At 40.8% G+C, this 221,849-nt stretch overlaps 13 protein-coding genes and 1 non-coding gene across 28 annotated transcripts; 10 read left to right on the top strand and 4 right to left on the bottom strand.

Moving 5' to 3' along the window:
• Positions 1 to 4,643: 4,643 nt before the first annotated feature.
• trnap-ugg (transfer RNA proline (anticodon UGG)) lies at positions 4,644 to 4,715 on the bottom strand. The gene has a single exon. It is a non-coding gene; the product is annotated as a tRNA-Pro (tRNA).
• An 11,822-nt stretch (positions 4,716 to 16,537) lies between these two features.
• LOC114565796 (NACHT, LRR and PYD domains-containing protein 12-like) lies at positions 16,538 to 21,531 on the top strand. 2 transcript variants are annotated; one of them, XR_003693975.1, is made up of 8 exons: positions 16,538 to 17,026; positions 17,243 to 17,416; positions 17,775 to 17,951; positions 18,593 to 18,769; positions 19,206 to 19,379; positions 19,565 to 19,663; positions 19,878 to 19,918; positions 21,006 to 21,040. XR_003693975.1 is itself a non-coding variant. In XM_028594047.1 (8 exons), the coding sequence occupies exons 1-8, from the start codon at positions 16,590 to 16,592 to the stop codon at positions 21,253 to 21,255; spliced, it is 1,269 nt and encodes a 422-aa protein (XP_028449848.1). In that variant the 5' UTR covers positions 16,538 to 16,589; the 3' UTR covers positions 21,256 to 21,531. The 2 variants fall into 2 exon arrangements, 1 of the variants encoding a protein (XP_028449848.1); XM_028594047.1 differs by lacking the exon at positions 19,565 to 19,663 and adding an exon at positions 21,223 to 21,531 and having other exon boundaries at positions 21,006 to 21,061.
• A 3,850-nt stretch (positions 21,532 to 25,381) lies between these two features.
• septin2 (septin 2) lies at positions 25,382 to 45,158 on the top strand. Of its 4 annotated transcripts, none has more exons than XM_028592604.1 (14): positions 25,382 to 25,504; positions 28,324 to 28,439; positions 29,790 to 29,832; positions 30,693 to 30,807; positions 32,939 to 33,025; positions 33,148 to 33,271; positions 33,543 to 33,677; positions 34,315 to 34,432; positions 35,746 to 35,847; positions 36,102 to 36,247; positions 36,693 to 36,815; positions 38,618 to 38,678; positions 43,655 to 43,751; positions 43,909 to 45,158. In XM_028592604.1, the coding sequence occupies exons 3-13, from the start codon at positions 29,809 to 29,811 to the stop codon at positions 43,748 to 43,750; spliced, it is 1,131 nt and encodes a 376-aa protein (XP_028448405.1). In that variant the 5' UTR covers positions 25,382 to 25,504; positions 28,324 to 28,439; positions 29,790 to 29,808; the 3' UTR covers position 43,751; positions 43,909 to 45,158. The 4 variants fall into 4 exon arrangements, with proteins under 4 accessions (XP_028448405.1, XP_028448406.1, XP_028448407.1 ...); XM_028592605.1 differs by lacking the exon at positions 25,382 to 25,504 and adding an exon at positions 26,511 to 26,590; XM_028592606.1 differs by lacking the exon at positions 25,382 to 25,504 and adding an exon at positions 27,918 to 28,105.
• Positions 45,159 to 45,735: 577 nt separating this feature from the next.
• On the bottom strand, positions 45,736 to 54,220 carry stk25b (serine/threonine kinase 25b). Of its 2 annotated transcripts, none has more exons than XM_028592569.1 (11): positions 53,789 to 54,220; positions 52,764 to 52,994; positions 52,177 to 52,233; positions 51,940 to 52,048; positions 50,972 to 51,129; positions 50,448 to 50,633; positions 49,564 to 49,709; positions 47,253 to 47,358; positions 47,091 to 47,162; positions 46,203 to 46,339; positions 45,736 to 46,098 (listed from the first exon to the last, which is right to left on the bottom strand). In XM_028592569.1, exons 1-11 carry the CDS (start codon positions 53,816 to 53,818, stop codon positions 46,059 to 46,061), a joined length of 1,272 nt encoding a protein of 423 aa, XP_028448370.1. In that variant the 5' UTR covers positions 53,819 to 54,220; the 3' UTR covers positions 45,736 to 46,058. The 2 variants fall into 2 exon arrangements, with proteins under 2 accessions (XP_028448370.1, XP_028448371.1); XM_028592570.1 differs by having other exon boundaries at positions 45,736 to 46,009.
• Positions 54,221 to 55,283: 1,063 nt separating this feature from the next.
• Positions 55,284 to 60,958, top strand: LOC114564908 (mitochondrial fission factor homolog B-like). Of its 2 annotated transcripts, XM_028592576.1 has the most exons (8): positions 55,284 to 55,497; positions 56,148 to 56,366; positions 56,832 to 57,010; positions 57,546 to 57,637; positions 57,769 to 57,939; positions 58,105 to 58,200; positions 58,283 to 58,358; positions 60,292 to 60,958. In XM_028592576.1, exons 2-8 carry the CDS (start codon positions 56,153 to 56,155, stop codon positions 60,421 to 60,423), a joined length of 960 nt encoding a protein of 319 aa, XP_028448377.1. In that variant the 5' UTR covers positions 55,284 to 55,497; positions 56,148 to 56,152; the 3' UTR covers positions 60,424 to 60,958. The 2 variants fall into 2 exon arrangements, with proteins under 2 accessions (XP_028448377.1, XP_028448378.1); XM_028592577.1 differs by lacking the exon at positions 58,105 to 58,200.
• LOC114564907 (probable flap endonuclease 1 homolog) lies at positions 60,951 to 70,117 on the top strand. 4 transcript variants are annotated; one of them, XM_028592572.1, is made up of 12 exons: positions 60,951 to 62,801; positions 62,914 to 63,037; positions 64,241 to 64,307; positions 64,886 to 64,988; positions 65,332 to 65,386; positions 66,043 to 66,104; positions 66,229 to 66,365; positions 66,954 to 67,014; positions 67,146 to 67,277; positions 67,377 to 67,522; positions 69,193 to 69,337; positions 69,831 to 70,117. In XM_028592572.1, exons 2-12 carry the CDS (start codon positions 62,956 to 62,958, stop codon positions 69,885 to 69,887), a joined length of 1,047 nt encoding a protein of 348 aa, XP_028448373.1. In that variant the 5' UTR covers positions 60,951 to 62,801; positions 62,914 to 62,955; the 3' UTR covers positions 69,888 to 70,117. The 4 variants fall into 4 exon arrangements, with proteins under 4 accessions (XP_028448373.1, XP_028448374.1, XP_028448372.1 ...); XM_028592573.1 differs by lacking the exon at positions 62,914 to 63,037; XM_028592571.1 differs by having other exon boundaries at positions 60,951 to 63,037.
• Positions 70,118 to 70,999: 882 nt separating this feature from the next.
• Positions 71,000 to 81,769, top strand: agfg1b (ArfGAP with FG repeats 1b). 3 transcript variants are annotated; one of them, XM_028594163.1, is made up of 12 exons: positions 71,001 to 71,364; positions 74,122 to 74,215; positions 74,489 to 74,604; positions 75,099 to 75,231; positions 75,347 to 75,503; positions 75,678 to 75,785; positions 76,886 to 77,030; positions 77,907 to 77,986; positions 78,080 to 78,172; positions 78,321 to 78,479; positions 79,932 to 80,026; positions 80,236 to 81,769. In XM_028594163.1, the coding sequence occupies exons 1-12, from the start codon at positions 71,198 to 71,200 to the stop codon at positions 80,290 to 80,292; spliced, it is 1,404 nt and encodes a 467-aa protein (XP_028449964.1). In that variant the 5' UTR covers positions 71,001 to 71,197; the 3' UTR covers positions 80,293 to 81,769. The 3 variants fall into 3 exon arrangements, with proteins under 3 accessions (XP_028449965.1, XP_028449966.1, XP_028449964.1); XM_028594164.1 differs by lacking the exon at positions 75,678 to 75,785 and having other exon boundaries at positions 71,000 to 71,364; XM_028594165.1 differs by lacking the exon at positions 78,321 to 78,479 and having other exon boundaries at positions 71,000 to 71,364.
• A 497-nt stretch (positions 81,770 to 82,266) lies between these two features.
• fbxo36b (F-box protein 36b) lies at positions 82,267 to 88,379 on the top strand. Its single transcript, XM_028593777.1, has 4 exons — positions 82,267 to 82,385; positions 84,945 to 85,053; positions 85,780 to 85,952; positions 87,136 to 88,379. The coding sequence occupies exons 1-4, from the start codon at positions 82,269 to 82,271 to the stop codon at positions 87,592 to 87,594; spliced, it is 858 nt and encodes a 285-aa protein (XP_028449578.1). The 5' UTR covers positions 82,267 to 82,268; the 3' UTR covers positions 87,595 to 88,379.
• Positions 88,380 to 98,682: 10,303 nt separating this feature from the next.
• On the top strand, positions 98,683 to 105,491 carry grk7a (G protein-coupled receptor kinase 7a). The gene is made up of 4 exons (XM_028593855.1): positions 98,683 to 99,279; positions 100,624 to 101,079; positions 103,573 to 103,853; positions 105,008 to 105,491. Exons 1-4 carry the CDS (start codon positions 98,683 to 98,685, stop codon positions 105,345 to 105,347), a joined length of 1,674 nt encoding a protein of 557 aa, XP_028449656.1. The 3' UTR covers positions 105,348 to 105,491.
• A 5,408-nt stretch (positions 105,492 to 110,899) lies between these two features.
• Positions 110,900 to 116,410, bottom strand: atp1b3a (ATPase Na+/K+ transporting subunit beta 3a). Its single transcript, XM_028593486.1, has 7 exons — positions 116,200 to 116,410; positions 114,355 to 114,483; positions 113,919 to 114,017; positions 112,922 to 113,115; positions 112,129 to 112,179; positions 111,238 to 111,324; positions 110,900 to 111,131 (listed from the first exon to the last, which is right to left on the bottom strand). Exons 1-7 carry the CDS (start codon positions 116,309 to 116,311, stop codon positions 110,964 to 110,966), a joined length of 840 nt encoding a protein of 279 aa, XP_028449287.1. The 5' UTR covers positions 116,312 to 116,410; the 3' UTR covers positions 110,900 to 110,963.
• A 4,480-nt stretch (positions 116,411 to 120,890) lies between these two features.
• gk5 (glycerol kinase 5) lies at positions 120,891 to 137,054 on the bottom strand. Of its 2 annotated transcripts, none has more exons than XM_028593080.1 (16): positions 136,709 to 137,054; positions 136,281 to 136,374; positions 133,607 to 133,682; positions 132,255 to 132,348; positions 131,893 to 132,024; positions 131,631 to 131,706; positions 130,397 to 130,458; positions 130,233 to 130,306; positions 126,580 to 126,640; positions 125,725 to 125,851; positions 125,209 to 125,313; positions 124,927 to 125,021; positions 124,377 to 124,480; positions 123,346 to 123,402; positions 122,311 to 122,444; positions 120,891 to 121,681 (listed from the first exon to the last, which is right to left on the bottom strand). In XM_028593080.1, the coding sequence occupies exons 1-16, from the start codon at positions 136,832 to 136,834 to the stop codon at positions 121,512 to 121,514; spliced, it is 1,587 nt and encodes a 528-aa protein (XP_028448881.1). In that variant the 5' UTR covers positions 136,835 to 137,054; the 3' UTR covers positions 120,891 to 121,511. The 2 variants fall into 2 exon arrangements, with proteins under 2 accessions (XP_028448881.1, XP_028448880.1); XM_028593079.1 differs by having other exon boundaries at positions 124,377 to 124,458; positions 125,209 to 125,329; positions 136,709 to 136,924.
• A 2,386-nt stretch (positions 137,055 to 139,440) lies between these two features.
• On the top strand, positions 139,441 to 158,683 carry LOC114565250 (nucleolin-like). The gene is made up of 17 exons (XM_028593174.1): positions 139,441 to 139,568; positions 140,534 to 140,567; positions 140,671 to 140,745; positions 140,820 to 140,957; positions 145,200 to 145,301; positions 145,386 to 145,523; positions 146,878 to 146,949; positions 147,043 to 147,166; positions 147,305 to 147,462; positions 148,939 to 149,065; positions 149,164 to 149,324; positions 150,655 to 150,787; positions 150,882 to 151,015; positions 151,165 to 151,291; positions 153,022 to 153,230; positions 157,189 to 157,269; positions 158,505 to 158,683. Exons 1-17 carry the CDS (start codon positions 139,554 to 139,556, stop codon positions 158,681 to 158,683), a joined length of 2,007 nt encoding a protein of 668 aa, XP_028448975.1. The 5' UTR covers positions 139,441 to 139,553.
• A 493-nt stretch (positions 158,684 to 159,176) lies between these two features.
• Positions 159,177 to 200,381, top strand: LOC114565594 (probable cation-transporting ATPase 13A3). 3 transcript variants are annotated; one of them, XM_028593750.1, is made up of 33 exons: positions 159,177 to 159,515; positions 164,832 to 164,901; positions 165,789 to 165,962; positions 167,616 to 167,795; positions 168,635 to 168,705; positions 169,036 to 169,119; positions 169,242 to 169,311; positions 169,403 to 169,537; positions 169,701 to 169,773; positions 170,068 to 170,199; positions 171,181 to 171,348; positions 172,219 to 172,376; positions 173,912 to 174,100; positions 175,521 to 175,582; positions 177,325 to 177,475; positions 178,312 to 178,434; positions 178,563 to 178,580; positions 180,252 to 180,402; positions 181,114 to 181,234; positions 183,116 to 183,240; positions 183,377 to 183,540; positions 184,712 to 184,846; positions 185,458 to 185,537; positions 185,654 to 185,696; positions 187,330 to 187,439; positions 188,191 to 188,287; positions 189,830 to 189,902; positions 190,008 to 190,185; positions 192,292 to 192,473; positions 197,169 to 197,257; positions 197,975 to 198,055; positions 198,309 to 198,404; positions 199,535 to 200,381. In XM_028593750.1, the coding sequence occupies exons 2-33, from the start codon at positions 164,851 to 164,853 to the stop codon at positions 199,715 to 199,717; spliced, it is 3,747 nt and encodes a 1,248-aa protein (XP_028449551.1). In that variant the 5' UTR covers positions 159,177 to 159,515; positions 164,832 to 164,850; the 3' UTR covers positions 199,718 to 200,381. The 3 variants fall into 3 exon arrangements, with proteins under 3 accessions (XP_028449551.1, XP_028449552.1, XP_028449553.1); XM_028593751.1 differs by lacking the exon at positions 178,563 to 178,580; XM_028593752.1 differs by lacking the exons at positions 197,975 to 198,055; positions 198,309 to 198,404.
• Positions 200,382 to 213,957: 13,576 nt separating this feature from the next.
• Positions 213,958 to 216,061, top strand: LOC114565517 (transcription factor HES-1-B). Its single transcript, XM_028593615.1, has 4 exons — positions 213,958 to 214,418; positions 214,661 to 214,756; positions 214,863 to 214,950; positions 215,346 to 216,061. Exons 1-4 carry the CDS (start codon positions 214,311 to 214,313, stop codon positions 215,795 to 215,797), a joined length of 744 nt encoding a protein of 247 aa, XP_028449416.1. The 5' UTR covers positions 213,958 to 214,310; the 3' UTR covers positions 215,798 to 216,061.
• Positions 216,062 to 221,849: the final 5,788 nt, after the last annotated feature.

The raw sequence follows: 221,849 nt of genomic DNA, 5'->3' as shown, positions 1-221,849 counted from the left end.
AGACAATGATTACTTCCAGAGAGGAAGCATGTTAGAGAGTGTTGTATGGGGTTCCGTTTGTGCCAAAATGAAGTCGATGTGTCGACTGTCTGTCTATGTGTCGTCTGACGACGACACATAGACAGACAGTTAGCATGTTTCCGAGGAACAGCAACATGAGAGTAGACCTGAAGGGCAGTATGGAGAGATGAGAGTTTTCAGTTGGGGAAAAACACAGAGAGTATGTGTTTTTGTGTACTAGTTAGTGTTTTGTGTGACTTCTAAGTAAAAAGGGCACAGCATTTTGACTCTGGAGAGATCAGGGGGAGGGAAAAAAATGGGTAATAAGAAAAACTGCCAGCAGCACAAAATGGTCATAATCCGGTTATACCCCGGGCTCTAAAGATACTGGTCCTCTCCTTAGGAGTCTATCTTTTCTTCTTATGTCAAAACTGTCCTCCATGCACTCAGGTGGATTAAGGAGTCACACTGTAGAAAGAAATTGACAGGTACAGAAAGACCTGGGGGTGAAAAGGGAATGAAAGACGACACAGAGAGGCAGGCCGGGGCGCTCGGCCTGGGGAAGCGTGCCAACGTCTGTCAAGAAAAGAATCTATCAAGTCAACTCCATGCTGGAGGATACAAAACGCTGATGTTTCTTACTAATTGACTGTATTGATTGAGTGAATGATTACTGGCAGAGCTGATTACGTATCTCGTGAACTGCATTTTCTTTCTTTCTCTGAATGTCTGAAGTGTATTGTTCACTGATGCTGATGCATCATCTGACTCAGGTTATATTGGGTTTAATGGCAGCTCCTCACAAGAGTCCAATAATACTATTAGAGTAGATGGCATTCTGGATAGATTAAATATGCATATTATCTACCTTTGTTGAAAATGACAAAAGGCTCTTCTCCACATTGGCTGTTGCAAGCGTAGGAAGGAGAAGCTGCTGCGGGACATGTTGTTATTGACACTGCCCGGATGATTCATTTTTTTTAGACACAAAATGCTAAAAATGACAGAGTTCCAGCTTCTTAATTGAGTGGATTTTCTACTTTTCTTAGTTTTATGTGATAGTGAAGTGTATATCTTTGGATTTGAACTGCTAGTTAAAAAAAAGAAGCAATATTAGGATGTCACCTTGGGCTTTAGGAAATTGTGATGGCCATTTTCTCTTTTTATAGACCAAACAAATAATCGATTCATTGAAACAATAATCAACTGATTCACTGACATTAAGTATAATTGTTAGCTGCAGTCCTATATCATTGTAAACATGATCATTTTTCTTACATGTCGCACTCAGATTAAAAAAACGCAAAACAGACTTGATGAGATGAAGGCCAAGGTCCCTATATGGATATGTGTCCATGTTGATTTGCTGCACATCAGACCTAAGCATGATTTTTTTTGGAAATGTTCTCAGTATGAAAACACACTTTTATTTCATGAAAATCAATTTGAATGGCGTGATTTAAAAAAAGAAAAGAAACTTAACCTACACTGAGTGCACACTGGAATTATATTACTACTATATAGTGAACTGGTGAATGGGTTTTCTCATCTGAGTATGGGGAAAGTTCAGATGCACTCATATTTCAAATTTTGTCATTTCAGCTCCAAATAAATACACTGAAAGCCCAAAACTACATTGAAGTCTATCAAGAGTTTCTGACACTTCTGAGCAGCCCATTAGGAAACATTTCAGGGGGAAAATCCCCAAGATTTTCACTGCTGTGGGGGGATTTCACTAAATCTTGTGCTTATTCTCATGAGACTTAGGAAAAGTAAAGCGGTTTTAATAGCTTTCCCCCTGACACATTGATGGTGGAATATGCTTTGGCTCTGTGGTAGATAGCTTCAATCCTGAGAGGTTGAGAGAGAGAGAGAGAGAGAGAGAGAGAGGGAAAGAGATCTGCTGCCTGCCAGTACACTTTTCATAAGGCCCCATCTGAACTAAATTAATACACTTCCTCTAACATGTGAGGATAAACCTGAGGGCCACATTACTGTGGCAGCCCCTATCAGCCGGCTTGTAATACAACCGAGTCAGCAGTCAATGAGATACATTTGCAACCAGGCATTTGTCAGCGACTCAGTGCAGGAGATTTAAAATGTCCTGCAGTAAATTAAGTCCTGCTTGAGAAGTGAAAGGTGCCGGCTAAGCAGGCGGCTGCTTACTCTAAATGACAGACTGGTTAAGGGGGTGATGATGGTGTAGTGATGGAGGGAGGAGGAAACTGAACCAGGGCTAGAAGTTTTTTTTTTTTTTTTCTGATTACAGCGCCAACGCATGTAGAAAAATGTAAATATGGTAGCCTTCAGAGACTGAAATAGTTATATCTAAAGGCATGACTCCAGCATTTGGATTAAACCTGATATGTACTGTTAATACATGATCATCTACACATTACGACTAACAGCATTCTGCACTGAACTATGGCAGAATATTAAACTGTACCCTGACTTTTAGCAGAGACTAAAGTGATCAGAATCTGTGATATCTCTGAAGGACATAAGTCAAGCTCAGTAAAGAATGGGCCACTTTTGAGTAGATATTTGGATTCATTATCTAGTGAAAAGATGCTACCTGAGGTTTATAATCCTGCTGATAGGAAGCAGAGGAACTCAGCTCTTGGCCTGACCATTGGGGAGAAGTGATCTGTTGTGAGAAACTGAGAATCAGCATGCATAGTGCCTAAAATAATTATACTATAATAATGAAAATTTGGTGATGCATTATCAACATTTGAAATATCATTTAAGTGTTTTCTAGTTACAAGGTTACAAGGTTAGTCAATCAGACACTGATGGTGCAGTGCCGTCATATACCTCTTTATATTGGCTTTTTAACCAAAAATGTTTTGAGGTCGCCCCAAAATGGGCATTGCACCACTAATAATAAAATAAAAGCAGACTATGTTGTCTATTTACATTCTTCAATTCATAATTTTTTATACTGTAGTTTTAAAGAAATGAAAGGAAACGTGGCTGCCGCGAAAGAGGAAATAATACAAGACGTGAAAAGAAAACATATGGTATGGACCTTTACTTTTATCTCTCTTGCTTTCTCTCTCTGAGGAATGGGATGACAGTATCCATTTGAAAACTGTGAATTATCAGCAACATCTAATCTCATTCAGAGAAACTCATTGCCGTATTAACAGGGCGGGTACAGGGAAAGTGGCAATATTCAGAAATTCACACACTTCATAGCATGAAGTCACTCTGCAAATGACAGAGCATGGCGCCACTAAGAGGCTTATGGTAATAATGGAAATAGTGTAGCTCCTGTGGCGATGATATGCTTGCTGTAACAGAAAAAGGAAAGAGTGGTATTTACTGAGATATCTCCTGGACTCGTGTTAGGCAGAGCAGTGGCTGTCCTGAGACAGACTGGAGGGAGGGGAGCACAGATGCTGTCACAACAGCAAGCTCAGATAAGCCCCCACTGGGTGAAGACAGAAAGGCATTAAGTGAGCATATCTTTAAGAAGTCTGACGCTCCTCCTGAGTCACTGGGCTGAGAATGTGCACAGAATAATTATAGGCAGTTGATTTAGACCAGAACATTTGGCTGTGTTCATTTGTAGGCATGTTTTCCATCTGATGGTAACTTCCCCCTAACGCAAGTGATGTGCAGTCTAAAGAGACTTACACAATATGTTGTGTGAAAAAGTAGGCAGCCATACTTGAGCTAAAATGTGAGCTTAATGAGACTAAAGTATCAGTTTGATGTAGATAAAAAAGGGACCATGTGCAGAAAATAACACTAATAGCTAATATATAATTACATTAATAAAGAAACAATAAACAGAAACCCATAATTGTAGTACTGGCAAAGCCCACTAGAGACCAGTATAACAATGCTCTCCAGAGTCTAGCTCATGCCCAGTTGAGCGGTGTCTGCCGTAGGTCTATTTTTGCAGCATAGCCTACATTTTTTGATTGATTGATTTGCTTATTTCAGTGTCCTAACCAGATGGTGCCCAGCCCAAATGGGCTAGCAACCAGGATGGCCATATGACAAATAACTCTATCTGAATGTTCAGATGGAAAACATGTCAAAACAGTCACTTTCCATATCAAAAAGCTTTTATAATGTTGGGTACAGTGTCATCTGTCTTAGCTTCCAGGCATTTTCTATAAATCCTGCAATTGTAAAACTCGCTTCATTAAAGAGCCAACTAAACATATACCTCCAGACAACCAAAAAAATAGGGTTCATCGTTCCTTTTTTTTTTTTTTTTTTAAATAAATAAATCCTCAAGTCACTGTACATCAATGAAATTCATCCTCAACAATACCAAGATCCCCAAAAACACTGCTCTTAAGGAATGCTTTTCAATCTGTCAATGAACCTAATGCACGGGACCTCTGCAATATCTGCAAATTTAATTGAATATAAGGTTTGTTCTGTGTGGTGAGTGAGCCTCTTTTATTCAAACATAGTTTCTGAGCTTTTGTTTATTCCAGATCTCATCCTCCCATTATTCCTTATGGATCTTTGGTTTTTGTTTGACTATATTTATGGTACAGTTATTCCTGAAAAATTAAATGTAAATCAGAAAGAGAAAATGTATAAGTGTAAACGTATGGTAAGAGTGCAAGAAATGATTTCTTACTGTGGTAGGAACAACATGGTATACGGCAAAAATTGGGCTCGTCCGGGATTTGAACCCGGGACCTCTCGCACCCAAAGCGAGAATCATACCCCTAGACCAACGAGCCACACCGATGTAGCGAAAATATTCCCTAATTGAACATACTAACTATTTCCGCTGAAGAAAACGTATGGGTTATCTGTCTTTTTTAATGTTGTCCAACATCTATTATATCGCTTATTTACTTTACATAGCACGTTCAAATTAGTAGCGAAACTGTTCTGAGTTTCCCTTAACAAAAATGATTAATGGTCAAAGAAGTTCCACTTAACGTTAGGTACTTGAACTAAACACTCTTACAGGCTAGTCACCAATGCGTTTTATCTCTATTCAGCCCCATAATGTATATTTAAAAAATATTTATTTTAAAATCATTGTGTGGTGGTAAAAAAATATTACTCTCCGAGTCAAGAAGGAGCATTGGCACCATCTTTTTGATCAGCTAACGTTACCACTAATGCAAATTCAAAAGATCTCGGATAAATTAATGGAAGAGCATCTAAGCAATTGCCTGCGTCATTGTAGCCTATGTAGGCTACAGTTATAATCTATTAAAGAAAACGTTTTATAATATACATTATGGGCATATTCATACTCTGTGTGTCAATCAATTTTAATAAATATGTATGACAAGATAATGCAATGTTAGAGGTGCATCCCCACTAACACAGAACGTTTAGGGAACGTTGGGGAACGTTAGTTTTTGGTTCTCTAAAGGTTAGTTCGAACCAAACCAAAAACTAACGTTTAGGGAACGTTCCCTCAGGGTTATAACGTTCCCTAAACGTTAGGGGAACCAACCAACTGAAACGTTCTCCTGTGGTTGTTTTTGGTTGTTCTGAGTGCGGTTTTGAAATGTTTATTTAAACCAGCTCCATTTAAGTTTTTGAAGTAGCATATAAAAGGTTTGCAGTCACTTGATTTAAATTCACTCAAAAATGATTGGTCTTATAAAATCTAAGTAAGATAAACAACATAGCAAGGTAATATATTTATTTTTAGGCTGATATAAATTTTGCTAAAAACTATACTTTTGTGCTTGATTTCGTTTTTTTAACTGTATTAGGTGAAAATACTTAAAACAAGAATCCATCGATTTTCACAACTAAGACAATTCACTTATTCCATTTCACTTCTAATAAGTGGCTCATTGTTGTTGCAACGTTATGGGAACGTTCCATAAAGGTTACAACGTTAGGGGAACGTTCTCTAAAGGTTGCAACGTTAGGGGAACGTTGCAACGTTGATGTAACCAAAAACGAACATTCCCAGAACGTTCAACCAACTTTCCATAATAACCAAAACACAACCAAACCTGACCTTCAGGGAACGTTCGCGCAACCAAAAACGAACGTTCCCAGAACGTTCTGGGAACCAAAAATTGTTAGCTGGGATGTGGCGATGAACCAAGAGATTTTTTGATAATCAAAAAATCTGCAGCTCCTCTCTGCTTTACAAAGCTTTTTAGAGGTTCCGCTCAAATTTTATTAACAATACGTTGTATCAAATTGGACAAAAATGATTGGACCGAAAATATACTATAGCCTACTTAGACACTAGCCTATTATCAGGGGCGTAGTCAGACATCATAAACATTAGGGGCTCAGCCCAAACCTAGGGAGGAAACAGATGTTCTGGAGAAGAAAAAAAAAAGCTGGGATCCTTGAGGCGAGGACAGTTGTTCTTAATCTATTGTTTGCTTTCTGAGTGCTGAGTGAGAAGAAGGAAAAACTCAAATATAAAATAATGTTTGCAGAGATGTTTGAATTTGAACTACTCTCCACCACCACCTTTGTTCAGCTTTGTTGTCCTTGTTTTCAGCTGTGTCTGTTTCTGTCTTACTGTAGTGTTCTTGGAACTGTGTGTAACTGAGACAAAGTTCACCCGTATGTGTTCACATACTTGGCTCATAGAGCTGATTGTGATCTAAAGGGAGAGGGGGGGTGGGGAGAGCACACAGGGATGGACACAGAAAGTGAAAGTATGTATGTAGTCAGACTGCCAGACTCCATTTTACACTCGACAAGCTGCTTGAGGCATGGGTGAGTGTTAATACTCTCATTAAGATCTGCTGATTTTTTTTCTGGTTAATTGTTTAATTTGTTACTGTATGTCAGAAAAATACTTTGCTGATAAAAAAAAATTAACATCCTAGAGTCCAAATGTTTAATTTTTTTATTTGCTGGTTTTCACAGCTTCTAAAAGAAGTGTTTCACTGATGTAACCTGACTCCGCCAGATGGATTGCTTTGCATTTGCTCGGCATATCCATCTGGGAACTTTCCGTTGTAGAACTTTTGGGAAGGGGCAAAAATACTGGTTAGCTGATTGGATAAAACCATCTGTCTAACACCACCTGGGCCAAATCAACCAATCAGATCAAACTCTTGCTGAAACCAGTCGCTGAGAAGAGCAAAAACATCTTTTCCTCCAAGAAAAGCCTCCAGTGCAGTTTTTTGCTCTTCTTTCAAAGAAGGATTACTTTCTAATTCCGATAAAACTTGCGTGATAGCTACACTCATCTCATCCATGGAAGCTGCCATGTTGTATAGGCTAACAGTCGCTTCTTGTTGCGTCACACCTAAACCCGCCTCAAAACCAACGCTGATTGGTCGGTCGTTTGGCGAATGGTTCCAAATTTTCTCTATCTCAAGATGCCAGACTGCGAGTAGAAAACTGGAGCTCGCAAGATCAGGACGGTCTCACGAGGATAGGGAAGATGCCTTTTTTTTATAAAACTGGGCCGTCTATGCAGTAGAAAGATGTAAATATTTTTTTCATTTTTGCTACATGACCAGAGAAAACAGAGAAACAAAACTTTTGCTAAAGAGGTAGAAACCTCCAACTACCAGAATGCACTGCACCACACTGGACCATATATAGCTCAACAGTGTGGTTTTAAGTAAAAATCCCATTTATTTTCTCAATAAAAAAATCATGATTATTAGCCATGATGTCTAAACTATCCAAGTTAGATTTACCACGAGCTACGAAGTTGTGAAAGCTCTTTAGCCAAACATTTTTTTTTCTTCCAATCATTAATTAATTATGCAAATAAACAGTAATAAAATATTTATTCTTTTAACCAGATAAATAAGAAAATATACATAAATGAAAAAGAGAAGAAAAACAGTGAAAAAAATTAAGTTTCACAGAACATGCCAGGGTTCAGCAAAGTTATTGTCTTAATATATAATATAGCAGCATTCATTTCTTAAAAACATTAAGGTTAAGTTTTACTTTGGCAATTTTACATTTTAAAATGTAAAACTTTGCAAAGAATATTATGGGATTGTTCTGAGAAAATGTTCTAATAACTAGAAAATGCACATGTTTTGATTAAACTAACAAATATACTGTAATATACTGTACTTTATTATTCTGTCTGTGTGTGTGTGTGTGTGTGTGTGTGTGTGTGTCTCCAAGGTTACTGGTTTACCTCTCAGACTTGAGAAGATGAGTGAATTAGAAGATGAGGACAGATCAAAGTCTCCAGTCTCCAGCTGTCCCTCCATTAAGAGTGACTGGTCTAAAGATGAACCTCCATTCTTCAGTATTCAACCTTCACCCTCAGATAAAAAGTAAGAGGGTGTTTCTACTGTAAACTGACCTGAAGACGACTCAGTTTCTAATGTCTGATTTACACTGTTCTTTTATTATTACATAAGTCCAGTGGAGTACGTAAAGAAAGGCTGTAGAGTACAGTAAAGAAAGGCAGTAGAGGACAATTCAATTACATTTTATAAATAGTGTCAAATCATAACAGAAGTTATCTCAGGACAGTTTACAGATCGAGGGGAAAAAAAGTTCTTACATTTTGTTTGTTAAAGGATATATCCTGATCAAAGATAACTCTGAGATTCCTCACAATGGTGCTGAGGGCCAGAGCAACCTCTCCCAGAGTAGCTATATCGTTAGATAATGAGCTTCAGATGTATCTGGGGCCATGTACAATAACTTCAGTTTTGTCTGAGATTAGCATCATGAAATTATATGTCATCCATAATTTTATGTCCTTAATGCTTGAAGTTTAACTAACTGATTGGTTTCAACTTGCTTGAGCTAAAATATAAATATAAATAGGTATCATCTGCATAGCAATGACAGTTTATAGTGTTTCTAATAATATTACTTAGAGGAGTACAAGTACAAGGTGAATAGAATTGGTCCAAGCACAGAGCCTTGTGGAACTCCATGGCTAACTTTAGCGTGCATGGAGGATTCATCGTTAACATGAACAAACTGAGATCGATGTGATAAATATGATTTCAACCAGCTTAGTGCGTCTGTAATAGGATGTTATGGTCAATAGTGTTGAATGCAGCACTAAGATCTAATAAAACAAGAAGAGAGACAAGTCCTTTGTCGGAAGCAATTAGAAGGCCATTTGTAATTTTCACCAGTTCCTGACTGAAAATCCTAAAATAAACTCTTGTTATGTAGAAAGTCACACAATTTATTAGCATGTCCAAAAACACGCAGATTGAGAAATAAACACAATTATTTGTTGTTATTATCAAATCATGTTCATGTTCTTTTTGGGTATTATGATATGTGTAAAATATTTGTTGTTTCCACAGACAGAGATCAGAGTCTCCAGCACCCAGCTGTCTGTCTGTGAAGAGTGACTGGTCCAAGGGCAAAATCTTAAACTTCAGTAACGAACGTGGACCCTCACACACAAAGTAAGAGACCGTTGTGTTAACAGTGTTAGCTGAGCTGAAGATAATTCTATTTCAAATGTCTGATTATCTACACTGTTACTACTTGAGTGCAGTCAAGTACAGTAAAGAAATATAGTAGAGAACAGTAAAGAAACTGAAAATAAACCAGCATCAGGCAGCAGTAGGCCTACCTTCATTTTAATTGAACATCAGTGATAGTAAAATATCTATATTAAAAACATTCTCACACTCCACATGTAGGACTTTGTGTCAGGTTAAGTAATTCAACCTCAAACATGTAGATGTAGAAACACTCTCTCACATTGAGACGCTGGCGGGCAAAGAAACAGACAGAAACTGATAAGCACGACTCAAAAACAGCAAGTTAAGAACAGTGTTGGCTGTAACGCATTACATCAAATCAAACCTGTAAGGTACTTTTAATTGAGTATTTTTATTTTCTTCTACTTGCCTATTGTACGTTTTAATTCTCTATTTTTATATAGCTTTAGTTAATTTGCACATTCATATTAATTCTACAAAATATTATGAATAATCTATGATGTATTAAAGTGGATAAAGATGAGACTTTATTGATCCAGTGGTGAAATTCAGAAGCTAGGCTACCTGCCAAGTCAAACTTCCGCTGTTATTTTGGTGAAAGTAACTCAAAAGTAATGCAAAAGTAGTGTAAAGCATTACAATTTAGAGACAGTAATATTGTAATTTATTCATTTATTTATTTAACGAGGAATAACTCTTGAGATGTATCATCTCATTTTCGAGAGGGTCCTCGATAGGACTGGACAGTACAAAGGACAAGACATTACAGTACAACATACACATTCACTATATATATATATATATATATATATATATATATATATATATATATATATACAGACCAGTCGCCAGACCTCAGTCTTAAGGGGGGCATATGAAATACATGGGAGGGCACAATTATTATTAGCGTACAGTATGTATATTTATAATAATCATATACTCTTGTTATACTATTCGCACGTAATCATCACGTTAAACATAACCAACAACAATATGACCAGGTAGCCTATATAGCCTACAACACATTACATAGAAGCAATGTTATGAATATCCATAAAACACTTGACTATACAACATATTAGATGTAACACCAGAAGCATCTCTTAAACATTGCATTTTAAAGCAGTCAACAGAAGGATATGCATTGCTATGCATGTGCCATGAGACACACGCGCACGCACACACACACACACACACACACACACACACACACACACACACACACACACACACACACACACACACACACACACACACACACACACACACACACACACACACACACACACACACACACACACACACACACAGAGACTTTGAACCTACCGGTACTTTGAGTGGAGGCAGCCTGTCCTCTCTCCAGTCCCTCCTGTCATTTGAAGCTGCATGCTTATTTAAGCCCTTGTCTGTAAATCTTAAACCCCTTAATGAAGAAGGTCGCGTCCGATGATACAGATGCGAATTTCGTGCAAGCATAACAAAATGCGGAGTCCTTTTCCACCGAGTAGCCTACGCAAGGCAGTCCCGGTTCAAATACCAGCTAGAGGAAAATTATTTTATTAAAATTATCGTTTTTTTTTTATCCAAACATTTTGACTGGATATTTCCTCAACGCAACCTGTTTGGGTTTGTCCGTCACACCCCCTGATTTAACAGTTAGTTGTGGCCCAAATGCTGCCCGTCACGTCGTAGCCTAACTTTCTTTTTAGTAAGGCCGTGATAGGCTGTTGCAGTGCAGATTCCCATCAATCAAACAAAAATCACACCATTGTTTATTTATATTTTTAATGTTTTAATGATAAAGAATGCAACATTAATGCAACACAAAATTAGCAACTATGATAATATAAAATTAAAGTAATTTTTTTAAGAGGTCTGTGCCTCAAGTGGGGGGGCACAAGCATTTTTGGGGGCGGGCCCGGCCCCCTATGGCCCGCCCATAGCGACGGGTATATATATATATATATATATATATATATATATATATATATATATATATATATATATATATATATAATCATGGTAATGTTCCCTCTGCTCTTGACAAGTATTAGTGATATGTGTAAAATATTTGTTGTTTCTACAGACAGAGATCAGAGTCTCCAGCACCCAGCTGTCTGTCTGTGAAGAGTGACTGGTCCAAGGGCAAAATCTTAAACTTCAGTGATGAACCTGGACCCTCACACACAAAGTAAGAGACCGTTTCTACTGTAAACTGACCTGAATAGGATTTAGTCCCTAATGTTGTCTGGTAATCTACACTGCTCTTTTATAATTACACGAGTGCAGTAGAGTAAAGTAAAGAAACAGTAAATTATAGCCAATATCAGGCAGGCAGCCTTTAGTTTAATTGAACTCTTGCTGAGCTCATTGGGATCATCAGTGATAGTAAAATATCTATTAAAATCCTTCTCACACTCCACATGTAGGACTTTGTGTCAGGTTCAGTAAATCAACCTCAAACATGTAAATTTAGAAACGTGACTTTCACATATAAATTGTAACGCTGGCTGGCGCAGAACAGACAAAAACTCATAAGCAAGTCCAAAAACAGGCAGATGGAGAAATTAACACAACTATTTGGTGTTTTTTTTTATCAAATCATGTTCATGTGACATTTTAATGTTACCTCTTGTTTCTACAGACAGAGATCAGAGTCTCCAGCACCCAGCTGTCTGTCTGTGAAGAGTGACTGGTCCAAGGGCAAAATCTTAAACTTCAGTAATGAACGTGGACCCTCACACACAAAGTAAGAGACCGTTTCTACTGTTGACTGACCTGAAGATGATTTAGTTTCAAATGTTGTCTGATAATCTATACTGTTCTTTTATAATTACACAAGTGCAGCAGAGTACAGTAAAAAAAACACAGACCATCCATTCATCGTCATCCGCTTACCCGGGGTCGGGTCGCAGAAGCAGCAGCACCTCCAGCAGGGGACCCCAAAATTCCCTTTCCGAGCCACATTAACCAGCTCTGACTGGGGCCTCCCGAAGCCTTCCCAGGCCAGGGTGGAGATATAATCTCTCCACATAGTCCTGGGTCTTCCCCAAGGCCTCCTTGTAGCTGGACGTACCTGCCAGTGGTACTGTATGCTTGAACCACCTCAGCTGGCTCCTTTCAACACAAAAGAGCAGCGGCTCTATTCCGAGTTACTCATGTATGACTGAGCTTCTCACCCTATATCTAAGGGAGATGCCAGCCACATTCTTAAGAAAACCCATTTTGGTCACTTGTACTCAAGACATAGTTTTTTCGGTCATGACCCAGCCTTCCTGACAATAGGTGCGGTGTAGGAGCAAAAATTGACCACTAGATCAAGAGCTTTGCCATCTGGCTCAGCTATCCCTACCCCACTGCTCCGATTCCCCGGCCAATCTCCCGCTCCATTGTTCCCTCAGTCGCTAAAAAGGCCACAGAGATACTTGAATGGTTTCCTGTTGAGAATGCTGGCCTCAGACTAGAGGTGCTGATCCTCACCCCAGCTGCTTCACACTTGGCTGCGAACCTACCACATCTGTTTGCTGTGGAATGTTTTCCAGTTTTACCTGTTTCTCCTTTTGTGAGAAAACTTGGGGAAGCTTCAAGAACATGCTCTCATCCAAGTCACTGACTTCCAGTCCTAAGACAACATCAGTATGAACTGGCCCTTTTCGTCCCATAGTGCTGAGTAAGATGTTGGCTTTTCTTCCTGTTACTTTTAGGTCCTGCATTTGTTTTTCTGTACAGAATGTAGCCTTACTGCCAGGATCCAAGAACGCATGTCTCAACTGTTCGGTTCCCCTTCACAGACTTGTACTTTAACTGGAACAATTGAAAGCACACACTCTGCCTCACCAGCCCCAGTACAACCACACGTTTCAGTGTCTGGTGAAAGACAAGTTTTCATCTGATATCTTGCTGTTTTCGCTTTTCACCAGCTGTGTGAGTGACTTTCTTGTTGCCTATGTGCAGAATAGCGGGGTGCTTTGGTGAGCATAGTTGACACGTAAGCTTCTGCGGACAACCTTTGCTCAAGTGTCCTTGTGACAAGCATCTGAAGGACAAGCCCTTAGACTTTAGAAAAGTCCAGCTTTTCTTTGTGAGACTTCTGTTTCATAAGCTCACATAACTCAAGTGCATGCCCTTTGTGTCCGAAAGAACACTGCTTTCCGCTTGTATGAGATACATTTTTTTCCTTGTACCTTTTGACTTGATTTTGAACAGGTTCAACACCTGTAGCAAAAATGTTCTTCTCCTTGAATTTTGAACATCTGATGTTCCCTCTTGACTTGATGTTACCAAACAACGGGTGAGAAGACATTTTTGTCTGCTTGTCCACTAAGTTGACAAGATCTGTAAATCTATCTCTTTTGCCATTCTTCTCCTGTATTTCCCAGGCAACTCCCCTCCACCTCTCTCTTATCTTGAAAATAAGCTTCATGATAATAGCACACATGCTAGTAGGGGCTATCCCTTTATCCATTCCACACTATTGACTGTATTGCAGCAACCAGTGAGAAACACAGAACATTTAGCAAGGGCTTCACCATCCTCATTAATATTGCCTTTTTAATGTAAGCTGAGGCAATTTTGTATTCATTCTCAAAGTAGTTGTTGCATGTGCTGGCAACTGTGAACAAGCACTTTGGGCAGGCGGCTAGTAAACTGTTCAAGGAAATAAAGCCTGTCCTTGTTGCTTTAGTCGTGCTTTATGAAAAACCCAAACTCCAATGGGTCACCACTGAAATGTTCAATATTCAGTGGTGGGAGAGTAGACACCTTCTGTTGCTTTACTAAAAGTTTAGTGATTTCGTTCTGATGATGCATGATGCTAAGCATGTTTCCAAAGTCATTCAATCTGGTCTGGCTTGCAGGATCTTGCCCATATCCTGCGGGATTGTGTTGCTGAGATCTGACAACTCTCGGGGCTATGCACCGTGTTCCTTTTTAATCCTCAGCATGTATTGCGTCATCCAGGTAAGCATTCATTCCATCTCTAGGTCCAGCAGGTGTATGGCGAGCTGACTCATGCACATTTAGCACCTGAAGCTTTGCATCTGGGGCTGTTCTCTCTCAATGTCCTGTTTCTGGTTTAATGCCTCAGCACGTGCCAACAGCGCTGCCCGCTCTGCTTCTACTTTAAGCCTAACCGATGAGGGGAGCAGAAGATGCTAGAGAACCAGCTTGACTTATTGGTTTCTTATAACCACGTGTGGGCCTGACCACTGAGATGCTGTCTGAAGGACGAACATCTGCATCTAACATTTTTTGTTCATCAGCCTGGTGCTGGATCCTTTCCAACCAGCTCTTCACTCTTTCCGCAAAATGCTTTGAGTTGTTTGAGTTTGGCTCCACTGTTTGGCACCACTGTGTCACACATGCACATTGGCGTAAACCACCATCCTGCCGATAACCCTGACACGCCTAGTAGGTGCGAGGGCCCCTAGCTCACTGCTTGCAGCTTTAATTCTGTTTTTGGAAAAGAGCTGCAAGCAACTTGTAGGCTGTGGGTTGGTCACCTCTAATGTAATGTGTTATAAAGAATGTGTTCATCTTCACAGAGAGAAGAAGAGGACTCATGTTTTGGTAGAGGAGCAGCTGTCCTGCTGTGCTTTGTGTCAGGACGTTCTGAAGGATCCAGTCTCTTCCAGGTGTGGACACTTGTTCTGCACACAGTGCATCACCTCATACTGGTCTGCTTCATCAGGAGACTCCTGCTGTCCCCAGTGTGGAAAAAGATCCAGAACAAGTAAGAGTGTACATCTACAGTATCTGCTGATGTCTTCATGTCTGAAACAAAATTATTCTTGTTATGTTGTTCATCACAGACATTAAGAGTTTTATGAAAAAAAATCCTGAAAATTCATAAAAAATAATCAACAGATTCTCAGAACTTTTTTCTTTACCTGTCCCTGTCAGCAGATCATGGTCTGCAAGAGGTCGTAGTTGAACATAAGATCAGTCAGAGGACGAGTTTTGAACGTGTGACTGAAGGAACTGATGACACAGGAAGGGAAACCCTCCTCAACAGGATCTACACTGAGGTCTACATCACAAAGAAACAGAGTGAAGAGGTCAATACCCAACATGAGGTTTGGCAGCTTGAGACAGCTTCCAAGAAGAAGAGCCTTCACAGCCCTCCAATCAAGTGCCATGACATCTTTAAAGCCTTCTCTAACCAACAGAAACACATCAGAGTCGTCCTGACGAGTGGCGTCGCTGGCGTTGGAAAAACCTTCTTAGTGCAGAAGTTCATTCTGGACTGGGCAGAGAGTTTGGAAAACCAAGATGTCAGTCTGGTGATTCCGCTTTCATTCAGGGAGCTGAACTTAGTCAGAGATGAGCAGTACAGTCTTCTTGAGCTGCTTCATGTTTTCCATCCAACATTACAGAAGGTCACAGCAGAGCAGCTCGCTGGCTCTAAAGTTCTGTTCATCTTTGACGGCCTGGATGAAAGCAGACTTTCACTGGATTTCCTTAACAATGACGTTGTGTCTGATGTCAAACAGAAGTCACCAGTCAACGTTCTGTTGACAAACCTCATCGAGGGGAAGCTGCTCCCCTCGGCTCTCGTCTGGATAACTTCCAGACCGGCAGCAGCCAATCAGATCCCTCCTGCATGTGTTGACAGGGTAACAGAAGTACGAGGCTTCACTGATGCCCAGCAGGAGGAGTACTTCAGAAAGAGAGTCAGTGATGAAGAGCTGTTTGGCAGAATCATCTCCCACATCAAGACATCCAGGAGCCTCCACATCATGTGTCTGATCCCAGTCTTCTGCTGGATCACTGCAACAGTTCTGGACCACATGTTGACTACAGACCAGAGAGGAGAATTACCCAAGACCCTGACTGACATGTACTCACATTTCCTGCTGGTTCAGACAAAGAGGAAGAAGCACAAGTATGATGAGGGACATTCTTCTGAAGCTGGGGAGACTGGCGTTTGAACAGCTGGAGAAAGGAAACATCATGTTCTACCAAGAAGACCTGGATCGGTGTGGTCTTGATGTCACAGAGGCCTCTGTATTCTCAGGAGTTTGTACAGAGATCTTCAAAAAAGAGAGTGTGATCTTTCAGAAAACAGTCTACTGCTTCATTCATCTAAGCGTTCAGGAGTTTCTGGCTGCAGTCTACCTGTTCCATTGTTACACCAACAGGAAAACAAATGTACTGGAGGACTTCCTGAGGACAGACTGCATTAATTCATCCCTGGAAGTCTTCCTGAAGAAAGCCATGGATAAATGCTTTTACAGTAGAAATGGCTACCTGGACCTGTTTATCCGCTTCATTCATGGCCTCTCTCTGGAGTCCAACCAGAGACTCTTAGGAGGCTTGCTGGGTCAGACAGACAACAGTCCAGAAATCATCCAAAGAGCCATCAACAACCTGAAGGAGATGAAAACTTATGAGATCTCTCCTGACAGAAGCATCAACGTCTTCCACTGTCTGACGGAGATGAATGACCACTCAGTCCATCATGAGATCCAAGAGTTCCTGAAGTCAGAGAACAGATCAGAGAAGGAACTCTCTGAGATCCAGTGCTCAGCTCTGGCCTATATGCTGCAGATGTCAGAGGAGGTTCTGGATGAGTTGGACCTGCAGAAGTATAACACATCAGAGGAGGGACGGCGTAGACTGATTCCAGCTGTAAGGAACTGCAGAAAGGCTCTGTAAGTCCAGATGTGATTAACTTTATAAATCAGTGTAGATTAGTATTTTCATTATTCTTAAAATGTTCTTCCACTTCCAAACAACAGAACAGCAGAACCAGTGATGTGAAGAGCAAATATTTCTCAAAACAGTTTTATCATCAAATGCATTAAGTAATAAATATAAAGTGTCCTCTTCCATAGTTACATATTTTTTTAATTTATATGTAATTACAGACTTACTGACTGTCTACTCTCAGAGCCTCACTGTGAAATTGTGGCCTCTGCGCTAAAGTCCAACCCCTCCCATCTGAGGGAGCTGGACCTGAGTGACAACAACTACCTAGATGATTCAGTAGTGAAGCTGTCTTCTGGACTGGAGAGTCCAAACTGTAGGCTGGAGACTCTAAGGTCAGTTTCAAATCCTTGACTGAGGTTTCACATACTTGGTTCAAACATTTTCAGGATTTGCCTGAGCACAAAGAAATATAATTTTTTTCAGAAATGTTTTGTTTTTCCAAAAGGCTGAACAATTAGAGGAACGGAAAGTAGATAAAGTAAAGGTCTGACAGTTTTTCTGCTTCCACATACCCACATTGTGGTCCATCAGTCAGTGAACATGATGTCACTAGTAATGAGGTCTAGTCATGTGTGAGCAATATGTATGAGGTTGTTGAAGATCGGAAGACAGCAGATAAAAATAGGCTGCAGACACTTTGAGTTTGGATTATGAATTGCTTTTTTTCTATATAATTTATTCTTTATTCAGATTGAGTTTCTGCAGTTTGTCAGAGATCAGCTGTGCTTCTCTGGCCTCGTCTCTGAAGTCAAATCCCTCCCATTTGAAAGAGCTAGACCTGAGTGACAACAACTATCTACTGGTATCAGGAGTGAAGCTGCTGTGTAATTTTCTGGAGAGTCCACACTGCAGACTGGAGACTCTGAGGTCAGACACTGTTTTACTTCTGTGCTGAGATTATTGTGAAGTGAAAGTTGTGGTAAAACTAAAATGCAGACATAAGGCTATTATACTGATCCAGTATTTTAATACTAAAGTCTATTCTCAGACAGTCTAACTTACTCTCTTACTTCAGTGGTTTAGTTCAGTGACTGTGGAAGAGCAATGCTGAGCTACAGATCTACATATAAATATATATCACTCTAAACATCTTAAACATTACATTTTCATCTTATAGGCTCAGTCATGTTTTTTATAAAATGAATAATCATAAAAATACATAGGTGGACGCACAGGTAAAGTTACCTGCAGGGAAATGTTGCGCCTCCAACGGTGCCGTCGGGGCAGTCTGATTGGTTTCTCTTCCCCTCTTGCTTGATATGTGGGTTCAGCGCTCACCACGTCATTATAAAAGTAGCAGGAGGTTGTCATTAATATTATAGGAGCTCTATTTCACTGTTTGTATTTTACAGTTTTTAACTTGCAGTTGGGTTCAGGTGTTGGAAGTGTCCATATTCTAAACTTGTAGCCTACATTCTAAACCTTCAGCTCTGAACATATTATTAAACATTGAATGAATTTCAGGTATGAATATTTTCTTCTAGTTACATCATATATTATTTTTTCAGATTGAGAAACTGCTGTTTGACAGAGATCAGCTGTGCTTCTCTGGCCTCAGCGCTGAAGCCCAACCCCTTCCATCTGAGTGAGCTGGACCTGAGTGAAAACTACGAGCTCCTGGATTCAGGAGTGAAGCTGCTGTGTGATTTTCTGGAGAGTCCAAACTGTTCACTAAAGATTCTGAGGTCAGTTCACTGACTATTACTTTTATATATCGTATATGTTTAATTAACAGTTGAGGATAATTTATGTACAAACATAACTTACATCCATACATTTCCATTTGTTCGTAAAGAAATTGTAGAAAATGGCCACTGTTGTTAAAGTTAATGAATGTTTATAATTGTTGGTAAATTGTCACTTTTGTATACAGAAGATCATCTTAACCAACATTTGTGAAGTGATAAAGTTTTCTTTCTGAGTTGGAAATTTTTTTTGGGTTGCTGTTAATTTCGAAGTGTTTTCACAAATAATAAAATAGAAGGCTGATATTATGATGATCCACAATAACATACTGACAAAGTCTCTACTCATTTTAGGGAAAAGCTAATTGATTAGAACATGATATAGTAATGTCGAGCTACGTATTTAAAACCTGAACATAATTTATTCTTTATTCAGATTGAGTTCATGCAGTTTGTCAGAGATCAGCTGTGCTTATCTGGCCTCAGCTCTGAAGTCCAACCCCTCCCATCTAAGAGAGCTGGACCTGAGTAACAACACACTGCAGGATTTACACGTGAAGCTGCTCTCTGATCTTGTGGCGAGTCCACACTGTAGACTGGAGACTGTTGGGTCAGTAATGGCCGACTCCGTCCATGCTGGTTCAGCAATATTGTAATAAACACAGGGAGGTTATTGTGTTACTAACATTGGGGAACCTCCAGTTCTACCTTCTAACACAACAAATGAGTCATTTTACCTGTTGAGTGCAGTTTCTCCTTTTCTTCATCTTGTGTTTCTTTTCTTTCATTCTTCAGCAAAAAACAAAATGCAAGCTGACAAAGCAAAGCCAAGCAACATTTTACATCCAGTTTCAACTTTTGAACAGACGTGGGATTTTACAGTAGAGTGAAAAAGTTAGTTTGTTTCCTGCGATGTTTTTTGGATCTAGACTAATGAGTTATGTCCTGATGCAGGCTCAGAACATGAATGTTGGCAGTGAGTTGTAGTTTTTGCATAGAAGATATGAGGCAAAGCATTACATCAGTCAGGACTCAGGAAGCTGGCTAACTCAAAAACAATCATTTTAAACCTGATCCATAACAATTGGGAATGTGTTCATCTCTACAGGATTTTTGACAACTTGATAACAGCTGAGAATCCGCAAGAATGTGAGTATTGAAAGAATGTCCCCCATTCATCAACCTATTGTACGTTAAGATCTGACCTTAAAATCAGCATAAATATTAAAGCGTAACTATCGCCAAAATGCAACCTAGGGTCTTTTTGTGAATGTACCAAACTTTAGTTTAAAAGTATAATTAGGACGGAAGCGCCACTTTTAAGATTGACTATATTTTCGGTCAAATGGCCTTTTGAATGGGAGTGCTATGGGCACTACTATGATAGCATAAAAAATCGCTATTTTTAAAACACTAAAAAGGCTCAACACATGAACTCCAACATTGAGAACATTGTTTGTGTACACAGAGTTTACTAAAAAGAAAGGTTTTGAACAATTCATTTTAGCAGTTGGTTTTTCCGCTCGCTGCCATCTTGGCAGTCAAAAAGTACCGATCTCCGAACGCGAATGAATGGACTCCATAGGAGGAAATGTCATTCTTATATGAGGCTCCTTTTTCAACTATAAGGTCAATATTGTTTTTCACAACGACAAAACAACAAATTATCCGTGCATTTATATGGAACTAAGCTTTAGGAGCTTTCCATCTTTACTTTCCTCTCTGTTACGTTGCATTTGGAGATCAACACTTTTTGAATGGCAAGATGGCGGCAAGCGGAAAAACCAACAGCTACAGTGAGTTGTTCAAAACCTTTTTTAGTAAACTCTGTGTATACAAACAATGTTCTCTAACCTGGAGTTCATGTGTAGAGCCCCTGGTGATACTTGGAGCAAAGTTTCATGTTGTTTTAAAAATAGCGATTTTGATGCTATCATAGTAGTGCCCCTAGCACTCTCATTCAAAAGACTTTGTTGTTGACCGAAAACGAAGATCTTAAAAGTGACGCTTCTATCCTAATTATGCTTTTAAATGAAAGTTTGACTTAGGTATATTCACAAAAAGACCCTAGGTTGCATTTTGGCGAGAGTTACGCTTTAAATAAATATAAACATATTTTTATTTCATTTTTGTTTCGAGCTGTTAGGAAAATATTCAATAATTTTGTCTACTAATGTTCCTGACACCTCATTCAAGTTTTCGTTATTGTTTTTCCTCTTTTACTTCTCTCCATCAGATGACTCGGATGTCAAAATGGACGTGGAAACAAACCTGCCCGAGGAAGACAGAAAGGTGAGAGAGTAGCAGTTGTGAAGTTTATTTGTTGAGGTTTCGCCACTGAATAAAATGTTACTATTTTGTACAAAGAGAACAGAGGGCTGGAAATTGTGGCTTGTGTTCATTAAACTTGATTTCTTTTAAAATAACTCACTTTGTGCCTTTCTTAATTTTAGGCTCTGATGTCCTTCACATCTGAACACAACTGAGTCTTCATCAGGGCTTGAAGTGGGGAAAAAAAGGTGCTGGTACTCTCTTGCAGTGGCAAATCATTATGACATTTGAGATTTCTACAGTGAAAAACAAAACTTGGAGATATTGCTGGTACAACAACAATTTATTGTTATTTACTAACAACATAAATGTATGTATTTATTTAAACAAGTCATGTGTGTGTGTGTGTGTGTGTGTGTGTCTCATTCTCTTGACAGCTTAAGTCCCCTCTCTGTCAGGTCAGCAAGTGACGGGATGCTGCTACATGTTTTGCAGCCCAATTTGTTATCTTTAAAAACGAGCCAGCTGTTCGTGGGGCAAAAATACATAATTTGGTCCCTTGAATACAGTCAGGCCATCCATGTGTTTTGTTACTCACGTTATTGTTGACGTCGGTGTCATTGACCGGGGCTGGACTGGCCATCTGGCATACCGGGCATTTTCCCGGTGGGCCGACGCACTTTTGGGCCGAATCGCCGATATAAATAGGCCTTTTTTAATTTTTTGGCCAGGCTGGCCAAAAAATGGGCCGCACTCTGGGCAGCAAATTTACGAATCCCACTATGGCCACGCCTCCCGGCCCTGACACACAAGCTGCAATAGTTATGCTGGAAGTTTAGCATCCACGTTAAAATGGACAAACGACCACTAAAGTGCAAGGGAGGTGCAGAGAAATTACAGGAGAAAAAGATTAAGAATCTACAGGCGGATTCCTCAAAAACTTCAGACATGTTTGGGGCTGTAGTAGCTGCTTCAACATCAGCATTAGGCCTACCTGAAGCCGAGGAGATGGCTGGCTATACAGAAAACAGCAGAAACAGCATCATGACAGGGAAGAAGCCGCGAGGAGGAGGCGAGTGACAGGGCCATGGGAGCGAGTGAGGAAAAGATGGAAGAGAGAGTAGGCTAGATGTCGATGTGGTAAGGAGTAGGCAAATTAACAGGGACTCTCAGGAAGGGAGGGAGGCTGTGTGTGTGTGTGTGTGTGTGTGTGTGTGTGTGTGTGTGTGTCATGACATAACGACAACAAGCAGTTTGTCTGTAACATTAAAGTTAGTGGCTGTCAGGTAACTGTTTGAGCTTAGGCTACATTGAAAATGCTAGCGGTTAGCCTGTTGGGTAGCTGAAAAGTCTGTGATCTATAAAATCAGTGTTGATACAAGCATCAGTGTTCCTTGAATGGCTTAATTAGCTTCTCTTGTATTGGTGCTCTTTTCCAGGGCATATACTACTCTCAGCTATATTGTAGCTTTCGGGAAGGGTTATGGTTATTGTATTTAACAGACACTTTTGTCCAAAGTGACAAAATATGAATCTTACAATAGTTAAAATTAAATTTTAAGTTGCTAAGCCAATATTAAGCAAAATAGTAATAATAACAATAATGTCAATACAATATCAAATATCAATAATTAAAAAATATAAAAATACCATAAATATACAAATCATAACTAAGAATGAATTAATTATTTAAGTGTAAGATCAACAGATAAATCTTGACACTCCTCTTGAAGGATCCAAAACTATCACATGAACGCTGAACACTAGGCAACTCATATCATAGAATGCACGCATATTTTAAGAGGACTGTCTGCAGGGAATGTGTCTGACCAATCACGGTGGGTGTGGGCCGCCTGAGCCAAAAATGCCAGGGCCGATTTTTTTGTCCCAGTCCAGCCCTGTCATTGACCAGGGGCGTAGCACAAGACCCTGGGCACTATGCATAGGAAGTCCTGATGGGCCCCCATGTTCCTCAACTCACCCCCCCCCCCCTCCCAAAAAAAAAAAAAAAAAATAATAATCGGGCCTCTGTACACATGAATCTGTAGGCCTAGATGTTTAGGGTAATAACTATTAACTGTAATGCTTAGGGTAGCCTGATGACACACATTTCAAACCTCCTTTCTCTACATTCTCTAGACTACTTTACTGTGGTTACTAGGCTACTACATTTTGTTGGTTTTCTCTGTACCTTTACTTGCCAGCCTGCATACTATGGTGTCTCTCTGATCATCTGTTAATTTATCTGGCCATAGTCCTGGATCCTCTGGCAAAAACTGGTCTACATTGCTCTGCCTACTTTCCAGTTCCTCATCGCTCATTTCCACACTGTGCTCAGAGCTCCCTGCTGTCTTCACTCCCATCATCCTCAATCACATCTTCTCTATCATCTTTCTCTATGAAGGATACATTATTATTAACCTCTTATCCTAATTGTAACCTAATATAATAAAACACACTAAGATGTTAGTGTTACTTAACACTTTTCAGTCAAAATTGCTAAACATGGTTTGCTTTAATTTTGATATAAGCTCACCTTGTCTCAAATCCAAAGAGGATGATGAGGGGTCTGTTGCTCCCTGGTGTGACAGTTTCTGAAACTAAGGGCCATGTGTTTCACAACGTTAACATCTATTGAATGTGACATAACTATAATGTCAACATGATATGTATCTACCAATGAGCTACCAAGCTACCTATGACACTGATTAGCCTATAATTGCTAATTATAGACATTATAGCCTATTCATTTAAAATTAAACATGTTTTAAATTAGGCTATTACAATGGTGTGTTGTATGCAAACAGCATTGTTAGTGTACTTTATTTATTTAGCCTTTACCTCAGATTACATGTATAACCAAATTATCATTTGAAAGTGTATGTTCTGCTCTTTCAATGGGTTTTCTCAGTCCGTTTTTAGCACTAACAGTCACGGAGATATTCAAGCAGTTTAGCACTATGGATTTCGTTTTCTAGTTTGTGCTCACCTTTCTTTGAAAATAAGTCAGTTACCAATTGTTTCCCCTGCTTTCGTTTTCTCTCCTCCTCCTCCTGTCTTTCCTTTCTTTTTGATAGCCTGATTTGGCTTTCTTTGAGAAAGACATTTCTATCTGGGCAGCAGAAGTTTGCGCTCCACCAGACGCTCAATTGATCTAACATTAAAAGAAAATGCGTGCAGATGGACTAAACCATTTGGCGCATTAGCAAGGGGTGGGTGAGACCTTAGATAGTCTTTTTTGTATACAAAATGTAGTCAGTCAATCAACAAAGTTATTCAGCCAATACACTAACTCTACATTTCATCGGACATGCATTATGAAATTTAATTAGGAAATGAAAATATCCAGGTGAAATAAAATATATTACAGACTTTTCAAGGGCCCTCTCTCCCCTTGGGCCCTGGTAATCAGTATCGGTTTTACCCAAGGGGTAAGCTTCGCTTCAGAACTCGAGCCATCTATGGCGCCATTTTGTTGCTACAAAGCCATCACCTCCTGTTAGAATTCCGCTGACCGCCATTTTTTTTTACAACACTTGACTGCGAATAACTTTACATCTGAAGTGTTGAAAGACTCTATTTGTACGTTGTTTAGTTCCAAAGAAACACGACAATGTATAAAAGGCTTCATTACCTTGTACCTCACGTTATGGCTCCGTAGCAGACGTTTTTGTAAAAATAGGCTAACGATTGTGTCACATAGTAGAGGAATTTACTAAGGTAACATTAAAGATTTGTAGCTGCAGACTCCTCATTAACACAAGCTGTTCTGCTCACATCAACAGTAACGTTAGTTTGAAGCTCATGAATCGTACCTGATGTTTCTGGTTGGACTTGGACCTCTGTTAGTATCTGGCTCTGGCACACTCGTTCTTTTAGTACCTTTCTGAAGCCAGGCTAACATGATTTGTCAAGAGCTGAGGTAAGTCACGTAGTGCCTTCTAGGTAGTGTAGTTTATGTAACGTTAGGGTCAATCTCTCTGACACATTCTCTGTCAGTGGTAGAGTACCGGCTACATGAAAGAAGTAGTGGTATGGAAGAAAAAGTGCAGGTATGCTTAAATATAAAGTAGGTTAGTCTTATAAAAGTAACTTTCTGTCATATCTGCTGAAACTGACCCTATGATCCAGTAGTACTACATGAATTATGTAATATAATTTTTTTTTTGCCAATCACACTACAGGCTGGCACCACCTACAGCCTGTAGTGTGATTGGCAAAATTCCACCGCTCCCGGTTGATTTTCTCCAATCAGGGCCACGGGGGTGTCTATCTGCGTGTCAATCACTGCTCAGGCACGCACACGCATATATAGCGTTCTTCCCTCCCCCTTCCCCTGCGCACGAGCTGCAGAAACGTTTCCCAAAACTCCGGTGGTAAAGTGGCTTTTCAGAGATGGCGTGAGCTCAAGGATATTAAAGATCTGAAGAACGATGCAGACGTAGCCACATTTCTTCTCGACCGGTAACATAATTACCATGAATAATTTATCTTTCACTTGGTTATTATGGTGCGTTCTTTTTGTCCACCGAAGTCGATTTACGAGTCGTTTTCCGGCGTTACGAACCGGAAGTTGCAAAAAGAACGCCACCGAGGTCGTATATACGACTCGTCAAGTCGTCTGAACTCAGAGGAACCCGAATTCACTTTCAAAGATGGCTACGTCGTGCATCACACATAGTAAACATTGTGGTTTTCTACAATTTTAAGCACTTTTGTCTTTGTTGTAACCAAATGAAGAAGTCGTACACATAGCACTGTATACTGCTACCTATAGGCATGTTGCTACAGTCTTATTAGGAGTTAAATACCGCCTAATTAGTTATTTTGTAGCTTGTGCAGCTGAAATTGGAGACGCCCGGTTGCTATATGACAACAATGGCTTTAAGCCGAGTCTTGAGCAGAAAGCAGAGCAGTAGCCTAATGTTAACGTTAATCAAAATGTAATTTTCATGTATCAAACTGTGAAATATATTTGTGTAATATGTAAATAACTGGGTGAATAGAATCCTAAATGTTACTAAAAATGTTACAAAAATCCATCTTTTCTCCGACTCGTAGTATTGTGTGACAAAAAGAACGCAACAACCCCGCGGTTATTCGTTTTTCGACATGGATATGACGTCACACTCGAGCTACTACTCGCGATTACAAGACAAAAAGAACGCACCATAAATAGTCAAAAGTCCACAAAGCTACGTTGGTGAGGATAACAGTAACGTTTGCACAGTGGTCGGTCTGATATGATGCTGAAATGGCTAACAGTAGCCTGCTAGTTAGCATCGTTTTACTGTTGGTGAGTTATGTTGTTGAGTAAAGTTAACATTGTGTTAGTGTTTTAGATATTGAAAATGTTGTCTGACATGTCGGCAGTTCTGTCAAACTCCGTTGTGTGGGAGGGGCTTAGGAGACGGTTTGGACCTCAGCAGAAAGGGGGGAGGGACTGAGAAGTTGTCGATGTTACAATTTGTTGGCAAAGTCCTGGATCTTCACAACCATACCTACAGCAGCTTTAAGAGTAAAATGTAGAAGTGCCGATACTGCGTACCGGTGAGTATACCGGTATATAATCCTAATAATATATAATCCTATAAAATGACAAAACGCTACTCCAAATGTTTTCATGGTTTATTAATTTGTGAGTCTTTTGTCCTTTATTGTAAGGGGGACAAAGCTTTTGGTCGAATATTCATAACATACCCAACGGTTCAAAAACCGTGACAGTTGCCCAGGGTCATTGTGGACAGGAGGAGCTGGGGTTCGAACTGCACCCAACATCTTCGCCCTGTTGATGCCTTGACAAAAGTGTATTCACACCTGCGTTTGAACTCCTGGTTCGGTTCGTTTGGGCATATGTGAACACAGCAGTCACTAATCTAATGTAGGGCAAAACAAGTAGCTAGGCCAAGATTGCCTAGAGAGGGCGGTGTCTGCTCTTATTCTGGAGCGGTTTATTTGCAGTCAGATCGCAATCGACCGTTCCATCTGAAACAACTTTACACATTTCCCGATAGGGCGCTTTTTCACATTGGTACAACTAGATCTCCGGTAGCTCATGGAGCTAGCCAAAAGTGAGTATACTAATACTATACTAATCAAGTTAAGCCGATGTGCCGTCTGGAGAACGATGGTTGTGCGAGTGTTGAGGTATGCACCCACCAGAGCTTAGATCTGCAGCAATTTCTTGAGGCAACACCTCTTCTTTTTTGTGATATAACAATTGCTATTTATTTTTTAAACAACACGCAAAACATACTATTTGCAACATGAACATACCCCCCCCCCCCCTCGTCATCACCATCCTCCTAAACAAAAATCTAGAAAAGATGACAAGGTAACTACAATATTCAAGACCATACAACAACAGAAATAACAAAATAGACAATAAAGAAGACAGCGTCCCCAGTGTCTGATCCTGTTCTGAACCAGCTTCCGGAAAAACTTCTTGAGTGTCACGTAATAAATGATGCTGAAATGCTGTCAGCCACAACAAAAGCCAGAGCTTGACACGGTGCGAAGATACGGAGCGGAAGCCTGCTCAGTTCTGATCGCTGCTCTCTGTCAGGTGGACCCATGCCCTTCAAGAGTGCCGAACTTCAGCTGAAGCAAAGAAAAAACTGTGAAGTGCGATGAATCTCTGTAACAGCTGTGTGTTTGCCATGAAAGCTTGTGCTTTAATTGAGTTCACTTTACTCAAGTTTGGACCTCATAAGGAGCAAGATTCCAGATCGGCCCATCTGAGCTTTCATTTTCTCAAAGGCAGAGCAGGATACCCAGGGCTCAGTTTACACCTATCACCATTTCTAGCAACTGGGGGACCATAGGCAGGCTGGGGGAACTCATATTAATGTTAAAAAACCTCATAAAGTGAAATTTTCCTTTTAAAAAAGGTGTGTTAAATAAATGGAAAGAATCGTTCTGTAAAGCCTACATCCTATTTTGTATCTACTTGTCCCCCGACTGTCTTCATTCTGAAACCAGAACACAACAAATGTTAAGGATGACTAGGCTAATTGTCACTCCTGCAAAATGTGTGTGATGCTACTATGTGAAGTTACATAACAGGTAAGGTAGGAATTTGGTGTAAAAAGCATTACTAATCTTGAAACATATTTTTGTTTAGTCTAATACAATGTCATATAAAATCAGTGTGTGTTATTACAATGTGTGAATACAGTGTGTAAGTAAGCAGCCTGACTTTCATTGCTAGCATTAGAAAAATCTTCATGTGTAGTGTTGGCCCTGCTGCTCTCGCCCAGTGCATTGTGGTCTGTGTGCTAAAGGAAGCTGCTACACCGGAATCTGAAGAATTTGAAGTGTCCGCCAAGTCTACTGTTCATCGTCGGCTGGTCGTTTTATACCTCTATCTGCACCATACTCTCTGTTGACAGGCTGTAAGGTAACACTCCTCCTTTCTCTAATTCATCACTAAATTGTCTCAGTGCTGTGTTAATGGCGGTATCGCAGTGAAACCGACGACGCTAACATTAGCTATTTAAGTTAACATCCTGCAGGAGAAGCTAACGTTAGTTAGTAGCTAGTTACCGCTATGCTAAGCGTGTCTTGTAGGACTTTAACGTTACTGAACAGCTAACTTAGTTAGGGCTGTTAGCTTGGTACAGTTAGCTTTGTTTTGGGCTGGTTCACAAGAACAAAATTACCATTAAAGTAGGTTATTTTTATGGCAAAGCTGGTCATTAGCTAGCACATTTCACACCCACTGGGTGATTACCGTTATGATAGCTGGCAATGTTCGTTTTAGTTAGCTAGCGTTACATATTTCTATGATGAATCTAGCTAGCTAAGTGGAAAAAGCTTTTTAAATTAGCTTAAGTATAGTTTCTAAAATAGCTTAGACACATACATTTGATGATGATAATGGTAATAATGCATTTTATTTATATTTTTACAACACTCAAACCGAAGTAATACAAATCATTTCAAATCGAGTTAAAAAAAGTCAATCCACACGCAGCTATTAAAAAGACTAACGTTAGACTAATAGACTTTGTCTTGCCAGTCAGTAAAATACAGTTTTGTATGGTGTCGGTGTAAACAGAGATACAGTTGATATCATCCCAACAGTCTTGACTGCAGTGGGTGTGTTTCTAACCGTGTCTGTTTTGTCTGTTCTACAACTGACTTGATTGCAGTTGAACAGAAGTAAGCCATTTTGCCTGAACAAGAAGATCTAGAATGCCCCAGAGTGCCTCTGCAAGTTATTTAGAATAAGACATTTTAAGTGGCATTTCACTGTAATGCAAAAGCTTGTGTTTGTATGACACAACCTTTTGTGAAATATGAGAAGATTATGTTACAGTTTAATATTGAGTCGGTGTTAACGGAGAGACATTTAGAGTGTTTGAATATACACACAGACTTACACCACAACAACCAGCATACAGGTAGTAAACTGATACCCGTTGGGTTTAATAGCATAAGCGTGGCTTGATCTCATATCCTCAAATCATAGCGTTGTGGGAGGCAGCTGTAATGCAGCTATCTTAGCAGGAAGAGCAGTTTTTTTTGGTGGTGAGATGCAGTGCTCTCAGAACCCTTTTTGAACACAAACCAGACTTCCTGTCTCTCACACACTCTCACAGTCAGGCCTGTAAGTATGCGCCTGTATGCATTACCTCCCATTTCAGAAAAAAGTTCACAGAGGCCAGAAGAATTGTAGCAAAATGTGAGATGTTTCAGTTGTTTTTGTATGTTTCTCAGTATGTGATACAGTCTATCTTTCCCTCAGGTTTAACAAGCAAAAAAAAATGTCTCAGGCCGACAAAATGAAGGTGAGTCTTTGGGCGGGGGGTGGAGGACACAGAAATCTGTACTGCTTCTTTCCAGAACTTTTTAACTGAGCATTCTCATGTGTCCGTTCAGTTGAACATTTTGTGCATTCCTGCTTTTTCTCACATTATTTGTGCATTTAGTTGTTGTTCAAAACACAAATATTTCTCGTTAAATGCTGGGTGGGTTACTCCGATATATGCTCAGTAGTTCTGCTTACCATCCTTATGACTCACTGGGCTTTAGGCGGGTTGAAAGGCCCAAAGGCAGAGCCAGAACACACTGCTTATCAGGCTTGTCAGCCATGACCTTTTTGTTGGAAGGACAGGGAAGGGAGGGTTCCTAGATCTAGCAAGACTGTGGCCAAAAAGAGCTAAATAAATAAGGAGCATGTACCTTTTTGTATTTGATTTGATTTGACATTGTCACTGTGTAGCATTGCTACAGTGGTGGTTAAAAGCTGTCCGATTGGGCTACTTCTCATTGGTCTGACTAGCTCTGTGAAGGAAAGGGCTGTAAACACTGGAATGATGGGTGGGCTTTTGCAAATAGTCTGCAGAGGACTCGTGTAGTCCTCCTAAATATCCAGTTTTTTTTTTCTTCAGTGGTTTCTACTCTAGCACTAATAATCAGCTGTCATGCTTTTGCTAAACCATGTTTAACTTAAACCTGATGTAAGTTTTTGATAAACATTAGTTTTAGCTGAAGTAATAATTATGTGCAAAGGGAACGTTCTTTCATTAAAGTTCAACGTTGTAATGTCACCAAACATGTTTTTTTTTTTTTTTTTTGGTTAAAAAAAAAAAAAAAAAAAAAGAGATGATTCCCATATTGTACTTTTTGCTTCTTTTTTTTTCTACAGCAGGGCCAGTTCAGCAACCCTGAGACCCCAGGGTACGTTGGATTTGCCAACCTACCTAATCAGGTTCATCGCAAGTCTGTAAAAAAAGGATTTGAGTTTACATTGATGGTGGTAGGTGAGTGAACCATCACTGTTTGTCCCTTTCTTGTTATTATGCGACGCTGATTTCATTTAGTTTGAAAAATGATAGTGTATCTCAGTGATAACAAGGATCATGCTAGACATCCAGAGTACACATGAACATTTGAGGAATAGGTTTGTCTTTTTATGGCTCATGTGAGTTTGCTTCTGTAAAACATTTATGATGAAATCTTGGCCATTAGCATGCACGATAGACAGTTGTCCCAGTCATATTCTGTCTTTTCATAATGGCTTTTCTACACAAGAGTTTCACAACTCTTTTGCCTCTGTAGTTCATTGTGTGTGTATGCTGAGAGGAGGTGAGTTGTTTAGTATTTGGCCTTGTCTTCAGTAATGCATAGGTGTATTTTAGTGTGCATGGAGGCTTTTGGCCTGTAGAAAATGGCAGATGTCACATCACGGTAGTTGCTCAGCTGGCGTCAGCGTAAACTCTTGATGTGAACACTGACTGTGTGAACCTCCCTGCTTGTTTGTGAGCGGGGGAGGGTAGAAGCTCCCCTGAAAGCTACTCATCCTTTTGCTTTAAAATAAACCAGAGAGGAATGTAGCCAGTGGGCCTCGAGGGAATGATTCACACAGTGGACGAGGCCGGCTGGTCCCTCTACTCACTGTGTGACTCAGGTTCTTACATGCGCCATTGTTTTCCTGTACTTTTAGATAGCCACAGTGCTTCCCCCACAGATAGAAACAATTGACTTCCTATGAAAAATCATAATTTCTTCTTCATGTACATCACTTTTTATTTTTTACCCCAAAACACTGGTACTTGTTCCTCAAAGATCCTTTTCTGCGTGCACCTGAAACTGTGGTGTATTCAATGTACATGTTGATTTGGATTTTCGATACCAGGCAAATTGCCATTTTAGGATGCAGTAAAGACTTGTGTAAATGTTTTGTCATGGCTCTGGGGAGCATTCCTGGGTAAAGCACACAAGCTTTAGGTTGTTTATTGTAATTACATTGTAATTTCCCCTTGTGGGATTAATAAAGTATACATTGAAATTATGTCTCAGCATCTGTAACTCTATGACCGTGAGACGTTAGAAACATGTTTGCTTTACATTTCTCTTACATATAGTTTTATTAAATGGTGTTCACCGCTGTTGCTTTGGCTCTATCACTCACACCGTGAATGTTTAATTGTTTGTCTAACTGTCTTGTGTGGACAGTAGTCCCACACCTCTTGTTGGTATATGGAGCCAGTTTCAGAGGCAGTCAGTCAAGATTTAATTTGATAATCATCAATCAGTTCTTTTGCTTGCGGGCTACCGATGGCCTTAAAGCGAGCATATGTTGTATAGTTTAGTTCATTCATTGTCAGACAACCAGCAAAGACATTAAAATAATCAGCCTCAAAGTCTTCACTATACAGTTTCCTTCTCATGGAAAGACGGATTTGAGCTAGAAGAGGATGTATAGTTTCTTAGTTTGTGCGGCTAATATTTCTGACAGTTCAGCTGAAGTCAGATTTTAGTATCATTTATTTCCGTTTAGTGCTCGGCCTACTCACAGGCAGATGTCCGTTTCCCACAGAGCAGTGAGGATCTTCATTGTTCTAGTCCAGGGACCTTCAACAGGGGGATCTAGGGGGTCCTCAGAGTCCATGCAGGGGGGCCTCCAAATAATTGTTCATTCTTGAAAGTTTTTTCAAAAATTAAAAGTCTTAATGTGATTCCACCATATTATTAGCAAATCTAAACCCCCACTGCTTACTAAAGTAGTCACTAAGGTAGCCATCCACAGATAAAGTTACTCGTAAGGATCCTGTATGTTTAACAATAAAACATGATTTATAAAATCATGCCAACAATTATTAGGCTATTTGAATAGCTTAGTATTCTATCCAAAAAAAGGTATGTATAAAGGCTTTAGGCCGCCCTACAAGTTATTGTAGGCCTAGTTTAATATGCAACTTCATTTTATAAAATATATGTAGTAGGCGGTCCCTGCTCCATTTCTCTTTCTGTTAATGGGTCATTGGCCTAAAAAACATTGAAGACCCCTGTTCTAGTCATTTCTTAAAAAGTGATCTCTGTATTACAAGAGCTTTGCACTAGCTATCGTGTAATATTTTCTTCACTTTCATTTTCCTCTGTTGTCGAAAGGCGAATCTGGACTTGGAAAATCCACCCTGATCAACAGCCTGTTCCTCACCGACCTTTACCCTGAGAGGATCATCCCTGGAGCAGCAGGTAAAACACACTTTGTTCTAATGCACTTTGTAAAAACCTGTGTATCAAAATCATGTAATCGCGGACTAACTTTGTACTTCCCTGCTGATATGAGTTCTTGCACTTTTTAATTCTTGTAACAGAAAAGATAGAAAGGACGGTTCAGATCGAGGCGTCGACGGTAGAAATTGAGGAGCGAGGAGTGAAGCTCCGCCTCACCGTGGTAGACACACCAGGATACGGAGACGCCATCAACAGCCAAGACTGGTAGGACAGCTCTTTGCTTCGTGCTGATGAGGAGATTACGGTACTTTTTTTAAAGTTTAAATTACCCAGTGTCCGTCTGACACCGTGATCTTGAACAGTGATGAGACACTAACCTTGGACAGTTAAAAATAAAGGTGTGTCTAAATATTTTAAGACACGCAAATGTATTCATCCCGGCTTTTGATTTAGTATTAGTGAATGTCCTACCAGCATGAATAAGCCCATGTATTGTAAATGTATGTTTCATGTGTTGTGTATTTTTCTAATCCAGTTTCAGCACCATTATTAGCTACATTGATGACCAGTTTGAGCGCTACCTCCACGACGAGAGCGGTCTAAATCGTAGACACATTGTTGACAATAGAGTTCACTGCTGCTTCTATTTCATTTCCCCGCTTGGCCATGGGTGAGTCCTGCAATACTTAAGCTGCTTTTTGACTGCAGAAACCGAGAGAACATTTCTCTTTGTCTGATAACGTTAAAAGTAAAGTTAGGCTTTGCTGTCAACTTCCTAACTCATTTAAAAAAAAGACTGGCGGGAGCGAGAGAGAGTGGCGGTGCTATGACTGAGAGAAATAAAACCTTATTTTCTGATGGTTTCTCGATGTTTACGCTCTAAAGCACAGTGAATCTGTTTTTTTTTTTAATATGAAAAGGGCCGGCACACTGAACTGCATCATGTATCATGTGTTTACTCCTGTGACCACCAGCAGCCCTCAACCTGTCATGTTGCTTTATACGTCAGCGGACTAATTTGCCTAATCTTCATGACTCTTTAGTCAGGAAACGCAGACAGCAATGTACTGAAGGAATCTTCTAGTTCCTTCAAATTAGTTCTGGGGACTTAAAAGACCCCAGAACCTTGGGTCGAAAAGCAGCTATACTTACGCACTTACAGGCTTTTCAGTCAGAAGACTTTGCACTGACGTTCCTTTCAATTCATTAATCTTTTGTAATGCCCTCGAATTGCTTTATACAAAATACCATTTTTTTTTTTTTTTTCTCTCTTTGACCCCGTGCCTGTCTGTTTCCTGTCCTACCAGCCTGAAACCCCTGGATGTTCAGTTTATGAAGGCCATTCACAATAAGGTCAACGTGGTTCCTGTCATCGCCAAGGCAGACACGCTCACCCTCCGAGAGAGGGAGAGGCTCAAGCGCAGGGTGAGAACAACACAGACCGACCCATTGTTCAGGATCTTTTCCAGTTCCTGAAATAACCAGTAGCTATCATGTGCTCATGTTCCCTGCGTTAGCCACCCAATTTAGAAAATACCGTCTGTACCTCAAGTACTATATTGCAGTCTGGCTTTGCCAGACCCTCCTCCAGAGCGCGCTGAAGGAGGGTCTGCGATGGGAGGAAAACGTGCTCTTGTTTAATGGCATTTCTTTAAACCAATCACAATCCGTCATGGGCAGTGCTAAACTCCGCACAGAGCTGCTGCTAAATAGTCCTGCGAGAGAGAACTCAGATTGGACCGATAGTCTAGCTAGCTGTCTCAATTTACCCTGCAGAGATCAGAGGAGCAGTTAACAGCAGTCCTCATAAATCCACCGAATTTAAAATCCCAACACAAAGAAAGCGGAAGGAAGCGCAAAATACATGCATCCGGCGGAATTTCCTGCAGCACCGGAGCAATCCCTAAAGTGGAATGTCAAGGATTTGGATTCAATAAGTAAAACCAGTGAGACAGGAAGTGTCAAAAGTGATTTACATTCACAGAAATGTCTCTCTTAATAAATATAAAGTCCTGACTAAAGAAGAAATAATAGGTAGTCATTAACAGCAGAGATTCCCATGTTTTTTTTCAGCCAAGGACCCTTTACAAGATAGAGAATATATAAGAGAGATCTATTAGAAAGATATTAGGCATGTATTCAACATATTTGCCGATTCTAAGAGTTATAGATGTGTTGGATTATAATGTAATCTATGAACTATTATTGATTTTAAAATTAAAATATTATTCCTTGAACTATAAAGCATTTTCTAAAAAATAAAATAGTCACGATCGTTTAAATCACGTGTCAAACTCAAGGCCCGCGGGCCAAATCTGGCCCCTCGCAGATTGCGATCCGGCCGCATATAAATTTAGGTTTAAAATACATTTTGGCCCACCTAGTTTTTGTCACTTTTGCTGACGTTTTTGCCACTTTTTCCAACATTTTATGTTGACCAAACTGTAAGTGAGAAGACTATATGACACATGCAATAATACAGTCAAATATATTTTACTTTTTCGATTAAATAAAAGCCTATCAACAAACTAAACACGTCTGGCCCTGGATGTGATTCTTATCTTATCACACTTTCCAGTGTGGCCCTTAGTGAAGTTGAGTTTGACACCCCTGATTTAAATGAATGAATCTAAAAACCTGCCACGGACCCCACTTTGAGAATCACTGATTTACAGTATGCACCTAACGGGTAATACTATGTGATAATAACCTGTTTTTGTCCCTGTCTTCTCTGTAAGGTTCTGGATGAGATCGATGAACACGGCATCAAGATTTACCACCTCCCTGACGCCGAGTCGGATGAGGACGAGGACTTCAAAGAGCAGACCCGGATCCTCAAGGTAAACTCCACTCCCTGCAAAACCTTTCATCCCTACATGAATCAGAATTCTATCATGCCAAAGATGAGTCGGCGTTTATTTTATACCAAACGAAGGAGAATTTGCCATGGATAAAAGCAGTCCGCAGTATATCCTCCATTAGAATTCCATTAAAGTCACCCCATTACTCTCGGGGATTTCTCTCAAGTGGCGGTGCCGTTTATGTGCGTGGTTGAACCATGACTGCAGACCCATTAACTACTCCCCTTTTCCAGGCTAGCATCCCATTCGCGGTGGTGGGATCCAACCAGCAGATTGAGGCCAAGGGGAAGAAGGTGAGGGGCCGCCTGTACCCCTGGGGAGTGGTAGAAGTGGAGAATCCAGAACATAATGACTTCCTCAAGCTGCGGATCATGCTGATGTGAGTGGTAGAAGAGGCTTAAACCCTCTGCTTTCCTTTTTTCTTTCAAATTTTAGTGGTAAGCATAGGGTGATAGCGAGATTCAATGACCTGCCAAACTGTCTACAAACCGTCTGTTTTCCTCCAAACGCTGTGGAAAGTAACCACAGCTACGTAGCTAGCTTGGAGAAGTTGTTAGTTTGGCAGGATGCCTTCAAACACAATGAGAGCAAGTCTACCCCTGCTAATAGCTTTTTTGTTAAGGTGTTGCGAATTTAGAAAAGGGCTGTAGCCAAGGCAGGAAAGCCAGAAAAAAATAGAGGTTAGATAGGAACAACACTAGCTGTGCAATGTGATTCAGACAAGTTTGGCTAACGAGAGGTGTAGTGATGCCAACATCTGTAGTTTTCGAAAATGTCAGTGCAAGAGCATTTATTGGTTGGTGCCTTTTCCACAACCCTGACAGAACCCACATGCAGGATCTACAGGAAGTGACCCAGGACCTTCACTACGAGAACTTCCGCTCGGAGCGCCTCAAGCGGGGTGGCAGGTTGTCCTCCCATGGTTACGTTCTGCCTCTGTCTCCTGCGTACGTACTTGTCTGTCAGCTTGCTTTTCTGCACCTCCCCCACCAAGAACAGCAAAACCTTTTGATTAGACGTATATACAGTGCTGCTCATGAGTATATGAACCCATGCTAAAGTTGACTAAAAAGAGGAATAAAAAAAAAAATTATCTTTTGGAAATTGATCTTAATGACTTAATTAAAAAACTGAGGAAAAATCCAACCTTTAAGGACACCAATTTTCTTTGTGAATGAATAATGTATTGTAAATAAATAAATAAATGTTCTTCCTTAAAATACAGGGGGCATAAGTCAGTACACCTCTATGTTAAATTCCCATAGAGACAGGCAGATTTTTATTTTAAAATAATTTTTATTTATTTCATGGATCCAGGATACTATGCATCCTGATAAAGTTCCCTTGGCCTTTTGGAATTAAAATAGCCCCACATCATCACATACCCTTCACCATACCTACAGATTGGCATGGTTTAATTTCGGTTAGCGTAATAGCCGGTTTGATTTGCATCGAGAGATGATTTTTATCAGGATGCATAGTATCCTGGATCCATGAAATAACTGGCCTTTAAAAATAAAGATCTGCCTACCTCTATGGGAATTTAACATAGGCGTGTACTGACTTTAAGGAAGAACATTTATTTATGTACGATGTTCTCAAAGGTTGGATTTTTCCTAATATTTTTCAATTGAGGCATTAAGATCAATTTCCAAAAGATTATTATTTTTTTTTAATTCCTCTTTTTAGTCAACTTTAGCATGGGTTCCTATACTCATGAGCAGCACTGTATAATAATAACACAGTAGTGTTTAAAAATAAAAAAACAAAACAGAAATGCCATATTGAGACACATGCACACAACGGATGCCACAGATGTGACAGTAATAAAACCCAACCAGAACATTCAGAGCTGTGGCTATGGAAGCTGAGTTACTAGATTAATTTCTGCATAATGGACCACATACTTCCAGTTATTCTTCTGTATTCATCCAGTGTGTTGTTGAACTAGGTTCATTCTGTAGTACTGTAGCTCTAACTCATTTTGCATGTTCACTACATCAGTTAGGTCGTGGCAGAAGTGAACATAATGCTGCGGGGCTGTAGTGGGCTGTGGTTCTACACGGTTAGTCGGGAGCATGTGTAGTTTGAGTATGTGTAGGGGTTGTAAACGGTTACAGTGTGTGTGTCATTTTAACGTAGCGTGGACATAATCCTTTAACCCTCAATAGACCAAAAAGATTCTTTTTAGACTTTCTTCTAAAGCCAACACAGGATAAGGCAGTGGTTTTACTGTCTTCCCATTGCCATCTGTCCAATGATGGCTGTCTGGTCTTGATTTGTCCAATCCCATGAGTGGACTGTTGGAGGTACCATTTATTTATTTTTTTTCTCCATTTGGGGGAGGTAATGCTGTATCACTGACTCTAAGCACTCGCTGCCTCTCTTGGGTCTTCCCGCTTTCATCTCTTTGTAGTTATTCGTTGTAGCTGCCCACTTTTCTCTTCTGCAAAGAAAAACACTAACCCACTGATCCCTTCTTCACCTTCTCAATGTGGCTTTTGTCTTGTTTGCCTAATGCTATTTAAAATGGATCAACGTGCACTTTTAGGCATGCACACACACCTCCTCCATCACTCCGAGTCATTTTTAAATCATCATATATACATGTATAACCTCTCTGACTGTGCATTTGACTTGATGATTATTTTGCTAATTGGCATACATTCTGCAGAAATATTGGAGGTTGATTCTGTAGCGTGTAGCATCACAGTAACCTAAAAAAGTAACTGTAGTTGTGTTGATGCAGAAAGGGGCCGGAGCCGGAGGAAATGGACAAGGATATCATCCTGCAGGAGAAGGAGGCTGAGGTGAGATATTTCTAACACTACACCACTTTGGGCTTGAATACATCCTCCCTGTTGGCCAGGTTTCTTAAAGGAATGGTTTCTCATTTAATTCATTTTTGGAAAAACGTATTTGCTTTCTTGCCAAGAGTCAGATGAGAAGATCAATACCACTGTCATTTGTTCACTAAATATGAGGCTTAAGCCAGCGGACAGTTAGCTTAGCATGAAGACTTGAGGCACGGGGAACTATTTCAGGGAGCTTTAAGCCAACTACACACCGAGCCGACAATAGTCTGGCGAGGTCAGTGACTCGAGTCTGTTCGGTGTGTTCCGTGCCGTCGTCCGTCCGAGGGGCCGTCGGCCTTCATTTTGGCCGATTTGACATGTTGAATCGGCGGGGCGGGCACTGCCGGCAGTCAGACTCAAATGACCCATCTGATTGGTAGAGTGCTAACCTGGAAACGGGGAGCGCAATGAGCGTGACTAGAGTCTCTCAAAATCTGACGAAAATCTTTTAACTGACCTTTGTCGATCTGAAATGAAGACAGATTACTCATATTAAACTTTAACTTACTTAAAATGTTTTCAGAAACATGTTTCAGTGAACTATTTTAGTACAATAAGTTGTATTCTGAACAAGCCGCCATGACAGTCTGTCTTAGAATTTCCAGAGAAACCAGACCCACGTGACGCGTTCGTCCAATCAGCTGCCGGTTTTCATTTTTGGGCGACAATACAGATTAGCGCCGCCTGCTGTTATGGAGACGTATTACGTCTCGTCTCTTTGGTGTGTTCCGAGGCACTTTTTTGACCAACTCGGGGAGACCGATCAGCCCAACTGCCTTTTCTGCAGAGGGTCGGTTGTCTGGTCGGTGTGTCTGGGCCTTTAGAGGTGCCAGTAGGTAGACTGGGTAAACCCAGCCCGATCTGCCGGCAATTTGATTTTGCCCTGCAGCTCAGGCTGGAAACCTGTACATTCTTTTATCCTGCTTCCATTACAAATCTGTTACAAAGATTATTATTATTATTATTATTATTATTATTATTATTATTATATTTATTTATTTATTTATTTATTTATTTATTTTAAATTGTATGTCTACTGCAGTGGTTCTCAACCGGTGGGGCCCGCCCCCCTGGGGGGGCACGGACACTCTCCCGGGGGGGGCGCGAGTAGGCTACAGGATGGGAGAAAAAAAAAAAAAAAAGAATTCAGAAAAAGAATTTCACCCATGTTGAAATGCAAGTGGTTGGACTGTAACACACAAACAAATCATCCTCCTGGCGACTTTTTTTGTCAAAAACTAATCTAGCAACTTTTACTGGTGTTATTGGAGACTTTTGTGGTGTTTGGAGACTCGAAAGCACGTATCACTCTGCAGCTACTGTGCTCAACGAGCAGCGGGTGGTGCCGTGAGCCCCTCCCCCGTCCAAAAGCACTCACAGGCGGTCAGTCTCTCAGTAGCCTCGCGCACCAGTCCCAGCCTGCAGTCGGACCAGAGAGGAGACCCACACACCACTCCTCATATAAACTCTGATTTACCTCCTCGCAGACAGAGTGGACGCCTTCACACAAAAACTTGACCTCTGGCATGGCCGCATCAGTCGAGGAAACTGCGACATGTTCCCCAGCCTCGCAGACTTTATTTTATTTATTTCAATCAGCGTCTGAGCACCTGTCAGCAATGAGAGAGCAGCCACTGACCAAGTGGGAGTGAGAACGGGTCAAATTAATTTCCTTGTTTCTGTTATGAAGATGATCGTGTGTGTGACTCGAACATCTCACATTTACCAACAAAACGTACAGCGAAAGACCGCGCAAAACATTTCAGACTCTACTGCCAACGTGTGTACATTTTAACATCAATGTACGCTGTAACGATTTTTCATTATATAGTCACTGAAGCGGCTGCTGTTTCAGTACTGTCTGCTCTCTGCAGCGGGCGGGGCTGCTGCTCCATTTCCCCGCGACACACACACACACACACACACACACACACACGGTGGATGCAGGAAAAAATGCAGATGACCTAAATTGAGGACAGCTATGCTCGTTATTGTAAGTGCAATGATAAGTTAAAGTCCAATAAGTACATTATCAAACTGTGTGTGTGTGTGTGTGTGTGTGTGTGTGTGTGTGTGTGTGTGTGTGTGTGTGTGTGTGTGTGTGTGTGTGTGTGTGTGTGTGTGTGTGTGTGTGTGTGTGTGTGTGTGTGTGTGTGTGTGTGTGTGTGTGTGTGTGTGTGTGTGTGTGTGTGTGTGTGTGTGTGTGTGTGTGTGTGTGTGTGTGTGTGTGTGTGTGTGTGTGTGTGTGTGGGGCCAGGACATTAACTAACAATGTGATCAACAAGCCACTGACAGTGACAGATATGTTCATATTTGATTCATTCAATAAATTATTATTTTTTGTCTTAAATCCACCAGCCATTTTCCTATTATACCAACATTTGCAGCATCCTGAGCCTTTTAAGGTTCCCTAGGAAATCTCAGCCCAGAGTAATTAATTAATAGTACTAATTATTATTCTCCCCAAAACAAGTTTCCTTTTTATTTTTAAAGAACTATAAAAAAAAATTGCACCTTTCACTGTCTTCTGCAACTTCATTGCAACACACATACAAAAGACACCACAACTTTTATTGCAGTTTTTAACAAAAGCTCCCGTGAAATCAGGCATTTTGGGCCGCAACAATCTCAAAAAAAGGCTGTGAAATCCTGGAGGGACTGCCCTTGTGTGTTTTTTTTCATGTGTTATGGTCAACATTCACCAGTGTTTTTGTTGTTGTTGTGGTGCGCGTAGGCTACTCCTGATTTTGTCAGTCATCCCATCTCTTATATGCTGTGTCTCTATGATCCTATCCTGTCCTATTCATGGTAGCCTACTCGGGGACATTGCGCCGTCATCACACGCTGTAGTAGGGGGGGCCCGCCTTGATAATCCTGCATAGGGGCCCGGTGTTGGCTAGTTATGCCACTGACCTCCTGCCCTCTTTCGTCATTCTGGGCAGCATTGATGCAGGGATACTCTCAACTCTGTGATGTCACCTTGAAGATTCTCCTCCCTGTCGCGTCGGCATATTTGTGCGAGGCAGGATTCTCAGAAATGACTGCAATCAAAACGAAATACCGCAATCATGCACAAATCGAGGATGATTTGAGGCTACGTTTATCAGACATTTCGCCAAGAAATTGGGGGGGGGCCCAACTGCAATGGACCAGCTTTAGGGGGGCCCAGTTTGCAAAAGGTTGAGAACCCCTGGTCTACTGCAATCACATGGGAAATGGAACTACATTTACATACTGTGAATGGTTTTTTTTTTAATCGAGAATAGTTTTTAAGTCTATTTTGAATCGAATCTTGAGCCTGAAAATCGATATTGAATCGTGACATTTTCTGAATCATACACCCCTAGCGGCCACCGAAGCGCAGCAACCCATTGAGGCCGTTGTCGCTGCTGTGTCACCCGGATCGTTGGTCTGATTGGTTGAAGGACTATGCAATTGCGCTTTTTGAGCCGTTGATCACTCCTCTTGTGCAGTAGAAAATACAGAGCAGACTCCCCCAGGCTAATGTTCAATCTTAAAAGATTGAGCTTGGTCTGGTGATAGCTAGACTAGCTATATCACCTAAAAACTCATCTTTTCAGACAGGCTTACTCTCTTTAATTCTTTTATTAATTGTATTCTCATGTTATTTTATCGCTTGTTTCTCTGATTGCTTGTTTAATGTATTGAGTGTTTTATTGCTGATTTTGTAAGGTGACCTTGAGTGTTTAGAAAGGCGCCTATAAATAAAATGCATTATTATTATAGCTAGTAGGCAGAATATTTTCATTTATTTATTTTTTTAACTTTGGACAAGGCCAGATTAGCTGTTTGCCTCTGTTTCCAGCCTGTGTGCTAAGCTAACCACCTGATGGATGTGGTTTCATATTTAGCGTACAGACATGAGAGCGTTATCAATCTTTAATCTTCAATCAATCAAACTATTCCTTTTTAAAAATGATTCTCTGTCTTACAAGTAACAATTTAAAAACGGTGAACAACTAAAAGTCAGAAGAGAATTTCTGTTATCAGTTTTTAAACTCATCGCACGTGTTACATTTTTGAATGATTCAGGTTCTCAGTTGGTTTTAGTAGTCAAAGTAGTCAATGTGGGACCAGAGGCCTGTACTACGAAGCAAGATTTGGTGTTATTGAGCTAAGTTAAGGTTCAACCCAGGGTTTTCTGTATCACGACGGTGGATTAGTTGTTACCGGATTAAATCGCCGTGGTACCTTATGTTGCACGCCTGCTCGGGAGCAGGAGAAGTTGGAGATTAGAGATCAACTACTGACTAATCGATACTCGATTGATAACGGCGTCACCGTTCTTAGATTAGAACGAGAGCGAGCCCCGTTAACAATTATTAAAGATATAGATTTCCAGCGGAAGGAATTGTGTTTTTGTATTTGCTCTCACAATCGCTTGCAACTGAAATGATAGGCTGCAGCAATGGCTATTTTTTGTTGTTGCCAGCGTTCCTTCCTGTTTTAGGAAGCAGCGACTGGATTGCGTTTTTGCCCATAGAACCGTGTCTGTGTTCTTCATATTTATGTAGAATTATAGTTTGCTCTTATTATATAAAATATGCGGCTCTGGTAGATTTATGCGATTGGTCACGCTGTGCAAACCCCGCCTCTTTTACGTGAACGCGTGCGGCGCTGGATTGGGGACACCGCTTATGCGGGACCGCGGTTGTTAGGGTTAGGTGAAGCCGGGTAGCTGAAATAAATCCAGGGCATGTTGATCTTGAGGCCTCAGATGTTTATTGTGTTATTGTATTATATTTGGCAGACAGATATTTATGATCGTATAAATATAACTGGGATAAGGGAAAGAAGCTATAAATAGGATTTACTTAAATTGCAGCTGTCCCAGTGGGTGTCCCTTGTTCTTTTATTGAAGTGCAAATGCTGTTTCCCTGTCATACATGTGGATGTTCTGTGTTGCACAGTTGAGACGAATGCAGGAGATGATTGCCAAGATGCAGGCCCAGATGCAGAAGCAGGGAGACGGGGAGGGAGACGGCCCCCATGTGGGAAAAGTCTAAGGTAGGAGCAGACCCCCTTCATAACCCTATGCTGTATTTCCTGAGCCGCAGGGCGCCTGCTTTCCTACATTTGTAACCTGAAGTACCTAAAATGACATTTGATTCTATGTAGAGGCCAGGCTTTATTTTAGTAACTTTTTTTTCCTTCCCCGCTGTAGGTATTTGAGCCACTGCTCCAGGTTGACCAGAGAGAGACGGATGATAGCAGAGAACGTGTAAAGGCTATCTGGTTATTGACTCGTTCTGCTTGCCACTATTTTTATTCCAATCCCACATGGGATCTGGAGTCTTTTTTTTTTTTTTTTTTTTTTTTTTTTTTTTTTTTTTTTATACATACAGTAAAGTATATTCAAACAGTGTTATGTTTATATATTTTCACACGGTTCTATTTTCTTTTCTTTTAAAATGTTTCATTTTATTCAACTTTTGCCAGTTACTCAAATGAAGTCACGTTACCCACCTTTTAAAAAAATGGTGGCATTTATATCTTTGATACAAACTTCTCCTTTTTTTTTTTTTTTTTTTTGCAATTCAGAAAACCAAAGTACTGCTGCTTGTATTCAGTGCTTTTAGTTCTAAAACATCTCTCAAAGCACATGCTAATAACATTTGCTCTGTGAAAGAGCTCCGTTGGGAGAGTCAGCTTAAACTAGTAGCACGAGTAGCCATTGTTATGCCATTATCTCAATGTTCTTTTTGTCAAAGAGAAAACGTGATTTCATATTCCCTCCTGATTTAAGAAATGATCACCCATAAGCTCCCCATTAAATAGGCTCCAGCCTGCTCAGTGTTAATCATATTATCCACCTCAGCCTGCATGCAACTCTGGGTGCCGTCTGGTTATATCTTCAGGTGAATTTTCCCTCTAGTGCTGCGTTGGGATCAGCATCTCCGTTTTCCTGTCAAAGTCTTATCCATTGGTGCAGTTCTCAGATCAGTGTTGTTGAGCTCCTTCTTTGAGTTTGAAATGAATAAACTGTGACCCTTGACCTCTTCCTGTAGACCTGACAAATGAAGGATGTGCAAATGAGGAGTGACTCCTCTTGTTTGGTGCTTTCAGTAAACTAAAAGTAATGCCGCCACGTTTTTCCTCAGCACTGCAAAGCGAAGCTATGTGTCAGCCAGGGAGCATTAGCTGTTGTGTGTTCTCATTGATGCCTTTTAAATCTCGCGGCATCAACTTTTTTTTTTTTTCTCGTCCCAACTGCTGAGTACTTTGTGGTTTTTATGACCACGGAGATAAGTGACCCGATGAGGTCAGCGAAGCCAACGTTTCCCTCACCAGCCAAGGTGTGAGTTCTTGACATTCCTCTTTGTGCTGTTTTTATCCAATATTAAAGCAACAAATCTTGTTCTTGATGCATATATTGTAATAAGTTTTATTAAACTTTATTAATCTCTTCTGTGATTTGAGCAGTTTTCATTTTTTACAGCTTGAAGCTTGTCCACATCCACTCACCTAAATGATTATTAGAAACCTCTGTTAAATTTCTCGTTAATGCAATTATCTAATCAACCAATCACATGGCAGCTGCTTCAATGCATTTAGGGGGGTGGTCCAGGTCTAGACAATCTCCTGAACTCCAAACTGAATGTCAGAATGGGAAAGAGGTGAACTAAGCAACTTTGAAGGTGGCATAGTTGTTGGTGTGTGGTCTCTCTGTGGAGGCTTCATTTCAGAGAGATTAATTGCCTCCGACAGACAAAACTACTATGAACCTGCCCTGACTAACCGGGGCGTGTCTAATTCCAGTACAGTGTGGAGAGGTTAATTAAAGCCCAGCTCACAATCTGTTTTTAGAAACGAGGAAATGAAAATAGTAAAAACAGGATAGTTAAGCAATCAACTTGTATAAATATTAACATGAATTATTTATGAATGCTCCACTACTGACTAGTACATTTTACAGTACATGTGCAGCCCTAGACTGAGCAGTAACTTACTGTAATATGTCTGTATGTGAGCATCCAAACAAACAAGACACTATGGGACATTTTCCATACACTTTATTATTATAGTTTTTTTCTTCTTCTCAATCTAACAGGTATACACAACGCTCTAAATGTCATGGCTTTTTTTTTGTTTTAAATACTCTCCGCTCTTAAAGAAAAACTGTAAAAATATTTAATTATAACTAATTAAAAGATCTCTTGGGGGAGGGTGGGAGGGACAAGACTGAGAAGGGTACAAAGATACGCGGAGTGGTAGTATGGGGGGTGGGGGTCTTCTGTGGTCCTCATCTGAGGCGTCGGGTGGGTCTGGGAGACAGAAAAAGGGAGCAGGGTTAAGTTACATCCAGCCGGGGTTTCACCGCGAAGACGGAGCGGTGTTACCGTTTAAAGAAAACCTGGAAGAAGGACGCAAAAAAACGATTAAATTCAAATAAACGCAGGTTTCCTGCCGCATAATGAACATCCCAGCAGAAGGTCGGGACACAGGTCGGTATATCACCTGTACACTCTCTCCATCATGTGTGTGACGAGGCGGTCGGAGATGCCCGGACAAGACTCCTCGGCCAGGTTGAAGGCGTTTTCCAGCTCCTCGATGGCTCCGACGCCCCCGCCGCTCGCCCGCCGCTTCTCCTTCAACTGGCGGTAGAGAAAAATCTAAATGAAAGAATTGTGTATGTTGTGCAGTTGGGAGGCTACAGCCAAAGACAGTGACTAATCTTAAATTCCAACTGTATTGTTTACAGTTTATTATTACATTCTAACAAACATATTAGTCACGTTTTGTTGACTTTTGTATTTAACAACTACATGCTTTCCTGCTTTATTCTGTTCTATTCTTACCAATATATGCTTCTTTAAAACAACTTCAGAGTATAAAATACATGTGTAATATATATAGTATATATAGTATATAGTATGGTATTTATTAGAGTTACTCTGGGACTAAATAAAAACTAAATTAGTGACGAGGCCCACCAGTCAGACATGACAAAAATGTGATGAAATCAGTGCAGATCATATCACTTCTGCAGCCCAGACTTACATCGTTATCAATGCAATTAATATACCAGCAGGAAATATTCTGCCCATTTTCTAAAAGTGCTTCTGGTGATTCAGTGCAGTTATTATGAGCGACCTCAGACCAATACTACTGTATATGCACATACTATCACTAAGGAGGACGTACACAGGTCAAATTAAAAGAAAATGAACGTTGTTTAACGTTGTCCAGGGCTCAACCTTCAAGACATAACTGTTCCAAATTGAAGATTGTGTTTCTCAAAGCCACGTTTTTTTTTAGACAGGATCAACTACTTTAGATTAAGGCCTGTACTTACTGTGCTGTGCTCAAAGTTATATAATCCCCATACCCAACAGTCCAGCCTACCTCTCTGAAGATGGGTGTTACCAAAGCAGACAAGCATTGCGACTTGGGTTGCCTTTTCACCAAATCTCCTGACTGGGAAGAGGAAAAAGAATGTTAGGGGGGTAAAAAAAGAAGAAGAATATAAATAGAATGGACTGTGTCTGTGGGCTGCGGATGCCTTACCTCTGAATCTGTGTGTGTGTAGCCCTTCTGTAACTTGTTCATAGAGTTGGGTCTGACTGTGGGGAAGGTCCACATGGGACACGTATCCACATCACCATCAGCATCCCTAAAGGAAGGACGGAAAGAGAATAGGGGGAGAGAAAGTATAGTTTTAACCTAATTTTACAACATTCAGAGAAAATGTTTCTATGGAGGACAATTTACGTGCAACTGTTTCCTATTAGCTGGAAGAGGTATAGGCATGCGAGGCATGCCCATACACTCAGGGCTAGGGCTGCATGATATTATGAAAATATCTAATTGCGATTATTGTGACTGATATTGCGATTGTGATAGGATTCATGATATTGGAGGGAATGATAACTTTTTTATTATTATTCTCATTGTTATTGACAATTACAAAAAAAAATTTTTTTAAATGATTGTAGTGTGATTTTTGCGAGGATCTGTACCAAACAGAGATTTTTTTCTTTAGTCTGTAGAATAGGATTTGTAGGCGGGGAGGTCTCTGCAGCACCACATTACTTCATTCAGAATGGTTTGACACATATTTTGCCTTTAACAAATATTAAAGTCCCCCTGCGATTTGGGTATTGCACTAGTCCATATTGCGATTTTGATAAAATTGCGATTAATTGTGCAGCCCTAGTTAAGGCTGGGCAATATATTGATATATGAAACCAGATAATGTATTACATTTTGGATATGACTTCCTTTGACACACTGAGCTTCTCTCTCCTCTCTCTTTCCATCTGTGTGCTTCCATGTCCCAGAAATGCTTGTTGCTAACCTAGCTCTGGGGAGCTTATTCTCCGGAGTCCTTATGCTTTTTTTTTTTGCCTAGCAGTTTTCCTTGAATTAGGATGGCACCTAAATCATGGTTGCAGCTGTGGCTGTGGTCCTGCTCCATGCCCTGTTACACCCTGCTACGCTCTGCAGTGCCCTGCTACGTCCTGCCACACCCTTCTCAGTGTTGGGAAAGTTCACTTTCTACATGAACTAGTTCAAAGTTCAGTTCACAAATTAAAAAATGAACTAGTTCAGTTCATACTTCAGAATTTTGAACTAAGTTCACGGTTCCAAAAAATGAACTAGTTCACAGTTCTTCTTTTCCATATGTTGCTTCAGTTCAACGTGCCGTTTCAGGTTTGATGTGGATGGGACTGAAGTGCGGATTTTCTTTTTGAAAGCCAGGTGGGCAAAGTTTGCACAGAAATGTCAGATTTTTCCCCATCCTCACCGACCTCGTCATAAAACTTGTTTAAATGATCATACGAAGCCTCCTTGCTGCTTCGTCGCCTCCATGCTGCTTTTTATTTTGATGATGCATGCGGCGGTGCAACACTGGTGGCTGGTGTTGCCGGATTGGGTGTTTTTTCCGCTACGTATTAAGGTCTGTTTACGGTCTGTTTTAGCCAGGTTTTCGCCTGGAAGGCTCTATAGAAATCTGGCACCCTATTGAAGGAAGTTAAACTGAGAGAGTGTGCCGTTCACAGACACCAGAATGAACAAGTTCACAGTCACGTTCATCAGGCAGTAATACACTCATCAGTTCAGTTCACATTCACCCAAAATATGAAGTTCATGAACTATCGTTCATTGAATGCGTTCAGGCACAACACTGACACCCTGTAGCAGCACTGCAGTGCCCTGCAACACCATGAACTACTACAACTACTATTTCAAGTCATTATCTTTATTGTGACTATTATTGCCACTGTTCATCACACCCCCAACCGGCCCCGTCAGACACCGCCTACCAAGAGCCTGGGTCTGTCCAAGTTTTTCCTCGCCACTGTTGCATTTACCTACTCTATCTGTAAAGTGTCCTGAGATAACGCCCGTTATGATTTTATACTATAAATAAAATTGAATTGAATTAATATCGTGACACAAGTGTTGTCTTTTCCTGCTTTAAAAGGCTGCATTACAGTAAAGTGATGTCATTTTCAGATTTTTTTTTTTTTTTTTTTTTTTTTTTACTTTAACTTACCAGACTTACTAGCTGTTCTATTATTTGCCTTTACCCACTTAGTCATTAGATCCACATTACTGATGATTATTTATCTAAAATCTCACGTTTTGTGAAAGGACCAATAGACAACCCTACAATATCGCGGCAATATGGACATTGATGGATTTGGTCAAAAATAGATATTCTCCATATCGCCCAGCTCTACACTCAGTCCTGATATTTGTGAAAAGCTTAAATGGCTGACAGAATTTTTTTTAAATAAGCACATAAAAGGTTCATTACTACTAGTGAAAATGTAAATCCTTAAGTGTATGAATGTGTGTTCTTGAGACTCACATATCGGAGTCGTCAGAGCTGGATTCCTCTCCGTGGCCCTCGGACTTCCAGCGGCGGTAGCGGTCGATCAGCTCCGTCAGATAGGCTGTCTTCTTGGTGTAGCGCGTGATGAACTTGTGCTTTAGGAGCTCTTTGGCTGTTGGCCTCTGTGCACACGTCAGAAAGAAAGAAGCAGAAAATCACTCAGTTGGGATCGGTTGTCGAGCCACATCATGCTAAAAAAGAAGCTTCAGTAACGAGTCCACCATCACATTACTTAGATTTAACATATTTTTGGTGCATAACAAGAATGGGATTTGGATTGGGTTTGAATATTTGAGAAAGAACAGCACAAATTATACTTTCTGCTAATCCAAACACAATAATATTTGGTAGGTAAGGCTGCACAATTAATCGCAATTTTATCGAAATCGCAGTATGGACTAGTGCACTATCCAAATCGCAGGATTTTGTTAAAGGCAAAATATGTGTCAAACCATTCTGAATGAAGTATTGTGGGGCTGCTGAGAAGTCCTAACCCTACAAATCCCATCGTACAGACTAAAGGAAAACATCTTTGTTTGGTACAGATCCTCGCAAAAATCACACTACATGACTAGAAGTACATTCTTATTTGTGTTTCAATGAAAATGAGAATGATGATCCAAAAAACTTGATCATTCCCTCCAATGTCGTGAATCATATCGCAATCGCAACATCAGTCAAAAATAATTGGACATTTTTCCTCATATCGTGCAGCCCTATTGGTAGGATAAATGCGCAAAGTCGGACAGCAGTGCCAATCTGGAATTCTTTTCCAACTTTCTGATCTTATTTAGCCACAAACAAGCACGTCTGATCCCATTTTAGTTCTGCTACACATAGGACGGATGTGTATTACTTACAAAACGAGGGTCTTTATTCAGACAAGCCTCCACAAACTCTTTGAAGGGCTTGCTGTAAGGTCCCTCAAGTGTGGGTGGAGTGTTTTTCGGGATGAGGAAAAGGACCCTCATGGGGTGTAGGTCGGAGTTGGGAGGTTCCCCTTTAGCCAACTCAATGGCAGTGATTCCCAGGGACCAAATATCAGCCTGTGGGGGAGAGTGAAATGTGTAAATATTAGGTGTGTTAACTTCATACACAGACACTGAAAACTGTTCAAGGAATTAAAATAAAGTCCCTGAACTAAAATGATGTGGATCAAATAATTATTCCCATGCTGAAAAATGTCATGTAGTGTCTACTTATCAGTGCCTCCACCAATAACAAAACATTATCTCTTTATGGGCTCAATGTTTCACCAAACTGAAACATCTTTTCAACCAAAAGTGAGAAAAAAAAACAACCAAGCAAACAAACCTAAAGGCAGCGTTCACTCAAAGCAGTAACACAGGGTGTCTCTTGTCCGGTCCACAGACTCTGGCCTCACCTTGAAGTCGTAGGCGGACTGCTTTATAACCTCTGGAGCCATCCAGAAAGGGGTACCGACGAACGTGTTCCTCTTAATCTGGGTATCTGTCAGCTGTCCCGCCACCCCGAAATCTGCCAGCTTCACATCGCCCTGCTCCGACAAGAGTACATTGGCAGCTAGGAGAAAGAGACAGAAGAAGAAAGACAGGTCAAATACAAGAAGAAATTGATGCTAAAGTAATGCTAAATAAAAAGGCATCAATAAATATGTCATCCGGCATGAAAAGATGGAGTCTCGTTTTGAGATAATGGTGAGTAATGAGGTGCTGTAGCACATTATTTACGCCAATCAAGCGTTTTTTCATTTTTTTTTTTTTAAAATACAAAAACCATCATTTGGAATAGTGTACATTACAGACGGATGGACACAGAGACAAAGGACACTTTGCAGTCTCTTTCCCAGTTTTCACTGCGGTGAACACAAACAGCTTTTAGACATTGGGAGATAAATAACAGGGAACGGAAACAGAACCTATGTAGAGAATTGACCCAGTCTTCTTAATTATTCATCCTGGTGTCATCACTTTTGTAATTCTCTAGTTAACTCCCAGAATGGAAGAAGCACAACATTGGCTGCAAAGAGGAGAAAATGAGCTCCACGCACAGATATTTAATGTAACACCTCAGTATGTTGGTGTTGGGTGTTAATACATTTATGCAGCTTGGTAGCATATTTCAGCATGTGGACTTATTCTGTCCAGCATCTGGTTAAGACTCTATAAACATGTTGCGTTACCTGGCGAGCTCCCCTCATCAAAGCATATAAAAGCTAATGAATAGTCTATCCAATCGATACACCACCATACTGCTGCAAATTAGCTCGGAATTATGAGTAGGATATCTGGCTTTGTACCGGGGGACAACACTGTGACACAATATGAATTTATAGCTACAAGATGCTAAATGATAAAGAGGATCTTTCATCACCTTTGATATCTCTGTGGATCTTCCTTTCGGAGTGCAGATACTCCAGCCCCTTCAGTATTTCCCTCAGTATAGTAGCAATGTAAGTCTCCTCAAGAGGCCCTGGACGGAGCTAGCAAGGGGGACAAGTAAATCAGAAAAAGGTGGAAGTTGGGAGAGAGCCCCCCAAGCTTCTCCAATGTAAAAAGTGCCACTTGTATAAAACTCGGTAAGTTCTATAAAAAATAAAAATCTTCTTACCAGATCCAGAGCAGATCCTCCACCTAAATACTCCATGATAATCCACAGCTTGGTCCCCTGAGAGGAAAACATACTTGATGAAAGACGTTTAAAGTTTAAGATAAAAAAAAATAATAAAAAAAACCCCCGGCTTTGCACTGTGTGTCTGTGTCTCTAAGGATCTTCATGTTGATAACATGTAAATAATCTGTGTATCTATTAGGGCTGCACAATTCATTGCAATTTTATCAAAATCGCAATATGAACTAGTGCAATATCCAAATCGCAGGGAGGCGCAATATTTGGTAAAGGCGAAACATGTGTCAAACCATTCTAAAATAAAGTAATGTGGTGCTGCAGAGACGTCCCGGCCTACAAATCCTATCCTACAGACTACAGAAAACATCTGTTTGGTACAGATCCTCGCAAAACATTTTTTTTTTAATATATCTTTCAATGAAAATGAGAATAATGATACAAAAATGATCATTCCCTCAGATAATCCTATCACAATCGCAATATCAGTCAAAATAATTGTAATCAGATATTTTCCTCATATTGTGCAGCCCTATTATGTATCGTTTTGTTATTTTGTCTCATCATCTCACCTTCAAGTACGACCCATAATACTTGGTAACAAAAGGGCTGTCACACTGGCTCAGCACTGTGATCTCCTGTTGAATGTCTTCGATCTCGTCCTCGGCCTCCTCCAGGTCTATGATCTTTATCGCCACCACCTCCTTTGTGCGGTTGTTGATGCCTTTGTAGACCTCTCCGAAGGAACCCTTCCCAATCCGCTCCTGCTTGGTGAAGTACTCCTCGGGGTCCAGCCGGGTATTCTGATCCAGTGACAGCGAATAACGCATTGAATTATTGAGTGTTTGTCATGATGACTGCAGAGGCTTATTTGTTTGTATAGGAGTGTGTGCGTCTTGCCAAGCATTTGAACCGCACATAACCAAACGACTCATTCACATGTGAATGGTCTTTTATAAAAAGGTTAACTAGAAGTGACAGGGGGCGTTACATCTATCTGTTGGCCTATATTAATAATGTTTTCATGCACTGCTCACATATAAAAAAAAAAAAAAAAAAAGATGGATGATTAACCTTTCGTATCTGTGTCAATATCTATTCAGTCCCAGCTCATATAATCACCTGGACTTGAGATCAAACTTGTTTGCCAGTATGTAATTCAAGAGGCATGAGACTTGAAAGTTCAGTGGGTTAAGCAGGAAATGAGTGATGATTGGAATGAGTAGGAGAGGAGGCACTTAAAGAAGTCATTACATTTTAAATATTTTTATATCTACAGCTGCAGACAACTGCAAGTCTGAAACAATGGAGACTTTGAAAATATTGCTGTATTCTGTCATGGAATTCAGAATGTCGAATCAAATTGTTTCTGTCAGTTGGTTGATTGCTTTGGCATTGTTTCACCTGATGCTGACAATGGCAAGGAGATGAAAAATAAGTGAATTCATATTTGCGTATATAGGTTTTTAATCACGCTGCACTGATGGCTTGGACCCCCGCCCACCTATTCATGGAAAGCCTTAACGGTCATGGGGGTTCGCCTTGTCTTGGGCAAGAAGAAGGGAGGTGACAGTTGGTGAAAAGATGATTTCTGTACCTGGTTTTGCATGTCTCGAAGGTGTGCCATCCCCTCTGCAGGTCGGACGGGACAGGGACAGCCACAGCTCTCTCTTTCCGAGCTTATCGAAAAGATCCTTTCGGGTTTTTCCTCCCCTCTTAGCTGTCTAGGAAGCTAGCTAGGTGGCTAGCCAGCTAGATAAACACCCAATCTGCTGGCTTTAACGGGGCTGTCACTCCGCGCTCTGTTTTCGGCCTCCAAGTCCAACGGAGGACTGAAGAGCCCGGCGAGCCAACGAGCTATTGACCGAGAGACTTCATTTATATCGGCAGTAATGAACAAGAACATAAAATGCTCCTTCCGCCTATTAATATTTAATTCATTTCAAGGAACGCTTAGCCTGTTGTTCATTTGAAGCTTGAGGAGGACAAAATAATGGCTCAGCCGCAGGACGCATGCGCATTTGGTTTGAAGAAGGTGGAATTGTGGGGGTTGTATTTTTAAGATCTGTTCGGCTCAAATACCGAAAACCTATTTCATGTAGCGATAGATGCTGCCACAGGCATTCGTAAATAAAATGTACGTTATAAAAATACATATACATTTAAGCTCATTGCATAGTGTCATATGTGTCAAAGTCTAGTACATTTTGTGCTCCTAAGCAATATGAATTTAGTATGTATTCCTTGTAAACATTGATTTAAGCACATGCACAGTGGATAATGCTAATTACTGGTCCATACATTACATTAGCTGTATATTAGCGCCTATGATGCACCTGAACTGTTTCGGATGTGTATATTTTTATTAAAAACATTTGCACTTGCCCAGTAACTGCCTGCTGTTGTGGATTTGTACCTACCTCTAAATCTAAAAAAGAAAAAAGTTTGACATCACGCATTTACCAGAACACGTCACCAACACAGCTACAGCTTGCATTTCCAACAAAGTAAAAAAAAAACTAATGGTCAGAAAACATATAGCACAATGAACTACTGGAAAGGGCAGTTCTGTCACTGGTTTACACTTAACACTGTAATCACTTAGCTAAAATGAAAAAGGTCAAACTGCAGCAAAGGTTCAGATGCAGATGTCGTATTATGGTAGTGAACCATGTGATGCACTTTGTTTTAAATAACTGTGACAGAATAACTCCAAATCATTACAAGTGACAGGGAACATATCTGCTCCTGTGAGTACATATTATTCCTATATTACATTTCATGTTTGTCATGGTATTTTTGGTTAGCTTTTTTTTTTTTTTCAAATCTATGCACACCGTCAAACACTGATAATTATAAAATGCATTTATAGTACATTAATTAATGCTAATTGAGTAATGTTTTACCATTTTCTTAGTTACTCTTTCAGAAAAACAAATGTAAACAACAGCTTTGTATAATTTTGTATTAATTAGGCCAATTACATAAACAATGTATGTGAACCAACTAATTTGGGTCTCATAATTGTGTGCGATCGTTTTCTGACATGGGTGCCTCCTGCTGCTGCAGCTCGGTATTACCATGGATGTATTATTACGCTGTAGCTCATACGCTCCGCCCCAGCGAAGTCACACACACGAAGAATATTGCTAGTGGCTACCACCGACTCTGGTGGCTAAACATAAACGCGCCAGCTTGAAGCGGTGTGTCTTTCGGGTTCTTTTTCGTCGTCCGTTCCGCTTGATGCTGTTAACGAACAGCATTTTGACACATGACATTCTAACACCCTGTGCTAAAACCATAACGGTAAGTAGTCCTAAAGCTAAAGGCACGTTAAACAATATATATTACGGGTTAGCCTCCCTGTTATTTGCGGACAGTCAGCGGTTGTAACACACTGCTTAGCTAACGTGCTGTGATAAAAATATAATTAGCTAATGCTAGACATACTAGTATCATTAGCTAGATACATGCTAGACATGGCGTCTGTGGATTTTCATTCAGTGACATTGAAGCCATTTGCCAACACCTCATGTCAATGTTATGCAATTAAATGCAACATAACGTGAAATGTTATTTCTAATGTACTATTTATTAGGTTTGGCGGATACACCCCCACTATCCTCCACCCCGTCGTCGGTCTTATTTGGTTCCTCTACGGGACATGCCCTTTTACACGGGCTAGACAGTATGGCCAGTACTCTTCGCAACTCTGTCAGTTAGCAATTCACCCTATTTGTCATTTTAAATAAGGTATAATCATACTGCTTTTAACTGTAATTACTTACAATCCCATTATGGAGATGACAAACAGCCAGGGCTCACATATATGAGCTTGGATGTGATTACTGAACATTCATCACTGAAGTGTAGCTTAATTGTTTACAGTCTAACTTGTACTCCAGTTTTACCTTTTTAATTGTTGAGTATCTTCCTCCCATTTGATGTGTCTACAGGCTGGATGAGTGGGCCATTCACTTCCCCCTCTGCCCAGGTGGCTGAGATGAACCGCATCCATTATGAGTTGGAGTACACAGAGGACATCAGTCAACGCATGCGGATCCCCGAGACCCTCAAGGTGGCCTCAGGGAACCAGATGGAGTCTCAGCCACTTCAGCAGCCCCTGGCCATTCACACAACTCTGATGCAGGTGCCAGACAGGATCATCATAGCAGGTGAGGACAGACCGTAAAAGGGTGCATGGCAGAAAATACCAAACACATACACAAAACTGTGCATGGGAAGCTGAAATTGAGGTGCACTGAGGTCAACACACTGGCCTGATCTCAGTTCTCTGAAATTGCATCCCTGGTTCCTTCACTTGCTTCCATAGGAGAGACGCAAGGAAATTATGCGAGGATAGAGAAAACGAGGAAATGTTGTTTTTTTTAAAGAGGGATGAGACGTCATTTTCTCTGAAGTGTCACGTGAATTCATCAGCTGTATGGGCTCCTCGATTATCGGGGCAGGAATAAGAGCTTTGAAACCGCCTTCACGAAGGAAGGCTAGAACAACTTACGGTTCTAACAAGGAGCTATCGAATAAGAGAACTGAGATTCAGCCAATGTTCAAAATGTTCATGATCCTTGTGACCTCCTACCACCATTTAACTGTCCCTCTCCTCCTCACTTCCTCCACAGGTGATGATGGGGACACTCAATTTTCTCGTACCCGAGACTTGGACCTGATTCAGTCCGTCCCTCCCATGGACCTCTTGAACATGAAGGCCCCACCACATATCCTCACTCTTACAGAGCAGCCACTGGACTCCCTTGAAACCGAACAAACTCCCACCTCACAGAGCAATCCCAGCCAGGTGGTAAGGGTCCAATCAAGGTTTTCATTCTGTGTCCTTTTTTTTTAATTCTCAATACAATAAATGGAACTTTCTTAATCTACTGAACTTGATGCTGATCCAAATAGTGGTGCAATATAACACTATCCTTTGCATTTTAGAAAGGTAGCAGTCTGGAGTTAAACACACAATGTCATTAAACATGGCACATGTGTTCATGTACATCTACAGCAAAACATTCGCAGTGTCACTTATTAGTTAGACCTTTTTGAGTTTGTTGATGAAAATGTTGCAGATGCAGTAACCTTTTGGATGCTAATCAGATTAGGTGGAGAAAGGTGTAAGGCCGTGAAGTTAGAGCAAAAAGCTGATGATTGGAAGGTTATCTGGTGAAAAACGCAACCTATGAAGTTTGATGTGGAAATTCTCTGAAATCATTAAATTCACGTGTTGTCAATGTAAACTAGCCTGCTTTGCAAAAAAATTAACACATTTAGATTTCAACTTTTCTCTTTTCATGTGAGCCTTATACAATTTCAAATCCTTGTATCATTCAAAGGCCCACTTTCATACTCGGTCTCGAAGGGAACGCAGTGCGAGTGAGAACATATCTGGCCGCCACAGCAGTCCAATTGTCAGAGGTGACATGAGGTAAGCACACATTTGTGACAACACTGCGTCACTGCTGCTGCATTCTGAACTTGTTATTCTTATTTCATATTTGGTTTGTTAAAAAAATATCTTATTTCTTTACTGTTTCTCCCCACTTATCTCTCTGCCAGTGTAACCCCTTCCCCTTCTGCCCCCCCAGTCCGGTTGTGTCCCCCCCTCTGTTCCCCTGAGGATGTGAACATAAACTTGTTTACAGCTGCGGGGTTCCTGTCTTATATCCAGTCAACAACCCGCCGGGCATACCAGCAGGTTATCGAGGTGCTGGATGACAACCACCGCAGGTGATTTTTCTCTTCTTTGTCCCTATGTTTCTCAGAAGTCACTCTATTCACAGCATTTCTCAGAGCAAACAGCTGGTCCTGGCGGTGAATTCCTAAGAAAATTCATGAAATTAGGACAACTTATAGAAATGGAATACACTATTGTCACAGCATTGTAACCTTTAGGAAAGCTCCTCGGGTGAAGAGCTGTAATGGAGGAGGATGTTATGGAGTTTCTGGAGCAGCAAAACAGGACAAAAAGTTCCTGATGAATTGCAAAAGGTAGTAAAGTGATGCACATGAAAATTGTGCTGGGATGTCACTGGGGTCATTGTTCTGAATTGAGCTATATTGATCTCCACAGGACACACCTGGACCTGGCTCTGGATATAAACCCTGATGAGTCGGGCTTAGTGGATGCCTCCTCACTACGGCGACAGGTAATATGATTCACACGCCCTAAATGACACTTTCACTGAGAAGTGATTCATATGCATCTCCATTGCTCTGGTGTGCATATTGTGCCTGTGAGTATTTCCAGGATTACAATTTACAACTGACAGGGTACAGTGAAGGCATGCTGACACAACAAGCTTATGTTTCCCATATCAGGCTGCTTACAAAGGATGCTGGCAGAGCAGCATGCAGCCAGTAAAAACAAGCATTTTTCAGATACTCGGATGTAAACAAACAAAAACAAATGCATTACAAATACAAGTAGAAATTGCATCATAGACTGTAAGAAAGTACTTAAAGGAACACGCCGACTTATTGGGACTTTAGCTTATTCACTGTAACCCCCTGAGTTAGATAAGTCCATACATACCCTTGTCATCTCCGGCTCCATCTAGCCTACTGCTCCCAATAAGTGACAAAATAACGGCAACATTTTCCCAATTACATGTTGTGATTTGTACAGTATATTATATAACCGTATACATACCGGGGAACTATATTCTCAGAAGGCGAAGCACTGCTACTTGGGCGGAGTGATTTGCTTGCAGCACCGGAGGAGCCCCGTGGTGAGGAACCGAGAGTTCTCCTGGAGTTTGCTCGGAGTTGGAGTAATAATCACTCCGCCTTCTGGGAATAAAGTTCCCAGTATGTATACGGTTAGAAGATGGCTGTGTCTCATGTGACCTTGTTATTTGTACACGCTGTGACTATACAAATCACAACATGATGTAAATAGGAACATGTTGGCATTATTTTGTCACTTATTGGGAGCAGTAGGCTAGATGGAGCCGGTTACCTCCAGGATGTGTGCTAAGCTAGGCTAGCGGTGGGTGCGTCAGACAGAGTTGCGACACGCACGGAGATGAGAAGGGTATGTATGGACTTCTCTAACTCTGAGGAGACAAAGTAAGCCGTTTTCACATATGAACTCTTGACTATAGCCTGATTTATGGTTCTGCGTTGAATCTAAGCTGTGGGTACGTACATAGGTATGTGTAGATACTGACCTTACGCCATACCCTACGTTGTAGCCTGACGTGCACCTCCCCAGAAATTTAACTTCATGTCACGGCGACGCAGACTGCAACAACGGTGATTGATCCGCTCGGCTGTGGCTTGATAGTGTCTCATTTCCTCCTACTCATTTCCGGGTTCTCTATACTCAGTGAATAACATGAACTTGAGTAGAGGGCTTATCGTTCTTGCTACAGCTTTCCGACCATGGTCAAAAAGCACAGGGGAGACACTTTGTTTCTCTGTCTCCACCGCTGAAGTCGGTACTCGCAGGGGAGCTAATCCCATCACTCTCTCACTCGCTCTACACTACTCAACACACACACACACACACACTCACTCCAGTTAGACTTTTTCGTTGCCATCTTCATGTAAATCAACCTCGAATGTCTGATTTCTTCTGAATTTGCGTGAGTGGCATGAAACGGCATTATCGCGCCTGCTTGTTTGCTGTGAATTTTTGCGCTTTCGGCTTATCTGCATTACACAGATGTAGTTCTAGGGAGCTGGCAGGGTAAATGCCGTTTGACGTCCGATCCAACTGATTCGGACATTTGGTTTTTCACACACCGCTCCGATGGGTAGATTCTAGTTAATTTTAGCTTTGCAGTACATGTGCAAAAGGGGCTGTATAGTATTTTTCAAATCTTGCTGCTTTTTTTTTTTTTTTTTTTTTTTTTTTTTTTTTATGTCACTATTTCAAATCATATAATCCCATGAAAAAATCTAAAAGAATGACTCCCAAAGGTTCTTTGTCTGTCTGTTGATTTTGATACGGTCACTTAAGTTCTGCTTTTGACATTGTGTTGCATGACATGAAATCTTACCCAGGCACAGCACAAGTATTGTTACCTTAACTTTTTTGAAGTATAGAAAAAAAAAACTGTTTTTGTGGTCATTCAGATTGTGAAGTTGAACCGGCGTCTGCAGCTGCTGGAGGAAGAAAACAAAGAACGCTCCAAGCGAGAGGTGATCCTGTACTCTGCTACGGTGGCATTCTGGCTTATTAACACCTGGATCTGGTTCCGTCGCTAAAATTGGACATGAATGAGTCTCTCAAAACACTGGAAGCTGAAGCAATTCCTTGTTAAAGCTGCAACCATTTAAAATACAGTATGAGTCTTTACTACATCTAAAGGCAACCACAGGAAACTACAACAACCTTGGCAAATGTCCTCCACCACAATCCTTAAGGCCTTTTTATGGTTGTGTGTCAAATCAACAGCGTACCCTCGCAGACCCCTCTGCCTCTACGCCGGACACCATGCCGTAGCCTGACATGCACCTCTCGAAAAATGTAACTACATGTCACCGTGACTTGGCAGTGTTGCGTTTCCCCCGACTCATTTCCTGGTTCTCCTCTCCATAAACAACATGAAATCAAAGAGAGGGTTAACTTGTCCTGCTACAGATTCCCCAGCTTGGTCAGAAAGCACAGGGGAGACACTTTGTTTCTCTCACTATGACTCTAGTCGGTTCTCGCTCCAAAGCTTATCGCCGTCACTCTCTCATTTCTTCCTCGCTCTATCACCCACTCCCCCCAAACACACATATGCCGGCTCGACGCACACACCAGCGCACAAGTATAAACAGCAGGCCACTTACGTAGGCTACGGCGAAAGCTCTGCGTGGAGCCTGCGCAGAACCATAAAAAGGCTTTTAGTGTTTCTATAGTAAATCCTATGTTGTGATTTCACTGACAAATTTTAAACTTGGTGCTGTCAAGTTAAGACCTGAGGGCCTGTGTCCATACAGGGGTTTTCTTTGGCAGAAAAGTGCCCCCGCAAATGCCCTTTTGTGTCTTTTGACGACACCAGCGCTTTTCTGAAAAGTTCAGAGATTGTCAACTAGAAGCCCTCAGAGTGGCCGCTCACAGAACGGCGTAGCGCTCTGCCAAAAGACGCTGGGTGCAGCGCTTCTTCTCTAGGTGGTCGCATGCAGCCACATAGGCTCTCTTTTCATTGGGAACAATTGACAAAAGACGCTGGCGCCCAGAAACAAACGCTATGTGGACACAGGCCCTCAGGTCTTGGAGGTAAAGCTAAAGTTAGCATATCTCACATTCAAAGATTCATCCATGTATTTAAAACCTGCCTAAACCGGCAAATGACGAAGCACAATGACACTACAGCTGGATGGTTGCAAAAATGTTAGTACCCGCTTCGTTGCGATGCACTGAGGTTGGCTATGTGGCATCAACAACAAACGCTAGTTACCTTATTTGGCTAAAACTAGCTATAACTGAAAAATATAATTTAAACTCTCAATCATTGTTGACGTTTGAGTCTAAAGCTTTCTCCACCTCTCAAATACAGCACTGATGTTCACTTCTGTTACAGATAATATGGAATATGTGGACCAGTTTAAAGTAGCAAAGGAGTGCCTGGCATAAATCGGCAATAACGGCAAAGCCCCTCTGATATATTATGGTCATTTTGTGCAATTATCACGGATTGTACCGTTTTTTTAAAGCTTGATAAATCCTTTGCAAAGCAACAACAGATGTTACAGTGATGCTTACCATCATTCGTCTTTGTGAAATGTGAAAATGAGGCAGATTGATTGAAAAAGGATTAGAGGGGAAACGATGATTTACTTAAGCAGCAAATGTTTTGGGAACCAAGCCAAGTTTGACATCGAGGTTCATCCGTTTTGTAAAAAAATTACCATTTTTTTAAAGTGTCAAAGTAAGATGACTAAATCTAGAGATGCCATAACCTTTATCCTCCATGTCCTTTGAGTTCTGCATCACCCAAAACATTTGTATACAGAACTCGAATAGCCTTTTGTTGTAAATGTTGTATTATGTCCTTTAATGTAAAGTGTCGACAACAATACTAAGGGTGGGGTAATAAGGGTATGATCTGTGCTGTATCTACAGTTTGAGCTTGGGTTCCAGAGAATTTGGATGAATTTGGATGGATTTTGTGTTTTCCACTACACAATTTACCTACAAAATGTGCATGCTCTATGGTTGTCTTCATCATACAGTGTGATATGAATATTGGAGCTACCGTCTGTATGATCATGTGTAATAGATGGCTCTGTATATAAAATATTGCTGTCATTATTTTTCCATGATGAAATAAGTATGTATTACATGGAGGTTTATTTATCACGTGCAATGCAGAGGCACCAACAACATGTTGCAGTTAACCATTTTTCTTTCTTTCTGTTAAGCACTGTTACTATTACTTGGCTAAAGCTGGAGTTTTAAGTGTAGTATTTTACTTTCTTTGTAATAATATATGAAAACACGATTCATTGTCTGTGAATATCTTTGCTGTAATAAATGATGGATGTTAATTTCCTCCAGAGCCCTGTCTATGTGCAATGCTGCCCCCGGCTGCTCCATCCGCGGTAAACACCAGGAAGACGGTCCAGGGATTTTAACTTGACATCGTTGTAGAGAGGTACAGTTTTAAGTTGAACAAAAGTCCACCTGTCCTCCCAAATATCTTCCACAAACGGCAATTAATTTTGATTACCCAATCTGAACACTTTGTTGTCGTCTTCTACGGGAAGTATTCCTTAAGAACCGAAGCAGTGGTGCTACTACTACTGGCAATGGGCATCACCAAACTGGCGGATTTGATCCGCCTAGATGCTCCCGGTGCTATTTCTCACAAGGATATCGGGGACTACACGGGTAATACCCCTGATCTTTTTACATTCATCTTTTGTTTGACTTGCACGGTTGATCTTTCTCATATCAGACGACGATTGCTAATGGCTAATGTTAGCATACTGACGTTAACTGGTATAGTTAGCCTAGCTTTGTTAACGTTACTTAAATCACTCAGACAAAACGTCAAGTAACACTAACGCAACTTAACTGAAACCGTTCACTTGCAGTGTTAAAATGCTGCTTAAATGCATTTAAAGCACGCTGATAAAACAATTCTGCACAACGAGTACTTTTACTACTACTTTTCCTGACAATTCATAACGTTATCTACCATAAACGTATCATAAAACCGTGTATGTACTTAAACGTTTGACCAGATCATGATGGGATTTCGATTCAAATAGTAGCAGATTTGTCAGCTAAACATTCATTCTGTATGAACTCTAGTCTCCAGCATGGTAAAAAACAAAATTGCGTTACATGCAAAACATTAGGACTGTAATGCTGTTTACACCAAATTCCTCCCCTACTTGTTATTTCACTTAAAAAATAATAACCTCAGACAATTTTTGCCTTTAGGTGGCAGGAGTGAAAATTAGTCACCCTCGACATTATTTATGTTCTGGTTTCAGAATGATAGACAGTTGAAGAACAATTGGAGACAAGACAGGATATAAGCTCTGCAGGAGGTCTGGCTTTACCCTTAATAACCTGTAAAAAGTATTTAATGCCAGTGTATGTTAACTGGTATAACTAACAAAAGTTCACAAAGCCTAAGGCATGACCAGTCAAGCTCTGATGAAACGGTCACTGAGGCTCATATCATGATTTCAGTGTAGCTCTATGCATTCAAATCTGCATTGCTGCCAGCATACTGATACTGCTGTCAGAAACCATTTGGAAAGATATTGTACAAGGTCTTTTTAAATGCTTTGTCATTTGCAGTGACTAGCATAAACTGCTGCCGTGGGAAATAAAGCACAGCAACATTGTTTGTATAGTTATATAATGGGCTGATGTCTCCATATGGATATTTCTCTCTTAAAATATAGTGGGATAAATGTGTTACAAAGAAGTAAGTACTTGAATACATCTATCAGTAATATATTTGAGCCTTTGGGAAAAGTGGATGTGATTGAAACGCCAATTATGACCACATGGAAGTTGTATTACATGGTGGTGCTGATGATGATGATGATGATGCTGCTGTGTTACTCCCCACAGGAAAAGTAATCGCACTGGATACCTCCATTGTTATGAACCAGTTCCGTGCAGCGACTCCTTCCCTGAGGTGAGCTCCTTAATGACCAATTTGACCCGTTCTGTCCTGCTGAAGTGTAGCAAAAGTGGATTTCTTTTTTTTTTTCTCACATGCTCTTCTCTTTCTCCGACTGGCGAATTTTATAGATAGATAGATAGATAGATAGATAGATAGATAGAGATTCCCCATTTCCATCCCAGTTCATTGCATGTCCAGAAAATTAGAAAAACCTGTAAGATACAAGGCAGTCCAATAAATTAGCCCTGCAATAACATTTTTAAAATACCCTGTTTTTGAGTATATTGGTGTAAAATACTCCCACTACTGCTTTAGCTGTTTTGTAGGTTGACTTAATTAGTACATTTTCAGGCTACACTCTGTGGTGACTGACTGCATTATTTTGGACAATGTTTCTAATAGCTTTATCATGTCATTTGCATATGAGCAAAAATATTAGAAACCGCCTACGAAATAATGCAATCCAACACAACGCCACCACAAACCACAGCAATAATGTTGAATCAAGACCTCTCTGACACATTTTTTTTTTTTCTTCTATTTTTTAGCCAGTGTATTTGTGTGAAATATCCTTAATTTCTTCCCCGTAGCCCCCTGACAGGTCTCTTCTTCCGCACGCTCACCTTCCTGGAACATGACATAAAGCCAGTCTTTGTGTTTGACGGAAAGCCTCCCGGGGAAAAGAGAGCTGTCGTAAGTGACACATTTTCAGTCTGTATCTTTTGACTCAACTTGATACTAAACCTATCCTCTTGGTGTGTTCAAGACAGTCACAGATCAGACAGAGACTAATCTGAATGCTTCCCTCATGTGCTCGTAATGGCAGTAGAACTGCTCTTCTTAGATTTTTTTTATTTTTTTTTTAACCTTTATTTATTCAGGAATACTACCTCTTTTACAGGAAAATATTTAAAACAAGGAAGTGGAAGTGAAATCAATTAGCCAGTGTGATATGATAGAGACAGCTACCACCTGCAGTGTGATACAGGTGACCAGTCCCACCCATGCTGATCGAAGCTCCTGTTTTTCCCTGCAGCTTGAGAAGAGAGCTGAGACAGCTGGTATGAGGTCCCCCAATCTCACAGGCACAGGTACATTTACACAGATTTGTAACCACAAGGACAAGTTTTGACATTTTTACTTATTAGCCTAGAATAGCCAGGATAATTGCAGCCGGATGTCGTGATGATCGTGAAACAAGGCAGGCAATGAATGATTGTAAAGATTTACAAAGAATATGTTTAAGCCTTTACTCTCTAACTGTGATGTTTTGGGACCGATTGGCGGCGACTTGCTATGGACAAAATACACACAGCGATACACTGGTAAGAGTAAATGAGGTTTAACCACGTATCCAGCTAATTTAAATAGCTCACCTTACTGTATTGTGTGAACAGTTAATATTGTATGTGGCGTTTTCTTTTGCGGGGTTTAAATGTTCCACCAAAACAAGTTCCTTCGTGAGACTATTTTACAAAACCACCTTCTCTGTGTCCGGAGCTTAGCGCCGCCCAAGACAATTGTGATTGGTTTAAAGAAATGCAAACAACCCAGAGTGTTACTTTCTCTTATCCCAGAATGAATGTGTGGTGTAACCAGACCTTACTCCACAGCTCTGTGGAGATTGGTCTGGCAATGCGAGACTACTTACTTATAGAATCCATTACATTCTGGAGAAGTATACACTGGGAATATTATTTTAACTTTAAGTCTCAAGGTAACCATGACTCTTTTGTGCTCCATGCAGCATCATCCCAGACCAAAGATTGTCTCGAGCTCCTGAAGCTTCTGGGTGTACCTGTCATCCAGGTGTGACCTGCTAAACGTAGATTTTTTTTCTTCATATTTTTCATATCTCTTTACGTCCTTCATTGACTTCATGCATTTTCATTTGTATCTCCCTGTATCTCTGTCTCACTGTCTTGTGCTCCAGGCTCCAGGGGATGCTGAGGCAATGTGTGCCTGGCTGGTGAGAGAGGGGACTGTGGACGCTGTGGCATCAGAGGACATGGACACACTACCGTTTGGAGCCAATATTCTCATTCGCCAGCTGAACGCCAAGAAGGACAGGCAAGAACTATGCTTTACTTGAGTTTTCTTATATTTTAATCCATTTCTTAGTATAATTCACATTTATGCTGGCAATTTCCCAAAGTATCTCATGGCTATTTACATTGTTAAATGCGTTGCATGCATGCTTTGTATGCTCAGAGGTATTTTTGTTAAAGTTACTTGCATTTTCTTAAGTTTTCTGGGGCTGGTGCATTTAAATGCTCTACAGAACCTCTGGATTCATTATAGCTTTTGACATAAGGTGGTCTTAAGTAGCTCATCTGTAGTGATATTAATGCATTGGCCTCACCTGAGGCTGGGAATCCTGAAGTCAGACATCATCCTGTCATCGTGTTTTCTTCTGTTATGTATAGTTGGTAACATATTTTTTCATGTTGCGTTGGGGCTTCAAATGTATATGTGTTTGTTTGGTACTGTGAATTTCTGTCTAATAAGCCACTTGCTGGCACAGATCTGACAGGACTTGTAGCCTCATCACGTATCGATGCATCAACGAGGGATTTCCTCATGTCGCTTTATTTCCAATCTATGGGACTGAGATTTCTAAACTGATCTAATGTTGATCTATGCTCTTCTTCTTCACAGTGATATCATTGAATATTCTTTACCCAAGCTGTTGCAGAAACTCCAAATTAGTCACGAGGAGGTGAGACTTAAAACTTTACCTTGTCATGTCTTTGAAACTACAGAATATAATAATTTGTAATACCACTTCACGGAAATACTACAAATAAGTCCTCAAACTTTCCTTTTTTTTGTGCAATTTTCTTCCACCAGTTTGTTGACCTTTGTATTTTGTTGGGCTGTGACTACTGTGACAAGATAGCCGGTTTGGGTCCTAGGAGAGCTCTGACACTGATCCAGAAGCACCGTACCATTGAGAATGTGGTTTTGCATATCAACAGACAGGTACTAAATGGACAACCGGTCGTCTTTATTTTTCCTTCTGTATGTTGCTTTACAAAAAAAAGAGTAAGATCTGATAAGACACTATTTGCTGACCTTTAGACCCATCCTGTGCCACATTTCTGGAAGTTTGAAGAAGCACGGAAGATATTCTTGGGTGCACCACAAACAGTGGCTCCTGAACTCACCTGGACTGAGCCAGATGAAGAAGCCTTGGTTCGGCTCCTCTGTCACGTCAAACACGTGAGGTACGTACTTTTTGCTTAAGCCTAGCTTTCATTTCACATGCTTCTCTTTCTCTTTCAAAGACTGTATACGTGTCCAGTGGTGGAAGAAATATTCAGTACCTTTACTTAAGTAAAAGTACTAATACCACACTTTAAAAAATACACAAGTAAAAGTCCTGCATTGAAAATATTACTTAAGTAAAAGTGTGTAAGTATCATCATGAAACTGTACTTAAATGCTTAATGCTTAATGCTTTTTGGCTTTTTCCCTTTCCTTTGTGTTAGATATCTTTTTTTGCATGTTATAGGTTTTTTAAGTGAAAAAGCCCAAAGTCCACCCCAAAGGGACTTACCATCTCCAACAGAAAACACTGTTCACAAACTGCTCCAAACAGCTCTATTGTAGTCCAGCCTTTACTTCAGAGAAAAACGTGGGTCACTTTGTAACACGTTATAATGCTCGCCTAGCTGCTAGCATAGCACGCCCCCTCATACTCTGCTTCTGACTGACTAGCAGTCCTTACCTAGCTACTGCGCATATGCGACTCCCAACAAAGATGGAACAGAAGAAAGATGCCTCACTCTGTAGCTAAAACAGAGAGCTCAACACACAGGGTGAAAAGAGGAGCTGCAGCAATGTGCAGTACAACAAAAATGGTGTTTTTCTTTTTTTTTATTAAACCAAATAAACCTTTTCTGGTACAACCTCTAAATACAATTATGAACCTGAAAATAAACATAATATGAGCACTTTAAAGTATTTAAAGTAAAAGTACTCGATGCAGAAACATCTTCACATTTTAAAGCTTTAGTGCGTAACTTTTTGATATTAAATGAATGTCCGTTACATTCAAGCCATTGCCAAATGAGTTGCTACAAAGCTAATTGAGACTATCAGCTCCACACAACACTCTCTGTAGTTCTCAGTATGGCTATGTTCAGAAGATTGTGTCGTCCGGTGAATTTCCCACGCAGAAATTGAAGATAATAATTTTGATAACTCTGCAAACCCTTGGTGTTCTCTCAATGAGCTTCATGAGGTAGTCACCTGAAATGGTTTTCACTTCACAGGTGTGCTTTGTCAGAGTTAATTAGTGGAATTTTTTCCCTTATTAATAAAAAAAGCAAAGGGTGGCTACTTTGAAGAATCTAAAATATAAGACATGTTCTCAGTTATTTCACACTTTTTTTTAAGTACATAATTCCATATGTGTTCATTCATAGTTTTGATGCCTTCAGTGAGAATCTACAATGTAAATAGTCATGAAAATAAAAAGGAAACTCATTGAATGAGAAGGTGTGTCCAAACCTTTGGCCTGTACTGTAAGTGTTTAATGGTCTAATCATTTCAGTTTGACATGTAGGCCTACATATTGTTGGGCAGTTTAATATATAATAAGACATAGTATTTTATAAACTACATGTGTTTTGTGTACAAAAATCTTAATTTGTAAAGTAACTAGTAACTTAAGCTGTCTATTCATGTATTTATATTTACGAGTTATTTAGATTAATGTAGTGGAGTAGAAAGCACAATATTTCTCTCTGAAATGTAGCGGAGTAGAAGTAGAAAGTGGCATGAAAAGACAAGACTCAAGTAAAGTAGAGAACCTCAAATTGAACTTAAGTACAGTACTTGAGTAAATGTACTTAGTAACATTCCATCACTGCATGTGTTGATATTTTTTTAGACAGGACAGGGTCCGTCAACGAATGGAGAAGTTCCGTCAGATGCGGGAAACTAAGCGGGAGGAGAGGGAAAAGGAGAGGGCAGCCGGACGTAGCAAGCAGACTCGCATGGAGGACTTCTTTAGAGTTACCAGAAAGAGGGAGCAGGTGAGCAACAATCAGCTACAAAAAAAATTTGTTTTTTATATATATATATATATATATATATATATATATATATATATATATATATATATATATATATTTTGGGCCTTTTTTAAAGACTATTAAATTGATTTTGATTAATTGGAGGAAAGCTATAATTATTTAGTTAACAAAAATCTATTTAAAACTACCTTTTGAAATGTCTGGATCAATCATGATTTCAACTTCAGTTCAGCTTTCTATTTTCAGTTATGACCTGGAGTGTGTGTGTGTGTGTGTGTGTGTATGTGTGTGTGTGTGTGTGTGTGTGTGTGTGTGTGTGTGTGTGTGTGTGTGTGTGTGTGTGTGTGTGTGTGTGTGTGTGTGTGTGTGTGTGTGTGTGTGTGTGTGTGTGTGTGTGTGTGTGTGTGTGTGTGTGTGTGTGTGTGTGTGTGTGTGTGTGTGTGTGTGTGTGTGTGTGTCGATTAGTCTGAACAGTTCTCTTTTCTTCCTCCAGACTGTGGAAGCTGCAGACTCTTCAAGCAGCAAAAGAAAGAGACCAAAGTCAAAATAAGGCTGCCACCATCTCCCGCTTGCTGCCTCCACCATCAAAGCTGGAAGTAGTTTTCAACGCCTTTCCAAATATCTCAAACAATCATGAAAGGAAAAAAAAGACGGCATCTTGCAAGACATTGACTTCAAGTCTTTGTTTCTGCATGGGAGAACTACCCCCCACTGACGATACAATAATCTGATCTTGCCTTAACAGCAGTGTTTGCAACAATGCAGTTCTACCAGGAAAAGCAGAGCAGGCAATGGAGGGCTATGAAAGAGAACAGTGGATCACTGTCAGGAAGGCCTTCCCTCCAGCCAGAACTGGAGACAGGGGATGTCTCATCACTAGATATTCAATGAGCACCTGTTGTGTAAAGGGTGCCAAGGCAGAGACCAAGGACTTGAATTTTAAAACATGCACCACAAAGTAGTATCATGTCAAAAAGAGATGGTGAGATGTTTAAATGAAGAATTGTTTTATTATTATTTTGAAATACTAAATACAGTATACACTGTATGCTTTATATCAGGGATCTTCAACAGGGGTTCCTCAGAGTCAATGCAAGGGGGCCTCCAAATTGTTAATTTTTTTTCAATGAATCCAACATATTATTAGCAAATATTAATCCCCACATGATAGGCTTACTGACCTATGTAAGGTAGTCACTAAGGTAGCCATCCACAGATACAGTTAATCCTGAGGATGTACTGTGCCAAATGTATGTTTTTTAAAATGAAAACATTCATAAGGCTCAATTTATTTTTTTATTTTAAACGCTTAGTATTCCATACAAAAACAATTATGTATAAAGGCTTTAGGCTGCCCACTCAGTTTAATATGCAACTTCATTTTATACAATATATGTAGTAGGGGGTCCCTGATCCATCTCTCTTTCAGTTAGTAGGTCCTTGGCTTTAAAAACGTTGAAGACCCGTGCTTTATATTTATTGCCATGTTTTAATTAAAATACTGTTGATGTGTATTTATTTGTGTGATGTTCTTATGGGAAGTGTGATTGGGTAGTTTTGCTAGTATTTTCATCGCACCATTTCTGTCTGAAATATTTCTGAATGAGTGAGTTATTCAGTGTACGAGGCATTATTCCAAACCAACAGATGGCGCCTATGCTTGTGAAGCCGGTCTGTGTCACACAATGGCCGTGTAGAAGAAGTAGTTCGTCAGTCGCCCCAGTCTCCCCGGCAAGGAAAGTGTCTCCCCCGGCCGCCGCCGCTGCTGCTACCGACAAGTCTACCCCGAAGACACCCGCCCTGTGTCGGGTCTCTTGAACAAACTTCTTCCCCTGTGATACTAGCCCGCTGTTTTCGGCTATGGCGACAAGTGCGAAGCGTAAGCAAGAGGAGACTCATTTGAAGATGCTCCGGGAAATGACTAGCCTGCCCGCGAATAGGAAATGCTTCGACTGCGACCAGCGCGGCCCGACCTATGTCAACATGACAGTGGGCTCCTTCGTCTGTACGACCTGCTCTGGGATCTTGTGAGTATCCTTTTGGACGAAAGTATCATATTTATTGTTTTACAGTGTCCACCAGGCAAGGACAAAAGACGCCGCCGTCGGTCATGGATTTGCCCGGTCCTCAACTGACTTGGTGGTACTGTTAGCTTATTAGCTAGTGTGAAAGTCAGGACAGGTAACGTCGGTTCTGCCGTTTGTTTGGGTCTGGCATTGTCGGTAGTTTAGTTTGTTTACAGCTTTACTTCAGTGTGAAAAGAAGTGGTGTTTAAGCAGAGTGTGAGGGGTGGTTTCAGTGACTTCAGTAGTACGTGTCTGTGTGTGTGTGTGTGTGTGTGTGTGTGTGTGTGTGTGTGTGTGTGTGTGTGTGTGTGTGTGTGTGTGTGTGTGTGTGTGTCTCTCAGGTTGCCGGTATGGTCGTGCAAGGTTAGCACGCACAACGTAAAAAATTCATAATAGTCAAATATTTGACGACCGCACGTCACATGTAAACCTCTTGTTGAACTTTAGCTAGACCTCCGACACGACATGTCGCAAACACACACCTCTAGATAAGCAGGGGCAGGGTGGGTCTCTCTACTTGGGGAGTAGTTAAAAAGACGAAGCAGGGCAGTGGGTCCTTCCTCAGCTGCTGTCCGATGAAACCAGTTCTTCCTTCAGTCGTTATGAAATCATAACCAATATTAAGGCTAGCGGTGGCGAGATGAAGCATGGAAGCTTTCCAGCAAAGTGGTTCACAAAAGGGTTCATTTCTCGAGGCTTCATTTGCTCACAATACCACCTATTGGTCAAAGGGTGTAAAACAGGCCGATATATTACAGATGTGTAATATCTATAGACAGTATATATACACTGTATCAGAAACGGGTTTTGACAGAATTTTGCGCCAGTTAAGATATAGAAATAAAGATGAAGGAGAAAAAAAATCAATTTCCACGTAATCAATTTATATCAATATGGTGTGTATTTTCTGGTGGTATAATAAAAGTATCGAAATGACTTACAAATTAAACAACATAATTAATTACGCCTTTGGCAACAGTTTCAGCCTTGAGTCTATGCGGAAGGGTCTGTATCAGCTTTGCCCCATCTGGACACTGCGGTTTTCTCCTCAGTCTTCTTTGCAAAAACTCTGAAAGCACGGTCGAGTTGCAGTGAGCAGCAATTTTCAAATCCTTCCATCAATTCTGGATTGGATGAAGGCCTGGCCAGCCTCTCTGACTTGGCCACACCAGAACATTACATTGTTGGTTTTCAGCCATTCCTGTTACAGATTGCATCAGGTTTTCCTCCAGGATGTGTCTGACTTAACCCCTAACAAGCCTTGCATGGCCTGCAGCAGCATCCCCAGAGCACGGCGCTGCCATCACAAGCCTTAAAGGTGGTGATGGCTGGATGTGTTTTGCAATCAATTGACCATAGACCCCACATCCCCTTATGGCGAACACTAGCCCAGATGTCAAGTGATTTCTTTCTCTTTTCAACAGTGGTTTTGTCATAACGAATCTGCCATGAAGCCAAAACTGGGGAAGCAATAGTTGTTAACTGCACCGTGTCTCCCATTTTCACAATAAAAGCTCATCCAGAATAGGCTCTTGATGCCCTTCCTCGCGGTTGGCCCTCTTGCGCAGACCCTCGTATATTGAGAACTGCCTGCTCGAGGCAAATTTCCAGCCATTTAAAAACAATTATATGATTGCCCTTACTATACTCTGAAATGTTTGATTATTTTTTATTTTTTTCCTTCAGTGTTGATAGTTGACCCTTTAGCACAAATGTCATTTTGTGCTATATAAACAAGCAATGATTCAATTATCTGGCCACAGATTTATTTGTCGTCTTGATTTAGCTTTTGCCATAAAACTTACCAACCAGCTGTTCAAAGTATATTTAATCTATCAGGGTTCATACGTTTTGAAAAAAACCTGGAAAACTTATGGAATTTGAAAAATGCAAATTCCAGGCCTGGAAAGGTTTTGGAAACATAAAAAGTCCCAGAAAGTTTTGGAAAAGTCATGGAATTATTTTTAACACAGCATAATAATATGTCATTAATAAATGTATTTTCACGTCGTCTTAACCTCAACATTCTATTCGGGGAGCGATATTATGAATCCCACTATGAACCACATACATTGTCATTCATTTTATAGTTAAACCTCTGAGGGTAAACTTTAACACAGATTTGTATTCTTATTGTATAATGTCGACTGACTTTTTCAGGAACAATCATGGAAATTTGCCAAAAAGTATTGGTTAAAATGCGTATAAACCCTGATCTATTGTCACTTGTCCCACCTACCAATACACACAGGGGATTTCAATTTGGCTCATTATGTGACTTCTTAAAACAGTTGGCTGTTACGGTGTGACTTTTATATGTCACAAACTGCAAAGAATTACGCAATTAGTTGTTTTGTGTTAGTACTTGGCTTAGATCAGTTGGTAGAGATCTGTTTGAACTTTTATTACTCAAGTGTGTTTTCTGTGGATCCATGTCAAAATATATTTTTTTAATTACATTCACTGTGATTCGAAACAATGAGGCATGAAGAAGTGAGTTTGAGTTCACAGCCTTTACTGACTCTATAAACATGTATAGTTATGATGGCATCTGCTATAAATCTCTAATAACAGTGAGCACAATATTGGCAATTTCTAATTCTGTACTGTTTTTGTAACATTTGTTATAATCTGTATGTAGTATTTACTGTTTGTTAACTAAAATGCCAATAAACGGGGAAAAAAGCTAAAAAGAAAATGTACCTCCTCCACCTACAGGCGAGGACTGAACCCCCCACACAGAGTGAAGTCCATCTCTATGACCACATTCACACATCAGGAAATTGAGTTCCTACAGAAACACAGCAATGAGGTATCGGGCACACTTTACACCAAAGGACTCAGCACCATATTTCACATTGTTGATCAGTATTTTTATAGCCATTCTGGTTTTGATTCATCTTGGCATTTCCTGAACCCTGCATAGTCAACTTTATTGGCATTCCTCTCTCCCCACTTTTCTCTCGCATTTCTCGTCCTCCCCCTCCCCTTTTACTTCCTCTCACCTCTCTCCTGGCTTTGCCACCACCCCCACCTCAACCCCTTCTTACCTCCCACTCTCCTCATTCCTCTGCCCCCCCTGTAGGTCTGTAAACACATCTGGTTGGGCCTCTATGACGACAGGACATTAGTTGTTCCAGATTTCCGAGAACCACTGAAAGTAAAAGAGTTCCTTCAGGAAAAATATGAAAAGAAAAGATGGTAACATAAACTTGTTGATTATTTTTTTTTGTTTGTTTGATATGTTTTGGGAAGAGTAAACCCTGTTGTCAAAAGATCGCAAACCAAAATACTTATTTCAGTCCTTCACCCCTTGAATGCATATAGTATAAATGGTTAGATAAACCAATATTTTATACTTGGGTGCATACAGCTTTAAATAACGGAGTGCTATAAAGTCAATGGTGGTTAACCATATGTTTCAGTTTAATAGCATGCTCTTCCTTGTCACTTTCCTCTTTTGCATGCAGTGTTTGTGGAAAGAGAACAACTTTAGAAACTGCTTTATGAAGGAAGGTCCCGTTTGATTTAAATACTTACCTTTAGCCCAATCAAATAGATAATTACCCATTTGTTGTACTTGCGTAGTGCCCCAGTCAGTCAGGATCAGTTCTAAAAGCCTTCCTTTTTATTTTCTTTCTCTCTTTGTTGTTAATACTCTGCATTTGTGTTGGTGTTCTTTCCTGGATGCCTAGGTATGTTCCTCCAGACCAGGCAAGGGCAGTAGCTAGTGTCCAAGCCTCTGGCTCCTCAGCCAGCAGCACTGGTAGTACCCCAGAAGTGCAACCCCTCAAGACCCTGCAGCTCAACAAGACCCCACTGCGCCAGGTAACAGAAATGTTCTCTGAGGTTCTATTTGTCCGTTGGATAAGCGTCTACGATGTCTTTTGGAATTTGGATGGAGAAGACTTTTAACTCTTTAATTTGCGCGCCCACTGCCCAGTCTCCGGGGCTAGGTCGTTCCCAGGCTCACAGCGCTGCTCAGGAGAAGAAGTTTGACTTGCTCTCTGACCTGGGAGGAGACATCTTTGCCGCTCCACCCACTCAATCTTCCAGCTCTACCAACTTTGCCAACTTTGCACATTTTCCCAGCCAGTCAGGTAAGATAGCTGTAGCTTTCTCTCAAAAGGTCCAACATTTCACTCAGACACTCAATACACCGTAATACAGATATTTAGCAGTGTGAAGCCTGGTATGTCATCATCCCATGCATTGCCCTGCCATTGTTTTTATTTCCACATTCATTGTTCATTTTTCCTTGTGTATGGCTGCAGCACCTCAGGGTAATTCAGATACCAACTTTGCCAACTTTGAGGCATTTGGAAACACTACAATTCCATCCCATCTGAGCACGTCACCCCCCTCAAAGTCCTTTTCATCAGGTACCCCCCCTCCCCACCATTGTCTTTCCTCCACCCTATCCACACACTCGCCCTCATCTCAGTATTTTTTATTTTTACTAATAAACTTATTCGTTTCTTACCCACTGTGTCCACTGGGCAAGCCCTTTCTGTAATCACCTATAGATGCATGAAGCACTGACGCTGATCATCACTACTGTTGGAAAATTTGATGGAAGCACATTTCTCTTGGAAGATTTAAAAGGTTTTTAAACTAATGCTCTTAAGCACTTTAGACATGCTACGTCGTTAGCAAAGTTGGAAAACACGCCGACACGTCCTTTCAATTTGAATTAATTTGATAAAAGTGCTGTGAAAGGAGACACCCATTGGACATTTAGCCCTAAACCTGTTACAAAATACCACGCTTTTCCCTGAATCTTTAGTTAAAGGAACACGCCGACTTATTGGGACTTTGTCTTATTCACCGTATCCCCCAGTCCATACATACCCTTCTCATCTCCGTGCATAACTCTGACGCACCCACCGCTAGCCTAGCTTAGCACAGCAACAACTATATTCTCAGAAGGCGAAGCACTGCTAGTTGGGCGAAGTGAGTAGCGCAACACCTAAAAAAAAAAGCACCATTGTTACTCTCTGCTCCTCACCACGGGGCTTCTCGGGTGCTGCGAGCAAATCACTCTGCCCAAGTAGCAGAAGTAGCAGTGCTTCGCCTTCTGAGAATATAGTTCCCAGTATGTATATGGTTAGAAGACGGCTGTGTCTCATGTGACCTTGTTATTTGTACACGCTGTGACTATACAAATCACAACATGTAAATAGGAACATGTTGGCGTTATTTTGTCACTTACTGGGAGCAGTAGGCTAGATGGAGCAGGTTACCTCCAGGATCTGTGCTAAGCTAGTCTGGCAGTGGGGGTCAGACAGAGTTAGGACACGCACAGAGATAAGAAGGGTATGTATGGAGTTAACCAACTCTGGGGGATACGGGGAATAAGCTAAAGTCCCAATAAGTCGGCATGTTCCTTTTAATTCTCTATTATTTGAGTGTGTGGTTGCGTATGCATGTGGCACTTGATTTGTGAGTATCTTATTTAAAATAAATCTTTTTTTTCCGAAAGGGGGAGGTGTGCCAATCCCGTCAATGTCTAATGCCGTCCCTACCCAGTCCCAGACAGAGAGCCGCAGAGAGGATCGATACGCTGCTCTGGCTGAGTTGGACAACGAGCTCAGCTCTGTTGTTACCACAGCCAGCAATGTGCCAGGGTGAGAGACTGGCAGACACACGAAGTAATAATAGCACTGCTAATAAATGTTTACCAGAAACTGTTAATTTCCTACACAGGGTGCCTCTGCTCCTTGGCCTACAAACACTGTATGAATACTACATGACGTTGATTAATTCAGTGTGCAACGTGTGTTGTTGAATAATGTTCCTCACATGGTGAAATGGTGTAGTGGATCACTTAAACGTGGGGTATACTGGCCTGTCGAGCGCCTGTGTGATGTCATGGGAGCGCCTTAACTGCGCGTTGTAACTAGTTGTAGTCTGCTCCTGAACAGAGGTGGCGCTAATGAGGAAAGGCTACCGACTAGAAGAAGAAGAAAAAGGTAAACAACAGCAGAACTGGCAGCAGCATTGACGTCAATGCTTCGATTTGATTCGATGACCTACTTCGCCAGATCAAGCCTTTCATTCGCCATAAAAGAACTCCTCTTAACCCAGTAAGTTTACTGGGTTAAGAGGAGTTCTTTTATGACTTGCAGTCACTCTGAGAGTCCTGGCATCCGGTTGCCCTCAAGCTCGTTCATGCTTCCTGTTTATTCTTTGTCGCTCGCCGGTAAAAAAAAGTCCTCCTGGCGTGCCAGCGAGATCTACATCATTTTGACGTCACATTGGCGCACGCCAGCTCAGCTACGGCGAAGCTAAGAGAATGCATACATTTGAATCCCAACTAAAATTTTCAAATCCAGTCAACAGTTTCCCCTGAAATTTATGAGACATCCTTTCACAGCTAAAGAAAAATCGGCAAACTATTACACTATCAGTGTATCAGTTCTACAGGTTAATTAATGCATGTCATGCGTCTTGCATGTGTTAAACGAATGTAACCACATCTAATCGGGGCATTTTCTTCACAGGAACTTATTTGGACCAGTGCTTGGTTCATCGCCCGCCCAGAATCCACCTGTGTTACCCAGCATGCAGCCTGGCTTTGGAGGTGGTTATAGTGATTACCACTACAGTGATGCATACAGAATATTAAAATACATTTTCCCACTAATTTTGCAACTTCCACCTGCATTTCATCTAGCCGTCCCATCCACAAATCCTTTCGTTGCTGCAGCCGTCGCCCCGGAGATGGCCACCAACCCTTTCCAGACCAATGGCAGAGCTCCAGCTGCGGGTGTGTGCACATTTACATTTTTTAATTAAACATTGTTGTTACTTTGATGTAATTGCATTGCCAAGAAGCTTTGTGATTTGCCAACATATCTAGAATTTGTGTGTGTGCGTGCGCATGCATTTACACACATGCTACGTGTGTCTCGTAGCCTCGTTTGGCACTGGCTCTATGAGCATGCCCGCCGGCTTTGGAAATGCATCTTCCTACTGCCTCCCGACCAGTTTCAGCGGAAACTTCCAGCAGCAATTCCCTGGCCAGGCTTCCATCCCTTACTCTCAGCCCGGCGCCTACCACCCTCAGTCTAATGGTTAGTGGCCTCCCACACCCCTCTGTCCTCTTACCCTGTTCCACCTGTGCAGTACCTTTCAGTGATTTAGGTCACGTGCAGCATTTTTTCTTGGCATGAATTTTATGTTTCTTTATCTACATGGTGGCCATCTGCTTTGGGAATTGTTTGTCTTGCTGAGGCTGCAGCACGTTAAAAGTGACTTGTCAGTGGCAGCTACTGCACAGTGATAAAATGTTGCATTTAGGGTACAAAGCTTTAGGGTTTCTGCTCTGGGCATCACTCACAAGGCTCTGTTCACACCTGAATGCAATCAAAACGCGCTGGGCTTGGCTCTTTTGTTGATTTTGTCCCCTCGTCTTCACAGTTTTAAGCAGCCTACACATGATACGCATGATTTGCTCTCTGCGCACCACTAGGTAGTAGAGCAAAGCGTTAGAGAGCAAAGCGCAGCGCAGGTAAATGTCATCTAGGGTGGCAAGGAACCTATTACCCATTGCTAGGTAACAACCTGCTGTTATCTCATTGGTTGCACTTTTGAAAGGTCAGCGGCAACTAGGTCAGAGGTTGAAATAATTTTGAATTTTGAGCGGAAATCAATGGAACGGCCAGCGCAAAGTGGTTTTGCCGCATATCATGTGTAGACGGCTTTAGTCCCTTAGTGCTTTTAAAAAATTAACTCAGAATTTAGTTTAGTTTAAAAAGATAATTTATCTTTGACTCTTTATAGCCTCCTATTTTTGGCCGGTAAATGTAACTGTTGAAATTGGGGTTTTCCACCTCTGTGTTGCCCCTTTTGGGACAATGTGTCTGACTCCAAATAAAAGATCTATATATCCCTGCGTATTCTTTAAATTGGAATTACATTGATCCTAAGCAAGAGCCAAATAAGACAATAAGATGAAGTCAAATACATTTGTTTAATCAGTCAAGCATCTGAGTTTCAATACACAGATCTGTGGGACAAGGCACGCAGAGACTAAGTTTCCCTAGCAACGGACAAAAAGCCAGAGCTGGTCCACATATCTCTAGACTGTCGGACCTTGTGAGCCCCGATCTATTCTTCCCCTCATCTCTTATACTTTCTTTCTTGGGCCCCCTCTTCTTCTTCCGCACCGGGACTGCTATCTTCACACAACACCTGCCAGGGTGGGGGCCACTGTATTATGTCTCTTCCTCATTTGTTAGTATTACTTGTATGTACTTTGCTCCAGGCCACTGTGACCCTTATATACTTATACCCTCTTATACTTACCACTTAAGCTAAACCATCTGTGCGTCAGAGTTTTCTTTGTTTGGGGGAACCACCGTCTCTATGACAGCACACAACTCTGTGCAATAAGCATACACCAAAACACACTTGGTCTCTTATGGAAACATTTTGCATTCTTATTATATTTATCTGCAAATAATAAGAACATTATTCTACACTGCAGGAGAGAGCAGACAACCCTTTCCCTTTATCACCCCTAGGCCCTGCATTCCCAGTCTACGGACAGAACAAAACCTCCATGACGCCCTTTGGGCAGCCCTTGGCTGGCCCTGGCATGTCCAATAACCCATTCATGGTGAGCATGCTTTGCCTTTTGTTTTCCCAGCTTTTGGGGTTAAAGAAGGCAACAAAGGAGGTACTGTGGGGGCTTTTATAAGTATCGGAAAAACAATTGTACTGATTGATTTCATTGAAAACATTTCTGTTAATAACATTGATTTGAAGGGACAATCGTCTTAGAATGTTTTCTGTTGGTGTCTGACATCCATCCCTTTCTTATTCCAGGCGGGAGCCCCAGCCGGGTCATTCCCTTCAGCGGGTTCAACCAACCCTTTCCTGTAGCACAACTCCCAGTCCTTGCCACCAGAGGGCAGCATGCAGCACATATTCAACGCATCCGTTCCATCACGCAACTAGTGGCAGTACAGTCTTTTTATTTTTTTTATTTCTTAAAAACACTTTTTTTCTTTTTTCATAAAAAGAAGTTTACAACACTATCAAGGAGTACAAATGACTATATTGGAGACTAAGGGACTGTTATGCGGAGAGAGAAAAAAAATGTACTGTTTGGACTACATACATTATATGCTTTTTATTTTATGTTTACAACTGTAAGCTCTGTGCATATCATAATATGTAATCACAATTAAGTACATGTTATGTATTACAAGGACTGAGTGGACAAGGGTGAGTATACACATACCTTGTTGAAGAAAAAAAAAACTGACAACAAAGTGTCTAAGGGGTAAGGGTATAGACTTTAAGATTATTAACAGGGTTCTATCCAAATCCATGATCTCTGGTTTGAAGCAACCATGGCGATGCAGGTATTTCATTTTCAAAAGGGATTTCTTTTAGTTATTTCAGCATAATTGTTGCTATACGGACACTAAGGTGCAAAATGTCCTTTATTAACTTACAAGTTGCCTATAACCCAAAGCAACCAAACCCACATTTTTTTTTTTTTAAACTAAAGTAACATACCAAACAGGTGGCTGGGATACAGCATTGATCCTGGACTATTTGTCATCCTTTTAATAATATTGCCAATATTTGTGAAAATGTGAAAAGGGGCTAAATTTTGGTTTGAAACCAGGGACAGCTCCTAGAATATGAGGATTGCATAGACTTCAGATGTTTTATCCCACCAGGTAAAGGGACAAGCATAATAAAGCACAAATGGAGGAAAGAGACAAGAAATGCAGGCTAGAAGATGATTATTTCTACGTCCTGTTACCCTAACTAATCTATAACTATTGGAAAAATTGTTAAATATACTCTAAGTAACCTTTCTCCTGCTTTCAGATATTCACTCTATTTTATGAATATGATAAAGACAAAAGGAAAGACTGTTAAGGTTTTAGGGTTGTGGGTGTGACCCAAATTGGGTTGCGTCAAAACAAGTGAAGTGGTGATTGACATGGTTGTGGCGGGTGACTTATCCTCTTGACAGGGAATGACAGGTAATGACAGGTTTACCAGACCCTGCCTTTTAACATAAAATATTTATGAAATGTTAAGTTGTTTTCACTACACTCCCTTGACATCTGTCCTTTTCTTTGCCCTCTGATGAAAAAGCTTATGGAGTGAAGATTAGGATAAGGAGAAATATTGATCTCTCTTCAGTTTCCTTTACATTATTAAGGCAAGGAAAAGAACCGATTAATTAAGGGATTATTACCTTACTTTATCAACCTGGGACTCTGGAAAACTAGTGTCTCGATTGTGCCACCAATGACTAACAATGAATTTGACAATGTGTTTCTTGTCTTTACAAGAAGCAGTAAGGACATGTGTACATATATAAATATATGTATAAATAAATTAAAAGATTTTTAACTACAATTTTGTGTAACCATGTCTTTTGATTATTCCATCAGAGAGGTGACTAAATACGCTCTGTTGCCAGTTTATTAGGTATACTCAGTCAGGTAACACTAATTGAGACTAATACAGCTAAACGGCTGTGCTGTTCCTACCTTTGTGAAGGTTATAATAGTAATTTTGTTTGTGTAAGCTGATATGTTTTACTAGTTTCTTGTCCATTTAATTTCTGTCAATGAGAGTAGATTGCATATTGGAAACGTCTCGCAACTAAACCAAAAACTAATGTTAAAATATGGTTAAATAAACACCAAAACCCAACACTATAATTCCCATGAAGGTAGAATTTGTTGCAGGGCTGTTGTATTAGACTTTTAGCAAAGTGTAGTTAATGGTAGTTAATTTGAATTTTGGTAAAACAAGCTAAACTTTTTTCCCCATGTAGCTAGCTACTAGCTAGCTTGGACCTATAAAGCCATGGAAGCGCCGTTGCCATGACAACACAACACTTTGCCATGGCGTCCCTGTTACCAGACCTGTTGTTTGAAACTTCTGGACGCGGTCCTCCGCCCAATACGAATTTTTATTCTTTCATAATCACCAAGTCAGATGTAAGTATTGATATTTTTTTCAACTGTCATAACTCTGGGTTACGTTAAGTTGTCGTAATTTCTCTCGGCGTTGATAGCTTTTATCGTTAACTTCACATTATAACGTTAACGTTAGCTAGGTAGCGTAACAGTTACCTGCCACGTACAACCGCATACAACCAGTATTAACGTTAGCTAGGGAACAATTTAACGGAATTTGTGTTTGCGGCTAACGTTAACGTTTCCCCTGTTCGTGTAACGTCAGTTAAGAAAATTAACCTTAACCTTAACAAAGCCTTGATAAACAGAAAATAAATGTACACTGGCAGAACGCAAAACTTAAATGTAGCTAGCTAGCTGACGTTAAATCAAAGTTTCGTTATGCTAACTGTAACGTTATTTTGCTGCTGATTATTAACATGAGAATCATAACTCACTGGCTCACTGTGTGAGGTGTAACGCTATATGAATATGTATAACTTAGCAAACGTTACCATAAAAATGAAATATTTCTATGATAAATGATAACGTTAGCTAGCTAGCGAGCTACATTTCCAAAACTGGTAGCTCAAATCAAGCAATCTGATTGGGTTATAGCGTCTGACTACCGAAGTGATGGACAGGATAGTGTCTGACTGTCCCGGTGTCGTGCCAAGGTACTTATCCCCGCCAGGATTTGTATCCCCTGTCCGCGGGAGCGCGCGTGCAGTCGTAGCGGATCTTCGGTCCCCCTACAGGTTGTCTAGTACAGCTGAAGCAAAACGTTACATAGTGGAAGACTGACAGCGCTTTCCAAAGTAAGGGTCTTGTTTATCTACATAAATAGGTGTATTTGTCTGTTACATTAAGGCGACGTGTGAATTGTTTAAGGCGCCGTTTATTATTGTGGATTATTCGACAGTGTTTTTCAAAGTTCCATATTGACATGCTCCGTAGCTATGCCTAGTATCTACGTTAGTCATGTAGGTTAGTGAACAATATCTTTTCCTCGTCTTTGCTAACCCGTCCCTCCCTGCCCTCTAACGTGATTTCTGTTTTCATTTAATTTAGTTTAATATGGCTGTTCAATTAAACACTTTGTTCACCTGTCTGCCATATAAGTTACAGAGGGGATACACAAAATATCAGGCCGTTTTTCACCTGATATAATGTGTATCCCCTCTCCTAACATGCAAAGGGTCTTTCCTGCCATCATGTGTGTTATTTTCTGACTTTATCAAGTCACAATAAATAACTTGAGATAATATGGACATGTCTGCTGTTTTCTAGCCAAAGTTACATAGGGGATACACAAAATATCAGGCCGTTTTTCACCTGATATAATGTGTATCCCCTCCCCTACCATGCAAAGGGTCTTACCTGCCATCATGTGTGTTATTTTCTGACTGTACAAAGTCACAATAAATAACTTGAGATAATATGGACATGTCTGCTGTTTTCTAGCCAAAGTTACATAGGGGATACACAAAATATCAGGCCATTTTTCACCTGATATTTTGTGTATCCAATATTTGACTTTATCTCAAGTTATTTATTGTGACTTTGTACAGTCAGAAAATAACACACATGATGGCAAGAAAGACCCTTTGCATGGTAGGGGAGGGGATACACATTATATCAGGTGAAAAACGGCCTGATATTTTGTGTATCCCCTATGTAACTTTGGCTAGAAAACAGCAGACATGTCCATATTATCTCAAGTTATTTATTGTGACTTGATAAAGTCAGAAAATAACACACATGATGGCAGGAAAGACCCTTTGTGTATCCCCTCTGTAACTTATATGGCAGACAGGTGAACAAAGTGTTTAATTGAACAGCCATATTAAACTAAATTAAATGAAAACAGAAATCACGTTAGAGGGCAGGGAGGGACGGGTTAGCAAAGACGAGGAAAAGATATTGTTCACTAACCTACATGACTAACGTAGATACTAGGCATAGTTACGGAGCATGTCAATATGGAACTTTGAAAAATACTGTCGAATAATCCACAATAATAAACGGCGCCTTAAACAATTCACACGTCGCCTTAATGTAACAGACAAATACACCTATTTATGTAGATAAACAAGACCCTTACTTTGGAAAGCGCTGTCAGTCTTCCACTATGTAACGTTTTGCTTCAGCTGTACTAGACAACCTGTAGGGGGACCGAAGCTCCGCTCCGACTGCACGCGCGCTCCCGCGGCCAGGGGATACAAATCCTGGCGAGGATAAGTACCTTGGCACGACACCGGGACAGTCATGGAGTCACAGGACAGTGTCTGGGAGTTACAGGACAGTGTCTGACTGTCCCGTGACAGTCATGGAGTCACAGGACAGTGTCTGACTGTCCCGGGACACCCCTAACAGGACAAGGCAGTTTTTGCTGCCACTGCTTCTCGTTTCTGTTCTGCTTTTCTGTGGTGAGCTATTGCTTAATTTGACTGTTTCACAGTCCCTTTTTCTTTATAATATTACTGTATTATAGTGTTGAGGGTTAAACAAAAAATGCATTCAAGAAATAAGATTTGTGTTTTCATAGCTTGTGGTCAAAATATCCAACACCACACTGATCCTTTGAATGGTCACTTCCAGGTGATATGGAGATGGTGGAAGATATCCCCGAGAACTGTAGACAGGAACTCCAAACCTGGGGAGCTCAAGGAGTCTCACCAGGACTTCTTGGATGACAGTGTGCTGCAAAGTAAGGACTTATGACATAGGACATATTTAGGACTGTGCCTAGAGTTGAACACATCACACACACGACTTAACCTCATAACTTGTAACTGGATGGTAATAGACCTTTTTCAAGAAAGATGTTTTTGACATGTCATAGCAGGAAAAGCAAAGGTGTAAATAAGGAAATTAATGATTGCTAAATTCCATTAAGCTGCTTCAGTTTCAGGGTCCTGGTATTGTGCATGCTGGCTCGCTGTCACATGCCTCAAGGAACACTTGAATGGAAGTCATTAATGTTATTACACTAATAACCCCCTGTGTTTTTTTGTCGATTCAAAATATCTGCTGTGAAATAGGCATATTAGTGAGTTTTCCTTTTCTCTCATCATACTTTATTCAACGTACTGTAGTCAAGGCAAAAAGAGTGAGGTTAGACCTTTTCTTACTGCAGATATTTTGACTTGTCATAGCAGGACACATTACATTTTTATTTATTTAATTACATTGCATATTTACAGTAAGGGCCAGCTTCTGTGGATATGTATGCATCATCTATGCTTCAATAAGCTTAGGCTTTGATAAAATATAGCATAATGCTTAGCATTGTCTGTCTACAGTAGACCTGTTCAGCAATGCATTATATAGTGCTTTATTAGGTATTTATCACTTTGTATTCAGATTGTGTCTTGTGTGAACAAATTGAATGTTTGAATATGGATGACAAGTAAAATAATGGGCTTCTTCCCAGGGGAGGTCGGTATGGTTTTCGGTGGTCGAATCTTGGAGTACATCAAGGCTTTGTGCCAAGGCCATTATGATTATCTAGAGCGCCTGTCCGACTCCTTACTTCTGCGGATAATAAATTATCTAGAACTAGAGGATGTGGGTCAGCTTGGACGAACGTCACGCAGGTTCATGCAGGTGAGTTCCAGAGAAATGTATCCTGAAATAAGAAACTTTAAAGGTCCCATATTGTAAAAAGTGAGTTTTGCATGTATATTTTTATTGTAAAACCGATCGAGGTGCTATATAAATATTGTGAAAGTATCAAAACGCTTAAAGGTCCCATGGCATGACAATGTCACTTTATGAGGTTTTTTAACATTAATATGAGTTCCCCCAGCATGCCTATGGTCCCCCAGTAGCTAGAAATGGTGATAGGTGTAAACTGAGCCCTGGGTATCCTGCTCTGCCTTTGAGAAAATGAAAGCTCAGATGGGCCGATCTGGAATCTTCTCCTTATGAGGTCATAAGGAGCAAGGTTACCTCTCCTTTCTCTGCTTTGCCCACCCAGAGAATTTGGCCCACCCATGAGAGAGAGAAAGAGACATCATGGCTTTCAAATGAGCAAAGCGGCAGTTGGTCAAAGTAGTGATGGTCAAATGAAGCTTTGCGAACCAGTGTCTTTACTTTCTGAGCTTACTAGATGGCGCTCTCGGTTCAAAATAGGGTTTGAAAACCCATTGAATTGCCATTCATTTCACCTTTTTTTTTAACAGAGTGCGCCATCTAGTGAGCTCAGAAAGTAAGGACACTGGTTCGCAAAGCTTCATTTGACCATCACTATGTCAAAGTCTAATAGCTATACTATATATAGGTAGACAGTGCCGTCATTCCCCGGCTGCAATGACGGTGCAGAGACTCAGAGAACGCAGATGAGGAGGACTCTGAAACGCTGACCAATCAGAGCAGACTGGGATTTTTCAGGAGGGGGGCTTAAAGAGAAAGGCGCTTTAAACGGAGCGTTTCAGACAGGGGGAATACAGGTACATTCAGACAGACAGTTTGAGAAAAATAATGTGGTTTTTGAACATTAAAACATGTAAACATGTTCTAGTAGAAGCCCAAAACAAAAGTATGAATCTGAAAATGAGCACAATATGGGACATTTAACTCTGTTATTTAAGATTTCACCATTACTCATTTTGTCTTCTGTCCGCCTCTCATGTGAATTCATCATTATAAATAACCAGTTATTAAATCTAAAGTAATGTTCAATTCTTAGATTGTTTTTATACATTGGGAATTATATAAATGCAATACAATCAGCTCTTATGTTTATTCTAATATTCCTTGTACTTCTATACTCATCTCTGTTCCTCAGCTGTGTGGGTCAGAGGAGTTTTGGGAGCAGGTAGTGCAGCGGCGCTGCAACACCGTGTCGGCTGAGGTTGGATCTCTGGCGCTTGAGGTGGGCTGGCGCACCATCTTCTTCACCAACAAGCTGCAGCTGCAGAAGTTGATCAGTCGCAGGAGGCTGAAGACTGAGGAGCATCCAGAAGGACAGGCCCCTGAATCAGATACAGAGGGAGAGGAATCTCCTGATGAAAGCTCAAAGACAGAGCAGACATTCGGTTCTGAGGAGAAATCTCACCCTGCCATTATCTCCGTTGGCAATGATCCTGGTGCTGGCTTTGAGACCAGCTCTTACTGTGATGTCGACCCTGACCTTAACTCTGAACCAGAGGCTGGCTCTGATTCCAGTGTGTCTGTACCTTCCCAACTGTTTGAGGACACCAAGTGGGGTGGGAACGCCAGTGCAGAACAGGACACTGAGCAATAAATAGTAGAGCAGAACGCCATACAGACAAGACACTGAGTTAATCCTTTAGTCTGATATTGCTGAAGTCCTGTGTTTCTGTTGTATTGATATGCCATTTATACACATTCATCAAACTAAAAGTTGTGTATTGATTCTAATATTATCTTTTATTTGTCAAATATGAATTCTTTTTTACGGTTGATATGATTTTTGAGTTCATATCATATCTTTTGTTCATTGTAATATACAATATTGTAAGTTGTAGATGTAATATACATTTAATTCTGCTGTCTGTGTCATTCATGAACTCACTCTGAGTAAAATCTCAGTAATACTTGCCACCTTACGATGAGACTCAACTTTACTTGAGGGGACACAAACATTGTAAGTAGTGGTAAGATATTTATGTTGCTTAGTAACAAATCAATATGACACTTCACTTTAATTGGGTGGCTAAATAGTGAGTCATTGCTATCTAGCAGTCTTCTGAAATACCATTATCTTGTTGTTATTATTAAGTTTGACACTCTTTCCATTTTAATGTTTGTTTACCAGATCAATGTTGTATTTTTAACTGCTCCATCTCCTGTGAGATAGCGACGTGATATCAGCCAAGTCAGTCTGTTCTCCCATCAGCCACTGCAGAAGGGAGGTTCCCGTCATCCGTACAGGTACCCAAAACTCCTTCATCTAGCTGCTTGTATGGAGGAGTAGCAGTTTGAGACAGACAATTAAAAAAAGTAACGCTTTTAGGTTTTTAAATTGAAACAATATAAAGTTAGGATAAACACAACACAAATGTGTCATCAAGGCGAAAAGAAAAAGAAATTGCTTTGTGAAAATAAAAACAGAACTGTAATTTCAAAATGTATTTGCAGTCGTGGTGTCTATTTGACAAGGTCAAATTTGTCAGAGTTACATCAGGATCTGGATTCTGAGAGGACCATAGACTGTATATAAAACTAGCAGAGGACACACAATGTCTGTGAGTTTGATAGCATTAAGAGTGCAGTGCACACAGTAAACACTAGGGGGCACAAGCTGCTAGTGCTAATGGTCCATCCTGTGCCCAGCTCATATTGACATCAGTGTCTTTCCCTCTGCCTAGTCTTTCTTTGCTTTATGTTGGTAATGCTCTAAGTGTCTGCAAATATGTTAAGTGTAAGTGAATTTTTTTTTTTTTTTATGTTCTGTTAGATTTAAAACAAAAACAAAGTCTCAAAGTGAAGTGTATATAAAAATGCTAGAAAAGCATTAATTAAAAACATAAACAAAACTGGACTTTGACATTTCCCCCAGAAATATCTCAGAATTAGCCGAAACCGTTTGAGTAGCAGCCACCTGTGCTCCAGGCCTGCACTGTATCCAAAGGTGGAAGACGTTTACAGTGTGGTTGTAATACCACACTGTAGAAATACTCTGTTACAAGTAAAAGTCCAGCGTTGAAAATATTACTTAAATAAAAGTATCATCAGGAAAATGTACTTAAAGTTTAAAAGTAAAAGTACTCAATGCAGGAAAATCCTCATATTTTAGAAACTGGAAACAATCCAAACTGTTTTGTCAATCAACTAAGTGTTTAATTGTCTAATCATTTCAGCTGGACTTGTAATGTAATTTATAATAAAACATAGTTTTTTTTATAAAGAAAGAACAAGATCCAGGGTACAAGCGGCCGAAAAGGGTTTCCTCAGGAGGGTGGCTGGCGTCTCCCTTAGAGATAGGGTGAGAAGCTCAGTCGTCCGTGAGGAGCTCGGAGTAGAAAGGAGCCAGTTGAGGTGGTTCGGGCATCTGGTAAGGGGCGCCTCCCTAGGGAGGTGTTCCAGGCACGTCCAGCTGGGAGGAGGCCTCGGGGAAGACCCAGGACTAGGTGGAGGGATTATATCTCCAACCTGGCCTGGGAACACCCCAGTCGGAGCTGGTTAATGTGGCTCAGGAAAGGGAAGTTTGGCGCCACTGCTGGAGCTGCTCCCCCCGCGACCCGATTCCGGATAAGCGGACAAAGATGAATGGATGGATTTTATAAACTACATGTGTTTTGTGAGCAAAAATCTTAAAGGGGAACTATGCAGTAGTTTTTTAAATTTTTTTTTAATTGTTGATTCACAGTTGCAGTAAACAATACATCCGCAGAGTCACATTTACATTTTTCTATCCCACCCATTCCAGAGACCCTTACATCTTAACAACAACAGGTTAATGGTTTTCGGTTTTAGATGACAGTCTGTACTTGTACTGTAAAACAAATAAATATCATAAAATAAAGTAAATAATAATAGTAATAAAAATAAATAAGAGGATGTAGCATAGGTTGTCTGCTGTCCGTGGAGGTCATATCTAAGGAGGGGTCGGTGGACCAGGCAAGGTGTGAGCGTAGGATCGGGGACGTTTCCATAGCGGGAAGTTTATCAACATAATCAAGTAGTGGTTTCCAGTGTGAGTTAAACTTCTCGGGACGACCTCTGAGGCTGAATTAGATTTTCTCCAGTTTTAGTAGGAATAACATATCATGTAGCCAGGATTTAAAGGAATGTGGCTGGGAGGATTTCCATAAGAGGAGAATTTTCCTGCGCACAATAGAGGACGCAAAAGCTATAACATTTTTCTGCCAAGATGTGGTCACAAGTTCATCAGGAGGCACCCCAAAAATAGCTATCTGTGGCAAAGGACTAACCGATATACCTAGGATGTCAGAAATAGATTTAAAAAATGATTGCCAATAGTTAGATAATTTAGAACATATGCAGAACGTGTGTCAGATGGCACGGCGTCCGAGAGCATCTGTCACAAGCTTCAGTAGTCCTATCTGAATAAAGTTTGAAGAGTTTGTGTTTGCTATAATGCAGTCTAAAGAGTACTTTAAATTGGATAACAGAGAGTCTGGCACAGCTAGTGTTAGGTTTAAAAAAGTTAAAACATTGGTGATGTCTGATAAAAATGTACTTTTAGTTGAATGAACACTGTAGCTGGAGGAAGCACTGAATCAACCAATTGCATCACACCACACTAATCAGCATTTGACTGCCTCACCCAAAACCTAGCTTCTAAAGAATTAATTAGGTTATGGCTGTTATTTAGCATACTGTAGGAGGCTCATTGTCCCCACAGGAAAGGTAACTGTTGTCTCTTTTTGGGGAGCCATCCCCTGTTGAGCTAGACGTGATTAGAACAATGAATGTGTATTCATATAGTTGGATTGATTGGGAACGTACACTTTTCTTTTGAGAGACATCTGACCAATAGGGGAAGATTTCATTTGAGGAACCACCCAGGTGTAGGGAATAAATGTGTGATCCGGAGAATGTCTCAGGACTGTTCTTATGTGACTCCGCAAGGAAAGCATGAGATCAGTCCGCTGTCAGCTGCAGTGTAACAATTGTGTTTTGACTGTCGTTTTCATGTTGTTTTATTAAACCTTTTGGTTAACTTTCAATTCGACCCCAGCCTCTCCTCCTTCCTCCAGAAATCAGAACGAACACGTCTTTTAGAGATTTCTTAACACTAGTTATGTTGAGGCATGTTGGTTGAGGAGAGGTGAACCAAAGCAAAATCCTTTGTGTGTTAGCCGCCCAATAGTAGCCAAGGAGGATGGGTAATCCCAGGCCACCTAATTATCTGCTTCTCTGGAGCAAGGATTTATTTGCTCTGGCCCGTTTACCTGCCCAAATGAACGTGGATAGGATACTGTTAATAAGATTGAAAAATAATCAAGGGAGGTAGATTGGTAAGCATTGAAAAAGGTAAAAGGTACCGTGGTAAGATATTCATTTTTACTGTTTGCACTCTGCCCACCAGATACAGGGGTAAACGGTTCCATTTTTGAAGATCTCGTTTAACTGCTGCCGTCAGTACCGAGAAGTTCTGTTCTTTCACTGTGTGCATAGATCGTGTGACCATTATTCCTAGGTGTTTTATACCCACCACAGCGGTCTTGAATGGTATGAGGTGAGTTGGAATCTCTGTAGCCAATTGGTTTATTGGGAAACACTCACTTTTGGAAATGTTCAATTTATACCCGGAGAATACACTGAAAGAGTCCAAGATTGAGAGAATGGGTGGAAGGCTTGACAGGGGATCACTTACAAACAGGAGTAGGTCATCAGCGTACAACGAGACCCTATGTTTCTCTCCATGTCTCCTTATTCCTTTGAATCCTCCTTCTGATTTCAATGCTATGAACAGCGCCTCAATTGCAAGCGCGAACAACAGTGGAGAGAGGGGGCACCCTTGCCGTGTGCCGCGAAAGGGGGAAAGGATCAGAGCGCTGTGTGTTCGTGCATACTGACGTCTGGGGAGAAGAGTACAATAATTTAATACAAGAAATAAAACCGGTACTAAATCCAAATTGCTGCAGGGAAGAGAAGAGGTAAGGCCATTCCACCCTATCGAAGGCCTTCTCGGCGTCAAGTGATATGACCACCTCCGGGTCTGTAGGAGAGGATGGAGTATGAATGACGCCGAGAAGTCTTCTGACATTGGAAAAGGAGTGCCTCCCACCAATGAACCCGTTTGGTCCTCCGAGATGATTAAAGGCCCCAAGCGACGAGCTACAATTTTAGCTAGTATTTTCACATCCACAGGTAGGAGGGAAATCATCCTGTATGATGCACTGTTCAGAGGGTCCTTATCTTTTTTATGGATAAGGGAAATGGAGGCTTGCACTAAGGTAGGTGGTAGAGAGCCATGACTGTATGAATAATTAAACATCTCCAAAAGTAGAGGGGCCAGCTGGTTAGAAAATCGCTTATAAAACTCAACGGGGTACCCGTCAGGGCCCAGAGATTTGCCACTATTCCTTGAGCTTATTGCTTCTGTTATCTCAGAAAGTGTTAAAGGAGCCTCTGATTGTCATTGGGTGAAACTCTTGGTAAGTCTAGTTTTTGAAAGAAGGCGTCCATTTGGGTGTCATCGCCGGGGGATTCAGATTTATATAAGTCTCTCTTTATACAAGTCCGGAGCACTTGTTACTGCTAACGATCTGTCCAGATCTGCGATTAATCTTTCCAGTTCATCCTTATGCATTCTGCGTTGTTTATTGGCATAAGATGTGTATGAGATTATCTTGCCTCTGAGAAAAACTTTCAGGGTATCCCATAGCAATGATGGGGAGGTCTCTTTATTTTTGTTGGTGTTGCAAAAGACTGTGATTGAGTCAGAAATATAATCACAGAATCTTTCTTCTTTAAGTAGGAGGGGGTCAAGGCGCCAAAACCTAAAATGTTTGGGTTTTAGGTCAAAACGAAGATCCAGTACCACGGCTGAGTGATCTGAAACTGTTATGGGTAAATATTGTACCGAAATAAGGGAAGAGATAAAAAAGAGAAAAAGAACAATAGGCATGCGAGAAAAAGGAATATTGACGAGAACGTGGGGACATGAATCTCCAGGGATCAATGTAGCCAAACTGGTCCATGAGGGTGGACAAAGCTTGTGACATCTTTGAGGGTGGGATATGTCGGGAGCACGACCTGTCAAGCACTGGGTCAATGACACAATTCAAATCCCCACCCAGAATTAAAGTGTGGGAGTCCAGATTGGGAATTAAAGACAATACCGAATTAAAGAAACTGTGATCATCCCAATTAGGGGCGTAGATTGATGCTGAAACTACAGGCTTCTGGTATAATATACCGGAGATAATTGTATAATGTCCTTCTGGATCTGTGATAATATTACTGGAGGTAAACTGAACGTTTTTCCTGATTAATATAGCTGTACCTCTTGTTTTACAATTAAATTGGGAGTGAAAGATTTGTCCAATCCGAGGTCGGCTCAACTTTCTCCTGAAGAAGTATCACATCTGTGTCCAAATTTTTTATATAAGTCATAATCTTCGTTCGTTTTAATGCAGCATCAAGCCCCCCGTGTTTAAAGAGGTGAACCTTACCATCTGCCTACTGGTGGTCCCCCCATCTATTGAACCAGTCATGTTACAGCTAATGGTAGAGAGGGTATCAGGTCGATTCTAAGGCGCAGGCAGCAGAACATAAGTGAAATCATAACAAATTATATAAAAAACTTAACAAACCATAAGACAGTACAACACGTCAGTACAAAACAAACAAAAAAGGTTTCTTTACCAGCCCATTCCCTAGAGCCCCACTCCACTTGCGAGGAGACCTGGTCTCCTGCTCTTGTCCCCTCCCATATACCCCTAGAAATGTCATCAACTACTGAACAAACTTGCTCATACTTCCCTTTCTGAAGCATCTTACCTCAAAGAGTCGTCTCAGAACCCACAACTCAACAAGTGTCCTAATATGTTTACATAACCCTTTGAGCCTTTAACAAAAAACTTCCATGTACCCTTACAACACAAAGTAGAGAATATATAAAAATAGAATATTCTGTATGATATGTGGAATATCACATAGTAAACTATGACCCAATTAATGTGTCAAATATACTTATTTACCATCACTGTATTAAGTAAACTTTCAGAACAGAACAAAACAAACCAAGTCCTACGCTTGGTTAAACTCAACATTAGTCAAAACTCACAATTACTCTGCATTTCTTCATCTAAATGAAGACTATTAGCTCTGTAAAAATTGCAGCTTAAAATAAAAAAGAAGCAATAAATCTTTGCACATTCAGTTGACCCATAAAACCGAAAAATGAAAGTGTCCAAATTCTTGCAAAAGCACCAAAAATAAATAAGTAAAATAAATAGTCTGAGTACAAAATTAACTCAGTTTGCTGCAGTAGAGTTACTTTGGACGAGACAGCCTAGCCCTTTGGTGCCAAGGCAAAGGGACAGCTAGTGCGGTTATGCAATGCGCAGCTACCAGAAGTCCAAACCAAAAAGTTGTCAGTCACATATTGTCATGCCTTGGTTATCAGAACTATACCTAGTGACCTTACGTTCCACCGGAGCTGCCTTAGTGTTGTATATGCCCAGTCTATCTGGCTAAGCTAGTCCGGCCTCGGGCTCTGTTTGTAGCTTGAAGCAAACGCCGCGGCCTCTTCTGGGGAGGAGAACCACTTCTTAGCCCCGCCGTTGAGTGTTACCTGAAGGCGAGCCGGGAAGAGTAATGCGGGCCTAATAAAGAGATTGTACAGCTCTGCCATCACCGTCCGGTATTTTGCGCGTTCTTCAACAACCTCCAGAGCGTAGTCTTCGAAGATCTGGACGGGGGCCCCTTGATATTGTAGTTTCCCTCTTCTTTTGCAGGCCTCTCGTATGATTAGGTCCTTAACCCGAAAGCGGTGCAGGCGGATAATCACAGGCCGCGGCCTCGATCCTGGTTGTGGCTTGGCGGTTAGCGCCCTGTGCGCTTGGTCAAGCTTGGGAGGGGATTCCAGGATCTCCTCTCCGAGTAGTTCAACTAACAGCTTCGAGAAGAACATGGTGGGTGTGGGCCCCTCAATCGATTCTGGGAGGCCAATGATTCGGATATTATTCCTGCGGCTCTGGCTTTCGAGGTCTGACGTCTTCGCTAGTAGCTTGTTGTTGCTATCGGCTAAAGCTACCAACCTCGCCTCCACAGTACGAATACGCTGGTCATCTGATTCGGCACCGGTTTCCAGTGAGATGATACGTTGTCTATGATCTAACACCGTGGCCTGTATTTTTTCCAGTCTTGTCTCCAGGGCAGCAAAGGAGTTTAGCGGTGTTAGCGCAGGCACTTAGAGCTTCATTCTCGCTCTTCTTCAACAGTTTCACCGCTTTTGACATTATTCCTGGTGACACAATGTTATATTGAATTTGGGAGGTGTCAGGTCTTACTTGGGTCGTTAAGGGTATAAGAAAAATACGGGTTTTTGCAAAGTTGAGTTACGGGAGACATCAGGCCAGATGTATGCCTGTAAAAAGTTGTGTAAAAAGCGACTGAAGAAGAAGAAAGGTGAGAAGATGGCCCTGTTGGAGAAGCAGATCTTGAAGAAGGTTAACAGCCTGTTTCTGGTCAACTTGGCCTATGCCTATGACAATAAAAATGAATTTAGGGCTTAGTTGTAATAAAGGTCCTACATTTCATTAATAATGGTCTGAAAAATGTCTTAAAAAGTCTTAAATTTGACTTGGTAAAACCTGCAGAAACCCTGTGCTACTGCATAGCATCATACTAGTCTTCCTGCTTGTAGTGTTGGTATAGGGAGAGGCCATTAGCCTAGAGGATGGAGCCAGACTGTGTAAAGACCACATAGTAAACCATGTGGGATGCTCTGTCCATCTTAACCTCTATCCTCAGGTCAGGCTAATCCTCCCATGGTTAAAGCAGCAGTCTGCTCAAAGATCATCTAAACATCTAAAGCCGCCTACAAATGATTTCCTATTGGGAGAGGAACTATGCGCTGCAGTACCCCTGGCGTTGAGCACCGCTCCGATTTGCCGCTTTGCGCTGCGGTCAAAGTTCCAACTATTTCAATTTTGACCTAGTTGCCTCTGACCTTTCGAAAAGCGCAACCAATGAGATAATAGCTGTCGTTACCTAGCAACGGGAAATAGCTTCTTTGCCACCCCTGATGACGTTAACCTGCGCTGCGCTTTGCTTTCTGCGCTTTGCTTTCTGCGCTTTGCTTTCTGCGCTTTGTTTTCTGTGCCCTACCTAGTGGTACGCAGAGAGCAAATCACTTCTCATGTGTAGGCGGCTTAAAACAGAATAGAGAAAAAGAATCATAGAAATTCCTCTTAATGACAGTTACACAACTCAGCAGGTATCCCGAAGAATTACCTCTTTTCATCCACTCAGGAGGCTTAAGTGCTTTACTTACACAATGATCCATTTACAACGTGATTGACATTTGACATATTTTACATTTATGGTAGCTCCTCTTAACTGGCATGGCACCTCTTTCTAAAACTAAAATTTTGAATTTCAAATTATATTTAGGTGAAATATTAGTAAATAAGATGAAAGTTGGATTGCGAATATTATTACTAGTCTGTCCTTCCTCGATGTAACCCATCACTACTTTGTTTTTATTTTAGGATAAATCCAACCAAAATCAAAATGAGGAAAGTGCGATCTAACTTGATTGACTACTGTGGTTTTTATTATTCCAAAAAAGATTTATCTACTTCGACGCTTGTTGCTCTGTGTTGGTGACGTATTCCTGACGTTTAAATGAAAAGGTCTGATTCTGGAGCTCCCTGACGCCAAGCAAAGCCCTTGATCTTGTGCAAGGCACTGAAAGCTTGAGACCATTTGAGAAAGGATGAGCTAATATTATCCAAGGTTTACCGTACTGAATTAGCCTGTATCACCACAGCGGCATAACGTAGGGTTACTGCCAACAGCAGTCGGAAGGAAAGTGCCAATTCATCATATTACATGTGTTAAAATTAAGATCACTTCTGGTTTGTCTTAAGTGCTACAACAGTTAAAATGCAAATGTTAAGTTAGTGTATATATGCAATACAGTATATGTATATATAGAGTCCAAAATTAGCACCATCTACTAGCCAAATGCTGGTAAAATATGTGGCTGGTAGATTTGCTTCACTCACCAGCCCAAAAAAAAAAAGTAATCTATTGAGTGGCTAGTCAAATTTGAATATTCACTAGCCATTTTGCTGGTGGACAAATAAGTTAATTTTGGACCCTGTGTATATATTTATGCCGTCTAATACCAGAATTGTTATAAAATGACAATACATTTTATTGTATGTATGTTTTAGCTCAGTCCAAACAAAACCTGTTTGCCTGAAATCTTTTGGCTTTCCTCTCTTGTGTGTATAGTATCACTGAAGGTAACAGGTTATCACAGGTCCTCAATTTAACCTCAGCTCGGTCACATGATTGAGGTCCTACTCCTCAGGCTTTTTATAACTAATAGTAAGAAGCTCTGTTGCCACTTTGATCTGATCCTCTAAGTCTCTGTGTTGTCTCTTGATTTTAACAACCACTGATACCTGGTAGGCTACCTTTTACCTGGCGTTTGAAAGACATGTACCATATGAATAGGGAAAATTATCGACTTGTGGTTTTTGACTTTTATTTTTTTACAATTTTGTGATGTTTTTCAGTGGTGGCTGTTATCAGTGTACTCAATGGTGGAGAAATCAGCTATGTAGTCACTAAGCACTGGATCAGTTATTTGATCACTTGTGGTTGTAATTTCACTTACTGCGTCATTATTTACACTTCAGTGTACATTTCCAACACATTTGACGCTGAATATAACCTACAATCTGAAACAACTTAATACACATTACAGGAGCAGGGGGAAAAAAAATCTTATATTACCTCCAAACAAATAACATAAATGGTCTACCACATATTGTTTTCTAATGCTTTCAACAATCCTTTTTTGTATGTGTTTGCCTCTATGCACACATCAAAACCCACACATACTGTAAACAACCAATGACAAAAACCTGTAGTACGTGCATACTGAGTTTTAAAATCTGTCTGCGTTCCAGCTGTCATGTAGCAAAAAATCTTTTTGAAAAATACTTCACGTGGATGCATTACTTTCAATGTCAAAAACAGAGAGGCCGAGCAGAGATCTCCACACACCATATGTACATTTAGATATCTCTAATCAATATGTATATTAAATGACTCATTGTAATATCGCTCAGTTCAGTGATGTGTAAAATGGTATTTTGGATTACATTATAAATATGACATAAATTGCCTCTTTGCTCTGCGCCCTACCTTACAGTTTTGCTGCTTATCATATAGGGTTAAAAATCTAATCTATTCATATTCTACAATATTGTATTACGTAAATGGCCAACCAAACCTTCTGCTTCTTTTTAAGTCTTTTACTGTCTCGCCATTAAATGCAGTCAAAGAACCCATTGGACCACTGTTAGAGACTACTGAACACCGTGAACAAATATAGAGGGCTACAAAAGCCTCTTAAGACAGAGCCCGCTTACGATTCCCTTTCTGTGCACAGCATCCTTGAGTAGTCCACACAAAGATCCTTAAGCCAAAATCCCTCTCTGGTATTTAATTCTAAATGAGTAATTACTGGGTGTGTCTGTGTTCCTTAGGTTTGCAGGTAAGCTGGGTGAAGAAGCTCATTTGAACGCTGGCTTTGGAGCCTATTGCACTCTCAAACAGACGCACACATTCTGAAAGACTGAGGGTATTCGTAGGGAGCCACTGAAGAACCCAGTCACTTAGGGGGGACAGACCACATCCAGCTGCCAAGATGTGTGACATGGGGGGACTGGATAACCTGGTGGCCAACACGGCCTACCTAAAAGCCCAGGGTGGTGATGACAAGGAGATGAAAAAGCGCCGTCGGAGCTTGGCTCTCCCCAAGCCGGAGCAATGTGCTCCACTACGATCTGCCATTGACAAGGACTTTACATCGGTTTGTGAAAGGCAGCCTATTGGTAAAAAAATTTTCCGTGAATTCCTGGCAAATAAACCTGAGTATAAGCTTGCTGTCGATTTCCTGGATGAGCTGTATGACTGGGATCTGGCTGAAGGTGCAACAAAAGACAAGGCGCGCCAAAACATCCTCAACAAGTATTGCAAGGCCGACTCCAAGAGCTTCCTGTCCTTTCTTACTGACGAGCCTGCTGACAAATGCAAGAATGTGACAGATGCCACCTTTGAGGAGGTGATGAAAGGCAAAGTCCAGGATGGTGTACGAACGTATCTGCAGGGCAAACCCTTCACAGATTACCAGTCCAGCCCATTTTTTGATAAATTCCTCCAGTGGAAAGAGTATGAGAGACAGCCCATCAATGACAAATACTTCTATGAGTTCAGAACTCTTGGCAAGGGAGGCTTTGGAGAGGTAAGCATAAAAATGCGTCTACATATCATTTTATAGTCTGTTGAAATATGTGTTTTGGCAAATCATTTAACTTTTAACATTGATTTCAGTTGCAGGACTTTTCCAGTGTCTTTCAAAAATATGTATTTCCATTGCATAAAAAGATAATATGCATTTTACATCTTTTGGGATTGTAATGATGGTGCTACAGTATTGAGTATTATGCTGCATGGTCAGTGTTCCAGTCTTAGGAAAACCCTTAACCCTACGGTATGGAGGTGTATTTGCTTTAAAGCATTAGAAAAGATATTGTAGGGCAAGGACCATACCTTAAATCATGAGGTCATGTTCCATACACTCTTGGATTTTAGAAAATCATGTTTCATAAAGTAACTAACACAAAGCCGCAATGCAGGAAGTAGTGGTCTTGCATTGATAGAACTAGCATTGTTCAAATAACGTTTAATAGAAGCTCTTATTGAGATCAAGATCTCTTTTTCAATTCAGACATGAAGATAATAGTAGAACATGTTTGTTTTTTAAGTCAACAACTAAGAATATAAAATCATTTAACAGAAAACTGTTTCAAGATTGTCGGTTTTAAAAAACAAACTGCTATGTAAATATATGGACAAGCAGTATTTGTGTAAATTGTAGATTTAGAAAATGCAGTGAGTTATTTCGTAATAATCATTTAAAAGATTTGAGATTGATGTGACATCTGAAGAAAATCCAGAAGGACCCACAATCGAGCCTTGAGGAACCTTTTTTCTGAGTCAAGCTCTTAGCAACAAGCTTGAGTATACAACCCAAAATAAGGCAACATATTGAGACAAATACTATGATAGAAGTGTTGAAATGGGTTTAGACAAAAAAAGATCACAGTAATGTTTTTAATAGTATATTGTTCATTGAAACGACGGTGAAGGCCCCTACTAGTGTAAATCTTCTGTAATTGTCAAATACTGTTTTCTTTTAAAGCAGCATGTACAGAAGAGAATCACAGAACTCTACTTGATACTGGGCAATCATTTTTTAACTGCTAATGTAAGTTACTTAGCAGTGCAATGCAGTCGATAGACCTGATCCTCTGTCTAAAGGGAATGAATGATACAAAAAGTACATGTTTAGTTCAAGATGTGACTGTGACAGGTGACAAATAGGGTGCTAAGACAAAGCTGGCAAGGGTCAAGTTTGGTTGACTTCTTGAACCAATTGTCTTGTTTTTAGTCCTACCACTGATTCTATATCAGTGTTATGGGGCATTATTTGTGATAATATCAATAGTGAAATCATAAAATATGTGATAGCATAGATTGGTAATAAAAAAGAACCTCCTTTTTAACAAATGATGTCTTTTTCCAGGTGTGTGCTGTTCAGGTGAAGAACACAGGCCAGATGTATGCCTGTAAGAAGTTGGATAAAAAGCGACTGAAGAAGAAGAAGGGTGAGAAGATGGCCCTGTTGGAGAAGCAGATCTTGGAGAAGGTTAACAGCCTGTTTCTGGTCAACTTGGCCTATGCTTATGACAACAAGACCCATCTGTGCCTTGTCATGACCCTGATGAATGGAGGAGACCTCAGATACCACATTTACCATATTGGCTATGATGGCAAGGGTGTGGACAAGGGCATTGAGATAAAGCGCATCATCCACTACACAGCGCAGATCACCACCGGCCTTCTGCATCTGCACGAAATGAATATCGTATACCGTGACATGAAGCCGGAGAATGTGTTGCTGGATAGCCAAGGCCAGTGCAGACTTTCTGATTTAGGTCTGGCCATAGAGATGGAACCAACAAAGACCACCACTCAGATGGTGAGTAGATGTACACACAACAGCGAAATTCTGCTTGAGAAGGCAAATTTCAGTTTGAAAAATACTAAAAAGAAGTGCACTAAGTACACAAAGTTGCACTCTCAAAGCCATTAGGATGCCTTAAACACGAGAGCACCTAGCTGCTGGATAATTTCAGCATTGATAAAGGATATATCATAATAAGTTTACATGTTTACATCATGGTGAAAGATGTCTACCCTAAAAGGCCATTTTATCTATTAGTCTTTGAAGTTGCATACACCAAAATGCAGGCAAAGACTCTCCCCTGATTGTGTTATGTGTATCTGATCTTTAAGGTTGGAGTTTAAGACCGCACATACTTACACACAAACCGCAACAGAAAGAAAATACAAAGAAACAGAGACCACTGGTTGCTGGGTAATTTACATCTCTAGCCGGTCTAAGTTCACTTATCTGAAAATCTTGTTGGGGTTTTTACTTTAAATCTGGACAGAGATTACGGGATCGCTTAAAGATCTGTGCAATGAGTCTCTGGATCTATTATGTAACTCATGTGATCCTTTAGCAGTCAGATTATAGCCTGGCCATTTATACGCTACCATTTTGTGTAGGGGCTATGTTAGAGACCTTGGAGATCCCAGGCTTGTTAAAGTAGCAGTCAGTAAACATAGGAGGGTTTCCCTCAGCAACTTGGTTGTAGAGAATTTCGGTGGAGTTGTTACTTCAAGAGTGTTGCCTCAGCTGTGCTACAGTTTATTCCCATGACACTTTACAAAGCCTGTAAGTCTTCTCGTTGCCTTGAGAAAGAGTAACACAGATATCATGTCAGCAACGACTTCAGTTTGATTTTACACCACATCGCATCGATCTGACAATCACTCGACAACATGAAAAAGAAAAGGTTGTCAGTTGCAGAACATCATGATGGCCTGTCAGATCAATCCCTGAGCTTTAAAAATGAATCAGGTGCTGACAAAAATGTATTATACAGTTGGGACATGACTGCAAGATAAAATAATTCACCAATAGAACAATCTAAGAATGACCCGGTGTACACAACACAAAATCTCCAATGTTTTTATCCCATTTTTGTCTCATAATACCTACAGTATATTTCATTAACCTACAGATGACCTAAAAAAAGATGATGGTAGCAAAGAGTAAGCTCTTAGTTCCATAAAAGTCCAGTAAGCTCATTATCTAGTATTCTGATGCTCCTCAGCCTGTCAAAGTGACTGAGCTAACCTCCTACAAGCAAGGCTGGCTTTGGTCCCCTAATCTTCTTAGGGGGCATTACACAAGTCTGTCCCTGATTAGATTGACAGACCCAGGTAAAAACCTACACTGAATATGTTTAGACATGTTAGTTTGCAAACAAGTTGACTTTAAGCCCGCTAACAAAGAGAGAGATCTGATCTTCACGACTAAAATCTGATTAATTGTGGTGATAATTCTGTAACCTGTATGATCATGGAAGAGTTTTGCCCCTTTGACTGACCAGAGTGTACAGGTTCTTTATTCGTTTACAGATCCACACATTTCAGGGTGAACAGAACATAGTTACAAATTGCTGGAATTTAATAGATCTGTATGCAAGAGACATGGATGTAAGTTTTAAGAGGCATAAAGGTTGTGCATGCAAACCTGCTGCTACGTTTGCTCAATGGAGATGTAGTATCTTGCTTCTGCTAATCAGTCAGAAGTCTTGTCACACTTGTTAAAGTAAAGGAAAGATCTTGAAGAACCACGTGTGTTTAGTGATCAAAATCTGGAACGCAAAGAGAGGGAAAAAAAAGTGCTAAGAGCTTTTTTAATGACGCGGTGTCCGATGCCTACGGTACAACACTTCACCTGTAACCTATGGATCTCCTAAAAAAAGATTTTTGTAACAGGACTTAGGCCTGCCAGTTTTCGGGGTGTGTGCAATAATTATACATTAGAGGCATGTTGACGTGTTGTCTGGATGTTACAGGAGGCTTATTCAGGAGGCTATAGCATCCAGAAATGGCCAGCCTTTATATAAGAGGCTGGACAACTCTGTCAGTGTGTAGACACACACGACTTTTGACAGGTAGTAAGCTTGGCATTAGGATTAGGGCTGCAGGTGAGGTCATACAGGGAGAGGGAAGGAGGGAGGGAGGGAGGGAAAGGCGAAAGTTACACAGAGAGATAGAGAGAGAAAAGAGAAGACTAGAGTAAAGCTCTAAGTAACTCAGACAGCTGTCTTATGTAACACTTGTCAATAGGGGACGTATGAAGGTCATGTCTCTCAGTTTCTAAAGTTGTTCTTTACCAGTCTGTCCTTCCACAAGACCTTTATTTCTGTTTTCTGACTGACTGTTTACATTGCATGTCATTATCATCATTGCTACTACTCTCAAAGAGTAGAGAGCTGTCATATAAAAAAAAACACTATGCTTTTTTTTAAGTATAACATGTATTTAAAAGTTTTACAGATGCACCTCACATTAAACCCCCCCCTTACCCTATCCTTCTCTCTCTGTCCTCCAGGCTGGTACTGGAGCGTACATGGCCCCTGAGCTCCTGTCCAAAACTCCTTACAGGACATCAGTGGACTGGTGGGCCCTGGGCTGCAGTATCTACGAGATGGTGGCGGGCTACACACCTTTCAAAGGCCCGGAAAGCAAGAAGGAGAAGGTGGAGAAGGAGGAGGTACAGCGCCGCATTCTCAACGAGGAACCAAAGTGGGAGCACAAGTGCTTTGATGCTGCCACCAAGGACGTCATCCAGCAGTTCCTCAAGAAGAAAATGGAGGAGCGCCTGGGCTTTAAGTAAGAGGCTCTTCTACCCTTTTAAGCCATAAACAAGCCATGGACTGTTTGTGTGTATGGCTTCACGCAGTGGCTTAGTGAATCTGATTTTTTTTCAACATACTGTGACAACTTTGGGTGCCCAGATAGCTCAGTTGGTAGAGCGGGCGCCCATATATAGAGGTTTACTCATTGACGCAGTGGCCCTGGGTTCGACTCTGACCTACGGCCCTTTGCTGCTTGTCATTCCCCCTCTCTATCCCCTTTCATTACTTCAGCTGTCCTGTCAATAAAGGCCTAAAAATGCCCAAAAAATAATCAATAAAAAAAACATACAATTTTTGCAAAAGTATATTATTCAAAAATATATATACAGTATTTTTTTAATTCAATAGGTATTTACTGGCATTCCTGTGCAATGGATGTTAGGAAACTGAGATTGGAATAACTGCTAAGAATGAACTGCTTCCCTGGTAACTCACCTGGTTGAGCGTGTGCCCCATGTACCAAGGCACAGTCCTTGCTGCAGTGGCCTGGGTTCGATCCCAACCCGCAGCCTTTTTGGCCTGTTGTCCTCACTCTCTCTCCTCAGCTGTCAACTCTCCTTTCAGTTAAAGGTGCTGTAGGTAGGATTGTGAAGATCCAGGACTTAGCCAAAAAATGTAAACATCAACAACTTCTCAGTCCCTCCCCCCTTTCCGCTAAAGCCCAAAACGGTCTCCTAAGCCCCTCCCCCCACAAGGGAGAATGAATGCGTGTGCATGAGCAGTGATTGACACGCAGTTAGACACCCCCCTGGCCCTGATTGGGGCATCTGAACAGGGAGTGGTGGATTTCAGCAAATCTCACTACAGGCTTTAGGTAGTGCCAGAGGAGCCGGAATTTTTTTATTTTTATTATCTGCTTCATGTAGTTCTACTGGAACATAGGGTCAGTTTCAGCAAATATGACAGAAAGTTAGTTTTATAAGTCTTACCTACTACACCTTTAAAGGCAAAAAAAAAGCCCAAACATTTTTTTAAAAAGAAAAGAAAAAAGAATGAACTTGTTGAGTAAAGGTGACAAAAACCTTAACTGTAACCAAAATGGTGCATGAATCCGCAGCCACTCTGTACTTGTTTTATTATATCTGACATTGTAGTTTTGAAAGTGTATTTTTTTTGCCTTCTCATCAGGAACAACCTGGAGGATCCCAGGAAGCACGAGTGGTTCAAGAATATCAACTTCCCCCGTCTAGAAGCCGGGCTGGTGGATCCCCCATGGGTGCCCAAGCCCAACGTCGTCTACGCCAAGGACACCGACGAAATCGCCGAGTTCTCCGATATCAAGGGCATCGTGCTTGACGCCAATGACGATAAATTCTTCAATGAGTTTAGCACAGGCGCCGTACCCATTCAGTGGCAGCACGAGATGATTGACACTGGACTGTTTGACGAGCTCAACGATCCCAACAGGAAAGAGGGCGGAGGAGGAGGTGGTGGTGACGGAAAGTCCGGCACGTGTATATTGCTGTGAGTTTGATATCACGTACCAGTAATAGCACTCAATCACGTGTTTGTTTTCTCAGTCAGATGCACACCAACATTGATTTAAAAGATGTTACCATCCCTCTCTTTTAAGGATGATCAATGTTTAGAAATGCATCGCTTTCGGGGTAAGGTTCGGTAAAAATATGGAGGATGTGATGATGTATTTTTAGCAGCTTCTCTTGTTCTCATGTTGACTGCTAGGAGTCATTTTTGCAACCTTTTTATTAAGGATACTAGTGTTAGATTAGTAAATGAAAGGCCTTTGGGCCATAAATACAATATCACTTTATGAAGAAACTGTCTAAAATCCAGTCCAGAGAAAATACTTTTTCTCACAGTGTTTGCAGTAGAATTTCCAGCTGAAGCAATGCCATTGCATTCGACATTGGGCGTCAGACAAATTGGAACGAACACACGGGAAGAAATGTCTTTTAATATCTTCTAGTGGATTGTGTGAAAGTTACACAGCATTTTATAGCACTTACCCCCCCGCCCTGTTATGCCATCACACAGCCACACTGTTTCTACAGTGAAAGTGCTTTTTTTCAGCACATGTGGCAGGGATGGTTTTAGTTTTAGTTTTTAATATTAAATGTTGTGATCCTAATCCTCATACTTGAGGCTTATCACAGCATTTACATCCAGGGGGTTTTCCTTCCGCCCAACATTTTAGTTTTATTAAAACTATATATATATAAAAAAATAAATTAAAAAAGCAGTTGTATGTAATGTATATAAAGAAATATATATATATATATATATGCACAGAGAGAAAAGCAAAGATGTAAGTCATCTTAAATTTAGAATTTATTTAAAAGAAAATAATACTGAACACATCTTCACTGAGTCCTGTTGTTGGTGCTATGTGAGAAATGGAGGCAGTTTAGCCCCTGGGATGCATTGGAGAAATATTGTATATGTTGTGATTGTTTTATGTGGACCCCAGGAAGAGTAGCTGCTACATAGTTAGCAGCTAATGGGGATCCGAATAAAGGAAGGAGTGCAGAAACAGCAGGTGACTGCTGCATATAAAGGAGGATGATTTAGGAGGAGTTTGACAATATCTTCCTGTACCAGGAATGTGCAGGTTGCCCTGTCCGCGGCCCTGAAACACTGTGATACTTCAGGGCTCTTTTAAAAAGACTCCACTGTTGTGGTCATTAAGCTGAGTGTATAGACTTGGGTTAGTTACAAAGAAAATCCTTGTTATTCTTGTTTACTTGTCTCAGGGTAATTAACTGTTTAAGTTTTTAAATTATATATATATATATATATATATATATATATATATATATATATATATATATATATATATGATACATGTACTTGTAAATATAACATGAAAGGAATTGCAACTCTAGAAATGTCAGATGTAAAGCAGAAATTTCTCTGAATCTCGAATCATTTGAATAAATTAAAATGTGTCTTTTAAAATGTGTTTCTTTTCTGTGATTATGAATATTTCTGTGTTTGTCTCAATATGTTTGTTGTAGTCTCGAGGCTTAGAAACACTTTAAAAGCACATCTACCATCAGCGTGAGAAAATGCCCCAAACTGTGCCATGTCACACATGTTCTGTATGTAACCACCACAGAGAGCGCTGCTGAGGGCTCTGGAGTAAAACCTAAAAATATAAACTGCATTAATCCCTTTCTGGATGCTGATTACAGCCAGGCTGTGCTCTAGGCCACTCCAAATTGGCAAGTTCAGCTCTTAGCTCGTAAGGCGATAACCAGTGTTATTTTTGCGCCTTCTTTGCTTAAATCAGCTTCAAATCCCCTCAGGTACTGAAGCATCTCAATGGTACTGCCAAGTGACATGTCTGAGCAGAAATCAAAACTACAGTACTGAGCTGAAAAATGTTATTTCACCACATTTTGACCTTTGATCTTTCTTTGGAGAAAGAATGCTGTATAAGTGAAATAAAAATATATTTTAAAAAATCTGCTGAGTGCTGAAAAGTGAGCCAACTTATAGTTGTTGTAATAATAATAAAAATAGTGGAAAATGTTTTCTTTTAAATATACATAACTTAGCTTTTCAGCTCAGACTTTCAGTTCTAGTGTCACTACCTGTTTACAGCATTCTGACTCAAGTATGAGTTTAGGAGGCACTAAGGTAGATTTGTGCTGCAGCTTAACCCTGAGATTATCTCCCATGTAGCAGGGCTCGGGTACAGACCACAGACTGTATACAATAGGTAGAGGCTGCTGCTGCTGCTGCTGCTGCCTCAGGGCGCTGTGGGAGCTTGACAGATGGACGTGCTGTGAAATTAGAGCAGACAGGAGTGATTCCACTTCTTTTGATACTGACCTGACATGTTCCGACTTCTACAGTCAACGCAGTCTCTGTAGATATAGTTACAGGTATAACCCTTCACACAATGATGACGCCTCTGGTGGCGACAATGCCTCTTGGTGACCCCATGTTTGAAAAAAATGCAGCAGAATTGCCTTCTTGGATGCCCCTATGGTCAGTGCCTGGATTGCATCAAGAAAGGTGCCAGTAGCCTAATTCAGCAGTTGCATGACATCAACATTGCATGTGTACATATATATATCCATATATATATATACATATGTATATATATATATATATATATATATATATATATATATATATATATATATATATATATATATATATATATATATATATATATATATATATATATATACTGGCGTGCACCTGACACAAGTCAGAACCAAAGGCTCACAATAACATACCTGGGCAAATCTCAGCATCTACCACTGAGCTCATTTCCCAGTGGCTGATCTGTGGAATCCAGTGGCACGTTTAATTATGTTCATTTGTAGACATCGATTTGTGCAGTTAGAAAAACAACAAGAGGCAGAAAAGGGAAATGTGAAATGCCTCACTGACCTCTTCAGTCTGCCGATGCCCAGTCCCTTTGCCATGCAGCATTTGGAGCCGCATATTCACTTCTTGTCTTGTTTCTGACTCCCTCCTGTGGCTGCACATTTGTGCTACAGTTATGATGAGGATGTGACAGAGCATTTACTGATGGAGGGCTAATTATTACCAGGACACTCAATCTGTCTGGTCTCTCTCTGTCAAGTTAAAAACCTCATTCTGTGTTCAAATACTGTTCCTAACAGGACTTTGAGGTACTTTTACTTCACTTGAGTATTTTTGCTACTTCCTATTTCCACTCCATTACATTTCTGTGAAAGAACATGTACTTTTTACTTTACTTGTTAATTTCTTACAAAAAGCAATGTTTAGTTAGGGCCCCATGTCATATTTCAGATGTCTATGAGCTGTTAGCAGTTTGACCAAAGAGTAAGTCCCTCTCTAAACTCCTCACATGGTTTCATGTAAATAACAGTTTGAGCCCCAAAGAGGTCAAAGTATACAATATTTCACAAGAAAGCAAACTGAATGCACATTTGCGTAGCAGAACTTTGTGTTTTCTGGTTTTTCTAGGGTCCCCAACCCCTTAATCATCATCATCCACCAACTACAAAAGTAAAATGCTATTTACACATTGATGCATCAGTATTATTAATTATTATCTGTCACAGGGCAAATCTTTCTAGTACTTTCCACACTTGAAGACTATTTTGCTGATAATACTTGATGCACCAATCCAACTTTTTCAGTCCCGGCATTGTGTATCTGTCGGTACCTGATACTGATCCAATACCATTGTTGAATTATACACTGTATACCTTCCACCTTATACCTTCCTTCCGCCATGTGGAAGAGACTAAATGCACCAGACTTTCCTAACTACACATTACTTTCCTAACTAAGACAAAATAACATGGATGGAATGTAATGTATTGAATTCTTATTTATTTGTACACTCAACTCTTCCAGCATGCGACACATGTGCGACAGAGGGGAAAAAAAACTAACAAAACTGGATCGGCCCGTGGATTGGTTATTTTTTCCGATCCCCGATCCGGCTATTTTGTCAATATCGGTACCAATATCAGATCTTAATATCGGATCGGTGCACCCCTACCTGTAATACGTGTAATTACTTACTATGTTTTTATTCTGAAGTATGACTTTGTATGCAAGACTTTTACTGATGGTAAAGTAACTGATTATTACTGTCAAAAGCTACACATTAAACATTGTTTTAAAAAAAGTAAAAAAAAAAGAGGAGAAATGGTTGTTTTTCTTCAAAATCACTTTTATTCCACAATTTATTTCATCAGGTCTTAAGGCACCCTGAAGAGATGTTACAAGTTGGTCTTTCAAATGCGGGTTTCCTTTCAAAACTGTGTAAACATAGCTTTGAATAAGATAATTTCCTGTAAATCTTTGCTTAAATTATTTCTTTACAGTGCACAGACATTGTGTTTTGTGACAAAAATACAGTGTGAATGAAGTAAATATGGTAGTGTGTATATATATATACATTGAAGAGTAATAGATTGGCAGACAATCAGATCAACAGGCTGAGAGAAGAGAGAAAACTTAACAAACAATCTTTGAGACCCAGATAGATATACAGATCACTTAGAGATATACAGTTCAGAGTTACAGTGAACCTTTTTGTTTTTGCAGGGCCTCTCCGCCTTGTAAGCTTTTTTTTGTTTTGTTTTTTACACTGTACCTTCTTGTGTGTGTGTGTGTGTGTGTGTGTGTTGTGTCACCTCAGCCAACATCACTACCCAGCCCCCTGGCGAGGTGGAGCGAGACAACTGATCTTGTCCTGGAGGGCTCACCCACATGTTGGCTATTGCAGTGGAGAGGTGAGTAAACAGGAAGACGGACATGCAGACAGACAGACAGACAGACAGACAGAAAGCACAAGACTGGGTTGTGGCTACGCAGACCACAACACAAAGATCTATCTATAATTCCCTAAATATGGTAAGGATCACAACGTATTTATATGTAGAAAGGGACTTTGTAATTGACATTTCATATACAGGGATACAATGGCTATACTTGATTATCAAGGTACGTTCCTATGAAGTCTTTGTAATGTGATAATGTGAACTACTCTGGAGATGTGTTTGGAAATGTTCTACCTTCTCAATTACACTATACAGCAAGATAAAAATCCTCTCAACACCAGCGATAATACAGTCGTTCATACAGTTTGCAGATATGAGAATAAACACTCTTCCTGACAGCAGAAAGATCTAAAAAACAAACCAAACCAAAAAAAAACAGAAAAGTAGTATCCGCAATTACACAACAGCTCCAAATGGCTTGGTTGCAATAGCTATAAGTTATCTAATCACATCAATACTAAAAAAAAATCACATGTAATGATAAACTGAATGAAGAAGAATCGGTGCAACAGGTGAATGAAAGGATGGATGGGGGTCCAGAGTGGAGCCTGTGTCTTGGATCTTTGACGAGATCAGGGAGGAAAGAAGGGTCAGAAAGTGTCAGCAAAGCAACATTCATAAATCTGCATCTATCTGGCTCTCCTATCTACATCAAAACCGTTTTGGTCACATCCCCCCAAAAAAAATACCACCTTTGTGACGTATTGTGACACTTCCTTCCTCGTTAATTTCATTTTGAAAACATAAATCCTTAGCGAACGTGGGCAGCCTCTGCATCGGGTTGGCTTTTATTTTTATTTTTTTTCCACAGGCCGTCTTCTCCTTTACTCGACCACCTTGATCCTGAAGGTGACGCGGCCCAAGAACTTGTCCCGTTCGTCGTTGTTGCGCAGGTCGGTGCCCTCCACCCTGCACTCTACCGGCAGCTCCTTGTTGTAGTCCTCCTTGGTGAGCAGCAGCTTCACGGCCACCAGGGGCTGGACGTAAGACTCCTGCATCGAGGGGAAAGAGAGACAGCCGTCTGTCAATAACACCAATACCAGCACCCAGGGAGAGGGTGTTGAGCAGACTCCATCTGACCAGGGTTTAAATACTTACATGGGCTTTCTTGCCGTAGTAGGGGAAATACATCTTATCAATGCGCCCCTCACTGGGGAAATACTGCATTTGAATCGGGGTTTCTCTCTGCACAGAAGAACGCGTGTTAGTCAGCGTGAATTTGACATGTAACGAAATGGAGGATTAGGGCCACTGGTGAAAAATGTATTTGAGTTCGGACAGAATTCTGAGAATTAAGTCAGAATTCTGAGAATTAAGTCAGAATTCTGAGAATAAAGTCAGAATTCTTTATTCTCATAATTCTGACTTTATTCTCAGAGTTCTGATGTTTAAAGTCAGAATTCCGATAAAATACAAATACATTTTTCACTAGTGGCCCTAATCCTCTTCCGTATAAATTAGTAGCAAATGAGACTTTTTTTTTCCAAGATCACGAGACAGGACTTGAAAAAAAAGGAAAAGCAATGGCCCTGTGTTTGTTAGTGAAGGGATTGAAATGAAGTAGAGAAAACATAACGTGTTTTTGCACGGTAATCTGCAAATGGACATTTGTGGCTGAAAATAGCACCGACTAGATTAAAATGACTTGGAAATGGCACTAGCATGGCTTTAGAGGCACCTGCATAATGATTTGTTACATAATAAAAAAAATGTGTTAACACCCCTACTGGCCTTTTTCCTGATAATTTACATATATCATCTTACCCTAAAGCCGTCAGTGACAGCATGCAGAAAGAAATCGGACACAAAACAAACAAAAAGAAGGAAAAAAATGAAAGATCAACAGAAAGAAAATATTGACACGGTTATGGTCATTAGGGCTTTTTTTTTTAAATGAAAGAAATAAAATAAAAAAATACACATACAAGCAAGTAGAACATGAAGAGTATAATGTGTGTGTATAATGTGTATAATGGAAAAAGTGTTTACTTTTACTGTGCAGTTGATGTAGGGATCCCCGCGAGGCTTCAGGCCAATGATCTATGAGGAGAGGGAAACAGGAGAGGTTGAGACTGTGTGGGGGGGATTAAAAATTAATCGTTTATTTTGGGCGCTGTCGGCAAGCGAGTAAACGGATGGAGATGTGACGCTGTCTGGAAAAAAAGGAATAAAAGGTTGAAAGACAGAGAAGTGAAAAGACAAAATTGTACATTTGTTAAAGGTGCTGTGATATGCAATATATACAGTGCCCATTATCAGCAACCATTCATCCAATGAGAACCCTTTTTGCTTGATGTGAGCATTTTTTTAGGCTACACATACAGCAAACATCTCCCCACTGTCCGCTAGCTGCCTGTCCCATGAACACACTGTAAAAAAAACCAAAAAAAAAACCCAATAACCGACAAGAAGGAGCTGGATGAGCCATCACTGCAGCAGCGTTAGCACGTAGCCTACTTCCACAATGCGTATTCATGACTCAACCCCTCCTTCTTGTCGGTTATTGGCTGGAACGCTGTTTGTTATGTTTGGTGGTGCAGGTTGGCGCAGTTAGTTTTTGTTGGCGTTTGTGGAGCCTGGGCTGTCTACAGAGATCGCGTTTTTTTACAGTGTGTTCAGGGGACAGGCAGCTAGTGGACAGTGAGGAGATGTTTGCTGTATGTGACAACAAATGTTGTAGCCTAAAAAATCACTTAGTCACATAACTTAGAGCACCTTTAAGTGATTTTTTGTATTTGTATTAAGTGTATTTTAGTCATTTTCGGGTCGGAGAAAGTGTTACCCTGTTCATTTTCAGCAGTATGCAGGGTTTCCCCTCAGAATATCCAAAGTTGGTGTCAGAGAGTCCAGAGCAGAGACTCAGGAAGCCCCTCTTGAAGCGGCAAGCTTTCTTCGTCATGTCCTCGGTGTCGTCCTGCATGAAATACTCCCCCCGGGGGCAGTCCTCGTTCTTCTCCTGCTCTGTATCATTATAACCTGAGAGAGAGAATCAGAATCAGAAAAGGTTTTATTGCCACAATAAGTAAACTTAATGTGGAATTTGCCTTGAAAGGTGCATACATAAACAAACAAAACAAACTAACATATTAAACATTAATATAACACTACAGAAAAGCATATATATATATACATACATACAAAGTAAGGAAAAAGAAAGAGAAAGGTGAACAGAAATTCATCCAGGTAAATGGAATGAATGATTGGGAAAAAGATCTGGGAGAAGGAGCACAGTATTTGTTCTAATACAGCCAGCTTTCAATCCGTTTAATAGGGGTGTGCAAAAAAAAAAAAATTCACATTCGTATCGCGATCCAAGCTCTACCAATTCAAAAATCGATTCATAGAATTCCACAAAAATGGAATATGTATTTTTTTAAATTGTAAGTCTACTGCAATCACATGCAATCAAAGTGTTTTTTTTTTAAGATTATGTCTTTGGCCATTTTCAGCCTTTATTTGGATAGGACAGCAGAAGACATGAAAGGGGAGAGAGAGACATGCAGCAAAGGGCCGCGGGTCCGAGTCAAACCCGGGCCTGCTGCGTCGAGGAGTAAACCTCTATATATGGGCACCCACTGTACCAACTGAGCTATCTGGGCGCCCGCGAATCGTTTTTGAATCAAAAATCGATTTTGAATCGAATCTTGAGCCTAAAAATCAATATTGAATCGAATCGGGACATTTTTTGAATCGTGCACCCCTACCGTTTAAACATTCATTTCTCTTTGTTGTTGTTGTTTTCTTTTTTTTGTTTTTTTTTAAGGGAGAAGTGCCCTTACTTTGCAGGAAGGTCTCCAGGTGCTGGACATACCCTGCATACTTCAGCGGGTCGGATTTGTTGAATGACATATCCAGTGCATGTGGACGAATCACCAACCCTGCAACAAAGATATCAAGTCAAGTCAACATAGAGTAAAGTAGCAAATGATCACAGACGGGGGAAACTAATGCACCAAAGCCATCATCGGGGCTTGTCTCGAATTACAGCTGGACAGAAAGCATTTCCTAAACAAACAAGCTCCAGTGCTGACATCTCACAGGAAGAGACCTCAAAATGGATCGATACCAAACGGAGCTGTAATGTAGAACATTATTATGACAGCATCTCATTGGTGCCAGTATAAATAATGAATGACCTAAAGAGAAATGCTGCCAGTTTCAGTAGTTAAAAAGCCCCGTTTCCCCCATATGTGCTGTTTGCTAAGAGACACAAACCTGGATAGGGAACGCGGTCTCGGTACTTTGGCACGTAGTCGTCCAGAGTGAGCAGCATCACCCACATGGTCAGGGCGAACATACCGGCCAAGAAACAGTAGAAGACCAGGTAGAACAACAGGATGAGGGCTGGAGGGAGTTAAGAGGAACAGAATTAGAATAGCAAAGAGACATAATGAGAGACAATGAGCGGCCATGTATAATTAACTACGAGTTTTCGACCACACACGAGAACAAATGCCTTCTGTTGTTCCTCATCTACGGGCTGAAGAAATTGTCATTTGAGTGTACGATCCCTTTGAGAGAAACCATTTCGGATAAAGGGGGAAATGCTACTGTATATCGCTGCTCCCAAATCGGAGGCCATTTTTCACTGGAGACCCCTCATATTCAAAATCACACCAGATTTAGGGCTGACACTGCAGTGCTGAAAGCATCTTTAGCCTCATTTCACGCACAATGCAGAGGGAAGAAGAGGAGCCACAGTTATGGCGAGAGGGAGGGGGGGGTGAAAGATTACCAAAACACACTCAAATCTGTCTGGTCTCTCCCTGTGAAGTTAGAAAAGCACATGAACAATTTGAAATTCAAATTCTTGTGTATTATACAATTCCATTTTACATCTACTGTATATGTATATATATATTCAGTCACTTTACAAGTTAAGATTTTACATTCACATTCACATGCAAAAACATATATGTGCATTATTGAAGATTAAATCAGTGATTCCCAACCTTTTTGGCGCGTGGTTTCTTACAAAAAAAAAAAGCATTGCTTAGTCAGGGCCCCGTGTCACATTTCAGATGTCTAGGAGTTGTAAGCGGTGCACAAAAAGCACAAATCGGAGGCCATTTTTCACTAGAGAGCCCCTGAGTTTCAAATCACACCACATTTAGGGTTAACACCGCAGTGCTGAAAGCACCTAAAAGCTTCATTTCATGCACAATGCACAATGCACGGGGGTGAAAAAGGAGCCACAGTTGTGGGGAACATCTGACTCAAAATGGTTCACCAGCATCCAGCTTGCACAGCACGAATGCCCTCTAAGTTGGTTGGGGGAAGAAAAAAAAAAGGGAAAAGGGATGGACCCCTCAGCTTCCTGTTGTACACCCCCCCCCCTTTCTGTCATTCCTCTCCAACAGTATCCCACAATGCACCTGCCTAGTGCGTGAAAGTGAGAGAAAGAGGAGAGAGGGAATCCCATTTGACCTTGACAGGCATGCTAATGTGGGCGGCCATGCAACTGCACTGGAGCATCCCACCGCACAGCAGCACAGGGGCCCAGGCTAGCTGCTCTGTTACCACCTCGCTCTGGAAACAACTGGGGGGGTCATTACATAAAATGTATGGCCTGATCAGCTATGGATATACAGCCCATGAATGCTGTAGCACACTCACATATGATTAGGTAATGATGGGGGGTGGTTTAAGTGCACTGTCGATACACAATCTCCTGATAATCCTTTTATTTATGCAGCTGATAAATATAAATACAAAAAACTAAATCTCTGCTGCTATGATGGCTCATCACCTTGCCTGGTTGGTTATTTCTGCCTATGCAGCAAAGAGACGTGGTGCACACCTTTGATAGCATCATTCGTCTTGGTACAGGCTTCTCCTTTCCACCTTCACGTAGGCCTACGGTGGCTCCTCGACTAAGCCAATGTCTATATGGCAGTCATTTCAATTCATCCATGCACGGAAATACATACTAGGCCAATATATTCAAGAGGCACACATCTTTTAATGATTTGAAAATGGTTAGGAGGGAGACACCAGATTGGGTCCGAGCCCCGTGAATGGCAAAGCCCATGTACTGGTTCCCTAACGGGGGATCCTTACCCCAGCTGCTGGCCGTGCGACCCATCACCTCCCCGGTCCTCGGGTTGTAGAAGGAGTCCTTCCAGCTGGATGTGATCTCCTTGTTTGCCGATTTATCCTCGGTGCTCGCCATGGTGAAAATCTTTTTGGGGGGGGGTCCAAAAAATGCGCGGTTTCTTCTTCCCTAACAAAATGCAGAAAGGATCAGCGGGCGATGGAATGAGGCGAAGAAGCCGGCGAGAGGAGTGGGCGGTAGAGAGAGAGAGAGAGAGAGAGAGAGAGAGAGAGAGAGAGAGAGAGGGGGAGAGCCGAAGGAGAGAGATGCTCTGCTGGAACAAAAAAAAAAAGAGAAGGGGAAGGTGAGGAAAGAGAAGAAGAAGAAAAAAAACCTGTGACGTCCACGCAAGCCCCGCCGTGGCAGCTGATGCACTGCGACCAGATGTGGGTACATTGGCCAATGGCGGAGAGACGCACCGTTACGCGCACAAATTATAAATAGAGCTCACACACATACACACACACTATCATTTCGTATCATCAGTTATATTATAATGGCTACATGCGTTTTGGAATCATGCATGCTGGGATCTCCATTTGAGCGTAAATAGAGTGTCTGCAGGCTGCGGGAGCCTTCAGCAAACGCAGGAAAAACGCAGAAATGGGCCTTTTTTTTTCAGTGTGAAACCAAAGGATTTTAGTGCGTCTGTGGAAAATATGGTTCTACTACAGGTATTCTTACAATTTGATGGTATCACAATACTAGTATGTCATCCTGGTGTGTCCCAGCTCATCATCATCATGCATACAAACCAATCCTAAAAGGCTATAGAGTGTATTTCAACAGCAATGGATGCCCTGGTGCTAATCAACACACACACACACACACACATTAACGCCAGTGATCATCCTATTTGAAGCCCATGAGGATGCTATGACTGGTTGAGCAAGACATTAGGAGCATTTGCCAATCCTTGTTGCTATGGCAATTAACCACTACTGAAACTGGAATGTGTTTGTGTGTGAGTGAGTGAGTGAGTGAGTGAGTGAGTGAGCGAGCGAGCGAGAGAGAGAGAGAGAGAGAGAGAGAGAGAGAGAGAGAGAGAGAGCATGATTGTAAACAGACGTGTCACAATTAACAGAATATTTTTTTTGTCCTGGGGACCATCTTATTCCACCATTATTCTATATTGATGCTAAATAAGCTCCACGTGCACAGCAAATATATTTCATTTGATGCGAGTGCCAGGGTGTACACATGTATGTCGTGCCAATGACTGACATTAACTGAACTAAGAGAGAGGAGTTAGGTGCTTAAGCAGCAGGGGGCAAAGCTAAGACACTGACCAAAAAAAAATAAATAAGGAACAAAAAAAGACAAAAGCTTAACTTCCAACCCCCTGACACTCCAGCAAACAATCCAAATGTGTCACAGAGACTGAGGAAGGAGAAGAGGGAGTTATATAATGACCCTTGATGCTGGGTTCAGCTCGGATGGGGGAGGGGGACTGGAGTAGTGGTCGCATTGCATCTAGCTCCTGCTGTCAGATTGAATTTGTTGCAAGGCAGGGTCCACCGCCACTCACACAATGCGGCACCAAGCACAATATCAGCGCACACACACACACACCCACAGAGAGCATTTTACTGATTAGGGTGAGAGTCGGCAGCACTGATTCATGTGCTAGACCTGTCCGTCTGACCCACTCTAGCACATTTTTCTCTGGGAATGCACCCCACTGCAAGCCAAGCCCTCTGGCCAAAAAAAATTAAAAACCTGCCCATGTTGGAGTGAGGAAGCGTTTGGGTGCAGGAAGCAGGGGATTGATGCAGGAAAGCTATACTGTATGGATCTGCGTGATCTACACAGAACTTCTGTTCTTCCTCTGAGAGGACAAGCATACAATCCTCCCATTGTTTAGGAAAATCCCCCTTTTCCGTGCACTCAATTAGTGTCCCCTTCACCATACCAGCACCATGGGCAGGAAAACACACTCCATTTGTTCTCAGTCACTCCATCCCGCAAGCTACCATAGCAACCCCTCACAGTGAGGTTTGGTCACATCAATGCAAAGCATTCCCTACACTCGCCCAAACGGCCTTGTGTGTTTCTGATGATTCCCCCAAGGACGAGACAAGGCAAGACATTTCCCCAGAGTCCATCAGTCCTTTAGGCAGCATCTGTTCACTCACCGTGTCGGTGACACCTAGGTGTGCACGAGACACTCAACAACAACACCACACCACACACAACTGCTGATCATTTACAGGTTTTGTTTATTCTAGCTCTTTCACATCTTACAAAATACTTGACATTTTAAGGCAATTTGGTAACAACATGTACGATCACACAAATGCATCATTTGTTATTTCACAGCAGCTTGGGAGGACATCTGCCATTCAAGAACTCAATCAAGTACAAGTGTTAGAAATATAATGTATTTACGATCTGAGGTATTCACGTTTGCATTATGCATAGTGTCACTTTGCATTCCTTTTAAAAAAAAAATAATAAAATTGATATTACAATATTGGGAAAGGCAAAAACATAATACCCAGAAAGTAGAATACATCTAGAATAAGATTCACGGTTGACATTTTAGTAATTTGTTAGCAATTCATCGTTGTATTTGTAACTTTGTCATCGGAGTTCATCAAGTCGCGTAAAAAAAAAAAGACTTGAGTCAAAACATTTTCATGTGACATCAACGTGGCGGTCTCCCCACGGAACAATTCAACAATAAACACTAACTAACAATGGATACACGACAGGAAATACACATTTTAATTATGTTCCAGGCCAGTTCAGTTAATATGTATATCCCTGATCCACTTGTTCCACAGAGCATGCTCCATAGAAAAATTTTAGATTTATGTGTCAGCTGATTTTTATTTATTTATGACAGCTATTACAGCAAGGCTAAATGTTTAAATTCATAACACATACCGATAAAAATCCTTCTCACAGTCAACTTCAACAAACAATCTTTTCCAAATAATTCCCAATGGAGATGTGCACAGAGCAAAGCCTATACAATTAGTTTTTGTTCCATTCGCATATATACCATCATCACATTACGTTATTGTATCCAGTTTAAAGATATGTTCAAGTAACTGTGTAAAGTGTGCAGCTAGAACAGGATTATAAAAATGAAGCTGCTCCAGATTACCAAAAGGCAACATGTGTGAATGAATGAAATCTAGAAAAAACAGGCACGTTTAAAAAGGCAAATATTAAACTGTTTGTTGAATGCCTGACACAACGAAAGCTCAAAAAAAATTTCCTATTTAGAACTCTCCGAGTCTTGAAGCTTCTATTGTTTTTGTCCTCACAGAGTACCATGTGCAAATCTGATATCAATGATTTCAATCCTTCTTACCATGGTTGCTATGGTGGTTTATAAATTTAAAAAAAAGCTGTAAAGCCAGTCATTAGCGCCCCCATGTGGGAAAATGTGCAAATATTATCCCAGCCAGATAAAGTACTGGAATATGAAGAGGCACCAGTGGCTTAGGATGTGGAATGAATAAAGGATAAGGTTGCTCTGGCGTGAAGAAAGAAGGCGTAGTAACTTCAGTATGAGGCACCAACAGAGGCTGGGAATGTGGACGACGGGCGGCGCTATGGCCTGAATCACACCTGTACTGGAACTTTCCCACAATCCTGCTTTTAACCACCGTTATCAGTGCTGTAACGTTATGTCACTTGGGTGGAACCTTCAGCTGTGTTTCTTTTTACAGTAGGACAACAAAAAATCCTGTTATTTCCCCTCGAAAGACTATTTTGCTGCTGTTAAAAGGTTGGGCAGCACACCCAGTCACCATCACCAAATCATTTACGTATCATATAAAAGGAACACGCCAACTTATTGGGACTTTGTCTTATTCCCCGTATCCCCCAGAGTTAGATAAGTCCATACATACTCTTCTCATCTCCGTGCGTGTCGTAACTCTGTCTGAACCACCCACCGCTAGCCTTGCTTAGCACAGATCCTGGAGGTAACCGGCTCCACCTAGCCTACTGCTCCCAATAAGTGACAAAATAACGCCAGAGATGAGAAGGATATGTATGGACTTATCTAACTCTGGGGGATACGGTGAATAAGACAAAGTCCCAATAAGTCGGCGTGCTCCTTTAAGATTTACCATTAAATGAGTTTAGACACAGCTGATGGTTGTTATATCTTAAATCTAGGGCTGTACCGAATGGAATTTACATTCAATCAGTCCCTCCAGAAAAACGTGATTATGCGATCGCATAATTCAATGCATAATCAGCCAAAGTCTGCATTATCATGCGGGGGCCGCACTTTTTCAAATATGCCGCACTTTTGCCGCATAAATTGTCGATTTTCGCGCAAAATATACGGGCCTTGCATGATTTCATAATCCCCGCATTTTCGTTGCAAAAAAAGTCACATATATCTTAGCAGAAAGTTGTGAAAAAATGTTGCGTTTACTTCACACAAGAGCAGCCATTTTCCCCTGTTGCCATGGGAACGTTATGAAGTGACGTAATTACGCAACGTAAACATCATCAAAAAGCAGGGTGTTGGGGGAATTGCTTTTTTTTTCTCTTTTTCATCAAACCGCAGTTTTTGCAAGTTCCCGCAATTTTTGCAAGTTCCCGCAATTTTTGCAAGTTCCCACAATTTCATATTATCATACAATTGCATAAATATCCCGCATATTCCATCGCATTTTTGAAGAAAAAAACTTGCCGCATAATCAAGGATTTTTGCCCGCAACAATCACAAAAAAAAGAATTTTTCTGGAAGGACTGATTCAAAGCTTCTACTGAGGTTTTCGAATAAAGCTTCAAATGGCAGTGGTCGTATTTTGTGACATCATCACCCTACATTTCTTTTTGAATAAAGTAATTTGTTGGAATAAATGTCTTTTAAAAAAAATTAAATCAACTCTAATGAATAAAGCTTGTTAGTTTTGTCAATGTACACTCATGTAGGCAGCAGGCTAATCCAATAAGGGCATAAAAATAGCAACATTATGCTAAGACATAAACAACGCGTTATTGGAAACAATCCTACGCAGCCACCACAGGAATCTAATTTTACAAATATGTTTAATAATAATATTAATTCATAATATTATGAATGGAGCTAAATTTGTATCTGCAACTGTGGAAAAATACTGTGTTTAAACAGAATGAGTAGACATGCACAAAATGAAAGCTGCGCAGTTGATTTAGAATTTGAATGTCAACGTTATGAATGACACTTCGAACTATTCGGTACAGCCCTACTTACAACATTATTTTCTTCAAAAAATCATCTGCTTTAGTCTAGCCCTTGATCTCCCCGTGTGTGCATCCCGTATCAAGGCTTGTACCAATTCATGGAGCGTTGGATAGCTCTCTCCCAGCTCTGGAGGACAGGGATGTATTCCTGACTGGGGCTGTGAGCACCGCTTTTTGGGGTTCCTTTGGGCAAGAAGGCCTCGTCGGTGCTCTGCAGCTTCTTCAGCTCTTCCTTGGTCTTCCAGAAGCCTGCAGTGACAGTGGAGGACAGTGGGAGACAACACAAAGTCCTATGAATGCAGAATGAAGCAGTGGGAGTGATATAAATGAGTCTACGCAGCCGAAGTGGTTCAGAACTTCTTCTACGTATCACCCAACACAAAAGAACTTCTCAAACACGTGCTTCACATTAATATTATCATCTGCACCACCTGCTTCTGGCATGTTATATAACAACAAGAACACATTCATCTTCCAGGTTTGATTTGATTAAGCACTGACTAATGTATAACAATCTAATTACATAACGTGCATAATTAAATGGAAAACCGGTTACATAACAAAGAGCAGCATTTCATTTGGCTTCTTGCCAGTGCCAGGATTAAAAATAGGACTTTTGATCAGAACTTTTGAAATGCAACTCAATGTCATCATGTCAGAGCGTTGTGATATTTTTAGAGAGAAAAACAAAGAGCCATATTTAAAGTACAGAGTAACATTAAAGTGTCCAACTGCTTGACAGAGCTGCTTCTCTTTTTCTTTGTGCTGAGCAGCCTCTCTAAAGACACACCGTTATAACCTAAAAGAACTGCAAAATGTTTGGAATTTTGATTAGCATACAGCCTAAAGTACATGTGGTGGGGGGAGTGACTGCATACCCACTCCGAGTCCAGCGACGAAAGCAGCCCCTAAACACGACATTTCGCAGTTTTGGGGCCTGGCTACCTTTCTGCCAAACAGGTCTGCCGTCAGCTGCATGACAAAGTCGTTGGAGGAAACGCCGCCATCCACCCTGAGACAGAAAGGAAGAATGATGGCGCACTCAATTACACCACAACTCACTTTACTGCAACAGTATCAGAGAAATATATATCCGTAATGCATTGCCAATAAAAGCTGAACTGCATCAGTGGAGGCTGGGTAAACAAGAGTCCACTCTGTTACGCCCAGGTTGCTGGCTGAAATCCAAAAGATCCTACAATCAGATATTGCCCTGTGAGCTGGGATATTTAAGGGTTGTGAGAGGACTCCTAGAGGTATATGCACGTGTTGAGTCTTTTCATCTTGGCAGCAAGCGTACAGTACAGGCCAAAAGTTTGGACACACCTTCTCATTCAATGCGTTTCCTTTTTATTTTCATGACTATTTACATTGTAGATTCTCACTGAAGGCATCAAAACTATGAATGAACACATATGGAATTATGTACTTAACAAAAAAGTGTGAAATAACTGAAAACATGTCTTATATTTTAGATTCTTCAAAGTAGCCACCCTTTGCTTTTTTTGATAACTGTGCAAACCCTTGGTGTTGTCTCAGTGAGCCATTTCAGGTGACTACCTCATGAATGAGGTAGTCACCTGAAATGGTTTTCACTTCACAGGTGTGCCTTGTCAGGGTTAATTAGTGGAATTTTTTCCCTTATTAATAAAAAAGCAAAGGGTGGCTACTTTGAAGAATCTAAAATATAAGACATGTTTTCAGTTATTTCACACTTTTTTGTTAAGTACATAATTCCATATGTGTTCATTCATAGTTTTGATGCCTTCAGTGAGAATCTACAATGTAAATAGTCATGAAAATAAAAAGGAAACGCATTGAATGAGAAGGTGTGTCCAAACTTTTGGCCTGTACTGTACATTACTACAATCGGTTACTCTTTTAATTCACACAGTGGTGGAGGAAAACCGCACCTGATCTTTGTGATGGGAATGTTTTCTCTCAGCATCGTGTCATATAGCTGCTTGTTCCTGCAAAGAATAAGACCAGTACAAGGAGACAATGAGTACGTTTACACACACACGGATATTCCGATATTCTTGAATTTGATACATGTCATGTAAACAGCATATTCAGTTTAGATACTCAGAATAAGGCTTTTTTTTCGAATATAGCATTTTCCCGATTAAGACGTGAGCTATGCCGGCGTTGTTCTGGTTTTAGAAGCATTCTTTGGACATGTATAGAGCGCATTTAGAATCTGCATCCCAATCAGGGTTTTTTACTGTAGTTTGGGACGCTTTACAGCCTCTTGCCTGTTTACAGCTTACCGCCAGCTCTGTGCGTTGCTATGGTTGTTGGACACAAACCAACAGTTTGCAGGGCTGCGGTAGAGATGCATGACCAAAAGAAAAGCTCACATCTCTGGTTGGAAGGAGAAACCCAGCTACTTTTATTATTTTTGGGGCATTTTAGGCCTTTATTTGTATAGGACAGCTGAAGTCATGAAAGGGGAGAGAGAGAGAGGGGGAATGACATGCAGCAAAGGGGCCCAGGTCGGAGTCCAACCCGCTCACGCTGTGTCACACGCTCTACAAGGTGAGCTACCCAGGCGCCCAGCTACTTTTGAACATTGTGAAAGTCTTGGATATCAACATGTTTTTGGATATGCGCAAACATCGATACGGCGACCTTTTCAAGAAGCTGGTTGAAGGAATGAAAGAGGGATGCTGTGTTCGCTGGGTCAAACAAGTCCACCACCGGTGGAAAACGTTGAAAAAAAATCCTATTTTGCACCGCTGCATGTAAATGAGAATATAAGTGGAATATTCACTTTCATTGGTCATGTAAACGGCTTAGTCAAAATATTGTCTTTTTTTTTCTTCTTCTTCGAAATAAGGGCCAAAAAACTGAATTTTATGTGCATGTAAACATAAGTCACTATCAGTTTGGCATGAATAAGAAAAGAAGGTCGAACAGAAACTCTCTCTTGAATATGACTCACCTGAAGGCGACAGACTCCAGAATGGCCCGGACCAAATGGCTTTTAGTGGTGGTAGGTTTGAGGCCCATGAGGGAGGCGCAAGCTTTGGGATCATTCAGAGGAGCCTTTGGTTAAATGAATACACAAACTTGTCAAATGTCTATTAAGTGAAAAACAGACCTGGTACAACAAAATCTCACGTCTTTTGCATTCAAGCGAAACCCGACAGCCTCTAGTCAGCAAGAGTGCAGCTTTACTGTTTTACATGGTTACTGTATGTAGCCTTTAAATATAAACCATTCCATTTGGTAATCACATGCATATAAAACTATGAACATCCAAGACACACACTTACAAAGGCCAGTTCACAATGGAGGGCAGAGAGAAAAAAAAAAAAGAGAGACACATAACCATGTTACACAGAGACAAAATAATAATTTAAAAAAGTAAATCTATACCTATATTGGTTAAAAACTATCGGTGCGAGAGAGAATATACTTATTGTTTTGCTTTGGGTGAATTATAGTTATGTACATCTGGTGTCATCAAAGTAAACAGATTTTTTTTCTACCTGCAGACCACTGAAGGAAGGAACGAAACACACTCCATCTGAGTCGCTGACACTGCAGGCCATGCTGCTGGTGTCCCTGACGTCGGAGAAGAGCTCTGCAACAACAACACGCAGGTTTCACACACACCCTCTGAATCGGTCAGTCGCTAACATGGGTAACGTTCAGTGACTCCAGCATTGTGTTTTTAATGTAACCTAACGAAACCTTTCAACCACAATTTCTGGCTAATAAGATGAAAAGGAAATAATCATCAGAGCTACTGTATACTACTCATGGCTCACCCAGCTCCTGTGCCCATTTGATGGCAGTGCCTGTGTCTGCTGCGTTGCCCTCCACCAGATACACCACCTCTGAGCCGATCTTCCAACCCACCAGAGGATACAGACCTACAGAGAAGAAACACTGGCGTGTAAGAAAGGGGAGAGCGAGAGAGAGAGAGAGACAGGAGGAATGACATGCAGTTGAACCCGGGCCCGCTGCGTCGAGGAGTAAACCTCTATATATGGGCGCCCGCTCTACCAACTGAGCTTTCCGGGCGCCCAAAACTTTCAATAAAAATTAACAATAATTTGGAGGCCCTCCTGCATTAACTCTAAGGACCCCCTCTAGGGGTCCCGGACCCCATGATGAAGATCCCTGCTCCAACCCTTACCTTCAGTCGGGCGGTGAAGAGGCTAGCTTTTCTAGTTTTCAAATGCACGAATAAAACCAAGTCCTGTTATAATCCTAGACGTAACGAGGTTAGTCAAGTTTCCCCAGGGTTGGTTATGCCGTGACAGGATTTTTGCTTAATTTACCTGCTACGGATGTATGTGGTTTGCTTCCCGTGTTGATGTCCACGAAGGTGCCTGTTCCCATGGTGATTTTGACATCACCGACGTCAAAGCAGCACTCTCCAAACACGGCAGCCTGCTGGTCCGCCATCTATGGCAGAGGGTAAGAGGAAGTATATTGTTAAAAAGAAAACCCGAAACAGGTTAAGCCTCGTCTGAGCAACACTGAAATGAAATGAAAAGGGGCAATACAAACAAATCCAATTCTGTCAATGTATACTGTTTATGTAAAGAGATATTTTTCTTCTGTTATTTTTCTACTCAGCTGTTAGTTTTATAGATTCCACTATTATTCAGCACTTTACATTGTTTCATGTTCTATGGTTTTGAGTACGATTTTACTTCCTGTCTTTATCCTATAGATTTCCTGTTTGTGTCTCACTTCTGGTTAGTCATCCCGAAGAAGGCCTGTGTGCCGCAACGCATTGGTGTTGTTTTTTTTACTCTTGCCATGCATTAGCCGTTTCAATAAAGGTTTTTTAACGTTTTCTTCAACAAGAGTGCCTTGGTTTTCACACTGTTCTAATTGCTAAGGGACAATCCGAGTTTGACTAAGACGAAGTGAAGTCATGTTTCAATACCTCATTATTCAAAGGGAAGGGCATCTCTCCACCAGGAATTCTGCTTTCTGTTAAGTCATCTTCCTGTCACACACTCCTAGCTGATGATTAACTAAATAACTTGGCTTGTTTTCGTCTTTACGACATAATGGTGGTGACATTAACTTAGCCATGCTGGCATAAAGGGAATCAAAAGGTTGCAATCAATGTTTTAATTATAATCACACTGTTGGTGACACCACAGACCTTGAAAACTCACCACTGACATGATAGGAATGGAGACTCCGAAGATGGATGGGTCAGTGGAACCAAAGTCCTGGCTGATGCATCATGGGGGAGAGACCAGACACAATGCATCATCATCCCACACTCTTCATCATTGTAATGATTACAAATAAATAACACATCAAACAGTTAACATTATGTTAAAGTGCTCATATTATGCTCATTTTCAGTTTCATAATTGTATTTAGAGGTTATATCAGAATAGGTTGACATGGTTTAATTTTCTAAAAACACCATATTTTTGTTGTACTGCACACTGCTGCAGCTCCTCTTTTCACCCTGTGTGTTTAGCTCTCTGTTTTAGCTACAGAGTGAGGCATCTCACTTCGCATCGCATCTCAATAGAACACAATAAAGGAAAGGGAAAAAGCCAAAAAGCATAATATGAGCACACAGAAATGTGCTTTTATCGTTTTCTTTTAAAATGACATAAAGCAATCTGACTAATGTCTAATTAGACAATGCATCTCTTAAAACTGGTGGGGCCGGATATCGTTCAAAATTTTGCAACAGCGGTAGCGATACCAATACTGTAACTTTGATACCGGTTCCGGAACGATTCTTTTTTCGATACCAATTTCATAAAATCAATTTTAACAACAACATTGCGGTACAAATCTTTGAAATAATTTTTCAGATTCTACTACGTGAGCCCCATAGCTGTGTGCGTAACGTAGAGTTTTTCCTGCGTGTCTCTACGTTGTGTAACGTTAGACAGCCAATCAGCAGCATTATTAGATCTTGGTAGAAGCATGCTGCATGCTTATTGGCTCACTGACTCGGATTAGATTTACTCCTTAGGTATTGAATGACGAGGCATTTTCAATTCTCGATACTATGGAGGCAATTCGGTTGGTGCGAATTCAGAACCCAGCCCTAAAAACTGGTGGTTCATATTATGTGACTGAAACATGAGTTTTCTATTCACTTAAACAATGGTTTGTATATTTTGTGTGCTTTTGACTGCTTAAAGTGGTGGTTCGGTGTAATTTCACCCTAGGGTCCTTTGTACCATGACCTCGAGCCAAACACCCCCCAAGAAGCTTTTTTCACCTGGGTCTAACATTGGGAGAGTTAGCGTAGAGTAGCGTTATCAGCTGAATAGCTTAGCGCAGGGGCTAACGGACCCACGTTTGTATCTCGTAAATGACCCCACTAATAATGCCCAAAATGATACCAAACGTCTACTGTAGTACAAATAGGTTATGTACTCATAAAACGATGGATTGGAAAGTTTGTAAGTACACCAGAAGTTTATGTAAATAACACTTGCCTGCTGGCTTCTGCTCTCTGCCGTTGTTGTTGCTGTTGTAAGGTGAGTGCTTAGGGCCGTCTACAAATTACAACACCGAAAAGAGATGCAACAAAAATATTTTTTAATTTAACTTTTTTTTTTAACTAAGTGCTGTAGTTTAACTAGCAGGAGACAAGTAATAACTGAGGTAAGTTTGGAGACATTACCTTATTTAATCATTAAATTAATAAATATTTTTGTCTTCTACACTACTACAAATAGGTTATGCACTCATAAAACGATGGATTGGAAAGTTTGTAAGTACACCAGAAGTTTATGAACACTTGCCTGCTCTCTTGTGCTCTCTGTTGCTGCTGCCGCTACCTGCAGTTAGACAGTGCTTAGGGCCATCTACAAATTACCAAACCAAAAAGAGATACAACAAAAATATTTATTAATTTAATGATTAAATAAGGTAATGTCTCCAAACTTACCTCAGTTATTACTTGTCTCCTGCTAGTTAAACTACAGCACTTTAGTTAAAAAAAAAAGTTAAATTAAAAAATATTTTTGTTGCATCTCTTTTCGGTGTTGTAATTTGTAGACGGCCCTAAGCACTCGCCTTACAACAGCAACAACAACGGCAGAGAGCAGAAGCCAGCAGGCAAGTGTTATTTACATAAACTTCTGGTGTACTTACAAACTTTCCAATCCATCGTTTTATGAGTACATAACCTATTTGTACTACAGTAGACGTTTGGTATCATTTTGGGCATTATTAGTGGGGTCATTTACGAGATACAAACGTGGGTCCATTAGCCCCTGCGCTAAGCTATTCACCTGATAACGCTACTCTACACTAACTCTCCCAATGTTAGACCCAGCTGAAAAAAGCTTCTGGGGGGGGGGGGTGTTTGGCTTGAGGTCATGGTGCAAAGGACCCTAGGGTGAAATTACTCCGAACCATCACTTTAATACAAAGCAATATGTATTTGGAACCCCCTGTCACTGGGTACATGTAGAGTTGTGAGCAGTTCAACTAAAGAATGATTTAGTTTTAGAGGCCTGAAGAGGTCAAATCTTTATAGTATGGATGGAGTCTCTGTCTGTCTTTCGATTTGTTTCCGACAACTGTTCATCTGCTGGACTTCACACTTTGTGGGTGTTTAACTGAGGACCCAAGGAAGTGCAGTGTTGAGTGCGAGCTCTTGTAATCTACAGGGCATATTTATTAGTAATGCTTTATATAAACACTGTGTAGTTTATTGAGAGGGGACCCCTATTAACTGTTACACCACTGAACAGTATGCTGGGTACAGCTCGCTCTGCGTTGCTCGCTACAGTTCATTTAAGAGCAGATGAAGAAAGAGAGACCGGAGATGTTACACTGCAGCATACTCAAACATTTCAAGAATCAGCATTGTTGCATGTGACTATGTCATGGCAGTTGTATCACTCAGAACCCAAGGAAGTGCAGTGTTGAGTCAGTTTTTCTTATTTTTTACCCTAGTAATTATCTTACAATCCTTTAAGGTGACTACACACCGAGCCGATAATTGGCCGTTGGACAGTCTGCTGAGGTCAGTGACTCGAGTCTGTTCGGTGTGTTCCGTGCCGTCGTCCGTCCGAGGGGCCGTCAGCCTTCATTTTGGCCAATTTGACATGTTGAATCGGCAGGGCGGGCACTGCCGGCAGTCAGACTCAAATGACCCATCTGATTGGTAGAGTGCTAACCCGGAAACGGGAAGCGGAATGAACGTGACTAGAGTCTCTCAAAATCTGACGAAAATCTTTTAAACTGACCTTTGTCGATCTGAGATGAAGACAGATTCAGCAAACTGCACGGCCTATTTCTCGCTGAAAATGTTTTCACAAACATGTTTCGGTGAACTATTTTAGTACAATATGAGATCGTATTCTGAACAAGCCGCCATGATAGTTTGGCTTTGAATTTCCGGAGAAAACCGACCCACGTGACGCGTTCGTCCAATCAGCTGCCGGTTTTTGTTTTTGGGTGACAATACAGATTAGCGCCGCCTGCTGTTATGGAGACGTAGTACGTCTCATCGCTTTGGTGAGTTCCGAGGCACTTTTTTGACCAACTTGGGAAGACTGCCTTTTTTGCCGAGGGTCGGCCGTCTGGTCAGTGTGTCTGGGCCTTTAGATTAATGTCACAATCACTTGTGTGGATCCTGATCCCCAAATTGAGAAACAGTGACTTAAAGTGTTATATTACTTCTGACATCTGGGTTACAGGTCAAAAGCTGTGAAATGCTGAGAAAGTACACTTGTGGTGAATGCGATAGAGTGTATGCTTTCATAATGAAATAAGTTTACTGGCTAAGACATGACTCATGTATCAGATGGAATTTTGAAGAAAATGGTTGACTCACCCTGTGTTTTCTACTTTGGGGAAAATAGAGAGAGGCAGAGAAACAAGAGAGCTGAGAAACCCACTCCAGCACATCTGTGAAAAAGTCACATAACACTGATATGACAAACAAACAAAAAACTCACACCAACATTTAGAAAAAATGTCAATAAACTTACACCAGACCTGATAGGGGTCGAAAATTCCTGTTGAACTGGCATTAGAGTAGTCGGTGGCATGCACCTCACCTAAAACAAATTTGGTGACACAAATGAATATATCATAAAATCTGTTTACATAAAGGTAAAAAAAAAAAAAGAACTGCAATTTTTCCAACTCCTTAAGGAGTTGGCTAAAAACATTTAAGCCAAACAGTGGATAGGATTGGATTGGATTGGAAACACAAAAGAACATTCTTTCCAAAGCCCTATTCGCACAAGACTAGTATTACCAGGGGACATTGTGTGATTTAGAAATGAGTCCAAGTTTCATGCGGCCCATTTGCAGGGGATAAGCAAAGTATGTACAGTTAGCAGTCAAAAGTTTGTAAATTTTTTTCTCATTCAGCTGAATAGGAAAGTGTGTCCAAATTGTTGACTGGTACTGTATTTTTCTAGAATATACCAACATTATCCCTGGATATGATGTCAAGGCTCTGCGTATGGCCGGGTTGGTTCAGTGGGTAGAGCAGGCGCAAATATACTGAGAGGTTTATGCCTTGACGCAGAGGTCCAGGGTTCGAATCCGAAAAGCCCAAAAAGTAATCTTTAGAAGGCTCTGCATTATATCCGCTTCCTGAACGACAAGAGCAATGGCTGCTCAGAAGACAACAAAGGCATTGGATACTCAAAGAGACACAGAGTGTAATTGCTGTGTGGGGTGAACCGCGTTACCAAAAGCAATTTGTTCAAATGGTTTTGTAAAATATTCACAAAGACCCACTCCTTTTATGCTTATGCAAAATAGGTCTCAATGCCGTGTAGCCAGATGAGCCTCCTGAATTTGCACCAAAAATGCTGTCAAAACTTTTCCTTTGTGATTTCCAGTGCAGCCTCCATAATTCTTGACTGGGAAAGAAAAAAACTGTGTACCCCAAATCATTGAGATGCCAGATTCACACTGAACTAATAATATCAGTTTTATTATACTGTGTTTGGTGAAATATGGTAGGTCATTTCCAGTGGAATTTTGACTTGACAAATTACGGACAAGGCAGATTGGCACGGGATTAAGAACACAGACGACCTCTGTAATTATTACTAGAGGTGCACAGGTAATACTAGTCCTGTGTGAATAGGGCTTAGGACTTAAAATCCAGATGGTGTGAAATGCAATCCACTGGACAAATGTTCTCAAAACAAATTGTGCTCATAGGAAGACAGCATTCGCATGAGCTTCACATATAAAATGCCACACCCACCTTTGGTGAGTTTGAACAGGAGCCAGGTGTCTATTGTTCCAAAGCAGCAGTTACCTTCAGCTACTGCTTGACGAACCTAAAAGAAGAAAGACACATGATGAGGTTCAAAAAACAGCCTCACCCTGTTTGCTGCAATTGGATACTTTGCATTTCCTTCTTTATAATTCACCCTTCAACACCACAGCCTGTGAGGCTTGCACTAGGTTTGAGTTCCTATCAGTTCACTGCTTTAAATGTCAGCCTCTCACACAGCCGAACACACCTGCTTGTAGTTTGTTAGGGCCCAGACGAGGCGGAAGGTGACGTGTTGAGTGGAGAAGGTAATAAGACTTGCTGCAAGCATCCGCTTCTGCCTGGTCATAAAGTAGAGCATCCTCAGCATGCCTTTGATTGCCTACAGTTGTCGTGAAAAGTTAAACAGTCAAAGCCATACTGTAGGAACAGAAGGCACGTGATATTCAGCGCTGATCGGACGGTATGTCTCTGTCAAATAAAAGTTGTCTTTACCAAGGCTGCATTCGAATGATTTAGAAGTTCTAGTATTTCATCTCTCGCCTCTTAACTTCCAAACGTATTCACTCAAAGTACATGCGAGGCAGAGATGCAAAGCAGTCAAAGACTCACTTTCATGGTGCAGGAACTGTTCCAGGATTTCACCAGGTCTGCAGCCCTCCGATCCTGCCAGCTGATGAAGTTATGGAAAGGAACCCCAGTTCTCCTGTCAGAGTGAAAGAGAAGAAATAAACTGAAGCCGAGATGGAGCCAGGATGGTAAAAAACCCATACAAACACGTGCTCTACAGCGTAGGGCTGGACGATTTTGGCTAAAATCATAATCACGATTAATCGAACAAGTTACCTCGATTACGATTATTGAACGATTATTTAAAAAAAAAAATTCTTATACTGTAAATATGTTCACTGTTATTTTTTCAAATGAAAGAGTGCATATAATCCTATCTTTGTGATTCTAAAATAATATATATATATATATAATATATAAATAAGCTGTCTCAAGGCACCTGTTGCGCAGCTTCCATTCATCGTCAATGTAGTGCAATGTAAGGCTCAAATATGGGTCCATCGTCCTACTTGACCACAGATCAGATGTGGCTGCAAAGTGCTTAACAGACTTAAGTTCAGCAGCTACTTTTTTACGACATGTTTGGTACATGTTGGGCAGCGCAGTTTGGGAAAAACAGTGTCGCGATGGCACAGTGTATCTTCTGTCGAGTGTTTTAACGAGTTGTTTAAACCCACTGTGCTCCACCGTAGCTAATGGAGCTAGCTATATGTCCTTCGCGATGTAGTAACTAATGGTGTCAGTTATTTCTCGCCATTTTCTTGAATCCTTTTCATATTGTTTAGCATTTGTAAATGCGTGTGTTATCGACACCTGCTTTGTGGAGGCACTTGTTGCTTGGCGATTGTCAGCCTCTCTCTTTTTTTGAGCCATGCACTGTTCATATTCGGTAATGTAATTGCGCTCCAGGTGTTGAAATAGATTGCTGGTATTACCTTTGGTCGCTATAACAGTTTTTCTGCAGTGTTTTCATTTGACTTGAGTTTTTTCGGTGTCGTCTTTATTGAAACCAAAATGTGTCCAAGCGACGGACACTGCGTGTTTTTTTTGGTACAAGCGGCTCCGGCTCCTGTTGCTGAGTTGACTCGGTGTTTGAGTTCTCCTCCATGTTGCTTCAATGTCGCAGACTGGACGGGGCGTAGTCACGTGACTACACGCGCGGCAGCCGTATTATGTTTTAAGGGGAAAGTACATTAACACACAGTGGGCGGCCGCGGAAATATTAATAGGATTAAAAGACAACTTGGTAAAATTACGTCGGTTATAGGCTCTGAATTTCGCTTTCGATTATTTTTCGATTAATCATGCAGCCCTACTACAGCAGTTCTCTTTAAGTTTGCCTACAAGTCATTTGGCTTTTTTGGAAGCAATTGGATTAATTATATTCATTTTACCTGTCCCATGTTGTGAAGGTGCCTCGTTGAGTGGAGATGCCCAGGGCGTCTATCTGACGCATTTGGACTCCTGCATCTACATCATGAGTACAGCAGCACAGGCACACACATTAAAATGGTTATGGTGAGAGACTGGAAAATATTTTTGAAATACGGACTCCCACATTGAGTTCATTGACAAATGTCCAATGTAATAGGGCTGCACGATTATGGAACAAAATCACCACTGACCATGTTGGTCAATATTGAAATCATGATTATTTGAAGGGGTGATAGAATGCAAAAACGATTTTACCTTGTCATAGTTGAATAACGACAGTTCGGTGGGTAAATAGGAAATACATGGAAGCTCAAAATCCCATTGACACCCCTTTACTATGAAAATCTCATATTTTGAAACTGAAAACGGGCGAATCTCAACAAAGCTGGAAGTTGACGTAAGCATCCCAAGACCTGTAGCTTTGTCACGCCCATGGATGTATTAAGAGAACGGTCACGCCCCAACATTTACATAGGCTACACAACTGACCTGAGATCAGGTAGTCTTCTGAATCTAGTTGCGCAGATCTCTGCTATTCCATTACAAAATTCACTTCGGAAACTTTTTTATGCAAAGCTCAAATATAAGCCGTTTTACGAAAATGAATGGCTAATTGCAAATTTTGTCCGACTGTGTGTCAGAGTTTAGTGGCCGGTGCTGCCTGGGTTGCTACTTCGCCACCCTGCCTGTCCTCCTTCACAGACCCCGGCCTGCTGTGAGCTCGATTGAGCTCCGTCACGGCCGGCAGCCCGCGGTTCTCCATACCCGCGCAAACTCACCCTTTTCTGGGTGACTGGACTACCAAACGCTGGTGCCCTGACAGAGCTCCAGGGCCTGCAGCTCGCTGTTCTCCCTCCCCTCTTCCTGCTAAATGGCCGGTGTGTGACTGAGAGTGCGGTCAGCGAGCTTGTTACGCCTGCAATCTCTTACCGCAGGTTCCAGTTAATCTTATAATGGATATGTGTGTTTAGTTATTTAAATAAACAATTGGGGAAATAAACGCCTCTTGTCCGTGAGTCTCATTGATAGAGCACGCGGTGAGCTGGAGTCCATCAATGAGAGCTAGCTAGCCTCCTCCTCACCTCTGACATTTGAGACCTCTGACATTCATCAAAAAATCCATTAAACCGAAATCGGACAAGTGTTCTGACATTAAGACCCAAAGTAATTAAATACACTTTGCCCTCGGACAAGTGGCTAATGGAGTGCAGTAATCCACAAAGGGTGACTTTGCCCTGGGTATGGAGCCCAGTAGGCTGCCGCTTTCTCGTCAGACTGTGTGGAGCTCCTAAAATACGACATGTCTTACCAAATTTGCAATTAGCCAACAATTTTTGTAAAACGGCAAAAAAAAGTCTCAGAAGTGAATTTGGTAATGAAACATTGCAGTGTCTGGAATATGAGATTCTATCGATTCTCTACTGTGTGTGTATGGGGATTCGCTCAACCAATCAGCGCGCGTCTCTAATGTGTGTGTATGGCGATTCGCTCAACCAATCAGCGCGCAGCTCATCTAAATATTCATGAGCATACCATATTTGGAAGAAAAGCTCTTGTTACAAATAGGGCCAAAACACAGGGATGCATAAGGGCCAATAAAACATCAACCAGGACATTTTCAGCCCAACCAATGTTACATACCCCATTAGGAAACCTTAAGGAACAGTGTGAAATACCCTATATAATCATTCTATCACCCCTTTAAGACTCATTGACTTTTGGAAAGATGTGAAACCGTTAAACAAATCAACAGTGAAAACACAGTGAACTTTTTGAATTGCCCTTCAGAACACAAAATAAGAGATCACTTGCGAAACGCAATGTGCAAAATAATGTTTTTTTTCTCGATTATATTGTTTTTGTGATCGCTAGGAGCCAAAAGCGCTATCAAAATTTGACTAATTGCTCAGCCCTAGCATGTAACAGTATCCAGGTGTACCTACAGAACTGGCATCTTAATAATGCATCAGTCAAAGGGTGTGCCTATTATCAGGTCTAACTCGTTGGTATGGTTGTGGATAGGCTTAGACTTACTGTAATGTTCCCGAGAGGCAATTTGTTGTACAGTACAGGCATATTAACACATAATGCACAAAACAAACATTGAACCAGACATCTACAGCACTATTTATCTAACTCATGACATACACACATCAATAAATATAATATAAAATATAAAAATTAGTATGTTGCTCTTCCCTTAAAGGCCTAATGTCATAAATAAATTAAACTACTGCACAGTATTTCACATATATTCCTCCTCCAGTCATACCCCTCCACACATTATTTAATTTGGTTATTGCCATGGGAATGAATGAGATTTTTGCTTGGTTGGTTCTGATGTTAGGGTATCTATATCTATGACCAGAAGCGAGCGGCTTGAACGCCACTTAAAGTGGATGGGTTGTATCCATGCAAACCTTGTCTGCCTTCTGTGCCAATCTGCTCAGATATAGTTGGTACAGGTCTACCTGTTGCTAACCAATGATTTTCCCACAGGTTTTAACAATCTTCCCAAATGTATTCCTATGGGTGATTTTTGAATGTCCATACCAGCATACAATACAGTAGGAGAGAATACTCTTGATAAAAGGACTTGTATGTGTAGCAACAGAAAAAATTGTGCAACCATACCTTGCACAGCTCCTTTGACCACAGTGACAAACCCTTTCCATATCGCATCTGGGTCCATCTCCACATACCCTACCTCTGGATACAAGGGATCAACCTGGATACAAGCATTACCAGAATAAGAAACATGAAGATCAGCTTCAAAATATTAGATTTACATTTAACATTTAGATTTAACATGTAACTTTTAATTTTACTTCTATAAACATATTGTTGACAATTGCATATAACGTGTTGTTTTTACACTAATTCACAGTATATTTTAAATTTGAGAAAAATTAGCTTATTAATCAAAATATATCGGCTATACAATTGTATGGGGAATTGTACATTTGGCGCCGCATAGAGTTATGTGTAGCAAACAATGCAAGTACAGTATGTGGAACAAATTGATTACTATGAAGCCCAAAGGACAGACAGGAGATGAATACCTTGGTGGTGCATGCTCCTTGGATTTTCGCCTCCTTGTCGTAGACGTGACATCTGATGGATGTTGTCCCGACGTCCACCGACAAAATGAAGCTTTCCTTCTTGAAACCGTTCCGCTGACACCCCATAGTAGTATCGTCTGTCCTACTCTTCCTCAGATCTGTCCCAGGTCCTCCATGCTTAATATTGGTCTTGTTTACAGCCTGAGTAGATGACCCGTCCCCCCGATACCTTATCTGAACCGGGTGAGCTGTCGGATTGGGGCTGTAACTCGACCTTCGCACCGCGGATTCTTCTAAATCAAGTTCTACCTGTTTGTTTACATCTATGGTGCGTTCTTTTTGTCCACCGAAGTCGGTTTAGAGAGAAGCAGTGGTTGGCAATTGAAATCTTAGACCTCAACTCCCGCTAACAATGCTCGAATATTATAAAAGTAGGACATCACGAAAGTTAAAGGTGGTCAACGGTCAAGTCAAGACCTTGCTACCACTTTGTTACCGTTTAGTCATTAATAGTACATCTATAATACACACTGTGCGTACAAAAGGTTAACGAGGTTCAGTTCTGCTAGCCAATACATTGTGTACTTTAGTCGAAACACATCGCGTATCGTAGTGAAATTCAAGTCAGTTTATGGTCTTGAGTGATGGAGATATGAAATACATAGCACTTAGCCATATGTGTATATCTATGGCACTTAGCTAGCTAGCTGAAGCACGAGTTGACTAATTCACAAGTCCGGTCAAACTAGCTAACGTTAGCGGTCAAAAGATGAAATTTGAACAGTTGCTCCAAAAAACACTCCCTAATATGATTTCCCCCCTCTCAATATTATTCACTGTCTGCTAACCAAATTTACCCAATATGTGTTCATAGCAGCTTACAGATGGGCGGGTGGTACCGAAGGTTGTTTCACTCATGTGAAGCGCACTGTTTCAACGTTCTGTTTCTTAATATATCTACACACATTTGTTTGAATCGGAAGTTATCGTATCGGGAATACCACGTGACTGATGACGTCCGGCGTTTCAAACGTCACTGGTGCCTCTTCGGAAAGCGCTTCATTCATATCCATGTTTATGTACTTTTTTTGTTTTTGTAATGTCTCTGTTATTTCTCATTTGTATTGCCTCGTATCGTCGTATGTTTCTATTTTCATTTTTTTAATTAGTATTTTCATAAGTTTGTGCACTTGTTGTCCACGTGCTGTCATTCCTGCTTTTTGTCAAAAAAAAAAAAATCATTCATATCCATGAAAATGAAAATTGTGGAAACTGTAGAGCTTTTTTCCCCTGAAACCTCTGACTAATTGTAAATTTATGTTTTCATGTACCTCTTTTTATTTTTATTTTTTCTATGTAATGATTATCGATTGCTTTGTATGTTTTTTTTTATTTTGTACACTTGATGTTCATGTGCTATAAGCTACTGTTTACCTGATTCTCTGCCTAGTACACTGCATTTCGTCAATTAAAAATAAAAATATATATCCATGACCAACAACAACAACAACAACAACAACAACAACAGAAATCATGTCCATCGGTCTGTTTACAAGACACAATGTTTTAATAAAGTATTAAAAAGAAGAAGAAGAAAAATCACTTCGGCTGTAATAATCTATATTTCTCCAAATTCTTAGATATTGATAACAAATGTAATTTTTGCAATAATGAACCAGCATCTTTCATGCTTATATTTCATTGAATGCTCAGGTCTCTATACAAACAATAGTTTGAGGTTGTAAAGTTTCATGAGGCTGTGATTATCACGTATCACCTATCATGTGATTAGGTCAGGTAATTTTATACAGTGAGGTCAAGTTTAAGAAAATGGTCTCACAATGAAATGGTTACTAAGGATACTAATCCTTATCACGCATCTATACAATGGGCTCATTGAATCCCCAAGAGTCTCAGCTTTCCAGTCACACCCAATTTATGCAACCCCAAAAGGGTTATGGGCCTAAACCATTTTAGGATAGAACAGAATAAAATAACACATTTATACTGCGTAAGAAAAACTGCATGGTTTTGTCCCAAACTGCAGCATAATGCGGGCATGTCTGTAAAGGGGACACTTTTAATTTCATTTAATTTATTATACATTTTTTTAAAGTAACATTTAAAACGGGCCTTACTCAGTTTAAAAACTGTTTTCCAGCAGGTTCCTGTTCTGCAGAAACATAGAACATAAAACACAGTTACAGCACATTAAGACAGAAACACATGTACAGGACATTAGCATGGGCTAGACAGATACAGACAACTAAAAACAACTATACAGACTGCGGTGCAAACAGTGCAGACAATACATGAACAATCAATGAGTGCAAGTGTAATAACTGTTGAGAAGGAACAGTTTGTAGGCCTATGCCTTTTTGAAATATGTAATGGATTGTAGTATTTTGATGTGATGGGGAATGTCATTCCACATTTTGGTGTAGGTATGAAAAAAGGAGTTCTGACCATAGTTGTGGTGGGTACCCATACAACCCATTTTCATTCAAATATCTTGGATGATATGTCAGGGGTCCCCTTTAAAAAAAGGCCTTGCCAGTTTTACCATCGCAAAAAAAATCCTTATACACTGAAGTGTCTGTGACGGGGAGATTCCGAAAGTAGCTGTCGTTGAATCCGGTTGAATCCAAATATTTACAGTCTATGATTGAATCGCATAAAATACGTGTGAGCGCCCGTAGTACAGCACACGCATGCGCAGTGCGTAGTGTCGCAGTGTCGCATGTGGATGTTTTTTTTTTTTTTAGCTCAACACACGTGCATTTACCAGCTACGACTACTAGCCGTTCGTACCAGCCTGTGATCGTGAGGCGTTGCAACAAAAAATATGGCTAAGACAGACGTAAGAATAACGTTCCTTTATATTTATTTTAACCTGGCTTCAACGTGCACTAAGTAACGTTACATTGCTAACCGTAAGCTAACCGTAGTTCGGTCGTGTTCTGTTAGCTACAAACTAACTACCGTTAGCTTACAGTTAGGAAGCTAGTTGTAAACACATGGGTTTTACCTACAGCCACTGTTTTAAAGTGTGAGTAACGTGTTTGCATTTAACGTTAAGTCTTAGTTGATTTGACAAAGGTTAAAGTCGACGATTACAAATAAATACGCTTATTGTAAACATGAATGTGTGCACAATTCGAAGTAATATATTTTAGTAATTATATATAAATAGAGGTGAAAGCAGTTGCAACACAGTACACAAAAGTAGATAAAATGTGTTCATTTATCAATTAAAAGTTGCAGTTATTTATCAAGTGAGAATATCATGCTTTCATTGGTTTAAGCTTCTTAGAATGTGAGGCTTTGCTGCTGGTATTTACTACACAAGTATAATTTGACTGTTTTGGGGGTTTGGATGATGATACATGTTAAGAACTTATTGACAAATTAATCAAAATTGGAAATATTTTTAGCTTGAAGGCACCCTTTGCTCACAAGAGCATTTTTTAAAATTTTACTTAGCCTTTATTTATCCAGGTAAGTCCATTGAGAACAAATTCTCAATTGCAACCGTGACCTGTCACATTCACACAGTTCCACATTCATACCTGGAAGCTGCCCGGTACAACCACAGTCTGATCTGCTGGCCGCTGAGCAGCTCCACTGGAGCATTTGAGGTGAAGGGCCTTGCTCAAGGGCACCTCAGTAATGAGGGAGGAACAAGCGCTGCTCTTTCACTTTCCCTACCCAGATTATTTATCCTGTCGGTCTGGGGATTGAACCGGCGACCTCCCAGTCACAAGCTCGCTTCTTTTATGCCACAACAGGGTCATAATTTGATTTGTGTGTTTGTGTCTCTTTCAGTCGACAAGGCGTAGTAAAAGACTAAGCACTGTTGGTAAGTCATTTCTTTTAAAATCAGTGGGAAATCCCAATGAGCATGATTGTTTGGATGTAATAATGACAATAACATTAAGTCATTCAACATATGATTGTTTCAGAAGGACAGACCTGTTTAAGCAAACAAATAGTGGTAACAGAGGAGGATGCTCCCAAGAAGGACCAAGATGAACAAGGTACGGCAGACTCCTTACACATGATGTCTGATTTGAGCTTCTGAACTGTGCCAGTAACAAAGCTGCCTCTTTAGATTCTCAGATGGACACTGTCGTTAAAGTAAAAGGAAGTGCGACCACAGTGGCTGTATCCTGGGACAAGAAGAATGAGGATGGAGAAGTTGAGGATGCAGAAAACAGGCCTAATGCAAGTGATCAGATGACTGATAGTGGTAAGGTTGTTTACCAGAATCATAAGTTACTATTGCATCACTTTTTCTTTTTTTCTCCTTTTTTGTTTTTTAAGAAATGGAAGATTTGTCCTCCAGTGAAAAATATTCATCATTAACATTGCAGGTGTAAAGTTAGTCTTCATGTTTTGAATCTTAAAGATGCTACTAGTTTGGTAAATAGTAGTTATTGCATCTGTTGCAGGCCATATTTTCATTTTAACTTTAAACCGATTCATAAAAAACACGCTAAATTACAGCATGTCTTTAATGTAATGAATAACTCTTGTTTATCCTAATCAAATGTGTTTCTTGTCATTTAAGTCAAAGGTGTTAGTCTTTAGTTGAATGAGTCCATCTTAAAGGTCCCATAGTGTAAAAAGTTGAGATTTCCATGTCTCTTTTGAATATAAAGCAGGTGGATGTTCTATATAAATCCTGTGAAAGTATTGTAACACTCACTCCAGAGAGAAATGCACACAGCGAGATCTTTAAGTCAGATCTTTAAAGGTGCAATATGTAATACTGACAGCTAGTGTTTAAAAAAGTTACTGCAGTACAAATTCAAAATACTGGAGAGTGTTGTCTCCCCCACCCCATCCTCCCCAGACTCGAAGTTCACGTTGGTCTCCAGGCTGAGACCGCAGCATCCACAACAATGTTGCTAGACGCTTTTCTCACATAGCCAGACATTACTCCACAGCACAGCGGAGTAGCTAACGTTAGATGCTAGTCTCACATAGCCAGACATTACTCCACAGCACAGCGGAGTAGCTAACGGTAGATGCTCGTCTCACATAGCCAGACATTACTCCACAGCACAGCGGAGTAGCTAACGGTAGATGCTAGTCTCACATAGCCAGACATTACTCCACAGCACAGCGGAGTAGCTAACGGTAGATGCTGGCTCTATTGACAGTCCTAAATGCCCGTGCTCACGCGGAGCTCTGTAACCAACTGACAGACCCACTTTTTCGGCTTAGAATTACAGTAGGAACCGGCAAAAACCCCACAACCTCACCGTCCTCTCCACACGCCAGTCAGGCACACTTCCTCGGCTTAGAATTACAATAGGAGCCGCTGAAAATACCACTACCTTGCCGACTGAACACACTTCATTGGTTTAGAATTACGGCGACAATCGCTAAACACACTGCGAACTCACAGTCCTCTCTTTCCGATTTACCGCCCCTCTCTCCTGGCTTAAAATAACTCACCGTTGTCTGCTCCGACCGCTGAACTACACGTTGTAAACAGCCATGGGCTGCTTGCCTGGTCTTCTGGTAACGTTAGCAGTTAGCAGGGTTAGCATGGCGGCGTTAGCCAGGACCAGTCGGGATCACTTCACTGGCTGTGTCTCAATTGTTTTTGCGATTAACCAACTCGGGTACTCTAGCTATATAATTCAATGTAAGTACACAAATATTGAAATTACATAAAATGGCCGTCCCTAGTAGGGGTGGTACGGTTCACAAAATCCACGGTTCAGTTCGTATCACGGTTTTAGGGTCACGGTTTTCGGTTCTGTACGGTTCTTGTTATTTTTTCTTTAATCTTTAACACTCCAGAAATATACTTCAGCATTTGATATATAGCTTAATTATCCACAATGTATCACACAGTATTAAAACATAGTTCTATCTTGTAATCATGCACAAACGGAATTTGACTTTAAGCACATTATTGGGACCATCTTTGAGGAAAGCGAGGTGAGATTTTGATACAGCAAGAGAGAAGACAATGATTTTAACAAGCTTTTCATTTATTTGGCAAAACAATTAGTGTGTATCGCCATTACAGGAACATATGTGCCCTTTTTAACACATGGAGATTGAAATATTAAAGAACAACAATTGAAATAACTTGCATTTATCAAACTAACAACTTCAGTGTAGCTCTTACAAAAATACAGGTGACGTGACCGGCAGCACTCCCCACACCACCGTTGAGGAGCGGTCGGCTCGCCGCCTCTCAAAATCTGACACATCTTTTAAACTGACCTTTGTCCATCTGAAATGAAGACAGATTCAGCAACTGCATGGTCTATTTCTTGCTTAAAATGTTTACAGAAACACGTTTCGGTGAACTAATTTCATAAAATATGAGATTGTATTCACAACAAGACGCCATTAGAGTCTGTTTTGTAATTCGAGAGCAGCCAGCCCCACGTGACGCGTTCGTCCAATCATCTGCCATGTGTTGCGTTTGTCAAGCTCATCCCGCTCGTCATTCCCGGTGAGTGTTTTAACATAGGTGTTGAAAGAGGGCACAACGGCAGTAAGTGGTTTGTGCACGTTAGAAGTGTATTGACGAGCCGCGCTACGCACACACGTTCTGAACTGTACGCTTCGGATGTTTTTTCATGAACCGTACCACCCCTAGTCCCTAATGGCTGTGATAAATTAGCCTGAAGCTAAAGCTTACCTGAGGCCCGTTCCAGAAAGCAGGTTTAGTGAAAACTCTTGAGTTTGTGAGATGAGGGAAATTCTGGGTTTTCCGTTCCAGAAAGAAAGGTAACTTAACCTCGGAGTCAGTTACTATGGTAACTGAGTCTGTGAACCTAACCTGGTCGGGAGCAGGTTTTCTTCAAGAAACCTCGAGTTTCTCTCAGTCTCATTTCCTCATTCATTCATTCAGTCTGTATCAGGTGCATTTTGATGCAGTTTTATCTGCATGAATAAAAAAACGTATTGGTTTATATTAGGCAGATTATAAAACGTTTGTTTCTCAAACATGTCATGTCCTTTTGTCGACGATCCCATTGATGAAAAAGCTGTATTAATTTACAGAGAGTTAACGTCGGTATTGAGTCCCGACTATAGATATTTTCATATTTTCATTTCCACATAACCGATTTTGAGAGGTAGGCCTATTTTTTATCACAGTCAATTAGATATGTAGATACATTATCTGTCCTCATATCACTAACATCAACCATCGTGGACAGGCTTTAACATCCAAGCAGATTCTTTGTATCGCATTACGTTTTTTGCAAACGGCAGTTTTCTTTATAACAGTGATAGCGGCTCATAGCGTAGGCCTACTGTAATAGTAAAGCCACTGTATGCAGAGCCATCAGAAAAGTCTCGCTCTGAAACGTTTAAACGTTTTTGTAGTGTTCCCTGGACAGTAGAGCCATTAAAAAGAAATAAATGATTATACATTATAGTTCTGTTAATGGTCATGGTGCTGCAGCCTCAGAAGGGGATTAGTATAGGCTAATTTACTTTTTCGCCCGCAGGATTGCACCTAAATAAAATTATAGGTGTAATACAATTCCAGTTTTCACCAGTAATATTATAAGTTAACTGTGATTAAATATAAAATTAATACACTGTGAATGCGTACGCATTGACTCGAGCAGCAATTTTCTCCTACACCAATTCTCTCTCTTTTGCAGCAGCAGCCGCTGTCTTGCTTTTTTAACGAAATACATGTTCAAACTCGCTGTTTGTGCGCATGAGTATTTCCGACGACCCGTTTGTTTGTGGTTGTTACCATGGTGAATCGTAGAATCATGGCTCCATTCATACTGCCTTTTGTGCACGCGCGTAACCCTGAGTGAACCTACTCAGAGTTGATTGAACCAACTCATATCAGCTGTTCTGGAACCGAAAACTCTGAGTTTCCCATCTCGGGGTAAATCAACTCAGACATCAGGGTTAGACTCAGAGTTTGTTAAACCTCCTACCTGGAACGGACCCCTGTTCAGGAGGACATTAGCCAACTGCGTCCTTTTAGGCTCTAAGCTGTCTCCATCTTTCAAATACATCTCCAATATTTACCCAGACGGGTTTGTTACGTCTCTGGTCATGCAACTGTTAGAAACATGCCGGGTTTTTTTAAATATTTTTTCTTTAGGGCAGGTAGAATCGTTCTCCGTTTATCCCGTTCGTTTGTTTGCTGCTTTCACGGCTGTACTAATGTTACATCTGTAGCACGGTGGGTTTACGTTTTTACAGGTATATTTGGCAACCCGGCCTGGTTGTCAAACTGGGCAGTTTATAACGACACACAGGCCAAAACACAAACAGAATTTCCGTCATGGAACGGAAATTTCAAAAGGAGAAAATACTGGCGTTAGCATTGTTGTCAGAAAACGTAGTATTTCAACTTAGCATGTTTCCTTAATATTTGATGACGCATTGGGGTCATTTTTGGATTTATTACAGTAAACCTATTTAAGCTTAAATGGAGGCTGCAAGTTTTCAGTCTTTAAATCCAATCATGACTTATTTTTGCCAGAAGAACCGATCATCTCTTCAGCTGATGCAGTCGGCTCCACAGGGGACGCTCCCAGTGAGAGTGCAGAGACAAAGATGGAGCAAGAGATGCAGGAATCTGGAGGTACTGCAAATACAACGACAACACACACACGTGTCTTTATTGGTGAAATTCTGAGCGGTGCCAGTAACAGAGCTTCCTCTTTAGACTCTCAGATGGACATCGTGGCTGGAAGTACAGCCACAGTAACTGTAACCTGGGACAAGGAGAATGAGGAGGGAAAGAGCAAAGCTGTTAATAAGGAAGCCAATGGAGGTCAACAGAAGACTGTTGAAAAAACAACAGGTAAGGATGTTTCCAAGAGTTGATCCAAACACTATCAACATTTAATAAAATTCAGTCAGGCAATAGGGCATAGTGAACCCAGTGGTGCCTGCCTGTGCAGAGGAAGTCTAAGCCCATACCGTGACGGCTTTCACCTCACCGTTGTATACGCTGTCTGCGTGGAGTTTTGAAAAGCCTCAATGTCAAGTTCTGAGCTGTGTCAAGTTTCAAGTACTTTCTGTCTTTTGTTCTTTTCATTGTCCTACTTACACACAAAAAAATCACAATGTTTTTCACAGCAGTCCAGACTGCATTACATTGGGATTACATGGGGATAGGTTTCCTGATTGTGGCACTTAAGCAACACACTTAAAATGTGAAACTCTGAACGTTAAATAAAAATGTGCAGTATGTGCTGTGGCTTTCAATGTTTTACCAAAATGTACTTGAAAGTGAGTCTTTCATACACGGCAGCCTTTGGACACTATGAAGTCCATCACTTTATTTAAACCAAAATCTGTAAAACTAATAAAAGCTTTCACCTCTTCTATAATTTGATAAAACTTTCATCTAAACTGCTTGTAGACAGTTTGCTGTTGTGCCGTCCATCCAGAAAAATGCAGAGTTTTTTTGTGATTGTTGCGGGCAAAAATCCTTGATTATGCGTCACGTTTTCTTAAAAAATGCGATGGAATATGCGGGTTTTTTATGCAATTTTATGCGATGAAATTGCGAGAAATTGCAAAAACTGCGGTTTGATGCTTTTTTTTTTTTTTTTTTTTTTACTTTATTTAAAAAAATAGTTTACAGATATTCAGTCATTGCAATACGTAAACAAATAAGATACGAAAATATATACAAATATAATATGAAAGTAGAAATAAAAGTAAGTCTAAACAGAGGGAAATAAAAAATACAAAAAAGACAGACTTTCAAAAATCATTAATATAGATGCAGGACCACTTAAAGAAATTTGAGTAGACATCAGATATTAAGATAGCTTTCTTATTGGATACCAACTTAAGAGACTCAAAGTACACACAATCAATTTATGCGGCGAAAATGCGGCCCCCGCATAAATATGCGGACTTTGGCTGATTATGCATTGAATTATGCGATCGCATAATCACGTTTTTCTGGAGGGACTGGTTGTGAGGCAGTGTTTACCTGATCTTTGGGTAATGAATTTCAGAGACCCAGATCAATGTGGTAGATTACACTTGATTTCTTGAAAAAAGAAAAAGTTAATTAAGTCTGAGTGACGGGTGTGTAGAACCAAAATAATGAGGAGAGATGCATGCTACACGCTGTCTGCCATTTGTACTCCCTTTTATTTAGTTATGCTGTAGTTATAAAATGTTCTATTTGTTTGCAGTAAAAGGAAAGCGCAAGGCATGTGCTGCTGTTGAGACCTCCCCATCCAAGAAAACGAAGCGCATCAATGACGGTATGAACTCCAAACACAGCTAAATGCCCTGTCCTGCAACGTGCCTAATATGCTTGCTCTCACACATGTCTCTGTCTTCTTTTTTTGTTGCAGGTTTCTGTCTTTATGTTGGCAACCTGAACAACTCCAAAACATTTGACGAAATCAAAACTTCCTTAGCAAATTACTTGATGAAACAAAGTCTCCTGGTTCAAGACATCAGATTAGACCGGTCGAGGTGAGTATGCTGTTTAACTTTGGGCAGTAAACCCTTGAGTAGGTGCATTAGATATTGTTTGTTACATCCACTGATACATTAGTATTGCTCCTACAAAAAATACTAAATGAACTCAAGAGTAATGTTTTGCTGTTGTAGAAAACATGCATTTGTAGATTTGGCCTCCGAGATGGACTTAACCAAAGGCTTGACGTTAAACGGAGAAATGCTGGATGAGAAGCCATTGAGGATCGCCAAAGCAAAGGTCAAAAGTGAAGACATGGTGAAGATTAAAGCTCCAGCGGAGGACCAAAAGGGTAACTCAACTAAATAAATAGTTTTATTACACATTTATTTCCATTGTGTGTTACGCCTCCTGCAGACTGCATGCGTGGCATGAGCGTGTCAGCTGCGTCCGTTTATATTTCGGTTCCCATCTTATCAGGTTAGAGCTTGCCCACTGCCTGCGTGACACGCACGTCTCAAGCGCGGCAAAAACGAAAATGTGTGCATGCTAGAAATAGGGCCGACGCCTGTTTTTCACGTGACGCACAAGCCTGTTGGAAGCGTTTCCAGGCAAAATTTTATACGAAAAGATGTTTTTATGTCATTTTGACATAAATACATTTAATAAATTACTTTTTGATGTTTGAAAGTCTCTAGGTTTTGACATAAATTCAGATATAAATGTAATTTTAAAAAAAAATTAAAATAAATGATTATCGATTTTCAAATATTGCACCTGTCAATACAGAATGAAATATTCTGTAGCCTATTTTGCCGTCAATACTGCCGACGTTGTCTTTGCTGTAATCAAATAAGTATATATTTATGTTTATGGGAAACATGCATGTGTACAGACAAGGCTGGCAGCAGCAGCGCCGCGTCAGACACGTTTCTGGTGTGTAAAGACAGAAAACGCCACGCTTGCGCCATGCAGCCAGTGTGCAGGAGGCCTTACTTGCCATTTTTAGATCCAGGTGCAGCGGTAGTGCTTGTGTGTCTAAGCCACCAGTGGGCATTCATTGTTGAGTTTCTAAAACTAATGTGCATTTGGGTTTAGGGCTGTGTAATTAATCGAACTTTGATCGTGATTTCGGCTCCTAACAATCACAAAAAACAATGTAATCGAGAAAAACATATATTATTTTTTATTTTTTTTGCACCTTACGTTTTGCAAGTAAACTCTTATTTTTGTCTTGTGTTCTGAATGACATTTTCTTTTTTTCAAATGTATTTTTGAAAGAAATTCAAAAACTATCAAGGGAAAATTTTACAGTTCAAGATGTTTTCATTCTTAATTTGGTTTTTAAGTTCAATTAATGCAACATATTTTCAAAAGTCAACTAACATAATCATTAGGGGTGCACGATTCAGAAAATATTAGGATTCAATATGGATTTTCAGGCTCAAAATTCGATTCAAAATCGATTCTCGATTTAAATAAATAAACGATTCACCGTATGTACATGTAGTTACTTTTCTCATGTGATTGCAGTAGACATACAATTTAAAAAAAAAAAAGAAAAAAGAAGAAGGGAAGAGGTTAAATACAAATGTGAATCTTTTTTTTTTTTTTTTTTGCACACCCCTAGTAATCATGTTAAATAATCGCGATTTCAATATTGACCAAAATACATTTCTATCCATAATCGATTTACGGGTGTGGTTTTTCATGCTAAAATAATGCATGTATGATATGATGATCTGGGAATGTAAAACATCACAGATTCCAAGGAGGTTGGTATAGATTGAATGTCTGACTTGAGGACTGTCTGTTGTGTTTTTCACAGCCAAAGATAGCAGATGTTTGTTTCTGAAAAACGTCCCATACACCGCAACAAAAGAAGACATTCTGAAAAGCTTCGGCAAGGCCATCGCCGTTAGGTTTCCTGGTGGAACCGAAGGCCCAAAGAAAGGGTGAGAGTTTAATAAAAACCTGCGTTAACCTGTTATGGTTATTAGAAAATAAAAAGTCACATTTAGTGGATATTTGTAATTTCCTTATTTTTCAACAGCATTGCTTTTGTGGAGTTTCAAAATAAAGCTATTGCTAAGAAAGTACAGCAGCGAAAACAAGAAGTAAAGATCCAAGGCCGGATTTTGATTGTGGACTGTGTCGGAGAAAGAAATGTGCCTGAAGTCCCCAAAGCTAAAGACGACAAAAACAAGGCAGAAGGTAAACCACTGGACGTGTAGACGTTTACTGTCAAAAGCTATAAAAGGAATACTTCACCCCCAAAAATGGTCATTTGTATATCAATTACTCATCTCGTGTTACTTTGAAGTCTTGAAGCTTTTCTTGCGTGTCTCCACGGTGAACGAGGAATCCAAAAGCAAAGAAAAATTCTAGATGAATTGAGGTAACAGTGAGCCAAGTTTAACAGCAGCAACACTATATCATGACTAGGGGTGGGAATCACCAGAGGCTTCACGATACGATATCATCCCGATACTTATGTCACGATACAAGATTATTGCGATTTTAAACATATTGCAATATTCTGCGATATATTGCAACCTTTCTTCCAACTTCAATTTTTTCCCAGTTTCAAATGATGTCCCCCAAAGGAAAATTTTGTCAACATCTGTTTTATCTAAAAAGATACATTTCTCTCTGTTAATCTCACTTCAATTTTATTGCTGCAAAATGGGATTGTCGAGCAGACAGACTGACCAACGCATATATCATAAAAGATCGATACTTAGCGTCTGTGTATCGATACAGTATTGCCACGAAAAATATCGCGATGCTATGCTGTATCGATTTTATTTATTTATTTTATTTTTCCCCCCACCCCTAATCACGACATCCTTTTACAAACTCTCACACAACTCGTGCAGTATAATCCAAGTCTCATTCATCCAGTCATATGCTAGTTATGTCTGCAGTCTATATCGACGACGTTTCGTTTCCCGGATTGTTCAGTTGCCGCCGGAAATTCCCCCGGATGTCCCTCATTACGTCCAGATGTCCGTCACCGTCCTCTTCCTTTGTGTTGGTGTTCTAAACTCCGGTGGATTTCTGAGGACCATTCTCCTCAGATCTCTGCAGGGTAAATCCAGACAGCTAGCTAGACTATCTGTCCAATCGGAGTTTTCTGTCACATGACTAAAACAACTTTTGAACGTACACACGTTCCACCAAAACAAGTTCCTTCCCGAGGCTATTTTGCAGAGGCACCGTGGCTCCGTCCGCCGCTTAGCCCCGCCCAAGACGATTGTGATTGGTTTAAAGTAATGCCAACAAACCAGAGCACATTTTTCTCTCATCCCGTAATGTTGTGTGGACTAGCCAGACCTTATTTAAAACACGCAATAACAGCACCGGCACATTAAAAGAATTCAAGGTAATGGTGAATAGTGATATACAAATGATAATTTATAGGGGTGAAGTATTACTTAAATTATGTATGTTTTATTTATTTTTTTAAATCTGAACAATCAATTAATTACATCTGGAATTAGCGATTTACCTGTACTGACAAGATTTCTTTTCTTTCTCACAGCTGCAGCTCCTCCTCCAAATGAGAGCTTATTTGTGAGCAATTTGCCTTTCAACGTGAATGAAAAAAACCTCAAGAAAGTTTTTCAGAAAGCTGTTAAAATCCAGGTACCAAAAAAGCAAGGCAAATCAATAGGGTAAGCACATGTACACTCACTGGCCTACTTTTTCTTTTTCTTTTTTTTTCCCCCAATGAAAAAAGTATTTCAATAATCCCAAAAAACTCTGCAGGTTTGCGTTTGTGGAGTTTGCAGTGGTGGCAGATGCTGAAAAGGCCTTGCAGTCATCCCAAAACCTGAAAATCTTAGAAAAGGAGATCAGGGTGGAATTCTCCAAAAAGCGAGCACAGTCGGAGAAGGCAAAAGGTGTGTGGGATTGGTCATGTGTTACCTGTCGTCTGATAGGCTGCTTTATCAGGCCAAATTGATATTAGATAGGAAAACATTGATTTCATGCGTTTCAAGTCAGTTTGAGTAATGAAAACAGTAATACCACAATTGTGTCTCCCCTCCAGTCCTATCTAAAACCCTGATCGTGATGGGCCTTGCCGAGAAGACGACTGCAGAGACTCTGAAAGGGGCTTTTGAAGGGGCTTTCAGTGCAAGAGTTGCTGTAGATAAAGAGACCGGAGTTTCAAAAAGGTGGGCAGCTATGGCTATACATACATACATACATACATACATACATACATACATACATACATACATACATACATACATACATAAAATCGATTTGAATCAAGATTCTAGCTCTACTGATTCAAAATCAATTCCAAAAATCTATTCATATTTTTTGGAATTTCTTTTTCGTTTTGACACTATGACATTACCTCGCCATTCCCATAGATGGTGCTGCGTTGAATTCACACTGACGCTTGAGCACTCTTGTCATAATCCAAAGGAGTGCCGCGGAGGTAGTTTAGTCGGGCAGACTATGGCAAACTTCACAGAAAGAATTATTCAACCTGCTCCATCCTCATTGAAGGCGAGAGTTTTGGGCACATCTCGGCTTTTATAACCTCGAGGGGAAGACGGAACTTGATAGGAATCATGCTATATGCAGGCCTTGCCAAGCGAAAGTTAAGTATTTTGGAAAGACCACAAACCTCACATGGTACGCCATCACCCTAGAGATTAACATTAAAGACGTGGATGAACAACAACCTAAAGTAGCGTGCCAGTCAACCAATACACACTCTTTCGCTGCTCTAACCTCCCACAGTTCCGTCAGAGAGAGTGTTCTCAACTGCCGGAGACATTGTAACTGCACAGCGGAGCATGCTCGCTCCAAAACACATAGCCTAGACCAGCTTCTGTTTCTACAAAAGACTGTACAGATTCCAGCTAGTGGTGGACTATGAACTGGTTACATACATACATACATGCATGCATGCATGCATGCATACATAAATGTGTATCCATTATGTGATTCTGACACATCACAAAAGTTCCTTTTGAATGGACTGTAGTTGCCACAGATCTAAAAAGAAAGGGCCTAATTTTAAGAAGTTCAGTGTGCCCAGTCGAGTTCACATTTCACCAGTCAACCTGATAGCTGAAGTACTCCTTAAACCACATTTATCAGTATATTTGTTGGTTTGATCGGAGTACAGCACTTTCTATTTAACCGTTTTATACTTGAATTAAATGTAAAATGAAATGAAAGCTTGGCACTTTTGCAGTTTTTAGTTTAATACAATTTTTTTTTTGTATGAACACCTTTAAAGTAATATCAAACTTTAATTTGTTGTGTTTCTTTTAAATTGTATGTCTACTGCAATCACATGGGGAAAATAACTACATTTACATACTGTGAATCATTTTTTAATCGAAAATCGATTTTTGAATTGAATCTTAAGTCTAAAAATCGGAATCGAATCGTGACCTTTTCTGAATCGTACACCCCTAATATACAACTTGGAAAAACTGCGTTTAGTTTTAGTGGACCTGACTCAGGGAACAAAATGCAACACTTTCTTAAAATCAACTCACTTGTGCCTTTTGGACTTTTTAGAAATCTGATTTTGGACCTCCAGACTTCTACTTGTAATTTCTCTACATAGTTGTATTTCTTTTGCATCCTGATTGTCCTGATCTGTTTTTCAAATTTCTTTTGCGTTTCGGAGAGCTTTGGTGTCTTTCTATGTTCTTATGATGGTGTTGCGTCCTTTCCTGTGTAGTTTTCTTTGTAAATCGCTGTCATTGTAAATGAGGGCCGCCCCTCAATGATCTCTCGAGTATAAATAAAGGTTTGATGAATGAATGAAAAAATATTAGATTAATATAAATATATTCAAAATAAAGGCGCATCTTAAAGATGATATGTATCGATATACCTCACACTGACTTGTCTCACGTTGAAATGTTCTCAGGTTTGGTTTCGTGGACTTTGAGAGTGAAGACAACTGCAAAGCTGTCAAAAAAGCCATGGAGGACTGTGAGATCGATGGCAGCAAAGTGACTGTGGCTTATGCAAAAGCCAAGGGTGTAAAAGGTCCAAAACGCCCCGCCAAGCCCCCCCTGGCGCCCAGTGGACAGCCTGCAGGTCAGAAGGCCGGCAGAGGCCGGCGTAAAGCCAAAGGTGAGTTTAACTGGGGTAATGAATAGATGTGTTTTTCGGAAGTGTTCGACATAGATTACAATCTCATTTCCATGTAAAGCGTGATTTTTATGCTTCTGCGTTAAATCGACGCCGTGGCTATGTACGAAGGTACGTGGAGACATTTACCCTACGCCGTAGCCTGACGTACACCTCTTGAAAAATGTAACGCGTCGCGGTGACGCATGTCACTCGCCCGTGGCTTGGCAGCGTTGCATTTCCCCCGACTCGTTTCCTGGTTCTTCTCCATAAACGACATGAAATCAGGGAGAGGGTTAACTTTTCCTGCTCCAGATTTCCCACCGTGGTCAGAAAGCACAGGGGAGACACTTTGTTTCTCTCACTATGACTCTAGAGTTGCTACTCGCTATCACAGTCACTCTCTCACTCGCTCTACCACACACTCCCTGCGTACACACACACACGCCGGCCATGCTATTCTCTTAAAGGAACACGCCAACTTATTGGGAATTTAGCTTATTCACCGTAACCCCCAGAGTTAGACAAGTCCATACATACCCTTCTCATCTCTGTGCGTTCTGTAAGGCTGTCTTGACGGCTCCAGCGGCATCAGACCAGCACAGAACATGCAGGCGAATGGTTCCAGCAATCCTACTGCTCCGAATAAGTGACAAAATAACGCCAACATGTTCCTATTTACATGTTGTGATTTATAGAGTCACAGCGTGTACAAAAAACAATGTAACATGAGACACAGCTGTCTTCTAACTGTAAACAAACTGGGAACTATATTCTCAGGTGGAAGAATATAGTACTTGGGTGGAGTGATATGCTCGCAGCAAGCCTGTCTGAGAATATAGTTGGTATGGTTTGTTTACTGTTAGAAGACGGCTGTGTCTCATGTTGCGTTGTTTTTTTGTACACGCTGTGACTCTAAAAATCACAACATGTAAATAGGAACATGTTGGCGTTATTTTGTCACTTTTGTCACAATTGGGAGCAGTAGGCTAGTTGGAACCAGTTACCTGCAGGATCTGTGCTGGGCTAAGCTAATGCTGGAACCGTCAGACAGCGTTACAGCACGGACAGAGATGAGAAGGGTATGTATCGACTTGTCTTACTCTGGGGGTTACAGTGAATAAGCTAAATTCCCAATAAGTCGGCGTGTCCTTTCCTTTAAAGAGATCAACGCACACACCAACGCACAAGTGGAGTTTTCGCAGAACCATCCATCACGCTTAAGTTTCAAGCTGCGGCAATCAGTGTTTTTGTTGTTGTTTTTTTACATTAACAATGTTTTAAATGGCTACTAGTAATGTGAAAGGGGCCGCTTTTATTGATGAACACAGAATGGTAAGTCCATATCGACAACGTTTCATTTCCGGGATTGTTCAGGTGCCGTTGGAAATTCCGCCGGATGTCCCGTCGCCTTCGGCCTCCTTTGTGTTGGCGTTCTAAACTCCGGTGGATTTCTGAGGACTATGGTTAACTGCTCCTCAGATCTCTGCAGGGTAAATCCAGACAGCTAGCTAGACTATCTGTCCGATCTGAGTTTTCTGTTGCACGACTAAAACAACTTATAAACGCACACGTTCCATCAAAACAAGTTCCTTCCTGAGGCTATTTTGCAGAGGCACTGTTGCTCCGTCCGGTGCTTAGCGCCGCCCGAGACGATTGTGATTGGTTTAAAGAAATGCCAACAAACCAGAGCACGTTTTTCTCTCATCCCGGAATTCTGTGTGGACTAGCCGCTGCGCTGTGGAGGAAGGTCTGGCAGAGCGAGCCTACAGAATGACCTACTCTGCTTTTCCTCTCATCTGTACAGAACGGTTTAGCATCTTTTGGCTTATTTTATTTTTGTACACGTAACTTTACTGTTTTGGTTTAATCTCTGCGCACTCCCCCATCTACCTCAACTCTCAGCTCTCAACTCAAGCTCGTTTTTTGGCTGCAGCAGCAGACAGCTGCTTCTATTAAAACGTTATATGCGTCCTACCCCAGAACCAAATAGCATACAGACGCAGTTAGCAACAAGCTAACATAGTGGTGTATTTGTAATGTTTACAGCTTGTTGCGCTGCGTAAAAAAAAAAAAACAGCTTTACTAAATGCATTGCACCTTCTTTTGCAACTTTGTTTTTTAGCATCCCTGCATATGGTTTGCAAATTTCAGCCGTTGATATTTTGCCAATATCCGTCCAATGTTTGATAACTGGTTACAGTGGGGGAAATAAGTATTTGACCCCTTGCTGATTTTGCAGGTTTGCCCACTTACAAAGAATGCAAAAATCTACAATTTTAATCATATGTACATTCTAACAGTGAAAGACAGAATCCCAAAGAAAATTCCAGAAAATCACATCATATGAATTTATTAAAATTGATAACCATCTGATGAGGAAAAACAAGTATTTGACCCCCTGGACAAACAGCATGTTAATATTTTGTAGAAAAGCCATTATTGGCCAGCACAGATGTCAAACGGTTTTTATAGTTGGTGACAAGGTTTGTGCACATTTCGGCAGGGATGTTGGCCCACTCCTCCTGCAGACAGCCTCCAAATCATTCAGGTTCGAGGTTGTCGCCTGGCAACTCAATTTTAAGCTCCCTCCAAAGATTTTCAATCGGATTCAGGTCTGGAGACTGGCTAGGCCACTCCAGAACCTTGATGTGCTTCTTCTCCAGCCACTCTTTTGTTGCTTTGGCGGTGTGCTTAGGGTCGTTGTCGTGCTGAAACACCCATCCTCGACCCATCTTCAGCTCTCTCACTGAGGGAAGGAGATGTCGGTCCAGAATTCCACGATACATGGCCCCGTCCATCCCCCTCAATACGATGGAGTTGTCCCGTCCCCTTGGCTGAAAAGCACCCCCAAAGCATGATGTTGCCACCACCATGCTTGACGGTGGGGATGGTGTTCTTTGGGTTGTACTCTGTGTTCTTTGCCCTCCAAACAAGACGAGTTGAGGCCAAAAAGTTCTATATTGGTCTCATCTGACCACATCACCTTCTTCCAGGCCTCTTCTGAGTCGTCCAGGTGGTGAATGGCGAACTTCATGCGGGCCTGTACATGTTTCTTCTTGAGCAGGGCGACCTTGCGTGCGCTGCAGGATTTCAATCCATGACGGCGTAGTGTGTTACCAACCGTTTCTTTTGTAACTGTGGTCCCAGCTGCCTTCAGTTGATTCATCAGTTCCCCCCTTGTGGTTTTGGGATGATTCCTCACCGTTCGCATGATCAGGGACACCCCACGAGGCAAGATCTTGTGTGGAGGCCCAGACCGAGGGAGGTTGGCGGTGGTGTGGTGCTTCTTCCATTTCCTGATAACTGCACCGAGAGTTGATCTTTTCTCTCCAAGTTGCTTTCCGATTCTCTTGTAGCCCATCCCAACCTTGTGCAGATCAACAATCTTGTCCCTGATGTCCGTAGAAAGCTCTTTGGTCTTGCCCATGGTGGTGATGTTGAATGCTGGTTGTTTGGGTGTTGACAGGTGTCTTTTATACAGGTAACGAGGTGAGGCAGGTGTATTTGATGTAGATAATTGGTTCGGATTGGGACTGTGTCTTAAAGAAAGACTAACTGGCTTGTAGGAGCCAGAATACTTGCTGTTTGTCCAGGGGGTCAAATACTTGTTTTTCCTCATCAGATGGTTATCAATTTTAATAAATTCATATGATGTGATTTTCTGGAATTTTCTTTGGGATTCTGTCTTTCACTGTTAGAATGTACATATGATTACAATTGTAGATTTTTGCATTCTTTGTAAGTGGGCAAACCTGCAAAATCAGCAAGGGGTCAAATACTTATTTCCCCCACTGTATATGTGGGTATTGTTTTTATATTAAAATGTTGTATTTGTGTAGGATTCCATAAACAGCCAGGGTCAGTTAGTCTACACCTTGAGTGTACTGTTTACTTTGGTCTTTGACTGGTTTGGTTTGATGGTTTTTGAGTGAAAATAAAACAGATTTTTATTTTTCAGGTAAAGGACGTGGAGCCGGCACGCCACAGGATGCTGTTAAAGAAGTGGACAAGTTATTATATATATATATATATATATATATATATATATATATATATATATATATATATATATATATATATATATATATATATATATATATATATATATATATATATATATATATATATATATATATGGGGGCGTGGAAATGTGTACAGTTGTTCTAGTCCTACATGATTGTAGGATATGTAGAGATGTTCCAATACCTTTTTTTATTTTTTTTATTTTATTTTTTCATTCCCGATTCCGATACCTGAACTTGCGAATTGGCCGATATCAAGTACCGATCCGATGTTGTATGGCCTGGCTCGGGTTAAACCCTTTGTAAAACATGAAAAATCCATTCAGTGAATGAATGCCATAGAACCTATTTAAGTCTTAACGGAAAACTAACATAAATAAACTACTTAGTATTTTTTTTCGGGGGCTAAATATGTGATGTTGGATCCTTGCATCGACTTGCTTACTCACCGATGATTACTCAGCATTTTAGGCAGTATTGGAGGCTTTCCCCATATCAGTATCGGAACAACTCTACATGTGACACCTTGTCATTTTTATTTTAAAGTCATATTTTGTACTTTAATCTATGAACTTCATAACTATTATGAAAACGTATGAAAGCACCCTGACTTGTTATCACATGTTAGTTTTGTGATGTGAAAAGTTGATTTCAGATTGAACCCTTTTTATGTGAAGATAAATATATTTTCAAACCACAGCAGCTGTGTCTTGAGTTCTGTTATTAACATCTGCGATGAAGACCCAAAAGGGGTTATCTCAGGACACAGCTGAACCCTCAGCCAAGTCTTTTTACTCTGCCACTGGTCTGAAATTAAAAACCCGGCTCACATCTAAACATGCCATATTTGATAATCCATAAGGCTACGTTCACACTGCAAGTCTTAATGCCTGATTCTGATTTTTTGCTCAGATCCGATTTTTTTGTTTGGCTGTTCACATTAAAATGTGGCCTATATCAGATTCCAGTGTGAACTGTTTGCGGTTTTGAACTGACCCGCATGCGCAAAAGAACAATAACAATGACATCAGACACAGCACGCTGTTGCACTAAAGTTAGGGAGGTTATGGAGGAAGTCAGCATTTTTATTTATTATTCAGCTTTTATTTTTTTATTTTGTATTAAAATGTTTGTGTAATGGCAGCCATGCACAGGTGCTGAGGAGGAGAAGAGAAAGAGACAAATTTGCGGGGTAATGGCTGCAACTTCACTAAAGAGGTCTGTGTGACCGTACGGCCAATTTGCACGTCAGGACCGCTACGGGCCTCCACCACTCTGGCTTCGCCCTCTCACACGCTCCACCTCCCCGGCGGTGCGGCGACTCGGGCCGGTGGTGCGCCCGACCCCGAGGGACCGGGATCCCACCTCAGCCGGCGCACGCCGGCTTTCACTTTCATTGCACCACGGGTGCTTGACTTGCGAGCGCGTTAAACTCCTTGGTCCGTGTTTACAGGCGGGTCGGGGGGGTTGCCGACATCACCTTTTTACGTGAGCCGATCCCCGCCCTGGCGATGCGACGCGCGGTTGGGTAACAATGAGGACAGTCCGCCCCGGTTAACAGCCGCACTGGAAGCAGGGGGCCCCGCCCCTCCCCGCGGGGAGAGTGGGCGCAGCGAGGGTTTTTGAGGTAAAAGTCATTACAAAACCGCCTTGGCTGTTCACACTGCGATCGCATTGAAAAAAATCAGATCTGGGTCGGATTCAGGACCACATGTGGAAGTGGCCTGAATCTGATCTGAAAAAATCAGATCTGGGCTAGATTTGAGTGTTCACACTACTTCTGAAGAAGCCTGACCTGGTCACTTGACCCCAAAAAAATCGGATTTTGGCCACTTTGACCTGCAGTCTGAACGTAGCCTAAATGTTGCATCACTGCATGGAGAGGCAGGGTAATAATAAGTTCACTGCTCCTTGCACAAGACGCTCGCGCTGGCAGTTCTCCGATTTGCAACTTCAGCCCGCACGCTGAACTCTAGCGAACTGACCTCATATCCTGTCCCCCACTCCCCCACTTCCTTGTGAATGGACCGGTTTGGGACGGTCTCGTGCAGCGGCGCAGCGTGGATCCGTGTTGTGTCAGCGCGCGTCTACACACACACACACACACACACACACACACACACACACACACACACACACACACACACACACGATGGAGCCGCGCGGTGCTGCACGGGGCACGCGAGCAAACTCTTTAATGCAACACTTGACTCCCCTGGCTATGTAACGTCTCGTGCATCGCTGGAGAAGAGAACAGGCATCGGTAAGTTGTTAACGGGCATGAATTGGCGCTTATTTTCCACGGTATTTATTTTTTATTTTTTATCTTATATGTTAGGCGCGTCGCCACAGTTCAACAGGAACTTGCTAAACCGCTAGACTTTTTAAATGATTCAAGCTGCGACTGAAAATGGCTCCTCGTTCACTATTTGGTGCGGTTAGGTCCAGTGTTGAAACTGTGTCGGAATGTTTGTTTTCTACTCGGATAGGAAACTTCTAGCTTCCACCGTTTTCGCGTTTAAAACGTGTTGCTACCAACCAGAGGCAAGTAGCACAGGACGTTATTGTTCAATGTCTATACAAAAAACTATCACTTCTTGGACGTTATGTTTTATTGTTCTACAACGTTGAATTATGTCTGCTTGTTTGACTCTTTAAATGTCTACAAATCCAAATGAAGTGAAATGAACGAACCATTGATTGCAGAAGTACTCGCTCAGTAAAGGCGTGACCTGGGTCTCTGTAGACAAGTTTGCACATCTGGAAGTTCTTGTATAAGCGTGTAGTATAAAGTGCTGTCAAGTTGCAACTGGGACCCTGCCATAAATTCTGAATTGAATAGAAACCAGGGCTCGACTTTGGCTGCTCTAGGACTGCAACATAGTTGTTTTGAAGCCAGCTCCGTGTAGCTTTGGCTTTATGTTTGGGGTCTTTGTCCAGCTGGAAAATAAATCTGATCCAAAGTCCCGGCTGGCTTGCAGAGTGCAGCAGGGTTTCAAGCAGGATTTCTCTGTATTGTTGCTGCATGTATTTGACTGTCTGGTAAGGCTGCCTCGTCGAGCCTTCCAGGACCTGCTGCAGAGAAACATGAGCCCTGCGTGATTCTACCATGCTCCAGCTTTTCTCTATCCGGCGGTAACACTTTACTTGAAGGTATCGACATAATCGTGACATGACACTGTCATAACTATGACATGACACTGTCATGAACGTGTCATAAACAAGTCATACACTTTTATGACTTATGTCATTCGATTTTTGTCATGACAAGTTGACATTGTTTGGGTTGTCTTGATTAAGACAACTTGACATTAATCAAAGTGACATTACCAGAAGTTGACATTAAATTTGTTTGGGTTGTCTTGATTAAGACAACTTGACATTAACCAGGATGACATTACCAGAGGATGTCTTTGTCATGACAACTTGATATACTGTCTTCCTGTTTAATGTCAAGTTGTCTTAATAAGGACATTCCAAAGAAATTGAATGTCAAGTTGCCAAAGGAACTGACACTTTGCTGCAACACAAACTAATATATTTATTCACCTCTATTCACACACACAATGAGACATATTTTCAGTTGTGATTGAACAGTATTTTTTGAGTTGCTATATAGGCCAACTTTGATCTTTACATATAGGCTAAGCATTCTGTAGCAAATAACAATAAACCCACTATTAATTACAATATCTTAATGCAGTGTAACTACTTCAACATGTAAATAATGCACCTAAAATACAAACGTGAGCAAGGGCGTTCAGCAATCGCTATTAGGCTATATCAAATCAACAGCTACATGCAATTTAGCTCGCAGGTGAAGAATACAAACAATGAAAATCACCAGTTAACTTAATTTGCAAGACCACGCTTAAATGAACTGACAACATAAGTTATACGACTTACAGTTCTCAAGGACGTACACACACCATCTCAACTGGCTAGTTATCCTTGTGTGTCTGCGCTATTCTCCGACATGCACTCCAACAACGCAGCCCCTATTTCTGATACCGTGGGGGGCAGAAATGTTGCCGTGAGGGGCTGCCATTTTCAAATCAACATAGAGGAAACACTGAAATACATCTCTGGTAATGTAATCCTGGTTAATGTCAAGTTGTCATTACAAAGACATCCCAAACTAATTTAATGTCAACTTGTCATGACCAAGACAACTTCTGGTAATTTCACTTTGATTAATGTCAAGTTGTCATAATCAAGACGACCCAAACAATGTCAACTTGTCGTGACAAAAACCGAATGACATTTAATGACAGAAGTCATAGACGATTAGGACTTGTTTATAACGTTTATGACACGTTCATGACAGTGTCATGTCATAGTTATGACTGTGTCATGTCACAATTATGTCGATACCTTCAAGTAAAGTGTTACCAAAGAAAGTGGTTTCTTACGTTTGTACCTAATCTGGATCAAGTAATTTTCCCTTTAAAACCTATTAAAGCAACATATTTTCTGTTGATGAGGCATCAAAAATATTAATCTGGATGTAAAATAAGTGTTTGCTACAAAAGTACATTTACTCAAGACTGTACTTAAGTACAAATGTTGAGGTACTTGTACTTTACTTGAGTATTTTCTTTTCATGCCACTTTCTACTTCTACTCCGCTACATTTCAGAGAGAAATATTGTACTTTTTACTCCACTACATTCATCTGACAGCTTTAGTTACTAGTTACTTTACAGTACTTAACAATATAACAGCTTACGAGTCCAGGCAAAATGATTAGACCATTAAACACACAACTGTTTGGATCGTTTCCAGTTTCTAAAATGTAAGGATTTTTCTGCATTGAGTACTTTTACTTTTAATACTTTAAATATGTTTTCCTGATTCATACTTTTACTTAAGTAACATTTTCAATGCTGAATACTTCTACCATCACTAGACCTCCGACATGATGGTGCTTATTGAGAGGTGAGGTCCTATAAACTGTGAATCAAACATTATTGTAGGTGTGACTTTTATTGAACATATCAAACGTGTGTGCATGGTGCAAAGGTTTCCATGGATTAGAGCCTATCCGGCACTGGATTATTGCCTAACACCACACCACATGACACTAATTGTCAAATATCTTCACTTTTTGTCAAAGTTGTCAATAAAAAAAAAAAAAAGTCTGTAGTGCCCCGAAGTGCTCTTTGGAAGGGAACACAAACCTTCAAAAAAAAAGAAAGGTCCAATGCACTCTTCTTGCAAAAAGTTAAAAAGCCTTTGTTTAAATGGCTATTTCGTATGGAAATTGTTACTACATTAAAAATAGAGCTGGGTAACAACCCACGCGTAGCTCTTCTTGAAGTTTGCTCTTCTTATAAATATAATGTCTTCTATTTCTGTAGCCAGAGGTTTAGTTTAGTTTTTTATTTATCTCAAACAATCAACATACTAAAGCAGGGGTCTTCAATGTGTTTTAAGCCAAGGACCCATTAACTGAAAGAGAGATGGAGCTGGGACCCCCTATTACATATATTTTATAAAATGAAGTTGCATATTAAACTGGGCCTACAGTAACTTGTAGGGCGGCCTAAAGCCTTTATACATACCTTTTTTTTTTTTTTTTTTTTACATAGAATACTAAGTTATTCAAATGGCCTAATAATTGTTGGCATGATTTTATAAATCATGTTTTAATGTTAAATATACATGTGGCACACGTCTGTGGACGGCCTTAGTGACTACCTTACCTATAGGCTTTTTGGATTTTTGCTAAGGTGCTCATATTATGCTCATTTTCAGGTTCATAATTGTATTTCGAGGTTGTTCCAGAATAGGTTTATGTGGTTTAATTTTCAAAAAACACCATATTTTTGATGCAGCTCCTCTTTTCACCCTGTGTGTTGAGCTCTCTGTTTTAGCTACAGAGTGAGGCATCTCACTTCTGTTCCATCTTTGTTGGGAGTCACACATGTGCAGTACACTGCTAGCTTGTCAGTTGCAGAGTATGAGGGCGTGCCACGCTAGCAGCTAGGTGAGCATTATAACGTGTGTTACAAAGTGACGCACGTTTGTCTCTGAAGTAAAGGCTGGACTACAATAGAGCTGTTTGGAACAGTGTTTTCTGTTGGAGATGGTAAGTCCCTTTGGGGTGGATTTTGGGCTTTTTCACTTTGTAAACCCATAACATGCACACCAAGATATATAACACAATAAAGGAAAGCGAAAAAGCCGAAAAACATAATATGAGCACTTTAAAGGTCCCATGGCCTGAAAATATCACTTTATGAGTTTTTTTAACATTAATATGCGTTCCCCCAGCCTGTCTAAGGTCCCCCATTGGCTAGAAATGGTGATAGGTGTAAACCGAGCCCTGGGTATCCTGCTCTGCCTTTGAGAAAATGAAAGCTCAGATGAGCCGTTTTGGAATCGGCTTGTTGTGAGATCATAAGGAGCAAGGTTACCTCCCCTTTCTCTGCTTTGCCCGCCCAGAGAATTTGGCCCACCCATGAGAAAGAGAGAGACATCATGGCTTTCAAACGAGAAAAGTGGCACCTTGCCCCCCCTCTCCTCCTCAATAGCTTCAGACACAGAAATGGCACATTCTAAGGAAAGCTCATTGTGGGACTGGCTCTAGTGGCTGTAGTTCTGCACCAAAGCTGAATTTCGGGAAATAAACTTCAGATACAGTATTAGGGGATCACTAAGGTTTATATAAAAGCATCCAAAGAGCACCATGTCATGGGACCTTTTAAGACTTTTGAAAATTTGGAAAAACTTTCAAAAATTAACAATACTTCGGAGGCCCCCCTGCATTAACTCTGAGGACCCCCTAGGGGTCCCGGACCCCCTGTTGAAAATCTGTTCTAAAGTAATACACCTGAACTTAAAATGTAAGTAAAGTAAGAACTTTCTATATTAAAACAGTTTTGTGCCATAACTGCATCCATATAAACCTAATATAAAGGCTTTTTAACTTTTTGCATGAAGAGTGCCTTGGACCTTTCTTTTCTTAGCACAGGTTAGTATGTTGTGAAGCTCAGTTGAAGTCCTACGGATTGGACATGTGAATGCCCTCAATATAATCAAGCCGAAATGAGGCAGTACTTCATCTTGGCTAGTCTTCCAGGAAAACGTGAGTCAACAGTATCAAGATGAGAGAAAACCACAGTGAAGGTAGCTGTTTTCTTCTTATCCACAGAGGCTTGGGAGACTTTTATGAGTTAGGCGTGTAGGTGTTGCAGGTTGTTACTTGCAAGAGAACTTTCTCTCCTTTAGACAGCTCATTGTTTACCAAGTAGATAAGGATTTCCCCTAATTATGTTTTTATGTTTAGCGCTATGCAAACACATTCCACTTGTGTTTGTCTCCAGTTAGGAATATTGACTTATATTGTATAATATAAAGTAAATGAATCACTGACTCTCTTCCTTGTTTGGGCTTTTTTATTTGCTTCAGAAGTCATAAAAACTGAATCCTTGAACGCCCTAGACTGGGATTAGAGTTGCAACATCTCTGCTGATCAGACCGAGTCGAAGACTTCTATAAGAAGAAAGCTTCAGCGAGTAAAGCAGCTGTTGGAAACATAGTAAATAAAGTGCTCTCTTCTTTCTTACACTTTGCAGTTGTTGCACTTCAGACAGAATGAAGACGAGAGAGGTGAAGATTATAAACCAGGGTCTGGAGGATGAGATGGTAAATATCACTTCCCATTTTAATGCTGCTTCTAGAATTGTCTTTTCTATTGAACAATGCACCATCGAATGCTAACTTTTTGTGTTGTAGAAGAACCGTTTGGTGTGTGAGTTTCCGTTTGTTCGCTGGATACAAGCCTAATGACATGTTTGGAGGGAAATGAACAGTGTCAATCAGAAACGATGAGATGAGATTTGTAAGAAGAAGAAGTAAATTGTTTTTTTTTAAACAAAACTCAAGTGATCTGGAGTGATAGTTGAAAAGTATAGGTCTTTTTTCACAGAAGACATTTTGACATGTCACAGTAGGAACATCACAGATGTAAATATTAAAATGAATGATGGCTGAATTCATATTTAGCTGCTTTCACCTTACTAGGACACTTGGAACAGAACTCAAACAGATTGTTAATGTTTAATGTAATTAGTAACTAGGGGTCGACCGATGCTGGTTTTTCCGGTTATTAGTTGTTAATGAAACCGATAACCGATATGCATTTACGGCACAGTAAAACTGAAAATATTTTAGTCAAAATTAACATTTTTGGATTTTACAAATTCCAACACTAAAGTTTGTTTTAATGTTTTAAGCAATCATTTAATAAAACTGAAACTTTAAACATAATAAAAGTCAAAAAAGGAATAAAATAAAAACTAAAATAGCTTCCTGAAGTATTAACAGGCTTGTTTGTTTGCAGGTGTTGCAGATCTGTAGCGGAGCCAAAGTAGCGCATTTTTTTTGAATGAATTAACTTTATTGGTCACCTGTAAAAGAAAACACTGATCTGCAGACAGGCCGATGATTCGTCGATCCCTTTTTGTAACACCTGTGCTTTTCCTACTATGACCAGTCAAAAGGTGTGTTAACGTTGGTGTGTGTGCATACAGGAGGTGTGGGGTTACCAGCCCTGCCTGTGGAAGATGATCCTGGTGGGTGTGGGTGCTGTGTGCTCGGGGGGTCTCCTGCTGCTGCTGCTCTACTGGCTGCCTGAGTGGGGCGTTAAGGTCACCTGCACATGCACCTCGCTGAGGGACGCGCACACACTGCTGCTCAGGACCACGGTAGGAAAAGACTCATACAACTCTTTCTCTGTACGTTCTTTTTTTATTCATACTGTACAAAGAAAACAATGAATGCCTAACATACTATAGAAGACTTTAAAAAGACTAAGGCTACATTTACACCGCTACGTTGTGGTTTTTAAGCGGAGTTTTGAACCAAAAGCAATCTCTCTGCACAGCAAGTATATTTTAGCTCCAGTAGAAGAAGTAATCTCTTCTGGTATACTGGGCATAAACAGGAGGCAGCATTTATAGGTTAGTAGCTTAGGCCCTGTTTACATGAGAACGCTCGCGAGTGAAAATGTAAAAAATATTTTATCAGAAGTGCCTTTTGTTTAGACGGCGACGGTGTTTTTGGGGCTTAAAAACGCAAAAAAGTGAAACCACCCTCCATAGTGGAAATCTTAAAAACGCTCCACTGTCGCGCAGAAATCTGCAAAAAGTCTGCAGCCTCTATTGTTGTGGTGGCTGGCGACCCACCTCATATTTCGTTCCATAAATCAAAATATAGAGTGATTACTCGCCCATGGCCGCTCCGCCGTTGGGTATCCACAGCCTGCCTATACTTGGTCCGGATGGCTTTCAGCTTTGATGAGATCTGACTTCTACAGATAGCGTCCCTCCAGGTACAGAATACTGCTGAAGAAATTCGGTCCATATGTCTATATGGCAGGACTTCCAGTCCACGCCCTGTTGTGCCACAAATTGTCAGCTTTTGTTGTTCGCCTCGCCATGTTTTGGTTTGGTGCTACTAGGGAGAGAAGTAGAAGGAAGGTTCTACGCAGGCAAATGGATTACCACCTAGCAGCCTGGTGTGCATACTACATCGAATTTCACACACTTTTGCGTCACCACGCAGATTTCCCCCCTTTGCGTTTTCTCTTCAGATCGTTTCAGTCTAAACATAGCCTAAGTCTCAGAGACCGATGAGACACAATCAGGTGGTGAAACGTCCGTGTCGGTGTTGCCAAAGGTGTCCGTTTGCGGCCGTTGAGACTGCATCACAACCCCGCAGATTTCAAACCAAAACGGGTCCGAAGTGTTTTCAAATTTCTCCAGTTTAGGGGATCTGAAATGCCAGAGCTGTGTGAAAGCGAGGTGTAAACGTTGAAAAAGATATTCGTTTTTAAACCGCAATGTAAATGTAGCCTAAAGTCTCACACCATTTCACATTTAAAGACAATCTGTCATAATTTGAGTTTTTTTGTCACAGACTAAAGAATTTTACTACCAAGACTTCAACCTTACCATAATATCAAACATGTAAGTTTTATCACCTTACACCAGACCATTGAGACGGCGGGAGCGCGCCCCAATTCTAGCAAGACTCTCGAGATTTCATTCAGATATCGGAAGTTTGTCTGCGCCAACGGAAAGTAAATTCAGCATTTGTGAATGAGGCCATTGTTGTGTTCCCCTGCTAAAACAAAGAAAACAAACAAAATTAGACTTACTATAACTTTATGTGTGTGTGTGTGAGAATCTATTTCTTCTTTCACAGAATTGTGAGTTCACTCTTGTGCTGCTGCTCACACATCATCCTGACACGCGCTACATTCTTTGGCACACATACTGGATTACACTGCAAATGATGAATTCAGTGTCGACTCAACAGCCAAGGACAAAAATGCAATTCTTTATATTGTTAAACAGGATGAGTTCAGGCAGTGGTTTCGAGCCAAAGTACATGTGATGTCGGCTCCAGGGAAGAAGCCCTTAGACAGCCTGGACCTGCAGTCCGCGGCTCAGCTGCCCAATGGAGACGGAGACCACGGCATCAGTGCTGTGCACCAGGAGCATCATGGGAAATGTGCCCATAGACAGCCTGTTCAGGTGCGTCGGTGGGAAACAGTTTCTGCTTTTTTCATCATCTGAAGCTGATTCAAGATTCATGTTCTATCGTAAATCACTGATCTGAGTACTTGATTGGTTTTAAAGCTATAGTGCGCCACTATTTTATATTAATGAACTAATGAATTTGCATTCAAGCCATTGCCAAATGAGTTGATACAAAGCTAATTAAGCCTATCAGCTCCACAAAACTCTCTCTCTGTATTTCTCAGTATGGCTATGTTTACTAAATGGTGTAGTCCGACGACTTTCGCGCGCGGCAGCTTCGAGTGAAGCGTTTTACGTCAACGCTGAAAAAGGACAATAGCAGCGTTCAGCTTCGGAGACGGAGAGCACTGCTACAACAGGAGAAGGCGTGGCTGAAAACCCAAACAAACGCCCACGACATCTTTCAGTCAGCGATTGTACTGCTAAGAAAAGACCTACACGTTCAGCAGGAGGACTAAAATCCCAAAAAGAAAGTGACCGACGGACAGACCGCATTTGTATTGTATAGAAATTACAATCTAATTACCTCTTCTCAAGGGTCCATCATGTTTTTTTTTTAATCCTCCGTGTCCTCCTTGATTTGACGGGATAAACGCTACTAGCAACTGCATGGAGGAGGGGTGGGGGTGGTGTGCGATCAAGGAAGGCTTGTATCATGTGGATGCTCCAACAGTGTTGTTGTCATTACTTAGAATTCCTCAGGGTGACAGAAACTACGCACTATAGCTTTAAATATATGCATTTAAGTTTTAGAGTCCAGCCCACTGATTGGCTGGTCTCTGTCCGTAAAGTTGTTACGCTGTCAATATGTGACCACCTTTTCCCCCTTTTAGATCCACTACTTCACCCACCACAGCACTAAATACTACTGGAATGATTTGATGCAGAACTTTGAATTGCATAAGTAAGAGTCCCACTGAAACACAATGTTATTGTACAGTATTTGGATGATGAGATGCTGACATTTATGCAGTTAATGAACTCCATTTTGTTATTGAATAGTTGATACAGTATGTATATCTTTTGCTCTGCACACATTTCTTTTTGGCACTTACATGTGGCTCTTTGTAGTTTGGCTTATTTGAGGCTTGTGTGCTTCTACGTGATTCTTGCTGTTCTGAGTTTGTACCTTCATGGTTGAATGCACTTATTGGAAGTCGCTTTGGATAAAAGCGTCAGCTAAAAGAAATGAAATGTAATGCACAGTAGAAATGGATGTGTGTGACTTTTCTAGAGGCTTGGAAGATGTGAAGGTGAGCTGTGCAAGCATCCACTCCTCCCACAGCTCCGGGCTTTCTAAAACCCTGCAGGACTACAGGTACACACATGCACACATATTTCATGTTTTCTCGTTTACTAATTCTAGTAAACTAAGTCTAAGCATCAGAATATGCACTTCCCCACAGGCATGTGATCAAATGCCCTCTTTTTCTTAATCAGGAGGTTGTTTTTCGGGGAGAATGAGATTGCTGTAAGAGTGCCGTCTATATTCAAGCTCCTCATAAAGGAAGTGAGTTTAGAGTTCTTTGCGTAATATCACGTCTGGCACTTCTTTTAGCATACTGTTATCAGAAATGCTAATCTCTCTCTTCCTCCATCAGGTGTTGAATCCTTTTTACATCTTCCAGCTCTTCAGTGTTGTTCTGTGGAGTGCTGAGGACTATTACTATTATGCTACCGCCATAGTTTTAATGTCTGTGATTTCAATAGCTACCTCACTGTATACCATTAAAAAGGTGAGTCACACAGTAATAGCAGTTTCGGGAGGAATGCCCTTAATAATCCTACTCCATTATAATCTTTCCTGAGAAGTCTGTGCTCATCATCTTATCCATATGTGTGAAAGTTCTGCGTTTCAGGAAGTATGTACTTTGTGATACAGTGTTCCTTTTATTCCAGCAATATGTGATGCTGCATGACATGGTGGCAACACACAGCGTGGTCCGTCTCTCAGTGTGCAGAGGAAATAAAGGTATGTTTTACGTTCTGGCTATTAAGCTGCATTCACATTGCCTGGGTTGGCCGCCAGACGGTGCGGCAAAAACGCAGGTTTTCAAAATCATTTTAGTTACGGCATTCTGACAGCACATGGTTTCCTTCCCGACTCTCCCAGTCTGTCTTTAACTTTAAACTGGATATAGTTGTCGGTATAGTTGTGTATAAATCCTATTATTTTTCTGTAATACATTAACCCCATTATTGATCTCTCATAGCACCCAGCAGAGAGAGAGAGTGTATGATCTCATTTCCCTAATGTTGTTCCTAGATATTGAACAGGCCATGTCAACAGATCTCGTGCCCGGTGATGTCATCATTATTCCAGCGAATGGGATGATCATGCCCTGCGACGCTGTGCTCATCTGTGGGACCTGCATCATAAACGAGAGCATGCTGACAGGTTGTATTTCCTTGTACTTACCGGTCTGATTTCCTAAAAAGAATCTTAACCCGATGTGTACTTGGTAGCTTTTCCTGGAGCTTTTCACCTCGAGGTCTTCATTAGCAGATAGGATTTTCTCAGTTTTCATGAAGTTTTCCAGTCGAACGTCCTGGGAAAACCTTATAAATGGACTTTGAGTTAAGATTTTATTTAGTCAAACTAAACTCCAAAGTTCATCTTAACTGTCTTGTTATTATTTTTCAGACCCACAAGAGAGAACTGGCCCTCATTTTGTTATTGTCTTGTACTCATCATGACAAAAGTGATTTACCACTATTCTTAAAGAAATATATGCTGCCCAGCTTGTACTATTGACTCATGTTACTGGTGTAGCTGCTGTCGAGTCAAGTTTAATTACATATCCAATTTAATACGACAGGCGGAATCAATGTGCTTTAAAATAAAAGAAAGCAAGAAAAAGTACACATAACATATAAGATAAGGAGGTATTACATGTATGGAAACATATAAGATACGATAAAAAGAAGACAAAGTAGTATTAAAAAGGAGTCATAATGATAAAAATACTGATTCTATGTTTGAAAAAATATACCTGTTAACCACATACTTTAAACCTAACTAAAGTCTGTTTTTAAAAGCAGTACTTCCACTGCCGCTACTAATAACAATCATGAATATCTGTCACAAATAGTAATAATCCAACACAGTTAACTATGCTGTTATATCGACATGTATTGTGGGCTATCTTTGTGCTATCCAAATGTAAGCCATCCACGTAGAACATGCTGGTAATATGAATAGAGCATTTGTTCTCTCGCACACAATTAAACCAAAACTGTGAAATTCATTAAAGTGAACAAAAAAAAGCATTTATTACATTTCATGGCTTCTTTCTCCGTTTGCCCAACATTGCGGCTTTGGTTCTGTTTTGAGGTGCGTTTTCCTTTATTTGATGTTAATTCTCCGTCCCATCTTCAGGAGAGAGCGTGCCAGTTACCAAGACAAGTCTGCCTAGTTCAGGTGAGGAGGCGGCCGTGAGCTACAATATAGAGGAGCACAAGAGACACACCCTGTTCTGCGGTACCCGTGTTATCCAGACCCGCTTCTACGCCGGAGAACTGGTGAAGGCCGTTGTGGTCAGAACAGGTGAGACAGAGGAGAAGAACAGAGTGGGAATAACAGCTGGTGGCCTTGGTGATGAAGTGTACAGACTGAAGCGTACAGACTTATCATCCTCAGGGGTTGCACATATTCAGCCTCTGCTGTGATTACAATGTTACAAAGGCTAACCTAACCTGGGTAACACAAAGGAACACAGCTACTAAAGGTTAACCTAGCTCGTAACGTTACTCCCCCTGTCTCGTTTTCCCTTCGTGTTTGCATTCAACGTGAGAATGAGACAAACTCGCCTGGATGAGTGTATGTCTTTCCTCCTTCCAGAGGGGTTGTGCTTTGTGCTGTGTTAAACTGACTCACCCAGAATCTGCATGGTTTTGCGTCTGAAGATTGCTGCTTGCCTCGGTGACCACGGTTCCGTTGGCGTGCTCCGTTGGCGTCTTTGCCAGGGCCAAGAATGAAAGAAAGTGTGTGGTTTTGCAGCAGTCGATGTGCCGCTTCCACGATCGTCTCCAGCCGGAAACAATCTCTTGAATGAATCTCCTCCCACACAGCTGCAATAGACTGAGTTATCAGCATCACACAAACCGGTAAGTGCTGACACGCGACATAAGGGACGTCCCCTTATGTTACATGTCGGCACTTACCCTATCAGCTAACTACTCAGATCAGATCAGAATCATTTATTTGTCATAGTCCCTTCAAATTAAAAAACTGTTCTCCTCCAGCCACTTGCAGTGCAGGAAAAGTCAGCAATCACACTTTGTTGCTAGGAGAGGCCGACGCAAACCTACGTCGAGCCGCCATACGGAAAATCACGTACTCCAAAGACACAAAACTGATATCATAACAACAAGAAGATGAAAAAAATCCAACGTCATTACTTCTGTGTTCCCGCAGGCTTCAGTACAGAGAAAGGCCAACTGGTGCGCTCCATCCTCTACCCTAAACCCACAGACTTCAAGCTGTACCGCGATGCTTACCTGTTCCTGTTGTGTCTGGTGGGGGTGGCGGGGATCGGCTTCCTCTACACCATCGTCCTCAGTATCATGAACAAGGTAACCTTTCCTCTGGGACATGAAAGGCAAAGCTCAGATTTGAATGTTTCATTTATGTACTAGAGTTTCTCCAGGATTGATTGATTGATTGATTGATCAAATCATCTCAAACAATCAACATACTGTAAAAGAAGAAGGAAAAAAACTGATAAAAATACAAAGATAAAACACAAACATAGATAAATAAATCAATCCAACTCCGTCAAAGAACAAAAAAAGGATAAGTTTGGTGGCTGGGTTGGATTGGTGGTAGAGCTGGCGCACATTGTACCAAGAGGTTTATGCCTCGACGCAGAGGTCCAGGGTTCGAATCCGACCTGTGACACAAAAATGTCTTCCCCCTTTCTCACGTAGCTGTCCTGTCAAAAATTAAAGGCGGAAAAGCCCAAAAAATGATCTAAAAAAAGGATAAGTTTGGAGCAGGCAGAATTTCCGGGGTTGTTCAGGTCTCGCCAGAAATTCCGCTGGATGTCCCTCATTTAGGCCAGACGTCCCTCATTTTCCACTTCCTTTGTGTTGGCATTCTAAACTCCGGAGGATTTCTGAGTACTATGGTTAACTGCTCCTCAGATCTCTGCAGGGTAAATCCAGACAGCTAGCTAGACTATCTGTCCAATCAGAGTTTTCTGTTGCATGACTTAAAACAACTTTTGAACGTACACATGTTCCACCAAAACAAGTTCCCTCCCGGACTATTTGGCAGCGGCACCATTGCTCCGTAGATTGATGATTGTGATTGGTTTAAAGAAATGCCAATAAACCAAAGCAGGTTTTTCTCCCATCCCGGAATGCTGTGTGGACTAGCCAGACCCTTCCTCCGCTGTGGAGGAAGGTCTGGCAAAGCGAGACTAGTCCTGCCCCTACTTTACAAAATCATAATATTACAGAAGGAACTAAAAGACATGTATGTACTGCATCCAAAAACGCAGGTCATACAACAATACACTGTGACTACATTCCAATACTCATATTCAGTTCAATTCTTTTAAAAAGGGACAGTGTACATGAATTAACATTCTTTAGGAAAAAAACATGTAAATGCAACCGAGTTAGCTTAAAAGCTACTCGGCATCGGCAGTCCTGTCGCGTTAATAGGCATCCTAAGGTGAAAACAACATAAAAATACAAATATATGTACATCAAATAAAAGCACATTACATTGTAGTTTACAAAACATAAAAGTATACACATACACAGATAAGTAATATATACAATTAAAAAAGAGAAAGTGTGCAATATAAAAATGAAAAGTTATGACGTTCTGGCTGAATGTGGTTTTGTCGGTGGTGATCTCTTTCTTTCTGTATTAGTCAAGTATTGTTGCCTTTAATCTATTTTTAAACTGTATAATATTATGGCTTTGTTTGATTTCATTGTTTAGTCCTTTTCATAAGCTCATCCCACAAACTGAAATACACATGCTTTTTAGACTAGTTTTTACAAAAGTTTTAACATAAATGTACTTTTTGGCTTCTATCATCCTATAGAAATCCTTCTTTGTCATTCATGGTTGGTTCCTCCTTGATCTCTTCCAGGTTCCAGCTAAAACTATCATCACTGAATCTCTGGACATCATCACCATCACCGTGCCCCCGGCCTTACCGGCAGCCATGACAGCAGGCATCGTGTACGCGCAGCGCCGTCTGAAGCGCGTCGGCATCTTCTGCATCAGTCCTCAGAGGATCAACATGTGCGGTCAACTCAACCTGGTTTGCTTTGACAAGGTAGTCTGAACCGCCGATATTAGTTCTTGCACTGTGATTTTGAAGATCATTTTTTGGGCTTTTTCGCCTTTATTTGACAGGACAGCCAGGTGAGAAAGGGGAGGTAGAGAGGGGGAAGACATGCAGGAAATCGTCACAGGTCGGATTCGAACCCTGGACCTCTGCGTCGAGGCATAAACCTCTAAGCATATGTGCGCCTGCTCCACCCACTGAGCCAACTCGGCCACGTGATTTTGTTTTCTTGTTAGGAATTCAGGAAATGCAGTTTACATAGTGGGATTTCAGGGTCTGTGTTCATCAACGATCATTTCTAGGAACCATGCTTAACTTAGACTGAATAAAGTCCTGACTCAGAATGCATGAAAATTAGCTTTGAAGCATCCAAACCCACTTCCAGTTCAAGTGCAAGTACAAGGAGAATGACTTCATTGTTTTTTTTTACGACAGTTAAAACCACAGAAGAAAATGAATCATGATATCTGGAGGCGTTGCTGTAGTTGAACAATGATGCCATTTAGCCGCAGCACCAAGCATCATGCTTTTAAAATATGTGAATGGTATGGTATTGATTTACTTTCAAAGCATACTAATCTATAATTGGACCAATAATACCATACAAGGTTATTGTGACTTAGAAATATCTTAAAAACAGCGCTGCGTAATCATACTCAACCGCCCAAGACGATTGTGATTGGTTTAAAGGAATGCCAATAAACCGGAGCACGTTTTTCTCCCATCCCAGAATGCTGTGTGGACTAGCCAGACCCTCCTCCGCAGTGCTGTAGAGGAGGGTCTGGCAATGCCAGACTACTGAGACGTGCGTGTGTGCGTGCGTGTGTTAGAGGATTGGATACCCGACCCGAGCCTGAAGGGACCTGACGGTATACGCTGGACAGATATTTAGAAATGATGTTCGGGATTGGGTCGGGCTCGGTCACATCAGCGCAATAAGGCATTAAACATTTTAAATTTAAAACAGCTTGTTATGTAGGTAGCCAATGGGCCTGTTTCACTTGATGCAAAGATTTGTCTTTGTGATTAAAATAAATTAAAAATATTACCCTAACATCCATCTTCCTGTGTGCGGAAATTTGTTTATGTATCTGTGAGGAAACGTGCATTTTAGGCTACATGTACATGTGTCATTAGTATGAGAAAATGTTTGATTTTAACTGTGTTGGACTCGGGTCGGGCTCGGTGTGTGTGTGTGTGTGTGTGTGTGTGTGTGTGTGTGTGTGTGTGTGTGTGTGTGTGTGTGTGTGTGTGTGTGTGCGCGTGCGTGTGTTGAATGATTTTACTGTTGTGATTTTAAAAATAGGACTACTTTGGGGACTAGAATTGATTTCCTGCCCTGCGGCGTGATTAATGTGGCCTGGGTTGGTGCATTAAATTCTGTTTTCTATATTTTGTTCTCCTTCAGACTGGTACTCTGACTGAAGATGGTTTGGACCTGTGGGGTGTTCAGACAGCTGAAGATGGCAGGTAAGAGAAGCTCTTTGTTGTGCCTTTTTTTTCCCAAACACATCAGTTTCCTGATGAGAATCAACAGTCCAGAGGGATGTGACTGTAGCATAGCAAATATGGTTGTAGTACTCTTTAATTGATGAAAATAAATCAAGCTGGTTTTATTTTTCTCTCTTCAGTATTCTGACACATTATTTGCACGTCAAAGTAGTTGTGACAATATAATCAGCTGTCAGAAAAACAAAAAGCTGCTTGCCGTCGTTGCGCTATCGCCATGGTGTGAAGCCCGCCTCAACGTTTGTGATTGGTGCCTCGATTTGGAAAAATTGGAAATTGGCTTGAATAGAGATGTTCCGATACCAGTATCGGTATCGGCTCCGATACTGCCTAAAACGCTGGTATCGGGAAGTACTGGAGTTTATGCACCGATCCGATACCACGTAATAAAGCCTTAAAGAAAATCTACATTAAAGAAGTTTATTTATGTTCTTTTTCCGTTATAACTGACTGTCAAACTGGAGAATAAAAGAAAGTTCTGGGGCATTCATTGTTTGTGTTTGTTTATGTTTCACAAAGAGTTTAACCTGAGCCAGACCGACAACAAAGATAGAAATCATATCACATCCATACAGGGATAGTAGTATACAGCTGTTAAAACATAATGAAATATATGACACTCTGGTATCGGATCGGTACTCGGTATCGGACGATACGCAAGTTCAGGTATTGGAATCGGTATCGGGAAGCAAAAAAGTGGTATCGGGCCATCTCTAGGCTTGAATGGGCTTTTGGCCAGACGGACTTGTAGAGCAAATCTCAAATTTGCCGGAAGTTCGTCAGGGTTTTCCAAGGCTAGTTTAGTCAGGCCATTGTGGGAAATTAAAAAAAAAATCACTGAGCAGAACTGATTTATGGCAATGTTGGATTTCTAAATAATTTTTGCGTGAATGTGATGATTTTGTTTAGGTATTTAACTTGCTAGATTTGCCAACAATGGATACACCTGTCTGGCTATTTTATAGAAATACAATGAGAGTAGAACGGACATCGAGTTAGTTACTTTGAAGAGAAAATGGCGATTGTTGTTAGTTGTTATGATGACAACACACATCTGTGGCGCTGTAACAGTTCTTTGCGAGTGTTACACATAAAAATGACAGGCGCTCTGACCATCCTGTTGTATAAAATGGGAATGGCTGTTCTAGTCTCATTCTAATTCCTATGGGTTATTTTATCTATAAACAGTTTCTCAGTTGATTTTTCAGAAAGTGTACATAAATTTGGCGCCCAGATAGCTCAGTTGGTAGAGCGGGCGGCCATGTGTAGAGGCTTACACCTCGACGCAGCGGACCCGGGTTCAATTCCAGCCTGCGGACCTTTGCTGCATGTCATTCCCCCTCTCTCTCCCCTTTCACTTCTTCAGCTGTCCTATAATTAAAGGCCTAAAATGGCCAAAAAAATAATCTTAAAAAAAAAAAAAAAAAAAAAGAAAGTGTACATAAGTTTACACACCTGAGGGATCTGAAAGAAGGAGATGTTCCTACTTTGGCCTACAGTAAACCTACCGTCCTAAAGCACTGGAGAAAGAAACATTCACAGAGGCCTGAACCAAAATCCAAGGACTTTGTTTACTTAAATCAGTATGAGAACATTATGCTTTTCTGTGGAGGAAAAAGGATAGGGCATATATGACCATATATTTAATTCAGCATCAGCCACTTAACACAGTATTATCCTCTTCTCCATCCTCTCTATTCCAGCTTTTCTCCCCCGGAGGATGATGCAGCTAAAGGAAGTCTGGTTAACAGTGCATTTGTGGCCTGCATGGCTACCTGCCACTCACTGACCAAGATAGAGGGCGAGCTCTCCGGAGACCCTTTAGACCTCAAGATGTTCAACGCTACAGGCTGGGTAAGCAAAGCTCTTCCATGTTTACACCCAACCTACTTAGTCACTGGCACCACAACTAACTCGGATAGCGGTCCGTACATGAATCATGCAGCACCATCGCTTGGCAGAGCAAGATCGCCTTGGCTAAAATGGTTAAAGTCTGGTACCATGGATACTCCAGAAGCTGGGACTAAGGTTAGACTTGGTAGTAGTCTACGTGCTGGATGTCCGGCTCAGCCCTTCACCTTCCTCTCTCTGTGTGTTGCCGTTCTCAAACTCCATTCGCTTCAGCAAAGTACATGCTGAAATTGTCTGAAAGTTTTAAAGAAAATTTGGATCGTGCAACCAGGCAAAGCTGCTTGGTTCTTTCGGGGAATGATTGTAAAGATTTACAAAGACTATGGTTACTGCATTTATTCTCTAACTGGGACGTTTTGGGACAGATTGGTGGGATTGCTGTGAATGAAATAGACACTGTGATACACTGGTAAGAGGACATGAGGTTTAACCATGTATCCAGCTAATTTAAATAGTTCACCTTACTGTATTTAACACTCATTTAATATTGTATGTGGCAATTGCTTTTGCAGGGGTGCAAATGTTCCATCAAAACAAGTTCCTTCCCTAGACTATTTTGCAGAGCCACCATCTCTGCGTCCGGAGCTTAACGCCGCCCAAGACGATTGTGATTGGTTTAAAGAAATGCCTATTTTTCCTCCTATGCCAGAATGTATATATGGTGTAGCCATACCTTACTCCACAGCGCTGTTGAGATAGGTCTGATAATGCCAGACTAGACTTAGTGTAATGGAGCTCAACACGTTATTAACATATTATATGATATCCTTTTGGTTTAGATCCTAGAGGAGCCCACAGAGGAAGAGACTGCACTCCACAATCCCATAATGCCCACAGTTGTGCGACCTCCAAAGCACTCCATCCCTGAATCCAGTCAGAAAAATCCACTAACGCAGAACATGGTACAGTAATAATCCACATCGTTGTTTTACGATCAGTATGTTTGTTTATGGCTGTAAAGAAATATATTTGTAAGGTAGCGCCTGATCTCAGAATTATGATATCATCAAATCCTTCTTTGTTCCCCCAGGAGCTCTCTGAATTATCAGTAAGTTGTCAAAGCAAATACACATATTCACTTTCCTGCAGAGTCATGTTTGTGTGTTGCTGGTCATGTTATCTTAGCATAAAGACTGGATATGGGAGGAAACAGCTAGCCTGGCTCTGTCCAAAGGTTACAAAATCTGCCTACCAGCACCTCTAAAGTTCACTAGTACGCCGTTCCCAAAAAAAAACACTAACATAACGTTATATCTTGTTTGTTTAAACTGTACAAAACCCCAAGTGTAAAAAATTTCACGTTGTGGTTTTATGGGGCTAATACGCTGGACTATTTCTAGTGACTTCCTGTTGTCTTTGCTGGCAGCCTCACAGTGATGACAAGACTACAGGTGCTGGTTGGCAGATTTAGTTATTATTTCTGATGACGCCGGTCACTTGCTCTTTTCAATATCCTTTTTCTTTTTCTGGGCAAAGAAGAAGACTCATGATCCTGAAATGAATTGAATTTGAATACGAGTGGTCCTCCATGTTTCCTTCTTCAAACTTGGTGGGGCCAGGAAGCAACGATATGTGACAGAGAAAACGCGAAAGGCGGAGCAGTATGTTCTGTATGTCCCTTACCGGCTAACGTATTTCAAGATGGCGCATGAATATGGATACCCCAGTTCATGCAAATGTAAATGTAACAATTCAAGCCAAAAGGAATACTTGGAATTGATGGTGGTGGAAAATATTCATAAAAAAAGACAAGTTTGTGAACGGGCAACACAGATTTTGATAATGAACAACTAAACACATTACACACTGGATCTTTAAAGTCCAGTTCAGACGAATTTGCGACGAGACGAGTTGCAACTACTTGCAACGCCCCAGTCTGCAACGTTATGAAAGCTGCCGGTTCACACCAGTGAGACAGTGTATCATCTCCATAGCAACGACTCTGTACTTCCATTCTGACTTTCAACTTTCCAAGCTTTTTGTAGCTGGATATATAATTTTTACCAGTTGACAGTTTGTAACAGAAATAAAATAGATTATTGATCATTTTATTTCTATAGTTTGTAGCTGACTTTACAAGCTGACTTCGCTATTGGCTGTTGAAACATGTGACGTCTCTTATGCTCTAAAACCAGCCACTGTTGATTTGACCAGTTCAGCTCTTTCCTGTGACGTTCTAAAATCGGTTCGTCTCGCTGCAAATCTTTGGTCTGTACTGGGCTTAAGGAGTAAATCTCATCCGAGTCAGCGAGCCAATAAGCACGCAGCATGCTTCTACCAAGATCTAATGATGGTTGGGATTGGCTGTAATGTTACACGTCATAGAGACACACGGCTCACATAGTAGGAGCTGAAAAATAAAAGATTTGTGCCGTAATGTTGTAATTTCTTTTTGTTAAAATGGACTTTATAAAATTGGTATTGAAACAAAGTATTGTTTAGGAACCGGTATCAAAGTTGCGGTATTGGTGTTGGTACCGGTCCGGGATCAAAATGTTTTTTGAACAATACCCGGCCATAGTTATTATTCTACAGAGCCAGGTTGTTTCATCTTGTTTCCAGCCTTTATGCTAAGCTAAGCTAGCCATCTCCAGGCCATTGCGTCATATTTACCGTACAGACATGAGAGAACAATCTTCTTATCAGCTTTGGCTCTTCCATTTACACTGAACGTGAAATGAAGAGGTGATTTTAAATTTGTTTTTCTTTTGCTCCTCAGTCCTTTGAGATTGGTATTGTGCGTCAGTTCCCCTTCTCCTCCACGCTGCAGAGGATGAGTGTAGTGGTCAGGAGGCTCGGGGAGAAACACATGAACGCTTTCTTGAAGGGAGCTCCGGAGGTGGTGGCCAGCCTCTGCAAACAGCACACAGGTCTGACGCTTCTCCTATATGTTTAAGGTTTGCATGGAGATCTCATTTCCTTATGTGGCATCTCTATGAAGATACACTAAGTAATCAACGGTAAATGAACAATATTTCGAATTACGGCCTTTATATCTATATATATATATATATATATATATATATATATATATATATATATATATATATATACACAAAACAATGCAGTGGTGGAAGAAGTATTTAGATCTATTACTTAAGTAAAAGTACTAAAACCACACTGTAAAAGTGCTCGGTTGCAAGTAAAAGGTCTGCATTGAAAATTTTACTTAAGTTAAAGTATGTAAGTAACATTAGGAAAATGTACTTAAGGTATTAAAAGTAAAAGTACTCAATGCAGAAAAATCCTCACATTTTAGAAACTGGAAACGGTCCAAACAGTTGTGTGTTTAATGGTCTAATCATTTCAGCTGGACTCGGAGGCCGTTATATTGTTGGCTAGTTTGATTTATAATAAAACATATTTAATAAACGACTTGTCTTTTGTGGGCAACAATCTTAATTTAATATTTCTCTCTGAAATGTAGCGGAGTAGAAGTAGAAAGTGGCATGAAAAGAAAAGACTCAAGCAAAGTACAAGTACCTCAACATTTGTACTTAAGTACAGTACTCGAGTAAATGTACTTAGTGACATTCCACCACTGTAACAATCTAACAAATACTCCACTCATCTGTGTTCAGTTCCACAGAGCTTCTCAGAGACTCTGGAGAGCTACACCAGGCAGGGCTTCAGGGTTATTGCCCTGGCACATCGGCAGCTGGAGGCCAAACTCTCCTGGCACAAAGTCCAGAGCCTCAGCAGGTACCACAGATAATGCTCAGTAGCAGTACACGGAGCTGAAAACACCCTAAAACGCTGTAACTACAAATCCCCTTTTCCTGACTGTAGCTTGTGCTCCCCATTTCAATATCACGAGGGCTTAGCTCACTCTTTACAAGCAACACACTGCTTACGGTTTGTGGACGTTTACCATCATTCTTATAGTTAAATAAATAAATATAAAGTATAAGATAAATACATTTTAAAATATAAATATTTTTAAATATGAAATATAAATTGCTGCTGGGACACAAGTCAGGGCCTGACCAACCCTGGCTGGGTCGCATGGGAGAGGGTGTCTGATGTTGCGAGACCCGAAACACCTGTTGCGGCTGTAAGCGGTCCAACAAAGTGCTGCCGCGAGGGACTAAACACTGAGAGATGCATAAACACACTGGGACGCGCTCGAGATTGTATTGCAATGATTTATTCCTCCACTCGTAAAATACAACGAGCTCTGCAGTTACCAAATGTAAAAAGTTAATTTGTTAGTCGAAATAAGTGCGTTGGTGTGGCGGTCAGCAGAAAGTGTTCGCTCCCAGGCTCACCGCCTCTCTGTCAAAGCCAAAAAAAAAAACAGGTGAACAGGTGAAGCAAACAAATATGTTATCACTTCTGCTCAAACCGCAATGAAAACACCTACCACCTACAATACGTGATTTATGTGCACAATATAATAATCAATAAATAACATAAATGAGACCATAAACAACATACAATACGTGGCTCCTACAACACCTGATGACCCCATGTCACATCACTGGGTGAGGATGCATCCCTGTGCATCCAAGGGATGTTTCTTGCATAATGATAAATGTAGGAAATTAATAACCATATGAGGTCATTTTCGATTTGGATTTTTACATGTCTTCTTAAATTCACCTTTTAAGATGTAGCCTGACAAGCCAGACCCACATCAAGATGTTGGGTCTGGGAACTCACCATTGACAGGGCTCAATCCGAGGTGCGGGATAAACGGTTGTCTTTCAAATTCCCTCTGTATGCAGTAGAATAGCGCTCCAACCAGGCAGAGCAACCAAGAAGGTAGCGAAGCTAGTTGATAGATTAAACTTTTGTCGTATCCGGTCGGCAACACTCCGAACACATCTTCCTTTTTAAGAATGACTTCAGTGCCGTTCTTTGTTCTTTTTCTCAAAAAAAAGTTTAATTCCAAGTCTTCCAGAAGACCGCTGTTCCCAGCAGCAGCAGCCATAAGCCCCGCCCACCAACTCTATACACGATGTGATTGGCCTGACTAGAGTTTGGTTTTTCCAGCTCGCAAGTCAACGGAGAGTGCCTAGACCCCCCTGGCTACAAATTAAATTTGTCTCGATTTTCTAGGCTACTTTTAAGTGTATTTGCATATAACCTGATACCATGTGTTTCATATCAAAATGTTTAGAACAAACTCAGATTTCTCTTTAACAATAAATGTGTCCTAGAGCAATGAATAAAGAGATAATTCGGTCCTAAAGCTGAAAAGTTGAAGTTTGCTTTTTTTTTTATTCTTTAAATATCGTGTGAAAACATACCTTTACTCATGCGGACGAATGGTTTTGTTACTTGAATTGAGAACGCAAAAGCAGAGACTATATATATATAGAGGCAATATGTAAACCCCATTTCTGCACTGTATTAGTTCTGAAATATTAACAGAGACATTGAAAACAGATTTCCATACATTCAGCGACAGAAGGAAAGAACTAAAGTAGAAGTGGAATGGAATGTTAGCAGAAAGGAAGGATGTCACATTTTTTTATTTATTTCATCTGATGACTTGAAACATAAATTGTGTACGGTATTACGATTACGGACAAATAAATGCTGTTTGTAATGGTACAATGTATGACTTCTTGCTTTTAGGGACCTGATAGAAACCAACATGGAGTTCCTTGGTTTGATCATCATGCAGAACAAAATAAAAGAGGAAACTGCCGGGGTTTTACGCGAATTACGTCAAGCTAACATCCGCACTTTGATGGTCACGGGTAAAAAAATGTTTAATGACTTTATTCCACTTCTTTTGAACGTTGTGTCATCATTGCATTGACGCCTGATATGAAAGAATTCAATCACAATGCAATCGTCAACTTTTTCTTTTCTCTCTCTTTTATCCTCGGTTAGGTGACAACATGTTGACGGCGATATCAGTGGCTCGAGAATGTGGGATGGTCCGCGCGCATGAGACGGTCATTATTGCGGACGCTGTGCCTCCTAAAGATTTCCACCTCGCGAGTATCACGTGGCATTACACTGAAACCCCCGCTCCCACCACCAGGGACAATCAGGTGAGACAGAAATCCTCAGAGCCACTGAGAAACGAATAAACCGATATATGTAAACACAAAAAAACTATAGAGAATATTTGTATTGTCTATCAGGGGTAGTAATCGGGCCTTAAAAGTTAGGCCCGACAAGGCCCGAGCCTGACAGAATTCGACCCGAGCCCGACAAGTACATTTTGAGCGACAGATTTTTAAAAGCCCGAACTCGTTTACAGCCCGACATTATTCAAATGTATGCACGCACTCAGCTCTTTGCCTTTTGTCAAGAATGAGTCATTTATAAACATTTTGACATCATTTATTCATGACTAACGTAGGCTATAGGCCACTTGGAAGTTGGAACAAAGAAATAAAATAAGTCCTCCAGAGGCCAGCCTCCGTTTCACCTCCTCAGCATCCATGCTCGCTCTAATCGAAACACATCACCTGACCGCTCATTTACAATGGTAGAAATTAAGACCGAACCTTCAGCTCTAGTCTGGATCAACGGAAGTACATTTTCAGGATAATTGTCGGAAGGTGAGGGACATCCGGGGCGTGAGCCACATGCCGGATGTCCCTCCCCTTCCGCTCTCTGTTTGTTTGCTGTTCTCAAACTCAGTTTGTCTTGGGAAACGACAACAAACTGAGCTAGCAAGCTACCCACGGAAAATGTCAAGTTTGGATCGTGTAACAAGGCAGGTCTTCTTGGTTCTTTCGGGGAATGATTGTAAAGATTTAGAAAGATTATGTTTACGGAATTTATTCTCTAACTGGGACGTTTTGGGACCGATTGGTGGGATTGCTGTAGACAAAGTACACACGGTGATACACTGGTATGAGCAAATAAGGTTTAACTATGTATCAGCTAATTTAAATAGCTCAGGTTACTGTGTTGTGTCAACAGTTAACTATTCTGCAGAGCCACCGTCGCTGCATCCGGAGCTTAGCGCCGCCCAAGACCATTGTGATTGGTTAAAAGAAATGCTAACAACCCAGAGCATTTTTTTTCTCCTATCCCAGAATGCATCTGTGGTGTGGCCAGACCTTACTCCACAGCGCTGTGGAGATAGCTTTGGCAATGCGAGACTAATATCAGGGGTAAAGACTTTTTTTGTCAGCCTGAAAAAGTCAACAACAGCGTTTGGTAGTTTTAAGGCGTTCCAGTGATATTGGCTCATCCTCTCTCCTTCAGACTGTGGAGATAAACCTGCAGGACGCAGTATATGACAGAGAGAAAGTTCCTCAGCAGGAACAAAGCTATCACTTTGCTGTGACTGGAAGAGCCTTCGCTGTCATCACTGAGCACTTCCCACAACTCGTCCAAAAGGTACAGGCCTCATCTTGAGACAGACAAACATCTACATGTTCACATTGGTATAAGGTTTTAATCAGCTTTAGAGCCAATTTACACATAAATTGGTGTATGTAGTTTAGGTCTCTGTCTTACTACACTGACGTCGTTTGGATGTTGCTGTAATGTGTTCATTTGTTTCACACACATAAACATAAATGACATTGAAGAAATATAAAATGGTGGTAGAAATCTATAATGGCTTATATAAAAACCACACTCCAGGGACATAGCAAATGTAGACATACAAAATCCAGTACATTTTAAGCATGAGTGTTCAAAAGTTTCATTAAAGAAAATGTAACAAAAAAGAGAAACATATGCAGAGGGATCATTATTTCCAAATCAAATGTTTTAGACAGCAGGGCACTTCTAAGTCTATTTTTATATGTAGAAAATGACACAGAGCAGTCCATTAAATGCACATTTTCATTCCAGAAAATAACGGCACTAAATTTAATAGAAGATTGAGCACGGGATTTTTTTTTTTTTTTTTTTTACATAGAAGATAAGGATTTTTAGCCTGTCTGCTGTAGTTGGGTAATTATGGAAATCATTCTGTTTCTGTCCACACGGTGGTGCTGCAGCTGGTGCTGAGAGCCACTGTGTTTGCCCGCATGGCTCCAGACCAGAAGACTCAGCTGGTGGAAGTCCTGCAGAGCATCGAGTGAGTCTCTCATCACTTTGTTTGGCTTCAGTTTAAATCTGTCGGAGATCATATGATGATAAAGATTCATGGCCGTCAGCAAACTTACTACTTTGACCCGCTGTTTTTCCTTCCAGTTACACTGTTGGGATGTGTGGGGATGGTGCGAATGACTGTGGAGTAAGTATGGATTATTTCTATTTAATATGCCCAAATCGTAACATAACAATACACGGCTTTGTCCCATCTCACACCAGACTGATGCCTCATTTGTTAAACCGGCTTACATGCCAGTGTCTGATTGGCTCTCAGGAACTCAAACAAAATAAAATACAGGTAACACAGTGGCGGCAGCAGTGCTCAAATCCTTTACTAAAAAATATCCATGATCACATTTGAAAAATAGTCAGCTTTCCAACAATTAAGCAACATTTTGTGTGAGTCTTGACATTTTTCATACATACAATTTACAGTTGTACATGGAATGTTTAAGCCAAGTCCATATACTGCTGGGTACTTAAAATGCTAACAAAACATATATTTGTTTTATTTATGACTGTATTACACACGATGTGTTGCATTAAAACCTTATTTTTTCAAAGTTTCTAGTATCCAAAGTGTAAAATATTTCCACCTGAACTGTAGAAGAGAAAAACAATCCAATGACTCAAATAAAGGTGTAGCACATTACAACTTTCACCTCTTCTTTTTTTCAATCATTTTATTTTATATTTTAATTTTTAACAGGTTACACACCCGGTGTTACATAAAAGAAATTAATAAATTAAATATAATAAGCAAAAAGGTGGGGGACAACAACACAAACATAAATCATCGTCTTCCATTTTACTAGAATAGAATATACTTTAATTGTCATTGTGCAGTAGAATCATACAACGAAATTTGCTTGTGCAGCTTCTAAAACAATACTCACTTTCATATACACACTCACACAATAGATAAAATAAGAAAAATATAAAAACATTATCAAGGCATCCATTACATAGAATCCCTATCTAGAAAGTGCAACTGTGCTGACTGGGGGGAGTGGGGGCGCATGATTGTTCATTTCAACTACAATAACATCGAGATGTTACATTTGGATCCCCAAGTTACAAAACCTTTTAATATGACATCAGCATAGCATCCTCTCCAAGAAAATCTATAACAGGGCTCCATACAGAAGAAAGAAAACATGAATGTCTCCGTGGAGAACACTTGTGAGCCTTTTCATAGGGAGACGTTATCTAGCCAATTTGAAACTGATGGTTTGACATTGTCTAGCCAACGCTGTAGGATTGATAAGCGTGCACAATACCATAAAAGTTGATTCTTTTATGTTTTCAGTTCAGGTGAGGCAGCGTGTAGGTGTAAAATACACTGTAGGGGATTAGGCTCAATAGGACAACGTATTATGGATGATACTTCCCAAGGGGTTTTGGGCGGGCGCTGTGAGAGAAAGAGCGAGCAAGAGAATGTTGTGAAACAGTATTAGCTCATATAGATTCAGAAACAAACATGAGACAATTTTATTACTATTTTATTATTATTAAAAATTTTATCAACCCAGCTGGTACTGTTGTATTTCTGAGACGGAAAACATTCTACAGTTGCTTCAGTTGAAATTCTTCCCGTGGAAGACAAGCTGAAAGTTCTGTGTCACATCAAATGCCATCTCGTCTTATTGATATTTGAATGCAAAGTTATTTATACAGTGTGTGTGTGTGTGTGTGTGTGTGTGTGTGTGTGTGTGTGTGTGTGTGTGTGTGTGTGTGTGTGTGTGTGTGTGTGTGTGTGTGTGTGTGTGTGTCAGGCTTTAAAGCGAGCTCACAGTGGGATCTCTCTGTCTGAGCTGGAGGCCTCTGTTGCTTCACCCTTCACCTCCTCCACCCCCAACATCTCCTGTGTCCCCAACCTCATCAGGTAGCCCCTCCCTCCACTGTGTACAATTCTTTATGCTAATACTGCAGTAATAACTCAACTGTGCAATACTCCGGACATGAATACTGTATTTATTTATACTGCATTTCTCAGCACTATCATTATTTACATTATTATTTACAGTGTTGAATATATTCAACATTTAATATTACTCTATTTTACATATATATGCTAAACATTTTAGTAAAATGCACATATTTTTCATTTTTATATATATACTTCTTACTTCTTACGTATTTGGTTTACATATTTCATTTTCTATTTTATTTCCTTTTTCTATTTCTTTTTTTAAACTTTATTTCTATATTTCTACTCGACAATGGAGCATATGTAATGAACCAAATTCCCCCCTGAGGGTTAAATAAAGTAGTTGGATTGATTAATTGATTGATTGATGGAATATCATCCAGAATTTAGAGAATTTGACATTTGACAAACATACCATAAGGTACTCACTGTTACAGAATTGTTTAACAAACTTCTCCTCATCAGTTCTGTCTGTAACCACCAGGGGTGTAATGATACACACACACGCGCGCGCACACGTGCGCACGCACACGCACACACACACGCTCGCACACACACACACACACGGTTCACAGTTCAACTCAAAAAACACTTGATACTTTTTTATTGTTGTGGAATAAAATGTACATTCTCAATTTTTTTATTTCTTTGCGCTTTCTAACTCTTTATTCTAACTGATTATTGTGAATGTTCTTGCCTTGCTAAGGGAGGGCCGAGCTGCCCTCGTTACATCATTCTGCGTGTTCAAGTTCATGGCTCTGTACAGCATCATCCAGTACCTCAGCGTCACCCTGCTGTACTCGGTAAACAAACTGCTCTCTCGCACTGCGTACACTTTCAAATGCAGTCGGTGAGAAATACCATTGTATTATTTGATTTACCTTAAATAAAATGAGTAAGATTTTTAAGAAGGAAAAAATTATATATTTTTCCTCTTTGGGAATTGAATATTTCTTTCTTTATTTATTTGTTTATATCACATTAAAAAAAGGAGAAGAAGTATACAATGACATAATAAAAATTAAAAAAAACGGAGGGCTTGTAAAAGTAACCCACCTGTGGCCGGTTAACTCAGTTGATAGAGCAGGCAAACATATGTAGAGGTTTGTTCCTCGACACAGAAGGTCGAGGGTTCGAGTCAGACCTGTGACGGTTTCCTGCATGTCCCCCCTCTCTCTCCTCTTTTATATCTCAGATTTCCTATCCATTAAAGGCGGAAAGGCCCAAAAAAAATAAAAAAAAAAGGGAACCCACCTAACCTTGAAATTAAAGACAGCGGTACATGCTTAACACAAATTTACAAATGTGCATAAATATGTTTTAAACAATTAAAACATTTGTACGTTTGTTTTTTTGTGTCGTGATATACAGTAGATCTTACATTTCATTCATAATGTTTCCTAAAGAGGTTTTTAAACGTCTCACATTGTTTTTGCCTCACAAACACTGGTATGGTTCCCACATAACACACAGAGGGCCCTATCTTAACGATCTAAGCGCATGGCGTGAAGCGCCTGGCGCAGGTGTGTTTAGGGCCTGTCCAAATCCACTTTTGCTAGTTTGACGGCGGAAAAAAGGGTCCGTGCGCCGGGTGCAGGGTTCAAAAGGGTTGTACTTAGTGTCTTCATTAATTCATAGGTGTGTTTGGGGCCTAACATGCAATAAACCAATCAGAGTGTCATCTCCCATTTCCTTTAAAAGCCAGGCGCGTTTGGACCTTGGCGCATTGCTATTATGATGGCAGATTTGCACCGTAATATTTTTTTTGTAATCTTTTTATTTGTAATGTTTGTGTGCTGCTGCGTTTCCCTGTGTGTATGTGTAAAAGGCATTGTGTGCGCGCGCTGTGCATGAGCCTAGGAGCATTTTACTAATTTGCTGTTAAAATAACAATGAAATGCTGCGCTATTGACTTTAGACCAGGTGTTTGTTGGTCAATGGCACGATTAATTCCCGCTGCTTCAAGATAGCAATACACTAAGAATTCACCTGAACATACCTCCCTGTAAGACCAGCACGCCCATGGGCGCAAAGGTTGGCGCAGGTGCATTTGCTATTTAAACGACGCGGGCGCTGGACGGGAAATTGACAACTGCGTCGGTCTTAAACTAGCAAAGACACTTGCGTTGGGCTTTGAACATGAGCGCAGAGTCCAACATGTAAATGTGCCAGATTTAGCCATGCATTCCGGATTATGGCAGCACATTTGATTAGAGAGTAACCAATGTTTTATGGATATGTTTTAATGTAAATACATTATTTACATTAAAACACTTATAGATTGAGTCATTGCAGGTTCATTCCTCTGCTGCTGTGTGACTGTTTCATCTTTTCTGATATTGTAGATTCTCAGCAACTTGGGAGACTTCCAGTTCCTCTTCATTGACATCGCCATCATTCTCATCATTGCCTTCACAAGTGAGCACCATGAAGAGCAAGAAATGCTTTTACTCAATGTAATGAGTCCTGGGGCTTAGATGAAAGCAATTAAACATGATAACACACAGTGACTTGTGTCTGCAGTGAGTCTGAACCCGGCGTGGAAGGAGCTGGTGTGGCAGCGCCCGCCGTCCAGTCTGATCTCCGGCCCGCTGCTCTTCTCCGTCCTGACCCAGATCCTCACCAGCCTGGTCTTCCAGGTCCTGGCTTTCCTTTTAGTACGACAGCAGAACTGGTATGAGACATGGACGCCTCAGTCAGAGTGAGTGAAACTAGCTCCTGCCAAATGATGAATGAGTGAGTCACTGGTTGGTAAATACAGGTAAATGCTATTACACATTGTTTCAGCCTGCTCTCCGGCTTTGTCTCTGCTGACATAGGGCTAAACAATTAATCGCACTTTTATCGAAATCACAATATGAACTAGTGCAATATCCAAATCGCAGGGGGGCGCAATATTTGTTAAAGGCAAAATATGTGTCAAGCCATTCTGAAATAAAGTATTGTGGTGCTGCAGAGACATCCCGGCCTACAAATCGTATTTTGTTTGGTACAGATCCTCACAAAAAAAAATCACACTTCAATCTTTCATTTATTTATTTTTTTATATTTTTCAATGAGAATAATGATACAAAAATGATAATTCCCTCCAATATCGTGAATCATATCGCAATCGCAATATCAGTCAAAATAATCACAATTAGATATTTTGCTGACATCTTTACACTCTTTCTAACAATGCTATACTATACATACTATTCTCACTGTACACTAACCCTAGTTCCAAATCTGTGCAGTGCTGCTCACATCTCCAATTAAAAAGAATGATATGAATGCTAATGATTTTTTTTTTTTGGCTCAAAGCAACAACAACAAAAATCCATTGTTTATCCATCCAACTAGATTTCATTTTAAAGGGTAATCATTTTTTTGACCTGTGTGTAAGTAACTGATGGGAACAATTGGTGAAATTGGTCTAGTATTGAGCGAGAACGCTGTGATTAGCAGCCGCAAACTGCACTGCAATGTAATCCTATAGTGCAAATGTGCATCGTCTATTTTGTCCACTAAAATCCACTAACAGGCTCAGATTATTATTCCAAGGGTCCGACAACATTATGGAAAGGATCCCTACAGAGATAGACCTTTTTGTTCCGAGATCGCTAAGCCTACCAGACTCCATTTAACCCTTGTGTTGTCTTCGGGTCAAATTTGACCCTTTTTCAAAATTCCTATATCAGAAATATAGGTTTCATTTTGACAACCCAATTTGAATTACCCAAAAATAACATTGAGGATTCCATACAACACGCCTTGTAAGTACAACAAATAATTGGATCTCTACTTTCATTGAATTTTGGGTGTTTTATTCAATTTTTTAGCATTTGAATTTTTTTTTTGAAATGTTTAAATGTATCCTAACTGAACGTTGACATATACCAGTCTGTGATTATCTTCCTTTGATATTATTTGAAATAATTCATAATTTCTGCTTTTTTAACTCAAGAATAAGTTATAATTTCCTATAAATGAGGTTTATTGACCATGAATTCCAAAACTAAGTGTAAAACTAGTGGTAATAAGTTTGTGTTAGTGGTATTTATACATGGTAGTGAAAAGAAGCGCTAAATGTCAAAGAAAAGGTGAAAAGAAGCGCTAAATGTCAAAGAAAACAAGTGTCGTCACTTCTCACAAAAACGTCAGAAAAAGTGTGGATTTTTTGACCCGGGAGGACGACAAGTGCGTCGTCCAATGAAAGACAACACAAGGGTTAAATATTATATACTACAAGGGCCAGTACTTTCAGCGTGTATTGAGCCAGCATACTTCCGCATGTAAATCGGTCAAGTATGTCATAGTTTTATTTTGTGTAATTTTTTGGATGCCAAAATGACTGTTCATTGATATAGATTCTGGTGCGTTTAGCGATAGTAATTTCAAGAATGTTTTTATGTTTAAAAAAAAAAAGGATCTTACTCTTTAACAGAAAGGTCGATCCACCGTAGGAATCCTTCCCATAATGTTGTTAGACACTTGGAACAATGATCTGAGCTGGTCAGTGGCAAAACAAGCACTTTAGTGGACGTAAATTGAAGGTAAGCATTTGCTCATTGTAGCTTGTTTCGCCGCTGCCGACTGCAGCAATCTCGCTTAACACGGGACCATTGCCAAAGATTGTTGTTCCCATCAGTCACTTAGACACAAAGAAATGGGAAAATAGGGTCCAGGTAAAAAAAAACGAGGTTAACCATTACCAATTAATTTACGAGTGAGGTTAGAATGCCTTTTTTTTTTCAAAATTGTAGTTGTATACAGTAACAAAGAAGTCTTTTATGAAATTCTGCTTCTCTCTTCTCTTCTCCTGTAGTGCCTGTAATGTTTCCAGATCAAGTCTCTCTTACAGCCTGAATGTAACAAGCCCTCATGACCACAAAAACATCAGGAACTACGAGAACACCACCCTCTTCTACGTCTCCTCTTTCCAGTATTTGGCTGTGGCCATCATTTTCTCCAAGGGAAAGCCCTTCAGACAGCCAAGCTACAAGAACTGTAAGAGCAATTAAGTTCTGTTAAAGTGATGAATGGATGTTTTTTGATCATGCACAACAAAACAAAACATGCAAGAATTAAATTCCCCTTTCAGTACCATGGATTTAGAGCCACTCGGCCGTGCAGGACAAAACACTTATTTATCAACTTCCAGTGGAATATCTAATGGAAAATAATCTCAAAATGAAATAGCACAACATGGTGTCAACATAAAACACAGCGCTTTCAAGCCGGAGAGCGGAGTTCACTTTTCGGCGAAAACAAAAGACTTTCACCCAGGAAACGCTTGTTACTTCCTCTGGAGTGTTTTAATCCAAACCACAGTCATTTTCCTAAGCTTAAAGGTCCCATGGCATGAAAATTTCACTTTATGAGATTTATGACAATGATATGAGTTCCCCTAGCCTGCCTATGGTCCCTCAGTGGGTAGAAATGGTGATAGGTGTAAACCGAGCCCTGGGTATCCTGCTCTGCCTTTGAGAAAATGAAAGCTCAGATGGCCGATCTGGAATCTTCCCTTTATGTCGTCATAAGGGGAAAGGTTACCTCCCCTTTCTCTGCTTTGCCCGCCCAGAGAATTTGGCCCGCCCATGAGAAAGAGAGAGACATCATGGCTAGCAAACAAGTGAAGCATGGCTGTTTGTCAAGGCCACACCGAGTGACGGACTGGGAACAAAAAACGGCCCTGGCATTTCCACCCACCAGCGGCCCACCAGTTGAGAGGGGGGAGGAGGGGGAGGGGGGGTCGCAGATAGAACTTTTGACGCACGGAAAAAACACGCACTTTTGATAGCCCCAGTGATGGTGAACGTAAACTCCCATGCTATAAACAACTGCACCAAAAACCAAAACATAGACTTATAAATAAAAAATGAATAAATCATCAGAGCCAGCCACTCCATAATAATATAATATTCTGAAGTAGGGCTGGAAGATTTTGGCTAAAATCATAATCACGATTAATCGAACAAGTTACCTCGATTACGATTATTGAACGATTATTTAAAAAAAAAAATCTTTTCTTATAAATATGTTCACGGTTATTTTTTCTAATGAATCAGTGCATATAATCCGATCTTTGTGATTCTAAAATAAGGAAACAACACACAGATAGCAATTAATGCTTATTTATTAAATATTTCAAACTGAAAAACTGAAATCTACAACAGTAGATTTTACAATGAAATAAAAACGTCTTATAAAAAAGTAATTACAATTTTAATGTAAAGAAAAATTTTCCTAAAAATTTTGAAAATAAAGAACTTTTAAAAATAGTTCTTTTTGTAAACAATTATGGTAAATATTGCCATGTCATCTTAAAAGTAAAATATAATTTCTCTCTTGTAAACAAAATAAATTATTGTAAATAAAATAAATTATTGTAAATATAACTTGTAAACCTTTTGATCTTCCTCTCAGGGATCTTGTCCTGTCACTCTCTATGTGTAAGCATTTACTCCAGGTTCTTACTAAGAAACACTAGCATGTTTACCTTTTCAGGTCAGGCAGGATCTGAGGCATGTAACAATGTTTCCTCCAGAACTGAAAACTCGTTCTGATGGGGAGCTAGTGGCTGGTATGCAGAGATACTTTTTTGCCACCTCACTTAGATTGGGGAAGTGTACATGATGCTTTCCCCACCATTCCACTGGATTTTTCTCACTATCCAGCATGGGGGACACCAAGTAGTTTGGGAAAAATAGTGTCGCGATGGCACAGTGTATCTTCTTTCGAGTGTTTTAACGAGTTGTTTAAACCCACTGTGCTCCACCGTAGCTATGGGAGCCATGTCCTTCGCAATGTAGTAACTAATGGCGTCAGTTATTTCTCTCCATTTTCTTGAATCCTTTTCATATTGTGTAGCATTTGTAAATGCGTGTGTGATCGACACCTGCTTTGTTGAGGCACTTGTTGCTGTTGCAATTGTCAGCCTCTCTCTTTTTTTTGAGCCATGCACTGTTCATATACGGTAATGTGATTGCGCTCCAGGTGTTGAAATAGATTTCTGGTATTACCTTTGGTCGCTATAACAGTTTTTCTGCAGTGTTTGCATTTGACTTGAGTTTGTTCGGTGTCGTCTTTATTGAAACCAAAATGTGTCCAAGCGACGGACGCTGCGTGTTTTTTTGGTACAAGCGGCTCCGGCTCCTGTTGCTGAGTTGACTCTGTGTTTGAGTTCTCCTCCATGTTGCTTCAATGTCGCAGACTGGACGGGGCGGAGTCACGTGACTACACACGCGGTGGCCGTAATATGTTTTAAGGGGAAAGTACATTAACACACAGTGGGCGGCCGCGGAAATATTAATAGGATTAAAAGACCGAAATAACCGACTTGGTAAAATTACGTCACTTATAGGCTCTGAATTTCTGAAGCTGTTCAACTTCAAGCAGAGCTCAGCTCAATCCCATCGCGGATTTTGAAAGACGAGCTGCTGCAACCTATTTCTTGGTATTTGCTTGGTGAAATTGCTAGCCAATTTTCATCATACATTTCATACAGTTATACACCACATTCCTTGTTTCAGTTGAACCTAATTCCCACATTTCCTCCTTCGAGTTTAATATTGCTTTGTTAGAGCGTTTGTTCATTCATTCATTCATACAGTAGGCTAGGCTGGTGTTGTAGGGGTGAACTAGCCAGCTAGCAAACTGCACATGATGGCAGACAATGCTAATATTGTCGACCTGATTTTGGCAAAGCCATTTGAAAGTCTTCCTTACGAGGAGAAACTTAGAATTAAACAGCACGGTTAGATCAACACTTAAGATTGATTTAGTGCAAAAGACAGGGCAACGTACTAGGGCTGTGCTCGATTAAAAAAATTCTTAGTCGACTAACAATCATTCATTTAATCGACAGATCTGTAAATCTGAGTTTCTCTGAGAGTCAAGCAAAAGCACCACTTTAATTCTTGTGTTTACCAGAGATGTGCTTGTACGTTTCTTGGAAATAAGTCATTCAGCATGAAAAAAGCATAAAACATGACTAATCGACTAAAGAAATCTAAGTTGACTAAGACCAAAACGACAGATTAGTCGACTAATCGACTAAGAGGGAGCAGCCTTACAAAGTACCCGGTCTGTTCAGCTCTCCTGGTATGACAAAGTTAGCTGGCTGACCGGAAGTGCTGTGACAAAGAAAATGTACTGCTGGCCATGCCTCTTGATGAAACCTCATGGATATTATAAATTATTATTATAATAATTATATTATTATTGTATTATGTTATTATTTATTATTATATCATTATATTATTATTATTATATATATTATTATAATATTAATATAAATAAATGGACAATTTCTATGATGTAGGCCAAAAATGAGCTTCCCCTCTTTGAATGACCAGCAGCCGCCACTGTTATCCATGTCTATCTCTTCATCCTCCTCTTGCTCGTTTTGTTCTTCCTCATATTCCTCACTGTCCTGTGTCTCTCCCTGGTGTGCTGGCTCAGATATAGTGCTAACATGCTAGCTGTATTAGCGCTAATGCTAGCTGAAGCTGCACTTGAGTTTAAAAAAAAGTTTGCAGCATTTTTCAATGTCAGCCAACAGTGCTCTCTTATATTTCTCTCTCTCTTTTTCTCTGCCCCCCCTTGTGTCGCTTGATGCCTCGATACATTTTTTTGTCAACAACTTCCAACCATAGCTTACAACTTCCAATTTTCAACTTCCAACCACCACGTCGCTTACGCAGACCATAGACACATAAAGACGCCCGCGGCCCCTCTGGCATCTGCCCAACGGCCAGATTACCAGTCCGTCACTGGCCACACCCCGTCACTGGCCACACCCCACCCTCCACCTTGCCCCCCCTCAATAGCAATTAAAGCTACAGACAAAGAAATGGCACATCCTAAGGAAAGCTCATTCAAGGCTGAATTTCAGGAAAGAGACTTCAGATACAGTATTAGGGGACCACTGATGCCTATAAAAGCATCCAAAAAGCAGCATGTCATAGGACCTTTTAACTAGTCGTTTTGGTGCCTAAACTTAACTAGTCATCGCCGCATGACCCTCCCTTTTTCTGGCTAAACTCCACTACCACGACACCTGAAAGGACCGTCACCTGGCTTAAAATGAGTCCCGTAAAACTACTAAAATGTGGACGTCTCTTGAGTGACAGTCCTGTGTTTTTTCTTCCATCACCCCAACCTGTCTCCTTACACTTTGCCACATCACTTCCTCGTTTGCCCTCGCAATAACGCAATTTGCCCTAACACTAACCCAGCCACAAGATGCTGCCCTAACAAGAAAGGTTATTGTGAGTCGTTATGAGCTGCTTGCATAATGGGTGAGGACGGGCTGCAGTCTCTCAGCTAACTCTCAGCAAGAAAATAAATGATTATTTCCCAAAATGGCGAACTATTCCTTTTAAGATGTCTTACTAACTACATTATGCTACAAAATGCAACTACTTTGTTCAATGTTGGACATTGAGAAGTGTATATGAGTGTCAGATGAGTCTTTTTATTCAAAGTAAATGTCATTCTTATAGACTTGCACGTTAAAGTGTAATTTTAAATTCAGTTTTCCAAATTATTATTCATTTTCCTAAATGCATCCATTCGTAATCTCTTCTGGCATTAATCACTTCCCATATGTGTGTGATGTCCTTGCAAGTTGAAAATAACCTAATAATAATAAATTGAATCTAGCGTCACTGAATTTTTTTTGTATTTTACCTTCATAAGGGCCGTTCATGCTGTCCTGCATCGGTCTGTATACTTTTCTCCTCCTCATCATGCTGTATCCTGTTCCTGCCATCGAAAGCTTCCTGGAGGTAAACCTAGATCGTCTCATTTCTCTGTATGTTCTTGTTGCACTGGCTGCTCTAAAAGATAGAATAAATGTCCTGGCTGTGGATTTGAACAGTAGAAACATGAAAGTAGAAATGTTGCTACATCTGAAAGAAGAGTGATGGTGTAACCGTGTCCGGAAAGTAGGGCTGCACAGTATATTGTTATTTTTATCGTCATCGCGGTATAAACTGGCGCAATAAACACATCGCAGAAGACACTCAGAGATTTTTTTGAATTAGTTGAAAGGAAATATCAGTAGAAAACTACACTTTAAAATGTTACCGTCGTTCTTTTTTAATGTTGCTTTTTATGTTCAATTCAATGTTCAATTTGTTCAATAAAATAATGATTCTTTTTTTCCCATTTTTTTTTTAATTCAACAAGCAATATGATGTATTTTTTTTAGCAGAATACTGAAGGCAGCAGAAAGGCAGAACGTGATATTGTGATGTTCAACAACGTTTTCGCATATCGCATATTTTCCTCATATTGTGCAGCCCTGCTGGAAAGTTGCATGAAGTTGCAGGTGTGTGTGTGTGTGTGTGTGTGTGTGTGTGTGTGTGTGTGTGTGTGTGTGTGTGTGTGTGTGTGTGTGTGTGTGTGTGTGTGTGTGTGTGTGTGTGTGTGTGTGTGTGTGTGTGTGAGTGAGTGTGGTGTTGCATTCAGTGCTCTCTTCCTGCTGCTCTGCCTCCACTCAGATCGTGTGTGTTCCCCCTGACTGGCGTGTTACACTGGCCATCATTGTCATAGTGAATACGGCTGTGTCTTTCATGCTGGAGGTATGCTTTAGAGACATCACACCCTGCAAGCTCTCTGTAACTGATCTGCTTTTTTTTTTATTTCATTAGAAAACGGTAATTTGCATGCATTGATTTTTCTGAGATGCTCAGTAGTGCACCACTGCCTAATGAATGAAATCAGTGAATCATGATTTTTAAATTTCCTTTTGAGTTAATTTTCTCTTTGCATTGCTGTGCATTCCCAATCTTCATGACCAGCTTATTCTCAACTTCCCACTGAAATCTCCTGTAGATTTTGATCCTTGACATCATCTTGCGGACGCTAGATTTCAGATGCAATCAGGGGCTAAATTGCCCCACAAAGCCCCCCTCTGCTGACACACTTCAGGTTGGGAAGCTTTTCTTTTCTGCTTTCACTTTTTTAGAAAGAGTTCTGCATATATACTCTTCACTCTCCAGTTCTTTTTATTATTATTTTCTCTGATGACCTGTTACATGTTGGGACTGCTGTATAAATAATCAGTAGAGACTAAATCTAATAGAACTGAACATTACAATTAATATTATTCAAAAGGTTATCTTTTATTCTACAACATTTCATTGGGGTCTTTGTGCTGAGAAGAATTACTCCAATTCTAGTTTATCTCATGAATCCATCAACACATTGTTTCAGGCAACAGATGCTCGCTCAATAGTGCAAAGATTGTGCTCCAATTTGCCAAAATAAATAGATTAATTACATGATAACGTACATCAGATTGCAGGGACCCAGGTTCCATTCAGCCCAAGAATATTTGTTTTGGAAGATGGGATGAATAAGCACATAAGAAGCCAGGTCCAAACTAGTTGATTGATAGCCAGACAGATTATTTTAAGAGGATGGAAGCATGAAGGGGTCAAGGAGTGGGCTTGTGAGATGGCTGGAGTGGCAGCGTTTGAAAAAATGTCATTTAAACGGTTTGCCAGATTGGATGTCTACACTAGAAAATGCCGAAAGTACCTGAGCTGTCTGGAGGGCTCCTAAGAAGCTTTGTTTTGAGGAGAGACGTGTATGATGGGCTTATGGTGTTATGTTTATTTGGTTTATTGACTATTTTGGGGAATATTGTAGTTACTGTGTCTTCTTGTCTTGATTTTTGTTTGGGTGGGTGGTGATGACGAAAGGGGGGTGGATTTGTTCATGTTGCGAGTTGTTTTTGTATGTTGTTAAAAAATGAGAAATAAAAAAATTGTTTAATCACAAAAAAATGATGCAGGAAGGCTCTTGATATTAATGCAATAAGTAGTGTAATGAACCAGATTGTCAACGCTTCGAACTTTGTCCAATATTTCCTGCAAATAAAAGAAAATTCTGTGCATCATCTTGCAATGTGAATACAATTTAAATAGATTAGATGCTTTAATTTGGTTTCAAAAATTGCTGAAGAGGCTCACTCATGCATTCAGCAGAGATAACGTGAATACATCCATGCTGTCTCACTGCTTAGTTTCTAATGTTCATACGTCACATGTTCCCAGGAGGCCAATGACCACTGGGGCTCGTCCTTCCTCTCCTGGTTGTTCTGTCGGAGAAGCAAGCCCCCGAGGGTGCGCTACATGCACCTGGCCCTGGAGCTGCAGGACGACGCTAACTGGCCGCCAAGACCCTCCACTGTAACATACGCCAGCGATCCACAATCCCACACCTCTGACCCCCTCTGACCCCTGAGCAAGCAAACTGCTGCACAGACTAAACCTAAAACCTTAGCTTGAGTTGAGCTCAGAGATATGGCAGATGCTCAGAGATGTGTTTGGGACGTGGAGCCTGCTGGATGCCAGCGGCCAATCTAGGAGCCTCATAAAGGTGAGGCCTCCTACTGCAAGGACTGACTGACTGACTGTGAGCTGCTCATACATAAAGTTCTCTTTCATTTTGATTAACCTCATCCGAATAGACAAACACTTTGCACTTGTCACACTGCTGAAACTTGAGCCAGAGGCCTCTGTTAAAGGAATAGTTAAACATTTTGAGAAATACGGTACGCCTTTTGGCTCTCTTGCTGAAAGTTATATGAGAAGATTGATACCACTCTCATATCTATGCGGTACATATGAGCAGTCGGTTAGCTTAGCTCAGCACAAAGACTGGAAACGGGGACACAACTAGCCTGGCTCTGGTCCAAAAGTAACAAAAATTCTAAAGCTCACTAATTAACACATTTGTATCTAATTTGGTTCATTCCATACTTAAACCAAAGTTTAAAAATGACACGTTGTGGTTTTAAGGATGGTTAAAGGTTCCATAATGTATAAAGTGAGATTTCCATGTCTTTTTTAATTATAAAGCAGGTCGAGGCGCTATATAAATACTGTGAAATTATCAATACACTCAATCCACAGAGAAATGCACACAGCCTGTATTCAGTCACTGTGCCTTTAAACGAGCCGTCAGGACTTTTGTACGGTTATGATGCCACAGCTACATTGCTGTTACAGTCATTCCCTGGCTGCAATGATGGTACAGAGACTCTGAGAGTGCAGATGCAGAAAACCTGTAAATGCTGACCAATCAGAGCAGCCTGGGCTTTTTTAGGAAGTTGGCTTAAAGCGACAGGCACTAAAACGGAGCGTTACAGACAGAAGGTGAATACAGGTACATTCAGAGAGACAGTATGTGGAAAATAATGTGTTTTTTAAACCTTAAAGTATATAACAATGTTCTAGTAGAAACCCAAAACACAAGTATGAACCTGAAAATGAGCATAATATGGGACCTTTAAGTCTCTGCTGGTTACCAGGCAGGCTAGCTGTTTCCTCTGTTTCCAGTCTTTGTGCTAAGCTAAGCTAACCGGCTGCTGTCTGTAGCTTTATATTTACTGTGCAATTAAATATTAAATCTCTCAGCAAGAAAACAAATTAGTACATTTTCCAAGATGTCGGAACGTTTCCTTTAAGATGACAGGATGTCTTACTAACTAAATTGAACTTTACTGCCAATGACATACAAAATGCAACCACAACACTGGACATTGAGAATGGTGTATAAGTGTCAGATGAGTCTTTTCATTGTTTTAAACCGCTTTTTCGTTATCGGACCCAATATTTGAAATATTTAAACCATGTGCCTTGGTCTGACAGATCAGATACACCGTACAGTATTCAGCTGCTGTATGCTCAGTCAGGTCCATTTAAGGCCTAAAAGCACTGGATGGAACTGTTCTCTTCACTGTGATTAAAAACATACAGCGTTTCACTAACATTATTAGCTGCTGCAATAAAAAAAATCAATTAAAACATTGTTAAAATAAATAAATAAACACAGCATTAGCTGCTGCTAAAATCTAAACGTTGTGAAACGGTATTAGCTCATATAGATTCTAATAAACGAGACACTTTTATGTGTCAAAAGAAATTGTATGAACCCAGCTGGTACCGTTGAGACAGAAAACATTCCACTGCTGCATTTCTGTCTTAGAGTTGCTTCAGTTGAAATTCTTCCTGTGGAAGACAAGCTGAAAGTTCTGTGTCCCTTTTTAAAATGTTACTGTGTGTGTGTGTGTGTGTGTGTGTGTGTGTGTGTGTGTGTGTGGGGAAGAAGAAGAGAGAGAGCAAGAGAATATGTTAGTTAACAAAAGAATTAAAACCATTTCTGTGTCCTTTTGATTGCATTATAAAATCTTTATGCTCTTTTTCCAAAAAATATGACTTTCTTTTTTTAATGCAAGGGGGAAAATGACACCGTTTAACATCACTTAGGTACTGCACATGACCGATAGTGGTTTAATTAATTAAAGCAATTGAATTAATCAAAACGAATCAAAATGTTATAACCGTTGATTTTAACGTGTGATTTTTATATAATATTTTTATGTAACTGTTAATGTATAAATATTTTTCTAGGTACGGATAAAAAATGAAATAAAGGTTAAAAAAAAAAAGGTATGAGAATTAGTCACCTGAACGTCTCCTTTATTACCATAAAATAAAATAAAAAAACATTTTAAAAGGGGAAGTGTTTTTAAAGATTTGTAATACAGTATTTGTACTTATTTCAATAAAATCTTTCAGTGTCCGCTAACACATCCCCCGTGTTTGCTCTGCAGAACTCCCATTACATTTCCCAATAAATCTGTATCTTAAGCCACTTTTGCGGGCTTCGTGGGGGGCTGACCTTGGTCACACTTTTTCAGCCAAGACTTACTGATCAATTATGGGCTTTCCCAGCCTCCTCGCTGCCTGGCATATGGGCGCTTAAAGGCGCGAGAGTGGAGGAGAAAGAGGGGTATCATTTCATGTGGAGATCAGGGCCTACAGGCAGTGAATGGGTGGATTTAGGGGGGACTGTGAATAAGGGGAAAGGGGGTCCATGCTTGTACCAAAAAGAAAAGAATCTCCCACAGATCAGGGAAGAGCCTTTTTGGGAATATTCATGATGAGGATGAGGAGGCATCATGAATTCATGTGTGTCTCCCTGACTTGCGCGGATCATCTTTTCAGTAAACACTGGTGTGTACAGAGCCGAGGATGTCTTGCTTTTCGATCCGTGTTTGCGATGTAGTTTGCTGGATAGTGTTGCCTCTCCACAAAGCAATATGGGTTTTTGTGTACTGTCTTGCTGTATTCCTTTTGTATCGGCGGAGCAACAGATGGAGAGTGGTGGAGAGACATAAAGAAGCTAAAACACACAGCCTTTCTTCCTCACAGCCAGCTACTCGCTCAAAAAGATTTTCTCAAGCTTGTGCTCAGACGTGTGCTATTTCAAACATTTTGGACTCCATCTCCTTTCTCTTTTACCCATACGTTTTTTTGTCTGAGTCGTGTACTTTCAAGATTTGGGCCTATGCACACAGTCTTTGTTTACTGTTCCTTTACTCACGACGCTCCCCACAGAGTAATCAGACCCGCTTAGAATACGTTGTAGAGTGACGGCCACAGTTACCAACTTTTGGGCACCAAAAATGGTCATTTCAGGTGCTTTCTCAATGTGCCTGTTGACGCACACATGCTTTCACTTATTCTTCACAAAGTTCTTCACAGACGTCAATCCGCTGCAGCTTCTCTGAAGGTTGTTGGACACTCATAAGGCCCTCGTCTTGATTTATAGTCGGGACACAAGGCCCACCTGATGCTCACTTATGGTTGGCCTCATTTTACAGATGACACAAAGGCACCCACGTCTGGTAAAAGGTCTGTGACCCACCAGACGGTCACAAAGCCCTTCTCCTCCCTCCTGTCCCCTAAGCATGGCTCCTTCCCCGGGTCTTCATGGCATCCCTGTCCCCCTTCCTTTATCAGTCCTTCCAGGCCTGAATGGGCTCTGTGGTTGGTCAATAAATTCAGTGATTCAGGGGGTGGACAGTTGCAGCCGTGTCAACGTTTGTTCACAGGCTTGTTGGAGGGACGGGCCCCGCCCCGCGGCTCTTTGTCTCCCATGGTCCCTCAACAGGTTAGAAGTCAATGGAAGGCCTTGTGCGGAGGTGACAGGGGCATGGATGGGGCCGCCTCTCACATGGCGTTCACACAGGGGGAGGACCGGCCCGGATCACTGTGACACTTGTTAGTGTGGGGCCACGCAACATTGCCGGGGTTGCCTCTCTTGCTCTCGCTCTCTAGGGCCCGTGCGATATTCAGCACTTTAAACGATCTAATGGTTGAGGCTGCAGGGTTGCGTCGGGGGTAAGACGATCTGCACTCAGAGGCCTGGAGTGACCACGCTGAAAAGAAGTGCACAAGTGTATCTTACAATCTCAGTTTACAGATCAGACTCACAATAAAACAGAGGTCAGGCCTTTATTTGGTCCACAATCTGTAGTTTAAATGTATACCAGAATAGCATTAATGCACTTTTGTGGCCCCTTTAGGTGCCACACTGTTGCTGAGTTATAGCCGGTTTCTCAGGCTCAGCTGGGCCAAAGCATGGGAACAGCCACGGGGAGAAAAGAGACACAGAGAGCCATAGATAGAGCAATACACAAACAGAGGAGGGCTTTAGGAGACAGAAAGCAGCGGACAGAAAAAGACACAGACGCTGAAGAGGGACTTAGAGCCATGACTGAAGCCTAACTGTCATGAGAAGATGAGAGTTGCCATGGCCACCCAGGAGCCACCCAGCAAGCATGTGAGCAGGGGAGGCTCGGGGGCCAGGGGCCTGGGCCCGGGCTGGTGGATCACATGCACTAACCAGGGATTATGTGCATAAGTGATGAGCACTAAGCCAGCAGGTGAAGAAGGGAGGCCCTGGGACAAGGAGTGCGCCATCGCTCAGGACAGCTCCCCCCCCCGTAAAGACCAGGGACTTTTTTTTCCCAAGTGAGGCTGATCTCCCGTGTGAAGGGGACTCAGCCAGAGGTCCTCGAGTGCTGAAAGGGCATCCCCCAGGCTGCTTTCACCGCCTAAGTGGCCAAAATGCTGGTCTTGTGAGTCATCTTCAGTGGCAAGAATGGGCCATCTTCACATTCATAAATCCAAATGCAAACACACTCATGGGATATGGACTAATCTTGGATAAGGATAAGCACCGCATGAAAAGTGCATCAGCAGGGCTCTTGTTGAAGCTTTTTGGCATGACGCTGATATAAAACAACCAATTCTACCATCTTTTGTCCATCAGAAAGAAAGAAAAATAGAGCCAGTTTTTTTAAAGGGCAGTTATTTCATGGATCCAGGATACTATGCATCCTAATAAAGTTCCCTTGGCCTTTGGAATTAAAATAGCCCCACATCATCACATGGCCTTCACCATACCTAGAGATTGGCATGGGGTACTTTCCATAAAATCATCTCTCAAAGCAAATCAAACCAGCTATAGGCTAACCGACATAAAACCATGCCAATCAAAATAAAAGCCTTTAAAAATAAACATCTGCCTGCCTCTATGGGAATTTAACATAGCGGTGTACTCACTTTTGTTGCCAGCGGTTTAGACATTAATGGCTGTGTTGAGTTATTTTGAGGGGACAGCACATTTACACTGTTACACAAGCTGTACACTTAATACTTTACATTGTAGCAAAGTGTAATTTCTTCAGCGTTATATATAAGATATAATGAAATACTTAAATTACTAAAATGTGAGGGTTGTACTCACTTTTGTGAGATACTGTAAAAGCAAGCAGCATCTCTTGGACAACCCTTCCTCCGAAGCCTTGCCAGTTCTTTTTACATAAACTGAGGCAAGTCAGGTCAAATATAAGAGTGTACTTGAGTCTTTGTCATTATTTGATAACCACTAATAAAAAATAAAAAAAGACTTGTATAAGAGCCAGTAAAAATAGACTTTGGGCAAGTGAAAAAGCCCTTAACGTTGAACCTTGTAACTTTACAGTATATATGGATGAGAGGCTCATTTTGATGCCAGGATCAACAGGTTCATAGGTTGTTTTGCTGCGGGGAATCAATGCTCATAATATCCATGGCCTTACAGGAATGTCTTTGAACCTCGATGGCACAAAGAAATCACATTCCCATGGTCCACCGAGAGAAAATACACAGTTAACCAACCTCTCCCCCCCCCCAATACCTTTTCAACACGATAGTATCCCTGAACATATTAACATGTAAATACACTTAGATACTTTGACAATGCACTGAAATGCATATAATCTACATGCTAACTAGTCCTTTAAAGACTTTCCACTGCTGAATGTAGTTTGGGAACACTTTCATGTCTGGGTTTTAAAAATTAAATGTGAGGCCTCTCTTAGAATCTCCAAAAGCGTTTTTTTTTTCTCAATTTGATGAGGGATAAGGCGATGACTGGGTTCCCTTTTCAAAGGGGGAGACCCAGAGTTCAATAAGACTTCAGTCTCATTGCCTTTGCCTCCAAGTTGAAGATCTAAATGCTGGCTTTTTTTTTTTTTTTTTTTTTTTTTAAGAAAGAACCCACCACATTAGGTGACAGATGGCAGGTTGTTATGCTGAAATACCAGTTGCTATGGTCCCCTATTCCTCCGCAGCTTCCCTTGCCATATTTAAGCATCCTCTCTGCTGGTGTACTGACTTGGAATAAGCTGACTTGAAGCTCTACTCAGGTTGTTGTTGACAAACATGAGCCTAGATGAGTCTCCTAATCTCCCGCTCCTTTATGCGCTCTTCATTGCCGTATAAACAGGGCTGAAGACGCTATAAAAACTAAACCTCTGTTTTCAGCCTTCTCTTATCTCACGCAGGGTTTAATCTAACGCCCTCTACCCTTTTTACATCTCTGCCTCCGCTAAACTCGACCATATTTTTGATTCAGCACGTCACCATGGCAACCAGTTATTTCCCATCCTTGAGCCCCCCCTTCCAGCTTCTCTTCGCCATTCATACCACTACCCCCCACCCCTTTCCCCTTCTTTTTTTTTTTTTTTTTTTTTGTCCAAATAAAACAAAGCGCAGAGTGAATGCGCTCTGAGGTAGGTAAATGTATTCAGTGACATCAGCCAGGACGAGTCTATTCTGCCGGATTCCTGTACCACTTGTTTCCAGCCTTGTCTGGGGGCCGGACACTCTGTTGGGCCCATTGTCCCACGTGTATTCCACACAGGCCCGCAATTAATGGAGGCCTTGTCTAAGGCTTCTGGAGCAGAAACTGCTGTTGGGGAGGGGGACAAAAGGCGGGCATGCAGAGCCGGGGGGGGGCTGGGAGTTGCTATGGGAGGGAGGGCCCCCCTCCTTCCCTCCATCCCTCTGTAAGGTGGGGGGGAGATTCAAAGGGAGAAGGAGGGACGGAGAGCGAGTGGAGCGCTGGATGAGATGTTTAAGTGATCCCCTGTGTCTGTGCCTTCCCCTCATGGCCTGAGATGTTTTCATGCCAGCAGTTGAAAGACCAAGCTCGGCAGTGTTTGATGATGAGGATGGCCATTTCACTGCCCGCATTGGTGGTGCATGGCGGCTGGGTGGAGAACGCGGGGGGGGGCACAGCTTCCAGACCAGGTGAAGATGGAGAGGAGTGTGGCAGCTGTGTGGAGACTCTGCCACTGCTTAGAGTTTTCTTCGTCAAATTTGAGTCCCTTTTCTTGGGACGTTTTGTCAGTTATACCATGCAGTCTGTCAATGTTATCTCCACGACGTATGCTGCCGTAACTCCCAGGCAGTGTTGTCATGTAACAAAGTACAAATACTTTATTGTCTGTACTTTAAGTTGTTATTTAGCCTATATTTCTGTAAACTTTCACTCCACTACATTCCCTAAATAAGATGTATACTTTTACTCGGATTTCCCCTGAGCATCTTTGTTACTGCAAAATGAAATACGAAGACGATGACCACCCCGACGACAGTGATGGACTCGGTGAACAGTGATGAAGATCACACCTGTTGCAAGATTGCAAGATTTTTCATTGCAACAAGATGAAAATTCTTTTTCTCTTTATCTCTCTGTTAATGTCAGCTCTGTCGAAATATGCAGTATTTGGTCCTTTCATTTGGAGAAATTGTGCCTGGAAAGTCCCGGAAAAGACTTTTTAAACGGATGTTTAAGAAGGTGTGGAAACCCTGAATATTATGCTTTATAATAAGGTAGCCACAATAAAGTTCATAATCAAAGTTTCTTTTTTTTTACTTAGAACATTTAATATCAGAAAATTACTTTTGATACTTACATACAGACAGATACTTTTAAGTAATATTCTAAAAGGTGATTCATATTAATGTTTAATATGTTTGTTTGTTTATGTATGCACCTTTCACCAAGGCAAATTCCACATAAGTGTACTTAGTGTGCTAATAAAACCTTTTCTGATTCTGAACTTCTAGCAAAGCCATTTTCTGGTAAGATTCTTGAACTTTTACTCACATATTGCTTTCAGGTACTTTATACGAGACTGCTCCCAGGCTCATTTGATCCTCAATCACATTATTTTATAAGGTGAAAGCAACCAAGTTCTTTGTTTTTATGTGCAGATGATCCTGGTGCCCTCATAGGGATAAAACGCATACAAGAGCTACTAGATGACGAGTTAATTAAATAGAATAAGGACGTGGCTATCTGAGAATAGGCGTCTTTTACACATGACTAAATTGATCTTGTTTGGATGGAAGTTTAAGCTAAGGAAGGACTGACCTGGTCGTCCTGCCCCCCGTTTCAATCAACTTGTGGCTATCAGTCACATGCTGGACCTTGACAGCTTTCCAACCCCTTCCTTGGCCCTCGGGAGTTTCCCTTCAGGTCTGATACAGATCACAGCTGTGCTATAAACCTCATGTCCACATCGCCGTCCTCCGCACAATAAAGGCTTGTTTGTGGCGGAGCAGCAGGCCCACTGAAAACAGGACTGATGGGATGTAATTTATTGTTGCGTGGCCTCTTCTCCAGAAACCCTCTCATCTGCAGGGAGCAGAACCTCGGTCTGTTTCATTACATTACAGTACATGTCATTTAGCTGACGCTTTTATCCAAAGCAACTTACGATTGCTGTATATCAGAGGTTGCAGGCCTCTGGAGCAACTAGGGGTTAAGTGTCTTGCTCAGGGAGGCATAGGCATGCGTTCTATCCACTGCGCCAACACCACCCCAGTTTGTTTCAAAGGAGCATCGTGTTGAAACATCCAGTTAGAAGATTAACTCAGCACTTTAAGGGATCCCAGGAGAACGGTTGGCCACAGATACAACAGCATCACTTCCCCACTCACTCTTTTCCTGAAAAAGAGAAAACTTTTACTTGGGGAAAAGCAATAATTTTTTTGGGGGGGTTCTTGTGTCTTGAGTTTATCCTCAAAACCTCAATAACAAGTACAACACTGTCTTTATGTTCTGGTCATGAGAGCAACACCCACCGTCCTCCTATCCTGTTGAGGATGAGTTATGAGTTATTCCAAAAATATCCAGTGGTGGAATGTAACTAAGTACATTTACTCAAGTACTGTACTTAAAGGGATACGCCACCGTTTGTTGAAATAGGGCTTATCGCGATCCCCCTAGCTGTAGATAGGTGGGCCAACGCATTTTTTGTGCATGCATTGTTTTAGTCCGGTGCAACACCGCCGCTAGTTAGCTTAGCATAGTGAATGGAATCCTATGTTGTTAGCATGTTGTGAGTAAAAGTGAGCCAACAAAAAAAAAAAAACCTAATTACTTGCTATGAGACAAAAAATGCCAGGGTAGACCGTGATAAGCCCTATTTCAACAAAAGGTGGCGTATCCCTTTAAGTACAGATGTTGAGGTACTTGTACTTTACTTGAGCCTTTTCTTGTGACCGGGAGGTTGCCGGTTCAATCGCCAGACCAACAGAAATAATCTGGGTGGGGAAAGTGAGAGAGCAGCGCTTGTCCCTCCCTCACCACATTGAGCAAGGCCCTCAGCCTCCAACCGCTCCAGCAGATCAGACTGGGGTTGTTTGGGCAGCTTCCAGGTGTGAATGTGATCAGGTCGTCGTTGCGAATGAGAAGTTGTTCTCAATCGACTGTGAGTTATGTACTTTATGTCTTAGTTATTCTTCTGTATAGCACTTTGGTCAACTTTGGTTGTTTTAAAGTGCTCTAGAAATAAAGTTTGATTGATTTATTGAAATTAAAATGTTTGCACAGAAAACACATGAGGTTTATAATATACAATGTCGGGGCGCCCGGATGGCTCAGTTGGTAGAGTGGGCGCCCATGTATACAGGTTTATTGCTGCTCATTTGCTGCATGTCATTCCCCCTCTATCTCCCCTTTCATGTCTTCAGCTGTCTTCTCAATAAGGGCCTAAAAATGCCCAAAAAATAAATAGATGAAACGCCAAAAATATAACGGCCTACAAGTCCAGCTGAAATGATTAGACCATTAAACACACAACTTTTAATTAATTACCTTAATTGTTCTGCATTGAGTACTTTTACTTCTAATACTTTAAGTCCATTTTCCTGATGACACTTACATACGTTTAATTAAGTAGCATTTTCAATGCTACACTGATGGTCACTTCTGTTTAGCGTTGACTAATCTTATAATGAGTTTAGTTATCAAACAGGTTCGACCTATTTCGGCTTGACTTGACTAAATGTGGTATTGACTCGGGTCAAGAAGCCAGTGGCGCTTGAAGTTGTCTTGCTCACACAGAGAGGAAGCCATGGATGCAACCGCTGACCCGGCTTTGAGGGTCATTTCACCTCTGAGGATTTAGGAGCTTTACGGAGAGCGTTTAGGGTCTATCGGGGAGGATAGAAGCATCCCATGATAAACCTGGGCCAGACCGAGATGTCTGTCAGTTTATATATCAGTGGGACTATTCAACAAGCAGCACATGTGCCCGTTTTATTCATGCAATGGTCACACTACTACAGTCAACAATTATTTTTTCATAGTGCATTTTATACTTTCCACAGAAAAAACAATGAGCTTCAAATCAGAATGAAAGGCGTTAAAAAAGAAAAACAAGGAAAAGACACCTCTGATGTCTAAAATCGAGGACAGAAACTACATCCTCTGTATTTTTTATTTTTTTTTAGTTCTACAATCTTGCAAATGAACAGAAAGCAGCCTCATTTTAAGTTCTTATTCCTTCTATCTCATTATCCTTGACCAAAACCTTTTCTAAATGTTAGTGTTGATGCAAAAACTAATTCTTGCGTGTAACAACCATAGAACGCAGTTCAGTTGTGAATTTAGTCAAGAAAAAGAGGTATCTAAATTAAATATTTTATGCTCAGTGTTATGTGCAAAAACAATATGTGCGAAGGATTTTGTACACTTTGCCCTTTCCGTGCAATACAATAAAAAGCAGCTGATGAATGTCTGTTTGACGAATCTGATGTTTTTTGTACAGTAACTAGAAGAAAAGAGCTATTAAAGCATATCATCGGAGTTAAAATGGTGCCATGGTTACCTCAAGACAAAAAGAAAAAAAACAATAATAATATAAGTTTTATATTAGATACACAAACATTATTATTCAGGCCCTTACGATGAACTCATATGCATTGTAGATTTGTAGATTTATCTTTGTATCAAAGTATGTCTATAGGTTATAATTCAAGCTGTGACATTATTATTATTATTATTATTATTATTATTTAAATCTAACAGATTCAACTGCTATTATAAACTGTCAATGAATCAATTCTGTCATTTGCTGTATGGACAAAAAAACAACAACCTTACTAGCAAATAACAATTCAGGTTCTCATTTTTCACAAAACAAATACAGTAAAATACTTTGGAGATAAACACTTCTCGTTTATTCAAATATCAACTGAATGATTGTGGGTCTTCACGTGGTCTGAAGTAACTTTTTTTTTTTTTTTTTTTGAGATAATTTTTTGGGGCTTTTCCCTTTATTTAGAAAGTAGCTAGACATGAAAGGGGGAGAGAGACAGGGGATGACACGCAGCAAAGGGCAGCAGGTCGGATTTGAACCCATACGACGCTGCAGGACTCAGCCCACATGGGGCGAACGCTCTTACTGGGTGAGCTAGATGTAGCCCCCGTCTGAAGGAGCTCTTTAGCTTTGGTTCCTGCCCCCAACCTGAGACGACAGACGGGAGGTGTCAGAGTTCATGGCAGCGACAGGACAGCTGAGTGTGGCACAGATTTTCTTCTTCACTGGACATCAGGCCTGGAGTGTGTCTTCACCTCCAAGTCTGAAGCACTCAATCGGAAAAGTGTGTGTGTGTGTGTGTGTGTGTGTGTGTGTTATGAAAACCTGCTGTATGCCAGCGGCCCATGGTATTGTATATGTATTTAACTCCATCTTTAATATTTATGTCCCTGTAAATTATTCCCTTCAAGTGGACTTAGCCTAACTAAATTGTTAAAATGTGTGCAATAGAGACGCACTCAGATATGAAGAACCTGTTGGATCCACAGTGGTAAGTACATAAAAGTAATGTATCTAGAAATCTTTTAAAATATTTAATTCAACACACAGGAAAACATAGGAAAGCTTTTTTTGCACACCTCTTTTGTTGGGCAGGTGCGTAGGATATGATCAAAAATAGCAGATCAAAAGCTTAGAGAAAGTCCCGCACACTGACCATTACGCAAGCAATAATTTATTTGGAAAAATACAACGTTTTGGTCTTATAGACCTTCATCAGGAATTTACCTGACCGGATGGATAAATTATTCCTTGCATAATGGTCAGTGTGCGGGACTTTCTCTAAACACAAAGGAAAACAAATGTAATCAAGCTGTCCTGTTGCAAAGGCCGAACAGATGGTTAGTTCATCTCCACATCCATCAAAGTTAGTTTGACTTTTTTGGACAACCTTATATCAGTGTTGGTGATCCAAAATCCTTAAGTCAACTGCTGTCAACAGAGTAAAAGTGAAATGAAAATACATGTGGAACATAACTTGCTGCTGTAATTTTTTCCAGTTTGGGATTTAAAAATCCATCTATCAATCAATATATTGATCTATCTATCTATCTATCTATCTATCTATCTATCTATCTATCTATCTATCTATCTATCTATCTATCTATCTATCTATCTATCTATGTGGGCCATTTTCTGTGTATTCAGTTTTTTTACTGTGGCCTACATCTGAAAATAAAGACACTAGGCTTAGTTGAAAAAATATGATGAAAAACCGATGACATGCAATTATAAACTGTATGTTTTTCTGATAAAAAAAAACATTCTTTATATGTAATTAATTTGTCATTTTATTGCATAAAGATATAATGCCCAATGAGCAGAAGATTAATCAACCGTTTAGTTGATTGACACAACTGTTTGGATCGTTTCCAGTTTCTAAAATGTGAGGATTTTGCTGCATTTAGTACTTTTACTTTTAATACTTTAAGTATGTTTTGCTGATGATACTTACATTCTTTTACTTAAGTAAAATTTTCAATGCAGGACTTTTACTTGCAACAGAGTATTAGTAGGGGAGACCAGGGACAGTTGTAACACTTTTTGCAATTTTTAGCAATACATCAAAAACCATCTCCACTGGAATATTGTTATATTATAAACTTCAATCTGTCAACTGCTGAAACAATGTATTTAAGTAGTTTTATGAAATATGTACAGGTTGCAAAATAGATTTGAATACAATCTCTCCACTGTTACAACCGTCCCTGTGTACAGGGTCGTAACATGTTGTAACAGGCTGTAACATATGTAAAATATACATAATGAATCAATCATATACTCAAAATGGAAAATATTATCTATCAGTCATGATAGAATTGTGACTTGTGACTATTCATTTCATGTTTTTAAGTAATGAAGCCCTTTCCAGCACAGAAAATGGGACTCCCCTGTCTGTCTTCCTCCTTCTGATAGTTGGCATGCTGTAAAGCAATAACGTTTCCACTGACTATCTTTATATAAAAAAAGATAATTACTTTTAATTTGCAATGCACAGTGCACATTTCTCTTATAATTTGCACTTTAAGTAAAGGATCTGAATACTTCTTCCACCACTGAAATGAACCCAGTAGCACCTTACTAGGTCTCCTTCCATCCTACCTTCTGACCTATATCAGTGTAAATAGTACCGGGACTTACAATCTTCGTTATCAGGATCTTTTCCCTCTGTCTGTTCCAAAGGTTAGAACTGAGCTGGGGGAAAAAGGCCTTTAAGTTTGCTGCTCCCTCTGCTTGGAACAATTTACAGAAATCAATTTACAAAATGAGCTCGTCTCATCAGTCGCTTTTAAGCGGATGTTGATTGACTTGGAGGCAGCCACATCTGGCTGCAGATGTTTTGCCTGATGTGTTTAGGACTGTGGTGGACTTTGAGGGATTTGCTGTGTCAGTTGTTTTATGTTTCTGGTGTTTTTTGCGTATTTTGTGTTTGTATGTAGGCTACTGTATGTGTGGAGGCCTACTGCTGCCTGTCTTGGCCAGGACCCTCTTGAAAAAGAGATTTTTAATCTCAATGAGTCTCTTCCTGGTTAAATAAAGGTAAAATAAAAAAAATTTAAATTAGTCGACACTCTTTAATGCAGCAGGTTATCTCCTGTTAGAGTTAACCACCTGATTGGCTGCAGGAGAACCACTTTTCCTCTTAACTAGAGGAACTCTCCTTTGGAACAGCATCCTGACAGCTAGCCAATAGGAGCGCCTTGTCGCACGAGCCCGTCGCCTCCCCGGCACCGTGTCCCGCGTGCCCATTGGACGGACTGATGAAACCCGGGGAACTCGCACACGAGCCGCTCGCGTGCAGGCTCCGGCTCTATAAATACACCCCCGAGGCTGTGGAAACAGGAGCGGACTGTGTGTCAGCTTGGCGAGGAGACAGGAGTCACTTGTGACATTTGTCATCGGTAAAGGGCTCAGTGCTGTGCCAGGAGAAGGCGGGACTCGCTGCACTGCACGGGACACACTCCCACGGCGCTGTGTTCATCATTCGGTTATTGTTTGTTATTTGTTTGGACAGTTTTTACATTGTAAACCTGAAGATGCCAGCCGGTACTTTAGAGAGAACATCTCCATCCGCCGTGGCTGCCACACCGACAAGAGCGGACTCCACGCCCGAAAAGCCCCGGAGTCTGACAGAGAGCAGAAAGGTATCAGAACTGTTAAGTTTTGCAAATACTCGTCTGTCTGACATCTGTTGTTAGTAACTTCCTATGAAAGGCTGGACGCCGAAACGCGTTGAAGTTGTTTTTAATCTGATTATATTGAGAGTGTGCTAGACGTAAAGACATTTTACATTTTTTTTAAATACGAGTGGGTTTTCCTTGATGGCCATCTGTAATTTTATTTTTCAAAGTTCTTCATCTGAACTGTATTTTCTTTCTATTTCAAGTCCTCCAAACCAATCATGGAAAAGCGGAGACGTGCGCGCATCAATGAGAGCCTGGGCCAGCTGAAGACCCTCATTCTGGACGCACTCAAGAAAGATGTAAGCAGCTGAACACTAAATCTTGACTTTATTCCAAGATGGATTGAAATTAGGAACCCAAATGAAGCAAACTCAGCACTAAATCTTCACTTGTGTGTCCGTGTAGAGCTCCAGACACTCCAAACTGGAGAAGGCGGACATCCTTGAGATGACCGTGAAGCACCTCAGGAACCTGCAGCGACTTCAGATGACTGGTATGTAACTACAAATGCTGGCCGTGGCCATGTTGATGTGCTTCTGGATGTCTAACTTTAGATGGTAAACATGTTCCCACGGTCTCCCAAGATTTATTGCCCACCCACAGCTGGTGTGCTTGCCCTTAGGACTTGATTTCACAAGGCCTCAACTTAATGAATACAATCTGTTTTGTTCATTATTTGAGCTAGCCAATTTGTCAATTATTTCTCTTAACTCTTAATTTCCTAATCTTCACTTCACAGTATAGCCCAACAATCTATCTAGCTATCTATCTAGCTATCTATTATCAGTATGTCTGTTAATGATGGAATTACATTTTACTGGAATTGTAACTTACTTACGATATCATGTGCATTGATATTAATCCACGCGTTTGTATTTTCCTCTCCAGCTGCTGTGAACACGGACCCCTCCGTCCTGGGTAAATACAGAGCCGGGTTTAGCGAGTGCGTAGGGGAGGTCACCCGTTTCTTGTCCACGTGTGAAGGGGTGAACACAGAGGTGAGGACTCGTCTCCTCAGCCACCTGGCAGCCTGCGTGAGCCAAATCAACGCCGTGAACTTCTACGCACCTCACCCAGGTGCCCCGAGACTCGGGCAGACCGGTACACAGATTCCAGCCGCCTCCGCCCCACAGATGCCTTGCAAAAGTGGCTCAGCGATGCACGCCTCCTCAGAAGCGCTGAAGCTGTACGGTGGCTTCCAGGTGGTGCCGACACCGGATGGACAGTTTGCTTTTCTTGTTCCCAGTGCGGCTATCATGCCTCTTGGTGCACAAAACAGCCATCACGTGTCACCTGTTGCACCTCCGGTCAACTCAGACTCTGTGTGGAGACCATGGTAGGAAAATTACCTCAACTGGGGGGGGGGAAAGGACTATCACACAATAAAACACATTTTTGTACATTTTGTAAATGTTTTCAAAACCTACTTGAGAGGGATGTTTACACACGTTTGTGTTTTTTTTTATATATGGACATTAAGAGATATTCTTGACCTCATTGCTTGCTGTGATTTTCTCTGTTTTTGATACAACACATTTGCCTCAGGAGGTCGAGAAAATCCTTAACAAAGCTCTTGAAAAGCACTGTATTTCTTTGAGATTAATAAAAATGTTCTATGTTTACTACAATGTTTGCTGCAATGGCGTCTTTGTCATGTCTCCCTCCCTCAAAACCCCCCGTCAGGTTGTCACGGTGATGTCCATTCATTTAGCCCGTGCTACCTTTTAAAGAAATGCTGTATAGGTTACATTTTGACTTCGTCTCAGACCTGTGGAAAGTCTTTTCAATTAACATCCATTGTACAGCAGCCGTTTAAATATAGCCCCCTCATCCTGTGTGCCTTGGACACACGTGATCATCCCCTTTTTGCAGTGACAGGGAAACCTGCTTTCTGCCTGGAAGTACAAATACCTCTCAAATGAGCTAAGGAACCTGAGAGGTTGTGTTGAGCCCAGGAGGCGTGCTGTCGGCGCAGGGCGGAGGGTGGGGCAGGCTCCTGCCAGATGGGAAATCATACTGAAATAGATAGGATGTGATGGTGAAGCTCGAGACAGGGCTAAATGAAGACCAGGCTAAATAAGATACTGGTATTACTTTTTGAGGTGTTGTCCCTGCATTATCTGCCTCCAGAAGAGCAATAACTGATATTCTGAAATTCAATTCAATTTTATTTATAGTGTCAAATCATAACAGAAGTTATCTCAGGACACTTTACAGATAAAGTAGGTCTAGACCACACTCTTATTTACAGAGACCCAAAAATCACCCCTCCCCCCGCCCCAAGAGCAAGCATTTGGTGCGACAACGGCGAGGCAAAACTTTAAGCCGGCAGAAACCAAGGACAGACCCTGACTCTTGGTGGGCGGCCATCTGCTGCTGCCGGTTGGGACACAGAGACACACTGATACAGATATACAGAAATATGATTCCTAATAATTATGGCAGTTGGTATGATGAAGAGTGGCATTAGCAACAATAAAGATAATGTGACTACGACTAGAAATAATAGCAGTGCAGGGCATAGCAGGGCATCGAGCAGGACCACGGCAGCAGCTGCAAACATGATTCATGTGCCACCCTAATCCAAGGAAATCTTCTGTCTGTAAATCCAATATAATTTGATTATATTATATGTGTGTATATGTATAAGTGTGTTTTTAGAACAATAGCTTATCAGCAGCAGCCCTGCAGAGCCAGTCCACTCGTTGTCCATTTAGTGGACAGTTGAAGAGCTGACAGTCCCAGCGTGTGTCCTGAGCGTGGTGCTCACACAGCAAGCCACAAGCAGAGCGTGACCAGAGGTCACAGGTGCCCCTCATTCACACTGCAAAGACAACGCAGCTCCAACCGCATGTTGCCTTAAATCTGGCAACTCATCAATAGACCTGGCTGCCCATCACCAGAAGACAGGGCCGTCCTTTGACAGCATCAAACGGTAGCACCTCCAGAGGCAAACACGCTCACACAATCCATGACTTTAGCTTGTTCCTTGTTTAATATTCATAGAATTTAAGGGATTATAACCCATTGTACCTCAATCGTTATTGTTTCTCAAAGTACTGAGAAATAGGTCTGCACCAATGAGTGAATAATGTTTGTATGCGAACCTATTAAGGAGCAAATACTAAAGATTGTTTTTAAGATTAGATTGCATTTCAACATAGGAATCCGTGTGAATGTGAATCAAATCATCTCTCGGTCACTCTAAAAGTTGTTAAAACTCCTCACTTTGTGCAAATGATACACTCAATTAAGTTTACATCTCTGTTTTGGCACAGCCGAGAGAAGACTGGCAGTAAGGAGGACTAAAAGACAAAAATAAGAGCTCCCCCTCCTATCAGAGTGTCCTTTGAGAAGACCCTGAACACAAAAACAAAGACGGGCCCCTCAGTGGCTCAATGGCTCCTCTCTTTGTGACCCTCTCCATCATCATAAAGGGCCTTCCCCTTGTTTATCCAGGAAGAGGTTTAATAGCTGGGAGGGGGGGAGAGGACCATGCTGTCACTTTCACTGTGCTAAACAAGGCTTATTGTTTCCCACACCCAAAGGTCCTGCTCTTAAAGGCTTTCTGAGGCCAGGCTGTTCAGATAAGAGGAGCAGTAAAGTGCTGACAGGTTGCTCCTACACCTATATGTGATGGAGAACCTGGAGTGGTTTTGATGGAGGAGCTTCAATAGACGAGAGCCACACTTGAGGAAATGTGCAGTGTTTACCGGTGTGGGTCCCCTCTTTCAATTTTTTTGTCTAATTGTTTCTTATTCCTCCCCCTGTCCCTCCCGTATCAAAACCCCAGTTTGAGGCAGAATCTTTCTCAAACATAAAGCAGAGAGTAGTAAACATGAAGCAGGGTAGGGCCTGCCCCTTTGCTGTGCTCCATGATTGATGATTGATGGCCTCCCCTCACAAACACAGTGACAGGTTCCCTGCCTGTAGAGAACGTCCCTCCCCCGACACTCACCGGAAACCCTCACCGCCTCCGCCTCTGTGAGTGAATTGCCGTAGTAATGTTCTTAGGGTTGTTATGGTGCTTGATGGGGGTTGAAGTAGTCAGTGGTGGTTCACATCAAGGCTAATGAATGGATTATGCACTCGATATCTTCGGTGAATGAACAACGCTCTTTGTCCCTTCACTCCGATTCATCCATTTTGATTTAGCTGGTTGTTTTTGAAAAACTCAACAACATAGTGGTGGAAGTGCAGCTTCCGGGGGGGGGGAATTTAGTATCAGCTTGACACATTAACACTGGAAGTGGAAAATTTATCACTTTTGACCCACACAAAGTGATGATTGTGTGACTATTAAAACCGAGTAGCTCTGGCTCTACATCACACGTCAGCACATCTTCAGAGGAGATGTTGAACGTCGGAGAGGGGGGGAGTGGAGGTCTTGTTTTCACTTTCACTTTTTTGGGCTTGGCTATCTGACAAACCATGTGTGAGGCATGACTGAGTCAACCTGACAGAGTTTAGAAGAATTAGAGAATGCTGAAAGGATAATTCTAGTTTATTACAACTTGGGTCTCACTTTTATGGGTGTGACATAAATCTGTCATACCCATGTGCTTCAAGAAGTCCACAATCCTTCCTTTGCCCAAGAAAACAAGACCATCCTGTCAAGGATTACATCTTCTCCTCACTACCCTGCACAGTGGACCCATTACAGTCTGGCTACCGTCCCAACCGATTAACGGAAGACAATACAGCACACATCCTCCACACCACGCTATATCCAGTATGTTAGATTGCTGTTCATTGACTACAGTTCAGCGTTTAACACCATAGTTCCCTCCAGGCTCGTCACAAAGCTCAAGGACCTGGGATTAACCCCTCACTGTGCATGTGGATCCTTGACTTCCTGACAGGCAGACCCCAGGTGGTGAGGGTGGGCGGGCATACCTCTTCCACCCTCATCCTTAACACCGGAGCACCCCAGGGCAGTGTTCTGAGTCCCCTGCTGTACTCCCTGTACACATACACACACACACAGCCAGACTGTGTAGCCACTTTCGACTCCAACACCATCATCAAGCTTGCTGACAACAATGAAAAGGCCTGCCTGAAAGTAGACCAAAAAAGGTGCCAGTACCGTAATTTTGCAGTTGCATGACATGATTATCACATGTCTTGGATATATTTATATTTACACGTATATCTCGTAGGGGTGACCCTGAATAGTTGACTATTCGTTCTAAGGAGTCTGACTCCACTGCCAATCTCACAGTCGAATCGTTGCAGTGTCTGAAAATGAATCAAAAGGATCATTCCATTCGGGTTATGGGGGTGCCAAATATCTGATTTTACATTGAATTGCTCGGTTTTTCCCAATAAATCATGAAATATATCCTGTTTTAGTATAAATATCAGTCTAATGTATCAACCTTATAATAATACTGTTATTAACAATTAGAAGTAAGGGTACTCATGTGGACAAAAATCAGAAGTGCCGGCTCAGTACCAGCGAGTACTGGCCCATTTCAGGCACTGGTGAGGACAACAACCTACTTGTGAATGTCTGCAAGACTAAAAAAGAAGCAGGAAAGGATACGCCCCATTAATATCAACGGGTATCCAGTGGATAGGGTGATAGCTTCAAGTACCTTGGTGCCCAGACCTTGGGGTCTGACCTGTCCTGGGCGCTGCCTACTGACTCGGTGGCGAGAGAAATTCTGGGTATTCCCTCAAATACTGAGGAATTTCTACTCCTCTGCGTCATCGAGAGCGACCTGACAGGGAACATCACTCACCTGGGTATCAGCCTTTTCTCCCTGTTGAGGCCGGGTAGGAAAGTCAAAGTTCCTTAACCATAGCTCAATTTATGTTAATTTAAGTAGTAGGCTATAATTATGTCAATATTATGAAATGTGTTCATGCAATTGAATGTATGTATTTGATATATATCTTAAATACAATATTAAATTAAATTATCTTCACTTGTGTAACATAAGTGCTCACTGGTGTAAAGGGAGAAGAAGGACGTGAGACATCTCCTTAGAATTGTGGGTAGTTGATTTCAGTTGACCTTCCTACATCCTCCTTTGCTTGAATTTGCATTCTTGCTGCATTTTACTCCTTTTTTTCTTCTTTTTTTCCTTTCCACTATCTTTATATGCAATATATATTTTTATTCTTTTTAATTTATTTTTTTTCTATTCTTATTCTTTCTCTTTTTATTGTTGATGTGCGTAACCCTTGGTAATTCATATTACTCTTAACTGCCTGATACCTGGGGGTGGGACGGGTGGGACGGATTTTGTTCAAATCTACGCGACCGTTGATTGCTGCATAAACTGTGTTGTTCATGACTGAAAATAAAAATAAAAAATAAACCTTGATTTAAAAAAAAAATTGTGGGTAGTTGTTCTCTCCATGTCTTCTCTTTATCTATTGCCACACGATCAACACATGCTCATTCATCAATGTAGGTGTGTGTGGTTCCACCATCAAATACTAAATTAAATAAAAAACATTCAATACATCTTTTTCAATAACTTGGATACTTGTTGGCATGTGAGCGAACACTTAAGAAAGCCACAGACCTATACAGACTGGTTAAGAAGGCCAGCTCTACCCTGGGATGCCCTCTTCCATCTAGTAGAGGTGGTGGGAGAAAGGAGGATGATGGCCAGCTATCATCCCTGATGGAGAACACGTCCAACCCCATGCAGGACACTCTGACGAGACTGAGCAGCTCCTTCAGTGACAGGATGCTTCACCCCTGGTGTGAAGGAGAGAGACGCAGGTCCTTCCTCCCTGCTGCTGTCAGACTTTTCTTAAACTGTGCAATATCAATATTTCCTCTGTGCAAACTTATATTTTGCTTTCACTGTGTGCTACTTTATAATTAATATATTTATTACTATATCTTGTTTTTTTTAAACTGATGTCTCTTATTGAAAAACCCCCCTTTGCTGATATTGCAAATTTCCTCGCTGTGGGACTCATAAAGGATTTTTTTTTTTACTTTATAAAGGATAATTTAAATCCAGTATACATTAAAATACACTCATGCTGCCATCTACTGGTGAGAGGGTGAACACTAAATATCAGCTAACAGTACTATGCATCTATTTTATGCAGTTTGCACACACAATCATGACTTAGGTTAAACTATATTACAAACTGTATTGTACTAATGTACTCATTAATAATAATAAAAATCTTGGCTGCTGTGGATAAATGCACAATATTAAACCGTATGTAGCCTTATCAACTACTGTTGCTAAAATAGCCTACTTCCATCAGTCAATATCTATCTATCTATCTATCTATCTATCTGAAGAAACTGGTGTAAACACAGAGACTCATAATAAATCACAGCTGCAAATGTGACTCATATTCAGCTGATGTTGCTAATTAGTTGTACAGCTGCTACAGGTGTGTCAGCTATTTTTT

The sequence above is a fragment of the Perca flavescens genome, chromosome 12 (genome assembly GCF_004354835.1).
Source record: "Perca flavescens isolate YP-PL-M2 chromosome 12, PFLA_1.0, whole genome shotgun sequence".
NCBI classification, from domain to species: domain Eukaryota; kingdom Metazoa; phylum Chordata; class Actinopteri; order Perciformes; family Percidae; genus Perca; species Perca flavescens.
This window is presented reverse-complemented; position numbering and strand designations above follow the sequence as displayed.

Excerpts from the sequence above, each read along its gene's own strand:
- LOC114565796 (XM_028594047.1), top strand. The coding sequence starts at position 16,590 with ATGGATAAATGCTTTTACAGTAGAAATGGCTACCTGGACCTGTTTATC. Across the intron at positions 17,027-17,242 it reads AGGAACTGCAGAAAGGCTCT|ACTTACTGACTGTCTACTCT; the intron begins GTAAGTCCAGAT and ends ATGTAATTACAG. Across the intron at positions 17,952-18,592 it reads TGCAGACTGGAGACTCTGAG|ATTGAGAAACTGCTGTTTGA; the intron begins GTCAGACACTGT and ends TTATTTTTTCAG.
- septin2 (XM_028592604.1), top strand. The coding sequence starts at position 29,809 with ATGTCTCAGGCCGACAAAATGAAG. Across the intron at positions 33,026-33,147 it reads GATCATCCCTGGAGCAGCAG|AAAAGATAGAAAGGACGGTT; the intron begins GTAAAACACACT and ends TTCTTGTAACAG. Across the intron at positions 33,678-34,314 it reads ATTTCCCCGCTTGGCCATGG|CCTGAAACCCCTGGATGTTC; the intron begins GTGAGTCCTGCA and ends CTGTCCTACCAG.
- stk25b (XM_028592569.1), bottom strand. The coding sequence starts at position 53,818 with ATGGCACACCTTCGAGACATGCAAAACCAG. Across the intron at positions 52,234-52,763 it reads ATTATGGGTCGTACTTGAAG|GGGACCAAGCTGTGGATTAT; the intron begins GTGAGATGATGA and ends TTTTCCTCTCAG. Across the intron at positions 51,130-51,939 it reads GATCCACAGAGATATCAAAG|CTGCCAATGTACTCTTGTCG; the intron begins GTGATGAAAGAT and ends TCTTTCTCCTAG.
- LOC114564908 (XM_028592576.1), top strand. The coding sequence starts at position 56,153 with ATGAGTGGGCCATTCACTTCCCCCTCTGCCCAGGTGGCTGAGATGAAC. Across the intron at positions 56,367-56,831 it reads AGACAGGATCATCATAGCAG|GTGATGATGGGGACACTCAA; the intron begins GTGAGGACAGAC and ends CTTCCTCCACAG. Across the intron at positions 58,201-58,282 it reads TTCCTGATGAATTGCAAAAG|GACACACCTGGACCTGGCTC; the intron begins GTAGTAAAGTGA and ends TGATCTCCACAG.
- LOC114564907 (XM_028592572.1), top strand. The coding sequence starts at position 62,956 with ATGGGCATCACCAAACTGGCGGATTTGATCCGCCTAGATGCTCCCGGT. Across the intron at positions 64,989-65,331 it reads CCGGGGAAAAGAGAGCTGTC|CTTGAGAAGAGAGCTGAGAC; the intron begins GTAAGTGACACA and ends TTTTCCCTGCAG. Across the intron at positions 67,278-67,376 it reads TTTTGCATATCAACAGACAG|ACCCATCCTGTGCCACATTT; the intron begins GTACTAAATGGA and ends GCTGACCTTTAG.
- agfg1b (XM_028594163.1), top strand. The coding sequence starts at position 71,198 with ATGGCGACAAGTGCGAAGCGTAAGCAAGAGGAGACTCATTTGAAGATG. Across the intron at positions 77,031-77,906 it reads ACAGCCAGCAATGTGCCAGG|GAACTTATTTGGACCAGTGC; the intron begins GTGAGAGACTGG and ends TTTTCTTCACAG. Across the intron at positions 78,480-79,931 it reads CTACCACCCTCAGTCTAATG|GCCCTGCATTCCCAGTCTAC; the intron begins GTTAGTGGCCTC and ends TATCACCCCTAG.
- fbxo36b (XM_028593777.1), top strand. The coding sequence starts at position 82,269 with ATGACAACACAACACTTTGCCATGGCGTCCCTGTTACCAGACCTGTTG. Across the intron at positions 85,054-85,779 it reads GGATGACAGTGTGCTGCAAA|GGGAGGTCGGTATGGTTTTC; the intron begins GTAAGGACTTAT and ends GCTTCTTCCCAG. Across the intron at positions 85,953-87,135 it reads CGTCACGCAGGTTCATGCAG|CTGTGTGGGTCAGAGGAGTT; the intron begins GTGAGTTCCAGA and ends TCTGTTCCTCAG.
- grk7a (XM_028593855.1), top strand. The coding sequence starts at position 98,683 with ATGTGTGACATGGGGGGACTGGATAACCTGGTGGCCAACACGGCCTAC. Across the intron at positions 99,280-100,623 it reads GCAAGGGAGGCTTTGGAGAG|GTGTGTGCTGTTCAGGTGAA; the intron begins GTAAGCATAAAA and ends GTCTTTTTCCAG. Across the intron at positions 103,854-105,007 it reads GAGGAGCGCCTGGGCTTTAA|GAACAACCTGGAGGATCCCA; the intron begins GTAAGAGGCTCT and ends CCTTCTCATCAG.
- atp1b3a (XM_028593486.1), bottom strand. The coding sequence starts at position 116,311 with ATGGCGAGCACCGAGGATAAATCGGCAAACAAGGAGATCACATCCAGC. Across the intron at positions 114,018-114,354 it reads AGACCGCGTTCCCTATCCAG|GGTTGGTGATTCGTCCACAT; the intron begins GTTTGTGTCTCT and ends TCTTTGTTGCAG. Across the intron at positions 112,180-112,921 it reads TACTGCTGAAAATGAACAGG|ATCATTGGCCTGAAGCCTCG; the intron begins GTAACACTTTCT and ends CTCTCCTCATAG.
- gk5 (XM_028593080.1), bottom strand. The coding sequence starts at position 136,834 with ATGGGGTGTCAGCGGAACGGTTTCAAGAAGGAAAGCTTCATTTTGTCG. Across the intron at positions 124,481-124,926 it reads CTTCCTTCAGTGGTCTGCAG|GCTCCTCTGAATGATCCCAA; the intron begins GTAGAAAAAAAA and ends ATTTAACCAAAG. Across the intron at positions 122,445-123,345 it reads ATTCCCATCACAAAGATCAG|GGTGGATGGCGGCGTTTCCT; the intron begins GTGCGGTTTTCC and ends TTTCTGTCTCAG.
- LOC114565250 (XM_028593174.1), top strand. Across the intron at positions 146,950-147,042 it reads AACGAAGCGCATCAATGACG|GTTTCTGTCTTTATGTTGGC; the intron begins GTATGAACTCCA and ends TTTTTGTTGCAG. Across the intron at positions 149,325-150,654 it reads CGACAAAAACAAGGCAGAAG|CTGCAGCTCCTCCTCCAAAT; the intron begins GTAAACCACTGG and ends TCTTTCTCACAG.
- LOC114565594 (XM_028593750.1), top strand. The coding sequence starts at position 164,851 with ATGAAGACGAGAGAGGTGAAGATTATAAACCAGGGTCTGGAGGATGAG. Across the intron at positions 180,403-181,113 it reads CCTCTGCAAACAGCACACAG|TTCCACAGAGCTTCTCAGAG; the intron begins GTCTGACGCTTC and ends ATCTGTGTTCAG. Across the intron at positions 185,538-185,653 it reads GAAGTCCTGCAGAGCATCGA|TTACACTGTTGGGATGTGTG; the intron begins GTGAGTCTCTCA and ends TTTTCCTTCCAG.
- LOC114565517 (XM_028593615.1), top strand. The coding sequence starts at position 214,311 with ATGCCAGCCGGTACTTTAGAGAGAACATCTCCATCCGCCGTGGCTGCC. Across the intron at positions 214,757-214,862 it reads TGGACGCACTCAAGAAAGAT|AGCTCCAGACACTCCAAACT; the intron begins GTAAGCAGCTGA and ends GTGTCCGTGTAG. Across the intron at positions 214,951-215,345 it reads GCAGCGACTTCAGATGACTG|CTGCTGTGAACACGGACCCC; the intron begins GTATGTAACTAC and ends TTTCCTCTCCAG.